Source organism: Dermacentor albipictus, chromosome 1 (assembly GCF_038994185.2).
Source record: "Dermacentor albipictus isolate Rhodes 1998 colony chromosome 1, USDA_Dalb.pri_finalv2, whole genome shotgun sequence".
Classification (NCBI taxonomy): domain Eukaryota; kingdom Metazoa; phylum Arthropoda; class Arachnida; order Ixodida; family Ixodidae; genus Dermacentor; species Dermacentor albipictus.
The window spans coordinates 327,465,616-327,753,973 of record NC_091821.1 but is presented as its reverse complement, the minus strand read 5'-3'; the positions used below and the strand labels follow the sequence as shown (position 1 = coordinate 327,753,973).

The 288,358-nt window shown below is 45.4% G+C and overlaps 2 protein-coding genes and 1 long non-coding RNA gene across 7 annotated transcripts; 1 reads left to right on the top strand and 2 right to left on the bottom strand.

Annotated features, from left to right (window-relative positions):
* Positions 1 to 40,336: 40,336 nt before the first annotated feature.
* On the bottom strand, positions 40,337 to 42,978 carry LOC135908944 (putative nuclease HARBI1). The gene is made up of 3 exons (XM_065440811.1): positions 42,482 to 42,978; positions 41,480 to 42,038; positions 40,337 to 41,121 (listed from the first exon to the last, which is right to left on the bottom strand). Exons 1-3 carry the CDS (start codon positions 42,807 to 42,809, stop codon positions 40,764 to 40,766), a joined length of 1,245 nt encoding a protein of 414 aa, XP_065296883.1. The 5' UTR covers positions 42,810 to 42,978; the 3' UTR covers positions 40,337 to 40,763.
* An 8,240-nt stretch (positions 42,979 to 51,218) lies between these two features.
* On the bottom strand, positions 51,219 to 101,534 carry LOC139054546 (uncharacterized). Its single transcript, XR_011511311.1, has 5 exons — positions 101,423 to 101,534; positions 64,378 to 64,528; positions 52,293 to 52,372; positions 51,544 to 51,631; positions 51,219 to 51,271 (listed from the first exon to the last, which is right to left on the bottom strand). It is a non-coding gene; the product is annotated as an uncharacterized lncRNA (long non-coding RNA).
* LOC135908928 (zwei Ig domain protein zig-8-like) lies at positions 65,031 to 280,509 on the top strand. 5 transcript variants are annotated; one of them, XR_010566496.1, is made up of 6 exons: positions 65,031 to 65,826; positions 219,870 to 220,150; positions 258,979 to 259,189; positions 270,648 to 270,944; positions 277,041 to 277,806; positions 279,592 to 280,509. XR_010566496.1 is itself a non-coding variant. In XM_065440801.1 (5 exons), the coding sequence occupies exons 1-5, from the start codon at positions 65,673 to 65,675 to the stop codon at positions 277,175 to 277,177; spliced, it is 1,080 nt and encodes a 359-aa protein (XP_065296873.1). In that variant the 5' UTR covers positions 65,031 to 65,672; the 3' UTR covers positions 277,178 to 277,946. The 5 variants fall into 5 exon arrangements, 1 of the variants encoding a protein (XP_065296873.1); XR_010566502.1 differs by lacking the exon at positions 65,031 to 65,826 and adding an exon at positions 182,304 to 182,406; XR_011511310.1 differs by lacking the exon at positions 65,031 to 65,826 and adding an exon at positions 207,939 to 208,311.
* Positions 280,510 to 288,358: the final 7,849 nt, after the last annotated feature.

Genomic DNA, 288,358 nt, shown 5'->3' with positions numbered 1-288,358 from the left:
AATCCTTACCAACTAGCTCAGCTTTCTGTCGTTCTAAACAATTTACTGTCTGCGTTGTCGTAGGCTTCCTTAATATAGAGAAATGCTAACCATAAAGGGTGTATTCTGATCTATTGAAATTTCTATAAACTGAGTTAGAACAAAAATATGTATTTTCTGAGCGTCTGCCTGGTCTGAACCCATTCTGTAGTTCCCCTAGTACATCGTTTGTTTCAGCCTGTATCGACAGTTCTAATTTTATGGCTTGCATTGTTATTCTTCATAGCACCGACTTTACTGTAACTGGCCTGTATACGAGCTCGTGCTATTCTTATCGTCTTTGCCTCTGTGGAGGAGTTTGAGCTTACTTTTAAGCCATTCAAGTGGAGTTTTCTTCGTTTTAATTACTAGTTCAATGACCTTGTTCATTAGTGCCTTGCTCTTTGAACTGATGTTTTTGATTAGCTTTGTTGGGATTTAATCGGGTCTTGCGGCGGTTTGTAGGGACGTTGTATTCTGCTTTTTTCTCAGCAAATGTTTTCTATGGTAACTTTCGATCTCTCAGGCTTCTCTGTTGATGCTGCACCTGTTTGGGTGTAAACTACGCTTTAATTTGTGCCGAAGTCAGCCCTAACGGTGTCTGTGACACACGGCAGCGCATCGTCTCCTTCGAAGATGTTACCGCCTTCCTCCCTTGTAGCCATCTGTAAATTTTTGGTCGGAGCTCCGAGTGCTCTTAAATGGCTCCAGAGTCTTTTTGGTGCGCCTTCGTATTTTTCGCAAATTTTATGCACCCAACGTTCACTTGTGTATTTAGTGCATGACGTGCATCCACTTGCGTTTATTCCGGAGGTGAGCGCCATCTGGTAATGCTTCAAGGTGGCGTTATCCTGCCTTCGCTATTGCCGCCTTTCCCCCGCTATCCCCAGCTTCGCTCCGTGTTCGCTCTTCCAATCTTCACTGTGCTCGTTCGCTCGGTTACGACGAGGTAGCCCGAGGGACGCCGATGCGCGCCGACGCTAAATGCAGGAAAGGGTGCCTAAAGGCTGCGCTTTAAAAACTCGTATTGCTGCTGTGCGATTCCGAAAAAGCGGTTGCGTTATGTAAGCCCTTATTAATTGCCTGTTGTATTTGTCATGCGAAGGAGCAGCAAATAAAGGAGCTCGCCTGCATTTATTTTCTTCAATATCAACACATGAGAAGTACGTAACCTCAAAGAATATTTGGCACAGTCTTATGATAACATTTCCTTTCCTTGTGTATTGGATAACTTGATATAGTGAAATGTATAGCTTTGTAAATTGTCATTCACTGAAATATTATAAAGCTTATAAGCTTTTCCTTTCAATTTGTAAGTGTGCTGCATCTTGAAAAAAGAAGAGAAGTATTCTAATTGACCAAATGATATAGCACAAGGTGCCGGAAACATTTTGCAATGACATTATTTTTAAGTTCTTTAACGTAAGTAACCCCTTCGATTCATTAATGTGACCCTTAATAAATACCTCTTAAATAAAGCACTGGTTTAGCGTTACGACCATATTAGAGCGAAGCTCTTAAGCAGGAGACACAGGGTACGATTCGGCGTTCCTCCCACGTGCGGTGCTGCATGCTCTGGCGTGCGGCACACGACGGTTCGGGGCACATGGCGCGTGCATCCGGATGAGCGAGTGACGCGTAGTTCCGCCCAGATCCAGCGCACCGGCTTGTACGCTCGGAAGACTTCATATCTACGATGAAAAACGCAATATAAAGAACTCTGCACAACACTCCTTCGCTTTGCGCAAACAATGTCAATAAAGTTATGCTCCTGCGAGTGACAGAACACTTCACGTCGCCGCGTTGTCCACTGACGGCTCCGCTGACAGCCAGCGATAGGTCCGGTAGGCCTAGCTAGGCGGACGCCGCGGCCGACGGCGCATAACATCCCTTGATATACCATGCCACTGCCTTCCAGTTGCCCCTTGCATTCGCCCCAGACTCCTTGTCACCATCTTAACTACTTCAAAATTACTCGACGCATTGCCGCTATGCTACTTAAGTCACTCTTTCAACTCATGTTTTTTTTTTTTTGGGGGGGGGGGGTCGTTTTTGTTACTCGCGCACTGAAGGCCTGACCCGCTCTTGTAAAGCCACAAAAGCATGCCACCAACGACACCCCGGAATGTTCCCCAACCTCTCGCTTCCCCAACGCCCTCCCGTGCCCCCCTTCCTTTTCTTCTTCTTCTTTCGCTGCTTTTTTCCTTCTTGGTGTCCCCCCCCCCCCCAGTTTCTTTTTCTCCTTTTCTTTCTTTTCTTTTCTTTGCGCCTTCCCACCACTCTCCCGCTCTTGTCGCTTCGTCTTGGGAACCACGCTCACAGACGACAGGCGACCGCGCTCATTATCTCTGAAGTCTCTCCCTTTATAGCCAACCGCCACCGACAACAGCCGCACGTGACGTTACTGCCCTAACCCTTTAAAACTAACATGCCGAGGATAACGAGGCCGCCTTTGACGAAGATAGGCCCTCCTATCGAAACGTTGGTCAGCCCTTATCAGGCAGGCACCTTATCTCTGTTTATAAACTTTATACCACGTTGTTCATTAGTTATTCACAAGCAGCAGCCATGCATTTGAATGCGTGCGGCTCCACTATATGCCCTTCCTACATTATTCTCTCTTTCCGTTTTCTTATGCTTTTTTCTGTCTTTAATTTACTATATATTATTATTTTGTTTCGTTATCAGAAGTAGATTCAACGATCTCTCGTACATAAGTTGTAACTTCGTACGTAAAACTCAGCCAGTTCATTTATTTATTTATTTATTTATTTATTTATTTATTTATTTATTTATTTATTTAGGTAGTGCTGCAAGCCCACCATAGGCAGCAAGCAGGAGCTTGTCGAAGACTGCAAACGCCTAAAGATAATGTAAGCTTCTACCAGATGAAAAATATATATCATGAAGATGCATATCTAATATTAGACGGGCACCTTAACGAGAGGTGTTGTTCACCTGTTAGGCTGCCTCTCACATGGGACTCTTGCTAGTAGTGTGCCAGTCAGGTGCCATACTTGCTTCTAATAACCAAGTGGTAGCATTTGTTTCTTAAATAGTGCGTGAATTGTTCCCAGTATAAAGGGTGACGAAAAAAAAAACGAAAGTAAGAAATAGAAAACGTAAAGCTCAAGCATACGCCACAACTATACAGCTTGTCTTCCCCTGCAGGAGCTACCGACAGCTTCAGTACGTGCAACAATTCGCGAGAGAAAGCAAAAGAAAAAAAAAGAGCATTGAAGAGATAAGAAAAAGCTTGCGTGTTATGGAACAGAACACAGCGCATAGACGCATACGAAGTTGAGAGATTCAAGAATATTCTCACACATGTAAGACGGGCAGAAGCGTGTAGTTGCCGCAAGAACAAAAGACTGGGATGAATTTATCGCTAGCACTTTCAACCGCCCGCCGGAGAAACGCGGTGAAATATGCAGAAATAAAAAGAAGAAAAAAGTTACGTAGGCAAGTGAGGCGCGGGTTCGGAAAAAGGATGTTGTACTCTCCCGAGACCAACTGGAGAGCCTGCCCGGTTCGTGACGGGCGCTCGTCTGTTATTACGCATCACATATTCCTCATCGTTTGTGTACCTGCAAGTCGAGCAACGAGTACGTTGTTTTACTTCGAGCACTGCGTTTCTTGTCGACCTTTTCCTTTTTTGTTTCCAACTTTCAATAATTTTACGGTTTTCTTTCTTGTTTAGTGTTTGACAAATTCCCAGCCTTGGTGGATATTTTGTACGACCGATCTGTTAAAGCAACAGGCACCCTCCTGTGCTTTCGCGGCCTCTTGTTCTTACCGTTTACTCTAGAACCGCTGTTATAAACAGATTTAAAATGTGTTTTTGTAGGCGAGTCGGGGTCAGGCAATGAACAACTTTATTGCAAGAATGAACGGGATATATATACAAAGTAGTGCCGCAGTGGGTCATGCGCAGTGCATACATATAAGCGTGACGTAGCACCTATTCAGCCTTGCTACATCTTCCCTTTTACAGGGGAACTTAAGACGTGGTTACCGTGTGTCTTGTTGAGGGTACCGACAGGGCTCGCGTCGAAGTCTTGTGCTTCGACGTAGTTCTTGCGGGGGCTCTGTGGAAGATACGTCTTCGGGCAGGAGGCTCGCTTCCGGCTGTGGGTCTACCAGGCGGAGGTGCTCTCGTGTGCGCCGAAGTTCCCGGCCGTCTTCAGTCTTGACTATCGTTGAGCGGTGTTCATCGGCTAGTCGGAGAAAGACGGCGGGAGACCAGGTCCGCTGGTTGGTATCGTACACTGTGACCTGCTGACCTGGCATCACAGGCGGCAAGTTCCTGCTGCCACGGTTGTAGTAGGTCCTCTGTCGTTGGCGTATTTCTTGAAGGCGGCCCTGGACCACGTCCGGGGGAATTGTCCGTGGTTCCAAGTGGCTGGTAGGGACTGGTAGAAGCGTCCTAGTCTGGCGTCCCATCAGCCTCTGCACGGGGGACTGGAGCACATCATCCCGTGGGGTATTGCGCCATTCAAGCAATGCCATTTGAAAGACAGGCATTTTAAAGGCACACTTTTTTAACAGCTTTTTTGCTTCCTGTACCGCTCTCTCAGTCATGCCATTGGAACGCGGATGATAGGGGCTTGAGGTGATGTGATCAATAGCCAAGGTGTTGAGAAAGTCCTTAAACTCACTGCTGTTAAAAGGTGGACCATTGTCAGTGCACAACTTCCTGGGCAAGCCATGGACTGAGAAAATTTGAGAACACCACGTGTTAAGAGAGCTTGCCGTTGTTGTACGAAACTCTCGAATTTCAAAGAAGAAGGAGTAGAAGTCGACAATAAGGGCGAACTCGTGGCCTTCAAAGAAGAACAAGTCCATGCCGACAACTTGCCATGGTAGTGAGGGCACATCATGACTCAGGAGTGGCATTTTAGGCTGTCGAGGCTGATGCTTTTGGCACACTTTACAGGCTTTACAGAACTGCTCAATGTTGCTGGAAATATTGGGCCAGAACATCACGTTCCTTGCTCTCGCCTTCATCTTATCCACTCCCACGTGTGCCGCGTGAAGAAGACTCATCATTTCCCATCTCTTTGATTGTGGTACAATTACCTTGTTGCTTCGAAACACGAGGCCGTCCTGTGCATGTATCTCATCCCGGTACGCCCAATACGACCTAAGTGGCTCCGGGACTTCTTGCTTGTGAAGAGGCCACGTTGTATTCGCGTACTCCCGTAGCTTTACGAGGGTGTCGTCATCATTGGTTGCTGCTAGTAAATCTTGCAGGGAGCGTTGAGAGGCTGAAACACATTCAAGAACATTTACTTGAAACTGCTCGTTTTCGTCCATGAATCTTTTACTGGGAAACCTTGATAAGGCGCCAGCGAGGAACAGCTCTTTGCCAGGCTTGTACGTCACAATGATAGGATAACGCTGAAGAGTTAGGCGCATGCGTTGCAGACGTAGCGGGCACTGGTATAGCGGCTTACTGAATATCGCCACTAAGGGGCGGTGGTCAGTTTCAACTGTTACAGCATGCTGTCCAAATATGTAGTCATGAAATTTGGTGCATCCATGAACAATAGCTAACGTTTCTTTTTCGATTTGAGCGTATCTCGTCTGTGCGTCTGTGAGTGTCCGTGAGGAAAAAGCAACAGGCTGCGCATCCTGTATCAGCACAGCGCCTACCCCCAGCTGGCTTGCATCAACTGATAGTGTCACGGGTTTGCTTGGATCAAAATAGCTGAGCACAGGTGCTTGAATAAGAGCCTCACGCAGTCTCAGAAAGCTTTCTTGCTGTTTTTCCGTCCAAACCCATGCAGTGTCTTTTCGCAACAAAGTTCGCAGTGGTGCTGTTACTACAGACATGTTTGGGACAAAGCGCTGTACAAAATTCATAGTGCCCAAAAACACTTGAAGTTCCTTACAGTTTCTTGGTGTCGGCATTTCTAGAATGTCTTGAACACGTTGGGCGTCCACACGCAGGCCTTCGGCGCTGAGCACGTGTCCCAAGTAGCACACCTCTCGCTGCAAAAAGAAGCATTTCTTCAAGTTTAGTCGAAGATTCTGTTCTCGGCAGCGCGTTAGAAGAAGCTGTAGATTGTGGTCGTGCTCTTGCTTAGTCTTGCCCCAGAGAAGAATGTCATCCATTACTACTGCGACATTTGGCAGACCTTCTAGGACGCGGTGCATCGCTGCCTGAAATATATCCGGAGCAGAGGCAATGCCAAAAGGCATGCGCAAGAACCTGTAGCGTCCGTACGGTGTACTCATTGTACAAAGTTTTGAACTTGCATCGTCTAGCTTTATCTGCCAATACCCCGATGCTGCGTCTAAGGTTGAAAAAAACGTTGGCGCCCGCAAGCTTTGGCACAACGTCTTCGAGAGTAGGCATAGGATAGTTTTCCCGCAACAACGCCTTGTTCAGCGCTATGGGGTCTAGGCAGATCCGCACTTTATCTTTCTTAACGACTGTGACCATGTAACTCGACCATTCTGTCGGGCCCTTTACCTTTGCTATCACGCCTTGTTCTTCCATGCGCAGAAGCTCTTCCTTGACTTTGTCTTGAAGGGCCACTGGAACTCTCCTGGCTGGCACGACGACTCCTACGGCTCCTGGCTTTAGCTGCATTGTGTACTCCTCGCCTTTCAGCTGTCCCAGTCCACTGAAAACGTCTGCGAAAGGTTGTGCTGCCGGGTATAACTCTTCGACGTGAACGTTTTGCACGCGACGAAGAAACCCGAGGCGTTCCGCCACTGATCCACTCAGCGTCACGGGCACATTTTGTTCGACCACGAAAAACGACTCTTCGTGCACTCTGCTGTTAGCTGACAGTCGCAGTCGAATTTTTCCTCTCGCTGTAGTCTTATGACCGAAAAAAGCGGTCAATGTGGCGTGGCAGGTTTGCTGTGGCTTGCTCGGCAGCAGTTTGGCATCCTTGTTTGAAATGACGCAGCAGTTAGCACCTGTGTCTAGCTTGCACGTAAACTTACGGCCTTCAATGTCAACTGCTGCACTCCAATGATGTGCCGCTTCGACTGCACCGACAGTCAGGGCTTGCAAAAAGAAATCGTCGTCTTCCGCTTGTACCTCGCGCAGCACGTTTTTAGCGCCTCTGGTTTGTCGTCGCACCGAGGATCTACATGCTTGGGCGAAGTGATTACGCCCACCACACTTCTTGCATGTTTTCCCTTCAGCCGGGCATATTTCGCCACGGTGAGCGGTATAGCCACAATGACCACACGGTTTCCTTTCTTTGGTGACTGCTTGAATTACTGTGGCACGTGCTGCTTCTGCGCCTTCACTGATTTCTTTAAATTGCTCTTTTCCCAGTTCCTGGGCCCGGCAAATTTCAATGGTCTTACTGTATGACGGGTTCTCGGAAATAAGCCTTTCCTGCAAGCTTTTGTTTCGCAGTCCCAGAATGATTCGGCTGCGGAGCAAACGGTCTTCTAGGTCCCCGAACTCGCAGTTTTTTGCTAAAAGCCTGAGGTCGGTTAGCCAATCATTGAAACACTCCCCTTGCTTTTGGTCTCTTGATCCGAAACGAAATTCATTAAACGTCAAATTCGTCACTGGTTTGTAGAATTCTTCAAATTTCTGAAGCAAAATGTCGACGTTGTTCCTATCCGCTTCATTTTCGAATTTGAAGGCGTTGTAAGCTTTTCTGCCCTCCTCTCCAACTGTTACAAGTAACGTTGCTGCTTGGACTTCTTTGGGCTGCTTACTTAACTGGGTAGCCGTGGAGAACAATGTGAACTCACATTTCCAAGTTTTCCATCCAAGCCATGCGTCTGCTGACGGGTCCAGTGGTTTCGGCGGGGGAAGCAGCGTTGACGGGGCCGACATAGCGATAGTGAACCGCTGCCACCATGTAGGCGAGTCGGGGTTAGGCAATGAACAACTTTATTGCAAGAATGAACGGGATATATATACAAAGTAGTGCCGCAGTGGGTCATGCGCAGTGCATACATATAAGCGTGACGTAGCACCTATTCAGCCTTGCTACATTTTGAGAGTCTTAGGGTATCAGAAAAATATGATATATCCATGGCCTTCGACTACAAAAGTTATTCAAGAAATAGCCGGTATCTTGAGAAGCAGGCATTGTAGGTTTCTGAAAATCTCTAGTGACTTAGATTTACAAGAACTGAAGATCAAAGATTTAAAAATGTCATTTTCAAAAGAGTGCATAATATATAATATAGCTTTTAAATATATGTGTATTAGGAAGTCAGAATTTCAAGAACCATAGGTGAGACTTCTTGTCTTAGTAAGAAAAGAAATCAAAAATAGCACTTTAGTTATAAAAGGTTTAAAAATGTGTTATTGTAAAGTATAATAGCAGAAACATATCACAAAAAAAAACGGTGCGATCGCACATAAAGAAAATGAAAGAAGTGGTGATAAATAAAATATTCGTTTCTTTAACGGAGCAATAGATATAGCATGTTTAATATCAACCTGTAAGAAATGCAAAAATAAAATGGCGGAAAAAATTACACGTTGTTTACCATAGCTAGTATTTATCTTTGCGAAAGAAGGCTGTTTCTCGCGGAAAACCTAGTCCCTTTAGTATTACAATGTCCGCTGGAAGATTACCTAAGTACGTGTGTATCAGTGATCAAAAGCTTTAAAGGAGTACTAACACAATACTTTTCGATCTTGTTTTTTCTGCTGCAATAAGTAGCTAATGACGCAGTAATCACGGCATGAAACATCATTTGCTTCAGAGCACGACAGGTAATTATTTGGAGCCTTGCTTGTAGCGACCAGTCCAAGTTTAGGTTCCAGAGACCACCGAGATGGGCCAAAGAAGGAATGTAGACACAGCCGGGTACGTGATCACACAAAACTGTGACGTACAGTACGCACGCCAGCGCGCTCGCCTGCGCGCGAGCTTCGTGTTACTAATATGTCTGCTACTACTGCGCGTACTTTGCGATGTCCTCGCCATCATCGTCGTCCCCGTTTTCGTCCTCCAGTGGCGACTATTTCCTGCAGGCGGGTGTCGCCGCCGTACTAGACGTTGCCAACCACTTTTGATTGGATCCACTATACAAGGCAGCCACTCGGAAAGTACGGCCAGCGGCAACTACCAATATGCGTACGCACTGCTACAAGTAGTACGAACCATTCGTCGAGGGCGCTTTGGGATTGAAGCATATTCCGGAGCGGGACACAAGCCGAGATAAAAGTCGACACAGCATCAGGCTTGGGGGTACGTAGTCTTGGTGGAAGATCATCGGACTGCTCTAAGCTCGGCGGGTTTTGTTTACGCTAGGTACGCTCGAAATGAAGCGGAACAAATCAGACTGCTCTTCAATGGGGTCCATTCTGAGCGTCCAGCGCGGCGGGCGAACTCGGACCACTTCTGCCGCTCATCGACGCCGGCGGTAGCGAACGAGCAAGCCAGGCGAGCTGGCGATCGCTCGGAAACGGTATAGGCCTATAGCTCGCTGGCCGTCGGATCCGAGGCCGACGGCCCTTGCGATCCGTCCGCAGCTCGTAATAAAGCACCTATATTCGTCAACGCAATCAACGTCTGCACATTTATGTCGCTTATAAGTGAGAGTACAATTAGTTTTCCCGACGCCGTTGGTAGCGATGAGAAAACACGCTAGCCAGGCGGGCCGCTTCGCAGAGACGATTGCAGCGGCGGCTGCGCTGACCGCTTGCGAGTCAAAATCACGCCAATGATTTACTATTTCAAGCAACGTTTTATGACAAGCACACTTTTGAGGTCGCCTTACTCTGAGTTCTTTTCTGTCAGAAACAAATTTTAGCTTATTTTTTGTGCTGCCATCAGCGGCAAAAAAAAAATAATAACAGCACCGCGCCTATCGGAGCGGCGAGAAACTTGCTCGCAGGGCTCGTCCGGATGGCAGCGCAAACTCGTGACGTAACGTTTTCTCGGTTGTTTGCATTCCTTTCTTGGTGTCAATGTTGAGAGCTGCTACGTTTTGCGGTTGGCCTCGCGTACGCGTACATTAAAATTGATCTTAAATAAGTTCTAAGTTATATTCGCTGTTTATGTTTTGCAGACGATGTGTGTGTGCCCACATAAATCGATCTCACAAGTTAACACGACTTCGAATTTCTGTGTCAGTACTCATTTAAAAATAAAGTACCAATGCCCTCCGAATATAAATTGAAAAGCGGCAAAACGCGAAAAGCTGTATTGAGAAACCTATCTAACTATTACAGCCGACAGTAATGCTATTAGCAATAAATTAATCTAGTGGCACACTGCATTGCTGAAGTCACGTTTATTTAAAATTTGCAGAGGTCGTTATGGGACATCCGTTGCTTCGGCTATTTGCGACATACACCGTCTCTGGTATTGTACTCACTTGCCAAGGTCGCCCATGAGCATCACGGCACGACGACGACTGTATGACGACGATGTAATGATGATGATAGAATGACGAAGAAATAATGACGTCACTGAAACGACCAAAAATTGTATGACGGCAATTATTGAAGATTCAGAAATGAGGACGATGGTATAACGAATGCAGCATGAAGACAATGGCTTAAGGACAATTCGATTACGGCAAATGGATGACGACGATGGTGCGATTACAACCGGATGACGAACCTAGAATGAAGTTAATGGCACGACCACGCCAGCATGACAATGAGGGTATGACATTGGTTGCATGACAACGGCTATCTGATGGCGGCACAATCACACCTGTGGCAGTGGATGACGATAGCGTGAGTACAACAAAATGACAAAGAAAGAAATCATATAAATAGAATGAGAAAAGTTATTTGATGACGGAGGGCAGACGAATATGTTATCATGTTTATGAAGTGTTGACGATGTTAATTAACAGCTCGACGGTAACGGCATGACGACGATGGGGTGGCCACTACGGGATCACGACGATGGGACGACAACGAATGCATAACGACAGCTGTATGACGACGACGCAACGACAACCATGGCATGACAGCGGTATGATGACAATATGATGACGATGATGTGATGATGACTGTGTCGAGAAGTCTGTAAGGTGAAGATGGGGTCACAATAGCATTGAGGACAACGGCAAAGCGAGAGTCGGATGACGAAGCTAGAGAGCCACCGATGGAATGACCACGAAGTCCTCACGGCGACGTTATAACAATGAATGCATGACGACTGCATCACGACGATGGCATGACGACGACGAAATGACGAGAGTCGGCTGGTAAAGCTAGAGTGATCACAGTGCAATGATTACGACCACGAAAACATGCGAACGACCACGACCACGGGAACATACATAGTGGTCGAAGCTATCAAACAAATTGGGCCACTGAGTCGGCGCAGAAGGCGTTGCGATGACCGCCTGACGAGAGTGAGATGGCGAAGGTGGAATGACGGCGATGGAGCGACGCCGATGGCGTCATGATCGTGAACACATACATAATGAAACGAGCTGCTAGAAAAGTTGGGCCCCTCGGTCATAGATAGATAGATAGATAGATAGATAGATAGATAGATAGATAGATAGATAGATAGATAGATAGATAGATAGATAGATAGATAGATAGATAGATAGATAGATAGATAGATAGATAGATAGATAGATAGATAGATAGATAGATAGATAGATAGATAGATAGATAGATAGATAGATACGCTCAAAATGTCTGAAGTAGGCAAATAATGCTTATCGCAATAAAATTAACTGATACGAATATAGCTTCGACGAAGAAGGGAGGATTCATACTGCTCATTCTAGTAACTTATACAGGCGCCAAGTGCGAATAGTGTATGGATTTCCCGAGGATGTAATACAATGACCGCAGTCATAAAAAGCTTCAAATTCAACATACTTTGCTACAGAGGAAAGTAATAATATGACCCTCTTAAGCATTGTTCAGAAAAATCAAGAGTTTCTCATGCATAACAGGAGCCTAACGAACTCTCACGACTGCCCTCCCCCCTCCCAACTCTTAAAGAACTTGTCCTGCCACTCAAGGAACATAAGTCCTCTGTACGCCTATTTACCGACCTGCTTACTATGTGGTGCCAGAGAATAAACAATGTATTTAGTAAAAAGAAGCGCAAAAGCTCCAGTAATATAACTGCAATAAATCCGTATTGCACACTGCGTTATGAACAATTTCATGTTGACAACACATGCTGGTACACATCGCAACATAATACTGCACCGGATGACTGGGCAAAAAACTACAGTGACGCAATGAGCGCCAACATAGCGGCATGAATTTTATACTTACAGCGTCTAAATGCCAACTGGGAAAGCTTTTCGCAAATTAACGAAAAGTAAGAGCTATGTCGACCTTCTCTGCTTTGTTACTAGTAGATATAAAACTATACAACAAAGCTGAAGTGCTTTCACAACATTGTGCCACTTCAACTATTGTGTTCAGAAAACATGAACGTGCTTGAATGACGCGTGCTTAATAATAGCACGCCATGGCATGATCCCGCGGGCTTAGCCCTTTATAGACGAGTGTTGTCTACATGCAACACACCAGAAAAAAATTATTGCCGAGTTTCAGCATTGAGTACGAAGTTTCTGGCTAAATGATTTCGGCCAACACTGAATGACAGGCAGCAAGCGTCATTTGTCGGTTCAGAGCAGGAACACTGGATGAGGAAGAATGAGTTTGGCACGCGACTCGCTGTCTTTTGAAAGCAAGTTCAGAGGAGACAGGCCGATGCAAGATATGCAGCTGCAGTGATGTCACACATGTGACGTAAAGCAAATTAAATGTAAACCTATGGTTCGCATGTGAAAGGACCTGTCTATACAAATTGAAAACGAAGCCCTAAATGACTTGAGGTGAAGCCCACTTCCAGTTTTGTGCCTGGGATTTCCCCCTATTGCTGGAAAATTTTCCGCAAAATATATTTTTTCTTTTTGTTGATAATGCTTATTCTTGACGTGTTTTACACATTTAGGTAGGAAATAAACTATATTTCTGGGTATTTATATGTCTCGTCTTTAAAGGTTAAGGGTGCATGGTTGGAATGGTCAATATTGGTCGATCACTTTACTGGTTGTCCGCTTCGTCGCTATAAGATGTCGCTGCTGCATTTTGTGACAGCACCGTCTCTCCAGTTGTGTGGTCATTCTGACTAATGTTTATGTACATTATATTGCGTAACTGTACAAAGGCGGTTTATGACTGTGGATGATTCGATCTGCGCAATAACAAAAATCAATGCTGCCGTTTCACTGATGTGGGAGCACCATAGCCACATATAAAGCCAGAATATTGTAACAGAGCAAAAACAAACGAACCATATAGAAATATCAAACGTCAAGGGCATATTATCTGCATTGCTTAGATCGTGCAAGAAACTAATCGCACTGCATGGGAAATCTTCGTGATACCTTCGCGTGGCATCAGACTGTTTATAGGTACCAAACACGCTGCTCTTGTGCTATATCATAGCTGAAACCCAATCTCTCCCCCTGAAATCCTCAGTTAAATCTATCTTCATAAGTGAAGCAACGCGTTTCTTTGCGATAGCAATGTTGTTTATAGCCTATACTCCCACTATTTATTCGCTTTATGCACATAACATGTGTGAAGTTCAAATGTTCCTCACGCACAAAAAATGTGAAAGGCATTCAGGATGCTTATTAAAAAGCTTCTGACGGTTATAAGTACAGCTCCGTTTAAAAAAAGACATGCGCAGTCTCATTTGCTGGAAGATGGTGCGCGCGCCCTGCAGTTGAAGGTTACTTGCATGGCCCGTATTATTCAAATTAGCAGAAGGGTAACGCCCAAAGTATAAAACACTGTCTTGTATTGTGCTTTACCTCCACACGTTCTAGCAACACACAATGTAGCGAGTAAAAACGCTTCTACAAAAGTGCCCTTAAGGCGTTACGGTTTAGAACCACCTACTGAAGAAGGCAATAAGAATACTGCAATAAAGCTACTGTCAGGCCGCCGTACGTTTCGAAACAGTAAACTATGAAACGTTTTGCCGTATTGAAGACTAACAAGCTTTCATTATCTGACGACATATTTTGCGAAAGAAATACTTCCCTGATGTCTTCATAACTACATGGGCCAGTCAAAAGGGCAACGTCAACCGATAATATAATTTTATTGGTTTAAAGATATTGTCCCGAAGTGAGGTGTAATATGCTAACACCGGCAGCTGGTGATTTCAGAACTTATGGGCCTGGTCTCTGGCAATATCAGTTTAAATCTTCCAGACCCTTCCCCATGCCTCATAACGGCAGAACCGAGGGGCTACATACGTAGACATTGTTTGCTCTGTGAGTACTCACTTAATCCCCTCCAATGGAGCAAGACGGCCGCGGTTTGACGATATTGCATTAAAAAATACAATAATCGACAAAAGTTTAGAACATCTGCGACACGGTGGGGATACGTGAGATTATCTTAAAAGCAATTTGGCTGGCAGCTCCGAATGGTGGCAGAAGGAAAGCCTCACTGCGTGTCAAAGTTTAGTTCGCTGACGCCGCTTTTCTACGTGAAAACAGAAATAAATAAGAAGAATAAAAACGACTGCACTGAACGTAGGCTACAACAAGCAATACATCGCCGTTCTTCCGCAATCTGTTACGCCTGCAATCTATCATCACAGGTCTTACTTATTAAAACGCCTACTGCACCAGGCCAGGCTTTAAGTAAAACATACTCCAACGTTCTTGCTTTGTTGCAAACAATGAGTCAAGTCCCACGTGTTTATATTTTCTACTGAAGCAATGGTGAAGCGGCTGTTCATTTGACGTACGTCATTTTTCATCAAGATACGCGTCCCAAAGCCTCTTTGTTTGCTTGTCATTTCTTTAACCCCCGCCTCGCGAAACTTTTTTTCTCTCTAACAGCTACAATGTCGGAAAATTCGTTGCGCGCACATCGCCGACATATTGCGTTATGTTAAGAAAGTGCTGTGAAAAATAAGAGTTCGAGCTTTCTCAATAGGCATTCCTTTCTTTCCGTCTGCCTTCCTTTTTTTTTGCAGGAAGAATATCACTTTAAATGAGTACCTCTACTTCGGCATCGAGTTACGTGTCGCAAAAAAAAGAAAGGTAAGCTTATAGTGTACTAGTTCCATCTAGTTCATTAAAGTGTCACTTCCACTCTGAGTAATACCCTAAAGAGGCGAAATAAAAGGTGACATCACGCTTCTTTACCGCTTAAATTAAAGAGAGGTTCTGTGGTTTTAACAATATTGCTTGTTCAGAGAGTTCGCGCGGGCCGTGAAGACAGACTTTATTTGTGCTTATACTGAAGCAAAAATAAAATTTCACAACGGAGATGACAGTACATAGAGATAGCTTACAACGCGATTGCCTGGTAAAATAAAATAGAAAGAAAATGTGGGCTTTCATGCTTTACCTGTGCGAGAGATAAGCGAAAAGTATACATGATGCCTCTCACGGTAGCTCCATACGTGAGTTGTTTGTGTTTCACTCTGTTAATTGCCCTTCTAACGACATTAGAAGGAGACACAATCCATCGCCGCACATCATCTTAAAGATCAGGATAGTCTCCGAGCAGAGTGTATGGTCCTAACTTGCTTCTCGAGCAGCTTCACTTGTCGTCTCATCGTGGAGAACACAATCAGCCGCATAGCGAACTAGCCATGGACGTGGTTGATAATTTGTGGAGACTGTTCGACGCGGCGTTACTTTAATTCCGGCTGCAGAGTTCTACTTTAGTCTTTAGATTTGTCCTGTTGCAGTGTTCTACTTTGGTCTTTAGATTTGTCCTGTTGCTCTCCTTTCCTTTTTCCTTTTTCCTCCCCTCCTTCCTATCTTCCATTTCTGTGTTGCTGTCGCCTCCCTTCAGAAGAGTAGGCAGGCGTTGTGCCCCTTCCGGTGGCAGTTGCCAGCCTGCTCCTCGCTTTCCCTTTCCTGTTACCTGTGTATATGTGTATATGTGTGCTCCTACATCATGGAGGCTTACCGAAGTTCTATGTTGTAGGAGATAGGGTCAATAGCAGGCCCTCAGGCCACTCTTTATTTTTTTTTAGTAAGTACCTTTATACTACCACCACCACCCGGTTATGCCAAGGGACTATGGTACATTCCTAAGCCCCATATCGAACGACCACCGACTGTAGCGCATGTCACCCACACAAGGAGTACATTAGGGATGTCCCCGTGCACACAGAGACATCTTGTGTAGTATATAGAATGTCTCATTTACTGTGCTAACAGGCTCCTTCGATACTTTCTTCTGGTTAGGAAACTCCCGCGTAACACTATGGGAGCATTTTATATGGCGCCCCTAGTGGACGAACCGTGGCGATGGCGCATATACACAGGCATCAGAACGGGTGTCCTACGGACGCCACAGGCGTTCTGTGGCCACGCACACTACTGTGCAAGGGTCGACGGCACGTGTGCAATTCCAGCATGTGGGCGCTGCGGTAGTCAGCACTTGTGCGCGCGTGTTACCGAGTGGGTGTACTTTGCGTATACAACAGTCGACGGGCTAAATCTGACAGTGCGAGCGCTGGACCACGCATAGACGCTGCGCCCTATCTTGTTGTACCGAGAATTTTTCACGTAATAGCGGGATTAAGGTGACAGACGTTCAATCCACGTGTCTGAATAACTTGCCCTAGTATGTTTTGAAGTGTGAGATATGCCGCAGATAAACAGGGGGTCAGAATAGCGCGTTTCATCCCTTCTCGACCGTGTACGTTTGCACGATTTTATAGGATTACGTCCATACGCTTGTGCATGTGCAAACATCAGGGCTCAATAATAGAAGGCCAACTGTACACGATGTGTCTCTGGCACACAGCCAAGTGCACAGTAAATATAATCCCTGCGCATCACGGGTCGATGGATGTGCGCTTTGAAACGGGTTAGTTGCAAGCGTTACCGCACAGGAACAGTGAAAGAAAGCGCGTGTGTAAGTGAAAGCTGTGAATGCGACAATGTCTGTGCCGGTGCGAGCGGCAACTTGCGATGTGAACAGCGTGGCATTGCCCACCACGGAAACATCGCCAGCTTACAGTTTGCCACGTGTGATGCCTTTGAGGTAATGGTAGGACGTCCTGTGCAACAGTGGAACGCCACGATCACTCGGAGAACATGCAACAGTTCACGTAAATGCAGAAGTTTGTCGTGGCGTTATGAAATCATCGAACGCGTACTAAACATAGCACTTCCTAACCTATTTTACTACTGCGAGCAAGCTTTTCAGGCCAACACGAAGTTAGTTTCTTTGTTCAGTTCCAGTTTTTCTGTCGAGGAAGATGGAGGAAAGGGAGGGAGGTCAAGCAAGTAGCCGGTTTGCTACAGTACACGTAGGTTCAAGAAATAGCGGCTGGAAAGAAGAGAGAGTCAGGAGAGAGAAAGAGAGAGAGCAAAAAAAAATACAAGTACTACACTAAGTTTGTTCACTGACCCCGGTAGATCACAATGAGCACAACTACGCTGTAACAGTCTTATAATAGGATATAGAGTAGGGTCTACGTTTGAGGGTTGCCTCTTCCGACTGAAGTCCGTCATCGAGCTTCTTAGCACAGCAGTAAGTGAGCCGTGCACAATACTTCGGACACGGGCAGATAATGTGACTGATGGTTTTCTCTTCGCTGCAGGGGTCACTGGCTGAGGAGTCGGCCATTTCTATGCGGCAGAAGTATAGGCATTGGCCACGCACAACGCCGTATATAGTATAGCCATGGTGTATCTACCGGGAGGGACAGTGGGAGGGGGGGGCACTTGATTCCCCCACTCAAAGTAGGGTATTTGCCCATCCACTTTTGAAAGCCGGGAATACGGCGCGTGGAGTCCCGACCAAGATCACTCGAGTCTACAGAAAGCCGCTCGAAGCTCTGATAATGCGGGTCTGTCCTCTCCACCAGCTGTACACGTAGTCTCGGTCACACTGGTTCTTCAGGGCACTCATCTCCGATATGTATATAGCACACACGGTCTATTCGGTTCCAGCTGGCAAATTTTCCCACATCTACACGTCTGCAGTGGTCTTTCAAGGCTTGATCTATATACACTAATTCGGGCTAGTTGGTCTGTCATACTAAGGGCCTCAATAATGAAATTCAGGTTTCCAGCATTTCAAGACTGCTTTTATTTATTTGGCCGGGAAAGGTGTTCTCGTGGTGAAGCCAGAGGCAGCACCAAGCGTTCACTTCGCTCTGCCAGCACTTTTCATCACGCTAGGGTTGTGACAGCGAGTGCTCGTGGTGATTGAGTGAGATGTGTTTATCTTTGCCTGCTTGTGTAACCCATGCATGTCGTAGCCGTATCTACCTGTGTGTGTTTGTACGCGGGGTGGGGAGGGGTGTGGGCGTGCCCCTCCCCTTACACACACACCCTTGTAAAAGCTGGCACTGTTCTTGGTTCTTGCGGTCTACGGGGCTTCACGACCGACTCTACGAATGCGCCCCATACCGCTCTGTAGTGTACGCGCATTGTTCGTGCTTGCCTCTCTTTCTTTCAATCTCCCCTTTCTACTCTGTTTCTCTTTTTATCCCTCTTAACCCTTCCCCCTGCGCAGGGTAGCCAACCGGAACTACCTCTGGTTAACCTCCTTGCCTTTCTCTGCATTATTTTCTCTCTCTCTCTCTGGCACTGTCGGTCGTAGGCAGACAAATGCAACAAAACAACAGCTGATGCCAAGTTTTCTCTCAGAGTTGCGCCTATAGGTACGATTTCATTGTAACGTATCCCCTGCTTTGTCTTTAGGGCGTCACCGCCAGGCGCTGTAGTAGATGACGCTGGGCTGGCCGCACCAAGCAGTTACGTAGTTTGCAGTGCTAGACGCCTGCGGGACGTGCCTTGCAAGCGTGCATTGCTGAGAAATCTGTCACTGGGCAGTCAAAAACAACTTTAATGTGCCATCCCGTGTTTGTTGGGGCCATCTATCCTAACAAAAAATCGTTTGGAAGCAAAAAATCGGCTTTGCTTCTTATAATTTACCGGTTTTTATTAAGTGTTGCCATTTTAGCATGTTTTTCACGATTTAGTGACTTTTTTGTCTGTTTATGGTACAGTTTTTTACTTGGCATGCCCGACTTTCTTTTAGTAATTTGATGGACAATTGGCCATATTTTAACGACTTGTAAGTTAGAAAGGTTGCTTGAAAAATAGCTTTTTAGAACGCAGTTTAATATTCAGAAGCTACATATCTAAATGGCCGGAACTCGCAGTACGAGTTTCTTCTTATAGAATTCTTGTTTCTACAAAAACAAGTTCTGTTTTCGCGAGAAAAAAAAAGTCATCGTAAAAACCACTTTTGATACGGCCTGACTGTTGCGGCTTTCGTGATTCCACATTTTTTATTACTCTGGGCGCGATCACATTATCACAATTACTTCATTTTAGTGTACTTATTTATTGTGCTACATTGACGATTGCGTTGTGGTCACTGCAGTATACAGAGATGGCTTTAACCTTAAGCGCGTTTGCAATGTTCTTCATTGACTTATATTTATACATGAAAAATGCTTCGTCTTGGACTTAGAAGGGTTGTTGTGGCGCGCATTTCTCTCCTTCACAACTCTCGTTTGAATTTTCAGCTGATTTTTGTACCTTACATGCCTTTAAGCTTTTTCTTGCTGCAATTTAGAAGAGCAGTTTTATTGCAAAAGCAATAAGGACACTAGTGGCACGTTGGCACTGCCGCCGTCGAGCTCTAATCGTATCGACGCGCATGCGCGGCCCATGCGTGTAGGGTTAGAAGGCACATATGGAGGCGAGGAGTGTGTTTCGCTGCTAAGGCGTCGAAGCCAAATCACGCCTATATTCACCCTCACGTAAGGACGAAGGTATGAGACCGGGCTAGCTTGGTGTCCTATCTTTTTCTATGCTGTGCAACAAGATTGATCATCCTGGCGCGCCGATATATCGGATCTACTGGAGCCGGGGTTGCGTGCTAGCCTCTTGTGCTCACGCGACAGTTGTGCGCACCAAACATTAGCCTTCATGCTTAGAGATGCTGTGTGCTCGCCACGGCGTGGTGCATACGCAGGTCTGAGCGGGAACGACAGTGAGCGTCACGCGCTACTTCCATAGCGATGACAAATGCCGACAGTTTTCCCAGTTTTTCGTCGGTCTCACCTCGTGCACCATTTTGGTGCGATGCGTGTGATGCCTTTGCAGACGTTCCTCATCGCACCAGCGTTGTGACAAGCCTCGTATCTGCTAGCACGCTCTTCCTGCTGCGCGGCAGGAGCTGTCTTGAGGTGTGCGTCGGGCCACGCTGAACTTTGCAACTCACCCGCGGCGGTGGCTTAGCGGCGGTAGTGTTGCTACGCTGCTAAGCACGAGCTCGCGGGATCGAACGCTGGTCTCCGCGGCCGCATTTACGTGTGGGTGACATGGGAAAAACGCCCGTGTCTCGTACATTGGGGACAACGTTAAATGTCCTCTCGTCGTCAAAATTATTGGGGAGTCCGCCATTACAGCGTGCCTCATAATCAAATTGTGGTTTTGACACGTAAAACACGAGAATTAATTCATAGAACTTTACAAGTGTTTGTACTCCTTGGTATTTGCTACATAAAGTATTACTTAGGGCTAACTTCACTTTGGACACACCACAAACAAACAACTAAACAAACATGCAAACGACAAAGTGCCTTGCCAGAAATTTGTAACTCGGGCTTTGCTTCCATCGGCCTTTTACTATTATCTATACAGGTGCTCTGCCGCAATATGTTTCTTTTTTTCGCCATGTTTGTCACTGCAGTTTTCTTGCAATGGCTTTAGACACATCACCTTAGGAATAGAATCTTTAAGGCATGTACGCTGGGCTGGGCCTGGGTTTAGAGTCACGAGCGTAGGCCGAGTCCAGTGTAGCCGGTGTTTCAGCCCATGCAGTGCTCTAATGCACACACCACCTATTGACACAGACTTGCTCAACAACAGCAGCAACAGCAAAAAACAAACAAACAAATAAACATAAATAAATCAATCAATAGGAGGAACCTTTGCTCCGGCAAATACTCGAAATAAGCCATGTTGAAGTTCAGCATTATTTGTGTTGTCAGTGGAGTAAAGGGACACACACACATTGTGTTAAGTAAAGGCTTGCCTCTTTCAGATAGACCGTTTTGTCAGTACTCGAATCAGCTAACTCGAGAATAAATGCATCACTTACCGCACTTGAAAGCGTTGTCGATAATCCAAAATAAGCTTCCCTTCACGAGCGCTACCGTACTTTTCTGCTTTTCTCCTAACAAAAGAACTTCTCTGCTTCCAATACCTTTTCAAGGTGTCCTACTGAGAATGTCGTAGAAAAAAAGGCTTATTGTATTGACTTGCACAAGCATTGTACAAGCATTGCCCAAAACGTTGGAAAAGCGTTGCACAAGCGTGTATAGCATTATGTGTTCGTGATCTTGATGTTGAGCGTGCTATGTGAAGTTCTCCGTAGCTGTGGCAACGAGTGCGACAACATGCAGCATGTATACAAAACCGAGAGAAAACACCTGACAATACTGCCATTAATTATTCCCAGCCTGTATCGTTTTCACTTATCTCACTTTCCACAGCGCGGCACTTGTCTCACGTGGAGCCTGCGCCGTGTATAATTGATGGGACGCTAGCAATTAATGGAGAATGGCGTCGATACTACGCCATCCCCTGCAGCAACTTCGCGGAGGTTTAATTTGTAAAGGTTCTCGCTAGTCCCGTGCCCTTTTTTTATGCTTCCCTTGAGCGCTGTTGCTATTGCTGCTCCCTTTACCATGCCTTCCCTTCCGACACAGAATGAAGCAGATGCGATGTCGAGATCGAAAGGTGAAAACAATGCCGCAAATGGGCCACAAGTTAACGTTCCTTGCTTTTGTTTGACAAGCTTAGTTTTTCAAACAAGCGGTAACGAATTTTTCATCGAAATTGCAATTGTGAAACTCGTAAATTATAACATTTCGAGTGGCGCCCTTCCCTATTTTCTGAAAGTTGAAAGTTTGCTTTCTTTATTGCTAAGAGCATGAATAACAGCCGTTTTCTTCCGGAAGGGCTACGAAAAACTTGAACACTGTTGAGATGTCATGCGTTACTTACCATTCTGCGGCAAACTTTATCTCCATTAACAAGAAAAAAAGCAGATTCTTTCGGGAGAAGTTATTCCGTCAGTTTTCCCCAAAGAAACTAAGCGAGATGATGATGATGATAATGGTGACAAGAAATTTATTTTAAAAATAGACCCATCCAATTTCTGCATTTCGCCCTCAGCTGGGTGGCTTCCTTAGTCCAGGATGCCATGGCCCTCGGTGGTCCGCCTTGCTCGGTCCAACAGTCATCTCTGGTCCTCCGGGTCGGCGCTGGTCAGCGGGTCCTCCCACCGCTCTTCAGATGGCGCTCTGTTTTCTGGAACTTCCGTGACACCATTGCACTCCCAAACCATATGATAGAGCGTATTCAGAGAGAAGGGAAGACGGAAAGGCAGGGAGGTTAACCAGACTGAGTCCAGTTTGCTACCCTACACGTCGGGAGGGGAATGGGGAGTGAAAGAGGAAGAGAGAGAACTTAAGTGTAGGATGTCTATAGTCGGGCACTCAAGTCTGTTGCCTCCAGGTTGCGAAAAAGCGCTCGAACTGCTTTCTGGGCCAATGAACTGTGAGGCCAGGCTCACAGTTTCCGCAGTTTTCCGCAGAACTGACAGTCGTATTCATACAGTGTGGAACGTACGAGTATCATGCGCAACAATGTGGCGTGTGGGAAGGAATTTGTTTGGAGCCTTTGTAGGTGCAAGGGCTTCCTCCCTACAAAGCATGGGATAAGGTGGTGGGTATTTTCTTCGGTGTAATCTGTAATGTTCTAAAATGTCTCTGTATCGTTTTGCGATAGGCATCGGAGTATGATCGCCTCTCAAGGATGCCCGGTTGGAGTGACCTCGCGCAGCAGCATCTGCCGCTACGTTCCCGGCAAAGGAGTTGTGTCCAGGTGTCCACACTATGTGAATGTCTGGTGGGTTGTGCAGCTTGAGTAATATGTTGGGTGTCACTGAGGAGATATGGCCTTACTGAACATTTCTGCATGCTGCTTGTCAGTCTGTAAATATTATAATTTGCAGGTGGTTGTGGCGAGCGTAATCGCTGCCTTCAAGTGAGAGGAAGTCAAAATAATTATTTCGGTTGAATTACATCAAGCAGTCCTTTTAGCACCTGTATTTAAAACAGGCTAGGGTGACTCGTTGGTGAACTTTCTGGTTTCTCTAACTACCGCGGTCTAACAACGCGTTTGGCGTTTCTGGCTCTTCAGCAAAACAACTGCCATTACAGAAGACTGTCCTTCTGTCTTTTCGTCCAACACCAATGCCTTTTGCAATCGTTTCATTGTCATTTTGCCTTTGACTTTATACCGAAGAGGCTACAGTTTCAGGCATGTCCTACGAGCTTAACGACATCAACTTGTTTTGGAAGGAAGGGGCAAGGTTCAATGGCTGAGAGAAAAGCTAGGAGAAAAAAAAAAAAGACGGCTTAAAATCAGGACCCGAATACCGACGCCGAACTTTAGCTCGAGATCATTCATTTGGCCGCGAGCCCATGAAAAGTTCCGCTTGTAAGGAGCCATCGCTGTCCAACGGGACATCTCACCCGCGACCCTCCCTGCGAGGCCGGAGGGGTTCACATCTTGTGCTCGAATGAGCAGCGAAGCCACGAAGCAGGACTCATTCATCAATTGCCGCCAGGGACGAGGGGGGAGAAGGGGTGGGCGTGTGCAGCGAGAGAAAAGGCGATGGAGAAAGGGGACGCACGGGCGGAGGGTTGAAGCGAACCGGCGCTGCCCCGGCCGCGGCCCCGGTCAGCGACAGACCGTTCGCTACTCTTGTCGAACTCGCAGCGGGCTTCTTTCTTTCTTTTTTGCGCGTCTCGCTTTGCTTCTCGCTTGTGGGCCATATGACCAACTTCTCCTCCCGCTTATCGCGGCCACTCTGCCGACGTTCTTTGTCACTCTGTCTTCGCACTCCTTGTTTTATCGCCACCATGTCTGCCGGAGACTCCTATATTCGCCCACACTTTGAGGAACGCCCTGGTGGGACGTGTGACGCCAGAGGCAGTTTGGCGGCAATCAAACTTGGATAGACTGAAAGAAAAGATGACTGCACTGCGGCAGGCACCATGCGGGCCTTCTATTGGCATCTAACAGCAACAGAAGAGAGCGGCTGCTACAATTGGGGTCACGAAATGTGGAAAGGCGCGAAGACGGCAGAATGATGTAAGAGCACGCCAAGCGGAGCCCCGAGGCTATACGTTGCTAGTTTTCAGCCTCATTCAAGTTCGGCTTTAATATGTCGCTTCGTGGGAAAGACCTCGCACGTTCTTGTGCAATTGTCAAATAAGGCAAGTTCCTCATGCTTAGTCGATAGTTCGATAGTAGCCCGAGGCCAAGGCAAGGTTGCTCTAGCGCATGCTCCCGCACGGAGTGTTCTCCGATGAAGTTTTCAGTGAACATGGCCAGGGTCTTTGTAAAACTTTCAAAATGAGGCAGCGTTCCATAACGTAAGTATAGTTGCCGCCCCAGAGCATACCGCTAGCAAGTTTCGTCAATGCCTAATACCACGGTCCTTCAATACTTTTCATCTGGTCATGAAACTTGCGCCTAACGCTATGCGAGTGTTTCATATAGCGCCCGCAGTGAACGCACCGGGGCGCTGGCGCAAGTAAAAGGCGGACTGGAGCAGGCGCCGAATGAGGGCTACAGGGGTTCTGTGCGTGCGCTCGCCATTGCGCAAGGGTCGACCGCATGTTTCTCAACACGACGTGCAAATCACCGCCCTATTTCTGTACAGTGCTCAGAAACTTAAGCGCGAACAATTTTGAAACTACTACAAAGCCTTATTTCATTTCCAGGCTCAACTGAGTTCTCAATAGATTTCATAATTCAAATTGTGCACTTGAACTACTCCATCGTTAGAAACCAACTACAGAGCAAATTCACGTCACACTTTTGCGTAACTACGCGCAAAAAATATCTGCGTTTCAAGTTAACAAAGCTAACCAATTGAATAACTAAACAAACAAATAAATAATCAATGAACTGATTATCAAACTGATAACTAACAAAGCTAAGTTACTAACTAATCTAACGACTACATTACCTAAACAATAAGTAACGTAACAAACTACAGTAACAAAACCTGCTCAACCAATAAACTATTCAAATAATAATAACATGTAATACAACTAAACTAACTAAACAACTAAGGTAACTACTAACAACACTAATTAACCAATGAAACTAACAAAGCTACCCAACTGATTAACTAAGTTATCTTACTGAAATAACAAAGCTATTCATTAATAGCCTGCGTAACTATAATAACTAAGTAATCTACCCGAAGTGGTTGCTTAGTGGCTATGGTGTTGGACTGCAGAGCACAAGGTCGGGGAATCGAATCCCAGCCACGGCGGCCGCATTTCGATGGAGGCGAAATGCGAAAACACCTGTGTACTTAGATTTACGTGCGCGTTAAAGAACCCAGGTGGCCAAAATTTCCGGAGTCCTCCAGTACGGCATGCCTCATACGGAGATTGTGGTTTTTGCACGTAAAACCCCGTAATTTTAAAACTAAATAAATACTAAATAAATATAATTACCTTCCTGACAAATCAACTAATAACTAACTAATAAACTGAACTATCTAACCAAATGTAACTGATTTATCCAACTAACAAGACAAAGTGCAAATAGAGAAAGCCGATTGAAGAAGCTTGTTGAAGGAAGGCTACTAGGGGGGAGGGGTGCGACTTCTATTATAAGACGGTGCCATGATTAACTTAAACACAAGCACATCGCTCGTTAAGTTAGTTTTGCCAAAAGTTCCGGTTGCCTGTTCACTCTAGGAGAATGCTGAAGTAAATGTGGGATAGGCTCCTTTCCACGTGAAAGATTTGCATTATGGTGCAGCCCGGCTATCTGGCCCTGCAGATTTTTCAATTTGTACTTACACCAGTGTGCAATTTTTTGTCCCGGTATGAAACTTTGTCGATAGGTTCATGACCATATGATTGATGGACCCTGCTAATACCTTTCTGCACTGACGCGCCTGACAGGCGCATTGATAAGGTGTGTTGCTAAGATGAAACCTTAGTGCGTCCGATCTGTAAGGGTCACCGCCTTTGCACGCACACAGATGAACTCAAGGCTGTTCTTGGCGAGTTTAGCGACCACCCGTCTTAACCTCCACTGTAGTTGCTGAGTGGCATTTTGATTAATTGGGTGTAGGTTCAAGGTTGTGACATTGATGGTTGTCAATGATGATGACATTGATGAGATTGATGTCATTGATGATGTCTGGCTGTCAAAGCTCTTCTCTGGTTTCTAAGGGCCACGACCTTGCCTGAAAGACAAACTGTTTTGTGCCCGTCTTGTCGCACAGGGTATTCATACGAAATTCCCTGCTGCTAACCTCCTTGCCTCTCCCTTCATCTCTTTCCCACTCCAATTTGCACATTCACATCTGCAGTGCGTCCAGTACGCTCCAAGTCTGCCATTCCCCCTTGGCTAACCGTTGCATCGTAACAATTGTTTGGGTTTTATGTGCCAATGCCACTTTCTGATTATGAGGCATGCCGTAGTAGGGGACTCCAAAAATTTGGACCACGTGGTAAGCACACGGGTGCTTTCGCATTTCTCACCCATCGAAATGCGGCCGCCGTGTCCGGAATTCGATCCCGCAACCTCGTGCTTAGCAGCACAACACCATAGCCCCTTGCATATTATTACGCTGCAATAGTTAAAAAGTTGAAACAAACGTTTATAGGTATTTTTTTATCTATAAGTATCTACAGTGTGTTCCATGTGACTTGAACCAAACCTGAAAAATATACAAACGCTGCGCAGCTGGACAGAACCAAGACAATGTTGTTTGCCGTCGCTTGGAGGTTATTTGCATTCCGTCTATAGTTACATAATTAGGCTTAATTAAATATTCAATATCTCAGTTATTATAATTAGATGACGAGTGTCAATAAGAAACTTGTAGAGCACTTGTAGAGCAAGGGCTTTTACGAGCGTGAAAGACGCCCGCGAATACACGCAATGTGCCTCGAGCGGCCAGTCGCAGCGCAGTTTTGCGTGTATTCGTGGGCGCCTTTCGCGCTCGGAAAAGGACTTTTATGTAGCACGTACTGAGCAACAGAAAGCCATATGGGGAGTTTTTCCTGTTGTTCTACACTTTTATCATTGGCACTTTTAAAATAACTATAATAATTGAGAAGTTCGTTGCTTAATTGAGACTGATGTGATTAAGCGGAATGCAAGAAATTATCTAAGTATCTCCAAGCGACATCAAACAACATTACCTTGGTTACGTTCAGCTACGTGGCAATTGCATATTTTTAACGTTTGGCTCAAGTTACGTGGAACACCCTGTATAAACGTTGGTTGAAACTGGGCTTCGTTCTATTGCGATAGCAATTATACAGGCCGCCCGAGGCGCGTTCCTCCGTCAGATCCGCCGTCGCCGCCACCGTGGTGTCCCGCTATTGACGGCGCATGCGCGACCGGCGCACAGAAGGTTAGAAGGTTTTGATTGAATTTTCCGATTGATTGAAGCGTAGTATCATAGCGATGTTGTGTGGATGGCCAGTGACATCGATGATAAAAAATAAATAAAATAAAATGGTAGCTGTGACAAGGAGTGCGTCTGGCTGCAAAAACGACAAACCGTAGTACATGGCCGCACCGTCACGCGCTGCCCAATCAGGGCTGTGTTGCGGTACATAGCGATGTGTTTTCCGGATGCTAATGCCGTTCAGTCCCTTTCGCCTTCGTGGGGTGTCATGCGACGCTCCACCCCGGCGTCGAACGTGACCAACCACGGACACAAAAAGCGCCGACAAACATTAGCAGCGAAAAAAAAAATTTGACAGTGTTACGGCTCCCACCAGTTGTTACGGGGAGGGGGTTTTGGTGACCTTCAACAGCGTCTGCTGAGAACTCAAACGAGGCTGACCATCTGAGAGGGTCCGGCAGGAAAGTTGAGATGATGTAAAACTGTTAACAGAAATTTAATACATCGTTACGGGTGAGCGAAGCGCTCTAAGAAAAAAAAGTGCACAAACGTTCAGCGTGCGTGCTCTTGCACGCAAGGACAGGGAAGATGTTTCTCCACGTGGCGTGTCCCTAGCCTTCTTATACCCTCCACCATCCGAGCAACGTCAGTCTGTCTTGCTACCTGGTAGCGGACACTGCAAGACACATGCTGTCAACCCACACAGAGGAATTCGAAGAGAAACCACTCCCTAGCGTAGAGGTGGTGATCGCATGGCAGAGGAGAGCAGGCTTTTCTCGCCATCTGATGTTAACGCCAGACGTTCGCCGGATTTTCCGCTCCGGAGCACATAAGGCTTTCGCCTTAAAACCATCGCGACAAAATAGCGCGCAAGCCAGGACAGCGTTCTGCCCTCCGATGCAAGCAAGCGTGTGGCACGCACGCGCACCCGCGTTCCTGCTGAGTTGCTGTGTGTTTGCATTGGTCCAAGCAGAAAGGAGAGTAGTCGTCACGCTAACGTTATGTGACGTTTCATTGAGCACTGGCTAAGGCCGATGGTTTCCTCTCGGTCTCATCTCGTGCACCATCGAGGCGCGACAGCAGCAATGCCATTGATGGCAATTCTCTTCCCGCCAGCGTTGTGAATCGCCTGGTAGCTGCAAGAGCGCTGTTTCTTCTGCCCAACAGCGGTTGCCTTGCGTCACGCCATGTCATCCCCGCGTGCACGTAGTTAGAACCCGTGTTTAGAACCAAGCAGGTTTAAAGAAGAACGCAAATTTCTTTTCAAACCTCTTGAGTTAGGACACCATGCGGAGTTGAATCGCAGCACTAAACATTGGTATCGACACCATGCCGTCATCGCATTGTCGCCATCACTTCCTGGTCCTCAGCTTCACCCTGGCTATATTGCGTAGGGAAATTAGACTTTGCTCACCAAGGCCACGGCAAATCGAAATCGTGTCCTTGCGGCAATATGTAGTTGGTAGCCGGGCGCTAACCACTGCGCAGCATTCACACTTCATAATTTGTGGGCTATTTTGGGCACTATATTGGCTCTGAGATAGGTTGCGTTCGTGCATGTATATTGAAGGCTGCAGCAAGCAGTACTGTAGTGGACGAAGATGGTGCTGTGTACATATAGCAACGAAGTTGCTCTTGAAAGAATGGTGGTGTGTGCTGTGAGAGCGGTGTGTGCTGTGTCAAATTAGATGAAGTCAGAGCTGGAAGAATCACCAAATTTTCGAGATTTCCTTTTAATTTCCTTTTTTTTGTTGGTATGGCTGCTTTCATGGTGCATGTCAAAAAAGCAGCATGTGAATGAGTAGCGCTTGCTACTTAGCGCTACCGAAGTAGCTTAGTCGTAGACCTTTGGCCGACCACAGGTCACGACGTTCGAGTTTTGGCCGAGTCTTGAATGTTTCTTGACAGCCAGCAGTTGTTAAATGCATGGGGTGTGTAGCCCACATAGTAGCGGGGAACACACAGAGCTAGCCGTTGGCAGCTATTCACAATAAAGAGAGAGAGAAGGGGAAAGGCCGGGAGGTTATTCACATTAAATTCTGTTTCGTGCTTACGAGGTATAGAATAAAGGCCCCTCACGCAGAGAGCTTTTTTGGCGCGGCTATTTTTGGCGGCATACAAAAGATCACCTTCCCCCCTCATTCACTCCCTCCCCTTCTTTTTTTGAAGACCTTATAACGTTCTAGCGTCTGACATTGCCTGTATCGCAGACCCTGCCCAGTGCTGAACCAGGCTGTTTCTTCTTAAAGATGTACTCAATTATACTTCACCTTCTTGTGGATGCGAATCGGGCTGAAAGTGCTTTTGTTTATTTGTACCCCTAACAAATATATTTCCAAAAATCAAACAATAACATCCGCTTTGCCAGTAGGAGCGAAATGAAAGGCGATCAAGACTCCCGGAGACAGATGGGTTAGCTTAGGGCACGGAGTTTACATGTATTAATCCACAGACGCATGTACGCATGGAAGCGTAAATAAATAAATATCATCATCACCATCATCATCAGCCTGGTGACGCCCACTGCAGGGCAAAGGCCTCTGCCATACTTCTCCAACAACCCCGGTAATGTGCTAATTGTGGCCATGTGGCCACAATTGTGGCCCAGCGTGTATGTTTAATAGACCTGAGCGATCATTTCCAATACTGACACATTGTTTTCGTTTGTTTAAGTAGGACTTAAGAAGCTCAAGAGGCAAACCGCGAGAGCCGTGATGCTCTAATTTCATGAACAACGTGATATGACTAATCTTATCGAATGCTTTGGAGGAATCCGCCAAAACACCGACTGTTACTTTCCTTGCCTCGAACTCTCTCAATATGAGATCTTTTTGCATTAGCAGGGCCATTTCTGTTGACATGCCTCGACGAAAGCCGAATTGGTGCTCAGTTACCAGAGAATTTTTCTCACAAAACGACACCACCCTCTTACAGATGATTTTCTAGAGACCTTTTGATATTATTGGAAGTACTGACACAGGCCGATAATTGGAAAGGCTGTTTGTGTTACATGATTTAAACAACACAGTAACGTTTTCACACTGCATGCCAAACAGAAATACTCCAGTAGACAGACAAACATTGTATATGTGGGTGAGCTGTGGGGGGATGGTGTCGATAACATATTTAATCGGCTTTATTTAAAGTCCATCAATATCGCGTGCTTGGGTGTTTTTTGTATAGCGATTTAGGAGCATAGCGATTTAGGAGCATATTTGCGGCTTGCCACGCAATGTCGATTCGTATATCTGCTTGATTAAATAGCTTTTCAAAATAATTGTTTTTTCCGTCCCGTAGCAATTTAGTTACAAAATTTCGGTACGTCCTAAAAGTGTAAAGATCATCATGGCTCCTTGCGCGCACAAAGAGATGCTACATTTAAAATTTTTTTTTGATCAACCTCAGACATTCATTTGTGAGCCATGGTTTGCGTAGGTTTTCGTACTTGCGTACATTTTTGCATTTAAAGGAATTGTTGTATGTTTCCTTTAGTACCGCATAAAAGCATCGTACGATTCATTGGCGTTTGTGCATTGAAGTACCTAGCTTCCAACTTGTTGGCTGCCACCTATTACGGAAATTTGCTGTCTTTCCATTTATTCCTTGAATAAAAAAACGTGTTTGAACGAGCCCTGGCACCAAATGCTTCATTTTGTTTTGAGAACATATAAACAGGTAAATGGTCCTCTACGTCTGCTACACCGACTCCGGCTTTTACATTGTTAATGAAATTAATTGTAATAAATACATAAATTAAACTTTCCGAGACGTCTGTGATGCGAGTGGGCGTGATTACTACGTTCGAACAAGAATAGAAATCGAGCAACAATAGGAGATCACGTGTAGCCGCATGAGACTGTAGCAGATTAATGTTGCAGTCACGGCCTAGGCTAAGGGCTAGTTTATTCTGACAAGCATATTCAAGTAGTTCTTCTAAGAAGGCAAGGAAGCTTTCATTATTGCCTTCGGGGGGCGGGGGGTATATAGATACGAAAATACTGGATGTATGTTTCAGTGTTACCACTTCATAATCTAGCGTAATCTTTGAGTAATCCTTGAGAAACCTGCACGAAAGCCGCTCTGATACAATCTGCAGTACGCCCCGCCATGACGATGTTATCGATTAAGGAAAAAGCTATGATACCTAGGTAAGTGCAAGACGTCATATTCAGACGTGTACCATGTCTCGCTTATCATGTTAACGTCAAAAGAAAAAGTAAATTCATTTAGGACAGTAATTATTTGGTCTTGCTTCTTTCTTGCCGATTGGGCATTAAAACGCAATAAAAGCAATGTGGACACTATCTCTAGGAATCGCAATGGTATGTGGTAGATACATATTCAAACGAAGTATAAGCTAAACGCGCGGGCCACGCATCCCTCCTATAGCAGATCTTCCCGAGGTTCTCCTCGCTCGATATATGGATAATGTTAGAGGCCTGCGTTTTCCTCGCGAACAGCTCTCCGTTCTTCACCCAAACAAAGCTCCACTTGATTGCTTTCCTCCTAGCAACAGTCATGCCAAGAAGTTTCTTTAGTTGGGGACACAAATGTTCGTTTACAAACACTGACTTAATATCGTTAAACTGATGTCTTGGGTTGTCAGCCTTGTCCTGCGTGCCTTTGCGATGACTTCATCGCGTTTTGTCCGACGGGCAAAAGCTACAACAATGTTTTTGGCCCTTTCCGTGTTCCGCAATGGAACACGGGGACAGGCTTCAATATCGTTCTCGGTTATCGTCACACCCAGCGCATTGCGAAGCTTTCCTAGTACATCCCCGAGATTTTCCTTTTCAATGCATGGAATTCCCTTCACTTCTATGTTTTTGTTGCGCGAGTATTGATCCTGCGCTGTTATCCTTGACTCCTTTTCACGCACTTGTTCTTTCAGTGCTTGAATTTCCTCGAGTAACGGGGCTTGCGCTGCTCAGAGTGCAGCATTTTCAGCTTTTACACTTTCGTATTCAGACTGCATGCCCTCATACTGTTTGCTTATCAACTTTACGCTTTGTCTGAGGTCAATAATTTCTTTGCGAAGGTCTCGCTTAACGTTACCTAGTTCACGTTCTAGTTCAGCAGCGTTGTCTCCCATGGCTAAAAAGCAGCATGGCCAAACAGAAATTGAAGCACAATACTGAAACAAGATTGCTCCCCCCAGAACAATGACATACTACAATTGGCAGTTGACAGTAGAGGCAGCAAAAAAAAATATGGAAAGGGGTATGTGTCAAACCTATGAAATAGGCAATATACGTCAGACGAGCAGGCCTCGTCGCTGCCTCCACTGCCAAAAGACGAGGGAAGGTTCCGCAGGTCCTTTTTATCAGCCCAGCGAAGAATTCACGGTGACGTAAGGGATCCACGTGATTCCAACTTGCAGCTGCTGACATCAGCGCTTGTACTCTTCGTCTCGCCCAACACAGTCACACGGTGAAGAGCGGGTTTTGACAAAGCTCCTTCCTTGCCTCAGCATATCACTTCGCACGGGCACCTGTGAAATAGGCAGTGCACGTCAGGCGAGCCGGCCTCGTTGCTGCCTTCACTGCCAAATAAGCCTGCAAGCGCGTAACATTCGCACACAGACACACAGACACACAGACGCATTCCCACAATTTCAACAGAGCGCGTAAAAACCACATTAGACTGTTTATTCACGCCACGCACGCTTTCTTTTTTTCAGCATGCGAAGAACTGAAGCCACGTGCGTTCATATGTAGGTCAAAACGCGTCTTTGTTTACGCCGAAACGATATTTTTCTTTGCATAAATAAAGAGCAACACGTGCTCATTGGTTCGGGTATCTCTTGCTTTAAGTGCATGACGACCATCAAGCAAAAGTAACTAAAGTAACCTAAAGACAAACTGTTGACTGCTGCTCTTGTGTCCTGTATTGTTTGAGAAATCGCGGAGCGCGGACAGTTAGACGCGTGCACGTTTTGACCATAGGAAGTTGAAACAGGTTTATTTACCTGCTACTTCCCCGTTCTTTCTGTTCTGAAAAGTTGTCGAAGTGTTCATTCTTCCTCTCTTCCGTTTCTTCCTCATTTCAAATAAGAAGTTCTAAGCTTTTCCTTTCCTTATTAGTGTAAAGATTACACGTAGCTGGTGAACGGTAGCGATAGAGCTTTCGCTGTGCAGCTTACCTGCCGCGCTTGCTTTTCCGCCACTGAATTCCTTCCTCTCGCGCGAACGCGCACGCACTCATACACGCAGGCACATGCATACACACGGAGCACGCACATGTACGCTTACACGGACGCACGCACACTCGCACAAACACAGGCGCACGCATACATACATGCGCACACGAGCACACGCACATACAAGAAGGCGCGCGAACGGCTCGTTGTTCCGCATAGTGCCAATGAACAAAGATGGACGTCCACTCTGAGTCTCCCCTTTCTGACGCCGCACGCACCCATACGCGCGCTCGAGCTTTTGCTTCGTGATATATATTTTCGGGGGGGGGGGGGGGGGAGGGGGGGCTCCCCACCGCCGTTCGCAGGGTCCGCTTTATGCCGCCTCGTTTCCGAACGACGCGTCCGACACCGGAGGAGGATGCTCGCTGAACACGCGGAACTGCCTCCGCGGGCGGCGCCTTCTGCGCACGCACGCGCGGCGCATGCAAAACAAGAGCGGTCGCAGTCAACAAAGTACGGGGAACAAAAAGGAACCACGAAATTGGAAAGAGGAGACGGCCGGAAAAGTACAAGACAAAAAAGGATGCGACGATTCTCCTTGTCAGACAGTGCCAGCCTCGCATACTTGCGCTGACGATCTCGACAAAGCTGGCTTCCCTTTCCCGCTATTGCGGCCTTGTGCTTTCTTTCCGTGTTCGTTTTCATGTTGGCACTGACTCTTTTCTCCTTCTCATTCGCTCTTTTGATCTGTTTCCCCACGCGCGCATAGAAAGCGTATGTGCCTGCTAAGCACTTACCCTGTTTTGCACGGGGGGTACACATATATACAGAGCAAACGCCCACAAAGAAAAGCTCAACTAGATATGGCACAGTGACAAGCTGAAATAAATGATCATTAAGATAATATGAGAACGATGACGACCTTAGCAAAAGCAATGATAAGCGGCTATTTTTGTATATTGCCTTGATTCTACAATATATGTGGGTGGGAGAGGAAAAGAAAATCAAGAAAAACGTTTTTTTTTTGCCACTGCAAGAAGTGATGCGCAATAAAAAATAATAATAAATGACACCAAAAATATTACCACCCCATAATGGGACAGGGAGATCGCGGTGGGCTGGATGGGGGGAGATGCCAAACGCAGATTTGTTCGTAATGGAAGATGCGGAGGACAGTTGGCCATCAAAGCAAGATAACAAAAACGCATCCTTCAGTTCGTAGAACCACGGCACCCCAAGCCCAGACGGGGGAGGCGAAAATACAAGACAGGAGGAAATCTCTCCCTTCCACAGGGGTGAGAAGCTCAAGAGGAATCGGCGTTACCGTGAGAGCAGTGGGATGCTTGGCTGGGATCATGAAGGCAAAGACGAGCGGTGAAAGCCAAGTGCCGGAGGCCGTTGACGCCAAAGAGGCTGGTGCCTCGCATCGGGATGTTACTGCTTTCTGTATACTATTTTATTCAGCTCTTTGCTTTTCTTTTTCTTTTCAGTTAAACTTGTTGTTTGTTACTGCATGCTCGTGAGTTTGCCTTGCTGAATATTCTTTGCGTTTCTCGCAATCATCGCTCGTGGTGAACTCGGGGCGGGAACGCGTGACGCCGCATGGTCCTCATTCATCAGGCCTGGTGCCATGATGGGCCGCGTGGCTCTTGCAGGTGACAGTCATTGACAAAGCGGTGTCTCACGCAGCCACACTGAGCCTTTATTTTTTGTTTTTTGTTTAAAGAGAAGTTCTCATTGGTGTTTGCATCTTGGCCCAAATTTGTGATGTGGGCCAAGTGTATACAGACATTGCGTGAGATGACGCGTTGCGTAGGATGAAAACAAATGTAATAAATAGCACGGATCGTATTTAGTTGCACAAGATCGGTTCACCGCTTCGCTAAAGCTTCGTTTCACATGAATTTCGAAATGCGCCACTGTATTTTGCTAGTGCACTTTTGTACGCGTGCACTAACCAAGAAACGTTGCAGTTTCGTCCAAAAGGCGGAACATTGATAGCGATAGCAAAAGGTTATGCAACTACACGAATTATGGTTCGTAATTTTATCGGCCGTATGAATTGCAGTAAACATTCGCCTACTAACTAAATTAACGAGCACGGTATCACGTGCGCACGGGAATATATGAACAGACCTCACTCGAAGACTACTAAGGTTCACCGACGCGACGCTGGCGTGATGGAGAGCGCCGGCATGCAGCGGTGAGCTAATTCTTCGGGCTGTCTCTCGCTTGACCAAGCCTGAAAAACTTGAGATTGCGCGACCTCTAGCACTAGGCGGATGGGAAGACAGCGCACATGCAACCACCTGCCAGTGGCTGCATATGTATTTAATCAATATAGCATTCAGTTACACAAAACATTGCAAGTGTTATCGGACTACATTTATTGTGTTGTTGAAGTTCGTGCTCAGTCTTGCCTGCGTATTCAATGACACATTCCCTTTTTATTCACTAGTAATGCAGTGGCACATGCTTTACTGGCAAAGCAGTAGTATATAAATTTCATTGATTTATTTGTTTTTACGAAACGGTCCCCACAAGGAGGCCAGAAAATTCAAGTGATTGGCTAGAGCTCATGAAGAAATGGGTTTTACTAAATAACCTGTCAGAAAATCAAATTCTAAGTTCACTGGTGAATTTTGATTCTGCTCACACAAGAAAATGCACTTACAAAACAAAACATTTATTATTTGTTTTACAAGCTTCTTCTACAGGCCTAGCGTAGATATCGACTTTCGTGCAGTGTCGCAGCAGCAGGCTTGACTGCACAACACTTGTGCTTCAGACATTCAGTACAGCGTCATCGGGAAGGGACTGCATAAATAGCGTAGCACATCGTTCTGTATTGTCCTGCGTTGCCATCTCAAGCCACAAATCCCAAATACTGCCCCACCTACTGGCAGCATGGATTCCCGCCGACGCGATGGTTGTGAACTGAAGTCCAGAGCGAAAAGCCTGCGTGGAACAATGAAAAAGTGCTTGATTCACAAACTCCCGATATACGAGACGCAGAAAAAGCTCCCTCGTCGATCAAACCGAGACGCAAACATCGAGAGAAAAAAACCAAAGAAAAATGACTACGAATCGGTCAACCCCGGACGATTCAACGACACGCGGCAGGGTCGGCGGTGGCAGTCAAGGGGGGTGGGTGGGGGAGGGAGGGGTGTGTGCAAAAAGCGGGGTTCGGCGCAATCTCATTGGCTGCGGGGGGAAGGCTAAAAGCCCCGCGCGATGAGCTTTGCGCCGGGATGGGATGCGCGTGCCTGCTTAACGCCCGAGGTTGCCTGTGTTTCCATTTAATTCTTTGTTATTGCACACTTTGTCATTGCAGCCTCTTCCCATCTACTTTTGGCTGCTGAGGCAAAGCTGGCAACGTTAGGTGACGGAGGTCCCCAAATGCAGTAAAATGACCGAGAAAAGAAAGAAAACGATGCCGCGATGAGATTTAGATGCGCCTTAACGTCCCCGCACTTGGGCCGACGCCGTAAGGTCGCTGCTCTAAGAACTTTGAATAAAAAAGCGCAAGGTAAACTTCAGTGAACTGCAAGGGAAGCGCCTGTCGGGGTTAAGGTACAAATGAGCCCTCGTCGCCCATAACCTTCGCCCGTGAAAAGCTTACACAACAACGTTGGCTGGCGTGTTCAGATTAGAGGAGCGTCGCGGGCCGCCAGGTTTCGACATGACTTCCACCAGATTTGGTTGCGAGGAAGCAAAATAGCTCAAAGCCACTTCGCATCATAATGGCTTGCCAGGAGCGAAAAAGCGTGTAGGGAATATTGCGGGAGGGAAGGTAAACGACGCCCACGTTATCCTTAGTATGTGAAATTGATTGTTATTTTTGCTGATTCGATAAAGGGTGAGGCTCAATAAAAAGGCGATATGCGGGAACTTGTGCGGCCGAACAAGGTGCGCGTCTGAAGCAGAAGATTTTTTTTTAACGTATACGCAACGCAGAAAAACAGCAAGCACGATCTTTTGTTTATAAGCAGCCGCTGAAAATTTCTTAACAAAAATAGAAAAAAAAAGCATTCAAGTTTTTTCAGACACTGTGCTCAAGTTTATACCAGCAGCGTTTTCATTAACGCGTTTTATAGTTATACGTTATTCTTTCGTAAAAAGATTGTGGTTCCGCTATTAAAGCATCTAGGGACCGCAAAATGAGATAATAAAGGCTTGAACAAACCACAAGTAATACTTTCAAAGCGATATTAAATATGTTTGCGTGAAAACTACGCTCTCGGCTACTGTGTGAAAGAAAATGAAGAAACGAACAGCGCTAGAACGTGACATAGGAAGAAACAACGGGCCCATACCAAATACGTCTCTTTTCATGTAATATTAGCTTTTTTTTCGTACAGTCATAGTCTACAAGCTATGTTTCTTTTTCTCTGTCCTTTACCCCTATATTCCCAGCGTCTTGTGCTAGCCGCTGTTCAGGTGTGAGCAGTTTAAGTTAGACAGTTATGATGTGGTTAGCAGAAATTTCCTTTGTTCTTCTTTCATTACGAAATGAAAATAAACAACCTGCTGCAACTTTCATTAGAAGCGAAGCTTTCCTTTGTGTGCCCCCAAGTTCCCAGTTATTGGCGTGGTGCCCAATTACTGATCTATAGTAACCAATTACTGGACTAGCTGCCAGCACAAAACCAATTTAGCGTCCTACAATTCTGCATGCATCAATAAATTTGCACGTGAACGTTAAGCTCGTTGGAGAATTTACGTCGAGAATCGAAACAACGTCCTCGTGTCATCGGTGCTGTATTTGTAAACATTTATACTGCAGCCAAACGTTTAGCATACCGTTAGGTATTCATACACTCTAAGAATAATTCCGGGGAAAACGGGAGTTACTGCGCAGTTAGTCCCAAAAAGGGCGCTTTCGTCCCTCAAGGGAGTAACTGCATGGATGTGCGTGCCGTGTGCAAATTTTGGAGAGTAAGTGTTTAGTCCCTGGTCGGAAAGAGAGCAACGGGAGGACGAACGGCAACAGTTACTCCCCATGTGCTCCGCTGTTTTCGTCCGCGTCGTGCAGTGATGCGGCAAAAACTGTATTGTCTATAAATCGTGAATAGTTCGAAGTTCGTGCGCTGTCTATTGAACTACATGCAAAGCAGCACTTAGCCTCTTCTTGAGAAAATTGCGTAAAATTTAAAGCTGGAATGTAAAGAGCCGTGCCCTTCGTGCGCACCCCATAAGTGAGCCATACACATTAAACGCGCAAGTCATTGATAGACTGCCAGATTTTGCTGGTCAATAGTACCTGAGTTCCTTCCGTTCCAAGGAGATTACGAACTTAACTGAAGCGATGTGTAGCTCAAACGGGCACGCTATTTATGGTGCATCCAGACGAAGGACCGAATCCGGATGTGCAGGGCCGGACGGCGCGTCACGTGACCTCACATCAGCGATGTGCTTCGTCCGCGCCTCTTCCGTGAGCCGCGCGGACGGATAACGCCAAACCGTTTTTCACATCCAGATTCTGGCGGGGTAAAGCTGCAGCTTTAACGGGCCAGGAGAAAAGTGTCTGGCAACCAGTACACTTCTCTCCTGCTCGAGGACAGCCGCATTGCAGTAAACAGTCCATTTGCTGGCGCCTGGTTTGAGTGGTTCGCAGCTCCTGGTGTCGTTGAACAATGAACTTGTGCGATGACGCCGCCTTTTATTTCATCCACATGGTGGAAGAGTTTCCCATTTTGTGGGACCTCAGTCGTGCAGACTATGCGGACACGGTAAAAAAACAATCAATCTGGGAGCATATCGTGGAACAGATGAAGGAGAATTGGCCAACCTACGGTCCGTACAGTGTCGGTAAGTGCTTTGACATATTCCAGCGCCTGAAAAAGCGATGCGATATTACATCAGACAGTAGGTTGCATCTTGCGTGACTGACATTGTAAACAATGCAGGTGCCTTATTTTGCAGCGGTGCTATTGGTCTATTATAGGCCGTTCTAAGGGAGAGGTACGTCGGACAGACGTTATCGCCTGTGGCGCTCGTATTTAGTCATGCCGGATTGTACCTTTCTCGGGCTTTTCGGCCCTCTACCTCTAATATAACATCATTGATTTTCCCAGGGGAGCAGTAGGGGTCGCGGTAGAGACCAGGTCTGCTCTCCTGGAACGGTATCTTCACTAGTGTCAGGCTTTTCGAATACTGCTCTCCGTGACTTATGCATGCTGCTACGTGAGTGTTACTGATTACCCGAATTTCTCGCAGAGGCGCTGAAGAGGTTCTTCGACAATAAGAGAAGAACATACCGGTTGGAGCGAAAAAAAATGGAGGACACTAAGAGCGGCCAACCCGCCAGCGACGTCTACGCAGGCCGATGGAAATTTTTCAAGGCATTGAAATTTCTCGATGCGGTGAAAGTTAAAGTACGCCGCTCAGTAATGGGCCAAGCTCTGCAAGAGGTGGCTGAGCCAGAAATGGTATGTTTGAAAAGGCAACCGGTTACTAATCTCTTGAAATATTAAATTTTATTTCAAGATGCATCTTGTACCCAGAAGGGACATTCAGTTGTGTTCAATAATGTTCTGCACGTTTTGTAGCCGTATTCGGATGCCTCCAATATAACGCGTTATCAGAGCGAATTTGGTCCTCCCAAGCGTTAATGTAATTGAAGTAAAACGTTGTTACTTTGTTTCTGCTGCAGGCAAGAAATTTCGTTCTTTTACGATTTATTTGATTCAGAACCCCTTTGTTGCAGCCTCCTGTGTCACAGGACGCTGATAAGACACCAGGCGCGGCCGCAGTGGACGAGGCTGCCTCGGTGGATGAGGCTGCCACAGCTGATGACGCTGTCCTCGGTGAAGGCTGCACCACGGAGAGAGAGATTGAACCGCACACCGACCTCTCCGCAGCACCAAGTACATCCTTAAGTGCAGCACCGACCAGAAAAAGACGGCGGAATTGTAATCCGCGCGAAGACATGTGGTCGCAGCGGCAAAAGGTCCTCGAAAAAATAGCCGTAAACATGCAGCCAACACAACCTGCGATCACTGACGATGCGTGTGAGCATTTCGGGAAGCTTGTCGCTGCGACTATGCGGGCGATACCGAAAACAAGGCAGCTGTCATGCCAAGTGGAAATGCTGCAGGTGATGCAAAGGCACATGGAAGCTTAATAACACGCAGAAAAAATAAAATGTTCATTCCATTTCAGTGTTGACATCTGTATTCAATTTCGAGGTTTTCTGTAGATGCTCACATCCAAGTGGGCAAACTGCCGCTGCCATGGCACGGCGCCCGTGTCATTGAAGAACGAACACAGCTTATCACGCACTGCAGCACCAACAGCACCAATTCTACCACGCGACGCTGCTTGGCCGGACAGGAGTGACCCAGCAGGGTTTGGTTCGACTTTTAAGTCTGGCACGCTGATGACATCGTTGCCTAAAAAATTGTGCAGCACACATGCCGCATTCACGATGGCAGTCACCCTCTCTGGAGATGCATTGATGACTGTGTGGAAACACCCGAAGCGGTTTGCCAGTATCCCAAAAGCGTTTTCGACGACACGGCGAGCCCTTGACAGCCTGAAAAGTAAAGGAGATGTTAATCCAGATCATGAATTGCATGGCAGAGGAATAGTAAATATGCTACACCACCTGCCTAACACAAAGCCCAACCAACGACTCCAGAAATTAAGCCTTCACTGATTATTAGTAGTCACTAATTTAGACAATAATAAGTTGCTTACATCGTAAGCGCTTGCATGTAATGAAATGAAACAGTGGAGTTGCTTTATGCCAACATTGGCACATCCCAATGCAGAATGTAGCATGCGCAGTATGAACTAATCAACTTTGGAGACTTTAGTAGATGCGAAAATGCATTGTTAAAGTTCAAGCTTTCATGTGATATCTGCTGCGTTATGTGCAATATGCATCTTACCTGTAATTAAAGATCTTCTTATCTTCTGTCAGATTTGTGCCCCCAAAAGGTTTCATTAAATTCCGTCCCATAGGAAATGCGTCGTCTGCAACGAACACAGGTGGAAAGAGCACATCAGGTGAGCTGGACACCTTCACAAGTTCTGGCAGGCCTGCACTTCTGTTTCCTACGTCTCTCTGTAGGGGTGTCGTTTGCCAGACCGCAGCGTCTCCTTCTGAGCCTGGTGCACCGACATCAGTGTACAAAAACCGGTAATTTGCGTCAACGACAGCGAAGAGAATTATACTGAAGCTTTTCTTGTAGTTCCTGTAAATAGTTCCCGAATTTGGTGGCTTCTTTATGAGTACGTGCTTGCCATCCATGGCCCCAATGCAGTTCGGGAAGTTCCACTTGTTATCAAAGCCTTCCATCACGTATTTCCATTCCTCCTCTGTGCGGGGTGTTCTTATAAAGTTGCTTCCCAGTTCCTCGTAAATGGCAGTACATGTTTCATGTATAATGTCATTCACACTTGAATGACCGAGCCTAAACTGTCGGCTCAGGGAATAGTGACTCTCTCCTGTAATTCAAAAAAAAAAAGAAATCTCAGTGAACTGCTCGCGAGCACACCACAAAAAAAGTAGGAAGTGTACAACAAATACATCTGATATCTGGCTGTTTCAGAGCAGTAAATGAATACAGTATCAGCGAAAAGCAATCGCGCTCGCTGGTGTAGTTGAGTGTAAACAGATCAATATTATCTCATGCATGTTTATGCAAAAAGTTGGTGCGGACAGCACGGCCGTACAAAACTTGTGTTTACTCGTGATACCCCTTCCACGCGAACCCTCTGGATCTGCATTGGATATTTCGGGTGCGATTGAGCTCGTACGCTACCACATGAGCGCGCTTGAACACACTTGTGTAGCGAAGCGGCCTTCGATCAGCACCAAGCTCACTTTTCAACCGGTATACATTTACCACGGCGCTCTCCGTAATAACTTGGAAATGTGTGACACTTACCTGAAGCAAGGTACCGCAGTGTCACCTGCAGCCGTGTTTCCGCCGATATAGAACGGCGCATAACGGTATCCTCCCTTCGTATGCGGGGCCCCACGCGTGACAGCAGTTGCAGAAACTGCTCTCTGCTAACACGAAGTAGCCTCCGGTATTCGTCGAGGTCAGTCTTCAGGAGCTCTTCGTAGAGCAGGTTCTGGATCCCCAATTCTTTCCTTCCTATCCAGTCTTTCCGCCAACAACGCCGTTTTCGTGGAAGCAAATCAAAGTCCTCGTCAATTTCTGACACAACAACAGCCATCGCGGCCAAACGTCGCTTTCTGCCGGCCTCCATTTTGTCGAATACTCTCACAATACGCGGAAGAAACTCTCAGACCAGACTGCTGCTAGCCAGCGCAGAGGCTGCGGTCGAGAGTAATCCGGCTCTGTGGCGCTGTCGTCTGAGAGGGCCTCGTCCGCCGTGTGGATGCGCTTGCATCCGGACGGTCCGTGGCATAGTCGTCCGCGTCCGCTTAAAATCCGGATTCGGTCCTTCGTCTGGATGCACCATAAGCGACAGAGCAATTGTCCGTCTCTCTCGTCTTAGGTGCCCCGTTTGAGCTGGCTACACGTTTACATCGTGTAGTGCCTCAGTTTAAAGCACCTTAAGAATACTCGGGCAGATTGCGCACTCGCTTAGGTTGCAAGTACACTCAACGTTACACTCTCGCCGCACAGCATACACAAAATACCTAGTCGCTTATACATTGCCGCACCTGCGTTGCGATGCTTAACCTTTCTCAATTTCCTGCCCCCTCAACCAATCTGCCGTGCAATAAAGAAAAAAAAATCTGCCGTGGTACAGTGGTTAGAGTAGCTAACATGGGAGCGCGAGGACGTGAGTTCAAATCCTACGTTCGGGCACCTTTTTTTTTTCAGCTCAGTAACCTTTTTTATTAGGGTATAAATGCCTAATTTCATTAATTCCACCTTTGCGGAGCATCGGAAATAATGACCGTTACTTCCTTGAGGAGCATTGGAAAAGAGCAACTGTTAGTCCTCGGAGGAGTAGCGGCATGGAGAGTAACAGTTCATCCCCTCGCACTTACCCCCTAAAGGGAGGAATGGTTGAGGCAGATCAGTTGCTCCCCTAAAGGAGTAACCTCAATACCCCATTTACTCCTTTTCTTCTTAGAGTGTAGAAAGGATTCACGAGGCTATTCGCATGTTCTTCACAATGACGTCTATAAGGGCATCTTTACTGCGAATATGGGTAGCCTTTACAGCGAATATGCGAGCGAGGCCTTCGCTGTAATTCTGTGAAGAACTTAATTTTTTTTTTTCAGGTTAACAGAGGCATATCAGTAGGGATAGACCATACTTCCTGCTGAATAGAAGACGCACACCTGTCACATCATTGCAACTCAAATATAATCACGAACACATCAGACGTGACTTACGGCACTGCAGTGCCGGCATTACTTTGCAAGCAACGAGATTTATTTTCAATGGTTACCCGGCCATAGCGGTATCACTGGAAATGATGACGCAGATAAGGCTGCTTAGAGGCCACGCTTCGCAGCGTCTGTCCCGATTCCACTCTTCGGGACAGACGCTACGAGGCAGCTTCGCTTTCATGCACGCACGTTTGTTAGTCAAATGTGATACCGCACGTATAAGGCGCACCATAATGAACAGGCCTCGCTGCAAATTGGACCACCGCCCAGGCAGCACCGCCCAGATAGTTGGGAGTTGCTTTCACGAGAGCTTATTCAGCACTAATTGGAATGACTGACAGCCCTACATGGGATGTACATGATGTCTGCAGGTGCGAGGAGCACGTGGACAAATTATTGTGCCACTGTTCTTATTCTGACGTACAAAGACAATCAATTTCCGATGCATTGAGGTGACTAGATGACTTTCCACTATATAGACACTACTGGAGCACCATTCTCAGCGATGATCGGTCCAGAAGGCGGTGAATAAAGGCACCTTTGTGTGCGTGCGTGCCTGTGTGTGTGTACGCGTGCGTGTGCGTGTGTGTGTGCGTGCGTGCATGTGTGTGTGTGTGCGTGTGTGTGCGTGTGTGCGTGTGCGTGTGTGTGTGCGTGTGTGTGTGTGTGTGTGTGTGTGTGTGTGTGTGTGTGTGTGTGTGTGTGTGTGTGTGTGTGTGTGTGTGTGTGTGTGTGTGTGCGTGTGTGTGTTTTGGCGGCAGCGCACTTCACTGGCGTGGTGGTGACCGCGCACGTGTAAACATTCACCGCCTTCCTCTCTCTCTATTCTTTCTATTCCTGTTTTCGCTTCCCATAGAGCACAACAGCCACCCATATATTATTCTGGTTAATACCCTTCCTTCTCTTCTTCTTTTTTGCTTTCTCTCTTTCTCGTTTCTTTTTCGAAAGCTGAGACGATCAGCGATCACACGTTTTACCACCGACTCCTATTGCTGAAATAATCGTGTCTTGAAAAACAAAAAGTGCGTGTGTATGTTGGGAGAGAGAGAGTGAAGTTGTGAAGTGAGTGAAGTGAAGCACTCAATGTTATTAGTTGATCTTGAGAGAGTACTCAGCGGCCAATTTGGTCGTCGAGTACCATTTTGTAAAGTAGATGGCCACCTATGCAATTTTCTGGTTAACATCCCTGCCTCTGTATTTATTTTTTTCTCTCTAACCCCTGACTAACCAACTCGCTCGCCCACTCGTTTTATGACCGACTCACTCACTCACTCACTCACTCACTCACTCACTCACTCACTCACTCACTCACTCACTCACTCACTCACTCACTCACTCACTCACTCACTCACTCACTCACTCACTCACTCACTCACTCACTCACTCACTCACTCACTCACTCACTCACTCACTCACTCACTCACTCACTCACTCAATCGCGTATCAATGATACTGGATCAGTCAGCACCCACTAAATGGTCAATTAGTGTAGCCATTGACAAGGCCGTCCAGCCATTAGCCAAACGCACGCCGTTATTATTTCCGAACAACTTGGTTCGTTTGACTTTTGAAAGCCTGGCGCCAGCTGTGGCTGTAACCTATGAAATTTTGCATTATTTGGTTATGGTGGAACGTAGGATTACGCTAGGTTCACTTTACGTTAAGGGTTCTCACGTGCCACTATGTGAGAACAATTTTACATGCTACTGCGGTGGTATTGTTTAGAATTTAAGAAAACTGCGAAGGCAGCATGCTACTAAGGCGCTTCTTAGGCTGGCGCGCCAAAAGTAACGTTAATTGTAAGTGACTGGCACACGCTGCCACTGCGTCGCAGCAGTTAATCTTCTTGCGTTGTCTCAGCCGAAGACAAAGTAAGTCTCGCGGCTCCGCAGAGAGTTTCTTGGGACCGCTCGGTTTACGTGAAGATTAAAGCTGCGCTTGCTTCCCATGGCTAGCTTAAGTACTTTCTCTGACACGTCGACAACTGCCTAACTCAATTCGTTACTGCATAAGGTAGAAGGTGTTAGTGAGCGCTCGATAACGAGTTTGCAGCATTTGTAACATGTAGTAACCCCGTCGGTGCCAACATTTCGTGCTGTTGTCATTTCCGTCGGTGAGCAGTTTATGCACTCGAGCGCTGTACCAATGGTGAAAGTAACTTAGCATTATAATGCCGAACACGAGAAAAGAAAATGTTTACTCAATACGGTGGAAGGGGTGAGGACAAACAGAGGTACTAGAAGAAATTATGCCTACATCAATGCTCTGGAGGTGAAATTATGCCGAAATAAGGAGCTGCTGCAGCGATACCAAACAGCACAAAGCGGCAACTGACCACATGTTGATAGAATCGGTGCCGTAATCTGCGCATAATATTTACGCTTTTTGCGAGTATACTCATATTATGTTGAGTAGCAGGCAACGCACATTCACTTAACTAAAGATGCCCACAAATATAGCTTCGTGTTAATAGTTTTACTGGTGCAACTTTTTCTTTTTTCTTTGCGTGCGGACATTCGGCAATGCATGATGAATAGGTTCGGCGAGCTTCTGGATCTTTATGCCTAAACAGACGGCATTGCAAGGTGACATTTCTAGCTTCATTCAGTATTTGAGCCTTGGTTGTTGCATTCAGGAAGGGTTAACCCTATTCATTGGTCACCGTAAAATGACTACGGTTGGCGTCAGAGTATTCTTAAGCGTATTCACCGTAACATAAACAATTCATAGTGTCAAGGAAAATGCCACACAAGTGGTCTTGTGCGCATTCTACAAGCGTTGCTTGATGTCAAGTGAGAACTGGACTTGTTGTTTAATAACAGTGGCGAAATGCAAAGAGCCGAATGAAGTTTTCTTTCTCTCTCTCCCTCTCTCTCTCTCTGCTATTACAAACTTAGAGATAAAAAAGAAAAAAAAAACTTTAAAGAGAGAAAAATACAGAAGCAAGGAAAGAAAAGGCCATCTTTCATATAGCATAAAATATCCTTCATAATGCGAAGCTGTGAGCTTGCCTATAAATATTTAAATTAGGCAGAAGCGTGGGAGACTAATTATGTTACGTTCACTGTCTCTTTATTGGGCGAGCAGTATTTCACTAGTGGTTGAGATAGAGAAGAACTACTTGCAAAAACCTAAAATTTGCGTTCGTTTCCTAATGTTCCTACTCTTTGCGTTTACGCTCCTAACCAGAAGGCCCGCGATAAAAAGAAAAAAGTGCATTGTCGTGCACAGTTGGTGCTATACAGCAACAGCCAGAAAGCTCCGGCTGAGAAGCCAATGTCAAATGTGACAACGAAGGGGATGTTCGTCCCATTCACGGCCGAAACGGCGCCGCCGTCGCAACTTTTTCACGCCAAATCATGCGGCGAGCGGGCAACAACAAAAGCCGTTGGAGCTTTCCGTCCCGTGATGGCCGTGACAGACGATGCACGGCACGCATCATCGGGATGCGTCGATGACAGCCAACTGACGTCCCCTATATCTGTGTAGGGGCGATGAAAACACAAAGAAAAAGAGAGAGAGATACCACGGGGGGGGGGGGGGGAGAAGAAAACGACATAACAGGTCACCATGCGCGCATCATTTCGCTGACCTGCGACCACCAAGTAGACAAGATAAAAGAAAGTAAGACGAAGAGAGCGGGCAGTAGAACAGGAGAGAAATCGCAGCCCCGTACGAGACAGAGAGACACAGAGCAAGCAATTAAAAACAAGAGCGACCAGAAAGCGCCGCCAATAAACCAATCTCGCGCCGCCCATCGCTGTCTCCTGCGCCGACTGCGGACGTAGCGCGGTGGTGAACGGCGTCGGCGGTGCAAACAAAGAAGCTGTTCCTTTTCGCGGCCCGCAGGATGTTACAAGATGCTCTTCGAAGCGAGCGGAATAAGGGGGAGGGGGTGGGGGGGGGGGGGGGCACCCGAACCAGCGCAGAGGGCGGAATCACGAGACAGGCGACATCGTTCGCTGTATTTATGGGCTCCTGTGGCAGATGGCGCCTTCACGCTTGGCCGTCGCCCCGTAATTACAGCCAGCCAGCAGCACCCACCGTCCCAGTGCCGCCGCAGCCGCCGCCGAAACAGCCCCGAATCCCCCAGGCTCGCGATTGTGCGCGCCCTTCCGTCCATTGTCCTCTTTTCCCGCATTCTGTCCTAGGTATTGCTTTCGCCGCTATTCGTTTCCACCCGTCCTTGATTTCTTTATATTTGTTTCTTTCTTTTTTTCTTTTCAGCGTTAGCGACTCTCATGCGGTGCCATTACATTCCTTCTTTTCCGCTCCGTGTCGAGAACGTCCGCAATGCTTCAATGAATGCGGTCGCATTTCTCCTTCTTCCCATCTTCAAGTATGCCTCCATATTCTCTAAGATTACCACGTTACGGTATTTGCATCAGCCTCAAATGGGACCATATGCCACTTTTGCAGCGTTACTCCATTGCACTTTTCCAACCTATCTTGATTGCATTTCAGATTCGTTATAAGCAAAAAGAAAAAAGAAAGTTGACGGTAGTATAATATAATTCATTTTGCCATTGTTTTGTTTCGTCCCTAAATAAAAAGTTCTCCGGAGCTCCACATTTTGCAAAGCCATCGCTGGAGCGCATATCTTATGACATCCTCAGCAAACACGAGCTCAAAGGCTCCGCCAGAATGGCACACGTGGAGTGAAGAATGCCCTCGGGGATTTCGAACTACATTTTTTGTTTTCTCCTGTCGAGGCGTTACATTAGTTCTAAAGTACGCCGGGTTCCCCGCCCGTTCTTCCTAGTTATTTTTTTTTCTGTCTTCTTTCACGGGTTACTCAGGCCGACAACCCCATGTCGCACTGCGCTGGGTCCGTGGACCGCGGGGCCCCATGTTTGCTCACTTAGCCCAGATCGAAGCTATCCAGTGTCGATTTCGGTCGCGAACCGCCCCATGCCGACGTGGCTGCTTTCCGCCTCCCGGGGCTGCGGAAAAAGCACGACGGGAAGGGGGCAATAATCTTATTATTAAAGCGCGAACTCGTGCCCGGACACAGAGCGATCGTCCCAGTCACGCATCGCTCAATCCGTGCTGTTCGTGTTCTTCTTTCATTACTCTGGCTCGGCTCACTTTTGCTTGCACAAGTGTGGTTCGGTGCACAAAGGGGTCGGGACCGTGGTTTTCTCACGCGGGGGTGACTCGGCACGTGTAGCTGTAATTCGCTGAATTTGACTAAATTCTGAGCTTGCTGCGATAGAGAGAGAAAAGGACGCTATGGGTAAGCGACTATGGGCAAGACTTTGGTTGCCGGATTTTCTTTGAGTTGTCCACGATAGCGCTTCCCGCGTTTTCAACAGCGGTCACCTCATTGTAGAGAGACAGAGAGGGAAAGTATTTATGTGTTGTGATGCTTTGTCCGCTTCACCCGTTCTGTATGCAAGAGAGGACCATGAAGGTGCCCACTGTAGTGATGTGCATGGCGGGGCCCCTTTAACACAGAGAATGCGGAAAACTAGGTGAAGCCAGAGCACTGGCTAAGTATCTCGTAGGGCTTTCGTCAAACACTGCGAGTCTGGTCTAAATGTTAGAGCATCGGGCTGTTGTTTTGTGGTGTTCAATAAAGGGCGACAGGTTTTACTGTGTGGAAGAGTGCGCTGCTATGGAGAATAAACTATTGCAACAATACTAGCGCAATTATACAAATTAGGTGCACTTACCATCGACAAGATAGTCGCACAAATTTCTCTTGTAGCGGAATATTCGTCTTTCATAGTGACGGCCGTTGTCTTTATGACGTGTGTTTGATGAAGATATTGGCGCCTTGATCGGTGTTGTCAGAAATTTGTTGTGTTTTGGTGTCAGTAAGAAACACAAAAATATTCACAACATAAATGACATGAGGCAGTCAAAAAGGAATTGTTTGTTAGTCATGCAAAGCTAAATTGAGCTCACTCCGGTAGTTTCCAGGCACAAGGATGCGTAGAAAATACAGTCTACCCACACGCACTACAGTATGCGAGTGGACACAGGAAATTAGTACATATAATTGTGCTGGTTACGATGTTCAGAAAATACATAAACGTGATTGTGCAACTGTGCTGCAACATTGTAAAATAAAATTAACTTTGCTAAATGCGCCCAAAATAAGTCTGACATGACTGAAATAAGCTAATCTCAACGAAAACTTTCCTCGACTCTATGTATAACACAGAGTTCCGGCTTAACGTTTTCTTTTTTTTAAGCAAGCGATAACATTCGCCTATAAAACAAAATAATCAAAATAAACGTCACGTTGGTAAAGACTAAAGCCCGCCGTTTTATCTATGCGTCTGCGTTCGACGTAATACCTTCAACTTTCCTTTGAACCTAGCGAATAGAAAAGAATGTTATTTAACAAGTGTTGGTGTCTGCGTACTCATTTTCGCTGAACGCTTTTCTGTTTATACAAGGCTCTTGAGCTTCAGATGCCCTCGTATGCAAGATCAGTGTCCCCATCACTTCGCTAAGCAGTGACGCTTAGTCGAATGCAACGAGATTCTTCAGACTGTTGAAATATTCCACTCAAATAGTCAAAATGAAATCGTGGGGTTTAACGTCGCAAATTTATGTGAGCTATGAGGGCTGCCTTAGATGGAGAGCTCAATATTAATTTTATCCGCATGAGTATTTTTGACGCTCACGGAGTGCATGGTACACAATATTTTTTTTTAATACTTCGCCTTCATCGGAACGTGGCTACCGCCACCAGGAATCGATCCCGCGTCCTCGTATTCAGCAGCGCAACACCATAGCCATGGAGCGAGCAAGGCGACTGCTCAAAAGTTTAAGCTGTCTGGCAAGGGAGGAGTGAAGGTAATGTAGCGTGAACTGATAGAGCGGCGCACCTTTGCAGCGTACACATTTCAGCAGAAATGTGCACGTTGGAAAGGAGACGCCGATAATGCGCTCACGAGAGAACACTACGAATCGCTTATAGCGATGGGGCTTTCTCGGTTTATCGTGCCTTACCCTTCTTGCCGCTATGGTTCCATTCTATGCAACGCACAAGCTATAGTTTCAACTAACAGATAGAGAAGACGATTATAGGATAAAAGCAGGGAGCTTGGCCTGACTATTAACGCTCATAACAAGAAGAAAATAAGAGAAAATTTTTTGTTACCACCAGGGTAAGGAAGTCAGTCAGTCAAGAACTTTATTGAGGTCCTGAGGGGGTTTAAGCCGTTGGAGATCGCACGCAGGGAGCTCCGTGGGCCGAAACTGTAGGCGACGCCCAAGTCGGGACGGGAACGTGGTGACGCTCCGCCAGTTCTTGGGCCCTCTGGACGGCCTTGAGTTGGAGTGTGAGGTGTGAGTGTGAGGTGCCTGTTGGGCCGAGGTTTTTCGACAGAGCGTGCTGCAGTTCCTTTAGAGAGAACAGAATATCCAACTGGGCATGAGGTGAATTGCAAGCATATTCAATCTGTTGCTCCATCGAAAAGCTAGATTGATCTTGAAATGATACAGGCTGTGCTAAATTTACTAGGGCTGCGCAGAACGTGTTTGCAATTTCGCGTTCAGATAAACCAAGAGCTGTAGCAAGGCTTTTGAAGGGATGACATTGTGATACCAGTTAGGCAAGGGCGCTTATTAACCTCCAGATTATTAGAAAGAGAGTGAAGGGGGTAAGTGACGTACAGAACTCACGCTACCGTTGCTGTCCCAGTTGTTGCATGCCCCCGTTAGATTTTCGGTGTCCAGCTTGACTTTCTTGCTAATCTTCAAGCTGTACAGAGTGATTAAACCGACAATGTGTCCTCCGTCCAAATGCTCGGAGTCGTTCATAATCTGCGTCGACACTGCATTGCCCTTCCGGAAGAGTTGCGTATCGCGTAGCCCTGTAGTAATTACTAAGTACCTACAACATGAACATGTCCAGGTCATCTACTTGGTTCAATGCCGCAGAAATATATTTTTGAAATAGTAATCAGTAAGTATAGTGACTGTAGGAGATCTTGCTCGATGCGTAACGGGATGCGCTATGAGAATTGGGTAGTGGTCGCTACCCCGTGTCTCATGAGCTGTGTACCATCTAACATCGTGTGTTAGATCAGGTGAAGCTGTAGTAATATTGATTGATTGATTGATTGATTGATTGATTGATTGAATCTTTATTGGTTTATCACATATACATGTGATGGGAGGCGAAGGGAAAAGCCATTCAAGGATGGCTTGAGGGAGTCCTTCGCCCCCACGCTGGAAAGACAACAGCAGAGGCACACACGTCTTGTTCACATGGTCGTACACTTTTACAAAACATATTAAGCACAACATTGCCATTGCCATATCAAGACAACCACCGTAATTGTAGCCTCTTAAAAATGTAATTGATCCATCATCAAGCACAACAAGGTCGCATGCGTCTATAGCCGTTTCTAAACACTTGCCTCTAGAATCACTGTGGCTACTTGCCCAGGTAGAGTTCTGAGCGTTGAAGTCACCTCAGAATAGGAGTAGTCCTTGAATCCTTTGAAAGAAATGCATGAAAGTTGACTCAGTAATTCGCGATGCTGGTTGCATATAAACGGAAACAATGGTCAATAGCAGCTTTCTGAACTGTAAAACTTTACAGGTAATGAACTCAGGCACATCAGAGTCCGTGGAGAAGACAAGACAGGAAGGTAGATCGCGTCCACATTCGGCTATAGGGTTCGGAGTTCGTGAATATTAGTATATTACATAGTTCGAGAGAAGAAAATCACGGTCTGCACCGGCTTAGTTAAGGCACGCAACGGGGAACCTGTATCGCGAAACAAGCTTCCCGAAGTCTGCGCTCCTAGACAGAATGCCATTTGCATTCCATTGATATACGGTTGAGTTTCGAAAACAGTTAGCCATTCAGCGAGCCATTATGCTATGTTGTAAGCTACTTCTGTAGTACCAGCGGTTCTAATGAAAGAACAGCGCTCACCTCTGGAAGGTTGTTCGTCATAGAAAGCGCCCGCCCAATTGTTTGTAACGCAACAAAGAGCATAGACATCCCCATATGCTGTTGAGATGATTCCGGTTCACGTGAGACATGAGCAGGTGCTTGTGTTCTCAAAGGGATGAATGTTGGCAGTCAACAACACTTGGCGACCGTCTTTCCTTGGCTGTCTTTCCTCGTTGGTTTGCCTTCTATCTCCTGTAAATCATTAGCCATCATCGCATACGTTTTCTTGCGCTCTGTTGATTGTAACGAAGCAGCTGCTTTCACTGGGTAGACGGCGCCTAAGTTCGCAGGAGGTGAGCCTTGCTTCAGGGTTTGACCATGTAATATTTCTTGTCGCCTGAGTAATGAAGCCACTTGATGCTTGGGACATCCAGCGTATGAAGCCAAATGGTCTCCGTTGCAGTTGGTGCACTTGGGTTGATTTCTAGAGCTACAGGCTTTTTAGTCATGCGCTCCAGCGCAGATCTTGCATCGCAATTGACCAATGAAGGATTTAGACGCGTGGCTAAATTTTTGGAAATTGTAGCACCGAGTTGCAAGTTCTAAATATTTTTCTACTGGATTACTCGTGAATCCAAGTAGCGCGTACGCATGTTGGCAGTGGTTCGTCGGGCAAGAATTGTAGGGTGACGCTCCCAAGTACATATGGTTCCACTGCTCCATCTTCTCGCCGGAGCCATCTGATTTGCCTCTTGACGGAAATGACGCCGCTATCTTGTGAGTACTCAAGTAGTTGGTCTTCAGCGTATTGGTCTGGGACATGTCTTATTTTTATTAGATTTTTCGTGTACGATGGTGGTACGTATTTTCATAGTCGCAGCTTGCTTGCAAAACAACATACAACTATATAATTTTAACGCTTAAACATTGCTCCAGTATAATTACGGTCGTATATCAGTTGCCAAATGGAATTATTTTTGACTTTCTGAATTTCTTTGATAATTTTCTGGAATATGTTGCTGCTAACGAATTTCGGGTTGTCTGCGGGGAGACACTAAGATAAATTTTCTTGAAGATACGGCTGCCACACTCGATCTTACTAATAGACTTAGGTGTGCGGGATTTGCCAACTCATTCAGTACACCAACTCGTGTTACGTTGTCTTCGTTTACATGCCTTGACATTCTTATCACGAATATTGAATCTCTCGTAGTGCATGCTGGAGCAGTGACGTCGACGTCATTGATGATTGTGCTGTGTTTATGACATATCGTATCAATGTGAAACAAAGTCGTTCTCAGTCAAATGTTTTCGCTATACAAGATATAACTGATAGAAATATGGATCTTTTTAAACACAGCGTTAAAATTGTGAGTGGTCTTTCCTATACGAAATAAGTTATGTAAATGTCGCGTCCTGCAAGTTAGCTTATTTCTGCGTTTCTACCAATCTACAGTACACATTTCACTTTGAAAAAGATTAAGCAAACCAAAAAAGATAAGAAAACTTTGGATTGATCAGGAACTTTTTAAAATGATAAAATGCAAAGATAAAGCATACCATGAATGTCTTACTACACGCTCGCTCGAAACGCTGACACTGTTTAAAAAGCACAGAAATGAACTAAATAGGGAACTTAAATGCGCTAAGAATATTGTCGTGAATGTCTGTTTGCAGACGCCACTAGTACACATCCTAATACCTTATGGACAATTATCAATAAGGTTCTTGACCGCGAAAAGCATTCTACCTCATCAGAAAAAATAATCTAGAATAAAAATAAAATATCACGTTTAGCGCTTGCAAACCATTTCAATAAGCACTTTGCAAGTATAACCGTGCCACACTAAGCTCAGTCTGATACGTCGTCGTTTCTTTCCGTTTCGAACAGTTTATTTTCAAAATCCCACCAGTGAATCTGAGGTATTTAGCATTTTTATGAACCTTAAATATAGTAAAGCTCTCGACATTGGTGATATCCAAATAAAACCTATAAAGCATGTTTTAGAATACATGACTTCAGCTTTAACGCATATCTTTAATCTAGCTTTACAATCTGGGGTGTTTCCAGAAAAAATGAAAATGGGCAAGCTAACTGTACTTCTTAAAGGAGGCAACATAAACGACGTGTCTAATTGCTGACCCATCTCAATCATTTCAGTATTTTCCAAAGGATTATAAAATATTATTTTTTTCGCATGTCAATTTTTTCGACAGAAAAAACATTCCCTCTAGTGCTCAGTTCGCTTTTCGTAAAGGCAGGTCAACAGAAACGTCTTCGCTCACACTCAAGGAAGATGCACTAAAATATAGAAAGAAAGCTCTTCACATTGGCACTATTTATTGATTTAGGCAAGGCGTGCATTGTATAAGTCATAAAATTTTACTATGGAAATTATCACAGACTAGCGTTCGAGGTACTCTATTAACGCTATTGGAATCTTACTTTACTGAACGAAAACAATCACTATGAATAAAGCACGAGAAGTCAAGTTTTCTTCCTTTACTAGAGGGCGTGCCGCAAGGGAGTCTAATAGGTCCTATGCTTTTTAACCTCTACATTAACAACATTCATAATACTGATAAAACTGTACTATGTATCGTGTATGCCGATGACACTACTCTTCTTATTTCTGGTGCAAATTCACAAAAATTAATGGAAAATGCAATTATCTACTCATTAACCTATCGGAATGGTCAATCGCTAATTGCCTAGAAATAAACCCTACGAAAATTAAAGCAATGTTATTTCGCGCAAAAAATAAAGTTCTTACTAGCAATAAACTTTAGCGTGCGCTGGTAAATAAATACAAATTGTTGATGAACATCAAATATAAGGCGTAACTTTTTCTTCGCACCTTACTTGGGATAAACATATTGAAAATGCCTGCCAAAAACTGGCTGCTCTGACTGGTGTTTTGTTTCGATGTCGGTGCCTTCTTCCACCCAAAGAAAAATTTAACATTTATTATGCCTTATTTTCTTCCCATTTAAATTACTGGAGCTTAGGGTGGGCGACCACGGGAAAGACGAATACTATGAAAATACTGTTTGTTTTGCGAAAGAAGATTATTCGGCACATTGACAACGTGGATTTTCTGGAAAGAACGCGGCCAATTTTCTTAAGTATAAAATTATCAAAATATAATATTTCCACACTTCTCGCCTTCTAAATTCACTTTATTTTTCAAGTACTGCCTTCAAAAATTTCCTAATGTGTACTGCGTTTTTGACGCCGAAATTCATTCCTGCTAATACAACAAATAATGATACGCAGTATGTTCCGTGGTTTCGTAATAAATATAGCCTACAGTCACTACAACATAATCTATCATACATTTTAAATAAATATCAAGGTACGTATACTTCTTCATCCACGGAACTTTGAATGAATTTGTAAACATGTGATCACTGATTGTTTATTGTTTTTCAGAGCCAATTGTGTTACCGTTTTTGTAACCCTCACACATACATTTCTACCTTCTGGTGCATCGAATATGTTTTCTTTTAGTCTATATTACCTAGTGTCTATATCGGAGTGAATTGTGTTATCCTTTTAGTAACCCTTACACGAATACATTTTTTTCTGATGATTCAAATATGTTTTTTCTCTTAGTCTCTATATTATTTTCGGTCTTGTTATCGTGAATTTATGTAACTAATTAATGCATTCTGAGCATCTAACATTGTTACGATTTTTGACGCAACCACAATGTATGCCTTGTAACGGACCATCGGCCCAGTCAAGCTCTTCTTCCAACAGCTTTTAGCCTTTGGTCTCCCCAAGAACTCTTGTATTTCTGGAAATAAATCTGCATTGTATTGTAATGTATGGTTCCACTGCAAGGCCTGCAACATGAGTCAACTCATTTTTATTTTCTCACGCCACAAACACTCGTACACACTAACAGAGTATTCGTTCCATAATGACACACTTCAATACTCGCTTTCTCCCCTTGCAGTGAAAGCATGGAATAAACTGGACCCAACTATAACTAACACAGTTTGTTTTATAACTTTCTGAAAACTACTAGATAATGCGTAAACCGATCATGTAGGTGCACCTTAACTATGTTTACTGCTATCATTTCTGCAATCAACACAATAAACTGATTACGCTGTTTTCTGTACGGGGAATTTATTGAAACTGCATGGGAGCTGCAAATGTATGGCACCTGTCTGTTGTACAGCTTGCTTTTGCTTGGTTTTCTTGGCCAGTGTTAGGCTGTTCATTGGTGTTCTTCGGCTGAAATTGTATGACTGCCCACCTGCTATGGTCTCGTTTGAGATTGGTAGTATTGAAAATAAATAAAAAAATAAATAAAAGTGGTCTCGTAGAGGTAGCGAGAGAAGACACATTCACGGAAAGGTTACCTTCCCTCGTTACACAAAATGATTGTGTTTCTCTCTTGCCGTGGTAAAAATCTAGCTTAACAACTTGTTTGGATTCACTTTCGAGAACGCCGCTTCCAAGTCAGTGAGCTTGAAAATCACTGGTATTCCCACTTGGCATGATTTCTTCTACGTCACCGTGGTGAACAATCTGCCTTCCACTTCTATGTCGATGGTTTCAACTATCGTGGCATTGTTGTACGGCTCGTGATCGTCACTATATACGTGCCCTCTTGGGGCAGTTCATCTCGAGTGCATCATCCGTTGTCGCACTTGCGTTGAAGTGGTCACTGTTAGCCGGATGCCCAGAGGGCGCTTGTTCTTCTGCAGTAGCATTCATCTTCCCACTTGCATCAGGCAAGTGCTCTGAGGAACGGGGTCCGCTCTTTGCCAACTCCTTCGGTTGCCGTGGGAGCCGCTGGCACGGCTTGGAGGCCTGGTGAGGTAGAAACCGTTGACCGAATTTCAGCAACTGAGTGCTGAGGTCAAGCGAAGAAACTTACAAATTAAGACGAAAAAGCGGGTCGCTGAGGAACTCACATCTGGTGGCGGCACACTTCGTCGGTGATGTGATGCGAGCAATAAGGAATTCAATTTCTGAAGAGTCCCCTACTGTGCAGCAAGAACTAGATCGTGCTTCTTGGCGGCTAACGGGGCTTTCAGTGAGGCTGCAAGTACCTAGAATAGAAACCTGCAGCTCATCCGTTGGAGACAAAGTTTTGGACTCCTGCGTAGAGCCGGCTACAATTTGACAATGCGTCTTTCTTTGGAGATGCATTAACGACGGATCTCTCTTCCACGAGCATTCTTTGCATCCCGACATATGAAGTAAAGAAAACTTACAAGCTGTCTCACAAACCATTTACAAGAGCAGAACTATTTGGAATTATACAAGCTGCGGCATTTATGGCCGAAAGTGCATGCATTCAAAACTAGATAATCTACGAGTAAAGGCAAGGCGCAAAATACCAGGACTGAAGAAGGACACAAACGACAGGACCGGCGCCGGTCCTGTCGTTTATGTCCTTCTTCAGTCCTGGTCATTTGCGCCTTGCCTTTACTCATTCAAGCATGAACCAACTAGCCCACACAAGAGTTTTACTTGAGTAGATAATCTACTCAGACTTCAAAGCAGCTCTGAACACAATACCTCAATGCTATTTTCACTGTCACAGCTTCTCGATTTTCTATGAAATTAAGAAAATATTGACACTCGAATCTTATGCCACTCATTGGATGCATTTGTAGCGGATCCCACACGACTTTGGGATAACGAATTCTGAAATAGTGGACAGAACTACTGCTGTGGTGCATAGGCTGACTTAACCGACACCCCTATCGTTTTGCGTATGGGGCCTCAAAGCAGTGATTCGGGAAGTCAGGTGTAAATTATAAAGGACCATTTGGTTGAATAGGCCGACGAAATTGTCTTCCTCCTTCAACATAGAACGAGAAACACTTTGCTACGTTTTTGGCACGTATAGTCCTCGCTTTCTCTATTGCATACAGAAAGAGGTCCTCTTGCGACTGCATACTCCGTGACACACCAGACACTTCTGCAGAACACTTGCTCATTAAATTCACATATTATTATCCCCATTGGGAGACACTTTGTGGTCGTCTTGACCTCCTAGATAGGTGTCCTTTACCTGCTTCGGTCTTTTCTTGGCATTTCTCGGAGTATGAACATAATAGGAATAGACCACTTTTAAAAGCATCCCGTTGGCACTATTAAATCGTAAATGGCGCTTAAAAAGGCACATTCGCCTTCAAAAACTGTAGCTGAAACGGATTTTGAAGCATTTACATTCACCAGCATGACAAAAGAAATGGCACAAATCGGATTTCTGTAGTTATTTCAAGCAACAGAACTATATTTAAATACCAAGAAAAAATCATAAGAGGTCGTGATGAACGGTTTGTCAAAGGGGATTGTGTTGGTACATATTGCGCACAAAACAAGATGCATAAATAGACTGCAAATAAAAGTCCAACAGGTACTATCGTGGCTATACAAAAAACATTCAGAAGTATTTCACTCTGTGAAGGTGGATGACCAACGGAGCAGAATAAAACTATAACCAAAACAACACAAACGTGACCTTGTTTTGTTTATTTGTAATTACGCTTATTTCGTGACTGCAGTAATTGTGGCTTTATGGTCACTACGATAGACGGCCATGCACTCTCTGACTACACTGGGGATATTCTTAGCGAACGTTAGGTCTATGCAGGACCGATGGCGTGTCGTGGAGGCATTGGTCTTGGTATAACAATGAATGCAAAGCCTTTGCAAGAGAAATTACAAGAACTACTTTCCGTCGGGACGAGGCACACCGACGTTAAAATCACCCACAATGATCATAATGATCATGGAAGTGGGGGTCTGCCGGGAGAATCCATCCAGATGTGTCGATCATACAGGCTTCATGGTCCCTCTTTAACGTTCCGGAATAAACGCATCGCCGGCAAGGACTTACGGAATTGCCATCTGTCGGAAGCGCCTCGCTTGCGTAGCATGAAGGATAACGCGGCGTTATCATATGTTTGGCTGTCGGCGCCCAATAAGAACACCACGCTGGAGCCCCCCTGTGCATTTTCTGTAAGTATTCTGGAAACAAAGGACGTCCTTACTGCCAAAATAATAACCTTGGGCAAACAGAAAGCCCATAATGGTCTACAGACACTATCTGTTTACCGGATTCGTACAGTAAATGCCCACTGCGCGTGGTCGCCGTGATGGAATCACCCGAATCGCTTTCTTGCGCGAAAGGTAGGCATTCGCTGAAAGCGAACTATGTGAAATACGCTTTCTTTTTTTTTTGTGAGGTGCCTGCATAACCAAATGGAGTAGAACAGCATGAAGCCTCGACACAGCAACCGCATGGGTTCGCGGTGACCGACTGCTCGTCCGCATGCATGTCCGCGCACAATGTTTCGCTTACGTAGCGAGCGCGTTTTCGCACTGTACCGGAAGTTGTAGGCCGCAGCATATGGCCATTGACAACACACAAGCAAACACTGTTGCGTGAACTTTATCAGAGGTGTTTAAAAATAATATTGTTATAGCTAAGGATTTCGACGCCTACGGCAACTTTTGATATACCATCGGGACGACTCATTTTTTCCCCCTAAATTTATGAACGTTTCGATAACATTATTTTTCAAGTTGCATCGCACTCCATGTTTATCGGTCTTCTCAGCAAGCAATTTCCCGCTGCTCTGTTTTTCTCTTAAATCAGGTACATTCATTGTTTGGTACTAACACAAACATGAATGTACACCATGCCTTTTTTTAATGTGCTTCTTACCTTTCCATTTTCATTCTAGTTAACTTGCGAGGATCTAGAATTAGCATGTTCGTATACCAGAGCTTAATGACATGAGCCGGGCAGCTCTAGTGGGCGCGCGTCTCGGTGCCCGTTTTCTGCTACTTCTAGAACATCGCAACCCCGGCGCAGAAATCTTCCTAGCGGAAGTGCTTGCTGCCCACCCGAGTTGTAGCTGATGGTTGCCTGCCGTGGAAGCTGCGTGAAACTTGGATAGTTTCACTATCCAAGTTTCACGCAGCTTCTTGTCCTGTGGTTGCGTGTGAAGGCTAACACCGGGCTCCGTTGCGTAGGTCCGGCATTGCAGAACCAAGCAGTAGCGTACCATCTTGGACGCCTTAAAAGGCAGCCGCTACCTGTTACAGTAACTTCAAGTGTTGTCAACGTGAGACTCTCCAGTGTGCCTTAAATAGAGTGCATGACAGGCCATTTACGGAAGCGAAGATCTTGGGAGCCTGGCCTCACAGTTCATTGGCGCAGAAAGCAGTTCGAGCGCTTTTTCGCTACCTGAGGGCAACAGACTTGAGTGCCCGACTATAGACATCCTGCACCTAAGTTCTCTCTCTTCCTCTTTCACTCCCCATTCCCCTCCCCACGTGTAGGGTAGCAAACAGGACTCAGTCTGGTTAACCTCCCTGCCTTTCCGTCTTCCCTTCTCTCTCTCTCTCTCTCAAGTGTTGTCAAGCAGAGACCTGAAGCGGTAGAACCTCCCCACTAAATCAGAACCGAAGCGCATGTGGGACTTCAAACTTTCGTTTTGAGCTTGCTTTGGCGCTTCCGAAGCAGCCGACGTGTCCGCTGTGTATACGTGATCCCTCGTACCACGTCGCGCCGACGGCAGCGCCAGCTTTTCCAGTGGTGGGGCTCACCCCCAATTCGGTGGCGACAGCGATTCGGTCCCCATTCTGTTCAGCGCATGCGTCGGCACATTCCACGGCAAGGCTCTCGCCCGTCGTCGGTAAGGCACACGGGGCAACGGCCGCGCTGTCGTTGTTTGCGTAGATCGTAGCGCAACAAACCATCATCCATCATCCATTACAGGTTTTGACACGTCTGACCTCAAACGAAGCTCCGACACACACTCTGATATGATTTTTCCGTATGCGTAATTAAGCAATTTGTCGTTAGGACGCCGCCATGGTTTTCGCCTACGCACATCACAAAACGCTGGAAACTGTCCGAAGACAGCTCCGCTTTAAAATAAAAAGGAGAATAACAGCAATCATTAAAAGAACCACACAAACAAAGAAAAAAGAAAACGAAAAGTAAGCTTGATTTCACGGTTAGTGTCGGTACACAGAAAGAAAAGTAACCTCTTTCACCTTTTAGTTTATGCCAGGATGGAGAGCGTTGAACTTATTAATTAGAAAAGATTCACCAACTTCTCTGTGAAGATGAGTTTTAAAGCCAGATTGCAGTATCTTGGTTTTGATTTTTTCAGAACAGTTACCTGAAATTTAGACATATTTTGACAGTGGAAGCTGAGGAAGGTTATAAGCATGGGCCCTGTGGTTGTTGAAACGGCACCCAAATGACGCTTCAGCTTGGCCAACATTCGCTTACGACAAGTTGAGCATTGAAGCATGCAGACAAAATTGCTGCTGTCGCAAGTGAAGTCTCCGTTTATCCTTAGAGAGAAGTTCGAGTCGGCACTGACGGCGGTCTGTGAGCTGCTCTTTACGTGCGCTAACCTTGCAACGGAGTTCACTGCAGGAGCGACAGTCGGAGTAATAGAAGGCTTGGTTGTTTTTGGAGATGTTAAAACGTTGTGCAGGCTGCTTGAGCTGCAATAAACAACCCTTGGCGGTTCCCTGCACGTTAAGGCGGTCGCTTTGAGTCAAGATGTTGGTGTCTTTTTTTAGGACGTCGGTCACATTAGTAACCGATAGTGAGTGAGAAAAGGTAACAATGATATTACTGTATGAAGAGCTCGCCGATCCCTTGTCACTTCTAAGCGCCCCTGCAGTTGAAGCTGTCCGCGTTCTTGAGAACGTCGTCAATGATTTGCGCGAGGTATCTCTGTCAGGTTAGTGCTCATCGCATATAGTCGCAGTTACGAATAAATCCACTGTTTCCTGAGCAGATCCGTTTACATCAAATGACATGATATCTTGGAAGGGTGGTTTTGCACTGTTTTGTATGAGTGCTGTCAAAATGAAGGGATTGATGTCTATCGGTTTGTTTCCGGTAGCGCTTCCCCGTCAGCTTTTCGTTCAACAGGGTTACTGCTACGTAAAGAATTTATGTTGGTTGCCGAGTACGAGTGAAAGAAAAATATGGTTTGACGGGTAACACTAAAACCCTCGTTAAAGTAATGAAGATTTAATCCGCCGTGATGTTATATAAGCGAAATGTCGTCTGCGAAATGTTTCTATTGAAGGGCTTCATATCACGGCTGCCAAGAAACTCGTTTTTTAATAGTGCCATAAAGTTATTTGGGTAGTTAGGACCGATATCGGTGCCCATAGAAGTGCCACTAGCATGGCGCTCTTTGGCCATACCTGGCCCTTGCGCCATTAAACCTCAAACATCATCATAGAAGTGCCGCTAAGTTAACGTAGTATTCGCCATTGAACTTAAAAATGTTTGAGTCCAGTACTTAATCTATCCCAAAGACCTTACACAAAGTGGAAGAATGAAACGTTTTATTGAACTCTGACTGATATAGGTGAGCAGGGCAGCCCAGATATGTCATCAGAGTGAGAAATAATCATGTACAGTGAGGTTACATCAAGAGTCACCAGAAGTGACCTTTGAGAAACGTCCAGATCTTTGAAATTACCTAAAATTTGGTTCCCCTCGTTAATGTACGATGGAGACGCAGGAGAAATGGTACATATGCGGCAATCAACGTAATTTGAACGGATCTCGGTCAGTGTACCTATTCCTGAAACGATTGGTCTACGTGGTTTGTTGCGTTCATGAAGCTTTGAAAAAATGTAGATCCTACCAACTGCCGGGGTAAGTGATATTACCATACACAACACAATAATCGATTTTGTTTCCTTCTATGAGATCTGCAACAGTATATTTAACACTTTCTTTGAGCTCTCCATTGGGGTCTTAGTTCAGGTCCCTATAGAATGTTGTGTCATTAAGTTGCCTCTGCCCCTGAGAACTGTAGCTGCTTGTATTCATCACGAGCACTGCGCCCTCTTTGTCTACTTGGTTAAGTAATATGGGCTCGCGTTTTGCCAGCATTTACAAATGTTTTTAAATGTTGCTGTTTATATATATATATATATATATATATATATATATATATATATATATATATATATATATATATATATATATATATATATATATATATATATGTGTGTGTGTGTGTATATAAACTAGTATTAGTATTTTCTTGTTCAATGTAACAGTAAGTAACTTTCGGGTAACAAAACTTGCCTTAATGTCGCATAATGTACAGTAACTCTGACGAACTGCACATATTTACGGTAAGGACATGAACAGCAATGTCTAACCTCCGGCATATTTTTTTTTAGACATACACTCATACTATCGGAAGCTAACCGAAAAAGCAGCCATCGGAATGTTTTTCTGTGCCTCGCCTCATCAATTGGGCAAATGTATTTCGGGAAAGGGCCACTACGGGAAATTATAATTATTTCGTGAAAGGAAGTATAACAAGTAGTAAGTGCAGACGATTTCTCTTCTGAAAAATTACCTCTGGCCACTACTTTAAAGAAACAATGACAGTGGTAAAACGTTTGAATGAACTGACATGAGCTGCCTGCCTAGGTCTTTATCGCTTACAATGCGACAGGCGCATCAAGGACACACAACCTGTTTTGTTCGGATACAAGTCGTCAGAGCGAAGCGCGGACAAGCACATCTTTCCTTCTTCTTTTTTTTTTCAATACGTACCGGAAGCATCGTAGAACCCATGACGAGGCCATGAGGAAACATGTTGGAAGACGGATTCGCGCCACTGCATTCGCTCCGCGTTTTTGCAGTGGCCACAAATACGCGGCAGCAGCGGTCGAGAGAAAAGAAAGAGCCCGGCGCAGCATGAACGCTGGAAAAGTACAAACATGAACACAGAAATAAAAATGGGGCATCCGTGCAATGGAAAAGAGCGAACATTATTTTATTACATCGACAGTCCCGCAGCAGCCCGTTTCTCGACAAAAGTCTCCTACACTTGGATGCGGGCCAAGAGGGTGCCTCCGCAGAAAAAGGGAAGGCCGAAGCGACCAAGAAGGAGAGAAAGGGCACGGTAGGAAAAGCGTGGCGGAGCCGCGCGCGTTTCTTGGCGATGCGGATTAAACGCGCCAACGCTGCCATCCCCATCCGCGCGCTCTCGCTCTTCCCCAAATTCGGGGCGCGACGGGACGACGCCGCCGGTCCGGGACGTCGGCGGGAAGACGGTGGCGAGGGGGGGAAAGGGAGGGGTGGGGGGGGGGCGAACAAGCGGACGTGACGTCAGGGCTTTCCTCTTCCGCGCAGGCGCGTTTTGGGAAGCGGGAATAACCACGTGACTAAGGCCGCAGACACCCCCTCTCCCACCTCGAGGCGCCACAAGCATCGGACGCGTCCTGCGGTGAAGCGAGCGCTCGCTGCTTCCTCGTGGCTGCTGCCGCCGCTGCTGCACTCCCGGCTCCCGCCGCAGCCGCCTCCTCACGACGCTGTCCCACTTTCTCAGTAGTGCGCGCCAGTGAAGACGAAAAAGGAAGGGGAGAAGACGGGGGCGACGGAAACTTTGCCTCCCGGGCTCGCGCCTGCAGATAGGACAACGAGGACGCCGGTTAAAGGAGTCAAACGCCGATATCCCAGAAGAAGCAAGGCACTACAAACTCGACCTTCCTGCGTGGTTTCTGCAGGGACTGTATTTATGTGCCAAAAGGATTGAGTCAACTGTGCATCGCTTTCAGGTTTACTGCGCGAGTGGGTGTGAGCGAAAGTGACAAAAGGAGACGCAAGTCGCGTCTACACGACCATGCCCGTTCATTCCGTGCGATATCGCGTCGCGACGCGTTCTCTCTGACGCACGTGTGAACAGCGTTTGAACGCTTACACGACCGTGCTGGACACGGGCTTGCACGTCGAGCCTGTCCGCTCACTCGTTCCTCCGAAACTGCGAGTTCTCAGTGTATTGCGCCGTTGTGACTTATCGGACCAGGCACATTCGAGTTCCCGATGAACTTACCCGCTGGCCCGGCATGAGCCCTCCGAGGAAAAGCTGTGCCAGAGCCGGCCTGCACCGCAGCCCGTTCGGGATGCGTGGTTGCTGGTACTCCCTCTGCCTCACCATGTCGTTCGCTTTCTCAGAGATCACGGCGGAGTTTCTCCTTTCCTCGGAATACACCACCTCAGGTATAATATATACCTCCATCGCACGCAATTTGAGCTCGCACACCCAATTCTACCTCCCTGCTAAGAATCTACTCTTACAGAAAAGATCGCCAATCATTTCCTAAATAACTCTCGTTTGTAATTTTTTTTGTTTGGCATTCATTCGTTACGGACCGAAGATCATATTCAGCTACCCGCCGTGGTTGCTCAGTGGCTATGGTGTTGGGCTACTGAGCACGAGGTCCCGGGATCGAATCCCGGCCACGGCGGCCGCATTTCGATGGGGGCGAAATGCGAAAACACCTGTGTGCTTAGATTTAGGTGCACGTTAAAAAACCCCAGGTGGCCGAAATTTCCGGAATCCTCCTCTACGGCGTGCCTCATAATCAGGAAGTGGTTTTGGCATGTAAAACCCATAATCTTTAATTATTTTCAGCTGGATGACAACTGCAAACTCTTCTGTCGATTTATGAACGCCCCAACGACAAATGAAGTTTTCTGGGACATTGCCGCAGCGGTTTACATTTGTCATGTAATAGCCGCAACTATGGCTTTTCTTCAATTATGCAAAATCCACTTTGACATATTCGAACATTGTTTGAAGCAGTCTCAGGATTTGGAAAATCTTATGGTTCATTTAAATTTGTCTTTGTGCCCACTGCGCTTCTTTGCCGATTCCATTGGTAGCGTCGATAAGGCGCTGGTGGAGTAAGGACAGAAAGAACATAATCAATTTCGCCTTGAAGCTGAGTTGAACCATCACATGAACTCTACCCGCAAGCGGCCATGTTGGATATATTCATTTCTTATTCTTGCTTTGTTATGATGCTAAGGTACCGAATTATAGGGTTTTAATTTGTATTCGACTTAGCTGAGCCTCGAGCCAAAGGGTTGAGCATTCTGCCCATTTCTCAGGAGTGAGGGCATTAAGTCCGATCGATGGTGTGTTAGTCATCGATGCGAATTTGGTTATTACCAAATTTGGTTATGTACCACAGTTTTAATTTATTACCAGGTGTTTGTTTTTGCTTTTGAGAAGCTTAACATGGCTTCGGAATTGAATATCATGGTAAAGCAGGCTTCTCTGTAAAATGATTACACATACTTTTATTGAATAAGTATAGTACATAAGCTAGCGTGGCATACTACAGACTCATATACCAATATATTATAAGCGAAAATTAGAAGACTAAAATTGCCTATAGAATCTTTGGCATGCGTATTTATGCATGCTTATCCAGCAATAAATCCTTTAGTTGCAGTACACTACTCGTGTTTGTTCACTCTGTGTTACGTCGTTGTTTTGAAGTGTGCTGCCATATTCCATCATGATAAAACAATTAGCCCATTCGTACGTCTTAAGAATAATTGAAGTTTTTTTAACGAGTATTTTGCATTCGAAATGTTTTACAACTTGAATATATTGAAACTATTAGCTCTGGTTGTGTTCTTTGTAAACGTCAAGGCACACTGCAGAGGGAAAGACATTTGAATTCTTCGTGCCGCCCGCCTGAAGAGATGTTGAAGACTAGCTTCTTACGCAATTTGTGTTACACAACCTAAAGCATAACTCTGCTGCGTGAAAGACGCTGACGAAGCCTTTTGCGTGAGTGGTATAAATCAGTGGGCTTAAGTACGACATTAATGATAACCTGGGCTTCGAGTGGACACCGGCCTCTGACACATTGTTACTAAGCTGCCTCTTACTTCCAACTGATTTATAGGGCGTGACAGCGTCAGACCAGGTGTTTTACAAATTTCATCTATTTTGTTTGCATTGCCGGCAACCTTATTATATGTGGTAGGCCGTGGACGGTGTTTTCTGAAATTTCTAGCGCTACTCGGAGTTGCAAGAATTCCAGCTGACGTTCTGTAACTGCAACAGCCTGTCGGCTTGTTCCTGTACGAATTGACCGAAGTTCTGGCTCAAATTTCATGCCACTTATTGTGTTGCAATTATTATATATTTTGAGCTGGAGGCTGTCAGCACATAGGCAACTTACACTACATAAATTAACTAGTATATAATTCGGAACATCAACTTTATATGACGCGTATTGTATCAAGCGCTTCCATGGAAGGCGTTTAACTAACACTGGGGTTAACTTACAGAGCTTCACATGACCACGACTAAAAAAGAGTATCACCAACAAAGCTATAATTTATATACGCCCCGTGGAAGGCATAGGATTGTATTAAATTTTACATTTGCGGTGTTTTGTAGCGAAGCAGGAAGGGGGTCAAAATGAAGAGTTAAGAAAGAACTTCTCTGACATATTTTGAGTTATGAAACTAGCATTTTTGACTGAGCATGTGTTGGTGGGCTAGTTGGTTAGGCATGATTACAAAAACGGCGCCGAATAAAACAACACACGAAGAAGGGAAACACGAGACAGCACGTAGGCGCATTTTTGGTTGTGCTTTCAACGTATAGATAACATGTGCGCATTCATCTTTTCGAATTAGGAAAAATATTCAAAACAGCTCTGCCACTGTGAAAAAGAAACTTGCCTATTCCGGCTAAAACATAAACGCTCGTTCTAGGGTGCTGCCGCCATAAATATGTTTCCTTCCAACACTACGAAAACAGTGTAGACTATTTGGGGCGCATCTTTTGTCGCACAACAATAACAGTCATCTGTATTGCTTGCGTTTTCTTTCTTAGCAGCTATGCAGTCTCCCCTTTCCTGTCAGGAATGCTATGCCATACTGATAACGCGCGTGCCTTTCGTGGCCCAGAATTACCGGGTGTGCAGTGTTAAAGAAAGGAAATGCACGCAAGATAGATGATGGTTATAGTTGGTGCCCAAAAACCCAACTTCTATGATGTGTTTCCGGCTCCCACAATTGCTTCCTCAGCATGCAACAAGCAAGAGCATAGCTTTTAACATCAGCATTTCTAATGCAGAGGGTGCCGCCACTGGAGCGTGAATTTGGATGCCACCCACATATTATTATGGAGCAAAGATACGCGACAAAGGCTGTAAACTGTCTTTAGTGGGAGCTAATGTGACTGAAACTATCCTTTGCTGCCACCTTGCTTTTCATCGCTGCAAATAAACACACGGTTCTCGCCAGTTTTATGCTGATGACCAGAATGGTGAAGTGCCTAAATTTGTGATGGTTAGGAAACGTGTAGGATTTGCATGGGCCTGTCCTGGACGCCGCAGCCTCCATGCTTTTTGTGCTCACTAAGTAGCAATTCGAGCAGACACCAACAACATACAAAAGCTTAGCCGCTATTGGTACATTACAGTTTTAAAGCAGATTTATGGCGCCGTAGGCTTTCAGAGCGCGCTTAACAGAAGAGCTGTAGTAATCTCTGCATTCCAGTGCTTAACTGGTCAGAATCTGGGCTTGTTGGTTGAACATCTTAAATTAGAAATGGCGTAACAAGGAAGAAGGACAGAAGAGAAAACAGCAGCGGTATGTGCGTACTCTTTGTCCTTCCCCTCTTGCGCTGTTGTAAATTGAAGATGCTTAGAAAAATTATAGCTCCGTTCCGCCCTATATGCTTGGCAGGATAAGTCAGTAATGCAATCCTCGGCATTTCGACCGAAATTCTTTCGCAGTTACCGGTCTCTTACATATATAGCACAATTTCCTTTTTTTCCATTACTGCAACGTGAATTCTGTTTCGTATTGTAATGTGCAGTATTGATCGAATGCTGTCTCCATCGTAAAATAGGATGTCCGCTGGCCAACTTACGATCGCCTTCGCGGTACGCTGAATAGCGAGCTTTCCAGTACGCAGCTGCTATTACCAGCACGGACGTCGCCTGCGCTAGCGCCAATCTTTAGTCAAACCATAATTGCCACTGTCCCAGCACGGCACCCTCGTGCCATTCAGTGTCCTCCCGAATTTTCCTTCTCTGTTCCCATGAGACTTCTTGGCTTTCTACTTGAAATCTGGCAGCGATTTTTCCTTCCTCGCCTGGCGGGTGGGCGTGTGCGCACCCTGCCTGTCCAGACATTGGACGTTTACATTCTCCAAATTACCGGTTATTGAGGCAGCCGTAGCAATAGACGCGCTCCTACGTTTTTATTTCGTTTTGCTCAGCGTGGCCGAAGTTTCTTTCCTTTCTTAGATGGACTAACTTTTAGAACTTGTACTCTCCCTTTCAGTTTTTTTTCTCTCTCCCCGTTTCGTTCTTCCTCCTTTCGTGCGCATAAAAATGTGCTCAGTAAGGGAATTCACTGCGCCCATTTCCATATCCCATAATCCCGGCCCCGCCAATTCTGTTCTTTTTCGTTCCTTTCTCTCATCGCGTTTCTCCTTTCCGCGCGGTCCGCGATCTCGTGCCATTCGTTGTTTTTGCTCTGTTCGCTGCCGTTTTCCTTTGGATAATTCTTTCCCAAAGTTCACTGCTCAGCGTGGGTAAATCGCGATTCTTTTTCGACTGGGTCACTTTATCACGTCCAGTCCCCTCCCACGCGGCTTGCCTCGCTCGCAGCAGACGAGGGCGCGGGCACCGTATATTGGCAGGCTTAAATTTTTGATGCGCACCGCCGAAGCGTTCGCGCATTGACGAGATTTATAAAGCGCTGATAACGGCTCTCACCTCTCACCCTCTCTGTCGACCATTCCCCCTACTCCTCCTTTCAGTCCAGCCTTTCGCGCTAAGTGACCTCTCCCTCTTCATACAGAATTCCTCAAAATCATAAAACTGGCAGAAGAAAGAGAGAGAGAGAGATAATAAAGACGTGCGGATCTACATTCGTATTCTTCGTCTGGTGTCGCTTGGCGCGAAGCGATATTGAGTCGCCATGCATGTTTCTTCAGGTGCCTGCGTTACAGGGAAGCATTGCGACACACTCAGATCTACACAAGTGAGTGCGCACGAGAAGGGATGGAGGAAAATACTTTCGTCATTGCGCATGCATGCCTATGCTTCGTTCTCGCCCAGAGAGAGAGAAAAAAAGAAAAGACGGCACTTTGCAAGAACCCGTATTGCTTAACGCGAAGGACTTGGCATGGGGTGTGTACGAATAATGGTTGCAAGACGATGAGCGTGTTGGGATAAATGCAGGGAGCTCCTTCATTTCTCTCTGTGGCAGGTGGCCTGAATTGACGGAGCTAAAGTTTTCTTAAGCCATCGTAACAAACAGCCATCGTAGTAAAGAGTATAGGCGTTGCGCGATAGTGCGTATTTTGCTGAATCGAAGCTTTAGGATTTATGCTTAAGCTTGCTGAAATAGATCTTATTGCTGCCAATGTCAGTGTTTGGCCGTTATATTAACCTCAAATTCACTTTATAATTGTGACATCTGAGTGGATATTCTACAATAGTCACTGATCTAATGAGTATGCGGCGTATGCAATACATTTTTAGTCAATCTTCGAGAAATTTCAACAATGTGGAACGCTACCATGCTAGGTAAATTCGGTATTAATGGTGACCGTTGCATGGTGCAAGCAAGGAACAGATTAGCGAAAATAATTTATCTTGACCCATTGGCATAACATTAATTTCTACAAAACGAAAAATTGGCACTGATAAGGTTCTTTTTGTTTCTTTTCTTATTCTTTTTTTTGTTAAAATGATTTTATTCCTACAAATTGCGCAAGCATTCCACGTCCACCGATATGGAAAGAACGGTGCATTTTGTAAGCGGAAGGAATGAAAACAAGGAATGAAAACAAAAAGTCGCCATCTTGTTTCCAGTATTCCAACATTCCATCCAATGCATGAGCAGTATTCACAAAACTTTTTCATGTTTGTGCATTTCTTTTTTCAGTGGGAGACGTTCGGACACCCGTCCCTCCTTATAGCACTCGGCGTGTTGATAAGACAGTTGCGTACAGCATTTATATAAAGACAATTCACAAAAAAGGGCCCAGGGCACGAATTCACGAACCTTTCTGCGCCTAAGTGCTTTTTGTCACTAGCTGATCTTAAATACTTACTTGATACGCAGTTTTGGTTGAAAGATGCCCCTTCTTACGAACAGTCCGAGTGTAGTATGGCTTGAGTAAACTAGACGATAGGCCTCTCACCGAAGCAAATATCCTGGGAGCTTGGCATCCACAGCACATCAATCCTGAAAGCCACACGAGCTCCTCTACGGTATGTGAAGGCACGTAACTGATATAAACTCCTGTCTGCTCTTTCTCTCTCTCTCTCTCTCTCTCTCTCTCTCTCTTTCACTTCGCCATCATTTGTCTATGTTACCAAGGTCTACAGCGTGTAGCTAACCTCATTTCCTTTCGCGTCTCTCGCCCGGCGTACTTTGTGAATACAGGCCCGGGTAACTAAACTTATCGTCAGTAAAAACTACTTCCTATAGGCGATCGGCCTTTGTTAATAATGTAATCAATTTTTACGATTTGTCGATGCTCTTTTTGCAAACTTTGATTTGAGAAATATGTCTACGACATTTTTTTTTTGTTTTTGCTGCAGCGCAGTATTGCGCCCACAGTGAGGACGGAAGCGCTATAGCAAAGCGGCCACAGGTATGGCGTGACCACGTCCACAAAATGTGAATGTGCACATCACCAAGAGGCATTTCTGCTTACTTTAGATGCGGCTCGTAAAAATAGCTACTGAAGAGATCTTATAAGCGCAGCTATCTTTTGCTTGTAACCCACTATTTTCTTCCAAAAGGGTGACGATTTCGGCTATATGGTTTTCCATAAGGCTGCGTGGTGTAGCGCTATAAGCGTGACAAGAGACAAAGAAGCGTTTGTTCTCGTTTTTCTGTGTTCCTTGCGCCGCTTAAAGGGAAGCTGAAGAGTCTGTCGAATTCAATAAGACGCTCATATACGGATGCGGGAACCTTATAAAGCATGTAGGTCAAATTTGGGTTTTTTATTTCAAATAGGAGCGACGTAATCGTCGGTTGAAATTGCGCTGTAGCTCCGCCCCCCGTCGAATGCCGCGCGCTGCTGCAGACGCTGACGATGCGAGCGGAGACCGGAAACCGCGGTGTTGTGATGTCAACTTTAGTGTTTTGCTCCTTCGCAGCCTGCGCGACCGTGCCTGACCGTGCTTGTTTCTGCGTGCGTGCCGTCGTAATCTGCTTCGATCGACCCTGCATTTCTTTGTTGGTGCGTCTGTGTGTATGTAGAGTGGTGGTCAACGTGCGCAGCATCAACTGATGTGGTGGGCCGATCATGCCGTCTTTCTGTGCAGCCTACGGTTGCACGAACACCAGCGGCCGCGACGATGTTGTCTTCCATTGCTTCCCACAAGACAAGAAGCTTTTAAGGAAGCGGGAGGCTGCTGTAAAGCGAAAGAATTTCAAGCCCTCAAGAACAACACTGCTGTGCTCCAACCACTTCCGTGACGACGATTATCACCAGAATTTCCACTAGCAGGCTTTCTAAACGCAGCGCGAAAAGATCGCAGCAACGAAAACAAAGACGGCACGAGTGCGGACTGACTGGTGATAACTGGTGTTGGAAGGCCTTATGAATACACGAACTCGCCCAAACCTGGATTTTGATTTACTGCGAGCTCCTTCATGTTAGCACGCTGAACGGAAGGTGCATGTTTATTTCCCGCCCTCGACGCAGGTTTCGTCGCAAAGCGCCGCGAATTTTCTATTTGCACGTGTGTTGTAAAACAGACTGCACGCAGCTACCATAACGCAGTGCAAATGTAGAGTTTGCATGTGCTGGAAAGCCGGCGCACGCCAGGACGCTACGCTCCCCCCGTCGCTCGCGCACAGCGAGAAACCGACCGTCTCACGTAGCCGACGGAATTCGCCGCCTTTACGACTTCGGTTACGAGTAGTGTGCGGATGGCGCACAGATGAAGGTCACTACACGTACTGCATGAACCGGGAAGCTTTTCACGCGTTTGAACCGTCTTTGTAGGTTGCCGACAGCTTTGGACAGCGCACAAATGCCAACGATCGCATCCCCGCTTACGTTCCACGAGGCGGCATGCAGGAACACAACACTGCAGTTGTTTGACCGGAAACGAGCTCACTAGATCGGCGAAAGATCGGCGAAATCACTAGATCGCTTTGCAAAAAACATACTCGCCAAAGAGCATTTCCAACACGAGGAGATCCCAAGACTTCGCTTTCGTTCTCGTCGAAAGCACTGCTCGCACCAGCATCGTTTGCTTCTTCGAGAGGCCGGCTCTTTGCAATCGGCTCGTACATGTAGGGAGCAACGCCGAACTCTTCAGAAAAACGCAGTCTCTCTAAATTTTCTATTACCTGTTAATTTTCCATTACGGCACCAAACTACCTGGCACCGCGCTTCATGTGGAGCGGCAGCGGTCGGTCGCTAAAGTTGACGTCACGGGTCGCCCGACCAATCACAGGCGGAAACGAGACGCGCGAGCTGGGTGTGTCCGCTGCTGCACTTTTCGTCGAAATAAAATATATTTGCGCTTTCTTTCGCTCAATTTCGATACGATATTCGAATTCGGAGGGTTGAAAACCATTATGTACACATGTTCACTCATTTTTTTTTGGAAAACCTTTCAGCTTCCCTTTAACGCTGAGCCGCACTGCTTTGCTTACATGCCAGATACGGTCTTATCAACAGCCCACTGTGAAAACACAACCTGTTTATTGCTTTAAAAAAAAGAACGTGTCTTGGGCTCTGCTAGCCAGGACCACTAGACCTAGGTTAGAAAACATACCAGGTTCTTTGCCTTCTCATTCAAAGAAGCGTCAAGCTTTAGGTTTTTCTTTGTCATTCCTTCAACACATTGGCTGACAGGCGCTATCCTCTAAACACCAAAAGCATGACCTTAGTCCTATACATACTATGGTCATACATTTTCTTTTTTTTTCCATCCCTCCACCTCCTATAGGCCTTTCAGTCCCCGTTCCCTATGCGGAGCAGCTTCTAGGCGCCTACGTATAGACCGCCATAATTATCTACGTTTTCTTAAGACGACGCTTTAGCTAGGGAGCTCCTATCTAAATACAAGGGAAAGGAGAAATCGTCTTTATCGCACCTACTGCACCGAATTTATTAAGGTTCATTTATATTTAAAAGAAAAATCTAAATTTAGTGATTCCTGGCAGCAAATGTTTGATTTAGACCATCTCTGTATTAATAAAAATTGTTGAAAATCACAAATTTCAGAAAACAAGACCATTAAATTTACATCTTCAGAGCTCAGCAAAAAAGAAAACGAAAACGATGCCACAATTCCGTAAATTGCATCCAATAGTACATCTAAAGCGGACAGCATTGGTGTATTATACATGGCTCTGAAGTAAACCACTAATATGTGAGTATAACTTTTGCAATACCCTTGCAGGCAATATAAAGAATTCATCTAACATTTATATTCACACATGAAATTTGTCTGCTTTGGAAGCTCTAAGCGATGCAGCTGACAGAATTGCGACATCTGTTCTTCCTGCAGAGCTACGCATTAGTAAACTTCTTGCTTCTGTTTATTGCATACCTGTCAATTTATTAAAATTTATATTAAAATACTCAAGTCCTAGATCAAAATTTCGCTTCCAACAGTCACCAGAAATGAAATTTCTCTCGGAAATGCAACATATTTCATTAAAATCAGCTTAGCGGTTATCTCAGAAAAGCGTTTCTGCGTTTTTTATGTACTTGAATAGGTGGCCTCGGAGTTGGCACCGAGCTTAGGCTACTTCTCTCATTCTTTCTCCTTCTATATTATTATTAAAGTACAGTTCAACTACTGAACTACTAAAGCCAATAACACACTGTTAAAGACGTCGCACTGTGGCATTGACTGCAGCTATGAAGCTAGCTGTATTCAGTCAGTTAAATTATTGTTCAGGTAGCTTTATAGGTGAACTGCAATCAGCATACGCGGAACAAAGGAGCGAGAAAAGTAATGTGATAATTTCAGGCGCATTCAGCGAGATTCAAGAAAGTATGGAAGCTCTAGCTTTCAAATCAGGAAGCCTTCCGAATAGGAATAAAGCCAAATGGTCTGGAAAAAGAAAGTATGTTTAACATTTAACCCGTAGGCTTCTGAGAAATCTCCGATATTGAAGAGAAGTGGCCAACCTAAAAAGAAAAAGAAAAGAACAGCGGAGAGCGACAACTGAAGCACCACGTATCGGCAATAAGAAACACATGCAGAAAGGAAGTTAATTTCGTTCTTAATGTGTTCCGATAGTGCGGCCGTCTATAATTAATAGCATCTTCGTCAGGGCAGAAAAATAAGCGGAGGTAATTGGACTTACATTGGTCTTGCGCGTCATTCTCTTTTCTATTTTTCTTCTTCTCTTGGTTCATTTCCGAAGAAGTCTTTGCTCAGGGACCTTCTTTGCCAGGCAGAAAACAAATAGAATCCGTGGAATGGCCCCAATTGGCGCGTAGGAGGAAGAATTGGAACCTGTCGAGTTGGAGCCTATCGATATATGGACTTCTCGTCGAAGCACTAAGAAGAAGCAATTTCTCTGGGCCATACACCTTAGTGATAGCCTTTATCTACCCATGGAGCCTGGCTGAGAAAGAATACCCTTGAGCTTTTAATTCTCGACAACTCTGGCTAGGCCTCCACAACTGCGGGAAAGTATGGTGTTAACGACATTAACAAAAGTGAAGAACGCTGAGAAAAAAAATATTTTTCGTTCGTGAATACTTCACTGGTCGCTCTGAAATTCGCTAACTTTCCGAACATGTCTTCAACCAAACTTGTGGTTAGCATCCCCTAGAGATGCTGATAGGGTGTTTGAAAGTGAAATCGAAAGCTTGGGTGGCTTTCAGCCGAAACTTTCATTATTAGTTTTAGATGTCGATGGTAATGCTTGCAACTACTGTGAATTATCAGTTGGAATTCTCAAGCATTTTTCTTCTACATTTTTCACTTTTTATCTTTTCTTGCATTTGTGAATCCGGGTCAATCTAACCAACCTTTTACAGCAAAATTGGTTAAAGTTTTGTTACATCTCCAAGCGAGACGCGGCACGTCGTCTGCCATACGTAAGTCAATAAAACAGACACCGTCAGCTTTTGTTGCGCAAGCTCCCTTGATCAGCTGCTTTACGGATTTGTTTTAGGCAACTTCATTCTTCTATGAACTTATCTAAATTCTAAGTGAGCCACTGCACTTCGTGGTTTGATCACCTGCTCTTTTTTCGCGTGTAAAAAAAATGTTCGAATTTGAATATTTTCCTGCACGTCGACATAATTAGAATACAATTGCCATTTGATGCAGGTTTGATTTCTTTTTTGTCGGTACACGTTCTTGCGTCTGCCGTGACTCGGATGTTGTGAAATCACGAGAATTGCTGCAGCTCGCATAATTAAACCTATTTTCTTTTCTTTCAACTGGTTTGGTTGACAGAAATGACGCTAAAGGATGTCCTAACAACAATGCATCCGAAGCAATGAATTCCGCTACAGTAAATGAAACTGTCGGTTCTGATATAGGTAAAAAGTTTAACTGGCCATGCCTGGCCTCAATCCAAATTTCAATGCTATGTTTTCTAAAGCAAAACAGAACCAATGCTGAAAAGCCAGCGTAAGGGAATATACACAGTCTCAGTAATCGCATTATAGTCTACAGCGAATATTCCCTAAGCACTTCGTTAGAATTCAAATCCGGACTAGTTGGTTTTTCAGAATCGGCAAATACCAACGCATAAAAAACAAGGGACGCTGTGTATGTTTCTCCTACGTTCACCCTTTATTTTTTACGCGCTGATATTTGACGAGCATTTCATACTCTACAAAGCTTTACACGAGCAGGTAATGATCTATAGTGAGAGTTAAGATAACATTAACATATGCAGCAAGCAGACAACGCTTATTACAATCAACAAGCTGTGTGGATTCCACAAAAATTCATGGCCTCTTACTAGTCGCTAGGCTGAAACCCGGGTTTTATCCATTCGATATAGGTGAATGTAAAAGCTTATCATGGAGTTCTTAAAAAAAAAATCTAGGTAAAATTCAACAACGCTAACTGTTTAGGTAAGAAACAGCATACTGCGTCACCGGCGATTACGCAAGCTCTCATTCATCAAACCGGCGTTGATGTACCTCGTATCTCTTACAAACTTATGATTTCATGCACGCTGTGACGCGCTCGACTGCGCTATACACACGTCGAGTTCTCTCAAGGGCGGGTGAAATGCGCCTATAATGTTTGAAGAGATACGTGACCGTTGGTGGGATCGAACCTCAGTCTTCTAGCGCAGCAGCTCGAACCATTAGGCACTGATCGCACTCGCGCTTCTCGCGAGCCAATGGTGCTCTTTGATATGTGTGGCGCGTGCGTCACGTGCCAGTTGCTCGCATCTTTCCCTCCTGACATCTAGCGCTTTTACACGCTGTGTTAGACCGCACTGTCTTCGGAATTTGTCCATATATCCTGTTATATATCTACAAAGTTGGCAAAGTCCACCAATAAAGCTAATGATAAAGGAAAAACGAGACATCCACCAAATCGTAGCAATTGCCACAAAGGAAACCCATACGGTCTCCTCGAAAGAAAAAAACCCGCAGTTTAAGAAAAACAATTATGAGTTATTCCACTCTGTTATGGTGGATGACAAGCATCGGAAGATGTGTCGGCACATGCGGTCAGACGTAACCGTTCGTCGTCGAAAAACGTGGAACTGCACCCTTTATCAGAGCCTTTGCACACGTGCTGCGGACTCGAAACTCCCCAACGTTGTCGCTCGGAAAGCGCCGCGTCAGCACATCCACCGCCTTCTGCCACCGCTCTTCCGACCGTATATATGCTGTTGATTCCCGAGTCGTCGTTGTGGAACCATAGGCGATCGCATACTCGGCAACTTTACCCGAAGTTGCGATCGAGAAAGCCTCTTTGGAACCTTGCATATAGGCGCCCTCGAATCCCGGCACCGTTCCCTCGTGGCGTCGACGTCTCTTTGCGGCATTCTCGGCTTCGCGATATACGTCGTCGGCTCTTGCTCGTCGTTTACGTACCACATCGCGGGCCCGCTGTTCTTCTCGGGCCGCCGGGTTGGCACGACGTCGACACTCTCTCTCCCGCCACTGCTCTCGCTGTCACTCCTCGTAAAGACGCTGCTCCTCCGGCGTACGGATCGCGCGTGAACCTCCCATGGCAACGGTGGAGAGAAATGGTACCAAAAATTGCCCTTGGTCGCCTTATCAGGCGCACACTACGTCACGCACTGCGTCATACATTCACAGAGACGCAGCTGCCACGGAGCGCTGTTTTAGACACAAGTTAGCGTTAACCCGAGCTCGGACACGAGCGGCGAAATTCGTTTGCTTTTTGCTGTTGCCTCTTCCACTCTCATTTCTAGGGGAGAGTTTTGAGGAAGAGTTTAGCCGCGCGGACGCCACAAAATCGCGGATCCTAGCCATAGACAGCTTCACTGTAAAATTTTGTTTTATTATGTTTTTCTTTACAAGGTAGCACGGAAATCATACAAATTCTGCATCTATTTCACGCCTTCTCTGGGCGCATATTACAGAACGCATACGAGTTAACGAAAATGCATGCGGGTTCTACTCCTCTAGAAAACTTTTTCTTATTTTCTTAACTTGACAGAAATAGAATTCGTAAGGCACTACATTTTCGAGACGTTTTACTACTTTCCATAGGAAATCGGACATGCTTTCTCAATCACTGACGTCTTCACAAAGACAATACATTAGGTTAGAGAACATAAAGAAATAACTCTTTTTCATGAAGTAAGAATGATAACTGATGTCCCCCTGTTGTTCAGCAGACTTCTTCGAAACGACTAAGCCTAGTGAAATCATCAAGAACGTTCGTCAATACTTCATGTTTAACGTGGTTGCACTAGCTATCGGGTGGATAACAGATTATTTTATTTTAATGTTTCTTTAACCTTGAGCTTCTAGATTTGTTCAACGCCTAAAGCGGTGATGGTTTCCACGTACTTAGTGACAAGCCAGAAATGCCTCTGTCGATGCATTACGTACCCCATATTCCTGCTATAGTTCCCAACGGTTGGTATAGTTCCCAACGGTTGGGATTCCCCCGCCAGGGATGTCTTGGTTCAGCTCAGATGCGGGTCAATATATCGAGCTCTTCCCTCAAAGGCGTTCCTCACAAAGAAGGTCAAACGGTTGGGAGCAGAATAAAACACAAGCGTGTCCCTCTCAAGTAAAAGGCTGCTGGACGCGTCTGCTGTTTACATTCCTTAGGGAAAATAAAGCCGACAAAGCATAGCCCAATCCTTCACTCGGTATAAAGCAAATGTTTGCTCAATCGATCCTGACTGACCACAGTGGCTTGGGAAACTCTCCCTCCGCCTTGAAGAGTTTTCGATGCGTGCAGGCTTGTTTAGGCGAAGAAAGAATAAAACTCCACCCCTTGCCCCTTCCCCCCTCTGTTTCTTTTAAAAGTAAGCGGCCGGAGTGATCGCGTGTAGAAGCAGACCGTTTGATGCACCAATCAAGATCGCTGCAACTATTTACGCATGAAGACAATAGGAGACGAATTCACTAGGTTGTTGCTCGTAACAACTGTTTGCTGTTGACCGGTGGCCTACACTTATGTTATGCGCGGCGTGTTATTTATATCGTCTGCCACCTGCTATTACATGCCACTGAGGCATACAAAACTCTTTGTGAATTCGACTTCGACTGTTCAAACAGTATACAATGTTTCAATGCATAAGTTCGGATCAGACACTCAAGATATAAACTAACTGGCAAGTTGTGCATCTTCATGAGCTCCGCCGAAAATTAGGGCTATCGATGTAATTATATTTATTGAACATAAGCATAACAAAATTGCAGCAAATGAACATAATGAACATGCGCTGAGTGTGCTTCAAAGTTATGTATTGCCAGAATTCCTATACCATCATTTTCCAATATTTCTGTACAATCAATGTGATCATCTACAAGGTTTGATAAGAAAGTTAAGCCAGATTTCATGCGTCTGCGATCCAGGTCTTTTACACTGAGCGATGACAGAGAGGGAGGCTGTTCACGGCCGAGCTGCCTGGAGATCCGATACTGATGCACAGTGATAAATTTTCTTTGAACTTTGTCCGCTCGATCTTTCTTGGACCGGAAAGTACTGTTGGAAAATACAGCGGTATATTCTTGCAGAGTTCGGCAGAGGGATGTGCACAGCCTAAGAAATTCACCTGCATCTCTGAGCTCTCTCGAGACTCGACTTGTTGCGTCTTAGGTGCGCAAGCCGCGTTTAGTGATAGATCCTGTGTTGGGCAAAAAGGTGAGCCGTGAATCAGAGATAATTTCGACGTCAATAATTTCGCACTCCCGAGAGAGAGAGAGAGAGAGAGAGAGAGAGAGAGAGAGATGAAGAGAGGAAAGGCAGGGAGGTTAACCAAACGCACGTCCGGTCTGCTACCCTGAACTGAGTGAAGGGGGTATAGCGATAAAAGAAAGAGAGCACAGTTTCGAGCACATTTGAAGGCTCCCACCTAGTGCACAAACGGTCGCCCAGTCCTGTCGACTTGAGATACTGCAATAAAGCTTCCTTGGCTGTCTGATCGATCGTTGCTTTCGGCGTTGGTCCAAGGATCTTCATTTCCCAAAATGGTCTAGAGTCTAGCCGTTTCAAACTTGTCCAGAGAGACTCACGCTCAGCGTTGCTTTGTCGAGGTGGTAAGAGAAATGGAACTCATCTGTCTTGCGTGTATGATATTACTTTTGTCTTTCTGCCGTTTAGCATTAGTTTACTTTGCACGCACCAATCCGCTAGGGTGCGTATACCCCTTGTTTCTATACCTTTATCGCGTACTGACGCAGCCCAACACTTAGGCAAGCTAGAGCACCGTATGACATTGGAGAAGTAGCACACACCTGATTTCACTCAACATCGATTGCATTCCCTCGATCCATCTATGCAACTGCGGCTGTTACCAGGGCTTCCGCGTAATGAGGAAACAATGCTGTGCCGCTTACGCTTGGGCGTCGCATTCACGAATGCATATACGTTTTTGATTGGAATGGCTGATAGCGCCGAGTGCAATGCCTGCGGTGTCGAAGAAACTACAGACCATCTACTGTGCTACTGCCCATCATTTGAAAATGAAAGACAAGATCTCTGCACAGCTCTCAACCAGTTAGATAGAAGACCGTTCACCTTGAACAAGATCTTGGGACCATGGCCTCGCATATCGCAGCTACAAAAGGCCACAAAAGCGCTGCTGCGATATTTGAAAGATACAGGATTGAGTCAGCGTCTGTAATCCGGACTGAGTGACTGAACGATAACCCCAGTGGACTTTCTCTTCTTTCTCTAATCTTTCCGTCCCCGTTTCCCTTTCGCCAGTGTAGGGTAGCCAACCGGGCTCAGTCCTGGTTAACATCCCTACCTTTCATTTATCATTTCCTCTCTCTCTCTCTCTATCTCTCTTGTTGAAAAGAATGCTGTCATGAAGGCTGCGAATTACTTTGAATATCTTTATGTCATCTGCATAAAGTGTCAAGAGGCGTTATAGTTCAGGTTGGAAGCCTTGTGCCTGTGTTGCCGAAGCTCTGTGTCCTCTCGCTGCGGTGCTCTGCTATCTGAGCGTTTTACCCATTGAACTAATAAAGTCGAGTTATTTATGACTTTGGGTGCATCATGTATAGAAGGGCAGAAGAGAAGTGGTCCAAGGGTGGTGCCCCGTAGCACACCACTGGTAATTATGTAGATGCTTGAGGACGGTCCGTTGGAGGTGACGTTGTCAGGATTTGGGGCTCAATCCCATCGCTCGTGATCCGTTGTCAAGATTGGAGTCCGGCATGAATTCGAAGGCCCATGCCGTCGTCCAACTTAACCATATTGAGGACGTTGATGAAGGGAAGAACTGCTTCTCATCGAGAACGAGGAATATGGGTTTATTTACAATATTTAAATCAGTCTAACATGACTGCATGAGAAAAGTGTGTCAGTCCAACATGACTGCTCAAAAGAAGTGTATCGAGCACCCGCACAACAGCAGTTTTTAAACACTCGGTCCGCCGGCTATACAAGGCGGCGAACGTTCGTGTTTCATCGCAAAACTAGCCGCCTCCCGCAGGACGGCCTACGCACACAAAGGCACACACATTCCCATGTCCGGAGCCGACGTCCGAGGGGAGCCGTTCCGGGTCGCTCGGAGCCATTCTGGGTAGCTCGTTGTCCTGCGTCCCGGACGGCGCGTGGGAAGCAACAAAAAACGGCTTTCCCGTGGCAGCTCACGCACGCGTAGCAGATCAGGTCCGCGCTGGGGAGCTCGGGCACAATAGTTCAACCGCCGAACTCGTTCCGTCACAACGGCGATTAGGCTAGAGGATGGCGGCGGTGTCAGCACAAAGCCCGCTTCATCGAACGCATCCTAGCTGAAGCGACGGAGAGTGGGGTATGCGCGTCTTGTTCCCCGGTCCTAACTGGGTGGCAATCTTGCATTGCAGCTCGCCATTCTTAACAACGTATAGCACTGTCGTTCTGACAGGCAGACCTCCGGCAAAGACACTAAATGTGCAGGAATACCAGTTTCGTAGAATGTTGGGAACAACAGGGCATGATTGTCAACATCAAACGCCTTGCTTAGTTCCCAGTCAGCAGTGTCAATTGACTCCTGTTTCTTACCGCTTCTGATCCTTGGGCCATAAAGCTGACAAGGTTTATTGTCGTTGAGCGACCCGGCATACCCCATGTTGATTGGGTATTAGACGACTCCGTACTCTTGCATGCGACTAATGCGTGTGGCACACGCTTAAAATATTTCAACACAGTGCACGGAGGCAATATTGGCCGATTTGTGGATGGGAGTAACAAGAGTGGTTTTCCATGGCATAGGAAATCTTCACGCTTTTGTTGTATACGCAAGTTAGGATTGCACTAAACACATTAGTGAATGATTTAGTTAAAACCGTAGTAGTTTCATGAAGGCCAAGACGCCGCAACGGTCTTGCGCGACGAATGTTTTCGGCAATAAAGTTTTCAACAATAGACGTTTAGCGCATTACAACAATACATCGGAAGGTCGGAGCCAAGTGGTGCCACCACGCCTGCTGAAAACTGATTCAAAGTTTTGTGCAAACGCATATGACAGGTCCTCGATAGTTTTATTATTGCTTGTTCACACAGAAATAGTATACCTTCTACTTCCGTGTCGAACTCAGTTGCACATATTTCCAGAAAAACTGTTTGTGACCACGGTCGTACAGTGATATATGGGTATTCGTTGAATTCAGCTTTCCTTTTTTCAGACTGCTCTTTGTTCTTTTGTGGGCCTGCTCTTTGCATTTGAATGATTTGCTAAGCTCAGTCAAAAACCAAAATGGGTAGTGTGAAGGGCGACTTCGTTTTAGGGGAACGTACATGCTCATTCCACCCTGTAGAATGCCAGTTAAATGTAGAACTTGATAATTTGCGTTATCTGACTTTAATACACGGGACCAATCTACTTAAAAAAAGATAACAATAAAAATGACGTAATCATCAGCGGCCAAATTATGGTGCTGAGAGTCCGGCGCTTTTGATGCATTTTCTATGTCTGTGTCTTTTTTCTACCTCTGAGTGCTGTCACCCTTGTCTTCGAATTGTGACGTTTGTCTGCTCGAACTATAGTTTTCTGTCATTATGGAAGAAACGCATGCTTCCCATGTTCGACAAACATAAGTCCCATACGTTGCCATGCAAATTCGGCACGTGGCTCAACTGTAAGATGTTAATGGAAGAAATAAAATCAAGAAGAGCGGATCTATCATGTGCAACATAGTTGTTAATGGGGGAAAAAATTTCAGGCTGCGCCATTGTATTCCAGGTGCATTAAAATCTCCAAGTACTATAAAGTTATGCTTCGGGTGGGGAGTGATGATATTCTCGACTGATTGGAGACGCTCATGGAATAAAGATGGATTCGTCGAGGGTGATATGTAAAATGCTTCTAATAGTATGAACTCTGCCTCGCTGTAGGACACATACATATTCGGGCACTGATTCCATGTCCACGCGCCGTATGCACGCAAGGGTACTACGAACAGCGGCCAGGACTCCTCCTCCTCCTCGTCCGATGCACTACACTGCCACTGCTGTGGCGGTCGATACGCAGTGGCAGCTACGTGGCATTTGCATATTAAAATCTGGCTAAAGTTTGCTGGGACACCCTGTATGGAGTCGAGGGTTGGCGCTGATGATGGTGTAATGTGAAGCCAACACCTTTCTGCGCAGGTGTCAAAACGCTCATTCTCCTGTGACAGAATATTTCAGAGCTTATATAAGAGCTTATTATAAATGCTGCGCTGCTACCGTTCATGAAAATGCAGAATGTAGCATGAATAGAATATTTTAAGAGCAAAACTCATCTTCGGCTCAACACAGAGTTCCAAAATCAAATACGCAGTTACCATATTGGCAGTTTTCTTATGCAAAACCACAACATGACGGCAATTTTCTTAATATATATGATATTCGTAAGTTGATTTCTAGTAGGTCATAGGAAATGTGCCCCTTGAAGGGCGTTGCAAAGTAGAATGAAAGCCACAAGGTTTCAAAATGTAGTAAGCCGCAAGTCACAAGCCTGCAACCACGCAACAAAAACCGACGCAAAAGCTGTTCTACACCGTTTGCTAGAAGGTAATAATGAGGATATTCATGCTTGACTTGCCAGAACACGCATTATGAGAGATTATCTGCTGACGCAGGAAAAAAATATAGCCCGCACACCTGTCACCACGTACTGCCGCTACCAAAAAGTTTTTTTTTTGCCCATTCTTAATGCAGCCTTTCAACAACATTCCTCGTGGGATGTACTCGAATGACAGTGTCTTGCACTCCAAGATTCAACCAGAGAAGACGCATCTACGTGCATCTAATATTTGCTATCTCGCGCATGAAGTCCATTCCTCTCAAAATTTGTTTACACATTGCTGCATTCGCAAGTTTCTCCAAAGTGCATACAAGCTTTCCTTTTTATGATGTTGTGAGCCTGTCTTGGAAATGTCTTTCGCAGTATTTTGAGATTAGTCCAGCTACTCACGAAAGGTTACCTTGAAAGCTTCTGCTGGTAGTGAAGCTGTCAGCTCCAAATCTTTGGTGTCTCGCAGACACAAGCTTCAAATCATCCCCACGTAACTAAAAAACGCTAGCCGTGGAATTCCGCACTGCAGTTCACTCTTAAGTTGCGTCGGCTTTACAATCGAGAAAAAACTGCGCTGATATTTTCCCTTTCGGGCATTCATGGTACGGTGAAAGAAGTATCTGCCTTTGGTTCCTCGCTTCGACTTGCGTTTACGTCCACAGGAACAGGAATCATAAAGCGTTAGAAAAAAAAAAAACAGAAATCGACACACACACGCATACTACAAAAGAACCCAGAAGCGTGGTTGCTTCACTGCAGCGCTTCAATGGTAGGTGGCGAGGCATCTTGCAAGCGCGAACGGAATACGATGAGACCAGGCGACAAGCGCGAGAAGTCTAGGCGGCAGCGCCGGCGGCGAGCGAGAAAACGCGCCCGCGGCCGCAAGCACGCGACGCGCGCTCCTAATAGTGCTCGTTTTTTGAAGGGGTTGAGTAGGATGCGGCTAGATGGCTGGGGTGAGGGGGAGCGGCGAGCTTCTGTCATTAGGCCCGGCGACACGGGAACAGGGAAACGCACTTCCTCTGGCAGGAAGACGCTCGTTCATCTCAGGAAATAACTGGCGCGAGCTCAGATATGACAGTCATTAGAAAGAGAGGACGAAGCGGAACCAAGAGAACGGGAACCGAGGACACAATGATAAAGTACAAGCACATGTTTAGGGATGCATATGCATAAACCAAAGACAAAGATTCGTACAAAACAAAGTACATAAAGGTAACAGGTGTGTGCAGTAAAGATGGGAGAACGACACAAGCATGTGTTTTTCTTTAATTCAGAGGGGATAGACCTTTAAACACACAAGTTCGTCAACGAGAGGCTGTGGCGAAAAGCGGTTGTAATTTCCCACTCACTAAGCAGCGAAGTATGTGCGAACGTCTGACGATGTTTCGGCAAAAACATCTGTTCAAGGCTGCAGTGGCGGAACATGCTCGGAATATCCAAAATACTTCATTTCTAAAGTACGCGCTGATAACGGTGGGTCCGCGTTTTTTTTATAACTTGTCTGTTTACGGCACTTTGTCATGTCGCATATATATTTGTAGACAAAGAGCCATGATAGACAAATTGCAATGTACTGCGTCGTCAGATTATCCTCGCCTTTCTTCGTGTCTTAGAATGGGAAGCACACCTACGTCAACTGGTTAATTTCATCGTGGGTACCAAAGTGGCCACATACTGAAGGACTAACGACAGCAAAAAAGTGTGATTGAGCAGTTTTGGGTGAATTAGAACGTGCTGCTGAAGCCTCCGGTAATGTTTCGAGAAGGAACTGTAGAAACTGATGAGATATATTTATCCGAAATGACAACATTTCACTACGTTCCTAAGAATCGGCAGCGTGCTGATGACGTAACAACGTTAAGAAAATCATGTACTACTAGTAGCGACTGTGTATTACTTCAGCACGATGTATCTGGCTTTGCTTGACGCCGCTCTGTGAACAAGGTAGTAGCGTACAGTCAGAAGACAAAGCGGATATGACAAACATGCCTCACAGATATGCCTTCTGTCTGCCCTAACATTGGATATTGTCAGGTAGGTGATGGTGAGCTACCTGGCACGCAGGCAGACAGAAAGCGATACTGCGTCGGCAGTAGACTTAAAGAGAGTTTATTGGACGAACTTGTGCCCTAAATCAAGTGAACAACGCGGTGACGGCGAAAGCAGCTAGCGCGTCTGCGGCGTTCGGCCAGCGCATGTGGTGGTCCCGTATTTATACGTTTCGCGTCCATGATCGAAACGCGTCAAGCGACGCCGGTCGCGTCGCTACAAGCCGAAATAAATGCACGTGCCAATATGGAACATTGTAGAACCAATGCGCACTTGGACCGTGCAGGCAAAAACATCGTTTAATAGGACTCAGCGAATCTGCTGGTTTCTACCATTTTTTAAAGCGAAAAGCTACCACTGTTTATTGTGACATGTGGCAACAGTGGGCAAAGGACGTGTTCAACAGTCATTTTGCTCCTGCAAGAGTCGTTCATTAAGTGAGAATGCGGGAATGTTCTGGGAACACAATAAGGCTGCGTTGATTTAGTAATAAAAACGGCGGTAGACGAACAACGTTCAGCCTCATTAGTTACAACTAGTACTACTGCCAGGTATAATCAGGTACTATTAGGTATCACTCCATTACACAAATCGTAATGAATGGTGGCATAGCAGAACTACCGAACGTAGTGTTGCAATTATAGTAGCATGATTTGAAATGATTGTTTCACGAGTGGTAAACGCGGTATATGCGCATCTTGATATCCCTTAAAATGTATGCTATCAAGTTCCTATTATTGATCACATGGGAGAGTACGCCATGCCAACAAAGACGAAACAGCAGATCTTGTTTCAGACAGTAGCTTTTAGAAAATATATGAATATCATTTCTTCTTTTTTTTTGGACGCCGAAATAATGTATGTGATCTGCTTAGCAATGGTAAGAGGTGCGTGGTCTTCTTCCTGGCACCAATGGCTGTAGCAGAGTAAATTTGTGCGGATATTTCAAAATACCCGTGTACTATGCATTGGGTGCAAATTAGCGAACCCCAGGTGGTCAACATTAACCCGGAGTGTCGCACTACGGCGTGACTCACAATCATATCTTGGTTTCGGCACATGAAACCCCTTAATTTAGTTTTTAAGGCATGTTCTCTATTTCCTGTATCGAAGTAAATGCAACGACCTCGACAGAAAATACCTGCAGGAAAACTCAACAAAAGCTATACACTTGCCTTGACAATTTGCCTCCACTGAGAGTGTGCAAATGACATAAACCGGCCACCATAAATGCAACGGTGAATGCTGTAATACAGCATTGCAAGCATTAGTGTGTTGGTGGTGGTAGCGTCATATCACTGATTTAAGCTAGAATGAAGTGATTGAATGAACAATCGTTGAGTCGTACTCATGTAGAAAGCTAAGAAATCTAAGCAAAATTTCTGATTCTCGCTCGTTATATATTAGGGGCAACACTGTAATGTTTTCTCAAGAAAAACAGATCTCCCTAGTCATCGAATTGGCTAAAGTCGATGGATAAGTTCCCGGATAATGTACACAATTTTATCGGTTCTCGTAGGAACTATGACAATTTCTGTAGAAATACATTTTAGAAGGCACAGCCGTCCTCTTTGTGCTAAAAAAACGAAATCACACCAAGCAGAACAAAGCATTAAATGCCGGAAGAGCGCGTTCATTGATGAGCTACACAGGTTTGGGTTCAACCTTTTGCTGAGCCATCGAACACGGGTTCTTGCTATACGGTAGCATCCCTAGGGATCAAAATCATTCCCCGACAAGAAAGTATGTCAGGCAGTGGATGAACTTAGGCTCGACGTATTTGCAAGCGCAATAAGTAAGATGATGCTTCTCCAATCTCAGTATGAGTGTCATGTTTGTCGTTGGTTCGCAACGTTGCCCCCACATCTATTGCCGTTACTGGCATTGCCCGAAGCACTGTGCTCCCTTTGGGCAAGAGGCAACCAGACACGAAAGCGCATCCGAAGTGTGCAAAGGGAAAGAACCACCGGCGTTGCTCGCCCAAAGGAAAGCCATTAGACCTGGTCGATTTCGGACGCATTATTGGAGGACAAGTGCAACCGAAACGACAACACCGAGTAGAAGCGGCCGGAGGGGTACGCGCATTTCAGCACAATGCTCCCGCGGGCGGCGTATTGCGCGCACACCACGATAGGCCTGGATGGCAAGTTTCGGAAATTGGTGCTCACTATAGACAGCTCTTCCAACATCTCCTCTCCCACTCTGTCCTGGCAGCACACTCGCTTTACGAGTCTGTGTGCCCCCACACGCTCTCGGCTACACCGACGACGGCAGCCCATCCGTCGCGCCCTCCTCTTCCCGGCGAGTCCTGCGACAAAGACTGCCTGGTCGGCCGAGCCCGTCTGGGCAACGCACTCTTTCAAACGGCCGGAAGTCTTCGAAGTACAACGCCTGGCGCCGTCTGGAAATGAAGCGGTTCGATTGTTTTGCGCTCTTCTTTCTCGCCTCCCCCCCCCCCCCCCCTCTTCGCTGTCATTTCGCCGTCCACTTTCGGCTGTCCCGTAGATGAAGATGGAACGAGCTCTGCGCCCGAGGCTATGACTCGAGAAAATATATTTGCCTTATATGGGGTTAGAGCTTTATTCGTCATTTTCTTTTCTCTCATTGAGATGGGGTTATAGGACAGTGATGTTTCGGCTGTGGAAGCTGTAGGCCTTGAAGAAATTGCCACAAGTTGTTTTCCTGTTTGCTACGAGAAAAATTCCACACAGGACATTAGTAATTTTCCGGAGGCTCGTCTCAGGGTACCAGCCTCATGTTCTCTACGGACGAGGGAGGCCTGAACCCTTGCAATTCTTTCTTTGTCAACGGACTACGTTCAGTGGATTAAAGTGTTGCACTCCGTCGCCATAGAAGTTTGTATTAGAAGCAGATATCGATGACTGTAATTTGTCTCCATAGACAAAGGGTTCCCACATATCCGGCTGCGTCTGCTGCAGGATCTTGTGTGCACTGAACGCTTCCTCTAAATTTTAAACGCCCACTGCGGTAAGAAAGTTGCGCCCCTCGATCACATCTTCTTACGCCCAAGCATTTCGTGCCTGAACGTTGTGTCAAATATCAGTCGAACCGCCAATGGCAACGTTCCCAAAAATTTGGGCCGAGATTCACGAAAGAAGTTCTTACTCTAAAGAATGTTCGAAGAGCAAATGTATGACAATCACAATGGTGGACTTATTATTAGCGAAGGCAGCCGGCCAATGGCAAACAGCGCTTACGAGCAAAATATTTCTTAATTCGACCCCTGAATCGTCTGACTACAGCTTCGAATTACATCAGTGCTTTCCTAGGAAGATAGCCATCGCTTCTATGCTCTCAGAATAAGAATAAGCGGCATTTGCACTGAGGTTTAAGAGTCTCGCCGCTCTGATTGTGAAGTGCAGCTAAAACAGAAATAAAACAAAATTTAATTTGGAGGTTTTACGTAATAAAGACCACGATATCATTATGAGGCATGTCGTAGTGGGGCACTCCGAGTAAATTTTAAGCGCCTGAATTTCTTTAAAGGGGTCCTGAACCACCCCTCGGGCTTGGTGAAAATGCACAGTCCGCAGATAGCATGCGCGGCTATTTCGAACACTCAACTAGCCTCGAACGACGTGAAACTTAAGGTCCAACCAAACGCACGCTTGTCAGCGCGCGCTCACTCCTGGCCGCTCCTGGTTCGACGCCATGGAATAGTTTGCTTCGCATTGAGCTATTGATAGCGCTTCAAAATGCCCAAGTTGGATGTGGCTACTATATACCCGTCGGTCAAGAAGGTGCAGGACGAAGCCGGTCCGCACCACGTAGCATGATCAGCGTGGTCCACAAGACCGCGAGCGGGAACTCAAGCCCTGTTGTGCACAAAGCAAACACTCCGCGTACACACTACAGTTGCATGTAGCTGCGGTCTGCTACGTAGCGTAGATACCGCGGCCACCGCGGGGTGCTGCGACGAGTCCGCTAGCAGCGCGAAGTAGGCGCCAAAATCTGGAGTATAGCGGTGTCTACGTGAACATCCAAAATCAAGTTTGAACTACCCACCACGGTGACGTTCAGTAGGCGGATCTTTGTGTGCACGCGCCGCTCTGCCGTAGCCTTCACAGTGCAAGGCATTGAAGAAAGAGCGGACGCACCGCGAAGGGGTTCTTTGATTGTCAATAACTCCGCTTCTTAACGCATTGAAGTACTTTTAGCGGCAAAGTATTTCTGAAATAATCGGTTTTAACTTCATATGCATTTCTGCACTTCAATAAAGAGTGGTTTAGAGCCCCTTTACCGTGCTAATCCACGGTACACGGGCATTTTTGCATATCGCTTTATCGAAATGCAGGCGATGCCGCCGGGATTAGATACCATGTCCTCGGGCTTACCAGCTAGCGCGAAAGTCAGTACGCCACCACGGTTCGTAAATGGAGAACGCGTGGCGTAGGGCGCAACTTCACGGCGTACAGTTAGTCTATGGGCTCAGACGGCACTGAAGGACGAAGTGGTGAAGAAGCTTAGTGAGCTTGTGCTGTCAGAGCGCCCTTACTCCGGATTTCACGGTTCACAAACAAGACGCGATAACTCGTGCAGTCATGAGAGAGGGTTGATGTGGGCACATGCTGAGATTTTGGCCGTATACAAGCGAGACTTGGTATCCAGCCGCCGCCACGGAGTTGATCTCGCCCCGATGGGGAACAGCAATCAAACGAAGCAGTATAGCAAGGCTCACGGGGCGATACAGCAACGCCCTGTTCGCGGCGCCATTTCGGTGACAGCGACGACCAGTGCGGAAGGATAGAGAGACCCAGACAATTTTCTGGTGCGCGAAGGCGATAACAGGAGAGCACGCCACCCTTACTTCGACCCCCCCCCCCTCGCCTTTCCCGGCCAACCAAGCGGTGCGCGTGCAATCCCTGCTTCCTTTTTGCCTCGTCGCGTCGCTCTCCCTTCTCTGCATTGTTGCTTCGGCCTCGTTCGTCGCTGCCGGCCACCATGCTTTCCGGCTTATCTCAGCTTGCGCCCCGCTTGTCGCGGTTCGCCTTTCCCGACCCTCTCCCTATCGTTCCCTTTTCTCTCTCTCCCCCATCTCCGCCTCGTACTTTCGCTATTTGCCCCACGGAACTATCCTCTCTCTCCCCTTTCACCCACCTTATTTTCCGGGGTCCCGGACGCCACCCTTTCAGAGAAGGCTTCTTCCCCCGTTATACATCGTCTTTCCCTGTTTCCCTCGAGGAATCCTCGCGATGCGCTGCATTCCCTTTTCTTTACGCCATTGCTTCTTCGTCTCTTACCCACGTTATTTGTTTATTTAGTTATCTACACTTCCAATTTTTCGCATAGTCGTCCTTTGCGTGGCGCTTACGACCAGCGCGTGGTGTCATCTCCGCGAAGCTCCCATTCACCGCGAAGAGAATAACAATAAAAAAGAACACGTACAGTGCATAAAAGGAGCCATCGAGCGCTGAAAAATTGCTATTTCTATAGCGCGGTGCTCTTCGAAAAACTGGCCGAGCCTCCTACCATAAAGTATGAAATCGCTAATGTATACACTGGGAAGTTCGCATACCTAAGGGCGGGAAGATAATTTTCCCATGAAAGTAATTTTCAACTCGAGCGGAGCCCGTGTTCTCACCCCAAGCAAACGCAAGGAAAATGAATAGACGCGTAGGAACTCTCGCTTCCAAGGTTCCCATCGCAGGCAAAAATAATACAGGCGACAGTTGGAAACCGCGTGGGATTCCTTTTTCTGTGAACTGCGTGCACATCATTCGCGCATGCGCAATCTTGAATTACTTAGCATGTCCATTAAAATGCGTTCGCAGGCACACTTTGTTATTGCTTCTTTTTGGTTTTTGAAGCAGCCATGCAAATGCATTGAAATTAATACTTTGAGAAAATGGTAATCGCACACGTGCTGGGCGCAGGAGCCAACAGGACAAGCGACTGCATTCACAAAACATTTAAGTACGTTAGTACGATTCGTAGGAACAGACACCTGCCAACATTCACAACGACCATATTATGAGCGCAGGAAATCAGATAATAGTAAATGATTCCCATGAAAGAAAATGCATTGTTAATTTAACCAAAGGTTCGCAAAAGTAGGTGGTTTTACTGCTATTTTTATAATGCTCGCAGCAGAACATGCCGTATTTATTCTTATCTGTCATTGCTAAACTTAGATGCTTTCGCATGCCAAACACGGATACGCATGGGCAGTAATCCTTTCATTTCTCACGAAGACAACATTTCATGAAATAGCGCACCTCACACGAGGCCCGACTTGACTTTTACCTACGAGAAAGAGCTCTAAAAAATGGGAATTTCTGACCTATAAGACGGCGCTTGTAGCAGACAACCCTTAGAAGATTGATTCACGTGCTTGATTCACGTGCTTGAGTCGATAATCATGTTGCGTTTGACCATACCGCGTTTTCGCGAAGCCCGCTAATGAAGATACACGAAGTTTTCACAGCGGCGGGCTTACTAAAGTCACTAATTAAGGGATATATCAGGTCGAACTGTGAGCCTAACACTCACTTTGGCAACTATGCCTTCTGACCGGCAGACATTTATCCCTCAAATGGTGCTTGGAAACTACGAACATAAGTCGATTTTCTCAAATCATTTTGCGAAAAGTGTTCCTCTTTAGTCCGTGCAAGCTCAGTCAATGGTAAGATTACCATAAAATGCAGATCTGGTTGAGTAGTGGTGGACGTTCGAAAGGAGCACATCTGCCTGCTCATCACAAAAAAAGTCTTAAAAACAGAAAAAAAATGTGCGTTATGGTTGCGCATTTGTGAGCGTGTATTTCACGAATTTGCCGTTCTGCACTATGTCTCTTCGAGGCTTCTTTATTGACGTAAAAAGAGAGAGAGAACGAGGGGAGAGAACACAATGTTATATCGTCTAGATGTGTTGTAGTGCTCCTGAAAGTAGTGAAAACAATGCAGTAATTTTTATATCTCGCCTTAGCGGAGTCATTTGAAAGCTATAAGACATTGCCGGCCCTGAAGATTACGGCCTTCATTATTTGCGCATCTTCAAGGGAAAAGGACTAGCAGGCACTAATTAAAGGTGACAACATCTCCTAAGCACCATATTATTAATAAACGAGCATTGCCTCACTTTTGAATTTGATGACGCCAGAACCAAATGCCAAGGGCTCGAGAGGTCAGAACCGAGGCTTACGTCGCATTCACGGCAGTGCTACCTATCTCTTGGATATTTAACGAGCCTTTCCTATTCGCACAATTTTGAGATCATTACGCTAAGTGCCCAGTTTCTGGCCATCTTTCGCAAGAGTTTAAGTTTGGCTTTGAATGACGACGTAATGCAGCTTATAGCCAAGGATGGCAATTACTGTGTACGTAGAAAAAGAAAACACAGTCTTTGTTAGGGTCGGATAAGGGTTACGGTGCATATATAGCTGGGTTGCGCCAACCTCGCTGACAGCATGAGAGGATTAAAGCGAGAGCCGGCCACTCCGTTATTTTGTTTAACGTCAGTATCCCTATGTCGCAACCTTCTACCTGCACTGACGTTATTCTTACAAAAGAGTTTTGAAGGTCGAGAAAAGCTTCTACTGCATCCCTGTTAACAAAATGTCAACTTATGTATAGAAGGCATCGCGGTTATGCACTGCAAAATATGGATGCGGGGTTATTTTATTTGATAGTAAACGTGATGCTGACATGGGTTGAAGGAACGAGAATGAGGGAACACCCTCTATGGAGCACTTCAGTGTTTCAAGAACTCACGCAGACCTTGGAAACAAAAGGCAACATACTCTGCTCAAAGGCGCACCTATGCAAGGCTAAAGGCAGAGACAGCTGGTGGCTGGTGAAGTTTGCAGTAGTGTCCAGGCTCGTTTGATTCAATATAGCGCATCAAAAAAAGGGGGTGGGAAATGCTTGTTTCTCAAGGCCCAGTATCCTCCTTTTCTAAAATATAATGGTTTTCCCTCGCTTTATTAACGTTATAAAAAGGAGTTACCTAAGAACAACGGATACACGGTAACGTGAGAGGAATACGGCGTGCCAGCTTCTGTCTTCCTTTCACCCATCGATTAAGTCACAAGAATTATAGGACATGGGCTCAGTGTCACGTCAAAAAAAATGCGCAGAAACCATCTGCGACTGCCAACGTGAGCAAATAGCCGAACACTTCTAGAGAGCTACTCTCTTTATTTAAAAGAATGATGCACTTAATGGCGTTTGTTTAATACAGTGAGGATATTTAGGTAGCGTTACCCGCCGTGGTTGCTTCGTGGCTATGGTGTTGGGCTGCTGAGCACGAGGTCGCGGCATCGAATCCCGGCCACGGCGGCCGCATTTCGATGGGGGCGAAATGCGAAAACACCCGTGTACTTAGATTTAGGTGCACGTTAAAGAACCCCAGGTGGTCAAAATTTCCGGAGTGCTCCACTACGGCGTGCCTCATAATCAGAAAGTGGTTTCGGCACGTAAAACCCCATAATTTTTTTAGGTAGCGTTTGTTGTTTAATGGCTCGATTTCACAGAGAACCGGGCCATTGACCAGAACATCTTTAACCGTAGTATAGGCGGTTATTGTCACGAGGTAGTGACGGTGAAAAAAGCAGTAAAACTGTGAATGGCGAAACCAGCGTTTTAGTGGGTGAACCTATGCTCTCAAAAACAGGCTGCACTCAAAGCACAATGATAGCGGAGAACACAGTCGGTGATCGTCGAAAACCTGATCTGCCGGTCAAGCGCGTCGGCTTCCATGCATGGGTCATCGAAGGTTCCAGATTATAATCGCTGGTGTCCGCGTGTCTCTCAGAAAGTTCCACACAATTCGCGCCACACTTGCAGTCAGATTACGCAAGCTTCGGTGACAACAGACAGCAGAAAGAAGCATCGATAACATTCCAGAAACTTCTGATACGTGCAGACGCGGCCCGCACTGAGCGATACCATTTGTTAGACTGTGAAAAGCGGTCACCCGAAATAGATAAACAAGTACACGTGTCAATACATATACATGTATATATGCCATGACACGGTGCAAGAAAATAAAAAAGTGAGATAGCTTCAAATGTAGTCTGCTGGCAGCACGGAAAAACACCTGCTCCTCGTAACATATGAAACCGTAGAACTAATTGCTGGGGCAGTGTCTAGTTTTTCTCTAACGGCTTTTCGAATACATAGGGTGAGAGAACTTTCTGTCCTGGTGTTTAGTTCCGTGCTATCCGCCATGCTGGCTCTCAGTGCATGATTATGGCATTGCACTACTAAACACGAGATCACGGGCTTGATTGCCGGCGATAGCGGCAGACATTCCGATTCGCTGGAGTGAAAAAAAAAAAAAAGAACGCACGTGTACTGCATTTTGAACGCCCATTAAAGAACCCCGCAACTGGTTGCACCAAACATGCACACTTCCACAGCGGCCTCTCTGATGACCAACCGTGCAATTTAGGGCCGTCGAACTCCAATATTTAATTAATTAGGCTTACCGAAACAAGAAGTTGGTCCAGCCGCTATTTGACTGAGCATGATGCATACTGAAGCGTGAAAGGCGATTTTCAAGAATAAGACAAGGCAAAGACGAATCACTACATTCCAGAATAAAGTTCATTAAAAGAAACGAACACTTCTGTGTGCATGCACAAAAAAGAGAAAGAAAGGAAAGAGTCCAGTGAGTATATTCAAGACAATCAACAGTAACACTACCCAGCGGTGTCTTGGAAAACGATTCCATCTTTATACAATGACAGCAGACCCGGACTCACACACGCATCCCGTCTAGAATGAATGGGATACGCTTCCATGATTTCCCATGGGGTCTTGACACGATGTCGGTAAAGTGACACAAGTTTTCGAATATTGGCTAACATCCACATGCTTCACTCTATGTGAGGTTAATTAAATAGCGTAGTTTCATGCTATGTATAGTTCGACATGAGCAGTCACTAACAGCAGCACTCCTTTACCTAGGACCCGTTTCAACGCACTTTCTCTCTTGTACCAAAATGTCACAGAAATGAGCTAATATTCTCATAGTTTTATCCTTTCGGACTACATTATTTCACAAAAAACCATGCAAATATAGCAAGGAGGTACGCGCTAATACAAACTCATTCGTTTCATCTCTCGTTCATAATATCGCGAGAAGTGGCTTACATACAGTGAGTTGTACGTTGACACTCTCAGAAAGATGTGCATGCTACTTTTCTACACGAGAGCAAGAGTGAAACTGATTCGTACCCTCTCATATAATCGTTCCCGCAAGGTCGAATCTTTCCTACTGCAGGAATTGAAGCGTGCCGCAAATTAAACTCAGTTTAGAGGCAAGCTCCCGCTTTGCCCTTTTAGCTCTTCTTCTTTTGCGCCTAATGCTCGCGAGCGGCTTCATCGCGAAATCCGCCAGCGAATGAGCAGCGTCCCACTTCCTCGCGGGCCGTTAATAACCGTCCCCAGCGGCTGTCATCCGCGGCTCCCTTTTGGATCCAGGGTCCTCGGAGCCGGGACCCACAGATACACGCACATACATAAAGCGAAAAATGGCACATGCATGCTAACATGAACGGAAGAACGCAGACAGAGAAAACACAATACTTAAAGGTAATATAACTATGGACAGACAGCGTTTCGTTTCTTGTTTATCGCAGGAGCACTGCCAGACCAAACTACTGGACGAATGCGGAAAAAATGTGAAAATAAGAAATAGGAGCATCGAAAAGCAATAGAAGAAAAGAAAAAGGAACGCATAGAAGAAGCGAAAAAGTAGAGCAGCGAGACTCAGTGGAGACGGACATTACCGTTGAAAGAGGCAGGTCTTAGGTGCGGGCCTAGTGATATGGAAGGCCTGGCCGCTGGCTCTTCTCCCTTTCAACCGTAGTGACAAATGCCTGAGGCACGAGATAGATGAAAGAAGAAAGACCTCTGGCGTGCGGGAAGACGCTATAGTTCAGATCTGTCCTTACATCGCATACTATCGTTAGCCGGGCTTCACCCTTTCATTGCCAGAGGCCTTTCTTCGCTGCACGTTTTAGCAGACGCCTGTCACCGGGAACCGTGTCACCCAGTCGCGCTGCTCACAGCTCACAAAGGGTGCAAAGAATATGTCAATAATATAGATATTGAACAATAAAGGGCCTAAAATACTACCCTGTGGGACTTCAGACAAAATACGTTGTAAGCTGGATGACCTGTGAATAATGACTACCATTTACATACGGTGTTTCAGATAGGATTCTATTACCGACATACAATTTCCTCTAATCCCATAATGGTTCAGTTTATGTAGTAACACGCTTGGTTGATTACATCAAACACTTTCGAGAATTGATATAAATTCGAAGCACAATTTGTCTTTCTTCAAAAGCACTTATCATATTTAGGTGCCGTTTCACTGCTACAGACGCCGGACGCTGGCTTTTTCGCGCAATGAGCCATTTGATGCTTTCGCATCAATAATATCTGCATAACTACTATATCAAGCGAAGTACACGTCGCTGCAACGTCTAAAAACCGAAAACAGATGATGAACTCTTGTGCCACTGCAATCAAGCGTGGAACATCTACGAAGAAAAAGCAAAGCCCCACCCTTCTTTTACGCCACGCCACATGCCATAACAGTCAACGATATTTCACGTTATAGCTCGATAACAAACACAATCTTTTTTAATCAGCCGTGTCGTGTCGTGAAAGTGCTTCATTATTAGCACGGAGCTTTACAGCACACCTGACGACCACAATCTGCAAGTACCAGCGTTATACCGCTTTTTACTTTGGCAGCTGTGCGCGCAGTGCAGGCTGCGGTTGCAAGTGATTAGAGAGAAGCTAGTGCGCCCGTTGCTCGTGGCATCACAGCGCCGTTTTCGCAACAGAGAAGCTGCATTCGGGAACGACGCGGAGAACGAGAAATTGGATCTCTCTTTCCGTTCGCCGCCACGGGCAACACAGTTGCAGAGCTGAATGCCAGCCAGCCGCCGCTGCTGCGGCCGGACGCCTGCCTCCCTCGCAACCCTCCCACCCCCCTCTCTTCTTCCCCTTACCTCCTTGTCCACCGGTTTTATCTTATTCCTTTATTTTCCCTTCTTTGCGCCCTGTCTCACAGGCTTCGCGCTTGGCCCGGCTAATACTGTGCAGCATTGTCGATTTTATGTATCGCTTTGGTTGTATCCCGCCTTGTCGCAATCGCAGCAAGACCACTGTCAGTATTCACGAAAAACCACTTACGCTAAAATTGTTCGCAAGAGCAGATGCCACTCTACCATGATGCTGGCCATATTATTAGAGCAGGCGGCCTGCCAATGCCAAGAAACACTTACGAACGAAAAGTTCTCTGAATTCGGCCCCAGTTCCTGCAAAGGACCCTTGCATCTCGGATAACATGTCATTGTGGTTAGCCAGCGGACGAGCAGCAGCCACGTGGCAATCTTCCAGGGCCGTATTTTGTATCGACCCATTTCATTTTGGATTTTTTCGTTCTTTGTCATGGTCTCTGAAGTCGCTTTGCGGTTATTGGCGCCATCAGACGTTCGGTGCCAAAGACGATAAGGAAATCGCAAGTTAGAATCAATGGGTCCTTAATATGGCCCTTGGTTGCTTGAATACAAGATGAGTGGAAAATGTATCGCCTTGGGTTGCTTGTGGAAAGTGCTTTAGCACAGAGTAAAACGGCACAGATAGGAGCCTATAAGCGTAGACGTGCTTTCTGTTATTTACTGCTTCTGGGCACGTACTGACAAGTTCTCCGTTCGTAAGGAAAAATTCCAGTCAACCTCCATGCGGGATATCTGAACAAGAGCGGCAGAGAAATGGCAGGCACACTTAGAAAAAGAAAGATTGTGGATTCGGTGTCAGGTTATTTTTAATTTTACCCTTTGCACACTAAAAGCTACAACTGGAATGGTCTACACACAAACTAACAAAATGTGAATGGCAGTAAACATGGTTACACAAGATTATAGTGAAAAATGAAAGCAATATAATTTAAAGTTTGCATGTGTTCGCGTCGTCTCTTTTTTTTTTCCTTCTTTTGCGTATCGTCCTTGTAATGTTAGGCATTTCCCCATAGGCATCATGCACCGACAAGTTTATTTAGACGTCTTTTTAAGCTGCTAATCATTGCACCTGATCGGTTGAGTCTATCCCCAGCCCCGTCAACGCTGCACAATTCTAGGGATACGATGTGCAGGCTTTGCGGTTTCGTAGTCGCGCGCTTCTGTTGCACTCGGACTGGCTAACAAGGGCGCAGCTGCGTCTGGCCGGATGCCTAAAGATTGGCTCACCGAACTCTGCCCCATAAAAATAAAAAAAAACGAAAAAAAAGGGAGACTCGAAGCGAGCCAACATAGCCAACGTTGGCCCTTTGGGTGAAGAAAAAGAGGGAAACAAAAAGCCTGGTGCGGCTTTGCGAATGTTGGGTCAACCAAAAAAGTCGACAGGGTTCGTGAATAATACCTTTGTCTTGCGAGCAAGCGAAAGCCCTAGAGCAAAAGCGTGGTTTCTGTGCTTGAAAGCATGTTTGTACTCTATGTAGTATTATTTGCTAGGCAGAATCTTAATGCCAAAGGAATGAATAATTCAGTCACAAGTGAGTCTACGGAAGGTTTAAAGCAGAAGAATAAACTAAGCTGAAAGACACTCGCCTCTCCGATGCAACGGAAACATTTTTCTAGCTCAAAAAAAGCGGGGACGTGCATGTCTTAAGGTCAAAGAAAGGTTAAGTTTGGGTTTTAAAGTAAACTCAGTTTTTGAAGTAAACCTCGAGCAGTGCACTGGTGAGAAAACATAAATAAGAAAACCACCTCAAATGTAAAATATGATATTGTTTGCACTTCATCTCTCAGCCTTAACATTTTAAGCTATTAAATAACGTTAAAGTCAGTCTTTATACGCGCAGGCTTATGGCTCACGGAAGCCTTCACTGGTTATCTGGAAAGAAACGATGAGAAAAAGGGACAAAGCAAATATATAATGTCTTTGCCATGGGCGAGATACTTTCGATGCAAACACAACGCAGAAACAACGTCCTGCGGTCTCCGAAGTCCCTAAGTGGCGCTGAGGCCCGTTCTAAATTTTTAATGAGTCTCGGGGTTCGACCGACCAAACGCGATTCGATGGGAAACAAGGCCGGATAGAGAGCACGAACAACGTACCTTCCTTGTCTTCGTGCTAGCAAAACAGCACGGAGCATCGTGTCTTGTGCAAAATCAACCGTATGTTCACCGCCACGCGCGTAGTCTAGACCAAGGTACGGTTGCGAAGCTCACGCAGAAGGCCATACGTCCTGCAATGGCGGTTTGTGGAGGCATGGCAGCGCCATCTATATTTCGCGGCGCTAACTTCTCGGTGGGAAAAAGTGAACGTTTGCCGTTCAGGGCTTGTTGCGCCAAGTTGTCTACTGCGCCTGCTCACATCAAATCGCACACGAAGAGCGAAAAAAAAAAAGAGAACTGTACAAATGAAGCGTAAGTGAAGACATTCGCCACAACATCGCGTCCCAATAGATTACATGGGCCCCAAACTGTATTTATAGACCTCGCTCTATAACGGAAGGCATTACACAGGGGAGCCTTGCAAGTTTTGCATGAAATAAGAGCAACTGTTTCATGCAGATATTGAAGTACTACATGCATGTGCTCTTAGTACCAATGCACATCTGTTGTTTCGTTGTCAAGATAAAAACTACGCTATATATGTATACACTGAAATAATTCACAAAAAGCAGACTTTAACCTTCACTAACACAGCACGCGTGCCACCTGTAGCTTTTATCTGGTATTGAAGACATGACTAAAACATATTCTTTAGTGAAACGGAGAGAGGGAGAGATAAATAGAACACAGGAAAGGCAGGGTGGTTAACCAGACGCGCGTTTGATTTGCTACCTTACACTGGGGGAAAGGGTATGGGGACGAAGAGAGACAGAGAGGAGGTAGAGTTTCATGCACATTTGAGCGTTCGCACCGAGTCTACACGTGGTTACCGAGACCTGTCGACTTGATGTACTTCAATGACACTTTCGTGGCTTTCTGTACCATGGACAAGTACGGAAATGGTCCAAGGATCTTCATTCCAAAAATGGTCGAGAGTCCAGCTTGTTCAATTCTGTCCGGAGAACTTCGCGCTCGACGTCGCATTGGGGACAGACGCATAGGATGTGATGTGTTCAATCGTTTCTGTGGTTCCACAAGAGTAGCACATGGGCGCATCCACCATTCCAACGCGGAATGAGTAGGCCTTCGTAAATTGCACCTCGAGCCACAGGTGGCACAATACTGTCACCTCAGAGCCGGAAACGGCGGTGAAAAATAAATATACAAATCCAGTATTTTAAGGTCAGTAGTATATATATTACCATTCTTTTTTATGGCTGCGCATAAGAGAGCTTTGACGACGTTACAGTCTTAAATACGTTAAAGCAATCTCTGCACATCTCAGTATGCATGGCGACGAGCAAACTTTAGAACGCCTGCACAATTTCGTACTCATAATTATTTGTGGCTGCAAGCAAAGAGCCTGTGGTTCACATTTTCTTATTGTAATGACATTGTTTGTACTTTTCCAATGTTTACATTGGTCACATATTTGATGCATAATTTTCATCAACTAGTGTTTTGACCGCCGAGGTGTAGTCGTGCTTCAGTCGCACGGAACGGCGTTTCAGTCTCGCATTCGCGACCATGGGAATTGACCTTGGTCTAAAGACAGCCATCGTGCGCCTACACTCTCTATCTCCCTCCCCTCTCTGTCACACCGCACTTGCATTTCTACAACCCTTTCCCGGCATGCAAGGAGCAAGCCGCTCTTCACGCATGCGCAGTGACTGAGATGAGGACGTGATATGGGCACGTGCACCTACACTGCCCTTTGTGAGATGAATAGCAGCTACTAGGTTGCACTCTGTCGGTGACGACTCCCCCTTTTATAACCATCTACTTGGTCTTGTCTGCTTGCTTTCTTGGCTGTTCTCTCGCTCACCTATGCCCACGCGTCGTATCAGCGCGAGGGAAAATTCCTTTTGTTTAGCGCCGTTCTCGTCCCATTCCTCGTGCACCGCCTTTGTTTTTTTTTCTACGCCGCCATGTTCCAAACCCGAGCTTTCAAGCTGGCCGCAGCCTCCTGAATCGGCGACGACTCATTCGCATTCTTTTGTCTGTGATTCAAAAGGGTGCCGCGGCAGCGAGCGAGGAGCCCCTTTCTCATCTTCGCATCCCAGACGAGCGGTGCGCTGGGTTGGCGGCAAGCATCGCATCGGCTGCTGCACAATGGTCCCGCTAGAACCAGCTCGCGTCGTAGCGTGGCGCCTGCGTTCGCGGCACCGTCGATTTAATAAATGCCGACCGGAGCCAGCCAACAGGCCGCACTCTTTCCGGCAAGAGAGGCACTGCAGTGCAGTGGTGCATTGCGTGCCTTTATTTGCTAATTGCATTTTTTTTTATTTTCGTGCGCCAGCTTTGTTTCGTGCACCTACGGTGAATAGTCCATTAAAGTTGGAGAACCTTGCAGGTAGAACGTACGGTGCCGACGCTTGGTTTCTAACAACTACTGCTGAATCTTTTGGTGCTCACAGAGGAGGAACTGCGCACATAGTTTTCGCCGCGCTGCCCGGGCCGAAATGTCTGATGCGATACACACCGGAAGAAGCCAGCACTATGCAGCGTGCCTGCGATCACGGCTAGTTTTCATTCTACGTTGTGTGAACGGCTGAATATCACTGTTTGAGAAACGCGGGAAGCGAAGTTCTCGTTTCAAGCGAGCATTTACATCTTTCGTTCGGGGATGTGCTGAACGCTTCCCGTGGTTTTTAATGTGGCGTGCTCTGAAGTATGCACGCTTTGCAGGAACCGCAATGGTACGCTCTCGACGTCTGCGTACTCCATCGTATTGAATTTGTATACTGCGGACGGCAGATTCCCAGCCGTGACACTCTGCCTGCGGACAAGAGAGAATTATACATAAGAAATTACGGTAATAAAACGCATCCGCCGCGAAACAGTGTGAAAATGATTCATTTGTCAGCACACAAGGACGACTACGCAAACGTGTTCGATGTCGGCAAAAAATTCTACATTTCCGTTTCTATTTCACGTCATTTTATGGTGTGGTTGTGCGTCCATGTGATATTCAACATGAGCACATCAGCCGCTGTTGGTTGGAGAAGTGCCAGTAAAAACCCTCATGAAGAAACCACATCCCATTTAATTTATTTCACTAGGGCTGTTCATATATTTCCTATAACTTAAATGAAACATCCCGAAGCATATTTGATTTACAGTTTCTCCAGTTGCAGTCCGTTTAACACCACATACCTAAACTGCACAAAAAACCATTTCCATGTTATGTTCGCATCGCACGCCACGTCTATTGCAATTATCATGCTGAAATCACAGCTTAAATGTGTTCCAAGTGCATGCCGTTTTAAGCAAAGCAATTTGCAAATGACGTCACTCCAGAATTTCTGGCCCCGTAGTAGAAGAACATTACCTCGAAAATGCGCAAGAAATGCACTCGATGTGCACTTACTACCAATGCTCTAAATTACACACACACTCACAGTCCTCATCAACATGAAAGGGAACAGCGGATTCCTTTATTTTTTTGAAACGACGATAACTCGTGGTCCATTGATTCAGATCTAGCAACTTGAAACATAACAATAAGTTTTGCTGTTGAACTTTCTTTATCATTCAGCACTTTTATGGAGTACGTGTGCGTTTGACGCTAAGGACGTTTGAAAAAAAAAAGAAAGGTGTTCCCTTTGATATTGATGACAACTGTGCAACATGGGATGAACGTAGAGGAAACATCTAAATCGCAATATAGTTCCCTTTGCAAGATGAATTGGAGAAGAGTTAAGTATACAAATTCTTCAAAAATGAAGATGTGAGCTGATGCATGTTGCTAGTCACGTTAGGCAAACAAAGTGGAGGAAATGTGTGAGTTCGCTTAAATGTGAATTAGGATTACCTTCTCTGTGCTTACGCTGGGCAACAGCTGCTGGCAGATATTGAAACGGGAATACGGCTATACATTCAACAACCTGGGTGTTTTGGATGCCTTTCATTTTCCGCTCGTGCTCCTACATTCAGCCACGACATCGTCAGTGTACAACGGTTTATTTTCGCATTATAATACAATAATATATGAGAATCCTAATAGCGAGGGATGACATCCCATTACGTAAACAGCCAGCTCCTCAAGTGGAAGCCGGCCAGAAGCAGCCATGCTCCCTACCACATATTATTATTCATGATTACGCAAGAAGACAGGAGACGAAGCGAGATTTATCCTACAAAGCAAAGTACCTTATCTATGTTACGAGAAATACAACGCGTGCAGTGGCAGCTTGTTTTCTTTCGCTGCAATCACAGTTAAATAAAGGGTAATTCTTGCGAACAAAAGCGCACTTTTAGCCAGAGTAACTTGTTTTAGTGGAGCTTCCCGGTGGCGGGTATATAATCGTGGAATTAGGTTTTCAGTTCATTCATACATCGCGTCGCCAATTCGCGTAAAGATGTTGGGAAAATTGCAGCATGCAGTGCTGCAAACAGTTACAGACTGCAGATCATAAATACAGAATGAATCGTTTTTTTCTGCAAAAAACCACTAATATTAGATTGATCGAGCACTTCCACGAACTCTGGTGAAACCATGCGATAAGGTTGTTTCTACATGAAACGGTGAGCTTCGGCGTTCGTTCTAGGCAAAGATGTATCATATTTTCACTCCATCGCTGCATATTATAGCAGAGTGATCCCATGCATGATTAGAGGCAGCGAGAACTTGACATGGACGTAGGAGCGACGAAGGACGAGCGCCCGTGTTTCATAGTTTATGTGTCGCTGTAACTATCGTTCTGCCGGTAACTATGGAATCGTGTCAACACACCCTATCACATTGCCTGAGATTCAGTGTATGCAGTGATATTGCGGTGTCCGCATGTGCCATTTTTATGCATGGCTCTATGCCACGTCTTGTCAAAACGCGATGTGAAATGTTGTCAGGCGATATCGATGTGCCTGGTGTAATAACTGGTAGAACGTGCACGAACGCTGGTGTCTGTTCACAGTGCAGTAGCTGCATATGATAGAATGAGATTGCGAAGGTCGAGAACAAATTCAGGAGCATAGAAATAAAAAGAAAAAAGCAGGGGGAAATGAACGCCCGTAAAGAGGAAGACACTTTATCCCGTAAAAATTGCCGCTACTTGGTCGTGTGGGATCAAGAAGCGAGCGAATAAAACAAATGAACCTAAATTAGAAAAGAAAAGCCGATGTCATGCACATAGCGAAGGAAATTGTCAAGCAAGAAGAATCTCGGCACAAACACCACACGTCCTAGAATCAATAACAAGGAATGAAAAAAGAAGGCGCTCACGGTTCTCATGTTTGATTGTAATGTAGCCGTGCTTGCGATGCTCACGAAAATAAAACGGACCGTGGAATTATATTTATAGCGGGGCCGTTTCTGGTGGCGGCGCACTTTCGAGGCGTCCTCGAGGGGCACTGAATTTGAGAGACGCGCCTATTGCTACTTGTTTCTACGTAGCGTTGCCACCAGGCCTCGTTGCCTGGGAGGAGTCGTTCACCGTCTGTGTGCCGTTTCCACATAGTAGTGCCTCCGCTTCCGCTGTTGCGCCGCTTTCCTACTCTCCCTCTTCCCTCCCCTTTGTCTTTCTTCTTTTTTTTTTTTGCTTCTCAGTCGTCTTAGCTTTGTCGTCCACCTTCTTTGGTGCCTTTTGCCCAGCAGCGAAACGCATTTGCTTAACAATGACAAGAATAACGCAAGAAGAGAAGAAAAGGCTACGCGAAGAAGCAGAATAGAAACAACGGCGCAGACATGAATATGGCCGAAAAGAAATGGCGCTCTGTAGCGCACAGAAGTGGCTGTGGTGGTTCGCCGACAAGCGAAATAGCAATGATGGCTGCGATCAAAGCAGTACGCGAGAAAGGACAAGAATATGAAGAAAAGAAAAATGGTGCGCGCCGAACAAAGCGAATATACCCATGGTACGTATGCGGAGAGACAGAGAGAGACAAAGAAGAGAAAACGTGCGTGCAGACTAAACGAGCAGAAAAGATAGCGTTCGTTGTCGTTTCATTAAATCTACTTAATGTCCGCAGAATATGTTCCGGCTGGCCCTGTATTGTTTCTACAGCGGGAATGGTGAAACAACATAGACTGGTCGACTCCTTTGGCGCTGCTGCTTCTTGTTCTGGCTCTCATTTTCCTTCTCTTTTACGCCTCGCTACGCTTCCGCAATGTGGCTGCGTTATGTCTTCTACTTCCCTCTGCACACCCTTCCCGTTGTCTCTCCCTCCTTCTTAACGCTACCATTGTTGATGACTCGTTATTCTCTTCCGCGCACCGCTATGTCGTCCCTGTGCCGTTCCAGCGTGCCATTTGACGCGATCTTTCCGCTCACTTTATGCACTCCTCGTTATGCGTCGTCTTCTACTTGCAACAATGACGTCATTACAAGCTCGTGGACAAATAACTGTACGCTTCTGGCTCGTTTGCCTCTTTTGCTTGAACCGATTTTCGAGTATTTTTCTGGGAGGCTAAAAATTCACACCTGCTTAGCTTCGCCGTTGAGCAGCAAATTATAAAGCTACGTCTTTATAGGTTACTTTAAACAAGTTGACTTCTTCAGACGTGAGCTTCCTTTCCTTTATAGTTTATGGGAGGCAAACTTTGTTTGTCGATGCAACGATTGTGACGCTCCCCGAAGAGACACCCGATAGTTCACTGTTCTTAAAGTGATGCAGGAAGAAGCTCGAGCCTGATTAAGTGAGGTAATTTGGCGTTGCCGCGAAACCCGACGCCTCTCTTACAACATTAGTGGCGCACTTTTTAAATTCTCTCTTCGTACAGCGCACGCGCTACCTAGTGACACCGAGAAGAGGGGCACGCATTGCGAGAGTACCCTTCGTGTCTCATTAACTCGAGCAGACTGCGGAAGGACGGCGCGCACAGATTTCACGTGGGTTATTATCTGTCAGCTATTTTTTTTTTCAGCTTGTTTCTCGTGGAACTGAAAGCGTTAAGCGTTCCACTCGAAGGGGAGTAGCTATCGATACCCGAGTATAAGATGCGCACAAACACACAGAAAAGGAATAAAATACGCGCACGAAGCAAACAGAGGCGCACGCTGCTTCTTTCAACGCGCTGCCAAGCCCGCGCTACGCGCCTCCCCGTTTTCTGGAAATAAAGCTAATGTCCCATGCAAACGCTTCTCCTCACTGCGTTGCGCCTAGCGATCGAGATAATGAGTGAGAGATAGAAGAAGTGAAGGTAGGAGAAAAGCTGGCGATGGAATTATTCGCGCAAGAGAGAGGGAGTTGGGGGAGGGGGGGCGGTGAGGTGGTTTGTTATATCCGCTGTCCCGACGTCATAAGCGTCGAAACATCTGGCTCGCGGGTGACGACGAGTGCGACGATCAGCGCTTCGCGCCGACTAGAGCTTCACACGACCAATATATGGTCGCTCATCACTCGGTACCAAGGAGGACGCAGTAGGCAGTATACGCGCCTGGCGGGCTCGTGAGCTTTCTGCGCACTTCCCTCGAGAGAATGCGCTGATCGGCTCCGCCACATTACGCAATTACGGCGTCGTCGTATAGCGTCGCAGCCCAGGCGGCGGAGAAAGCGGATGAGCGCTGAGCACGACCGTTTACGCTTGGTGGTTGCTTGGATAGGTGACGTCGCGAGATGGGCGAAGCGTGCGATCGGCAGTATGCTTGTGCAACACGCCGAGCTGATACATGCCGCATATTGCGCAATCCTATACGCGCTCTGACGCGTCACTCGTGGCCGGTCGTTGTTGCAACAGCTGCGTATGCGCTCGTAAACGCATACCAGCCGTAAACGTTCGTGCGCTTACGGCTAGGAGTGTGACAATTAGCCCTGTCTCAATGCGCGGACGCCTGACTTGTCGTAATGCCTTAGGCTTAGCACAAGGCTTCTTTCTGAAAATGATCTAGATTAATATTATGCTGCCTGCCTACGCAGCAAAACAGCACACGAGCAAAACCTGTAAGCATTGGTAAGGATTATTCTTCGGGCGCGATAAACATATGGTTTCCTATAAAACGCAATGTTAATTTTATTCCGATTAGCATTCTTTGTGGAACAGCACGCGCTTTTCGCTACAGCACGGATTTGCATCTCGCCTTTTTCAGACCATCTGCGGGAGTGCAACACTTACTACTAAAGAACAATTGTCCACTGTCAAGTGGAATTGAACCCGCGACACACGGGTTTCTAAAGTCCCACAGCCCATCGCATTAGCGCTGCGGTACCTCACCCCCCTCCCCCCCCATATGCCCACAGACATCGCTGTAATAATTGTTGGCGCTACCTTCATGCTACCTTCAGGTAGCATATGCGGGTTTATTGACCAGTTGCCTTCACCCTAATAAAAGATCACGTTCTCGTGACGCCGGCGGCAAAAAAGACGTTCCACGTCTGCCGCCAGGTTTTGTGAGTGGTGGCACTGGCTAACACTCCCAGGGTTCTACTAGGACACATAAATACCCAAGGAACTGGATGGGAAAACGGCGCCGTGGTAGCTCAATTGGTAGAGCATCGCACGCGAAATGCGAAGGTTGTGGGTTCGGTTCCCACCTGCGGCAAGTTGTTTTTTTCAGCCACTTTAATTTCCATTAACTTATCGTTTCTTTATTTCATTTACTAAGCACATGTAATTTCCCCTATGTTGTCCTTGGTGTCAGTGTTTGTTGGCTTCTTATAAATATATATATATATATATATATATATATAGATAGATAGATTAAGCATGCCGAACCTAATAGAACCATACAATATCTTATTCCTTCGACATTATTTTAGTTTCGTTTCGCATGACTTCCACAAAGACGTAATCAAAGCCACGAGAGTTCCCATTTTTGCGTGATTTACTAGCTGTAGCACCTGCGTACGCACACTGAACACACGAATAGACTTGTGCTCCATGAGAGCGAAATATTTTTGTGTCACTGAAACGTGCCTTATCCTGAGTGGAAAACTCCAACAGAAAAAGAAACAGAAACAACGTGGCTTTCTGCTCTAAGCAGATAGCCATAGAAAGTAGCCAAGTTCTCGTCAACTAATGTTCTCGTTCTTTTTTTAACTGTATCAATCCAATAGCGGAAAAATAAATGACGTTGAGAAGGAATAACTCGAAGATGGTTGTGCAAGCTAAAAAACTTATTATAGAAAAGACGCAAAGCAGAGCGCAAGACCAAAGCATTACGTTAGAGGGAATCCGTAGGAAGAACTCCGCTAGAGTTGTACGGATTCGGATGCTCAAAGACGGCCGCAGTATCACTAGATATCGCGTTGTAAGGCTTGGTATGATCGCTATTGAGAAAGCCACGTACGGAGGTATTTTTGATGTCACTGAAGAACTATTTGACAGACTAAGCTTAGACTTTTCCTCAACTCAACCAGTTCATGAACCTACGTGTGGTTATAACATATGAGATGTTGTTCTCACATCAGTTCCCGACAAAGTAAGCCCAATTACCTCCACAGACGGTTTCAGTGATCACAGACTACTTCAGTTTGCCATAACAATGCCCTAGTGTCAGCGCAGTGTAATGTCGAAACACGTCTTCGATTATAACAGGGAAAACTACGGTGCAATCAACCTTGGGTTGCAGGACTTATCCGACTCTTTTCTGTATTCCTTTTCCCAGCGATCTGTTAATGAAAGCTAGCCTCAATTTAGAGAGGAATTAACTCGGTTGATGAACACTTAAATACTTCGCATGTGTTTTCGTGCTTGCTCATCTAAACCTTGGCATCACAATAAGCTTCGAACTTTAATGAACAAAAAAAGCGACTAATCAAAACAGCTGGACGGCTCGGGACACCAGCATCATGTAAAAACACAAAAACGCTCACAAAGAATATTGTGCGGCCCTCCGCAAATGAAGGTACAAGTTCACGTCACAAAATCTTCAGTCCCTGCTTAAATACAATCCCCCAAAATTTTCGAAAACAATTTCACCTGCACAAATGTCTGCATATTTTTCGCTGGATGATGATGAACATCCTCCATCTATTAATAACTTTTTCACCAATATGTTCATGAAGGAACACTATTCCAGTATTCCATCGGCACCTGATTATGACTTTGCCTACATGAGCCCCATAGAGTTTACTGTTACAGGCATTCTATCATTGATTAATAATTAAAAAATAGCTACTTCATGTGGTGTCAATGGTAATAATTCAAAATTCTCAAACATACCGTGGTTCATTCTAGCGTCACACTCTGTCACATTTTTCGACAATCTCTTTCTACAAGTGAGATACCATAAGAGTGAAAAATTGGAAATGTTATTCCAATTTTCAAATATAACGTTGCTAACTATCGGCCCGTATCACCGACATTCATATCTTGCAAACTTCTCGAACATATTATTGTATCTAACATGGCGCTACATTTGGAAAGCAACGGTTTATTTTTCTCAAAACAGCTTGGGTTTAGGAAGGGGCTATCATGTAAGGCACAACTACTTCAGTTTACTAGCGAACTACTTCTGGGAATGGACGATAGTTTTCAAATGGACTGTTTATTCCTCGACTTTGCTAAAGCCTTCGTTCGCGTTCCACATTGTCGTCTAATAGCAAGACTATCTTCCTTGCGCCTTGATTACCTAACAATTTTCTTGGGTAAGAAACTTCTTATTATTCCATCAGCAGTTCACTTGAGTTGATAATTATTCAACTTCCCTGGTGTATCATCTGGCGTACCCCAAGGCAGCGTAATCGGCCCATTATTATTTATCATCTTTATTAATGACTTACCATTAAACATAGCCTCGATAATCAGATTGTTCGCCGACGACTGCAATATGTATCGCAATATCTACTCTGTTAACGACCATAATGATCTCCAGGAAGGTCTAGACCGCATTGCTACCTGGTGCTCATCATGGCGAACGTCCCTTAACACTCATAAATGGTCATTAATGACATTTAGCCGCAAACGATCCAATTCTCTATATACTTATTCACGTCAGTCCAGTGACCCTCGCGTCATCATATAAGTACCTCGGCGTTCTTTTTTTACCTAATCTCAAATCTCTATATACTTATTCACGTCAGTCCAGTGACCCTCGCGTCATCATATAAGTACCTCGGCGTTCTTTTTTTACCTAATCTCAAATGAGCCACCAATAAAGAAAAAAAAAAGCTAACCCCGCATTAGATTATTTAAAGCCAGCCTCAGAGGCGTGGCCAGTTCGACTCGGCAACTCGCCTATCAAACATTTGTTGACCATCAACTTGAATACGCATTTTCCATTTGGTCACCTCATTAAGAATAATCATCATGATAATCATCAATAAGAAAATAATCTCATAACAAAATCAAGATCTTCAGGCCCTCACACAAAATCATGCCGCTCGTTTTATTGCACGACACTACAGCCGGAATTCCAGCATAACTAATATTAAGGCATCTTTGGCCCTTCCGTACTTAGAATCTCGAAGAACAATCGCACTTATCTGCATCTTCCATGGACTTGTTTAGAGCCATCATCCATTTACCCTGCCTCTTACACAGCCGAATCGCACATCGAACCGAGTGCATAATCACCTCAGTTTCAAACGGCTTTCGGGAAAAACCACCGCATTCAACTCATCAGCCTTGCCGCGTGCTGTCATCTATTGGAATGATCCTCCGGACAGCATCGTTCACATGTTCAAAGTGCTTCTGTGCGACCCAAATTTGTAACTCCGCTCATATAGCACTCCAGTTGGAGCCCATAAGTTACATGAATGAATGAATAAACGCTGACAAAGACGAATGAGGTGGTTATGCAGGGAAGCACTTGGCGCTTTATTTCTTGGTTGACGACGCAACTTTCCAGAGCGAAATACCTTTTTTTGGGAATATATACAAATGGCTTAGTGCAAGGTTTTAGGAAAAGACCATTAATCAAAACGTCCCCCCCCCCCCCCCCCGAGACGTATCGGCAGCGCTCTTCTTTTACCGCATTCTTGGCTACCGGGATAGTTAATTCCTTGATGTTCGTACGTTGCCCGTTACAATCCGATTAAAAATTGAATAAATTCTTATGTGCGACATCATTGTGAGGCATGCGGTAGTTGGCGACACCGCATAATTTTCAGCATTTAGGGTTCTTTGACGTGCACCTAAACTAAAGTATCACTAGCGTTTTCGCATTTCACCCCCAACGAAATGCAGTCACCACGGCCAGGATTGAACTCACGCCATCGAGCTTGGCAGTGCAACGCTATCACCACTAAGCAACCGCGGTGGGCTTAAAGATGATTACGCAACAGCTTCATATAATCAGGAATACAGTGTTATGTTTTCTATTCGCCGCACATGTTACCAGTGCCAAGATATTTATCGATAGTCATGAATCTGTTTACCTGCGTTTCAATCCTCTAGCCATCTACTTGCAACCTAATCGTTCTACTTATTGGATCTACATGCAGTATTTGTGCGTATGAATTCAAAGCTTGTCACACGCAATTACTCTCAGAATAGCAGTTGTTAGGTCCTATTGCTGCAGTTAACTGCAGGGATACTGCCATTTGTGTAGCTTAAGTATATTTAGTATTTGCTAGAAATTGAGCGATCGGTTTGATAAAGCTAAGCGTATACCTTACTCGTATATAACACACCAAATCAGCGACTTTTCACGTAGTCTAAAAAGCCTCGTAAGCTGGAGCTGCTTTTGTCACTGCTCCTTATTCATAAAGCTACTTTGAGAACGCACGCTGTAATTGTACCTTTAGAATTAGCACAACCGAAACGCATACCTCAAGCATGCATTTCTTTTTTCTATTGCGCGTGGGCCACTGCTGTCCCTCAAAGCTTCGAAATCTGCCTAGCACTATACTGAGATTCGTTAGAGACATGCTCACCTTAAGAAAAAGCTGGTGATATCTTCCTGACTGACGGCCTCCATGGCATACTGCTTTAGGAGTTGGGTGACACATAAGGTTTACACAGCGATAAACAAGAGAGAGAGAGAGAGAGAGAGAAACGCGCTATCATCACTTAACACCCACACACATACTTAGACACACTAAAGCTATTCACAAAATGTCAATAAGCACTGCAGTTTTCCAGAATCTTAGTAGCGCTTTCTTTATACGCAAAATGCAGGCGGTGTTTGGCCCGTCGCAAATGCAGACGGGCCAAGAACGCCTAGAATTTTGAAGCGCGAGTCGCAGAGCAAGGGAAGCGCAGCAGTTAGAGATTGTCTGCATGCTACGAGGAACGACTGCATTGCCGTAAAACATGCGGCTTGTCCTCAGCAATATTGCACACTGAATACATCGGCAAATGGGACAACTGGTTTCTTAGGTTGGTAAGGCACTGAACGCAAACAACCGATTAACCTGCGCTAAGGTTACGTACACGACACAAATCTGCATTGCGTTTACTTTGTTAGTATGGTCTAAGCATGCCGAAATTCCGCCATTACATGTAAATTAACTTGTTTCTAATTAGGTGCGTATGCTCGAAGCCAAAACAGCACTTCATCAGCTTCGAGAAACAAAGTAATGAATAAAGAAAGAAGCAATTGTAGCTGCGATCGCTGCATATGAGACACTGCCATGTTCAACTTTATTCACCTGTTATTTTTAAGTGAAGCGCCCATTTTCTATCCGTCACTTCCTGAGCTAATAGAAGGTACGTAAAGAGCAATACAAATTATAAGACAGGAAGGAAGAAAAAATACAAAGAAAAGAAGAGTTCGTAAGAATCGCTGAAAGCTTCTTGCAGGAAGTCTTAATTAGTTTTCCCTCCCTCTTTGCTTCCCGCATCTCATTCAAGAATGAAAAGGAAACAAAGAAGAAAGAAAGAAAGGGGGCAAGAGATAAAAGAGCTCGCCGCTCGCAAATCCTTACAAGAAACGAGCGTAATTGCCACGCGAGCCCGGCACGCCTGAGCCTCATTTCGCCGGGGCTTCAATGATCGGCGAAAGCGGCAAGGCCAGCAGGAGCGTCCGAAGCCGTTTGAGCGTCTATCAACGTCCCTGCCCAGGAATTCATCGCCTCCATGCGTTGTGCATTCGCAGTAATAATTTTGTGCGTTTGTCCGAGAACCCATTCTGCGGCGAACTACCGAAAGACAGCTCGCCCTCCGCATATCGCTTGTCGCGCCCCGCTAAAAGGCCCTTTCTTACCAACAGAACCGTATCCTCGTACCACAAAGCACTCCCCTCCCCCGCTTCCTACCCCACCCCCTTTGCATGATCCCGCACCATTCCTGTATTCCCTGTGTCATCTTTGAGCCCGTGCCTTAGTGCTGATGCACATCGTCGCCTTATGAAGGTAAGTACGGCCGCCGTGAAAGATCCTTTCCTAGCGGTATAGGTGATGATATATATATATATATATATATATATATATATATATATATATATATATATATATATATATATATATATATATATATATATATACATATATATATATATATATATTATATACTCCCAAATCCAAATCACCCCCCTCTCACAAATATCCTTTTCCTATGCTATATATATGTGTTTTTTTTTTACTGTGTACAAGTTTCTTTTTTCTTTTCTCCTCCTATTAATTTCTGTATGCTGGCCGAGTTAAATGTATTTTTTCCGTCCTCTTAGCTTGTATGGCCATTTCACTGTAGGCGCTGTCATTGCAACCCATGGTGAATGTTCTAATACAAGCATTTCTCGTAGCCTTTGCTGCTGCTTTCTCTCTTTCCAAGATTCCAAGAAAAGGGAAGGTCAAAGTTCAATTCTGCTAAACTTCCTGGGCAAACCCCACTCCCGCTATGTCAGTGTAACGTCACGAATTTCAAACCATCTTCTCGTACTGAAATGTTGTTGCTCGGTAAAAAAGAAAAAGAAAAGCTTGCTATAGGCTCCGCGTTTTGTACTTTTAGAATGGAGCATAGTCCATATTTGCCGATAAAAATAACAAGGCTCGACTTGACGCCGTCAAAATCCATGTCGTCATGATATGCTCAAGGCGGTGTCGGCACAGGTTTTGGCTTGCGAAGCCTTTTCTCACGGTAAAGTTTGCTTTGTAGAAGGGCAATTTACTAGAACAACTCAACAACAAGTTTTTTCCCTTTTTATTGAACTTTTAGGAGAAGTAAAGTGTCCTGCATACTTCTCGCTTCACCTGTATTTCTTGCTATTGAACTCGCTCTAAGGAGCCGATTCCGTCGCTGGCGAGTTTTACGAAAGGTAGACACACGAGACACTGCTACCAATATTTTGGCAGATTGGCAGCATTCTAGTGCAGGTTATTTTGACTTTATAAGCATATTAAATTTAAGTATTTTAGGCTTCTGTTCTTTTTTTTTAATTTCATTAGCATTGCGCTTATAGGCTGCCACGCCTCTTTCTTATAAAATTTTTGTCGGATCTGCAGTTTAAGTGGAAGGATAATATTATAATTCATCATGAAACCTGTAAGTGGCATTCATTACCATCGGCAGCCTATTTGTGTGCTTTTAAGGTCCATAGCCACTCCCAGTATTTTCTAGTTTCTTATGTAAAAATATTTGCTAGGGACAATGTCTTGCGTTTCAAAGCGTACAGGTACTTTGCCCTTTTATTTCGCAAGGAACAATTTTCGGCTGGCTGTTCATTTTTTATATGTGAGCAGCATTATAAACCTTGTCTTCTGCGTTAGTTTCAATAAATTTATCCAGTTTTATGATATGCTTTCTGGATCTCCTAAATAAACCTTTGGAAACGCGCATGTAAAGAACATGTTCCTGCAGCCACTTGCAGGTCTTATTCACTGCATAATTTTCAATTTAATTATTCTGCGACAAAATAAATCTACAGAAGTACTTGAGTTCAGAATCAAATCTAGAACACGCGGAAGCTACATGGGTGATGATTTGGGACACTATCTGGTGTGGCCAGCGCGCGTGTCTGAAAACGCTTAATCTAAGCTCAGAGGAAGCTTGCCAAGCACGCGGACAAAAGCACTGCTTTGTCAAAAGGAGAGGGAGAGATAGAGAAAGACAGAGGAAAGGCAGGGAGGTTAACCAGATGCGAGTTTCCTGTTTGCTACCCTGCGCTGGGCTAGGAAAAATAAACGTTTCGCAATAAAGTTAGGTTCACCGCGTAGCGGCCATTACGTGGTGGTGGTGGTGGTGAATTTTAGCAACAGGCGGGTTTAGCCTGGCGAACAAGGCCAGCAATTGCTCCGCCCGAGCGTCTCGCACAATACCGCTGATGGGTTTCACCATATGTCCATCAAACCAGTCTGTCTTAAGAATTCGATGAGGAGACGTGAAGTTTCTTTGCGGGCCATCACTGATCCCTCGGGAAATATAAGGTGTTGCAGGCGCGCATGCGGAAAGCCCTTGTTTTGCAAATTCTTCAGGAGAGTGTCCCTTTCATCTTGGAATTGCTGGCAGGACCACAAAAAGTGCTCAATGTCTCCTGTCTCGTTGCATGCCGTACAGTTCGGAGAATTGATTCGCCCCGTTTTAAATAACCAGGCCGGTGCATTAGCAGATCCTGTCCTTATTCGATATAGAAGTGAGGCTTCCTCTCGGTGCAATCTGTTGGTTACGGAGGGCATATGCGGTGGAACCCAAAGTGACGCAAAGTGATTTCGAATGTCAGATTTTTGCACTTGATTACTCTTTGGAGCCTTGATTTTGGGAGGATGATAGAGCGCTGCGTATGCAAGCGCATCAGCTTTTTCGTTTCCTGAGATACCAATGTGGGATACCAATGTGAGATACCAATGCAGCTGCATACTATATTCCCTCTCTAAGATATACATGGTCTGGGCGTCTGGATTCTATAGCTTCGTCGACAGTTGTGGAAGGCGTAGCAATAGCTTCTGCTCTGCGCAAATTAAAGACTTTGCCTCCGCAGAATGTGGTTGTCCTTACGGACTCAAAGGCCGCATTACAACAAGTATACCGTGGTTTGCCATCCCTCAAGTTCGCACGCAAATCACTAGCCATCGTGAAAGAACTCAACAACAAAGGCTTCACAGTAAAGCGGCCATTACGTCATCTGTAGCTCATCATACAAATTTTCATATACTCCTGGAAATATACGGGAACGAACATAGCGGAGCGAACTCTGTTTCTTTCTATACTATATCTTTCTCCCTTTCTCGTTGCCCCCATGTTGGCTAGTCGACCAGGCGCTCGCCATAATTAACCTCTCCGCCTTTTCGTTCTCTGCCTTCTTCTGATCGTCATATTAATAAATCGAGCGAGGTTATTTTTCAACAAACCTATTCCCGCGCCTAAAGCGCTTTACATTGAACAAACACCAACTCGCCGCGTCCAGACCTTCGTGGAGCTGAAGTAAGCTTTCATTCAGAACGTTGAAGACAGAAAAAATATAGGAACGGCCAGAAGACAGAAAGAATCGGTTTCTCAGAAAGGTTAAACGACTCGCCTCAGTTTGAGTTAAGGCTACCAAAGCACGCGCATGACATACAAAAATGTGCCTGCCTCCTAATTAAACACCAGAAAAAAATATTTATTTTTGCGACGCTAATGCGCTTCAAAATTGATGCATGCGGGTTGTCGTACAGCCCTCGCTCTAATCTGCCTGGCTATTCGTAGCTTTGAACGTCCTTTCTTTTTGTCTGTCTGTGTATAAAAGGAAAAAAGGTTCGAGGGGATGGGGGGTACGGGAGTAATGGCCAGTAAGCTAATCCATATACAGAAGAAAAAATAAGGCACAGCTGCGGGCACATGCGATGTGCCTGCAGTCAGGCTTGGCATGAGCAAAGAGAAGGCCTGTTTGTCTGCAATATGATTGAAATTTTGTTCGAAAGCAAGAAAATTCTTCCACTTCATTAGTACTCCGCAAGAATAAAAAAGAAACTAAAAGAAAGGACTGGATAACGAGAGGATAATTTTTCTTTGGATAGTGACACTCGGTGCCTAAAGAGATAAGATGATGTGGATTTGACGAATTTTAGGAGTCATTTTATTATTGTTTCCTTCATGCTGTGGGCCTAATCTCGAGCATTTATAACACATGTAAAAATGTTCTCAGAACTTCTGAAAAAAAATAACTGTGAACTTCCTAACCACTTCGCATGTTTCTTTGAACTTCCAAGCAGTCGTGTTTCACTCTTCCAGTGATAGGCGTTGCCACAATCCTTTACCATAGAATAGTTTTATCTCTTTCCCTGGAAATATATTTTCGCACTACAAAACGACCCATCCTTCGAGACAATTATTGATAAGCAAAACATACTGAAGACGTGGACAGGGAAAATTTAATGAAAGAAGAGAACAGAGGGCAGTCCCGTGCATCCTTGTAGATACTTAACACGAACATATCTCCAGGTTTTTATTATTGTTGTTTGTTGGTTTTGTTGTTGTTGTTTACCTGCGTACAAAGATTGGGATGCGTTGTTTGTGCATTACAAGTACGCGACCCCCCCCCCCCCCCCCTCAAAAAAGAAAGTAACGCGATTTGCTGTAAGGTTGACCTGCTTCGGTGGACCACTGGCTATACGAAGCTGCGCTGGTTAGCTCCAGGTCGCGGCTGTGATACCTGCTGAGAAGGACGCATTTCGATAGGGGCAAAATACAGAAACGTTCGCGTTCTTACACTTAGCTGGACGTTAAATCTCAGGACATCCAAATTATTCGGGTTGTCCCCGCCCCCCCCCCGTCCCTACAGCGTGCATCACAATAAGATAGTCATCCTGGCGCGCAAACCCCCAGAATTTAACTTTAATTTAGCTTTAAGGTCGTGACCGGAAGTAGGAAGATTTTAAGTTGCCTCACGTAGGCTCTAGTGAATCTTTACATAAAGATAAAGAAAAAGAGGTTGTGCGTGCGTGCATGCAGGAAGCCTGAATGCAGAAGGAACCGAAAAGCTTGCGGGAGAACATGAGTGCATTACAAGCAGATTTTGTTTCAACAAATGTGAGAAAAATGTTTCTCTGTGACTGGATACGACAAATATAGGTTACGTAACCGACAACTCTGTGGAAAATATGAATTACTGCTCTATGCCGTATTTTTGTTTTTCTTCATGGCAGGCTAATCCTCCGCGCCGCATCTTCTCAACATTTCGGTGTCTTTTCCCACCTTGACTGACAAGTCAGTGCTTCAAATTAAGGTTCATTCATTCATCCATTTTCCGCGCTGACAGAGAACTTCGTAGAAGCATACTATTCCGTCTTAATACATTTTAGTTTAGCAGGCAACCTCTAATTTTCCGTTATAATTTCTCCTCTACCGGGGTCAGCTCATCCGGAACCCATCAATAATTCCTCCAAAGCTCCATCTTCATTTGCCGATCCCGTCGTCTAAAGTATCTGTGACCTGCTTTGCAGTTCTTTTTTCGCGTGCGCATTAAATCTCTTCAACACCTCTCTTCCCTGCTTCACACTCTCTACGTTATAGCGGCTCGCATAACAACGACCACATTAAAATGCTGCTCACTGTGCTCGACTTTTCAAGGGTCTTGTTTTATTATTATTTTTGTCGTCACGCCATATAGCTGGCCGCGCCGCTCGGTTATCAAGATATATCGAAGGTGTCCCCCAAGGCGTCGTTACTCTCAGCTTATCGCTCGGTAATAACCTCCCCATCGGTAGTGGATGTGTCCGTGTTCTTTCTTCCCTTAAAAGCCCATTTATCATCATATTTATGCAATGCGGGCTGCTTTAATTTGTACTACAACATAAATCTCTTGACGCCTCATTGATATCTGGCAAAGCAAAAGGTCGAATAACCGAGAACACTGGCAATGAATGGCCAAAGGTTCGAACTCTCTTGCTTGCGTTTGTCAATCTGCAGCAGCTGCACTTCGTGTCAGTTCACAGCACGCGTGGTTCAATGTGGCTTGGGAATTTGCATGTTTGCATCTTTTTAAGAAGCATTTAGATTCCGTTAGGTTCAAATATCTCACCAATTAGGTAGTAATCACTTCATTCATGTAGCTAAATATAAGTTTTTCACCAACACACCTGTGTTCTAGGTGCGTGTGCGTGTGCGTGCGTGGGTGGCTAAATGCACATAGCATCGATTGTGCTTTGTAATAGCGAGCATCACAACAACCCAGTAAATGCCTACGTCGCACGCCATTTCCCTGTGTTCAAGTTTTCGTCTGTGTTTACACAGAGGAGCAAGATAGTGTGCGCGCTGAACAATGGAAAAGTGACAAACGCCAAATCGCAAGGCGAAGTTGGCGAGCGAGCAAGCACTAATATAAGAGGAAAATTGAAACAGGTCACAGAGCGCGTAACTTCTGCGTCCTTCGTTTTCCCTAGTGAGTACAAAAAAACTTAGTTTTAAGGTAGGTCACTGTATCATTTAAGAGCAATTCCTGAGGATCTAATTGGCGCATACCTGACAATTAATGAGTTCGAGAAACAAACCGCACAAAAGAATAGGGGTGGAGGCTGCTTTTTTGAGGCGCCTTTTTGTTTTTTGCGCTCAATAATTCTGTCGCTATCTCACATTGATTCGAGCACTTGAGGAGTAGAGATTTTTGGGCGAGTAGGTTCATTGCAGTAAGTCAGGCCATGGCGATGTTGTCCTGCCGCATGTTTCTTTTGCGTGTCGCTTCAGGGCGACGACCTTAATTACTGCACTGAGCACTTTAGTTATTGTGCAAAATTAATACGTACATTCGTATGAAGGCTGATATTTAATAGAATATGACTTGAATTGTTTATGCTTATAACAACCTAGAGTATGGAAAACCTTGGAAGCTGTAGGGTGTCCCAGCTAACCTTAGCAAACTGATAAAAGAGAAAAAAAATTAGAACTAAGAAAAATGCAATGGAAGATATCCTTTGAGGCCTACGATGTTCGGTCAACAGACTTGTTGTCGACCAAACACCGTAGGTGTTAGTTATAATTGTATTTCGCAGCATGTTTATTAATTAATTTTTTTATTGAACAGCTTCGCTAATGTTAGCTGGGACACACGGTATATGCTGACGACAGATTTGTGAAGGCTGGCGTCCCTGACAAAGATAATTTTCTATGACTAAACGCTCCTAGCTTGCTCCTCGTCTGTAGCTCTCCCTACAATTAAATGCGAGGTATTAAATGTTACGATATTGAAAAAAAATTGTATGTTCCATATGGTCCACATATAATACTGTATGATTATAATAAGATTATGCATAAATACTCGCGTGTTTCCATCTAAACGCATATAATGTTATGGGTTATGGTACGTAGCACATTAATCTTTTTTTAGTAGGGTGCTCACATGTATGACGTTTACCTGCGGCTGACCACCTTAAAAGAATGATCACAGCGACTATCAGCTTTATGACGTGACCATCATTTGAACACACCTAAGTGTGTGTGAGAGAGAGAGGCATAACTGGCATTGGAAAAGCTCTAAATATCGTCTGATTTACTACCCTAACCTCGGGAGGAGAAATAACAGAAGTGGATAAAGGCTGCACGCCTACAGCAAAATACACCAGATCGTTAGGAATCGGTAAAAAGTTCACTTGCCATACCAAGCCGAGTAACCTGTTCATCAACTTCTGGTGCGATTACCGTATAAATCTGCATTCTATAGGGTCGGCTGCTCCTACAGAGGATGGTCGTTGAGAAGAACTAGCATTGTAGCGAGTAACCGCTTCTTCTCGCTACTGGGAGCAAAACGCCAAAAAAGGTGTTCATATTTTTCCCTCGCTACCGCAATTATGACATTTAGTACTGTATGTCATTCTAATGAAGAAGCAATAAATAGAAAAATTAAATTCACTAGTAAGCAACGAATAGTTGTCGAGGATAATTCGGAGGATATAGATAGGGAAAAAATGGCTTACTGGGAGTAAAGAGTCCATGCGATGCAGACGCTTGTGATCGACATTTCTTGATGCTGGAGACTTGCGATGTTTAATACAGACCATGTGGCATCACAATCGAGCATGCGAACTATTGTTGCTGCCTTTGTTCTTGGCACTGAATGGGTTTCTGCATGCCATCTTCATGACCAGACCGAGCAGTTCCATCTGCATTATCATTGGCTGGTTTGCTGGCTTCATCAGCTTGGAATCCACTGAAGCAAGACGTCGCGTCGTTGTTTGGCGAGTTGATAAAGCATGGTAGAGTGACAAGCAATAGTTAGTCGTACGGTCCGGCACCATAGAAAGGACAGGGGAGGATAGCAAACACTAAATAACTGCCTTTTAAGCACTGAAGACGCATCATTTTAGGGTTGGTTCCTGGCGATTCACACGAAGTGCTTGACGAGGAACAGAAGTGGGTAGGATTGGGCTTGTTGGTAAAACATGCTTTAAAGTTTGAATAACCGCGCTCGGACAGCCGAGGGAACAGAAGAGAGAACAGAGCGCTATTAGCAATCTGTTCTCTCTTCTGTCCCCTCTGCTGTCCGAGCGTGGTTATTCAAACTTTAAAGAAGAGAAGAAGTTCCGAAGCTGTCGACGTTGTCCGGTGACAGGTCTTGCGTTTTCCGGTAACGATTCTTGCATAAAAAATCGCAGTTATTGTACTTGAAGCAGGTCGAAAAAAATGAACTAGGATGACACTTTGATTATTCATACCATTATTTTTCCCCTCGTTGTGCCCCTTGATGTAAGAGCAGGAATTAGGCCTTAGTAAGTATTCAATCAATGTTCTGGCAGTAGTAATACCTAGCAGTTTGGAACGGTATATATGTAGCACGCAAGACTGCCGCTATATACCATATACGTGCTGAAGTGCTATATTTAATTCATTTGCCTATTTATTTTATGTCTTTTACGTTTTCCTAAATGACCATTTATTGCTGGTATACACTGCAGAATCACGTTCATCTCGACTCTTCTCTAGCATTCCTCTTAACAACATGCTCGTGCAATCCACGCGGTTCTTTTTTCGCTCCGAAAGCGCAGTTCTGGCGTGAAGCTGCACGATTCGCGCGTTCCACGTCTGGGCGCTGCACGCGTTGCGTTCTCCATTCCTGTTGCTCAAGGAGCGTCTTAAAGAATACCCACGTAAAAGTAAAGCGAACCACAGAAACAAAAAAGAGGAGTAGGACCAATCTAGAGCCGCTTGCCGAGTCTCGTTTCCGTGCGCCCGCTGTCGACGAAGGCGCACCGTTCCGCCATACAGACCGGTGCGAAGAGCGAGGCACGGGAGGCCGCTTCTATGTACCAGCCTTGTCTACAAGCACAAGTTCCGCAGCCCACATACCCCAATAACGAGCTTTGCCTGCCTGCCTGTTCCCCTGTTTCAAGCCTTTTCTTTCGCCCGCGCTCTCCCTGGGCGTCTGGTGGAGCATCTGCGTAGCGGCAGCGTTTTCCACCGAGTCCTAAATAACGATTCCCGAAAGACTAATACCGGCCGTCCGCGGCATAGCTCCCCGCGCAAGGGGCAAGCCGGGTCGGGGCTTTCAGGGGCCGTAACGTTCGGAGTCTATTCAGCTTCCGCTACCACGCCACGGCTCTAACAACCGTGGTTGGTCGCCGGGCTGCAGGCAAGAGCTGCTCCATCGTCGGGCGTTTCGGAGTGTGTTTGCTTTCCTCTCCCATCGTCCTTTATCCTCGTGTTCTGGCGCGAGCTCTCGCTCGCACGCCTTGTTAGCCTAACCGCTAGAAGTCAGTATGCATGCAGGCGAAGAGAATTTCCGTGGCCCCGATCTTTGCGTGGGCGTGCGGTTGTTTCTTAGCTGCAGCGAGATGAGAAGTTCGGTTGCTAAAGAGCCGGCTCTGCGGAAGAGTCCTAGCGTAAAAAAATAAAGAAAAGCGAGATCTCAGGAGCTGTAACGGTTATAATGCGTGCTCGCATAGCTTCATTTTCTTCACTCCCATCCGCCTCCTCATTTCGTACCCTGGCTCCACAACTTCGCTTCTATATTGCCCCTCCGTGTTTCTCTGTGTTACTTTCTCACTCTCTCCAGCCGCGTTTGACTCGAGCCAATTAAACTTCTTTCTGCCACTCCTGCCGCCGCCGTTTCGCGCTCTCATCTCGCTGTCGCGCTGCCGTTCGCAGCGGAGAGTGCCGGCCGTCACTGCGGCCTCATTTTGCCGCATGTTTGCTCAGAGGCATCGCGGCACGCAATCTTGGAGCGGTCGTCGTCGGTGGTCATACGAGGACGACATTAACCGCCACAGTGCGCGGCTGCTGCCGGTGCTGGGCTGTGGCCTCGCGCGCATTCTTTCTTCCCCCAAGCCTCCTTTCCGTGGCTTTTTTTTCCCAGCTGTCGGGCGCCGAAAGTGAACGACAGCAATTAAAACTTCTAATTGAGTGCGGTTTCGGTTTTCCAGCGACGTGGCGGCCTTGCCGCCTCGGTGACCGTTGTCGCAAGCGCTGGCTTGATGGACATGCGCGTGGCAACACCGCCCCGAAGTTAATCTCGCGTTTTCCGCGTAATTGTAAGGAGCATTTTTCTCCTCGCCAAATATCGCGGCCGAACAGAGCGGCTAAAACGCGGCCGCGCTCGAATTCTGGCGGCTGCAAACAATGGGGCTTTAGTCAAACGAGCCGGGAAAATTGTTTTTTTTTTATTATTCGCTGATGTTTGTTTTCATTTACAAAATCCATCTGCTCGCCCGCACTGCTAGAAATTGACGTTGCACGCGCACCCCATCTGCTTGAACGAGTGATTGCGGCAAGTTGTGAGCTATACTAAACTGTAACGCATTTTTTTTATAATCACAATTTATGAACTTCCATTTAGGAAGACGCGATATGAACTAACCGCGACACATTGTGTCACGGCAACTCTGATACGTGGGCGGAAACTACGATGGTCGCCGGAAAAAGTAGAAGTAGCTGCCAGCTTGTGTGGATCTAGACGCAGTCACCCTGAAACATAGTGTCAAAATGAAGCGGGTTTCAATTTCAGCTTTGAGCAGCTGCTGACTGGTGAAAAAGTATCACAATGAAGCGTACGTGCAGGACTTGACGTGGCGCTTTATAGCAGATTGACGAGCTCTGCAGTTGGTGATTCCTTGAAGCTGCCACTAAGCATTAACGAATGCTGTCTCGATGACAGTGCCCAACTTTATCTGCGTGTGATGGTCAGTCTCTAACTGGTGCCGCCATTTTCTCTGCAGGTGACAAAGAAATTATTTTTGCCGAGATTTTCGCCATCCATCTATACACTCGCGCCAAAGGCGCGCTTGAGGGTGTGTGTTTTGGCTTCCAATAACAGTGGGTCTGATTACGAATTAAAATTAAATAAATTCTTTATCAATTCATTACCGGGGGCTTGTGGCGTTGGATAATGCTAAAAGAATAGAATCGGCGGAAAGAATCATTACATATAAGACCCAGGCGCGAGCATTTTCACCTTCTGCACACATCGCAATGTACAGACGACAGTTGCCTGCGACCAACCACGTGACTGCTTACTCAGAGCTGAATGTTCTATTCACTGAACCACCTGGGCTCATGACATCTCGCTCACACAACAGTGTCCGACAAGCCTGCCTTGTATTTTTCAGACAACTGCTCGCTTTTGTACTAAGGAGACCTTCCTTTCTCTTGGCTGCATATGCAAAAGTACGATACAATATACACATAGGCATTTGGAGAGCAAGTTGTTTGCATTTTGAAGAACGTTTAAAATGGCTATCAGTGACACATATCATAAAAAGCCAACAAACATAGCGCTCGTACTGTTCGTCTGTGTCGGAATTTTACTGTCCCGTCCTCTGCGCGCTATTCATTGCTATTCAAATCATGCACCAACAAGTCCAAAAAGCTGCACTGCTGAAAGACACCAAGGACAGCATACGGGGAATTACTTGTGCTTACTAATTGAGCTAAAGAAATTGTAAATTAAGGAAAATGAAGGTGGATGAAAAAAGAACTGGCCGCAGGTGAGATACCAACCCCCATCTTTGCATTACGCGTGCGATGCATGCTTTTCATTATGCCCTGCCTGCAGGATCTAAGAACCATTTCGCTCACATCTTGCATCGGTAAACTGATGGAACGAGTGACAGACGCATCTCGAAGAACGTTAACTGATGCCGAGCATAATGTTTGGTTTTCGGCCCACCCTGTTAGCGCAAGACGTGCTTCTGCGGTTCAAATAGGAAGTACTAAATGCAGCAATGCCGTGAGCTGCCGGAAAGCAATTCTTGCACTACACCTAAAGGGGGCCTTTGACAACGTGGGGCATGAAGCCATTCTAGCCTCTCTCGGTGACACGAATTGCGGCCGACGAATTTATAACTACGTGAAGGCTTTCCTCACCGGTCGTACAGCCACAATAGGGCTGGGAAATGTGAGGTCGCAGTGAGTAGTCACACCGAATAGAGGAGGGCTCCAAGGAGCAGTATTGTTGCCGATGCATTTCAACGTGACCATGACGAAACTCCCAGCCCTGTTTTGAAAGGCAGACGTCAAGAACTGTGCAATGCTCTATACAAGTTGGAAATGTAAGATTATTTATTTATATATTTATTTATTTCACGTACTTTCAAGGCCCGAAGGCGTTACAGAAAGGAGCGGAGTCAAAAGAAGAAGTAATGCAGTAAAAATACAAACAAAAGGTATTAACAAGAATGGTGGCTGTCATGGTATACGTGGCTGAGAAAAGATAGTTTGCTAGCTTTGCTTATATATACTACTTCATGTGCGCAGCAACATTCTTAATTATTTGATTTTTCGTTTCATCGATAAATATTTGGCGGGAACAAGGCACATAAAGAAAATGCCATGTTTCCGAAGTTCGGTACAAGCTTCGCTTTCTGGAGTTTCAAACAGTGCTAGGGCCTGTAGTCTCTGTCGAGAGACATCTACGTTTTGTATTCCTTAAAAACAGTTAGCTTGAATAAGGTCTAAACAACACATCCGCTACGCGCGTTCGCCTAACAATTCGCATAACTACTAGCGCATTTGTAACTGTCCCCGTTACAATGTGCCAAGAAAATTCCTCGTGACCGCGCTCGAAAAACTGGACAATCGCCCCTTTACAGAGGAAAAAGCCCTAGGACATTGGTCCATACGTGCTTCGGCACTCAAGGCCTTAAGGGCTTTGCTGAAGTTTTTGAGGACATGTGAATTGTGCGACCGCCTTTGAATGTTGTAGCGCGTAGTATCGTGTTACTGCGTGAATTTTCTGGTCTCTATTTTTTTCCTCCTCTTCTTCTTTCTCCTTTTCTTCCCTCTATCCCTTTCCCCAGCACAGGGTAGCCAGCCGGTACTTACAATATCTAACCTCCCTGTCTTTCCTCCGCTTTGTCTCCTCTCCTCTCCTCTACTAGCGCATTATCATGCTTCAAATCGCGTTACTACGTAACAGCTGAAAAGACATGAAAAAAAAAGAACGATAAATACCATGCATATGTGGCAATAAGGGATAGGAAAAACTTTCCATGATATTTGCTAAAAATCCTTCGTTTCGATTCTATGTAGAACAACGCTCCTCGCTCAGTGTCCGCCTCCACATTTGGCTGTATGTGTTACCGGCTTTTTCAAAGTCTTGTTTTTTTTTTGCTTATTTCCTTACGTTCTTCTTTCTCAAAGCTCCTCGCTGAATACATGATCCGTTCGCTTTTTCACCCTACACTTCGTTATTCGCAGTCGGTTGCTTTTATTGCCAACATATTCAAGTAGTGCCCCTCGTTCTGCTTGTCTATTCGGGCACCCACACAGGGTCACATACCGACTCTGGAGGAATGGACCTGGTGCCCATGTCTGGTGCCCCTGATACCTGGTGCCCCACGCCCAGTTACACACACCTAGTGGCACAAGAAAAAGAGACATATAGGAAAAACAGGCAGGTTAACCAGACGCAAGTCACCGGTCCGCTACCATATACGTGGGTTAGGGAAAGGGGGGTTAGAAAGAAGAAAAGAGTGAGAAAAATTTTGGAACGACTACTATAGACGTTCATCGAGTCCGGTGGACCGCAAAAAGGTGACGATGTTTTAATCATCATCAGATAGGATATCGAGTCGCGCCTACGCTGTAGGATTATCTCTTCCGACAGAGCTCAGCCTTGAAAGTTCCAGTTGTCTACTCGTGTACATACCGAGTGGCACATACACAGTGGTTCATGTTGTTGTATATTCGGCAAGACAGCAGCCAGCACCCGCAAAGTGGCTGGAAGAAACAAAGAAAACTTCGTTTAAAAAGAAAGAAAGAAAGAAAGCCAGCAGATGTCAGCGTATTTTCGGGCCCTCAACCCGTTTTCTGGAAAGGCAGTTGTGCCCTCCGACTACCACAAACGCTTCCAACTTGGTGCGAAACTCCTGCTATCATGCGAAAAGTGCCCTTAGTGTATGCGATTACCACTGAAAACGACACGATGACCAGGACGACGGCGGCATCACGACTGAAACCATGCACTAGACAGCGGCGGTATTACAACACTTTGTTGGCTCACTTCGATGACAGTGAAGAGCCGTATTTGCTAGAACGACGAGAATGATCCGTTGCAATGATCCTGAATGGCACTGGCTAACACTCCCAGGAATACACTCCCATACGCACTATAATGTGGACGGGATGACCGCTGTCGGCCATCGGCAGAAGCTAAATTGGCCAAGATCGATGCGGCTTCGGCTGGCACCAGCGGCGAGTTGTCTTCTTGTCCACTTTTTCTCCTTTTAGTTATTGTTTCTACTTGTCCATAAAACTACAGTTAATTTCGCGTACGCTTTCCTGGGTTTCATTGCCTCTTCTCGTGATGTGGCTGCTGCACCGAATGCCTGTCTGCGAACGTCGGTCTCATCGCGCACTAGCTTAGCTGCGTCAGCTTACCAAGCCATCGGGCGAGGTTCAGGCATGGGTACGGCAGGAGGCTCGGGCGCGACCGACAAATTTTTAACCGCGCTCTCGACAGGCTTGGACTTACAGGCAAACTTCATTGGGCGGGCCGGGCCAGTACTGATACCCGACTTAGACCCTAGATCCTTGCTAGCTCTCCGTTTTCACAAGAAAGTCATGCACAATAGATTGCCCACGGGCACACGCGCCTGTCTTGCGCCAGCACACAGCTGAAGACATGGCTCACAGCGGTAGTGAACGTGTAAGTGCCAGCAAACATGTGCGCGCTAAATGTGTGCGTGGTGGCTAACTTTGAGAAATTGAAGCGACGTGGTAGTAAAACGGTCACTAAGATTTATAGTGAATAGAGAGAGGGATACAAGTTTTAATGATTTCTAGGCTTTAGTGCGGAGACATTTTACAGCGAACACCGCCATATTTTCAGGAGAGAGAGAGAGAGAGAATAAACATTTAATAGTCTCAGTCAGGGAGAGAGCGTGCTTCTTTCTCCACCAAAGGCGGGTGACCTCCTTAGACCAGATAGCCATTGGCCCTTCCTGCTTCCCTGGCCTAGTCCAGCAGCTTGTGCTATTCTTCCGAGTGCGGTATTTTCTATCGGAAAAAAAATATTTTCCTTGATGCCTTCGCGACTGTATTGCGTGCTGCGACCTTCAAAATACATACGCCAACGCCACAATTTTCTTAGTCTGGTCATGCGCTAAACATTGCATGCGAAACACAATATGCGGTCTGTCCCAGAATATTGTGTAGTGAGTCATCAAAAAAGTGGGAGAGTATGCAGCATCGCTCTCTCTCGCTCTCTCGACTTGAAAGGACCTGGTTGACTGTTAGTGATAGCAAGTCTCCTGTACGTATGGCAAGGTAGACTTTCATGCGTGCCCTTTTTTGTGCAGCCCACTTTTGTTCTTTGCAGAAATGGAGAGAGACAGATGCAACAAATTATCAATATAATATTTCTTGTGAAATCAGGCTATATGGTGCAGAAATTCATCAAATATTGCAAAAGGCCAATGGAAAAGACGCCCTAAAGGAAAGAACTACGTTCTTGTGGGTACAGTGTCTTCGGGAAGGCCATGAAGGCCCCAAGGATGATGCAAGATCAGGACAACCTTCCACCTCCTGCGAAGATGAAAACATCACTCGTGTGCGTTTTCCTCTGATTAGTGGCAGTCGAGTAGCTGTTAGAATGATGTCAGAAGCACTTGAATTGGAAAACTCGCCCGTCCACCGAATTTTGACTGACAATGTGGAAATGAAAAGGGTTTACACCATGTAGATGTCGAATTTGTAATGTTGAGCAATAGTTGCGACGAGAAGAATGTTGCTTTGATCGGAAAAGCTTCACACGACAACGATGAATTTTCGCAAAAGATCATCACCAGCGACGACACCTAAATTTACTAATACGACCTCGAGATAAGTTGTATTGAAAAAAGAAAGTGAGCCATGGCCGAAAAGAAAAAAAGAAAAACTCTGGAAAACGAATCAGGAACTTGGAGGACGCTTAAGCTTCGCCTGTAAGAGTGCAACGCGTGGGCTATCATTCTGAGAATTCCGGAGAATAACTTTGTCAAGAATGTAAGGTAAAGTATGAGCAACTTTAGGGATAGAAATGTGTGGTAATATAACCCGCATATACTGCATGTCATACAACAAGGCGTGGCATATACATCAACCTATATATAGAGGGAAATTTTCACTCACGGACAACTCCACCAACCCTGACGCCGACACAAAAATTTGTGCGACATGCGGCGCGTTAAAAATCAAAGGGCAGTTGATCGTGTTTCTGCCTTGAAATTCTGCACCGCGAATCTGTACTTGAAAGCCAAATTGTCAATGCAGCCTTCTACGTGGAGATCCTGAGTCGTCTGACTGATAGTGTGCGCCGAGTGGGACCAAAGTTTTCGAAAGAGGGGTGCCGATTCTACACCACAATAGTGCATGCTTCTGCGCACTCTCCATTGATAGTGCGTGAGTGTTCGTGGCACACTTCCCTATCACTGTGCTAGCAAATACTCCAAAGTAACCGCATTGAGTCCCTTAACACTTTTGTTAGCTCTCCAAATGCATACTAATGCGCCAGGTGTTGCATTTCGGAGATGTGAAAACCTGAAAAACAATATTAGGATTTACATACTGAAAGTCGTGGTTTCACTGACGCCACTCTTTATGGGCAGCGCATTGGCGTCAGTTCGATGACAATACGGGTCCTACACAGCGCGTTAATACTTTCAGGGTGCCAAAACTTTTGATCCACTCACATATGTCGCACGCACGTATATTTAGGCAACCGTCCAAGAAGTTCAAGCGCAATACTAGACCTTGTTACTGTACTGTCAGCGTATTCAACTTTCGAGTGAAACTGCAATTTCTTTTAATGCTGCCTCTAATTCCGGGACTGGAGGTGGTAGGCCTGCGGACAGTGTGCCTCCAGTGTTTTTCCGAAATCTGAAGCTATTCGGTGAGCCGAAGTCGCTACGTCTCTGCGACTATGTTGGAATGAAAACTTTTCGACTTTTCTGCACGCCGCTGACACTGTCCCGGAACCTGGGCACCGTATTCGCAAATCATTGCTACGACAGAACTGCCTGTCAAAACAAATGCTGGCCAACCCCAACGCTGGAAAGACGACTAGCAAAAGCGGCCGGTCAATGGCAAAAAAAAAAAACAAAAAAAAACACTTACGTACATAGGAAAATATTTCTGAATTTGGCCCTTGATTCTCCGTTCGAGTGCCACTGCTGTTGCTCATGAAGCAGTGACTTCTAAAGCGCGCCCTGTTTGAATTTATAAATTTATATATGTATAATTAAAACTCCGAGCTCCTAAATAAACATTTATTACTGGCTTAAATCGCATAAGAAAAATAGGGGGGAAAGGGGGGGGGGGGCGAGGGTGGTATACTAGCTATTCTTGAGCATAGTTTCATCACGAAATATCAGCATACTCCTTTGCAACAATTATTTTATTATCTGCGCAATTTAATCAAATGTTTTCGCAAATTCCTCAGCATATTCTAGATTTATTCCTACTCTGTTAATGGCACAATGACTTTAATATCTTGACAGCATGTTTGCTTGTTGATCCACTCTATCTATACGAATTGTCAACGAGATATATAGACAGTTTTTGATCATCGAGCATTTGAGTCTTCCAGAAAGCCCCCATCCACACTGCAGTTAGTCCATTTGTGACGTTATATTGTGCCCCTCATCTGTCTTACAGCTTTCAAATTTCGCCAGCACGTTCTCGAAGGTGTACTCTTTATTCGTACAAGGTTTCTACCTGGCGGACCATGCAGTAATGCACGGTGTGCCAGAATGCTTCTGTGACGCTTTTCTACAATTTCAAAATGGGACCACGCAAGCATTTCCGAAATATCTTCACCATCATGTTAGTATCACTGTCACATCACCCCACACTTCCCCTAATTTAAAGAACACATCAACATTTGGTTCTTGAGATATTATGTGTGCGTTTGGGATTACGTTTCTGCATTTGCGTTTACGCTTTCGAGCACATGCACTCGGTTTCGCAGCATACTTTCAATGGGGACTCGGAAGGGATAGTTATAAGACGCAGTATTTCGAGAAGAGCTGCAGTTTACGTGATGCGAAGGACGGAAGTTATGAAGGCGCATATGACAATAAAATTACCTGCAGACAGATAAGCGGAGGTTAGAGTAAATTATTTGTCTAGTTAGTGGCACATAAAGTTCGTTTAGTTTGCGCAACGCGTTATCAAAAACGAGAGTGGGTCAAAGGAGTGAGAAAGTGGAAACAATAACAACAAGAAAGCTGTTGCGGAGAGCCATCTGGACAGCGACAAAGCGTTCACTACGCAGTGGGTTCAAAGTGCACGAAATAATACACACATACAAAGACACGCGTGCGCGCACGCCCCCACAGACACGCGCGCGCTAAACACACACACACACACACGAACACAGAAGGAAAATAAAAATAGCTATAAAGGGTGCAAAAGCGGACCTGAGAGAAAAACAGTCGAGCGAGGTAGAATAAAGAAAATTACGAAAGACCAAAGTGCTCGGCAAGGGTACAGCTTCACAAAGGTAAAGGAGCTGAATATAAAACACATGCAACGAGGCAGCCCCGGGTACCGCAGCACTTGTGCCCGAAATGAATGGAAACGGAGGCGGCAAATAAACATACGATACCACGAAAGGCTCGGAGCATCGAGAGTGCAGAAGCAGGCTGGGATCCGGCGGGCTCCGCTGCTTCCGGGAGAAAACAGGGCGCATAGCGGCGCGGCTACATAGCTGGGGCGCAATTTATTTCACCGCCCAGAATTACACTTTCCCATTTATCCGTCTCGCGTGCACGGAAACGCGCACAGACGAGCCGACTGCGTACATGCCTGCGCGTGTACCCATCGCAGGCAGGCGAACACTCGCTCGCGCTCGTGGAAAAAGCATATCGCGGCTCACCGAATGTGATAGCGACGCAAGGAATCCGGGCTCCGTTTTTCTTTGCGGGTCACCTCCGTCTTCATAAGAGCAGCCGTACGATTAATGTTATGCGCTTTTCTTGTGCGTTATGCTGGCTTCTCACCTGCTCGCTTTTACGTATCGAGCCTGACCTAACGTATTCTGACTCCGATTTGTTTTATTGATGCCTGCGCAAAATAGTAAGACTAATGTTATTATTAATAATAATAATGCCTATTGAAGAGGCATTGGGAATTCTTTCGCTGGAGAACACAGAGGGCGCCGCGCTTTATAACCGCGATATGTCTTATTTTGACGTGTTGTGTTCGTCGACTACAGAATCTAAAACATTAAACAAATTATTTTCGCTTCACTTGGCGTGGTATTGCATGATAGTCTGCGAGACTTTAATCGATAATGAGTGCCTAATTCTTAACAATATGCATTGTTGAGAGAGTTGGTACATACACCATCTGGACGGTTGGAACAAGTACAAGAAGTAACAGGAACGCGTAAGTACCTGCCCGGTGTGCTTCTTCGTCGCTGTTTTTTTTCGGGTCTTGTTTTACCTTCCTATGTAATGCACTATCTATCTATCTATCTATCTATTGGAAGAAACTTTATTATTAATAATAATAATATTTGGGGTTTTACGTGCCAAAACCACTTTCTGATTATGAGGCACGCCGTAGTGGAGGACTCCGGAAATTTTGACCACCTGGGGTTCTTCAACGTGCGCCTAAATCTAAGCACACGAGTGTCTTCGCATTTCGCCCCCATCGAAATGCGGCCGCCGTGGCCGGGATTCGATCCCGCGACCTCGTGCTCAGCAGCCCAACACCATAGCCACTGAGCAACCACGGCGGGTAAGAAACATTATTATATGATGAAGAAAAGCTCATGCAGGTATATTTGGACCGATAGCCTCAGACGTCTAAATTTCTGGCCCGAATAAGTAATTCTTCGACGTTGGTTAGGCTAGGGCCACGCTGGTGGCGTTCATTGCGATGAAAATACGTTTCTTTAGGTATTCTTCTTCTGCCTTCGACTTATATTTCACTCTCAAATTTATTTGTATACGTTTGCTGAAGTTGCAATAAATCTTTAAAGCTCACTGAACAACTTATAAAAGAACACAACCAAACGCCACACACCGAATTCATTCGACAAAACCTAGCAACGAGCGGGCCAAATTTACTAAGCTTTTCGTTTGTCAGTGCCCCTTGTCACTGGCTGATCACCTTCGCTAATCGCATGTCTGAAATCAAGACTGGCTGAATTTTTTTTAACCGACAGTTATTGCGTAAGAGCTTTTTCTGAATCTGGGCCCTGATTCATAAGGAATCCGTAGTTAAGCGCGTACGCTTCATCCTTGTAACAGGAGACACGGAATGTATAACTGAAACGCCGATGCATTTCGTCGGACACTATGGAAATACACATCTCGAAAATGCTGCAGTCCTGAAATTTCATGGATAGTGGATACGCCTTGCGAACTCACCGGCTATAATTTGTAGTTGAAATATGTGCCTAACGTAACTAATTAAAAAGCAATAGTGTGATTATGTTAATTATTCACTTAATCATGTTGATTTCTCATAGATGTAATGACCGTCTCATTGAGTGATTTGGATGAAGGGTTGGAATTGTGCGATCAGCCTCAGGAATTTTTTTTCTCGTTTGGTGATCTCAAATGAAAGACAGTACCCTATAGATGAATTGTTCAGTCCAATGCAGTCCGCTTCGCCAAGTTTAACTAAAACATTTTTATTAATGTCAGATCATACACAGCCCACCCAAAAATGCGATCGTTTTGTTTTTCAACAAGGCCACACAAACAGATGACGTAATCCGTAGAATGCTTTTGTTCGGGAAATGTCTGAATACTCTAGAGCAAGAGCCGAGACTCATCGACGGAATTCTGCTCACTAAGTGCCGCGTCATGTGATTTCGTCGGCAACCAAATTAGCTATTTCACGGGTATTAGAACAAGAAAAACAAATACGAAAGGTAAACAAAGGGAGAAACACATCCGCGCTGATTTCGCGCACCGTTTCCAAGAGTTCGGTCCGCGCCTTCTATCGCGAACGGCTTCGCCATAGTGAGCCCAACTCACTCGTTCCGAAATCAGCTCGGCGCGTTCACCCTGCACTTGCGCCGACGGTCGTCGCGCTAGCCCCGCACGCGGACATCATGACTGCCGCGAACGATAGCAGCGCAGCACTCGAAGAGTAACATATTGTCCGCATCGAATGAGCGAGTTCCAAGGCTCGAGCGTGAATCAGAGCGAAAACGACGTTTCCTTTCCGTCGATTCGAAAGAAAACGAAAATTTAAAAAAAAAAGCATACACGACGGGAAGAGTAAATAAAAATGTGGCGACACCCGTTGCACCGCATGAGGTTGCCGAGAGCGCTCCGCGAATGCCAGTCGCGTCACAACGCGGCGCGCAGAATGTGCGAGAGAAAGGAGTCGGCTCGGGCGCTTAAAAAGGCAATATGTATGCAAACGCTGGGGACGAAAACGACGTTGTGGGGACTCGGTTGGCGACGCACCAGAAGAAGGAGGCGTAAATGCCACTTTCTCCTTGGGGCATAAATGTGCCGGCTATGGGATGCGCTCGGGAGAAGGATAAGGAGAAAAAGATTGCCTCGCTGTGTCGTTGCGTCTGGCCTCACCCTCTCCGCTGCGGTCGCAATCTTCACGTCAAGGCGCGATACCCCACCCCAAGACTGGCGAAGAAACAAAACTTATAGCCCGAATTGTGCTCTTCCTTGCAACAACGGGCAACACACTTCCAAAATATCATGAGGCGTTGCAGATTTGCGTTTCTTTTCTTCACATTCAACTTCCAGAGCTCCAGGATAAACCTGTTTTTATTATTCGTGTTTCGTTTGCATTCTTTGCTGAAGGTTAGGTGCTTGAGGAGCCATTGCCTGAATTTTAGGAGCAGATCTAATGGTTGCTTCTCCTCCGAATAAGAAGAAGAGCAAAAAACATAAAAAAATCAGCTCGACAATGAGAGCTGTAGCGATTATGTTCATGAACGTCCATCGGTAACAAACTCGTTTTCTTCCAACGGGACAATTGTAAACATTGCTGTGTTTTTTTAACTCGATGCAAAAAGTAGAATTTCATACTATTAAGTGCATATATTAAAGCGCGCAGCTTTACCTAACAAATTAGACAACGTCTTTGTGTTCAACAGTTTTTGCAGAAGCCTACTAACAAGAAGACGCCTTGAAAACACGATTCGAATTCTCATTCCTCTTGTACCACCGCAGTGCCTATAAAGCGTAACAGCCGATACCGTAGGAATACGTGTTTAAAACGTGGTAAATTGGCGGGCCATGTACTGCAGTGCAAAAAAATAATGATAATAATAAAGAAAACATTTCGTCCTAAAACAGCAACTGACAACGAATGAGTCTTACGAGAGAGCGAGGGAGAAATGGGGCGGAAAAAGTGAGGAGCTTGCCGGCAGAACTTATGGTTTACTACACCGCAATGGGGAACGGATAAAGGGAGAGAAAGACGGAATGAACAGCAGAGCAATCAAGCACGGACGCGAACGAAAAAATATAGAGGATGTAGTCTCTCTAATAGACCACTGGAACGTAAACTCTTCAAGACTGTCTTGACCGACGTGGGGTGCGACGACTGTATAGCCTGATGTTCTAGAACAATCTGCTCCGAAAGCGACGGGTCATCAAGATGGGCGAGTGCAGTCGCGTGTGACTGCCTGTGTGCGCTGTATCAAGGACAACGGCAAAGAGCGTGTTCAATCATTTCCTCGCTGCTTCAGTGGTCACACGCAACACGATCTTTCCTTTTGAGGCGGAAAGCAAAGGTTTCTGTAAAAGTGACGCCAAGCCACATTGGGATTTAACGAATGATCCTCGCCAGGCTTGAATGAGTCTTAAGGGTTCGGGGTTCGTGATATGCTGTTACGGATACATTACTTGGAGGTTCTTGCAAGTATAAGGATTCTTTTCGCTCGATTATATTCCTTTCTTATCACCACCTTTGATGGACGACTGGTGTCTTTGATAACGCGGGTGGAGCGTCACTCGCACCTTTGACGAAAAGTGGAAAAGGAATAGCATTAAACTGGATTAGCTAACCCATCCGAGGAAATTCAATAAAGGCCTGTCAGACTATAACGGTTTCGAATACCTATTTCTTAGCAAACTACATGCAATAATAACCCGCGACATTGCAGCGTCACAGAGCGATGCCGCAGGCTATAGTTGGTTGACTGACTGATTGATCTAAACGCCACAAATGCCTTGCTATTCTTTTTACTTTTACAGCCAAGCTTTTAGCCTCTAGCTGGTCCGGATATTTCGTGGCATCGTCCTCACGGCAAATATTTAAAAATTCAGCTATTAAAGTGAAGAGTGCTACAATCTTTGGTATGACGCATACAACATACAGCACAGCCTTCATTTTAATTAAGAACAAGCACGAAACAAGCATACAAAGGACATAATTGATGATAACACACTCCTGCTGACAATGCGAAGCACGTAGCACTCCCTGCGTACGTTTTCCGGCAAACATAACTGTTGCACAAGCTGACGCAGCGACGGCAGCTTGCGACGTGGGGAGTGGCTTCACAAGCCTTTCATATATAGAGAACAAGCCCAGCATATTATTTCATTTTTGTTGTGGCAACGCTATGGGTAGGCAATGCACAGTTGTAGTGGTGGTTTTCAACAGCTTCGCGGGACATTCACTTTCGCAAAGGCCGGGACGGCGAGGGTATCGTCCTTTTTCTCTTCTTTACAGGCGGGTGTGCGTGGTTTCCCCTTCAAAAAATTATTGCTAGCCTGTTTCTATTTGTGTATGTGTGGTGTTTATGAATAGTTAGAAGAAAAGTAGCAATGGTTATGAAAGCTTTATTAAAGCCAGAGTATGGGGCTCTGGAATACTTTCAAACACATTGGGTTAGTTAAGCTGCACTTAAGTCAGCACCCTCACTGAACAACTACTGAAGGTCAAACGGATAACCCTAGGCACATCTCAAGGTTTTATTGGCGAAAATTGTAACAACCGTTGACTGTTGGTTTGGCTATAGAAAGAAAGAAAGAAAGAAAGAAAGAAAGAAAGAAAGAAAGAAAGAAAGAAAGAAAGAAAGAAAGAAAGAAAGAAAGAAAGAAAGAAAGAAAGAAAGAAAGAAAGAAAGAAAGAAAGAAAGAAATGCAGACAGAAAGAAAGAAAGTACTAGTACAGAGGCCGCATTTGTCAGCTTTTCTCCCCTCCCCCAGTAGAGTAGCATGTAGGCAAATACTTCTACGCAGGAAAATCTCTGCTTTCTTTTTTTATAAGCTCTCCCTTTCAAAAACTCTCTCTAGCTCTGTCTCAATAAGGAAATGGGTATGACGACGAAAGGGTGGTGTAAATAGCCAAATTACTTATCGCCACTATCTTCATTTCTGTCATTCGCGAAAAGTGTTGCCATGACGCGCCGAAAAAGAACGATAAAAAAAGCGAATATCCGTCGGGACAGTTACGTTCTTGCGTGTATACTGCGACTGCAAGTGAGTCAGTTGAGAACGCATCAGCAGGCTTCGGCACTCTTTCCAGACTTCGAGTACATGCACGTGTGACTGAATATTCTCGGAAGCCCAGAATAAACATTCCCGCGTGAAAATATCTGCTGAAAGCCACAGCCTTCTGGTTTTGGACGAGTGAGAACTTAAGGCGAAATCGAGAAACGAGGGCTTTGAAAAATATAAAAGAAAAAAAAAACATTCGTTTTCCGCTGAACTCTATGACGCGCTGCGCACAAAAAGGAATCTGCATTATTGCACCATAAGTCCGGGCCATTATTTATTGAATGGGGCTGAGCATAGACGCTAACGTGACAGCACGCAAGCACAGCTTCTGAGTGAACACTGATATTTGTATCAAACCAATCTCTCATTTTTGTTTCTCTGCAATATACTATATCACAAAATACAAGACATCGAGGTGTCCATATCGCCATCTACAATAACATTTTCTGCTTCTGACAAAACGGAGGACAACTGATGTAGGTTGGTCGTGACGAGAAAGTTCATGGCTAACACATTTTGGCATCATACAGGGAGATAGCACTCCTAAAGCAATCATGCGGAACACTGTTGTCAATTGTAAAAAAAAAGAATAGGAAGTCATTTGTGCTTTAAGGCACATTTAAATCGACAAGCAAGTGAGGAGGGCATAACACTCAAAAATTCACATATTTGTGCGAAATTCTGCGTTAAAAATAATGGATACAGTCATATTATAGGTTATTGAGGTATTAAAACAACGAGACGGTCAAATTTATTTCAAGTACATGAAATTTCTAATATCTGAAATCGTCTACGCACTTGCATTCAATAAAACTAACTTTTACCGTCTGTAAGCATTGCACGTTTTTCGGGGTTGTCAGTTCAGCCCTTCATGTGTTATGAACATTATAACGTTCTTTAAAGGTTAGTTACATTAGCAGAAAAAAAGTCTCACTTAAGTTCAATACCTTGTGGCACTACGTGCCAGTCAGTATATGTTTAAGAACGAGAAGAAAAAGAACCAAGGGAGCCGATTTTTATTAATCATATAAGAAGCCAACAAACGACACCAAGGACAAGATGGTGGAAAGTACTTGTACTTACAGATTAAATGAAGGAAACGATAATTAAATGAAATGAAGTCGGATGAATAAAACAATTGGTCGCTGGTGGGAAACAATCCCAGTCTTCGCAAAGCGTGCGTGTTGCTCTTAGCAATTGCGGCGCCGTGGTAGCTCAATTGGTAGGACCATTGCAAGCGTAATGCGAAGACGTGGGATCATTCTTCACCAGCGACCAGTTGTTTTTTTTTTCATGCATTTTCAGTTCTAATAATTTATATATTCTTTAATTCAATCAATAAGTACAAGTAATTTCCCCCCATTTTTTCCTTGGTGTCTTTGCTGGCTTCTTATGATATATATTTATGAGGCATACAAGTTCAACCAGCGAAAGATATGCTTGTTTAACCAAAAGTTATATTTAAGGTAATTTATTGAGGGAGGGTTTAGATTCTTTGCTGCAGCGGATTTTCTGCTTTTATCGCACAAAAGTGTGCAAAATAAAATTTCTCTCAAACACAGATTCCGACGAAAGAAGGACGCTAATTTAGCAGAGAAACAATAAAGGAATTTCGTAGGAGCCGCATTAATCTCTCGATTTTTCTTACAGTATTGTAATTTATTGGTGCATTAAATGTTTGATACGTCCGTCTTCCATCGTCTCTCCGCCGTTAAGCCTTGGATGTCTGCAAGGACGATAGTAAAGCAATCAATGCAGGCAGGCTAATAAAGCTAGCAAGTAGAGTTTTTTAAGAGCGTCACCAAAGCATATGTACGTACCGGCGAGTTAGTTAATTCACATTCCTTAAATTAACAAGGTGTAATTAACAAACATGCAAGAAACCCTGAAAGTGTGGGCAGCGTATTCGGATAAACATGACGTTTAACCACTTACTGTGCCACTGTCCTCAATTTAGAGCACAAAGACAATCTTTGTCAAGAAATTGAGGAAACTAGATGATCGTCCTCTGAGTGAACAGACAGTACTAGAGCACCATCCCCAGCGATCATCGGTTCAGAAGGCAGTGAAGGTACTTTCGTGCTTTCGGAGAACGTCTAGTTTGCACGAGCGGCTTTGACCCAAGTACTGTCCATGCACGTCTCCATATCCTCTCTCTCTCCCTTCTCTCCCTTATCTCTCTTCCCCTTCTCCCTTCCCCCAGCGTAGGGTAGCCAACCAGACTCTTGTCTGGTTAACATCCCTACCTTCCTTATATCCCTCTTTTTCTCTCTCTTGGTGGTCTTTGGTGACCTTTCTTTTTGTTTTGGGTGCCACTTGAGGCTATGTTTGAATATATATTCAGAAAAATGTATAAGAGTCGACTGAACAAGACCATCTAAGTAGAATTTGGTGATTAAAATATCAACAAAGTTCTAATAAGCTGTTCATGACCCGACAGCGATATATTTCGCTATGTTTGTAACAACATTTACGCAAATATACGGCAACTTCTGCAGCCTTGAATTTCTTGGTGAAGTTACCAGCACAAGCTAAGGATCGCAGCCGGAGATATTGAAGGATTGGATGGTTTAGCTCTTGGCTAACGCTTCTCGTGGCGTACACATACTAAACAATTAGACGTGGACGCTTCGTGCTTTCTCCACATTTCAATATAAGAATGAATATGCAGAATTAAGACTCCGATAGCTGACCCCCAATTTTTTTTTCGTGGGCGATTCACGTGGTTATTATACGTGCGAAAATTGATAGCGACAAACAAGTAATACGTTGCCCTGCAGTTCTGCAAGACATTTGTTCGCGGAATATAAAAAGTCAGGAAGAACCCTGAAACTTGAACGTAAGAAATAAAACTGGGCATGACATATTGAGACAACGTTTGCTACGGAGCAATAAAAAAACGAAATGACATAACCCATAAGGATTCTCAATAACCTGTAATCCATAGCTTCAAGAACGTTTACGGATGATGTGTACACTTCCCTGGTAAACGTTAGACTTATTTTTAATGTCAGCTATGATTTTGATCCATATACTCTAACGTACGCATGTCATGTCACAGCTGCTTTAATATAATGACCCGCAATGATCCGACTTTGAACGCAAAAAACGGAATAGAGTGACCTTCCGCTCGGAGTGACGCGAGAAAGAAATGAATATGCGAGATTGTTCAGAGAAAATTGATGTAGCTAGGGCAAAGGACATTGTGCTGCGGCAATAATGATCACCGGCACTGCGAACTAAACTGATATCGTCTGACGTCTACGTGAGCTCACTCGACTATTATTTTTGTTTTAATCTCTCGCTTCGTCTCTACTCGTTGCCCCAATTTCAACGTTATGAGAAAAAAGCAATATGCTGTCTAAGGAACCACCGACATAACTATGATGGAAGAGCTCATCATAGGCATGCCGAAGTTTCGACGAAGACTGCTTAGGCACCAGCTTCCTTTTTTTTTTCTTCGCCTTTCTTGTGCGACTGCTATAACATGCCCTTAACTTAGCAGTACGCTCTTCAGTGCTAGCAAGCCCACAACTTTTTATCCCACTCCTTCACTCACGCCAATTCCAAACAATAATAGGCTCATTTGGCGAGAAAGTCCGAGGCAAATTTAAGCAGTTCTTTTAGCTTTCTGCTGCACAGCATCGTTGGCCTAGGCACTTCTGAGCCCACGCTTCACTGGGCAGGACAAAACAAAGAGAGAGAAAGAGAGAGAAAGAGAGAAAGAGAGAGAGAGAGAGAGAGAGAGAGAGAAAGTAGCGCCTCATCGAGTTGTTCGTTTTTAACTTTTCGGCGAACGAGAACTTCGAAATACGGGACCGGACGTTCTTCTGGCATCTCGATTCAAGCGAACCTTTTGTTTCTCGCTGCCGACCATCTCTCTCCAGATCGGCCTCCCGACGTGTCTTAGTGAACACGTATTTCGACACAAGATAAATTTATCTTGAGACTGTGCGAGACGTGTCCGCGTGAGCTGAGAACAAAATGGGAAGAAAAATAGGTTGCCAGTACGCAGTTCACGCGAACGTGGGCGCTTTCATCATCGTGGTTCAGAAAAAGTATGTATAACAGTTCGCTTGCCGCATCAAAAGGCCATCTGTTTGAGCATTACTGAGTTCAAAGAGCCACTCGGGCACAGAACAAATGCGAGGCATTGATCTTGCAACGGAATGGAGAAAAGAAGGCGCTCAAGAAAAAGATAACTTTTCCTTTTTCGCATCTCTTTAACTTCGTCTCCGTGCTTTAAAAAGATGAAACTATCCTTTGGAGTAAGTACAGTTGAAAAGGAAGGATGACCGCCAGTCTCGTAGTCGAGGCCCAATGTTGTTCCACTACGAGATAGTGAATCTACGCAGCTTTGCGCTTACACTGTGGCACTGTAGCACGAGCACTATGTCTCCGACTCACTATCGCCGCGTGAATTAAAAAAACGAAAAAAAACAGGTATTTTGATGTACATAATCCCAATCGTAAACGAAAGATGGATGCGTCTCAGTGACTATAAATTAACGTATGCAAGCAGATTTTCACTGAAGCACCACTGGGAAATGCAAAAATAAGCAAAGGCATTCCATTTTAGATACCAGAGGTGCTAAAACGCCCGAATTTGGCAAAGTTCGGTATCTCCGAGGGCTCTGGCGACGCCTTCAGGTGAATGAGCTAATGGCATCAAAGCAAAATATTCAACCTTCGTCCCCCCTCGAGTTTCGTCGACTTATCTAGACTCGCTCTTGGGTTATCATCACTTCAGCATTTTACCTCCTGTGTGGCCGAAAAGGGAGGAGTCACATGGCCAAACTGTGGGTCCCTTCTTTCATTTGTCTATCGTTCCACCCAGTGCATTACGTGTGAAATTAGGTTATAGAAAAAAAAAATGTTATTTTTTAACGTATTCGAAAGAAAGCAATCGGTTGGCGGGAGAATTCACCACGTCTGCACTGTTCGCACTCGACGGTGGATAGGCTATAAGCCCTCGGATGAGCTCTCGGATGAGTGCAGCGCACAATACTGCAACGATAAGCTAATGGACTCATTAGGAAGAATAGCACTCAGCTTAGGTATAATCCCAGTAACACGAAGAATTATTTTTCTAGGGCAACGAAAACCAAGCAGTCATTTAGATAAGTCAGTGTAGTTGGAGGAATCTCTTACATGCATGTTAATGCGGAATTTATCATGAATATCGATACAGGTTTGATGATGAGATATAGGGCGAGCTTGCAGTTTGCTAAATATCGAGCAAGCTTGTTTGTAATCCCTGTGCTCAATCAAAATGGCGCAGTGCACAGTATTACGCTATCGCTTTAAGCTACACATGACGTTTCTTTATTATTTATTTATTTCCGTTAGCAGTGCTATTGGAATATAACATCCCTCAAGGGGTAGTTGAGCTTAGATGCGAATATATTCACCAGTTCATGAGGTCCCTGATATTTTATTACTTTCTTAAAGGCTGAAGATAGCATCATTAGAATAAAATCTCTTGCTACGAGTTTTAAAGATTGTTGGTAATTTTATATGAGGAGCCTTTACTGTCTCAGTAACCTGCGTTTTTATTAAGCCACATGTTGGGTAGGAAAATACCGGCCTCTAAGCTTACTAAAATACGTGACTTCTTCTAATGCATAAGGTTATCCTTACGAGATTTATCCCTTCGATTTCCATGATCAAAAGAAACGAAGACGCGTCACCTGAGACTTGGAGCTCTATTTGTTTGATAATCCGTAGGAACTTTACTACACGTTGAAAATTTTCGTTATAGGCTTTGCTTCTGTCCAGTAAATAAGGTGGTTACCTAATGCCTCCCAGAATCTGAAATCAGCAGCGTGGGCTCATAACAGTGCAACCGACTGGACTCATCGTAAGCCCTAAAACATCGGCGTGGTACAGCGAATTACAGAGGAATGTTTAGGACAAAACATTAAATCATATGACACTGCCACAGTATTCTTTCCTAACGTCGTATGCATTTTCTTACGAAAAGAAGTAGTGACTAACCGATAACAAATAATGCAATCTGCTAATCTAGGTTGGCTTTGCATTCTATTATAATGCACTCACGAATGACAAATGCGTGTAAGTCTGATTTTCAACTAACCAACTCAGTCGTAATGCTATGAAGTCTGTTGCGCGCTTCTTTTAATGAAAGAAACCCGTCACTCTTCTTCCCTGGGCTCGCTCTTCCGGTTACGTTCGAGAAAACGCGCTATATTTCTGGAGCGTCTGCCTATCTGATCGCGATAGCAAACGTTGTCATTGCGTTTCCTCCATAATAATAATAATCACACGGGGGCAACGCTCAGCCCTTCGGAGTCTGAAAGCTGGCAGGCAGGCCGGCGCCATAACTCAGAGTTCTCCCGAGTATCGTTTCGCAAACGGCCCGCTACGTCTGCCACCGTCGGCGCGTCTGTTATTTATAAACATTTATTGGCCGCATTGTTTCTGTGTCTCTGGCGAGCGTCGGGGGCCGGAGCGCTCGGCGGGCGGGCGCCCGTCCCGCGAACGGCGTTCCCTCCGCTCTCGTTTCGTGCAGCGCTCAGCCGCGTCTTTCCTTTCGCTGCGCCACTGACGCCGTGGGGCGGGCGAACAAACAAAACGCCCACTGTGGGGCGCGCAGAGGCAAAAAGAAGGATGCAGCGGGAAATAAGGGGGCTGAAGGCGAGCACGGGTTGAGCAGGGGCCCCGTAAAGCCGCTTTCATTTATCACCTGCTTTCCCGCCCTTTCTGCTCGAGTTTCAGTTGAGCTTTGCCGCCGCCGCCGCCGCCGCACTATTTCGCCGCCGTTTCCATTTGTGCCTATGATGAAACACGACGTACTGGCCATATTTCACTCGCTCGGAGATCACAACTGCTCGAGCGTCTCGTGCGCACCGCCTCCCGACTCGCTTCCCTGCAATGTCTCGCGCATTCCAGTCTGTCCAGCGAGGGCCCACGAACTGGGGTCGCATTCGCTGCGCTTTCCAGCGCAGCTGGCCCCGAATGTTCGAATGGCTGCACCGACACTGCACTGGCGAATAAGTGGATTCTTACGGTCTAAAGAAGCAAGGTGTGAGAGAAAAAAAATCAGAGCGAGACCTCTCCCGCATCGGCAATGCGCGATAAGAAAAGAGTGGGTTATTAAATTGAGCAGCGAATTTGCCGTCGCCAATGAGTTCCATATAACACGTAGCTGCTTCCGACCGACTTTCCGTAGCGCTACCGGGAGAATAACTGAATCTTTACTAAGCTCTGGATTTACGTAAGAGAAAAGGCGAATAAGAAAGTAGATACGGCACTACGTGCTAATGTTGAACTGCTGACGCTGATTGAGTCGATGGTAACTTCTCTGCGATGACTGTGCCATTTTTTTTCGGTGATGTTGTGCTGCTATATTCGATCTCCCAAATGCAAATTCAAGTTCATCTATTTCTGCCTTGCCAAAAGAAGGTAGACACAGGAGCCACTGAAAACTCCGTAGCACATGGCTTTACAATGTCGCAGCCCCTTTTAGCTTGGCAGCAGGTAAGCGACACAGGTTTACATAACGCAGGTACATAACAAACATTATACAAGTAAATATAACACGTGTACATAGCAGTCAAATAATGTACAAGTTATGTAACAATTTTAAACAAGTTTAGCAAAACAATGAAACGTTATACAAGCTCTGTAGGCACAATAAAAGGGTGTTCGCAGTCAGTAACATAAAATGCACTCAGATGACTGTTTGATGAACTAAACGGATCAAACTTATTACGCTCGTATCTGTTTAATGGATCAGGAAGATTATATTCAAACGTTCCCAACATAAATTCAAACGAGGTGTATACGTACAGTCCAGACTTCCGCATTTCTTGTTGGGTGAACTTATTCCCGAGGATGTAACTGTCCAAGGTTACGGAGGTAGTTTTTATTTCTACGATTTTCAAGTTTCGACTTTACACTCATACGGTATCTCCACAAGTTATGTATTTTATTACAGGGCTCCTAAGAAAGAGATTAGCGATTGGTGCCCACCAGGGTTCATTAATTATATGGCGCAGGACATTTTTCTGTAACATGTATACACGCTGAAGGCAAGTAAGTGTTGCTGTGCCCCGAACTAAGTGACAATAATTTAGGTGGGAGTAGGAGAGAGAATTGTATAGCAGTAGTTTTATAGGCTTTGGAAGGATACATGTTAGAAGACCGACAGCTCCAGTAATCTGTGCGAATTTTGTTATAATATGACATACATGGGGCTCCCTTGACATATTGGCGGATAAAACTATGCCCAGACACTTAAACTGGTCGACAATATCAATGTGTCTATGAGTTTAATACAATATCCAAGCTGTAAGCTTCATCAGCTTTGTAAGTTGCACACTAATAAATTATGAATGCATTCGCCGTAAGCTTTAAACTTAAGGATAAGGTAAGAAGCTGGCAACTTCCTAATAGAAAGCAAAGAAACACAGGCGAACCATTCCTAAATTTCATGCACATGTGGCCGGAAAGAGGGATCAGAAAGAGGGATGTTTAAGTTCAAGAAATTATTAGCAGCTGCCGTAGCGTGAGAAAACACGAAAATGCAGAATTGAACGGCAGAGCAGCAGAGGCGGCCACGCAGCCCGGACGCTCGCATGTCCCCGATATAGTGTGCTCGACATTGTGCAGCAGGCTACGCCGCACTTAAGTGATACTCTATTCCTCTGCTACTTTTTCCTTACATTCCCCCCTTCCCCCGCCTTTTTTGTTATCACTGATTGTTCTCTTCATTTTATATATTCCTTAGTCACGGGAGTTTATTTCTGGTGATTGGAAGCGCCGGTTCTCCGGTTGCATATTTGCACACATGCTTATTATTCTATACACAAAAACTACAAGATAGCCGCGGTACACAATTCAAATTATAGTGCGAAGAAGCAGTTCCTCTGCACTGCGATAGTGGTAGAAACACTGGATTGCTGGCCACTGCAAGGAGTAAACGATAATATTAGGACACTTATCACAAAGATCGTATGTGTTAAACGAAGACCCAACGTTAATTTGCTAACGACGGTCTACGGTTCTGCGACACAAACTGTGACAGTGTAGTGTGCTGCCTCAATATTTTGTTCACCGATGTGCGTTTCCCTACTCATATTTCTCCCTTCCTATCTTATTAAATTATTTTTCCCGTACCCACATGCTGGGTAGCAGACCGGCATGTTTTTTCTGGTGAACCTCCCTGCGTTAGTTAAACCTCTGTTTCTCTTTGTCTCTCTCGTGGCTCACCGTTTTCGTCGTTTCTGTAACACCTATTAGCGTTACTCAGACTTTGTATCTTTTGATCAATTAACAGTGAAATGGAACTCACGGGGGATGCTTCAGGCCACGAAAAAAGATCAAGTTGACGCCGGCGACCCCCTCAATGAAATACCCCTTGCCAGCATTGAAAAGAGCCGCCGTCACAGGCATCGCAGGTGCTAACTGGAGTTCGTCCAATTTGTTCCCGTTATGACCTTCTTGGCATCTGAAACATTGGCCATTGCCAAACTTATGAACGCTGCGCCCCAATGCACCTAATCACTGAGATCGGCAGCTGATCTGCGGAGTATCGACTCGCAAATGTCAGCTTAAGCCGCGTTTGACTCTATACGTACTCTGTAGAGATTAGGGCAGAATGTGTGCAAGAACGTGCATATCGAAGTGCAAACGAAGATTTGACGGAGTACGTAAATAACAGAGCATTGATGAAGAATGAGTCTGCACCGCCTGAGTGTAAAACTGCTTAATACAATAATACTTGAGGCAATGACGAAAAATTTTACTTTTAAGAATGTTACATGCACCAGAGATTTCGCGTGTCGCTGCCCACAGTCCCATGAAACTAAGCAAAACAAAAGAAGAGTAAAGAATTATTAATTACTAAGAATAATAACAGAAAGAGAATCTTAAAAAAGAAAGAGAGAAATGGAAGAATATACAGAACGGATGCAAGATAAAAATGAAAAACTGCTCATATTATAAGTAGAATAGCATTCGATACTCCTAGAATGCTCTTTATTTCGCCCCTTCGATGTATGTACCATGCATGCAGCTTACTTGCCGAGTAAGTATGCTGTATGAATACTCCTGTAAGAAGGAAAAAGCTGTATCAGTATTAAGAGTGAATAGCCGTGGGCACGTCTTGCCCGCAGCAGTTCGGCCTGTTTTGTACGTCTCGTCAAGCTTCGTTCAGCTGCGTCTGAATGTTAAGGGAAAAAGAACGTATCAAGCAGCAGTAAAAAAATATGAATACCATCCACATATAAACCGAATGCCCAGAGAGGTGTACATATCCGAAGTAATTGGTTCATAACTTCCAAGTTGATTTTCCTTTGTCCCAGTATGTCTTCCGGTTGAGCAACTTCAGGCGGAGAAATGTCAGATAGATGAAAAGAAAGAAAAAGAAAACGTTGGCTGTGACCACAATCTAACCTTCCACCGTTCAGAAGTTAGGTCGTCCATTGTTTTCGCCTGTAAGGGGCCAACGGTCAAGCATAAGTAAAAAAAAAAAGATGATGCCACAAAAGTCAAGTAGAACTACTCACAAAAAGAACAACAAGGAGACAGGCGGAAACTTCGAAGGCTACGCGTACAGTTTCGAACAACTGCCAGCTGCCAAGAGAACCCACCTTTCCGGAGGCGATGGCTCACTGGGCACGAACCGCAAGCCACGAAGTTCTTTGGAGAAATGAAAGAAGCGAAGGACTAAAAGTGATCGAGAGTATGAGAAATACTCACATCAGGATCAACAGACGTCGCTTGTAGCAAAGATACATCTCGCAAAGCGAAATTCGACACAAAATGAAGCCTTTCTCCGCCGCGGTCTATGGTGAACGGGAAGCGATATAAGAAGGAAACACAGCTTTAAGGAAAGAACTTCAGTTGGGAAAAGGAGGTCGAGCTGATGAAAAACACCTGGCTCTAGGCCACAGGAACAAAATAAGAATGCTCAAAACACAAGCGATCGAAACACGAGGGAAAGGTAAAGTAGGCGAATAATAAAATATTTGGGGGAAGTGCAGCGTATATGGAGTGCTGGCAGTTTTCAGCGTCGTTCTCCTAGTACGAAGAGAACGGCGATTCACACGCTTATCTTCGCCAACCCCCGTGGCTCCTTTATTTATTATTTTACCTTCCGCGAAAGAAGCGTGCAAACTACTAGCATGCAGTACCAGAGCCTGTGCGTATTTGGAGGCGCCGAGGAAGAAGCACGCTTACAAAAACACAACAAAAAAAGCGGGAGAAGGGGGGGGGGGGGGGCGGATTCCATGCGCTATGTAGGCGAGACGTTGCGGTTGAAACACTATGCCAATGTTTGGTCTGCGCGGTTGACGCTGAAGACACGCCGTAAGTTACCTCACGCCCATGCACGCCCTCCCCTAACTGCCCCCTCTACCTCCCCATTCCTTCACATACCAGGAAGTGTCCTATTTCCAAGGATAAGGAGAGGAAAAGTACATGGTACTCCGACAAGGGAGGCCCGGGCTCTGCGGCGCGGGTTCCTCATGCAATGGACGGACACTTCCGGTCGCAGTCTCTGCCTCGCTTCGCCATCCGTCGCTGTCCTCTCGGAGCCGAGGGTTTCGAAACAGCCCCCGATAAGGAGCGCAATCCGTTTTTCACGAGTGCCGGGTGTGGAGGCGGTCTTATTTTTCTCCTAGCACTTTCCAAGAAGACAAATCCCTCGTTCTTTTTTTCTGTTCGCTATTTTCACCTTTAGAACGGAGGCTCCTCTGAAGGAAAGATCGAGCTCTGAAGGAAAGATTCGGGAATCTTTGCTGACTTGCACTTCCACTGGACGATTTGTAATCGAACTCCGTTACATATGTGTGTTTTTTTTTACTCTTTCGAATTGTGAGTCAACTATTTTGGATGGAGGGACTTAGCTCTCGTCGATTCGTTTTTCCCGAATTCACCGTTGCACGTGTGTGCCATAATGTGTTCAATGACTGTTGGGATTAGTCACGCGGCCCTAACGTCAGTCATATGATTTAACCAGAATATTGATGCAACGTACTACGAACATGCAGAGAAGGATGAATGCCCACTAATAAACAGACCTCAAAACACTCGCAATCTAAATGTTCCCTGACGAGACCAATCGTTGCAAATACGCCATTTGTCATATAATAGGTAAGTTTACAGTATACCCTCAGCAATCCTTGCGCCTCTGTCATGTTGCTAATGTCTTTGTTTGTGAGGTCTTCACCGAACGCAGTGACTTGCTCTGGAAGGTGATGACTTGTCGACCACGGCATAGTTGTTGCAATTCAGGTTTCGGGTCCATAAGGAGTACATCATCTTCAGTGGGCAAAACGTTCACGTTGCGTACAGCAGCAACTGCTACTGCGTACTCGAGAACCATAGACGAGACTTGCAGGTAATGATGGCCAGAACAAGTGCCTCCAACACAGGTTATACAAAACGCAGCTGCGGAGTGGTTTCCATCCGTTTTCACAGACTCCATCTGTGTATACTTGGAGGTGACTCGAGTAAGCTTTATTTATTTTTTTCAAATGCTTCAGAACATGCTATTGCGCTTTTTGCGATCTACCGGCCTTCGCGAACGCTTTTAACTGGAAGGCCTTTTGTGTGTCTCCATGCCCACATGTTTCTTTTTTTCTCTTTTTGCGTTTTCCTCTCTTGTCATCATTCTAACCCCTATCCCTCATCCCCATTGTATGGTAGCAAACCGGAGACTCATATCTGGTTAACCTCCCTGCCTTTCCTTTTCATTCTCTCTATCTCTCTCGCTCTCTTGTACCTACCGTCCTACTCTCCCATGTGCCTTCCTTGACTCGTGGATGGACATTTGCATGTGTTCGTGCACTTCGAGTGTGTTAAGCATTTCAGTGCATTTCGTGCTTAAGCTATTTTTGGTTTGCTTCTTTCTTTGCTGGCCTGTGACTAAGAATTGCCGGTACCAACTTCATCTTCATATTGAGATCAGTAAAGACATGTAAATACAACATACATTATTTGTTGCTAAACATTAGTCTACTGCTGCATATGAGCAAGCTCATTATTGAGCACCTTAAAAATATGAGTCAGCCAAAAACAATCATTTACATATTACAGCATGTCGAACGTTAAATCGTGTGGGGAAGAGACATGTCAATAAAAGTTTAGATATACTGCCGAAAGAACCTAGAAATTAGATCTCAATTACGGTTCAACGTTAGGGACATTAGTAAGGCTTCTGTCCCATATCCTTTCTTTTTTATTTCTCGTGTGCGCATGCCATGAAAAGCGTAGACTAACCACAGCTTATGCAACTTTTTTACTCCATTTTGCTCCATCTTCCCTTTAAAATTGCAAATTGTCTTTTGCGCTGTGTTTTCATTTGAGCACTCATCAGATTCGCAGGCACTGTTTTATTTGTTTACTGTGATTTAGCACAATATGTGTCCTTGGCAGAGGAGGGAGACACTCTTTCTTTCTTTCTTGTGTCCCTAAGCTCAAACTGCGAAGAATCAAGGAGTAATCAAAAATACGCAGTAGACGTTTAAGAACCAGTGATCTGACGAACGCATCAATGAAATGACGCCCGTGTTGTCTGCCATCAGACCACGGCAGACAACACAGCGTTCTCTAAAACTGCCCACTGAATTTTGTGATGTCTCCACTTACAAGGCATGGGCGATTCAGAAAACACAGAGAAAAGAGGATCTGATGCGGAGAAGAGAATCCACTCACTGCGATTTCAACTCATCTGCCCTAATCACTTGCTCTGCAGTAATCGTTGCTACTCGATCGCACGATTTAGGCGCAAATCACCCTTACCTACTTTAGTGCCGTTCCTGTCTTAATTTATCGCTGCACATGCACAGTGTGCACGTCGCCTAATGCGCAATTCCATGGAATCCCGCACTTGCATTCGCACGGAGAGCATCCTTTCAAATGTGCGAATTAATGTAGCGTTTTAACGCGAAAGCATTATATGACCCCATAAGCGAAAATCCGGCCTTTTCGCCATTGGCGTGACCGAAAGACGGTACCAACAATGGCCGATGTTGTGAAGTGTAAAAACACACAAAACTTGCTCGGATTGACGTCAAATTTGTCAGGCAGGTTTCCGTAAACAAAGTTAATTAGTGCGATTGACAAGAAAATGTGGTACATTTCGGTCTGGGTGGGAATCGAGCCCGGGCCTCCAGGGTGCGAGACACCTCGGAGGCTCCATGGTTGTGGTTGACTAAAGTTGTGCCTAGTGCGTGCGTCATTACACACGTCACGTCACTGCCTCCGTCAATGCACCCCACGTGTTACTTGCTCTTCGAATTTCATCGGTGCTGTGTATACTGTGATGTACTCGTGACGTCAGATCAGGAGTATAAAATGAGGTGCACCAGCGCATAAGTCAGTGCGTAGGCTACGTCACTGCCTCTCGCGCGTCACTTGCTCTTGAGATTTTATCGATGCTGTGTCCAGTGGGATGCACTCCGAAGCGTCTATCTCAGCGGCATCTGTGAAAAGTGGTCGCCCACGGAAGCACGCCGCAGAAGACGAAGCAAGGAAACACAAAAAGGAATGTTGCGCAAGTTTACAAAGTTCACGATGTAAACGCCAGAGCGACTAAAATGCTTTCGCATTCCCAGACGTAAGCAGTCTTAAGTGTCTATGCCGAACTCTTTCTCTCAAAAATTAAGTAATCCCAGTCTTTGGTTCTGTGTCTCATTTATTAAATTTTTATACCAGTGAAAACTCAGCAAAACACAGCTAACACTGCCACGGTATGTACATTAGAAGCCGCACTCGAGCCATTAAAAGCACATCCTTTTCACATTTGTGCGAGAGGCCGGATTGGTCAAATCAAGTTTATGCATTGGACGGAGTACGAGACGTTCAGGCAGAGGATTTGCCGGCCAAGACTGCTGGCTAAACCTGGCTGCAGCAACATCATCACCACCACTATATATTTTTTGAAGTTTTTTCGTTTCATCTTGCATGTAACTGCTACTTCACTCATAATTTTCATTCAATCAAATAAAAAAAAAGAACGCATTACAACTCAAAGCTTGTTTCCGCTATGGTAGTGACCTGAAGACTGCAACACAACGGTTCGGAAATACAGCAATGCAGTTAATGTGTTCTGTATAGAAAGTGATGGAGTGCGCAGCATAATATTCCAGGCGCCCTGCCTGAGGATAAGTCTGCAGCTATATGCGACACCACCAAGAGTAATGAAGAGGTTATTCTATACCCTTACGAGGCTTCGAAAGTTTATTACCGAAGCTAGTAGACTGGAAGAAACTGCGAGGACTGCGCGTACCTTTAAGCGTTGTAAGGGCCAATAATTGCCCCCATGTCAGGAGATGGTTCGGAGCACTGAAACCGAAGAACTGGTAATATAGTGGCGCATTCAGAAATAAATGGCTTCCTGAAATAAGCCAATCAGGCAGCTGCTGCAGTGGCTGCTTCACCAATCAGACAGTAGTACCCCCCTTCTTTTCCTGGCCGCCGGAGGCTCTGACTTTCCAGTGCTGGCACCGGTGCACACATCGGCGACACAATCAGTGGCCTCATCGACGGTGCTTTAATTTAGAAGTTTCAATCAACGGGTTAATTGCTTCTTTGGATCTCCAGGGCAGCAGAATGCGCGTCGTTTCATTAAGGCTGCCAATTAACGTTTACTCCGATGGGTAACACCGTCCCACCTCATGCAGTCGACTTTGCTTTGTCGGCCAGCTAGGGGTCAAACGTGCACCTCGTCGGGCGCTGTGGGATCGGCAGACGGCCGGGGATAGCACCATCGCGATCGGGCTTCTTTCGAGAACGCCGTGTTTACGGTGACTCCGCAATCAAGAGGAGCTCGGTGAAGTAAGTGCCTCTGCTCCCCATTTGTTGTTAGGTTGAGCAGCGACAAAGGTCACAAATTTCCGCGTCCCAGAGTATTTGGTGCTGCGTCGGGCGACGTACTTTCGAATAGCACATGGCGAACGGAGTGATTCAGTGGGCCAAAAACATCGTTCATTTCTTTAAAGAAGTATTTCGAATACCTAACGGTATTGTGGCACACGAGAGTACTGCAGTTTGTACCAATAGGGTAATATAGCAAAAGCGCAGCGTTGCTTACGTGGAACATCATAAAGTATTCATGTCATCATTGATGAAGCTGAGACATTTTTTCTGAACGATATGATTTGACAAACTACGCTGCATGACTATAATATTGCCTTTCGTTCCATTGCGTGAATTCTTCGCCCCCAACAGTACAATTTTCTTCAGCTAGTATAACGTCATCTGTCTTTTTGAACTAGACATCTGCACTATTCTTCGGGTAAGATGCATGTGTAGATGGTGAGCTCATTGAGTTATAACTCAACAGCACTAAATTTCATATAAGATATTATTAGCTAAGGCAGCCAGCGAATTGCTAGCACGACTTACGGACAAAATCTTTGTGACTTAAGCCACTGGCGTACCAGCAATACTAACTCAACTATTGGGCTCCGCAATACCCCTGCCAGTATAAGATGTGTCACAGGAGATCATGTTGGTTTCTTGTAGCGCTGTATTTCAAAACCCATATTATCTTAAATGATGGAGTTGGCCCTTACTTGAGGAAGTTTCGAACATATGCTTGTCTAATGAAATGGAAATAAACAATGGCCCGTATACACAATACTAATGTGTCACTGTGCTTGCGTTAGACTACACATGTCTTCGTGTAGATCATCCATTAGCGGCACGTATATCTTCAATCGTGTGATGTGAAAACGCGAAACTATTAAATACTTCTCATATCTGAACAACTAAGTCATACGAGGCTATTTCTCTACTTCTCCATCGGCCTTTGTTAGTTGTTTACCACACAAGTGGTTTTTGTCGCGATTTCCCGCAGACTTCCATTCCACGGAAACTACGCCTTCGCCCAACATGGCGGCGCCAAGCCTACCCGCTTCAGGCGAGACAGGCAGCCATTTCTGAACATTTTGCTCATTTCATGCGAAGCGAATGGCGTTGTAAGCTTTCCCTAGTCTTCACGTCACTTGGACAACAAAGTTCGGGCGTTATCTCGCCGGACTTTGTTATCTCGCCGGATTTGTTTTCTCTCTCAGACAGATAACTAATAAAGCACTGATGGACTTTCGAAACTTCTCCTTTGGACACTGTCATAAAGACAATGCTACTCTAAAAAACTGACGATCTGTAGCACCTGCTTTCTTGCTGACGCACGGCTGGCTATGGCTTGGAGTGGCTTTCACGAAGGCGTACACTACTTTGATTGGAATGACCGACAGTGCTGCGTGTGACGTCTGTGATGGCGAAGAGAACGTCCAACATTTGTCGTGCCACTGTCATTGATTTCACTCGGATACACAAACATTATCTATCGTATTGCGACGACTGGACGATCGACAGTTGTACTTGCAGGTGCTGCATGACGGCCATCCCCATCGCTCTTCGACCAACAAAGCTGTAAAGGCACTTTTGTCTTTCGTGAGGGTGATTGACCTATGTGAACGCCTTTGACTTGCTCAGGCACTCCGCGCGCGTGCGCGAGCTCATCGCGGCTTTCCTCCTCCTCCCCCATCTCTCTCTATCTCATCTTTCTATTCCCTCTTTCTCGTCCCCCAGAGTATGGCAGCCAACCAGACGCATTTCTGGTCAACACCCTTGCCTCGTCTCTTTATTTCTTCCTCCTCCTCTTCCATGGCAGCGGCGCGAACTACTTCGCAAATAATGCACGCCGCGCACACTTTCCTGACTATGTTCCAGCGATGCCGGCCACTGTTTCACCGCCGTAGATACACCATGGCTCGTGCGAGAACAGCTTCTGCTGCACAGCAGAGCGCCCAGCTGCCTCGACATTATATTCACCGGGCAGCCTTCTTTCAATTTCCTACGTACTGTACGTGATTTCACCAAAACAGTTTTCTAAGTGTAGGCTAGCAGTATGTTACACAGGCCGGCGCCTCCATTTTTATAATTGCACCTTTATTATATATTTTAGACTTCGTTTTCTATGGTGCTTTTTGTAAGTTGTAGTTTAAGGAAAAAAGGAAAACGTGATCCAATCAGGCAGTACATGTGCCTGCTTGCTTGTTCGTAACTGCCGTGTTGTATGGGGCCATGGCCACAGTAAACTCCGTTTGAAGCTTTTTGTCAACATAATCATCAATTGCATTTATGTTTAAACAAACAAACAAACAAACAAACAAACAAACAAACAAACAAACAAAAAAGACCTAATTGAATCGATGTTCACCTCCACTAACAGCGTCACACCATTTTACCATAGGCCTTTATTTATCGTTTGAAACATTTGTAGGATATCAGGTTTAGTATTTCAGACAGTGCGAATTTGTGCGAGTTCTAAGTTGTCTGAACAAACAACGTGCTTAGACTTCAAAGTTAAGACAAAAAGACCAAAAAAAGTTCACAGCAAAAAAAGTGCACGCCAGAAAAACTGCTACAAAAAGGAAAGTGTACTTGCATATCAGCATCAACCGTCTTTCACTCCGATAAATAATGGAGTTACTGTACTTGCAGTAACACTTACTTGTACACGGCATGCGAACATTCCGTCGCAAACAAGATTACTGTTAGAAAGTAAAAGCCCACTCTCATTACCAAGAAAGCACACTGTAATCTTTATAATCTTTTTTCGTGCAATTTGCTGCTCTAAAGGATGCAAATAACCAGACTTGCAGTATCACTCATATGAGAATAGAGAATGTATGCATAAACAAAAAAAAGAAACAAATTCTAAGCAAGGCTAATGCAATACAAGTGCCTTTTTTCCTGTTCATAAACTTGCCCATTTGAAAGAAGTATCTTACCTCTGCGCGTATGGCATAATTAACTCTCGTAAGAATGAATGCAACATACTTTCAAATTTATGTTTAAGTCATTGCTGAACATTACCGTTCTATGCTAAAGTTCTAAGAAGTTTATCAAAACATATATAGTAACTGGGCTAATCTCAACTGCTTGCCATAGGATTAGGAGGCCTCGTTGCAAACATGGCCTTAACATGAAGATTTGCCTTCATGCGAACTCGAAATGCGTGCACAAAAGTATTAATAAAACAAAACGTGCGTTCAGGCTTATAGGCTCGCGCGTAGCGCATGGAACATAACTCGTTTGTTCAGTAAATACACGTCGTTACCTATGACATTTTTTTTCTTACCGCGCAGGCAAACAGAAATGAAACTGAAAAGTGTAGTAAGCGGAACTCAGAAGGGAGTGCTGTGTACTTTTAATATATAGCGACGCACGTTCTATTTATTTAGAAGATGTCTGCAACTCTAGAGAAAATACTTTTTTTTTCTGCAAGCATGTCGACACGGCAGTGCCTAGGTCACTGCCTAATTCGCATAAATCTCAATATAGAATACGGAGTGTGAATGTGTAGTACCATGTTGCAGATTAGCTTAGCGTGTTTCATTTGACAAACGGCTCATAACGAGAGAGCACAACAAATCGAGGTACGTGTCGTCAGCGGAGAACTTGCCCAGTTGCGGTGCAGTTTGCCGTAGCGAAGTGGGCGCACATTGCTGGCAATGAAAGATTGCGATGAGCACCGTGTATGCTATTTTCTGAGGAGTGCAGTAATAAGATATTGCACACTACTTCTCTAAGCATGCAATTGAAGTGCATGACTGTGCGACACTAAGCTCCGCCACTCGTGCGCTTCTACAGTTCACCGAGAAGGCGCCTATTTGCCATTAAAATTTTTAAATAGTAGAGGAACGGGCAGAGGAGGGAGTACGATACAGTCAATGAATTCTTGCTTCTGTTATAAATTATTACGTTGTGAAAGAAAAGCGTTGTTTGTCGCTTAACCGTGTGCCGGTAATGGTGAGGGTTAATGAATGCCACTAGCATCGCTGTAATGAGCGTGCTTTGTCGGCATTGTTTATTCACTCTAAAAGAAGAGCGAATAAACAATAAACAAGACAGTATTTATTTTTAAAGATTACTCAAATTTTTTATGCTGGTATGGCGATGCTTGTGGGTTAATACTTTCAAGAGAAAGATACAAGAAGTGTGAATGCGCGTATCTGCAATGTGCCAACCTATTAACTATCGCGAATTGCGCTACAAAGTAAATACGAAGTGAAAGAAAGCTCACACTGCATTTTTTTTTCTTTTGGTAGCTGCAACTCCAGATTCGCAGATATACGACAAGTGAGTAAGTAATTTATTAGAAGAGTGACACTTCGATTTAACTGCATAATGAGGAAGAGCAGAAAGAGCCGTTAAATGCGGTGAATCAACCCTGCTTCACTGGCGAAGGTCACCAGCTGTTGAAGCACAGCATCGTGGAGGGCCCACTTACCAGCTTGGCAATGCCAGTCGTAACTGGCGACGATGAAGGTGTGGAATCCATGTGAAACACGTCTGTGGCGTTTTTTAGCTTGTACGCGAGCATGACGGTCAAATACTGTGGTGGGATGTCGGTCTGATGGTTTCACGGCAAACAATCGGAGCAGCGGGCAGCAGGGGTATTATCGAACGTCGTTGCTGTGCTCTTGTTTTAATGACGAGGTACATAGGTGCGCCACATAGGGGGTAATGCCAAGGCTAGCTTGCAGGAAATGGACAATAATCGCTGAAGTATAGCGGATCGATGTTAGGGCAACAAGTTTGTTGGTCTCGCGACTAAAGAAGGATAACTACTCGTACGTCCCGTATGTTACGCTCAGTTTCTGGCATCTGAAAATTAGCTAGATCTCCGAAGCGTTTAGAAGAATCACGCTTTGGAATCGATCAGATAAATGATATAACAGGAGTTTTCGCTTTGCTGCAACGCTATTCAACCTCGCAAAACTAAGCCGTCGTTGTGTGAAACAGTGAAGGCGCTGCGACACAATCAGCAGTAAAAACAGCCATCTTATGTGAATGGTGCCCGAAGAAGTGAGATAAACATACGTGGCTTTGCACTTTACGAATAGGCCATTAGCAAAGGTGCCAAGTCGTTCCTATCCTTCACCTAGGTGCGGCTCAGTTGACAATTGTAGCAATAAGCACCACATGCGACATACACAAATAGGCGACTTGTTTAAGCAAAATTGCTCCTATGCCATAAATGCTCACCGCATCATTGTAAACACTGAGTAGTCAGAATGTCTGGTATTCTAACTACTAGCGCCTTTGTTACCTCAGTGGCACATATTACGACGCCACCATTTCTGGCCTCTATTGTAAGATATTCGTTTTTTTATTGTGATCATTGTGTATGCTCATAGTAACCACACTCATATCTTCGTTTAGTGAGCAACTAAGGAGTTGTAAAAGTCAAGGGAGACACATAAAACTGTGAACTGGTGGAACTTACATTTACACATTGCATTGTACGCCCACGAACACAACTACACCTTTGCAATGCTTTAATAATATCGCGCAACCCTTCAAGCGTACGACGTGTCAGTGACCTTGTAGGAGCGAGGGAGACTCCTGAAGCGAACAGCTTAGCAGACAACATTCGAACTGGAAATCTCCTCGCACGCCTACGCGTATACAGTCGCCTATCCTGCCACCGCTTGCAGCTACAAGGCCGCTAACACACCGTGCGTTCGACACTCGCGTGATATTATTAAAAGAACTGCAGCGGTGTACATGGACACGCAAAGACGCACACTCCCACAGCCGTCAGTGCACATACACACCGACATGCGCACTCTTACGCGCAAATGTGCGCACACGTCCTTACGCAGACGGGCAAACGCTCGTATGCATTCGAGCACGCACCCGCATACGGATACCTACAGACAATACTACACCCCACTTTCACTCCTGCTAATTATAAGTAGCGGCACTACGCCAAATGTTTGTGTCCCCACTTTACCAGTCAGCTACTATTAGGCTTGTCAGACTAGACTGATTGATCTCTTCATTCCAGCCCCCCACTCACCAGCTCTGCCGTGTGCAAAGCCGTGCCTCTGACTTAGGGTTTGAGGCGCAGTGACTTAGCAGGCTGAAGAGCTGCCTTCGTCAGCAGCCCGGGGCTCTCGCTCGGATGCGCAAATGCGCGTTATCCCGAGTGCCGTACACGAACGCTCTTGTCCTATTCAACGTCGCAGCCGCGCGGAATCGGCTTGGCGAGAAGGTGGCGGGGCGGCGGCGGCAGCTGCGGCGGTGGCCTCGATCGCGACCCGCGCGAAATTATTCTCGGAGCCTCGGGGTTTGGGCGTCGGAATCCTCACTCAGCGACGAGACATTCCCCGCGAGGCTCGTTCGAGAGCCTCCCCGGCTCCCGAGGCGCCATTAAAGCGGCTCCGCCGTGCTGCCACGCAGCTCCTTCTTCGCAGCCGCTCGAGGGGGGCTGCGAGATTGGGATGCTTTAACGCGGCGAAACAATGTTCCTTCGCTCTCCGAGTCGCAGTTTTTTTAGCGAGAAGTAAACAGAGAAACGGAGAACGGCTGGTGAGAGAAGGAGGGCGAGCCTGTGCCTCGAGCGCGAGGGGAAAGGCACAATGTGCGTTCCTCCGAGTGTTCTGGCTGCTCGAGTCGACGTTTCCAATGGGGCGGCTATTAATTTCAGGAGTCTCGACCCTCGAATGGTTGAAGAGAGGCCTACATTGGTACAGCCTCTCTTAAGATGGCACGAACGAGGAGAACGCTCCTCTGTGCTTACATCTTTTTTTCTAGTAAGTGCTGCGGGCTAGCCCGATGGTGGCCGAAGTGAAAATGCTAACAAATGAACATGTGTCTGACTTGATGGCGTAGACGCGTGGCTCATTATACTGCGATCCCGCCTGCCATGTGTTCGCCTTGCTTGAAATTATGCTCGTCAATCATAGCTGCCCTCTCATGGCATGCCACGCTTCGAAATTAAAGAGCGATGAGGGAAAGAAACGTTTCATTCCGAACAGCCCATGGACGTTCGTCCGGCAGCATGCGCACACTTTCAGCACGTGCGCTTGACTTCAAATGATGTTTCGTAAAGACAGTTTGCCTGCGACGAGTTGTGTCGGAAGAACAGAATTTGTTGCGTTATGTTAGCGCCACTCACGTGAATCAAGCTTTTGGACACTCACGTGCTTGGTCTGGGGAGGCAGATTTTAAGAAAGCATGTATAGGCTGTCAAGTCATTCAAATGATAGAAAACTTGTGCGACAAGTAGCGTTGTTTTATTCTCAGTTATTATACGAATGAACCTTTACTGATAAAAAACTGTCTAGATACAACGCACATCCTGGAGTATATGTGCAACGAACGTAGTTTCCAGGAATCATATTCTATAAATTTGTCCATTTCATTCCTGCATCTTTGGCGTAAAGGAAGGCAGCACGTGTGCATGTGCTTTGCGCAACCGTGCTGCGCATGTCACACGCGCAGTGTGACAAAGAGGTGTGACAAAGGTGTCTCAAAGAGGTAGTTCGCGTTGGCATGGTAAATGTATGCGTGCGGTAGCTGCCTAAAATGGAGAAAACAAACGCAAGCGTCCAGATGCGAAAGCTACTCAGGACTTTCATTGGCCTGTGTAGCATGTGTGCGATGGTTATTCGTGTATGTGTCTAAACGCTATATAAGTAATGTTCGCTCGACATAACTGCCATTCATTGCCATAAAGAAGAACACAGAGAGTGCGACTGTGGCCTAATGCTTAGAGTACCGGGCTGCTGTGCTGTCTAGACCGAGGTTCGTTCGCACAGTCGACCACGTGATTCTTTTCCCTAACCGCCAGTGTAGGGTAGCAAACTGGCCGCTCGTCTGAACTCTCTATATAATTTTCCTCTGTTTGCTCTCTATCTCTTTCTCCTTTCTTTTCTTTTTAGACTATGAACTATTCGGCAAGACATCAGCAGCATCCAGAAGCCGCGGTCGCGAATGTCCGGGAGGATTCGCAATAAAGAAAAAAAAAGCTTCGCTTTAAAATATAGGCGCATTTAGGGATTGAGCCATAGAACTGGACTGGACCTCGTTCGAAGCTGTCTAGTCAGCGCGGCCTTAGGTACGATGAGATTTAATTCAAAAGAAGAGGGTGGTCTGTGGGCAAGGAAAAGTGGTATACACACACGAATCAACCAGAAAAACAATTTACAAGGGCTACTTCATCTTATTTACGCCTGGACGGTCACGGGAAACATTGCATCACTTCAAAAGTCGTGCCTTCATTGAGAAGAAGTGGTCGAGATGTTGAGTCGGTGGGCCGTTATTAATTGAGGCAGCCTTTTCAGAAGGTGCTGTTCACAGTTTATTATCGTTAGCACGCAAGTGCGCGAGGTACAGCAAGCTGGCAGTAGCGTGACACCATTTTTTTTAATTCCTGCTTATCTTTTTGTCACTAACATAATGCGGCAAAAGCAGCCTCGGACAAGAAAAACAGCCAAAGAGAGAGAGAGAGAAAAAAGTAGATGAAGTAGAATGACATCGCTGGCTTGCGATCGGGGCGCACGCGGGCGGGGGCTCATTTTTCTTTGCGGAGTAAAACATTCAACCAGCTTGCAGTCATCCTTCTTTCTTGTTATATCTCTTTCCGTCTGTTGTCGTTCCTCTGTTCTTGCTTGCGTACGCAGTTTCCACGTTCTCTTGCGCTCTCCGTCGTCTCGCTGGTCTTACGTGCGCCTGCATTGCTCGCATGGGTATTTTTTAAAGGCAAAAAGAAAAACCGTGAGAGGGGATAGGAACACGAAGGGGGATCCTCCCTCGTATATCGCGGGAAGACGAGCTCGGGATCATTTGTAATCGGGCGTCCTTCGGGAAGGAAACCCGATGCATGCCGGCGTTTCCTACGACTCTTCCCGATCTCTCTTTTTGTGCTGCGTGGAAGCTCGATCTCAGAAATCTATGCCGAATCCATGGGCGACGTCGAAGGAGGCCTTTACTCGTTGGGTCATCGTCTGTGTAACAACTTTGCTGACGAAAACACGGGCGAAAAGGGCGCGGGAGAGACCGCGGCGACGGAACCGACATCGCGTCCACAGAACGGGACATTCATTGAACAAAGCCCGGCTATTACGCTAACAAACCTAACATTTTAACGCATGCAGTTAAACAGAAATCCCGTTGGCAGCCCTATGCGATCAGCCGGGAAACAAAAATATTGGATAAAAAGGAACGCCTGGTGAACATATTCTCATGCAGATAAACGAGAGAAGTCATAAAAAGAAAAGCGAGAAGGTTAACCAGACTGAGTATGGTCATCCGAACTGTAGCAATGCAAGTTTGGGATTGTTGGTATTTCATTTTAGAGAATTCGCAACCCAAAAAACACTAGGAGAGCACAAAAGACGCAGACAAAGTGCTCTTTGTTCTTTGTCTGCGTCTTCTGTGCTCTGCTTGTGTTATTTTGTGAGCTGCTATAGCTAAAATAGCTATCTCGCATTCAGTAAGAGAGGAATGGGGATTAAAGTATCAGCAGCAAAGAAAAAAAAATACCATCCGTGTGTCCACCGCGGCACGGACAGTGACGGCCCAACACCCCGCAACCCCCGGGGAAGGGGGAAGGACTGCGGCGGAGGCGATGGAGAAGACGGAGGAGGCGACGACGACGAAGAGGCGATAAAAGACGACAGTGACAGACTGGTCACCTACCACGACATACTGACACACTACACGAAACAAAGAGAAGCATACCCACAACCCCACAAACAACTCAACAGGTCTCAAGAAACAGATTGGAGAAGATTGCAAACCAGAACGTTCCGAAACCCAGTACACTTAAACAGAATAAATTCAACACAATATCCAGACGCAAGCTGCAAGCTCTGCAAACACGAACATGCAGACATGGCACACATCTTGCGGAAGTGCGCACAGATCGGTTCAGTATACGTAGAGGACAAGATAGAACCGGACCTTCTCGAGGAGCGATGGCTAAGCGCTCTGACTAGCTCAGAACTACACGACCAATTATGGGCTATCCAGCGGGCCCGGGCAGCGGTGGAAAGGCTATGCCTCACCGCACACAATGCCCGGGGGGCCTGAGCCCGGGCTGGCAACCTCGCAGGTCCTTTTTCCATTAAAGTTTTTTCCGTCCGTCCATCCGTGTGTATGTGCGCACTCGCTTAAGCGTTCATTGTTGAGTTCGTCACAAGTTGTCGTATGGGCTGGTGCACCTCATGAACATGCACACACACACGCGTGCCCGCGTGCGCGCATGCTCGCACAATAATTACGCGCATTCATAACGAAGCTTCCTCATTTACAATCATATTGGGCAAGTTATGGCATCTTTGTATCATGTCTAATAAATTATTTAGCGAAGCCAATTATTGCTCTCGAAATTTCACGACAGTTTCTCCTATATTCAAATAATAGCTTTCTTTTCTTCGTTGTTTTGGTCACTGTTCTAGTCTCTAAGAGGCGGCCATTACTTGCACGAGAAATTTAAACACATGGTAAGGTAATTACAAAGGTTAACTAATTACCTTCTTAGTAATTACTTTACGGTACAATGTGCAATTTCCAAATTGTAGCCTGTAAGTTTACGAGGTGTATCTAATGAATTTCCAGAATAACGCCAGTTTGAAGATATGAGGCATCGAAGTCAGAGTAAACATGCGCTGTTGTTCCATTTAATTTTTTAACAACAAGCTCTTTTATTCATTAAAGCACTAAAGCGCCCATGTATTTCGGGCCACCACCTTGGGTAATAATATCTCGAAACTGGTGTCATCCATGAAATTCCTATGAAATGGATACGTCTTGCAAGCTCATTGGCTACAATTCGTAAAGTGCAATACGAGTCGCAAAGTAATTAATGAGTTAATAAGTCAGTTATCCTTATTAGTTGACTATGCGTTTCGATTTATTGTGGTAATAAAGTCCGCATCTTGGAATAATTCAACTCAGGAAGAAGAATTGTGCTATTGCCACAGGCGATATTTAGATATTCCATGAAATTTTCAAATGATTACTCCTTTTTTTCAAAATCACAAATGGCTAAAAATCACTCCCATTGTTAATTTTTGCGCAAGCACATTGTGTGGAGTCTGTCCCAGGAGCCGAATTCACAGAAAATTCCTACGCTAGAACCGTTCGTGAGAGAACATTCTGGTCAATTTTAATGCTGGACACATAATTAGCCAAGGCAGCCAGTCAGTGGCGGAGATCATTTACGAACGAAAGGTTTTGTAAATTCGGCATCTGGATATATTTCACCCGGTGGTACGTTCATTGCGTCAGGACATCGATCATGGTGGTATTCGAGACGCCCTCTTCACTCAGTCTTCAGGCGGGTAGCTGCAAGTCGAAACACTGCGAGTTATTTGGCGACAGCGATAAACGACACTCGAGAGCGCGGCTACCAACAATTCTCTTCCAAAGTGAACAATGGGCGAGTTGGTATGGAAGCATGACTATATATTCGGAGCGCGAACTACTGGGCGCAAGCTAAGGCACAAGAAAGGACAGGACATGGGGCCGTGTCCTGTCTTTTCTTGTTCCTTAGCTTGTGTCCCAGTAATTCGCGCTCTGAATTTAGCCAAACAATTCTCTATATGCGCTTGCTTCGAAGGAGATGCCGGAAAAGGACGAAAGCCGAGTTTGTTCATTCCAGGGCGTTTGAGTGCGCGGTTGGCGCGGCAAACAGAGAACAGTGCTGGAATTTCTTGCTTTCCCGTGCTTTCTATTAAATCAAGATGAAAAGACCACTTAAGGTAACGCTGTTTCAACACATTGATTTGATGTTTTCGATGACGGCACCAATGGCTCCTGTTTAAAGAGTACCAAGGAAGCCTCAATTGTCACGCGGCCAATCAGTTGAAGCAACACCACATCAGTCTTCACGTATGTTTCAATGGTATACCTTAGGAGCTTGGTTAAGGCTTGTTGGTACCGACTGTATATGCTATAACTAATTTAAAGTGTTTTACAGTGTAGCATAGGATACGCATCCTATAGCATAGCATTGCGGAGCGTAAGCGTTGAGCAGTGGAGTATATTGATTTATTTAGACAATACTGCAGACCTTGGTTTGGGCCCGGGCAGGATATAGTATGGTATAGTATAGTATAGCATAGTATAATATGGCATAACATGGTATAGTATGATATATATTCTGGTACAGTATGCATAACGTTAAGTTCCGATACCCCATGCAATATCACGCTCTGCACTGATCAAGACCTTCACTGTCTTGTTTGCGGCGCAGCTCTACAGACTCACGCTCGTCTACAGAGTCACTCTCGTCGAACACCTTGATTTATTAGCCTACGCAGAGGGCCTAAAAACAGAAAGAAAAGAAAAGAAAAACAAAACAGAAAAGAAACACCATGTTCTTTCAATACACGCGCTCACGCATGCGCTCATGAGAAAACAAGACATTTCCAGGCATTAATGAGCCTGTATTCTGCTGGCTGCCAGAAGTATTACCGTGGAGAACAGCACTTGCAAAAATTGCTTTTGGTGAATGCTAGGGTTTCTCAATTTTAAATTTTCTTTGTGTTGCCCCTCTGTTTTTTGAATAAACCACTCAGCGACGAGACTGGTACTTTGCTTTTTCCATGGATATGTTTTCCCGCATGAAATTAATTGATTTTCCTTCAACAAGTGCTGCGCACATGCGGACCAATTAATTTATATTGCATTTCGTTGATTAAAGTTCTTTCGCATGTGTAGCTAACTAACCTATTAGCTGCGCGAATCTTTCTGTCTTCTTCGCTGCACGTCTTCCTTGCTACGCCTATACACTTAAATATACCTGCATTGTCACTAATCCCTGTGCTATAATAAACGCTTGATGTTTCGGAAGACTACACAAGAAACTCGTTAAGTTGGCTTATTCCAAAATTTCAGTATTTTGTGTACGTCCAAACTTGTAATAATTAATGGCATATACGCATTGACACACCTTATACACATACACAGCATGGAAAAAAATACTTGCACGTGGGCTTCCTTTCTTCAGTCATTAGCGATGAATTAATTAAAATTCCTTTATTAGACATCATGATTTATGCCTTTCACAGGTGCCCACATCCGAGAACAATGGTCCCACTCACTGTTACCATATTTTCGTATGTTCAATGTTACAGAACCATTAATAAGTGGAATTATTTGCCACGTTTGTTTCTATCTGATTGCCTTTGCTGGTTTTATTTTCATTTGTGCTTGCATTCTCATTGTATGCACAGTTGGCTTGAATGTAAACCAAGTCAGAACGGCTTTCCAAATAAAAAGTCTTGAAACACAAAATTTTATATAAGTCCCCTACAGTCTTTGTGATAACGCTTAATTCTTCATATGGCAAAACGATTACCGCGAAAGGAAAGCAGCAGACCAACACCATGAAATTTGCGAGAAAACTTAAGAAACAACTTTTTTTTTGCTGGAAGAAGAAAATATTCTGTTAATAAAGGTACTTCGCCAAGATTATGTGAATGAAGAAATTGCATTCATAATAGAGATTTCATTTCCATTCCGTGACCACTTTTTTCTTTATTTTATCATTTGTTCTTCAGTGCAGTACGAAGAGCGTGTTGTGTACTCAAATCAGTAACTTCCTGGGCCGAAGTCACTGTTTCTCTACCCGCGCGGGAATGCATTCCAGCCTACTCTTTCAACACCATAGAAAGGCAAAATATATGTATAGTAAACAGTCGGAAATAATATGTTTTGGCACACATGTCCTAAAATACTGACGTCTATGACCCTTATATATATATATATATATATATATATATATATATATATATATATATATATATATATATATACTGCGTTGCACCTCGGCATAGCGTTTAGGCCAAGTATTCTATATGCACAGTCTATTATAAAATATAAAGACGCCAAATAAACGGAACAGCTATATACCAACTAGCCTAACAAGAAGTTATTTTAAGCTATGTGCACAGGGAGGAGTACGTACGGGAGTAGCAGCGAAAGAAAAAAAGTGTATTAGCATAATGAAACAAGTGGAGTCTGGTTAGAGCTGTCTCAGTGACACTCGAGAGGTCCTTCTTAAGCAGTTATTTTTCCCTAGTTCTCTACACAAGGGAATTCTGTGACCGCGATGTGGCCAGTCCGGCCATACTATTTACAGAACTCAGCCTTTAATGCCCAACCTTCGAAGGAAGGACGAGGCAACCTGGAAACATGGGTTCACGCTCCTTCCAAGAAAGTCGTCGGCACTGGTTCTTTGCTCTCCGTGATGGTCAGCTCCTCGTGGTCGGGAGACTGGCCTTCGCAGTTGTTACTGCTTCTACAGAGGGCGGAGGTTGCTGTCGCCCCGAAGTGAGCTTCTTTGTTTGAGTGTCACAGTCGGTGTTGGGCCCCGTCTCCGTCTAGGTAGGCGATGATGAAGGGGCTGCCTCGGGGAAGCACCGAAAGAAGGTGGCCTGCCGATTTCGGGCGCAACAATTGGCAATGTCTCTTATTTCATTGCATTCTATGTCTGCTATGTAAAGAGGGCGTCTTATCACCCATAGTCACTATACATGCCGCTAACCGCAGACAAAAAAGAAATGCATTGCTCTAACACTTAAGTGGGGAGCAACGAAGTGCCCTTCGATTGTAAGTTCAAGGCAAGTTTCTCAGCAAGAAAGCGCGAAAAGCCCATTCCAGCGGGGCGTCCCGTCGAGAACGAAGGCGGCGAGAATGACGAGAAGAAAAGATAACTAGCGTGCAGAGGACGACGAGAACGAGAACAATTGGACAGAATATCGCGAGATGAAGACGTTCAAAGGAATGAGGGGACGAAGCCCGCCGGCAGACAATGAATGCGCAGAGAAAAACGAAAGGAGAAAGCCTGAAACAGAGAGAGGGTGGGAGGGAAAAGATCCCGCTCGTCGTCGTGCAACAAACCATGAATTGTGAATGGACACGAAACCAAAAGTAAACGTCCTGGCACAAAGTACGCGGTGCAGCCAATGGCACAAAAATATGCAGCGCCATGTCCTCCAACGCCGAAACGGAGCGTACACTCAAAAGGGAAGTGGTGGCGCGGGCCTGGAGCGAACCATCTATGGCGAACGAGCAGAGGGAGATAGTTCTAACAATGTTCCCGATCATCCTTTCCACATTATTTCTTTATTTTCCATGCGCGGGAGGGCGGCCTTGTGCACAATTAATGCGTTCTTAATGGCACCGACCGCTCCTAAGAAGCAGCCTTCGTCGTCCACGGGTGCCTTGCCGGCGTGCCCGCCCCATTCGCGAGGATTTTTTGCGAAAGCGACGACGGCGCCGACGTTCGCGACGCTGGAGGGTGCCCGCAAGAAGGGCCGCGCTGGCTTCCACGCGGCCACCCCTCCCTTTCGTCTCTGGTGTCCGCCCACGCCCGCTCCCCATTTCCCTCGCCTCTCGTTTGCCTCTCGTTACATTTGCCGCTTCGTTTTGTAATTCTCTTCCGCGCTTCGTGCATTCGGAAGCGCACAGAGCAAGAAGTCTGCGCGCTCTGTCTCTTGGCGCTGTCTCCGCAGAATAAGCGGCTTACTCAAGCCGCGCAGAGGACTCGAGGGCCCAGAAGAGGCGTCAACGAGGCATCGATAAGCTTCTCCGCATCGGCCGGTCGCGAGGGCAGCAGATTAGGGCTCGAAGGAGCACTGCTGTTACTGCCGCCGTTTTCTCCCGCTCCTTGGTCTCCAGGTCACCGATAAGCCGTTATCTTTTCCTCTTCTTGTACTCAGCTCGTGCTGCTTTCCTGAAAACCCTAGCTGTGCTTCTTTCTAGTTCGGTGCACTTACCACCGTAAAGTTCCACCAGCACTCGCCTCCCTAAATCTAACATTCGGAATCCTGGACAGTGGCCGTAAAAAATGCATTTTAGTTTCTAAAAGAAGGACACGAGTGCTGTCTCTGCTGGAATCATCAGCAGTTGAACAGTAAAAGAGCTAGAATTGAGAAGAACATATATCGGGAGATTTATGAGTGTTATAACTGCCACAACAATAGAGTTTCTAACTTCAGAAGTAAGTGAAGCTCGAATTTGCTGTGTTCTTTCACCGTTCAGACTTCCTCATTCGTTAAATGTTTTTGCAAGAATAGTGTTGCAAACGGTAACTCTGTTCGCAAGGCTAACTCCATCTTTACCCTAGCTTCCTGTCATAGGAGCAGTTCCATGCATCCTCCTCGTTTCTTTCTTTTTTTTAAGAGAAGGAAGCGAGTCTTGATGTGGTCAGTATAGTTATCAGCTTTCAGAAGCACAGAAATACTTCCCGGCGAAGCCAGCAAGGATAGGGTCCGGCTCAATTACGCTACGCCAAGCCTGCTACTCAATGTGCAGTCTGAAGGCCTTGCACCAAATCTAAGGACAGTAGTGGTTTGTGTTGGTCTCTCCAGATTTATGCGGTGACGAAGCTGAATAGCTCCCAATGGCAGTGTGAAGTCGCTCACTGACCGGAATCTTTGCATGGACTGCTACTCATGTAAATTAACCTTGGCTGCAGTTCGTGACTCTGTGCGCAATCTGTTCAACTGCGTGGCTTTGTACTGCGTCAGAACAGGACGCTTTGACTGCGTCTTACGACTGCGCGTAGTTTGACGATTGGATCGCGGTATATGTCGTACTTCCGCTTTTACTATGCTAAGCTGTTATGAATTAAGGATCCTGCATGTTCTGTAATGTTAGGCTCGAGCGCCTCGGCAACGTAAATTAGGAAGAAAATTCCATTCCTTAGTCGAGCGTGAACCCAGAAACGAATGCCTGTGATACGGGCACGCTGCCGTTCAAATGGAAGTGAACAAATACATCGAGATTTGATGGATTCAATGCACGTTCTTAAAGCGATTAACATTCTTTGATAACTTTACCCACTTTGCGGTATATTTGTTTGCACCAAACCTCTTGCACGCCGCAGCCTGGGCCCGAATGAAGAACAACTTAGAAAGCGCCTGCGGTGCGCGACTAATACATGAGGCCGCTCCACGTGCCTCATTTGGCGAGCCCTCTTGCCGTCTCCATGCCTCACCCTAAGAAGCTGCTTACCGCTCAGGATATTGAAGAACGCAAGCGGCGCTGCGCCGAACACACTCGCCGCCGCTAACCGCCGACGGAGCAGGTAGAGGCTGGCGTCGCTCGCTTGAAGCAAAGGCGGCCGACCAAACGACAACACGTCGCCGCCGAAAGAGTCGAAGGAAAGGCTGCCCGGTTGGAACAAGAGCGGGACGCTTTGCGTCGTCGCAATATTCACAATATGAGTCACCATAGCATATAAAACGTATTCCATCACCAACCCTAGCATAGGAAATAAGGCTAATCGCACTGACGTCGTCATTTGTCTCCAAAGGATGGATGCACCGCCACCTTTTATCAGCGCAAGTGTATACTTCTACGCTACAATGAACTTGTCGTGTCCGTGGGCAAAAATATCGGCCCATCCCGGAGCTAATGCAATACCGGGCCGACATGCGCTTAAGGTGAAGCAGGCTTCAAGTACTCCGCCCCTAATAAAATAAACGTAAATAATAATAAATGAAAGAAATAAACCAGGACGAATCGTTGCAAGTCGATGGCTATAGTGGAATTGTTTATGAACAGCACATGCACTCACGAGCAGCAGGGATTTCCATATATGCAAATGACAGAATGTGTGTACAGCCATACACCCTTGACCCGCAAGAGGACAATGCCACTGAGTGTAAACATGTTTGTACCATACACACGAAAGATGGAATTGTGATATTCACTGTGGATATACCTCCAGGCATACCCAATTGTGATATCGAGAAGTTCATGACCACGCACGTTGCATGGGTTAGCTGTGTTGACAATACCCCTGTGATCATCGTTGGAGACTTGGGGACATATAAAAATCAGACAACACATCATTCATTCAGTTTGGGCTAGAACAGTTTGAATTGCCACACCAATCCAAGCCACTCAAATACTCAAGAATGGTCGTGCGTAGATTAAACTTTGGCCAAGATTCTGTCTGAAGTTGTAACCGAACTAATCAATGTATATCACAGTAGTCACATAGTTATCGGCACTACAATTACCAAATGACGAAAATAAATACATGTACCCTCATCTAACCCTGCATGATGTGCCACAGCTTCGTTGTTCACACACCTTCACAGAATGGAATAGCTCGTCAGTTATGTTTTTTGATTTAATAAAACTGAGAGCTGGTTTATTCTCACTTTGATATCATTTGCAACCCTAACTTTTTAAAAGATGACGGTGGCCTAATGATAACGATGGCGTGACGAGGGAAACAATGGCATGGCGACGATGGTGGCAGGATGAACACGGCGGTACGACTTCGAAGTAAAGCTAACCAGCTGGACTGTTCGATTCTAGAAACAGACGACTGCATGATAGTCTGGTGGCTGTCCTGTCCTTTCTGTCCCCCTCTGCGTTTCCCTATTCTTTCGTCACGGCTAGAAGACAACGCCGAGACGGCGGCACTACCACGATAACAATGACGAAGGCGATGACGACGAAGGCGACAACGACGACGGTTTGACGACCTCATTTCGTTGATTAACAACCAGGACAACCAAGAACTGTGTTTCTGAGGCAAACTCTGACTTCGTCCACAATAAACCGGCTTATCGAATTATATTTACTATGGAATCACGGTGGTACGTTATACTTTTTCAGTTTTATTTGCAGTTCTTGAACTGTCGCTTTATGCAAAAATTTATTTTCGCAACTCTTATTTTTTTTTGCTTCCCAATTTGAACGATTTAAACTGTGCATTGTGGGCGTTTCAACACAATTTGACATCACGGATGCATGAATTCGTTTTAGCAGTTATTATTATGCTATATATACCACATCCTAAATATTGTGTCATCTCAGCCATATAATCTTATTTGCTTTATATCTTAATGCTAAATCTTATTTCAGTATGTTCTCTTGCATATCTATGCGAAGAAATAACGTGTGCATTTAAACGTTATACTGCAGCGGTATATTACGGACGCTCAGGTTAGGCTTTCAGTGGCTTCCTCGCGCAGTAGAATTTCACTTATTTGAAATATTGTCCTTTTTAAGAAGAGTCTACATCAAAATGCCACGGTGATCAATGCAGCTCTTTGTATGCGTACTCTCCCCCTCCCTTAATATTGATAAAACTGTGGAAACTAGTGCAACTATATCATATCACGGTAAGGCGGGCATGCACTAACCGTAAATGGAGTTCCATGCTGAAAAGGTAGTTTAACATCTGTTATTTCGAACCACATATTCTTGACTACTTATCCTAATAGCGATATATAGCGGGAACACTTCGTAAACCTGTAGATGTTGTGCAAGTGTAGCTTCGAGCAGAAAATATTCTGCAGTGCAGTTATTTTTTATCTATGTATTTGCTGACATTTTCTTTACTGAACAAGATAAAGACATATAAAAGCACCCAAGTTGCAAAAAAGTACCTAGGAAACAAAGTCTGCACGTTAGGAATGACTATATCGTCCAACGTTTAAGCTTCCATAAAGAACGTGACGAATCTGTGGATACAATCATAATAAGTGCATTAATAGCAATCAAAGTCGTGCGCCCTAATACAAGTTGCTCCATACAGTAGCGCTAGTTCGAGATTGTTAGGTTTCTCCTGCCTCACTGCTTCGGCCTCCGAGCAGAGAGAGTGAGTCCATATTTTTCGTTGTTTCTTTCTTGTTTCTTTAAATGGGGAGTTGCTCTCAACTGAGTGTCATCGTCTTTTTTCCCGATCTTTTTATTTCCGGTTCCTTGCAAAAATAGCAGTTATTTCGAAACATCAGAAATTCATTATGAGCTTTGCATATCCATATCGTAAGGCAGGATGGCTGGGATGTGCCATGAAAAACCACTAGTTGTCTCTTGCGTGTCGCGTCTTGTCGCATGAATTGTGCATCGCTTGCCCTCTGGAAAACAAGAGCTCTATATTCACAAAACAACGAACTCCTCAACTGGATCGGAGAAACTTTATTAAAGGCCATGCAGGAAGTCCTCGATGTCACGAGAGAAAATAAAGCTGTTGCTTTGGGGTGCATTACTGGAATGTAAGCCCGACTCCAATGTGCTTCTTCTATAAAGCTGGACAAATGGCCCGGCGTTGCGCAGTTGGCATTGAATAAAGAAAGAATTCTGACGGAATGATTTTGGATTGCTTGCTTACCGAGCGCATTTTTCACTTGGTGCCTTCCGATATAGTTTTCTCTCAAGTAGTTCACAATATAGCATCTAGTTGATGACAAAACTGAATGTTTTTTTTCTCGTTTGCACGTTCATTTCTTGGTTGTTTGCTCGAAGGGGAAACAAGCTTTCGAATTATATACACGTACTGTGCAAGAGGTTACGCCGTGGTGCATAAAGACTCACATGCTGTTTTCCCACGTGAGTGACTAAAGGAAAAGAACGCTACAACCCAGAGCTGCCTTGCTACCATCCTTGACAAATAACCAAAAACAATACGAATCTCTTACACCTCGTGAGAATTGCGCAGCTGTTGGTTTGTTGTTGCGCAGCTGTGGTTTGAGAAAGCTAGCCTTTTTGTTCACTTTAACAAGTTGTACATGATCGTCCAATATTTGTCCTTGGCCTCAAAACACCATACTGCTAACTGCTACCAAAGTACAATCACAAGTATTTCTTGCTGCTTTCTTTCAAATGTACGTTCAAATAAACCCTACATTGCGCCTGCAGCTACAAGGTTAAGTTTAAATTTAAAAAGAAGACTGAATTGATCTAAAGGTAATACCAGTGACGTTTATATGTCAACAAATATTAATTGACTCGATTTCGCAGATAACCATGCATATTTGAAAATGGTATATACCACCCAAACGCGAAAACAAATCATGTTGTTCTCTATTTTTGTTTGTTTGTTTGCCTGTCTGTCTGGCAGGTGGTTCTTCTTTCCTTGTTTGTTTTTTTCTTCGTGTCCTTTACTAGCTTTACTCAGTGTTTTCTTCGACACCACGTAACGCCCTAGTTGATGCAAGGCGCAGTTTACACATCGCATATAAAAGAAAACGCAGTGCAACAGCGTTCACGACTTGTTTCTACAGTGAAAGCAAGCTCGACGTTGCTCGGGGAAAGCAAACTTCGCTAAGCAAACTTGCAACGTGTACGAAGACACATTCTCATTTTCAAAAGCATCTGTATTTCTTTCCTTGCTACTAGCAACCTATTGTATCAAGTATTCAAGTATTTTTCGTGTAAACGAACATTCGCTCTAAATTTTGTATTCAGTATGCAAGTATTATCATAAGAACACCTGTCGAATCAACAGAGTGATACTACAGAGCCAGCTGCGCTAGAGCCTTGTGCTCACATGGTCCAAAAATTATAGAATACAGATTGATTTATGCGTGAAAAGTATGAAGGAGCAGGCGGGGGGGGGGGGGGGGGGTAAGTTTGACGGGGTGCCTGACAGCTGTATCGCGTTTGCGCCTTTGCTTCGATGAATACCAGAATGGAGCTCCTTTCTTTCTGATTCTTTTTTTGTTTTGGTGACATTGCTCAGAGTCCTCTTTGTTGTTGATATTTAATAACTGCGATGCTGTAGGAATTCTGGCTACTGCAGAACCCGGTATCAAAATTGTTGGTAAACAGGAACCTTCCGCCTTCTATAAGCTTGTAAAGCTCCATCATCATCATCATCAGCCTGGTTACGCCCACTGCAGGGCAAAGGCCTCTCCCATACTTCTCCAACTACCACGGTCATGTACTAATTGTACTAAAGTTCCTTACTATCGGCTAAATAAAAAAATTAAACATTCTTTCACCATTGTTCTCTCTGCATGGTCTTCTTCAAAGAGCTGGCTCACAGAACCAAAGCAGACTTCAGTGGTTCCTTGGGCGCTGAATTCTATCACTGCGAAAGCAGCATTCTCCAACAATGAAGACGCAGACGTAGATATGGAGCCTAGATGTTAGTGGCACAAAGTGAAGACCACCCACTATCTTATTTTCGCCTGCCTTTTTCTCCACACATACATTAATTGCGTTCAACCACTGCGGTGAACTGGCCAGAAACTTAGTGCTTATAGGATAATTGGATAGGGGGGAGGGTGTGGTCACATAAGAATTAATCAAGGTAATGGTTTCAGTATATATATATATATATATATATATATATATATAAGGCTCCTATATATATATATATATATATATATATATATATATATATATATATATATATATATATATATATATATATATATATGTATAGGAGCCTTATATATATATATATATATATATATATATATATATATATATATATATATATATATATATATATATATAAGGCTCCTCTTAGTAACTCAGATTCCTAAATTTGTTCACATTTAGTTAAAGTGTACAGTTTTATGGCGCCTTTTATTCGCAGCTGTTCGGCCAAAGTCTTATGCTCAATCCTTCTTTTTGTTTCTTGTTCGAGGTGGTTCAACATTTGACTACCTTAACACCTTTGATTCACATAATTTCGGCGAATATGGCTTATTTTTATTTTTTGTGTGTGTTATCAAGGTCATGTGGCCTTGTGGTCACTTTTGAGAATGTGTGCAAAACAGTCCAATATTCTTTGTTTCCTTCACTCAGTCAGGAAGCGTCTAAACATCTACCTACCTGACATGACTACAGCTTAGCATGTGAGATTACCTCCAAAGTTGAAGCCTCCTAGCACCATGTTTAAAAATTAGTTTTTGTGTAAATCAATATCTAGGCCACAGGTGAGGAGGCAGTTGCTGCTTTAAAAGCTTCTTGCTTTTCAGCCACGATGATTCGTTTTGAATGTCGCGCCAGGGGATTAAGCAACTATGAGACCTACTAAAACTGATGTAACGAGGGAAATGATACAGTGCTACTCACGAGATTTGAGCAGTTTGATTTTCCCTGTACATTTGCTAAGGCGCTATTAGAGTACTTGCCGGTTGGGAATCCTGTGAGCTACTGCGCAAACTGCATGGCGTTGTCGCTGTAACGCCACTGTTGGCATTGATGTTGTCGATGCTTTCGACTTTGTTTTCTGTCAAGAACCTTATTCTAGGCGCATTGTGATGTGGGTATGGGCCATGTTCGAGGCTCCTCATGATCATTGTCATGTAGGCCTCTTTTGTGCCGCCAACGCTGTTTTCACGAGTATGACTAGGAAGAATTGCGCGCATTCACACCGCCATCTTGTCAAGAACAATTTCTATGAGATCCACATAATGTGACCCTCGTTCCTTGCAGTATTGCTCGTCCTGGCCTGCGAAATACATGCACAAACGCCACTGTTCTCAGGGTCTGTGTGGGGCGCAAATCCTTCGTCTAAATGCTGCTGTTGCGCGATAGATCAGTTCTTAGCGCGCTCAACTTCCAAATCCGCGTTGCTTCACTGCCGTGGGTGCAAATCGCGGTGGTTGGCGTCAAGCCGTTTTTTTTTCTTCTTTACGCTGTGGCATCGGCGAAGCTGGGGATGATGAGGCGGCCTAAAACGACAAAAAATTTATTGTGTGTCATCGATGAACACGGCAGTCGTCGTCAACGTAATGGAATTGACGGACGGACGAAGCAGGCAAACTCAATTTCGAGTACTTAACTGCTGTCGCAGTAACAGAAGCATCAGGTAAGCATCGGCAACCAGTGGAGAAAAAGTGGGATTCTGTGAAATATGACAAGTTTGGCCACAGAAAGTACCGGAGATGACAAGTTTTGGCTAACAAAAACACAAAAAGGTATGAAATTACAAAACTCACTCAGGTGTATATAAGAAAGTAAAAAAAACGCTAACAAAGCAAGCATGTTTATGAGGGAAAAGTTAGAAAGAAGAAAAGCAAACAGTCATGAGAGTACAAGAACAACAAAAGCATAGACAGGTTGTGGGAAACTTAAGGAAATTAAAAGGGCGTATAAGGTTAACAAAGAACTTAAAACTAATAATAATCTCTGACAAGTAATGTGGGTTTCTTGTAAACGGTCTCTATTATTTTTGCGCGAATCCCTTCCATGCTACTTTTTTAAAATTGGTTCGGTAAGGCAGCTTTCAGAATATCTCCATACAGCGTAAAAAAAATAATAATAAAGCTGTATTTTGGTCTCTGACGTTTTCTGCAGTCAAAAGACTACGGTCAAGGGACTACAAGTAACAAAAAAAAAATTGAAAGCAAGCCCAAATGCTAAAGCGAGGGAGGGCATCAACACACTGTTTTTAATATATCTGCAATTTTTATACAAACAAAAGAAGATATGAACGTTACCAAGGCCTCAATCGCTTGTTACTGCAAGGAAGGCGAACATATATTGAATCAAACTTTTTTAATACCATAAGTAAACACTGGAAAATCGAGATACGTGCGAGTGTCGTGATTCCGAAACTACAAATGCCAAACCCTGCAAGGAGTTACGCTATGAGCCTGGTAATAGCATCATGACGCGGATATATTGAGTGGCTAAAAATTTCAGCCGTTCCCATTAATCTCCCAATAAAACAATGCATGATGGTAACGATCTTCTTCCAGAAATATTAACAAAATTATAGGTATTTGTACTTGTAATGCAGCTCCTCACATTTTACCTTGTATTGGCTATAATGATGCAAGGTGTTGGCGGGAAATTGAATAGGCATAGCCTGAATAACATGAGTACCAGCGTACGAACTCAGGCGTCCGTCCACCCGATTGTGAATGAGAACAACGATGTGTGCTAGTGCTTGAGGTTTAGCTGTGAATATCTTAATTCAAGCTGCTCAGTAGTTAAGTATTATAGCAAAAAAAAAATGCACGCAAGGTTCTCTACTAAGTAGTGTCATGAGGCTTTTGAGGTATATATCTACTATGACTGTTTTGAACGCTGAATGACGAAGACTTGACCAACTTTTTCTGAAACTCTTTGCTTCATTGCCGTGGCGTCTCTTGCCCTCTACCTGTGGTAAGCTCGTGCACAGTTCTAGAACAGCACTTTCGTAGCTAATGCATCAGAATTATCGGGGACACACACACACACACACACACACACACACACACACACACACACACACACACACACACACACACACACACGTATATATATATATATATATATATATATATATACACGCTGGAAACATGCAAGCACGCTTCGGAGAAAATGGTACGTAGACGGTACAACAAGATTCAAATACGATGTTCGAACGCACATAAGCAAGTATTTATGGAACCTTTAGCAGAGCCAGTGTCGACACAGTCCGAGTCAGAGCGATTGAATCCAGCACGAATGGCCTTGCTGCTTTCTAGCCATAAACATATCTTTTGTATTTTCCTTTCCCAAGACTTTCTTCCTTCTTTCTTCTATGCGGTTGTCACTTTTATCACTCCCGCTCCGCTCCATTTGCGCCCGTCATTATATTGAAGGATGACGCATTTATCTCGATTCAGGAATTGGTACTTTACTCATGTTCTTCACTTTTAATCAATTAGCGGAGGAACGCTAGCGCCAGTAGTTCACAAATGCGCCATCGAGTAAGCGTTATGCCATCAGCCGAAGTTACTTAGCCAACATTCAGAAATTTCATTGTTACTTTTTTTTTCTTTTGGCTTTTTGCTACATCGCGCGAGCTAACCTGGTGCACGCATCGTGCGGAAGCGAACAAACTCGGTGCAGCGCGGGCGAACAGAAAAAAGGGCGATCGAAGCGGTGCACGCGTCCGCCCTTCCGGGCCAATTACAGGAGGCAGGGACTTCGCAGGGCTTAATCACAGAATCCTATCGCGCTCTATGATTAAGTCCTCACGCTTTCCGAAGTACGCAGAACAGGTTTAACTTGATCAGCGCGGCGCGCTACCCGCAGAAGCGCACAACCGCCTCTCTGCATCATCTGCCTTTGCAGCGCGTTAACAGATTACTTCATTACGCGCGTCCAATGAACATGAACAGAACACGCGCATTGCGTCGTGTGCGAGAGGATTTAAGTTGCACACTTGCAGTGGTGAGACGAAAAAAAAAGAAAGAAAGAAATAAAACCCACAAGACAAAGCACAGGGCCCCAAAACTGCTCACGCCTCACACGCTGGCTGCAGCGCCAGGGCTACCGGCACCGCCACAGCCGCCAGCGCTGAGCTCATCAGAATTCTGCGGACTCGCCTCACTCTCCGAAGGCGAATGGCTCGGGGGAAAGAAAAGGACGCTTCTTGGAAGCAGGAGGACGAGGAGCGGCGGCTGCCCTTCAGCCTGCACGCGGTACCGTGACGAACTACCACCCACAGCGGTGTTGGAGGCGTGAAAACGCGCCGAGTACGTGCTGGGCATCATTGCGGTGAGCAGCGACACTGCGTATAGCCGTTAGGTAAATGTTCATTACGCAAAGTAAGCTGCTTGCCACGCCGGCCTCGCCGCAGAGGCGTTTCCTGCCGCTCTTCGTCTCTCTCTCTCTCTTTCTCTCTCTCCTACTAGTCGCGCACGACAAACATGGCCTCTTCCTCGAGTGGTTTCCCCTGAGGTGCTCTGAAAGGGACAGTGTCCAGAACCACTAGGCTGCAGTGGTTCTCCTACTTTGCTTGTATGGTTAAAGGTGGTTGCGCATTGCACAAGGAGACGGAAGATTACGCCTTCGTGTTTAGGCGAGGGGATTTAGCACTCGGCGTCCGCTGTTTGAGCCCAGCTGAGCCAAACTCCTTTGGTTGGATGGTAAAATGGCGGGTAAGTTTGAGGAAAATTCTTCAGACCTTAGCAGCGTACTCAAGGGCGGGTAATCAGCAAAATTAACTTTTTGTTTTGCTTTATGTTCGTTTTTCCTCAGTATTAGTATCCCGCTGGTTCACAAGTGAACATAGGTGCAGGCGCTGTGAAAAAACTCGTTCGTGCTTTATTACGTTTCTTCAACCCTTAGCAGAGTGAAGCAGGAATTCTCCCGCGCTTTACTTATGCATTATTTTATTGCTCCTCGTACTTTTTGTTTTCTAGCAATGCTTTTTTTTTCGAACATGAGACTCACGCTCGCACGTACCGCAATAAAGCGTGAACGCGAGTACGTCGTATCCTTCTTCCTCGTTGATGCGTCAATGGCTAAAAGTTCACGCAATAAACAACCGGCGGGAGCTCCGTCGGGTGCACTGTGGAACAAAGAAAGATGGGAGTCGACGGGTGCATTGTGCGCGTGCCTTCTTCTCCAAGTGCTCTCATATTAAACCTGCTTAAGTTGAAAAACTTTGCCACGTAGCACAAGTGAAAGTCCCGGACGAGAATTCTTTTTTTATTTTTATTTTTTGAGCGTGCCTGAACGTGTGTCTTTTGTGCAAGTCATGTTCTCTCTTTCTTAGAAGTCACCATACGCTCAGGACACTCGTTATCTTCGCTCGCATAACAAGCTGCATGGCAAGCACCCATCGAACGTCTTTTTTATATTGTTCCGTTGTTATGATTTCTATTTATTCTTTCTTCTACCGGTCTTTCCAGCGCTTTCTCAGAAAGCCTACAAGAAACCTCCTTTTCTTACCATGTGTCACGACACAGAGGAAAAGAAATATTGCAGGTTCCTGGACTAAGAGAGATAGAGAGACATACAAAACAATGTTGACTAGAAACTTCGACAATAATTTATATTTCACGATAGAGCATGACATGTCACTGCACTTCGTGAGTTACTTGCGTATTATACTACTTTACAGTTTCTTCAGGTATATAAGTCAAGCCCCTAAATGAAAAACCAAATCCGTCGTTCATGGCATACCACTGGCCCTCATTGCGGAAATTAGAGCTGCCCTTCCCACTTCGATGTTTCCATGCTTATGATTTCTGTATTACTTGTAATATCTTAAAATGATTGTCCAATAAAATTACTTCCTTTACACGTCAGAGAAGAACCAAGTTCATTTTTCCTTTCGTGTATCGGCTAACAAACGTTCATGAGTTTCATCAGTCTTTATTTATAGCTCAAATAAAATCCCGTTCTATACATCCTGCAATAATGGCATTTAAATCAAGTGGCATCAGTTTTCAGCCGCCAAGCAGGCTTATACATGTTGTCTTTGGCCCTCATTTGCATTGGTGCGTGCTCCTAACGAGTCTTTGCGCAGAGATCTATTACTTTCATCCATGAATGAGCAGGCGTGTTCCTGGTTTGTAACGGGAACTGCCAATGTTTACCTCGATGCGCTATCAGTACGCGTATACGCCTTTGGCCATAGTGCACCGCGGCGACAGTGGCCACACTTTCCTCCGCTTCCGCTCTTCAAACAATACCCCCGCCCAGCCATACTATGTACAGGAAAAGGGCTGGGCTGGGTCACTTACACAAAGCGCTCACTGTGATCGGCATGCACATAAAAGTTGACACAACGAACCTTCGCCTCCAGAGTCAACAACGGCATGGCACTACAGAGCTATTGTTGCCGAAGAACACGTATCATGAAAGAAAAGCCGAGTCCCACGTGCACGTGCAGTGCACAGCGGCGGCACCGACGAGTCACTGCAAACGCGCACGCGCTCAAGGGATACGCACAGACTCGAGGCACGCACCCACGAACACTGTGCAGCCGGGTGCGCAGGCTCCGTCGAACCTAGCGCTCAGAGCCGCCAACCACGCGTCGTAGGACAGGCCCAGGAAAACCCCGAACTCGGCCCTCACTTCTCTGAATATTTGATGCCGCAGCCCCGGCGGCCTCACTTACGCACGGCCTTCACAGTCCTCGCCGTGGGGACGCTGAGCAGCAGGGCTTCGGGAACCGGCTGCTTATGGATTCTATTGTTACCCAACGCGCTGGGGTTCCGGCCTACCTCCTCTGCCCACTTTTCTTCCGCTCTCCGTGCAGACCAGAGGTATAGACGCCGGCTGTCGCCCCTGTTCCGGACCGCGGTTCGGTCTCGTGGGACGGAGTGGGTCGCGGAGCCTCCTAACCGCGCCACAACGCGTGCGTCCTCTTGGCCAGGCCGGCAGCCGAGTTCAAGGCAGGCTGCAAAGGGGGGAAGCCGCGGTTCTTTGGCATCAACCATGGTTTCTATGGTAACGTCAGATCAGACTCTCAGTGTTCGCCACCAAAAAGGGGAGGAGTATAGAAACGCGGCTGTAAGCGGGGAAGGGGGGGTTGAGTAGGAGAGGGGACTCAAAGCCTTCAGCATACGAGTCTGCCCAGTGGGGACGACAGCAAGGGAGGTTCAATGCCGTAGCAATCTCGTTCGCATGTTGACTAAGCTCTTCTTGAAATATGCATGCCACTCAGTGTATGTGCGCCACCGACCGCGCCCAGAGGAGACAGCAGAGCTGATGTGCGTTCGGAGTTGGAGCCACGCTTGTGCTTGGATAAATGCGTGTGTACCGAAACAAGCGCTCCCGCTCGCGTTCGTGCTATATCTCTCTCCCGTAGTGACGCTCTCCCCCATTCGTTCCCCGGGTCCTCGTTATGCCTACACGGCGTAGCGCCCCCCCCCCCCCCTCCCAACCCTCCTTTCCCGGTCATCGCTCGATCAGCGGCGCACTGGCCATAATGTATTTGGACAACTCTGTCGCTCCGATCGAGTGCCACCGGCCCCCTGTGATGAGTGCCACCACAATCGCTGAGAATGCGTGGCGCGTTACACGTAACTCGTTATCTGTTCTTTCTACGCTGCGGACTTGCTGCAACGCCGAATACGAGAGCATTCGCCTGTGCCTGCGGTGCGGTCCACTCTCGGTCGTTGGGATAAGCTCCATGGAACCTATATTAAATGCTTCTTTGCGGCAGTGACGCCCTATCGATAAGGTGGAGGTTGTGATGACCAACACTTCGTTAAGGCGTTGATTCCAATAAGAGAAGGGTTTATGCTTCGTGGTAGCGTGTCATCTTTGGCGGCTTACCTATACTATCTTTTTGCGCGTGACGTAAGAGAAAAAAAGGCTGTAGATTTGTCGGCATATCCGGATGCCCGCACTCAACAAATGTGTCACATTATGTGCCGGCTTGGAAAAAAAAATGCACGTATTCATAATGACGAGTTTGCATTTCTGTCTTTTACGCGTATCCTTCGTGATTTTTGGCAAACCCCTAAGTTCTTCAGTAAAGCGAAGTCTTCTAGTAATGTTGTGTGAGGTGCTCATTCTCTGCAACACTTCGAAAAGATACCGTCTCACTGTGGGATTACAATTAGTTTGTGTTGCTAAATCATTCAGTATTACTTACTACGTCAAAAAGGCTTGGTGAGTCTGTGTTTATTTTTTTTTCTTCCTAAGTAAGTGGGAGTGAGAGATGTGGACTCCATCACTTCAGCTGGTGTCGCATTTTTGCTTGAACGAGAGGTCCATTAGAAAAAGAATAATGCATTGGACAAGTTAATTGAATGCTGCATAAAAACTAAAATAACAAATAAATATACTAAAGGACAAATTCTTCTCTAGGGAAGAAAAATGAGTTTCGCTTTAATGTTATGGGAGAGCCCTGGATGCAAGACTACACACAGTACAAGGCTACGTAATGATCTTGACATGGTCCCCCTCTTTCTTTTTCCTATCGGTCAATATATAGAACCAACATACAGAGAGAATTTGTGAGAATGGATAAATGAAACAAAAGGTTCAAAGGAAGGAAGTAAAGCCGTTATCAACCCCATTCTTGTGAAATTATAAAAAAAATTATTTTTGAAGTGAAGGAGAAATCTTGGTATGAAGCAATCTTAAATAAAGAAAGGAACCTAAGAACGAGAAGGTTTGAAATGAAGTAAAGATTCGAATAGGCATTTTTTTTTAGTGAGCAAATGAGCGGTTTTTTAACTTCATGCCATTTCGAGCGCCAGCTGCGCTTGTGGTTTGGGCAGAAGCAGCGCGGCTTTCGAGGCTCCGGCAGGAGCCTTGGAAATGCGGAAGTTAATCTGAGGACTAGGAAAAGCGCAGGAAAAATGGCCGGCTCATTTCACAAGTACCCTTCCACTACAGCGAAGCTTTTTGGCAACGGGAAAGCGCTGGATGAGATTGACTATAGCTCCTTTTGCCTTGCAAATCGACTGATGTGTGTGTTATTTTTCGGCAATGTAGACCAAACGAGATTAAAAATAAGTTTAAGAAAATGCCTGTTACGATAGCAGTCCGAATGGCTCACTCTAGAGCGCAATTTGCAGGCTAGCACGGGCGCTCCGCTGGACCAATTACAGTCTTCCAAAATAGGTGTTTTCGGCATATCTAAATTTTGTAATGTGTAGTATACGTTGATATAAATTTTCTCAATGAACGGATTAAAAGCTTGAAGAAGAAAGGAAATTTGAGCTTCGCCAGCTTTGTATACACATATAAGAGAGGAATAACGTTATGCGTCCCACATAGGCTTCTATAACGTTCGCTAAACTAAGAACCACAAAAAACTGGGCAGAAGGTGAACCACTGTTGTTGAAAGTTATGCCTTTCCTATAGGCAACGCTCTGAATCGTTGTAGGTGATTAACAGCAATGCCTGGCCGAGAGAAAAAAGAAATCGAGAAGAAAGGACGCCTTAAAAGCAAACAAAACCGTGTAGTGGTCATGATCACGTAACGTACTTAACGATCGGCTGCAGCAATAGATTTGTTCCATGCTCAAGAAATGGAAGCTTGGAGTGGGAAAACGAAAAGAACCAGTAAAAAGGAAACCAACGCAAGTTGGATAATAAAGAAAAGAGCATGATGGCCAAGCAAGGCGTAATGAGGACGCGATTATTTGGACATGCCACCAGGCGTATCGCTAATGGTACGTGGACCGGCAGAACGCCCTGCTTAACTGCGTCATTTAACCTCCTGTGGTCGTTCGCCCACAAGTACTGAAGATGGTTCGGCCCGGCGAGCAATCCGCCTGCAGCGTCCTGGTGGCGCAAGGTGTTCGGTGGCAGACGGATGAAGACGACCAGCAGGACGAGACGGCAAGAGACGATGAAGCTTGAGGCGCCCTCTTTGGCCACTCTTGGCAACGAATGAGCAACTAGGCTGCTGATAAGGCGCCCATGGCAACCAACATTTCGTCACCTGGGCATAGAGTGACACAGGTTCTAAATTGCAGTTGCGTGAGTGCAAGGTACCCCGGAGTAAGTTTACAGGCATCAGAAACAAACTCCCCGTGTCAAACATGACGACAAATGTGCATGCACATCTGGCATGTGAGGTGCTGGTCAGTACATTGTAATGTGCTCATCGGTATTGTTGTGCACTTTCTGCCTTTTTTTTCCTCCCTCGCTTTCGCAGTGCAGTGTAAGCGATGCAGCCAAGGAGCAAGTAATAACAGTAGCAAGCACGCCGAGTGATCTGCCTTGGCTCTGTAAGCGTTTAATTTTTGTTTTGTAGATTCACACTAATTGCCCGAAGGGCGTATTCTTATTGTTTTGTTTAGTTTTTTTATAAACAGTTGATCTGGAGATTGAGGTAGAAACTACATAGTGAACTCCATTTCTTGCTGTTTACAACCAGGAAATAATAGAAGAAGCTACTAATATATATATTTTTTAAATCACGCAGGAACTCCTCTGGGAGTTGTCCAAGTATGCGTGAGCATTGTGCCACTTGCTCATCTGCGTGCAACCCGATTTCATTATCTATGTTACGAAACTTGATCGGACCGATATCATCGATAGCGCTGCGGTGGCACGAACTGCTGCGGATGGCGGTGCAAGGTGAATTGATGAAGCAAGCAAACTACTGCAGGTGGTAGCCCCAGGTACGCTGATGACATTCCGTTCATTATGAGCCGTCATCGCCCTTTACCGCGTTACTCATTCACGTCGAACCATTACCAACCGTACTCCTGTGGCGGCTGCATATCGCACGGACGCGCGGGCCTGTATCTCGAAAGCGATCTGCGACGCGGACAGGGAGTGCCGAGTACTGATAGCTTCGAGCGCTGTGTTCACGCCGCTTACTTCGCGTTGAAGAGAGACGCGCGGACGCCCATCTTGAAAGCGATCTGCGAATACGGCAGAGTGCGGCGTGTGCTGAGAGCTCCGTGAGCGCTGTGGTCTTGACGCTTCGTTTGCGTTGAAACGAGATGAAGCACGAAGGCGAATTCGCTTGCTGCTGCGGGCTCTATCTTGAAAGCGATTGCCTTGCATGACGGACGGACGGCTTTTCTCGTTGGGTAAGCAGAAATGCTTACACATTAAAAGAACAAACTATAAGTTATTAGGGAAATGTAGCAACAAGTCTAATTAGGATTGAAATAAGGATGCCACAACCGAGAGTTCAGTCGATATCTAACATTTGTTACACTACAGCCTAGAGGCCGTATGCATTTTCAACCGTTAATCATAGTTCTACGAGCGCTCAACGCACTGCATGGATGGCCCGTCCAAACCCACATCGCAGTTCCAGAAGCGGGAGTGCTTGCGTGCGTGCGTGCCTGCGTGCGTGCTACAGCCAGTCAGGTATTCCTTTCTTGCCTTTAAAGCGCGCTTTTTTGCATTAAAGAGATGATAGAGTGAAAGCATTTTTTGTGTCGACAGTATTGAGCTTTACTTTGGATGTTGATGACACTGTCCGTCCGTCCGTCTGTCTGTCTGCAGGCGCGTGTATTTCTCCGTGTGGGCGTGTGCATCGGTGGAAATGATGATTTACCAAATCATATATCTAGAATCAGTGAAAAATAGTTGAAAACAATGGTGTGAAAATGTTTTTTTATCACTTTGCTGTAGGGCAGCGGAATTTCAAGTGTGAATTAACCACTGGTAATCCTGGGAGAAAGGAGTCATCAGGACTTTGTTGCGCCAAGAAAAAATAAAGTGGCTCATGTGGTTGCCTTCGACGGCAAGTGTTTAGGAATTACGCCATGAAAACAAAAAATTAAGTATCACAAGATGCAACCATGAAACGTGGAGTTCTGTCAGCGTACTACAGTGGCCGAACGCCGCAGATCGAGGTTGTATCAGTTCAATAGCAACTCAAGGTCTAGTCAGAAAGAAGTAGAAGGAGAAGATGATGAATGAGAAGAAGAAATTAGGTGGTCTTCGAACTTTTGCGTGTCACAGTACAAGTGTTTTTTTGTGATTGCCATCAAATTATTAAAAAGAATGCCACCGGGCGTAGTTGCCGAGGAGACGTGCAAAAATGGAAGCTTTTTTCTTCTTTCGCCCAACATCGAGTGTTTGCTGACAAATACACAATACTGAACCAGATAAACGGCCGACTCAAAGCACGCTGAAGGGAAAATACACTTTTTTTTCTTTTTCCTTTGTTATATGAGAGCAAAGTAGGTTAATGTAGTCGCAGAGTGCCAGCCACTATTCGTTGTTGTTTTTTTTTCTTCTTTTTTTCTTTATTACCACATTATTCATTCGCATAGTAGTATTTACTGCAGGATCAATTGGAGACAGTGAGGATTTGTGAGCTTCGGCGAACGTAATTTATGACGCCCTCAACGGAGAATCAATTTATCATTTCCTAAAATGCGTGACAGAAATATAAAAATAAGTTTATTCCGCCGCCAAGCACCGTTGTTTATTGACGGATACTTTTATTTGAGCGAACGACAACCGTAACCTGGCGACAAAAAATAATGTAATGATGCAGAGTCTCTGTCAAAGGCGACTTTTTCCGTTGGCGCAGAGATACCCACAAATCAAACGCCTCAAATGTGCTGCTCTAATTAACTCTTATACGCTTTCTTGCTTGGTCAATATAACAAGGCACTGCGCAGCAACACCGTATCCCTTTTAGGAGCCAAATGTTCCTTTGTGCAGAAAATTTGATGTGAAGCAATTTTATGGATTCGCGCATTTTCAACAGGTCCGCTATCGCTATTGCGAGTTTCATGCACCAGCTTCGTAAAATGTTTGAGGCGCGGTTGCAAAACTGGCTAATTCACGTGCAGCGTAGTTGAGAAGCTTAAACCATGGGTTCTAAATATCACTGATGTGAATCATTACTGCGTAAAACAATGAAATAAGCCGCCAGCAAATGGCGCGACAACAACTCCTCTGTTCAAGGCGAAAACCTTAGATGACTCATGGGACGAAAAATGCGACAACCGTCCGGCGTTATGGCACTAAAATTCAAACGAATGCGCTAGTAAGCCATCACTTTCTTTATCAATAAAAGAGCTCCAATATCTCGGGTCAGGTTAAACGGACACTCTTCTAAATAACCAGTATGGCCACAAGATTTCCTTGACAGTAGACCATTGTCCCTCGACACGATTTTCACATGCCGCCGACAGAAGGCATCGCAGGTGAAGGCGACAAAGGGAATACTTCGGTTTTTGAAAGAGACGGGATTGGACAAGCGGCTGTGAGAGTGATGTCACGTACCATGCCAGATTGATGGACTCCAACGGACGATGTGTGTTTGCTGTGCTATGTGCTCTCTCTCCCTCTCCCCCTTCCCCATCTTTGTACTCCCCCATCCCTCTCCCATGTGTAGGGTAGCAAACCGGTTAAGCTAAACTGGTTAACCTCCCTACCTTTCCTTCTCCACTTTTTCCTTCCTTCCTTCCTTTCCTGGGTATGGTTTTCCCGGTTTTGTGCATATTTTCTGAGCAATGTACACGTGTCTTATGACGTTTTGAGGACTATACGTACGCCTGCGATAACTGGAAATGAATCTGTTGTTGAAAGTTGGCGCTGTTCGTTTGTCTAACTTGCCTTTCCGTGTCCCTCTTGTTCTGCCTGCGCTGTCTCATAACCAAATTGTGGTTTTGGCGCGTAAAACCTCATAATTTAATTTTATTCTTCATTATCTCCATATAATTCCCAGAAACGTTCTAACGCACTATTAATCACGCAGAACCAGTGGCGATGTATAGGTGACCAAAAAAGAAAACCAGTAAAGACGAAGCAAGTAATAGGAAGTATACGATGCATTCGAATGAGAATGTCAAAGTAATTTATTGAATGCCTCGTAAGCGCGCATGATTTTGCCTTGATCCTCTTTAGCCTATGCTCAACTCACTAAAAAACAAAACAAAGGGAAAAAAAACGTGGTTTACTATTCAAACGCAGAGTGGCGATGCCCACGACGGCCCACGCACCCGGATTTTCATGCTTTCTTCTTACATTTGTGATCCTGAAGCTTTATCTTTGAATGTGAAGTCGTACACGCTGCGTATTTACTTATTTATTTATTTACTATCAACAGGATACCTAGATCAAGATGCCGTTTTTAAACTTATTAGTTGCAAATTCAAATAAAGCGTTCGTGTGGTTAAAATCTTAATATAGTTATTCACAAGCCTATGGTCGAGTCTTACCTGAAGATAGAACATTTGGATCGTTCTGAATAAGACACTAGCATCAGGGTCAATTGCATTACGTTGGATATATATATATATATATATATATATATATATATATATATATATATATAAGTAATATAAGTATATATAAGTAAGGAAACTTTTTATTTGTCTAGCAGCGCTTAACCAACACTTTATGTTCGCGCTGCAGACTTAGGTAATGCAACTTGGGATGAGCAATCAGGGCGCGCTTAGACCAAAGCAGTAAGACACCTTAGCTCTTTGCATGCAAGAGCGCGTGCTTGAGTTGACAAAATATTCTCTTCGTCAGTCCATATCTTGATTTCACACCTATAGAAACGCCGGCAAAGAAGGTAACAAAAAAATTCAAACAAACGGATTAGACAGCGATGCGCTTACGGTCAAACGGGCGCAAATATCGAACTGTACACTTCACAAATTCAAGAGCGCAAATGCTAGATTCGCCTCTGCAGAGGAGGTGCTCCAAGTGGCTATCTTAAATCGGCTTCGACCGACGCGCGTTGATAGAAGTGCATACAGATAAACTCATTTCTTGATCCCTTTACTTTCACTTTCTTCCGTTCCAAACTCACGTCTCTTGAAGTACAGGGGGAAGTAGAGTGAGGGGAGGGAGCGGGAGCTTTCTTTTCTTCGTCACCTTTGTGATCTCTACTTCAAGTCGGTGGCAACGCGGCGCTCAAAATTCGAGCCCGAAGGAGCAAATTTCTGGCCCCGAAGGCGCCTGCGGGTGCTCTCACAGCGTGTCCGCCCGCTCTCGCTCACGCCGAAGCGCCCGGCCTCCAACTTACAGCGAGGCGGCGCCCAGCGCAGCTTGGCGTACCCGCGACAGAACAGAGCGACTGGCGCAGCGTTTCGATTTTCCGGAATTCGATTTCACCTTCTCCGCATCGACCCAACTGACGCGCTCTCTGGCCGTGCTTAGTGACCGCTCCGCCAGTATTTTACTCCTTCCCTTTTTTATTGTCCTTAGTCCACCCCCCACCTTCCCTACTCCCGTTTTATTTCTTTGTATTTCATTGCACCTGCCTCTTTCTCGTTTGGCGACGCGGGCTAGACAGTGAAACAAGTTGCATCCAGGACAATGCGCTTCTGAAGAAGCCGACGAAGATAACTTTAGACGGACGAAAGTGAACAAACGAGTGAAAAACAAAACCAGCACGGCGACAACGCAAGGCAGCGAGCGTTCGCGAGGACAGATGGACCGTTAGTCCACGCTGGTTGGCTGGCCAGCCAGCCTGTTGTGCAATGTTTATTGCAGAAGTGAAACACGAGCACGGTTCGGAATATATTTGGACCGAACACTTGTTCGGCCACCCGGGGCGGACCGTTGTTGCTTTCAAACTGCCATTCCAACGCGTTTGGCTTCTTGTTTTCCGCTGTTCTGCGGTGCTCTCTGCATTTTCTTCTTCGTTTTCTTAACGCCAGTTCGTCTTCTGGCTTAAGTGCCATTCGTGACCAGCGCATATGGTGAAGTGCATAAGACATACAAGTTGGAGGATGAAAAGCAATAGGGCTTCACTCGTATCGCGTCGTCTTCACGCATCGCCCAGGCTAGGTCGACCTCTCAAGGACGGTTGTTATTGAAAAAATTCCGTTCGCGTTTCCTTCCTCTGCGGCAGCCTTTTCCTTCTCACCGACGAGGACGGCTACAGAGCCATTGTTTCACGATCCCAGGAATGCAGCGTGGCCGCGCTGCCGTCTCAGTTTAAACCAGACACAAAGCTGCGAACCGACAACCCAATGGGTCGCACTGTCGAACGCTTCGGAGTTGAAGGCACAAGGCGCGCATTTATCCTGGAGCGAGCTCGTTACAGGGTGAAAAACAGGGACAAGTTTCGCAACAAACGGTGTTTTCGTGCGCTCGGAATGGTGTAGAGCTCGAGGGTGCGACCTCGTTCGTCGTTTAACACAAGCGGAACAACCAGTAAGCGGAGCTGCAGCGGCGTGCGAGCGCCGTCTTGTATTGCTGCGTTCGGAGGAAACACAATGTATTGAGCAGCGCATCGGAACCGATGAGCTAAGAATTGTGTGCTAGAGAGGAAAATGAGAGGGCAGCTTCTAAAAAGCAGTCATGTAGCTACTTGATCGAAACGACGCATCCTCTTTTATGGGTCGATCATCATTGGCCAAGGAATGCCGGGGTGTCGCACAGGAATGGTGGCATCGTCATTCTTATCGAGCATTGAAGACTGGGCTACCAAAGGACGTCCAGATTTTTCCCTTTGGGGTGTTGCCTTGTTTCTTTTTTTCGGGGCACCTATATTACTTTCGAATGTTTTCTTTCCTTTCTACCTTGTAGATTCACATTGCAACCTTCAGAAGATTTGACAATCGCATATGTCGTCATAGCCAGCGCCATTCGACGTAAAGAAGATGCTGGGCGGAAGATTTAGAGAAGCTGTCTATAGCTATGACATATGCTGTACTGGCGGGCCATGAAATAAATTCGGACTATGTTCCTTTACTATGCAACTAAAGATCGATAAAATACTTCTGCTAGTACTACTACTACTACTACTACTACTACTACTACTACTACTACTACTACTACTACTACTACTACTAATAATAATAATAATAATAATAATAATAATAATAATGAAGAGAAAGAAAAGAAAACTTCGGTTTGCATTCAGCCCCATCAGAAGGCGACCGCCGTGGTGGTAAATCCTTGCCAAAGTTGGATGATATCGCGAGTTTTTTTGTATCAAAGTCTCCAAAACAAATTTGCTGCAACTGTGCTGAGACTTTCTTGTGTCCAAGTGCCTCAAACAGTGCTATTTCAAAAGGACAATGTCGCGTGTAAATATTACACAACTATAAATTTGTATCGAAATGCTTTACGATTCTAATTAGCTTGTTTTTGTCCTACGAAAAGAAAAAAATGCAGCATGGGGAGATATAACAGGAAAAGCAATAAATTTTATGGCGCATTTTGAGTCCACACGCTTTGAAAGCGGTGTAAGGCATACAGTTCAAGTAAATGGCGTATGCTTTGAATACTGACTGACTTCTGCATTCACAGCATGGCCCCTAAATTAATTTATTAAATAGGTAAAGAAAGTGTATGAATTTCTTCTTAGGTTTTACGTTCCAAGCACACGATGTGATTATGATGCACGCCGTAGACGCACGCCGTATACTAATTTTGACCACCTACGTTTCTGTAACATGTAGCCAATGTACGGTATACGGGAGTTTTTGGACTTCGTCTCCATCGAAATGTAGCCGCCGTGGCCGGGATTGGAAGCTGCGACCACGTGCTTAGCAGGATAACACCGTGGTCACGTATTCGCGGACGTCAATTCTGACGTCCGCGAATATTAGGATGCTTAGTTTGCGGAACTGAGAATTTCTTTTGAAATAACCAATTTTTAATTATACAAACCATTCATAAATGATATACATGGAATGTTGGAAAACGTGATATTCGAAATGACAACTGGGAGAAAGATAAACCATATGTGCCCCCCCCCTCCCTCCCCCCCGTGAAGATATTAAAAACAATTCTTCAAGTTACAAACATAAGGAAAGAAAAAGAACACGAAGCTGAACGAGTATGGCATTTGCAAGAACGCATTAAGTAATGCATCCGCTATTATCGGTATGTCTGGTCACCTCTTTTATACTTATTGAACATTCTTTTTTTATTTTCGGTAGAAGAAAAGTGATGGCCGGAAGTAGAGGGAGGAATTCTCAGTTAGGTTATATTCGTTTAGACAGCACGTAAGTTACCTCTTTGCCTTCTCTGACGCAGAAGCATCAGCAAATTTTTTTAGCAAGAGGAATTGTTTTTTTTTTTTAGTTTTCGAAATGAAAGAGCTTCATCTTCTCGCTCGCCCTTAAGCGTCATTTGTTCGCGCAACCGGTCTGTGCTTTCTTCCTTCTTCCAATACGAACAAACGACATTTCTCTAACCGCACAGTTAAACAATTACGGGGGTTTCCTTTTTGTTCCAAAGGCTGTCAAGGCGAATGCACCGTTACCGGCAGCTGAATCGGGCTTCGAGCTATCGAAGAAACATAAAGACCCAATGCAAACTTCGGGGCAGAGAGAGAGAGAGAGAGAGAGAGAGAGAGAGAGTGGGAAAGATGGAAACGCTTGGTGCCGTCTTCTGTCGCCAGAACAAACGGCGGGGCAACGCTTTGGAAACCCCCGAGATCCTTCAAGAAATCGAAGCGAGAACAGACGCCAAAAAAGAAAGCAACGGAATCAAGGCGTACATAACGCAGAGAAATTCGCGAGGGAAGAAAGTAAATATATACAGAAAGCAAAAAAAGTTGAAAGGGATGCTCACGCAGGCGCAAACTAGCAGTCTCTGTCACCCGTAACCTGATTAAGGAACCACCTAGGCCTAGTCGGCGGCCACTTTAAGGAGGAAATTTGATTACGTCACGCCTTACCGTGCTTATTGACGCGCAGCCACTCTGGGGCGAGCCGAGCCATAAGGAAAGAGCACGAAACTACTCTTAGCGGAGGTGAACAGAAAAAAAAATAAAATAAAAAATAAATGAAGGCAAGCGTATGTGAGAGGCGTGCGATACCAGTATTAACCAAAAACTATATATGCATGCAAAACAAGAAGGCCCAGAATTTTTGTTTATGGACCGCACGCATGGTTAGCAGTTTCATACAATTTGTACAATGTTGCATTCTGAATATGTTGCATTTTGCGTGTCCCTCGGGTGCTGGCTCTGATATTGAGCATTTTTTACAAGGTTTCCTGTTCTGGTCGCTGGCGCAGAGTAAGCAAGATAAGCTGGAAGTAAGACTGTTTCTCCCTTGTTAGTATGAACCAGAGAAATACACAAGGCTATGCATTGGTAAGTACTGAAACACGCGTAGGCTTTTCACCATTCGAACGTGCTGCTGAACCACCAGCCAATGTGTTCCCCAGTAGTTGGTCAAGATGTTGGTCAGCATCTTCTTCGCCACACATCCTGTCCCACTGCACAACAGCTACGCCAGCCACAACACTCTTGCCTAGTAGGACATCATTTGCAACGATAACGCGCGATGGCGATGGTGAAAACGAGCGCCCATGTTTTCTTTTGCTTAGCATTTATTTGGCATCACACACCTTAAAGCGAGGGCTATAAGGCGTCAGCATTAATTCCTGTGCTTTGTTTTGCAAATAAACTTCGTCGCAGAGCCAAAAAGACGCGATTTTTGTTATGGGTGCCCGCTGTGAGTTTCGTGGCACTGATGCGAACTATCATATGTTGGATAAGATCATCATTGACATCTCTAAATATGTTATCAGAGTGGCTGAAGTTGTAGGCGGCGACCTGTGCTAATGCTTCTTTTATGATTGTGTATGTGTTCACCTGCAAAACAAGAGCAGAGGCAAACGCCGAAAGAACCCACAAGCATATTGTTCTTGGGGTGACAGGATGTTTCCCTACAGTTGGCAAATGTTTCATCGAGTATCATATAGAACAGGTTCTCTGACACTTCTCAGGCGTACTGTGCCAAAACTTGAAACATAACTTCTCTGTTCGTGCGCTGGTGGGCACCATTGGCGCCAACGTAAGTTGTTGCTCAGTGTGAATATGCCGTAAGGTATGCATAAACAAGGAATTCACAGTCTATATCTCTCTCTCTGCTGACTAGGATCGCTGGCCGCTTTTCTCACTTGTGACTTCTCCTAACAACGCTGACCATACTTAACTGTCAGTGATCCGAAATGAGTGGCTGAGAGAGAGAGAGACAGAGAGAGATAAGTTTCATAATACGAAATGCAGAGAGGTCTGCTTGAGGCACATTTTCCTAGCCAGTTACTCTACGCTAGAACAAGGGCGAGAGTGTAAGAAAGAAGAGTATAATGGTTGTCGATGACGACCGATGGAAGACGCAAAACACATAACGGGCAAGTCTATTCAAAGCTTGCAAAGTCCAGACCCGTAGTTTCTTAAATGTCTAGTATAGCCTAGATCACCTGAAAATGAGATTTACCAGTCATGTCAAAACCTACTGTAACGTCATCTGGCAACGATTCACTAGATGTACGCATACAGCTGTGACTTCTCTTTTTATCTTTTTTTTTTAACCACAAAGCCTGCAGATATAGCGATGCAAAGGCTTTAGTTAGGAGGATTACGCCTCCTTTTGCCTTGCCTCGAGGGTAGACGTTGCATTTTTTGCCCAAATAAAAGGAAATTAAATAACTCTGTATTGCCCTTATATGACTGTGCCACGTCATCTTATCGCTATGGCCCCACTAAAGAGCTGGAAACAAGGTTCACTGCTGCACGTCTTTTCTTTCCATTAGGCTGCCGCCGTCAAGTTTCCTCTTCATCGCCAGCTTCCGCTTAACCATATGAAAAGAAATTCACGAAATATTGCCCAACACCTAGGATGAAGCTAATGCTCCTCAGAAAATGTGCGTTTTGGTGCCGCACGTCTCAACCACTGAGCAGTCGTGCAAGTTTATCTTCAACGTATGTTAACTAGGTGCACAAACAAGGAAAGTGCTACACCGGCAGGCAACAGTCAGCCAGACAAACACATATAACGAATAAAACTATGTTCTTTCGCGGCCACTCTTGCGCCACTCACATATACAAACACAATACGTACACACGATATAGCTTCACGGAAAAATTAACTAGTAGACCTAGGACAGTCTGCTAGTCGGTCACAGATATGACTTTGGCAAAGGTTATGTAGACCTAAGAAGATCAACAAATCATATGAATGGTAACCAGGGTTGGTAAAAGGTAAAAAGCACGTCGAGTATAATGTGATAGTTACGTATTTTCTAACTGCCCTTTGCAGGATGTCCCAAAATAAAACAATAGCTCCTGCAAAATACAAAGCAACGATTTATGGTATCTGCTGGTACACAGGAGAGGTGGTTGACCATGGCACAAACAAACCTCTTCTTTCCGTCGAATTTTCATTAAGAGGAGTTCAATTAATGTATTTAAAGAGAAACGCTTTTGCTGCACTACTCCTGGAGGAACACACTATTCCACGGGCATATCTCAGCACATTTCAACTGCTGTGTTATAAGTATGGAGCACGGTTGAAGGGCACTTGGAACAGGCAGGTCTACAAAAGCAATGTACAGTGGCTACAACAGGGCTCTCATGCTGGAGATGTGTACGGACCCAGAATGGCAGGCTAAAATGGCATCGCATGCACCAGGCATCCTCAGATTGCTTTGGAGCTTCTACGTGGGAAATCAAAGAATGTACCTACCCTTTAAGCCCCAGCCTCCAATGAGAGGCCGAAAATTGCAGAAAATTCCACCTCAAGAACGCGAAGTATCTTAAAAGGAAAATTATCGGGAAATTTTTGTTCTATTCTAATCGAATGTCGTCTCGCATGCGATTGCTGCATTGCAAGTAAGACCCACCTAGCCGAGCAACACATAGTGAGAGCTTATTAGTGAGGATATATCGTTTACTATCTGAAGCTTTTTATCAACTTTGAGTCGCTGCAGACAAGCTTTCATCGGTGCCCGCACAGTCAAAATAAGAAAATATTTTGATGATGCACGAAACGATGACACGTACAGCTTGTACGACGAATCCACAATTTATTTCTGTTTCCTTCCTCTGCCAACTAAGATCCCAAATTCCCGGGAAGCTCATCCAACGTCCTCTAAGCTGAATGCGGTTATGCTTGAGCAATGTACCATTCTACGGCTTTATAGACAACACTGCCGGGCACGGATGCCTGTGAAATTCCCTTAGGGAAAGCAATTCACCGTAAGGTTTCCTAACACCAACACGCGTTAAGTATACTAGAGTTTTTCTTTTTTCCCTCGGAGGACGTTGCGCTATTCAAGAACGAAAATTGTTCGGAGAACTATCGAGAAAGCGAGCAAAAACTAGACAACCCGTCTGCGAAATCTAGAACGTTTGATGACCTCCCGTACGTCTGACGCTCGAAGAGTTTGTCTGCATACTTGTGTTGAAGTACTTCAGTGAGGCTTACTGACAAAGAGGGCATTTGCGAAATTCTTTTCGCTCTCAGCTGCACCTCGGGAATTAGAACCTTTATCCTATCTCAGCTACTTTGCCATCTAAGACACCGGAATAGTGGCTTCTCGGCTTGATTGAACGATGTGGCAACGTTTTGAAAGTTTGATCAGGAAAGAGCAATTCACCACCTGAATGTGAAATGTCACGCAATGATACAAACAGAAGGCTTTCCTACATCTCCAGTTTGATCTGTTATTACGTGCTTTTACTTCGCTTTATTCTGTTTCAACAAAGGAGCTCTAATGGCGAAAGACGTTCTGAATATTGGAACGCGTGTGTGAACAGACACTAACTTTTTCCTTTTATTTTGCGGCAAGTCGCACACCGGCAAGATGTACTTAAGGAATCTTGCTCTAGACTTCTCAGAGAAATAAAGGAAAACTCGCAACTTCCAGAATGAAAACATGCGCTTTCGTAATATGCCTTAACTATAACCTTAGGGAAATGTTCGATTGATATCTCTCTGGGCAAACATATACTAAATAGTCTGAAGGCAGTCGTCTATATTACTAAAGTGGGTTCCCAGCTCGAGGGCGAAAGCCATCAACTGGCACTGTAGAAGTTCATCGCTAAAGTATAACTACTTCATCAATATGCAGTGGTTGACAGCTTTCTATCTGCAACCACCGTATTCCATGGCGTGTAGCATTTCGCGGCAATTCATATAGTATTTAAATAAAAACAAGTGCTTATATTCAAAGCAAGGCAATGTACTCCCCCCCCCCTTTCTTTTTCTTCTTTCGTGAGGCTCGATATATGTCTTCCACGTATTATTACATGTTTTCACCTGCAGTATTACACTCCAAGAGCTTCAAAGGTGTGCGTCCAATTAAACAGAACACAACGTTCCGCGGTCCCCTTTCTACACCTCGGGTCATTCTGTCCACTAGTCCAGCTAGTCGCAAAATATTGAATAATTCTTGAAGGCAGGTGGCGTTAATGCACTCAGCGCCACTGTCAGGAAGAGTCAGTGACGTTGATGCTGGAAGAAGTGTACAACCTATCAGAGGCTGCCAGGGTGAGTTAGCTTGAACACACAAAATAGAACGGTAGCTATTTAAAAATTAGATTATGCGGTTTCGCGTGCCAAAACCACGATGTCATTATGAGGCAGGCCGTATAGTAGGGGACTCCGGAAAATTGGACCCCGTGGGGCTCTTTAAGGTACACCTAAATCTAAGTACACGGGTATTTTCGCACTTCGCCCCCGTGGAAATGCGGCCGCTGTGGCTGGGATTCGATCCCGGGACCTCCGTGCTCAGCAGCCCAACACCATAGTCACAAAACAGCCATGGCTTGTAGTAGTGGAAGGACTTTCTACCAATTTGTCTTGCCTTTGTTTTTCTCCAGTACCGCTAACTTGAGGCTCATAGCGTCAAAAAAATAACGCTACAAAGTGGTCCAAATTTTTCTCTGAAGAGCTGGCATTAAGGACTCGTTGTTATGTTATTGTAGATATCTCAATTCATCGTGCCCTTTAGCAACCCACTGTTTAATCTTCCAGTGTGTCCGTCAAAACATACTGTCCCAACAGGACTCTGCATAACTGTGGGATACGTTTCTACCGCAATCGTTTTATTCATATACTTAATGTAAAAGAGGTCCGCTAGATTGTTGCGCTTTTTCTTTTATTTGCTAGCAGTCTTGCAATCGCATGTGCATCAATTATTATCTTGAGTTACCATGTTCGAAGTTGAACGGTAATTGTTTTATTCCGTAATTTACGTAGTCATTGTCATTATGATTTATTTAGGATCAGTTAATAGGGTTGGTCTTTGTTAGCAATGCACAGGCTTAAGTAATGTACGCTCTTCAGCTTCCAAATATGTCATAGCCACCAAAACTAACGACTGGCTATCGCGAATAATTGTGCGTATTTATTTAGTCGTTAAGAGGTTTGGCTCGGCTTTAGCTAATTCTAGCTGGTAATAATTGGTATCGTTGAGTAATCACATAGAAATACAAGTCCTTCCTGTCATATAAAGTTTGTGAACAGGGATGAAGTGCCTCAGACAGGCTGGCCAACGTTTCGATAGGAGGACCTATCTTCGTCAAAGGAAGATAGGTCCTCCTATCGAAACGTTGGCCAGCCTGTCTGAGGCACTTCATCCCTGTTCACAAACTTTATATCACAGTGTGCCATTCCATCTGTCAGCCCCTTTCTTGTTTTTGGAAGTCCTTCCTGTCGTGATAAAACCCTATTCAAAGGTGACAGCAACTAAAAGATTTAATTAGCCTTCTGTTAGGAATATATTATGCTGCTGTTGCAGTTCTGTGAGCGAAGGCAATTTCTGGTTGCATGACACAGTCACATAAGCAAATGCACAACACAGTCACACCCACACCTGCAAGCGACGATGTGCGTATCGTCACGTTTTAAAACATTTTTTTTTTGCGACTTGCACAGGCTGACAAACAGCGTCGCAACGCGAGCTGTAGAATGCTGACCACTGGCACCGACAACGAGAAAAGCGACGCTGCGACTGCAAATTAGTGCGCCAGCCGCGTACATAATCACGGCAGAGCCCGCCCGCGAATCTACTCTTTAATCGCGCCGCCACCTCCTCAGCAGTACAATGCAGCACTGCGCCCTCGGGCGCCCCACAATAATGCATGCACTCACGCACACCAGCACGCGCTCCCACTGTAGCGTGCCGAGACCCACCACCGCCATCGGCGCCAGCGTGCCAGAAAGCGATTCACTGATTCCTCCTTTCACGTCAGCCTACAAATACACAAGCTGCATCTGAATGTAAGAGGCGACCGTTCGCGAAACAAAAGGTATGCGGCTCGAGCCCAGTGGTAGGGAACCGCGAGGCGGCAGCGTCTCTGACGAACGTGACTCGAATTCTCGGGACGGATGTACATGAAGATGTGTGCGGTGGCGACACGGCCGAGGCTGGCTGGCTGATGCTTGGCGCACAGGCGGTTCTCTTACGAGCCCAGAAATACACGAAAGCTGGAGACCTGAATGCGAGCGTGCGCGCGGCCGGAGGAGGACCCCGACGGAGGCATAAGACACGGTGCGTCGGAACTCCTCGCGCGTATATGTATATGCTGCCTGATCCCTGCCGGTAGCGAGCGCGTATAAACCACGGAGTAATATAGCGACGCGTCGTCGGCGCCGGCAGGCGCAGCCTGGCCGGATTATTGTTCCCCTCCATCTTATTCACCGTGACAGTGCAGGCGCTCCCCAAATTAGGCGACGGTGCTGCTTTGCGCTTTGCCTCACTGGGGCCAGGGAAACTTCTCGTTTCCGAATCGCAAGTGCGAAGCTGCTTGCCATGCAGCTTCAAGTAGGAGAATAAGAGTTCCACTCTGCCGCATTAAATAATGGCAAGTATGAAATGTCAGCGATCACACACGCACACACACACACGCACACCGACACACACACGCATACACACACGCACACGCACACGCACACACACACACACAAACACACACACACACACACACACACACACACACACATGCACAAAAACACACACATATGCATGCGCACACGCCCACACAGACACGCGAGCGCTCACACAGACACCCGCGCACAAACACACACGCATATACACGCACACACAACACACATATGCGCTTAGCAGCTGCGGTGTTGCGCTGCTAAGCACGAGGTCGTGGGATAAAAATTCAGCCGCGGCGGCTGCCTTTAGGTGGGGGCCAAATGCAATAACACCCGTGTACCGTGCATTGGGGGCGCGTCAAAGATTGCCTGATGGTGAAAATTAATCCAGAGCCCCCCATGGCGTGCCTCATAATCAAATCGTGGTTTCACTACGTAAAACCCCAGAATTGAATTCAATTCAACACATATGCACACGAACACATATCAGTCGACTGCAACGATGTAATACCTGTTAAAGAACGCGCGTCATTTAACACGAGTTTTCCTCAAGTCATCATGCTTAGATTTTGGTTCACTGTTTCATTGCCTATAGGCGACATATAAGGTATATTTTACTGCGCAACGAAAGTACTTGATTGTCGGTTTTAGCACAGTTATCTATTCCTGCCAGTAGTATCATAATCTTTTGGCTTTAAAAAAAGAAGAAACAAAAGAAAGAAACTTTGTTGTGTAAATGTCTGCGAAGGCTGATCGAAAAGAAGACATGTGGAGAATGAAGCTCATAAAAAATTCAGGCGTCTGCTGTTGAAAGCGGCCCGCAGACACAGATACATAAAGAAAAGAACACGAGAAAGGCGAGCATAAGAGAGCTCTGGGTTTTCTTTTATTACTTGAGGGGACAAAGTTTCAAACCCCATAGCGCAAGGAAAAGCAAAATTGCGGCATCCCACACCAATCCTCTCTGTCGCAACGACCGCATGGTCGCGCGCCCGCTAAAGATTGATGAGCTACTGGAAAACACACAACGCTTCCCCCCGTGTCGTGTCTCAAGAAACCGAAAAAAAATGCTCACCACAAGCGAAAGAAACGACAGTGATCTTTTAAAATTCTGGGCGGCTCCTCAATATTATGGCTGATTTTTTTTCTTTTCATCTCCAACGGAAGCTCGGATGCAAAAATAAAAAAAATGAGATCTACCGAACGAAGGAAATCTACTGTCGCGCATAACGTGTGGTGACTACGTAGCAGGCCGTAGCAGGTAGGTCTTTTTGTTTCGGGATACCTTTGCACTCCGCGAATCGGTTTCGCCATAATGAACACAGACATGCAGCACGAAACCTGCGTGTGTCAGCAGCCACGAGTATAACGCGAGAACTGGAATCGACAAGATTCCTCGGTGGCTCGCAATGGCACTCCGCTGCTTGTGCAAGAACATTAGAATACAGTCCATTTAAAGCCGTTCTTGTTAAGCTCAGACCTATAGATTTATGAACAACCAACGAAGATTGCTTTCCAAGAATACGTTTAGCATGCTTTGGAAGGTGGTTATTTCTGGCAACATGGTTGCACGGCTTTACCCGTGCGCATCCGCTTAGACGCTCACTAGCGCCAACCAGTATTTCGAGCGCTGCTTTCTCAAGGGCCATTTCAGGACCCCATGTAGTGGCTGCAACCGTCTCTAGTCGCAAAGACACAGCGCCTGCATCCAGAGCCGCAGCGTCTAATGGACAACCGCTCAAAACGCTAGCTGTGACGAGAGAAGAATGCGGGAACGCTGCCCTTACCACCGGTAGCACCGCGCGGTTTTTACCGCTGCGTAAAACTGCACTTTCTCCTGGATCCGCCAACGAAAAAGGTTAAACAGCCTAAAAAAAAATCGTGGTTAGTTCCCACAGAAATATAAACGCATTAAAATGTTGGTAGGAAATTCCATTCCTAGTAGAGGTTTATATGAAATACAGTCTTACTGGGCGAATTGTGGATGAGAATGAGGCGTATGAACCATCAAATCTATTCTGAGAGGCCCGCAGGGCCTAAAATGACAGCGTCTGGGTCTTAGATCAGAGGCGCAGCATATCCAAGACAGCGGCTCAAAATGCTAGCTGACACGAGGTACCGCTACAGGTACCACGCCATGGTGGTAGTGCTACCGGACGGTGGAACTGCACTGCACTCCCACCCGTACCAGTGGGTGTATTATAAACAGCGCGACCACAGTCTATCCCTCACATTTCGTGGATGGTGGTCCAGCCGAGCAATCGCAGGGCACATACTAAATACGAGGTGGATGTGTGCCTGTCTTCTCCTTAAAACCGTGGGGGCTGAGGATACAGTGCTCATAAGTAAATTGTAATTTTACTATAACTGCAACGAGAGTGCTCAGGAATTGCAGTTTATTCCGCTGGTGCGCGTGTCTTTCTCAGCAGCATGTGTGCCTGTATTACAATCATGGTGGGCCTCATGATTGCAAGAACCTACTAACGTTAGATTTGATCACTGTCGATATCTATGGAGCGAACCTCGAAATCTGGTGTTTGAGGTTGCACTTTTGGGAGTGATCAGCTGTGGTACATGGCTCACATCTTAAATCGTCTAACGGAGTGGGGAGACCACAATATCATATGGTCCTTTAAACTTGGTGGCCATCGATCATTGCAGGTTCCAAACCATTAAATGAAAAGGCGGCCAGGTGGCTCACACAGTAGCTTTCTTTTTCCCCTGGACACCGGTAACGGCGGAAGTGACGCCGCTGCACTTGGGCCATGGTACGTTTGTGCGCTGTAGGGCTCACAATTACTTGAAAACCACCAGCTTATTTATGGCCACGTATCTACCGTTCTAAAATTTTGAACAGTACTAAAGTGACGCGCTGGGAAAACGAGGAGAAATCGAATAACGTGGGAGAGGGGGTCGAGGCTGCAGTTGGTGCCCTTAAGTGTGCTGGACGGCATGCGTCAGAAGTGTGCTACCGCGAGCTCTTTGTGCACACGGTCAAATCACTACAAATTTCACTCACGATTTTGAGCTTCGAGCACCTCCAGCTCTGCAGCGCCTTCGGGAAGAAACATCGAACGTGAGCTTATACGTGAGCTTCACATGCTAAGTAAGTGACCTTCCTAACGCATGATTTTCAGAGCGACTAACTTCTAGTATCACATAACCCTTTGTCGATGGTTTGACGAAAGGTCTCACTCGCATATGAACTCATCGTGGTTAACAAAACTTGTTACAGGGTCGCTATCCGGTAACTTGTGACAGCGGACATTGATATCACCCAGCACCTTGATTTTTTTTTTTTGCGAAACACCCAATGCGCTTCCGTTTTCGACGTCAGCTGTGTGTATGCTCTTTTTTCTTTTCTTCCGTTCTTTTCTATGACTCTGATCACATTTGAAACCATGACATCAGGAAACACGCATATGCCCTGCCTATTTATTCCACTCAGGTTGTAAGTGGGTGTTCCGGGCTCAAAGGAAGGTACGAACTAGGCAACATCTTTTTTTGCTAAACGTCGAGCTACCCGAAAAGGAAAAACTAATCAGTTTTCTTTACAGATTTCATGTAATGACGGTCACATCATCAACGTCACAGGACAAATCCTCCTGGAATGCAAAATACAGCGAGGCGTGCTGACTGTTTTCGTCTTTCGGATATTCGTTACGTTTCCTTGCCGTCATTATTGCACACTTACCCATCAAATTAGGACGTCTAAAGGCCTCTGCTTCCCTTGCGAGGGCAGAAAACGGAGGTGCCTCCCCAAAACATGCGCAAACGCAGTAGAAAAATCCAGCACAGTCATAAACAATGTAATATGTAGACACATGCAGCGGGGTATCCATAACGTATGTAACTTAACTAAAGTGCATTCAAGCGAACGTACATAACAGAAAGCAGCAAGACAAATGTGAAAGGTTATAACCATAAGTATACCGCAATTATTAAAAAAAACAGAGGGTCCACAGGTGAACATGGCTCTTTTAACAATCCAGCGTGATACAAAATGACCGTTCCTGCGGACCCTGCGGTGGGATTTGGACACTCCTGTTTGCAATGTCAGCACGAATGCCATCCGGACTTGAGGCCGTTCATGGAGCAGGCATGAATCAATATTTGCCCACGTGCGTCCGCGTGACTAGCCAGAAGCCTTTCGAGCATTCTTCAGTCATGCACAAAAGTAAAGAAACGCCGTTCAAAGCATTAACTGTATAGTAAACAGAGAAAAAAAACGCGTTTGTGTCGCTACCGCAGCGCTAATCATCGGTCTTGTTCCACATCAATCAGCGCACCAATCAGACGCGGAAGTGGAGCCGCCGAGCCGGCGCCTATATGCGCACTGCGCAACTCGCTCGTCAGCATGGCGCCAGGCGCGCGCTTGAAGAGCGGCCCCTTTTGTGAGCCTCATCAAAGGGTTCGCATTCACCCGCAAAGTGTGCGCGCGATTCACTGCGCGATGTGAATGTTCGCGCAGGCATCGCCTCATCTGGATCTCAATTGCGGCTCGAAATAGCTTCCCATTATATTACGAGCAGTGCTTTATTATCAGGCAGTAATTTCACGCGGCGCTTTTCTGAACCAATTCTAGCTGTCGAATTGTTTACGCGAGTGGGAATATAAAATGAAATTTTGTTTTTATTGAAAAGTTTGCCTTGCGGCATAAAACGCTTCGCACGTGCAAGTTATATATGCCTGTATGTTTGGTTATGTCCGATAAAATCTCATTAGTATGTATGGTGCAGGCCATAAATCCACAGGTGGTATAGTCAGGTGGGCGGCTTTTCAGGTGATAGGTATGGACGCTTGCTTAGCGCAGTCCGGTACAATTTTGCAAGAGGTGCGGCAGATCTGTGAGGGCGTCGAGGACAAAAGCGGCAGGTTGCGCCGAAGCCTGGCTTACAATCCGGAGCCTACAGACACGCTGCAGTTGACGTCAATGGAGCACCCGCATGTATCCTTCTTAACGCAACCTCCTCGGGGCGAGAAAGACCGGGCAGGAGGTGGATTTCCTTGTTTGATAGTCACATGATCGAGGGTGTTGCGTGAAGAGTGGCAGTGGATATATAACTGGAGGTTGGTAACTGGCTGTGTCTGCCGGCATGTGTCCTGGTGAAGATGAACGCTGCATCCGAACAGTTTGCACTGTGCACGGGAACATCGACACTTCGCGATGCCCTTTGTCGGCGAAAGGCTGTCTGTTCAGTACCTTGCGAAGGCGTTTCACGGCTCAGACCCGATCTGTGTGTATAACTAGTTTTGATGTGTCTTGTAGTGGTATTGATCACAAGGGGGTCAATGGCTCATAGATGGCCTGCAGCTCGGCGAATATAAGCGGTGGTGCCCGCGGGACGAGATAGTAGCATACTTAAAGAAGGGAATTGCGCTAAAAAACTCGTCCGTGTCTTTTTTAGCGCAATTGCCTTCTTTAAGTATGTACGACCAACTCGCCCAACAACGTGCTCTCCTGAGATAGTAGCATGTTTGAGACGAGACTATGATGGGATAATTAGTGCAGTAGAAATTGCCTGACCGATGTGACAGGGGCATCGACAAAATCATACACATTACCAATGCCTAAAATGAAATCACTGCAATTTTTGCTCTTCTCTGATTCGTGTTCTGATAGCCTTTACCTGTTGCGAGTCGGTAAGGCCGGGCAATCCAGCGTGTAAAGTTCTATATTTGCCAGAAATATTCAAGAAAATGAATATATAATGCCACCGGCCAATTACTGCGTGCATGGGCGTCCCGTATCTATGCCCGAAATTTTATCCACGTAGGATGTGGAGACATAAATCACGACAGCGTGTGTTCCATCTCGCCTCATGCGATGTCTTCTCACGCGGTCTAATCTATTTTTCGTTCAACGTGCACAAAAATCGGTTGAGTAGGACATTCCGCCTATCTGACTGGCTGCCTAAATGTTAACCTTTGCTAGCTCACTGTTGAATCTGAAAGCGAGTTTGTAGAACATAGCACCACTGGCGTCATACGAAAGCAAGAAAAACAAAAGAGCCTTTGGTAGAGACGTAAAACTGTGAAGCGTGGAAGCGCAAAAAAAAAAAGACCTCTTTTCCGTCTCGTGTCCCCCGGCTTTGTCAGACATGACAGAAGCACGCCGGAGCATACAACCGCGCACAGAAAGACAATCGACCAACGATGCCCACACGCTATATATTCAATACACAAAACCCCGAAATAGTAAAATAAAACAAACAAACAGACAAACAAACAAATGAGCAAACAGACAAGCAAGCAAGGACGGCGCGCACGCGAGTGAGCGCGAGACATCGACTCGTGATCGATGCATAGCGCTGAACAAAGCGGTCCGATGCAGACGACACTGGCTGTCTAGAGGCGCCTCGATATCCCGAATCCGACCGAGGCGTATCAATGATCCGAAGGGCTTTGCCTAACTCGCTTCTTTTTCCGCATCTATTTCTCCACCATTTTACTTCTGACTCAGTTTTGGGCTCCATCCTTTTCTTCTATTGTTCGACGACGCACGTACCACGCTGCGGCAGCCGTGTCTCGGGGGGGGGGGGGGGAGCCAAATAACCTCTGTAAGGACTCACCCTAACCCTAGGCCGTTCTCTTCCTTCTCTTTCGCCCGCTACCGGGGACAGCTTCGGGCCTCGGTGTATTCACTCCTGACTCGGTCGAGCCTTCACCGTGTTCCCCGGCACGGTTGTGTGCTTCTTCTACACTGCATCGACATTACTTCCTTTCTTCCTAACGTTGTTGCTGTCGCCGGTACCTAGCTCAGACGATTTCTTCCTGCATTCTCTCAGCAGCAAAGCACTGCGGGCCATGGGCATGACAATGACGATGACAATGGCGATGCCGACGCTACCCGGCGTGCCTGCGGAGCTGCATTCCCACACTGGGTGCCGGAGAGAGCTAGCTTGGCGGTATTGATTGAGCAATGCGACCGCCTGAGACACCAATCTTGCATCTTTTGTTAGGTAAAAATCATCAGATTCGCTCAGCTCGGACAGCGGTACCTTGGTGTTCTGATTTGTTTTTTCAATACTTCTTATTTGCTCCCAAAGCTCGGAGCAAAACCGGGGTACATGGCATGACAAAAAAAAGGACGACTTTGATCACAAAGCTCTGATCACAAGATCAAAATTATTGTTTAGATCCAGAACCATTGCGACTGAACTCTAAGTTATGAAATGATTGCCTGCTTCGCGATATACGCAAAGCAATTGGCGCAACACCAACCTGTAGGATTAGTGCCTACTTTTATAGACGTATTTCTATTCCTAGAGTTTTCTTTTCCGGGCTCTAGAACAAGCCGATGGAAAATACAGGTAGCTGTCCAGCAATTTCAACTTAAAAAAATATATATAATGGGGTTTCACGTGCCAAAAGCACCTTCTGATTATGAGGCACGCCTTAGTGGAAGCCTCCGGAAATTTCGACCACCTGGGGCTCTTTAACGTGCACCTAAATCTATGTACACGGGTGTTTCCGCATTTCGCCCCATCGAAATGGGGCCGCCGTGGCCGGGCAATTTCAACTTTAGTATCGAAGGTTGAAATCCAAATATATAATTGCCCAATCTCTGCGTTTTCTAGACTATCGACTACCTTGTCATATGGTTTAGGTAATTCCACATTTTTCCCAGGTTCTCACTACCACTGAGCAAAATCAAATCAAATCAAATATACTGGGTGAGTCAGTCAATAAGTCAACCAGTCACAGTCGGTCAGTCGGCCGGTCGGTCGGTCGTGTGGTCCGCCCGTCCATCCGAGCAAGAATCCTCACGAAAATTTCATTTAAAATCTTGTATACTTGCATCTTCGATTCATAGCGCTGAATAAAGGTGCGCAAACATTGATAATCAGACTTAATGACGAAGTACTGATGAGAGACAGAGCTATCCTGTGTTCATCCTGTCCTGCTAGGCCACGGCCCTGCGTTCCTGACGACCCAGTTCATACGAGGTCCATCTTCCCAGTCTCGCCAACTGTCGGGGGAAATTCGCTTCGCGCGTGTCGGCGCTTTCGTTGCCCGGCTTTTCTGGTGCGTTATGGCTTCAATAAATAGGATTTCGCGAAAGATCATCCCCAGATTTACTGCGACCTCGCGAACCTCATTTCCAGCGTGCTTAGCGTTGGACTTAGGCGAGGAATGGGATATCCGCTAGAGCGTGCTTGTGAAACCGCCCTTCTTTTGTTTTCGTTCCTTTCCGCAGACTCAGTTCTCCGTAACTGTTCGGTGAAATGGAATAGTTGCGAAACAGCAGAAAAGGCTCTTAGTAGACGGCGAAGAAAAGCTGTTTTCTGAGCGTGGGCGAGTCACTAGCTACTGATTATTTTACGTGTTATCAATGATAGGAAATGAAATGAGATTATATAAACGCCGCTATTCAGGTCGCTGTTTAGGTTTTTTTAAATTGCATAAGAGCGTATAAACAATATTGATTACGTAACCAAATGGACACAGCATCTATACTTTTGTTTATAAACTAGTCGTCAAAGATAAGACAATTACGATGCAGTACGCAAAGGAACGTGCTTCTAGTTTCGCAGTCGAAACAGTTATTTGAAAGTGCGCTGGCTAGACGATAATGATGCGGACATGAAAAGAAAAAAACTGGAAGCGTACGGTATTTCGCTCTGAAGCCCTGAAGACTCATACGGCTAAAATAGCGCCTGTCTCAACATGAAAGTACGCTCAACAAGTCCCAAGATTACCCTATTACTTTTTTTTATTCTGCTCCCACTCCACTTGGCGTTTTCTCTTCTCTTCCTAATTTACTACTATTTCTTACCGAAGGAGGCCAAAATTAAGAATGTGCGTCCCATACCGCGTTTTAAAGGAATCAGCTGCGATAATAATGCACAAGACACCAGAAATACAATATACTGCGCTCACAAACACAACGCAGAGTAAATCAAACAACGCATAAGATTTGTGAAAGGTGATATGCACAATGTGCATGAATGCTCAATGTGAATTTCCATGAATTCCAATTTTCCATGAACTCGCTCTTTCGATATTTAATTCTGCTTTAAATTCTCGCAGATATTGAATTCTTCATGCTTATAATGACTCGCCATTGAAAGTGCTGGCACACGATTGTTCGTGGGATATATTAACGTCAGTTGTAGACCATTTCTGGACAAAAAAAATAATATGTCACTGTGACGCGAATGATGTCATTCGTAATAATATTCCTTTCTGATATCATCAAAACGTCCTTCCATAAAAAAGGAAGCTCTAAATATTCTTATAGAAAGGACACTAGTGCATGGAATGTTGAGGCATCTTTCCTCCCCACATTGACAAGTACAATACCACAGCTCAATTAAGACCTGTACTAAATACCTATCAAACGACGACGAAGTACTCAATCCAAATCAGCAGGATTTTCCCGTCTGCATATACGAGGGGTAACCTTTAGGCGGCTGCCCGCATCCACATCTGGCAAGGCCCTTGTATAAGGATCAATCAATCAATCAATCAATCAATCAATCAATCAATCAATCAATCAATCAATCAATCAATCAATCAATTATTCAATCAATCAATCAGCGTTTGCAAATCGTTCTTTTATATGCTCTCCTCGCCGCCTGCAAGCACAAAAAGTAGAAGGTGAACCTAATACAGACGCCGCTCTGCTCTCGCAAAAAGGCAACTATACGGTATGTTATTCGGGCGTATCTCGGTCTCTTTCGGTTACCCTGGGTTCAAACAAGTTCGTCTTACGTATCGTTGTAACCATAATGGTATTATGGCGCAAGCGCGTTCCGTGAGACGTCCACTTTGATTAGTAGTAACCCGGGAAGGAATTTCGGACAGTCAGCGCAACTTTCAGACGGTGCGGCATGAACACTGCGGTAACTTGCACGCCACGCTGAAAATATGCAAAGAATGTCTTCCATGCGGTCTTTCATCTGTATATATCAAGGAAGAACAGTTCACCTCAACATTAGTGTCCGTTCCGTTCAACCAGTTTAGGTGTTTTGGTAACATTACTTATTTTGCTTGAACATTACATCCTTATTCGCAGCTATCTGCAGAAGTCATCGGAAAAGCATTGCATTAGAACAAGTTAACACCGCAATAACTGTTGACAACAAGGACTGCGCAGAAAACTGGACAGAAAACACTGAGAATAAAACATCCCTAGGCAGAAATTTAATTTCATGGCGCTTAATGCTACATGTTGCTGTCAGACGCTGGAGTAGTCTCAAGAAATCCGTCCCTCGAGGATTTATGTACATCAGAGTATTCAAACAGCAATAGATTCCGGTGAACATTACAAGATATTAGGATAACACTCGACAGTGTGCGAGAAAAAAAAATGCTAGGTTTGAAACCTCGGCACCATGCGATACTAAGTGTGCCGTTAAATACGCAGTATGTTTTAGTAGAAGATGCCTTGGCGAAGTTAAGCAAGGTATGAGCAAAAGCGCGAAAAGAAAGTATAAATTCGGATATTTTAGACTAATTTTCAGACTGGCGCGCTGCTTGCTGTTTCGCGTTTATTGATATACTTATCCTCCTCCGCGCTTAATTTCTGGGCTAGCTTTGGTGAAAACAACCACGACCACCGTAATGTCACTGCCAAGTCAAGCACACATGGTACTCGGGTCTTCTTTGGAAACGAATCGTATCGGAGGAGTGTACCTTCGCCGTTCGTATTGAACGTTATTTTAGGTTACGAGTCACCTCCGTCGCGAGCACACCTCGTACAAAGACGCGGACGCAACCGTTAGCATAGAAACGAGCGCATCCGCATGGTTAGTCTTTCTTGCAACTAGAGCACGCTTTCCCGCCCCCTGTGCCCGGACGTGACTGCTGCCGAAGGCATGACGTTCAATAACCGCAAGTATGGAGGCGCAAAAAGTGTTAAGAGGCTTGCAACACGCGGCCTACCAAGCTTGCCCGCTGCCGAGCAGTTTCAATATGTAGAAAACCCGAGAGACCAAGAAAGAAAGTTCATCAATACTAAAACAAAAGTTACAAACGTTCATTTCGGTCAGGTAAATTAAGACATCTTGATCAGGCGTTTCGCTAGCAGCCGTTCTCGTCAGCAAAGTGAACTGGTTTACTATTTTGAGGCTATAGGTTATGTGCGTCAGAAGGAAAAATGGAGGGAGAAGTTTGAAAGGTTGGCGCCATGTGCAGATGTCCAATGTTGAAGGTTCAATGCTCACAACAGAATGTAACGGCATTAACCCGGAAACAGACCTGGAAGGCACAAATATCAGGGAAGCATTAAAATTGAACACCACCAAAGGAAATGTAAGCATCATCATCATCATCATAATCATCATCATCAGCCTAGTTACGCCCACTGCAGGGCATAGGCCTCTCCCATACTTCTCCAACTACCCCGGTCATGTACTAATTGTGGCCACATTGTCCCTCCAAACTTCTTAATCTCATCCGCCCACCTAACTTCCTGCCTCTCCCTGCTACGCTTTCCTTCCCTTGGAATCCAGTCCGTAACCCTTAATGACAATCGGTTTTCACCCATTTATTTTTTTGAAAATTTCAACTAAGATGTCATCCCTCCTTCCTATCTTCCATTTCTGTGCTGCTGTCACCTCTCTTCAGAAGACTGGGCAGGCGTTGTGCCCCTTCCGGTGGCAGTTGCCAGCCTGCTCGTCACCTTCTCTTTCCTGTAAACTGTGTATATGTGTTCAAAACAAATAATAATAATAATAATAATAATAATAATAATAATAATAATAATAATAATAATAATAATAATAATAATAATAATAATAATAATAATAATAATAACAAGATGTCATTTACTCGCATTTGTTCCCTCACCCAATCTGCTCTTTTCTTATCCCTTAACGTTACACCCGTCATTCTTCTTTCCATAGCTCGTTGCGTCATCCTCAATTAAAACAGAACCTTTTTCGTAAGCCACCATGCTTCTGCCCCGTACGTGAGTACTGGTAAGACACAGCTGTCACACACTTTTCTCTTGAGGGATAATGGCAACCTGCAGTTCATGATCTGAGAATTCCTGCCAAACGCACCCCAGCCCATTCTTATTCTTCTGATTAATTCCGTCTCATGATCCGGATCCATGGTCACTACCTGTCCTAAGCAGATGTATTCCCTTACCACTTCCAGTGCCTCGCTACTTATCGTAAACTGCTGTTCTCTTCCCGAGACTGTTAAACATTACTTTAGTTTTCTGCAGATTAATTTTTAGACCCGCCCTTCTGATTTGCCTATCCAGGTCAGTGAGCATGCATTGCAATTGGTCCCCTGAGTTACTAAGCAAGTCAATATGATCAGCGAATCGCGAGTAAGGTATTCTCCACTAACTCTTATCCCCAATTCTTCCCAATTCTGGTGTCTGAATACCTCTTGTAAACACGCTGTGAATAGCATTGGAGAGATCGTATCTCCCTGCCTGACGCCTTTCTTTATTGGGATTTTGTTGCTTTCTTTATGGAGGACAACAGTGGCTGTGGAGCCGCTATAGATATCTTTGAGTATTTTTGCATACGGCTCGTCTACACCCTGGTTCCGTAATGCCTCCATGACTGCTGAGTTATCAACTGAATCAAACGATTTCTCGTAATCAATGAAAGCTATATATAAGGGTTGGTTATATTTCGCACATTTCTTTATCACCTGACTGATAGTGTGAATATGCTGTATCGTTGAGTAGCCTTTACGGAATCCTGCCTGGTCCTTTGCTTGACAGAAGTCTAAGGTGTTCCTGATTCTATTTGCGATTACCTTAGTAAATACTTTGTAGGCAACGGACAGTAAGCTGATCGGTCTATAATTTTTCAAGTCTTTGGCGTCCCCTTTCTTATGGATTAGGATTATGTTAGCGTTTTTCCAAGATTCCGGTACGCTCGACGTTATGAGGCATTGCGTATACAGGGTGGCCAGTTTCTCTAGAACAATCTGCCCACCATCCTTCAATAAATCTGCTGTTACCTGATCCTCTCCAGCTGCCTTCCCCCTTTGCATATCTCCCAAGGCTTTCTTTACTTCTTCCAGCGTTACCTGTGGGATTTCGAATTCCTCTAGACTATTTTCCATTATCGTCGTGGGTGCCACTGGTACTGTATAAATCTCTATAGAACTCCTCAGCCACTTGTACTATCTCATCCATATTAGTAATGATATTGCCGGCTTTGTCTCTTAACGCATACAACTGACTCTTGCCTATTCCTAGTTTCTTCTTCACGGCTTTTAGGCTTCCTTCGTTCCTGAAAGCATGTTCCGTTCTATCCATATTATACTTCCTTATGACAGCTGCCTTACGCTTGTTGATTAACTTGGAAAGTTCTGCCAGTTCTATTCTAGCTGTAGGGTTCAACGCTTTCATACATTGGCATTTCTTGATCAGATCTTCCGTCTCCTGCGCTAGCTTACTGGCACCCTGTCTGATGGAGTTACCCCCAACTTCTACTGAGAAAAGACTGGACGATATGCCAAGACCGACAGACTAAATCCCTTAAGGCGAAAAAGAAGTACACGGCATACGTTTTTCCTTATATGGCATGGTGACCCCCGCCAACACACCGATGGAATGAGAAAGCGAGCGTGTGTGTGCATATATATATATATATATATATATATATATATATATATATATATATATATATATATATATATATATATATATATATATTAACATTAATTAAGTTAATATTAATATTAAGTTACAATATTAAGTTAATATATATATATTAACATTAACAAACATTAATTTGACGCCACTTCAGTAGGTCAATTCTCGTTTGATCTTACTCAGCATGACATGAATGCTGTGGTCATAGGAAGGACACAAAAACCATTGTGCATGAACGGAAGCCCCTTAACTACTCTAAAAACGGGTGTGTAGCGTTGCGTATAGTGATGTTAAGTGAATAGTCCTCTCTATCCGTCCAACTGTGGAAACGCAGCAAGGGACGCATTTCAAATCGCGATTTCTTAGTTACAGCGCATATTTAGTTTCCTTCCCTCTCGTTTACTTATCTTTCTGACGTCACATTAATTTATTGACACTCGTGTTACATTAGGTCAATACGAGAAGTATGATTTGGAGTTAACATTGTTTTAGTGTGTAATTAGTGTACTTCTGTGAGTGGACTTTGTGTTATGATTTGCGTTTATTTTGAGTTTAATGTGTTTAAGTTAATTATTTATTTATCCTCTATGTAAAAAGAAGTAGCCGGCGCCAACTAAAAGCTACATCTCCTAAGTACCATATAAAAAAGAAGAAGCAAGAAGTAGGTAAATTTTTCATGTCACAGCAGCGATACGTTTAAAATTTGTTTTTCTTTATTAACCAGATTTCGTTCTTTGCCCATAGACTCTAGGCTTTACATGCCATTATTGTTAATACTATATTGTCCACCAATTGTCTGAAGCTGAATAAAAATTGCTGGTTGCATTTCCGTTTATCCCTTTTTGTGTGTGTTAGATGAGATGAGTGTTAGATTGAAGAGCGTTTGGCTCAATCGCCACCAGTGTTTGTGAGTGGTGGCACTGGCTAAGATTCCCAGGGTTATTTCTATTAGTAAGACATAAATACTCCAGAAAGTGGATGGGAAAGCAGTGCCGTGGTAGCTGAATTGGTAATAGCATTGAACGCGTAATGCCAAGGCGTGGATTTGTATTCCACTTGCGGCCAGCTGCTTTTTCATCCACTGTCATTTCTATTAATTTACCATTTCTTTACTTCAATTAGTAAGTACAAGTAATTTCCCCTATGTTTTCCTTGGTGTCTTTGTTTGTTGGCTTCTTAAGCTATCTATATATCGAGACCTTCATCGCTGCCATTCATGAACGCCTGAAAATAGAAGAGAGAGAGAGAGAGGTGAAGAGAAAAGTCGGGGAGGTTAACCAGATATTAGTCTCAGGTTTGCTAATGAAATTAGAAAATTGCGGAAGTACTTATACAAGTGTACGATTACCGTTTTCTATCAAGCATTTTTTATGTTCTCCTACTAGTTCATCGTCTAATCCGACCCACGTTATGGAGCTTTTAAAGTTTATGTCGCTGACATAAATTTCAATCGTATGGAGACACAGGACGCAGAAAAGTAAATAAAACCAGAAAGCGAGAAAGAAAAAAACGATGGACCTATCCATGGATAGTAAATACAATACGAACGCTTTATTTTGCGTAATAATAAATTGCACTTGCACCAAATCTTCCAACATAAACGAGGCCCGTGACGAATTCATAATATCGTAGGCTTGCTGTTCACCAGTCTGCCAAACCGGTCTTTCGATGTTAAAATTAGCAACAAATGAGCAGCGTAAGCACGCCACAACCAAGGCTCTGCGAGCCAATTTCTCGCATGGCTTTCCCATACCTTTTTTAGGTGCGAGTTTCTTTTCTTTTATTCTTTAATCTATAACGTCACCTAGGACAGAAAGCGTTTGCGATTAGGTTAGGCCAGCGATCATCACAGGATGCAAGGGCACGCCATTCCGCTTGATTGCTATGCTAATCGTCGTCTCGTAATCAACGCTGTTCTGGCATTTGCGCTTCGATTTTTTTTGTCTCCTCTTGTCCACCCATCGCCTACATCGCATCTTACGACGGAAACGCAATCGAAAGTACGAGCTCCTCGTAGAGTAAAATATTAAGGCTCCGCTTGTTTGACGACAATTTTGTGTTGTTGTGCATCGAAGTGAGAAACGATTATTGGAAGACGATGTGTGTGAGGCAGGGGACAAAGCGGGGCTAGTAGCTGTGCACATGGCGTAGAGCTGAAGGCGCAGTGGGGTATATAGCGCTTCTAAGCCTCGTGGGTAATGTTCTCGTTAAAGTATCGTTTCTGTCTTAGGGTAATTTACCTAGTACTTCGATTATTTTCGTTTTTTATTTTGCCTATTTTGTTATATGCTATTTTTGGGTCTGCTTGTGTGTGTAGAGAACATCGTGCGCATGTTTGGCTGTGCTTTTCTTGCGCCTAATGTAACTTGACCGCTGTGTTTTGAGTGGTCAAAAAGTAAAAGAGAAACCGGGAGTTTGGGTCTGGAAAATCAGAGGTCTGGCTCTTATCGGGCGCTTTCTAGCGTACTGCTATACATCACAGCAAGAAAAAGAAATGTTCCGTGGAACAAACGTTGTCATGTTGTTAAAAAACAAAAGGCTCGAACGCTGACTGTAAAAGGGGAACGAAAAGTGCACTTACAGCATAAGAGCCCATAACTTCCACTCCGTGTAGTTCCTCCGGTGTATTACACGGAGACTGATTCTTCTCCATTTTTTATTCCTGAATGTTATGTTATCAAAAAAGAGAGAAATAAAGGAATAAAAAGAAACAACGACAGCAAAAAAAAAAAGCCCTTAGTAACCGGGTGTCGATGCACATTGTAAAGAAGGCCATTCCAAACTCACAAATAAACTCACACTCAAATAACCTCACAGAAATAGTAGCCGGCAACATTTTTTTTTGTTCGTTACGTTGCCTACATATCGCCCGAAGGCTACAGTGGGATGGTTAAAACAGCTCTTGTTTTCTGAATGTTTGGTGCACATTTCATTATGGCGTAATTCTAAATGAATGCGTGTAAAAAAAAAAGAAAGAAAGAAAGACAGAGAGAAAAATAGGTGACCACGACTTCGACATCTCAGTCAGCTTTCATTATTTCTTTCTGTCTCGCAGATTCATCGCGGCATCTCTCGTCTTCGGCCATGCTGACGCCGGCTGTCCGGCTGACGACACTGACCGCCACCGAAGACGGAGGCGGCGACGCAACCTCCGAGAGCCTCCGACAACGCAAGGCTGTGGCGGACGAGAGCGAGGCTCGACTTGGCGACGACATGTGGCCTCCCACGAGTCGCCTGTTCCCATCCTTTGACAACAGCACGGAGCGCAATGTCACGTCGCAGCTGGGACAGACCGCCTACCTCCACTGCATCGTCAACAACCTCGGCGATAAGACGGTGCGTGCTCACTCCAGTTCTCTTTGTGCGTCTTAATTCGAGCTCCTCTCTGCGTCATGAAGTTCTCGTCTTGTTCAGTTCGAATATTGCTCAATTGGAATGACAGGGTGTTGTTTACTCAAGCAGGGTGTGAGACCGGGCCAGTTGGCATTCCATGCTGAAGTGACTAGCGCAAGAGTGGACACGGGACGCAAAAAGGCGACAAGGACAAGCGCAAACTTCCAACTGGTGTTTATTACAAAAAGGTACGTATATATACTTCCGCGCACTGGATCATAATCAGTTGCAATCGTGCAATACAACATGGTCATCACAAATAAACAAAAGCCCACTATGGCCGGGCCAAGGCTTAAGGCGGCCTCCCACATACAGACCACAGGAATGCAAATTCTTTAGCAGTCAATGCTAGGGATGGTTTCCTAACGCAGTTTCCTTCTGCGATAGCCGCTACCTCAATAACGATGAGTCTAGTGTTTTCCAGCCCGTCGCTTGCTATTATTTCTGTTTCTTCAAAGAGTGGGTGATATTTGCATTGGGAGCAATTGATCGCAAGGAAACCCTCTCTCCCTTACTGAACTTTCTCATTATGTTCCTGTAGTCTCACGTTTAGGCACCTTCCCGTTTGTCCTACGTAACGCTGCCCGCAGGAAAGATATATGTCATATACGACTCCTCTTGAGCATTCGACCTCAGGCAATCAAAATCATGCAACATTGCGCAGAGAAAGGGTTTCGTCGAATGCTCAAGAATGCTTCGCCATGACCATGTTGTCTGGCATGATTGCAACTGATTAGGATGCAGTTCGCGAAGGTATATATACATACATTTTTGTACTATGCGCTTGTCCTTGTCGGCTTTTTGTGTCCCGTGTCCACTCTTGCGCTAGGCACTTCAGCGTGTTATTTACTTGCCTCTAAACCAGCTTTCTCTGAAGGTGGTTCACAAAAGTAATTGAGGCAAAGTCAGCCTGTATATTCCGAGACGCACGTGCAATTATATGCAAATTATATGTAAAAGATGTCAATATGGTTGCGGCCACAGCCCTGTGTCGAAATTTGATGGTTAGCATGCACTCTCGGCACTTTTATTTAGTTTGCGTGATAATTGATGACGTGATTTCAGGACACACACACACACAAAAAAATGGATACGCATCCGACTAAGGCCTACGAAAATTGCTTATTGCATAGGAAAACAACGAGTAGCACGGCACAAAGAGAACATTCAGTAAGTCCATTTAGTTAGGTTACTTCAGTTTACTAGAATCATGAATTGTGTTCTCTTCAACAAATGCTTACGCAGATTTTGAAAGTCTAGGTAATTGAACTTCTGGCGTAGCACTGAGATGTATAATCAAAATGTTCATGCAAGCATGGGGACACATCAGAGTGTCACATGCAAATGTGGTGTATAACGCAATTCATGAATAAATAAAGTAGGGTGGGTCTGCAAAGGCAGAGCTTTAGAATGAAGCGTGAGCGCAAACTGCATCAAATATGTGAAGATGGAGCGATAAACGCTGCAATGTAGAAATCGTTCAAAACTGCCGTTGTTAAGTTACTATTATATGAAAAATAATGTCAATAAAAGCACCCAACAATAACGACTATTATAAATTATGGCATTCAATTCACCTATGCAAATTTGCACAAGTAATTCCAATGCCATTATTTATAATTGTCATCATAAATCACTTCAATGCTATTATTTGTTCCCTCTTCATTGCTCTGAAATATATTTTTATGACTGATTGGTTGTATGGGAACTATTATCGTCAAAGCCAGGGGCACTAGATGTTTAACACCAGTAATTGCAGAAGACAGGCCGCCATTGGAATCTGAACCTGGCAACGTTTAACGTTAGAACGTTATCTAGTGAGGCGAGTCTAGCAGTGTTATTGGAGGAATTAGAGGGTAGTAAATGGGATATAATAGGGCTCAGTGAGGTTAGGAGGACAAAAGAAGCATATACAGTGCAAAAAACGGGCACGTACTGTGCTACCGGGGCTTAGCTGAGAGACGAGAACTAGGAGTCGGATTCCTGATTAATAAGGAAATAGCTGGTAACATACAGGAATTCTATAGCATTAACGAGAGGGTAGCAGGTCTTGTTGTGAAACTTAATAAGAGGTACAAATTGAAGGTGGTACAAGTCTATGCCCCTACATGCAGTCATGATGACCAGGAAGTCGAAAGCTTTTATGAAGACGTGAAATTGGCGATGGGTAAAGTCAAAACAAAATACACTATACTGATGGGCGACTTCAATGCCAGGGTAGGCAAGAAGCAGGCTGGAGACAAGTCAGTGGGGGAATATGACATAGGCTCTAGGAATAGCAGAGGAGAGTTATTAGTAGAGTTTGCAGAACAGAATAATATGCGGATAATGAATACCTTTTTCCGCAAGCGGGTTAGTCGAAAGTGGACGTGGAGGAGCCCGAATGGTGAGACTAGAAATGAAATCGACTTCATACTCTGCGCGAACCCTGGCATCATACAAGATGTAGACGTGCTCGGCAAGGTACGCTGCAGTGACCATAGGACGGTAAGAACTCGAATTAGCCTAGACTTGAGGAGGCAACGGAAGAAACTGGTACACAAGAAGCCAATCAATGAGTTAGCGGTAAGAGGAAAACTAGAGGAATTCCGCATCAAGCTACAGAACAGGTATTCGGCTTTAACTCAGGAAGAGGACCTTAGTGTTGAAGCAATGAACGACAATCTCATGGGCATCATTAAGGAGTGCGCAATAGAAGTCGGTGGTAACGCCGTTAGACAGGAAACCAGTAAGCTATCGCAGGAGACGAAAAGATCTGATCAAGAAACGCCAATGTATGAAAGCCTTTAACCCTACAGCTAGAATAGAACTGGCAGAACTTTCTAAGTTAATCAACAAGCGTAAGACATCGGACATCAGGAACTATAATATGGATAGAATTGAACAGGCTCTCAGAAACGGAGGAAGCCTAAAAACAGTGAAGAAGAAACTAGGAGTAGGCAAGAATCAGATGTGTGCGTTGAGAGATAAAGCCGGCAATATCGTTACTAATATGGATGAGATAGTTCAAGTGGCTGAGAAGTTCTACAGAGATTTATATAGTACCAGTGGCACCCACGACGATCGTGGAAGCGAAAATAGCCTAGAGGAATTCGAAATCCCGCAGGTAACGCCAGAACAAGTAAAGAAAGCCTTAGGAGCTTTGCAAAGGGGGGAGGCAGCTGGGGAGGATCAGGTAACAGCAGATTTGTTGAATGATGGTGGTCAGATTGTTCTAGAGAAACTGGCCACCCTGTATACGCAACGCCTCATAACCTCGAGCGTACCGGAATCTTGGAAGCACGCTAACATAATCCTAATCCATAAGAAAGGGGACGCCAAAGACTTGAAAAATTATAGACCGATCAGCTTACTGTCCGTCGCCTACAAAGTATTTACTAAGGTAATCGCAAATAGAATCAGGAACACCTTAGACTTCTGTCAACCAAAGGACCAGGCAGGATTCCGTAAAGGCTACTCAACAATAGACCATATTCACACTATCAATCAGGTGATAGAAAAATGTACAGAATATAACCAACCCTTATATATAGCTTTCATTGATTACGAGAAAGCGTTTGATTCAGTCGAAACCTCAGCAGTCATGGAGGCATTACGGAATCAGGGTGTAGATGAGCCATATGTAAAAATACTGGAAGATATCTATAGCGGCTCGACAGCCACCGTAGTCCTCCACAAAGAAAGCAACAAAATCCCAATAAAGAAAGGCGTCAGACAGGGAGATACGATCTCTCCAATGCTATTCACCGCATGTTTACAGGAGGTATTCAGAGACCTGGAGTGGGAAGAATGGGGGATAAAAGTTGATGGAGAATACCTTAGCAACTTGCGATTCGCTGATGATATTGCCTTGCTTAGTAACTCAGGAGACGAATTGCAATGCATGCTCACTGACCTGGAGAGGCAAAGCAGAAGGGTGGGTCTGAAAATTAATCTGCAGAAAACTAAAGTAATGTTTAACAGTCTCGGAAGAGAACAGCAGTTTACGATAGGTAGCGAGGCACTGGAAGTGGTAAGGGAATACATCTACTTAGGGCAGGTAGTGACCACGGATCCGGATCATGAGACTGAAATAACCAGAAGAATAAGAATGGGCTGGGGTGCATTTGGCAGGCATTCTCAAATCATGAACAGCAGCTTGCCACTATCCCTCAAAAGGAAAGTATATAACAGCTGTGTGTTACCAGTACTCACATATGGGGCAGAAACCTGAAGGCTTATGAAAAGGGTTCTGCTGAAATTGAGGACGCCGCAACGAGCTATGGAAAGAAGAATGATCGGTGTAACGTTAAGGGATAAGAAAAGAGCAGATTGGGTGTAGGCAACAAACGCGGGTAAATGACATCTTAGTTGAAATAAAGAAAAAGAAATGGACATGGGCCAGACATGTAATGAGGAGGGGAGATAACCGATGGTCATTAAGGGTTACGGACTGGATTCCAAGGGAAGGGAAGCATTGCAGGGGGCGGCAGAAAGTTAGGTGGGCGGATGACATTAAGACGTTTGCAGGGACAACATGGCCACAATTAGTACATGACCGGGGTAGTTGGAGAAGTATGGGAGAGGCCTTTGCCCTGCAGTGGGCGTAACTAGGCTGATGATGATGATGATGATAACATATCATCATTCTAAATTCGTGGATATAATTAACACCAGTACCACTGTGATACCGGTAAGAGTCGTTCGTTATGTTCATCATAGGTACACCCCTGAAAAAGATATACGGACCACGAAGGTGGGGGTGTAAGTTATAAGAGCCTTCATGCTCTGAAGCTACAAACGGGCCTTGCAGCTGAAAAGAACATAGAACAAAAAAAGTCTGAGGACACCTAAACACTTCTTATGAGTTGAGAATGAGAAACCATTAATGTCTAATTGAACCGCGCTGAGCCGTCCTTCGAGTTTTCGCTGCGAGTAATGTATTATAAGGGTACGTGATGTCCGACTCAGCGAGCAGTAGCAACCTGCGGCGCCAACGCCGCAAGCCATCGATGCGGCAATACCCGTCGGGCGACGCGTCGTGACGATGCCCTTTAACCTCACGCAGCACCTGGCACGCAGCAACTCAGCAGCAGGCGTTCCTTTTCGCCCGCTCTGCCAACGTCTCCTACATAACGCAAGGCCTGTGCATTTCGATACATGACGTCATGCGTCCTATGGGTTCGCTAGCACGAACGCCATAGAATCTAATAGGGATGCTCCCAACAAAGCCGCACGTGATTTTGAAACCTTCCTGCAAACGGAGAGAAATTAATTTTGATGCCCTAAAGACGCTTAAAGTACTTAAAAACGTGGACCCGTTTGCGAACCACTGAGGACGACAAATGGGTTCCACGTGCATCGAACGATCGATCGTGTATACAGCCACTTCGAAAGGACCCAACCGTGTTACTCGCAAATTGAAGGATAGAAAGACTAATGCTCGCTCAGCGTGACAGCGCTTATATTAGGTGCTTCCCGATACTTCTGAACTTAGGGAGTGATCTCATTACGCATGCATACAAAAGTGACCTGATATGCGTCGCCCTCGCTCGTCATATCCTCTCGGAGCGCAGCTACGTAAAAGTCCATAAAGAACATACTATTCAGTAAGAAACAACAAAAAAGCTACCATTGTCGAGGCTGTCTCTCATCTTTGCTCTTCTGTTTTGCCTCCCTCGTCTCGTATACTTTTGTGCGTTTTTGATAGCTCCGCGTATGGAATGCATCGACCTGCTGCAAAGGGCGACGTCCCCATCGATCACGGCCGCATTCGAAGCACGTACGCTCCACAACAAGAGAGGGTAGAGAGAAAGGAGGAGAGGGTTTGCGAGTCACTTACAAGCTCGTTTAATCTGGAAATTTCCCCTTTTTACAAAGAGATAAAACGGACAAGGGAGAATACGGGTTTCAGAGTACTGAATTAAAGGGTGTCTCCACTCTCACATTTCTTGCGTCCGCCCTATAGGGAAATTTAAGAACAACGTGATCTCGACGGAACAATAAAGGCGAGAATGGATTGATTTCTACGGCCTCGGCAACCACGCTGCAGAAGAAGTCGGATTGATTTATCTGCGCGAGTGTGAATGCAATTTCCCAGTAAGAGGATCTGTGCTACATATGTTCGTGCGGGTACATGTAATAAGGGAGGAATTGAAAGAAGTCGAGACATCGGGAAATAAATGTGCTTCCTGTTTTGAGGTGCAGTCGAACACTTGCTATTGACGACTTGCCGAACTGTAAAGTGTCCGCTAGAAGCCATACATGCTTAAGAATCATGTCACAATGCAAAGAAAGATTTCTTAATTCCAGTTTTTAAGCCTTCCGCCTTCTTACTGTAATCGCTTTCTGTCTATTTGTTCTAGATGCCGGGGCCTTGCGCAATAGCCTCTTACACGCCGCGTTTCTTGGCAACCATTGTTAGAGCTCGTACTTCTGCTAACATGGTTTCTATTTTTTCCGCTTACCAACATATCTGTCTAAGCCTTTAAAACTGTTGTGAATTCTGCTATATCAAGGAATAACATAGCAGCTCCTTAGTTTCACTTACCTGTGTTCCTTATCAGAAGAAGACGTCACCAATTTGAAGAAGCGTGTACTTATTTACCAAGAACGATCAGGAAAATTTCTGACATTACAAGGTGTCGGTAGCCTGCCTTAATTCATTAAATATAATCAATATGTTCGTGAGGTGCATCTGCCGAATACTTTCCATTCATATGGTGCAATCCTTGCCATCCGCCATTTAACGAAACTAAAGCGTAGACTTACCAAACAGGAAACACATTTATTTCTCTTTCTTTCTTGCTTTTTTTGCATAGAAGTGAAAGGATGTAGGCGGAGGCGTATTGTGTCCAACCTCTCCTGTTAGACCCCATTTAACCATCCCTACGGAACGCTTTTAACCCTCCTACGGAGGTAGTGTGCATATTTGCGCTTCTCGTTAGGAAGGAATCGAAGCACACTGCCAGGAGAGATAGCTATACACGTACATATCCATTGACTGGCTTTGCGCAATCCAAAGGACGCCTCCTACAACTCTGTCATCAAGTTACAAACACAGGCGTATTAAACCTCCGCGCAGAAGACTCACTACAACTCCAAGCGCCAAGGCGCTACACACGGTACAAAAACGCACATCCACTTCCAGAGGAGAAAGCGTAGAGGAGAGGTTTGCTCGTCAATTTGTTGCTATTGGCGCCAAGAGGAGGATCGGTGCTTGCCGAAGGCCCGTTGGCGCGGAGCGATATTAAGACCGCGGGGGAATAGTGGACAGGACGCGCGCGGATCGGGCGGTCGCTACGGCCGAGGAGTGGCGCGGGGTGCGGGGGCGTCGAGCGTCAGCGAGCGGCGACGACAGATCGAGGGGAGAGGCAACAACTGCGTCTCGCGCAAACGTTGCGGTCAGCTCCGGGGAGGAATTACTGGCGTTCCCACAGCGTCGTCGTCGGCAGTGGCGGCGGCGGCTTACGCAAACAAAGTTACGTGTCCCCGAGAGTCGCTTTCGGGATTAGGTGTGGCGGCGGGCTTGCGGGAAGCGCCTGCGCGGCCGAGATTGGCGCGCGGCGCCTGCTGCTGAGTGTGATCTGCGGTGCGCTGGGATTAGCCGCAAATTGGATCCGAGCCGCTGTCGTCGAGCGCCTCGGCGCACACGCTGCCGACCTGCAGGGGCGAGCGCGCGAACGCGCGCGCTTGGCGGTGCGCCGACCCTGAGACGCCACTCTTCGAGCGCAGGCGGGCGGCCCGGGGATCGAATGAGTCCGGGGTCGCGGTCGCCACTGAGAGGCGCCAGCGCGGAACGCTCGGCGAGCTCGGTAACAGCCAGTGCGTGGGACGGATGAGTTGCGGCTGATCGGAAAATAAGGCCCGCGGCGCAGCCGGAAACTTTTCATTGTGTTGCTGTTTCGTGCCTGTTTCTATTTCTCGGGCTGCCGCAAGCAATTAACCGGCGACGAACTCGTCTGACTGCTCTGAGTGAAGCTGAGTGCGTGGCACGCAGTACGCTGCGTATTAGCGCGGACAAGGCCGCAGATTAGTGCGCAGCTGAAACGACGAAGCCAGCAGTGAATGGAACGACGGGCAGCAGGCGAGCTCGCTGCTTCCGGTAACACTACCCTCGAGTCTCGAAAACAAAAATAAGTAAAAGGTGTTTACCAATTTACGTTAGTTAGAAGATAACGACGACTCTGAAGTGGGCGTTCTACCACAACTCCTAACAGCCTTCCGTTAGCGGTGAAAAAGCAGTTGAGTTATAAGCTAACTCTCAGAAGTTCACAGATTGGTTATAATGAGTTGCATAATTATAACATCTGAAAGTAAGCTTTATAACCTAACGCGATGTACAATATCATTTAAAGGTTCCCATAAGTATGCGCACCACCAAAACTGCAAACTCCTTCATTACTTATTTACATTATACCTTAAAAGTGCACAAGGACAGATTAAACAATAAACAGCGTGCCTAGTCGTCCCCTCCCGTCCAGGCATCTCTGGCCCAATATCGCTTAACTGCCAGGTCAGCGAAGCAGATTAAAACTTTATTGACAAGTGTTGCCCACAGGCACCATACCCCAAAACCGTTTTTTTTTAATTTCTTGTGGCATGTCGGTATCGAGTACGAAGTTGCTGTCTTTGGCCAACATTGAATGACAGGAAGCAAGTGTCATTTGCTGGTTTAGAGCAGGAACGCAGGACAAGGAAGAAGTTTGGCACGCGAGTCTTTCTTTTCAAAGCCCGGTGAGAGGATGCAGACCGATGTACAGTCTCTGGCTGCAGCGGCGTCACACACGTGATTTAAAGCAATGTACACCAATAGGGTTCACACTTGCCGAGAGCTATTTGAAACCATTCCAAACGAAGCCATAGGCAGCTTAGGGTGAAGCCCACTTTCAGTTTTCTGCCTTGTGATTTCCTTCTACTGCTGAAAAAGCTTTCACAACTTATTATTTTTCTTTTTTTTTCGCCGTTTGGTTGATTACGCCCATCGAGAACATTCCTCACTTATTTCGAGAGAACATAAAGATGTTTTTCCGGGTAGCTATATGAATGTAAAAAATGGTAATAAAGGTGTGCTAAACATTAAATTGGATTCGTCTCAAATTTTGTCATGCTACTCAAAATTATTTTATTCCTCCGAATTTATTTTTCGTTTTTGAAACCATACGTTCTTCTCACGAGTATTTGTCTCTTATGATTAACCTTTTGTAATATTACTTTATAAATGCCATATTTTTGTGTGGCTTCTCTCTTATTCTGTCACTTAACCCAGCCGTCTTTAACCGCCGGCTTCCTGGCCAATGCCCTGCGAGAGTGTCAGTGACACAGACTCGGTAGCCTTAGGTCAATGACGGCGATACAGCACCAGCGCAATATGCCCTTTAACATAACCTAGCCATGCAACCTAACAAATATTTACCTAAGAATTTCCAAGATTGGTCTTCACTTCTTCATGTTGGGTAACCAAAAAATGCTTGGCCTGGTTACCACACTACCGCACTGCATTGCTCGCAAAGAAAAAAAATGAGAAAAGGGGAAATTTTATCCCTTTCGGATCACAAACCACCTCAATGAGTCGCATTTAAGAAAGGATGCACCGCGCGGCCCGCGCAGCCACGCGATCCCGCTCGGGCTGCTGTGTCTTGAAATCCATCTGCGACGAGGACGGAGTCCGCCGTGCGCTGTGTTTGCGCATCTTATTTTGCGTTGATGCGAGAGGCAGCGCAAAAGATAGCTCGCTCGCTACTGCTGCCGCGCTTCCTCACTCCAGCGTTTTGACAGCATGTTTCCTTGGTCATCGAGTCAGATGTGTTAGTGTTTGCCTATGCGCGCGTGACATCGTGCTTGTTAAATTAGTTAGTATGCCTATGTATACAGGTTTACATGGCCGGTAAAACTACTATCATTACTTCGTATAGCTGTCCTTCAATTTGCTATTTCGATCGTTGCTTCGACTTTTTGGTGAAACTTCGACTTTTTTAGATTCCTAGCTGCTTGTTGGCACGAATTGACCCGGTAAACTTCAGTGCTAGCCCATAAATCAAATATTCTGATAGCAACGTGGGCGTTATGCAGTTTTTGAACTCGACTGGTCTTAGTGACCGATGGTAGGGATCATGGGCGGACCCTTGTTTTCGGACTGCTAGTGACTTCGTTGCTCTTCTTTCTTTCTTTCTTTCTTTCTTTCTTTCTTTCTTTCTTTCTTTCTTTCTTTCTTTCTTTCTTTCTTTCTTTCTTTCTTTCTTTCTTTCTTTCTTTCTTTCTTTCTTTCTTTCTTTCTTTCTTTCATCCCTTAAGCCCGTTTCCTCCGCAAAGGGCAGCAAATAGGACGTGCGTCTAGTTGCCCTCCCTGCATTTGCTTTCTCTCCTCTTCCTTGTCCTGTTCCTTACGACTCAGTTAGCTGAGCGATACGCTTGGTTGCTAGGTGTGAAGGTTGAGAGCCTGAAAATACAGTTTAAACAAACAGTTTGTTTACCGACAACGTTGCCGAGGTTCCATGATGTTCGGAGACAGAAATGGCCCCAGATGACTGCTTTCTCGGTAATCAACTGAGCCCGTCCACCACAAGTTTTTCTAAACCACTTGAAAAAACAGTGAAGAGGTATATCTCACCAACTCCTCATCTCTTTCGCAATAAAGGGGCAACCAAAGGATCTTTTCAAGCTGTTCAAAATCCTCCCTTTCTTTTCAGTCATAACTGTCTAAGACGAAGAACCCAAAACAATGTACACACTATTGGAAAACTTTGCCACGCGCTACGCCTTTGAGAGCCTAAGACGACAATCGCTGAGGACGTTGCCGTTCCCCGAGGACACCCCGCAATGCACGTGAATGGCGCTTAAGAAAGTTTGAATTCGATGCCGGCAAAGCCACGATCGGAGTTTCGCAATGACAAATGAAGGGTTATTTGCCTCGCCGACGGCTGCGTCGACGCAGCACGATTAAGCCGGTCTGTCTCGTTTCGAGGGATTCCGCCTAGGCAATTTTGATAATGACTCGAGACACGCAGGCATCCACCGAGCACTTTCTTGAGCTTGATAGGAGCGTTTATTTTTCATGCGCCCTTTTCTGGATTGGAGTGGCCTTAAGATATGTATTACAACCATCCTTTATCTTGCATCACGGCTCCGTACTTAAGCCACAATGGTCCCCTTCCATTGTTTATAAATTCAGCAGTGTCAATTTTTCACAAGACCCTGAAAAAAACCCACCCTCTGCGTCCTCTGCGCAATTAGTATTAAGGAACATGCGAAGAAACATATTTAACGTTACAAGATGAAACAAAATAGTGGCATACATCGCGGCTTTGCGAGTATTTAAACCACAATAACTCTTTCGAGCGTAAGGGAATTTAGCACCAGGAAACTACAACTCGTTGGACAACGGAAAAGAAACGCGCAAACACATGCATTTATGCGCTACTTGTATTATGCAAAACTTCGGTGTGTGCTTTTGGTGTTTCTCTTTGTCCAGTTTATACAACATACGCCTACTGGCAAATCCCCTTAATAAAAAACAAGAGATGCTGATTGTTCACAACATGTTGCTACGCCATCTCAATGTTCTCGTCCGCCACAACGTCGTATGGACGAACGTTCTCTGTCCACAAAAACGTTAGGCTACGCAAGCTCGACTGTAGAACAGCGTCACAACGTGAACGCTGGGTAATCAATTCGTTTTTATTAAGAAACCTGTAGAAACACAGCCAGCGTAGCAATGACACAGAAACAAAATATAATTGACTACTGTACCGAACAAAGCAAAATCAGCGTGTTGTTCTATTTTTGTGAACGCCTTGGTGTTGAGTCATCATTTGTGGTTATGGACTTATCGCGGTTTGGTCCAGTAGCTGGTTTCAATCTCAGAATATGCGGCACTCAGGTTCTTTAGTGCTACGAGGAATAGCGCGAGTTTACTAAGGCACGTTCAAAGAGAGAAAGGTGTGCACCCCTTACTTACATCGTACGCACCATTTGCCAATATTGTCTGCACTGTCCGATTGACTTCCGTGGTAACGTTCTTAATAACCATCGTTGTGCCACAGGGAGAAATAAACAGGGAGGGGGCAGTGTCGTAAGGTTGTTTCGAAACGAGCGTGCTCCAAATCTTAAAATGTCGACAGCGTATACTCACCCAGCAGGTTATCAAAGACTTGCGCAACGCTTCTTACGTTTTAGAGAGCCCCGTATTTCCTGAGCTCGTTGTAACTTTCTTACGCTCTTGACTAGCACCTGCTTGATGAAATCAGAATTAGGACATTCATCTTAAACTAGCCCCAGTAATGACATCTTATAAGGCGCGAAGTCGCTATAGTCAGTTTACTGTTTCGTCACATCCACAAGCCTCTACGTAAATGGTTATCGCTGTTCTACCCTGATGAAAAGGAAAGGTCATCAAATATTGAACGCAGCAATTGAGCGCGCCATAAAGCGTACACATTTTTCCGTATTAGCTGCAAAGCGACCTGCGCCTTCATAACAGCGACGCTAATGGGTTCTGTTTTTCTTAAACCGCCGATTTTATTGAACCATATCATCAGCTTCTGATTTTTTTTAGGTTTAAATCAGGAATGAAAAAGAAACTTCTCGCAACAAACACAGAAGCGAGCCATAATGGTGCGCGTAATTTTACCCTCCGTTAAAAGCACGCTGCGCCGATTATTTATTCCGAGAAGGGGTGCACTTTAAGCAGCAGCATCCTCGACTGGGGTAAACGATTTTTTTTTTCGTCAACCAGAGAGAGAAGGGACCATTAAACATCCTAAATTGCCGTTCGAATAACGCTTTTTGTTTTGTTAGCGGGCACGTTCTTTCGTAATTGTTGCTAGGCACTAAAGTATTATCTGCGTTTCCCTCATGCTGGGAATATATGATAAGAATTTTTTTTAATAAAATGCGAACCAGCAAAAACCATGACTGTGACTTGTGAAAGAATTCTTCGCTGAGAAGCACACATGATGCATGCAGCTTCTGCGAGTGCTCGTGCACGTAGCTGGCTGACTTTTAGTTGAACCATGAGGCTTAATTTATGAAGCTATTCGGTAATTTCATTTACTACCTCTAGTTGTATCTCGGACATCATTCATGAGGACCGCTGGTTTAGGTTTTATGTGGCGTGCTTTTAGTGCATCGATAGCAATGGCTATTACACAACTTTCCTAAAGATTTAAAGGCCGGGGAAAGAAGGGAGATTGGGAAAAAACATTTCTTTTTTTTTCATTTTGCAGCAAGAAGAAAGAAAGTACATTAATTTTTTCAAGAGAATTTTCAAGTGATGTAAGTGAGGAGTGCCCAAATTTCACCCTGAGGGCATCGGTTCCCTCATCATAATAGAGGTCATCGGCAGATATTGTCGAAATGTGAAAAAACATTGAAAAGGGGGCATATACTTAGGCTGATTCGTTGAACAGTACACATTTTGAAAAAACGGTGGCTACAGAACCAAAGAAAGACCTACTTGTGTTTGAACTTTCGTTTAGATATCCCAGACTCCAACAAATTCAACAGTGATTGGTTCAAGGTGACTGCGATATGGGACTCGGGTAAAGCGGGTGAATCTATCCAACTAAGGAAAAGGCTTTTACACCAGTCAACCGATCGCATCTCTACATCTGCCCATACGAATATGTATACAATTATCATTTCGAAGTTGCGAACGGAGCTGGGATAACTATCGAAATGCGCATACAAAACTTTACAGAATCTTCGGCGGGCTAGTTAGAAAACTTGTTTATGTGCAGCATATCCTGGATATCAACACAGCTTCGAATATTCTACCTGCACATACTGCCATGCGTCAAGCAAGAGTGAATCTGTCATGGGGTGAATTTCGCGAATGTCCCCATATTTATTTTGTTTGGCGTATTTAGCGAAAACAGCTCGTTCGACGATTCGGCATCTTTCTCTGATGCTCAGAAGGGAATTATTCTTTATTGTTTTTGCAAGTGATCAAATAAGCATACAGATATGCAAGAATTAAAAAAAAAGTTCATCGTGTTTATAATACTCCCAACATCTCCTGTATTTTTTATTATACACAAGACAAGTGGCATCCCTTCAAGCCAATCAAATTTCCCTAAAAATATGCATATCGAAGCCTCACTACGTTGGGAATGCTGCGCCTAACGCTAAGAATACAACTTTTGGCTTCGTATCTGGTAAATGTTGATCCTACTGTCAAACCTTCCGTTTCTCTCTCTAAAGAAGCATAGGATCCTTTTTTTTTTGTGCTCTTCGCTCCGTATAAAACCACACAGAAGATGACATTTCCGATACTGTGCGCATCACCGTGTGCGCCTCATGTCAAATATGAAAATCGAGAAAAACAATCTATCTCTGCACGTCCCTGGCTGTCAAGATACTGCACTCTCACAATGCATCTCGACCAGCGAAGCTAAAAAGGAAGCAAAAAAGGGCACATATCCCAAGTAGTGGTTCTTCGAGTTGTTCTCTTCATTGCTTTCTCAGCATCGCATTTAGACATGATTGATTCTTTTTTCATTTCTTTTTTTCCAACATGTACAATCTTTTGTAGCCCAGACGAAAACAATAGTCAATTTTTCGTAAAATGTAGCTGAAATCTCACAGCTTCCTTCCTCATAGAACCAGGGGAAAAAAACCTGTTCATTTTGATTTTTCGCCTAATGAGTTCACAAGAAGGCATTGCGTACGGTGGGTTCAACCAAGAGTCTAAAGTGCTGCCACTCGATACCCAAAGTGATGCTCTACGAATCTGGTCTTTGAGTGTTTACATTTCTCTGTCGCTTATTTTCTCTCCCGTGTTCCTTCCGGCTGCGACCAATGTGAAAGTACGCGTCTGTCAGTATTATGCCTTGAATATAGCGGAGTAGCCACCAGTGTCAGGTCACACGAAGGACGGGAGGAATGCTGTAACTTTGTCAGCTCTGCGCACAACCAATCAAGGACGCTAGTATCACATCGGTTTGTGCCGGAAACATACGGGCTCGATGAGCCGGATAATAAAAAACAGGCTGTCAAAACCAACAAGCTGCAGTTAAAGATGCAGTCGAAGTAAAAGAAATTAAGCAAGTGGCCAAGTAGACAACTCTTATCTAGGCAGACAGCTACGACCTAGGGATGACGCCTGCACTGGTGTGATCACTGCCCTATACGAGAAAAGTGTGCGCCTTCAACCAAACCACACTGCACAAAGCGCACATTACTTGTACACAACATGCTATGTGTGTGATCGGTGCATTAACTTTATCTGTACTTTTGTCTGATTTACTCCATTTTTTTTCTTTACCATATCTCAACATTGGGTATGATTTGTAAACACTTCCATGCACAACTTATAAAAAATGGTAGGTGTCAATTTTTGAACACATATTTCTCTGTGTGCCTCTCGCTAACACCTCGAAATACTATGATAGCGACAATAGTCAGAATTAAAGCTCATGAACAACCGAGAAGTGAACTCGTCAAGAAGAAACGAAGCAATAGAGCGCAATTGAAGCCATTGGATTAACGGATTTAGATTGCAAAATGGTCGTCGTCACAGTACGGCAGCCTATGCAGTTTTCAAATGTCGTCATATAAGGCACGACATTTCGTTCTGACTTGTGTCCTCGACGACACGACAAGTCATTATATTTTTATCCGCTAACGAAACGTCTAAAAATTGTGAAAGCACCTTACCTGAGAGCCGACTTTTGCTTTTGTGTACAGGCGGATAGCTGTCAACGGCAGTCCCACAGGTCCCGTCAATGCTGCTCGGGACCACATTTTCTCCCTCCATCCGTAATTTGTTCGAAGCCTCCGGCTGTTTGCATTTGAGCTCTGCGTAAGCTCCGAACAGCAGCTTGCGATATGAAGGATTATGTTTGCTAAAGTAACTTCGCGTGCTTTCTGAGCCTGTGCACTCTGAATTCTGAAGACTTCCGAACTTATGCGTAAACAGACGCACTGCACATTGCAGGTTGGTCTTTATTGCCTAGCACAAACGGCTGAAGTTTATAAATGTGCATGACGTAAACAAGACAGAGAAGCAAGGTAAGGCAGGGATGTTAGCCAGGTGCACATCCAGTTTTCTACCCTGCACTGGGGGAGAAAAAAAATAAAAACTGTGTAGTAACCATCGACGACGATTGAAAATTTAAGCGAGTAGAGCGAACAAACGAACGAGGGTGAAAGAGGCAAAGAAAGCTATTCGCTTTTAAAAGACAAAAATAAGGAAAGAGATAGAGCGCACTGGCGGAGTGCACAGTTGAAGGTGCACGCGAAGTCTATAAATGGTCACAGACACATTGTTTAGGCTTAAGTGCACCTTATAAAGACATCTTACCTTTGCCGAGGAAAGTCACAGTATGAAGTTGATAGATAATGCATTTCTGCACTAACCTATGAAACAAGTCGGCCGCAGCACCTTACACCCAACTGCCAGGGGCTCATGGAACATTTTTTTGCATGACGAGTACTTCAACATATTTAAAGGCCCCCTCACCAAACCCATGTGAAGTTTTGGTTGTAGAATATAAAGTTTAACACGCCGTCAAGGGAGCGTCCTACCGCATGAATTCTTAAGAAGGGTTTCGCAGAGGCCCAAATAATTCTGTGATTAGGAAAACGCGTAGGAAAAGTCAAGAGTTCGCGAAGGCAGCGCTGACTACCGAAAGGTAGTGGTTGCGTGGATGGCCCGGTCTACTGCTGTTGAGACAATTGACAAACATCTTGTTAAACAGGTTGTCGCGCAAGCTTTGTATTGGAAGGAGGTACTGAAACGTGTCGAGGCTGTTATAATGCTGGCTGAGCGAGGTTTGGCATTTAAAGGCAGAAAGGAGACATTCGACTCCCCAAGAAATATAAATTACTGGGCATTCTAGAGGTTCTGGCTGAGGTGAACCCGTTCCTAACTAACCACATTGTTGGCCACTGCAACAAGGGCAAAGGTTACAGGTCTCGTTTTACAATTTGACTTGCGACGAGTTTCTAGCCATGATAGCAGATACTGTTAGGAGGCAGATCGTTTAGATTGTGCAAGAAGCCAAACATCACTCCCTTGTTGTCAATTTCTTGCCAGACTTCTACCATGTGAACTAGCTTTACACTGTACTCCGGTAGTGGCTACGCGGTGACGTACACGAAATATTCATTGGGTTTGTAGCACAAATTGAATCACAGGCTGGCGAACATTCCGCAACAATCGTGTGTTCTCTTCTTTAAGAGAACGGCATTTCAGTCGAAAACATGCCGAGGCTAGCCCTGTTATAATGCGAGCAATATCACAGGAAAATACTCCTACAAGGGTTTGCAGGCGCACACAAAGGAGAGAAACCCATTGGTTATTCGTTTGTCATGCTGCGTCTCCTCTTTAAACTTTGTTAGCGCTTGGAGTGAGTGAGTGAAAACTTTATTCAAAATGTCCGGCGAACGGGGCGGGGTGGTGCCATAAGCACCCAGCCTAGGTGACGGCCTCGAGTCCTTGGACAGGGGCGGCTTTTTCGGCACGCCGGAAGGCCCACAATTGATCGGCGAGTTCGTGGCTGAGCAGGGCCGCCTCCCAACGCGCCCCTCAGTTGGAGACTGCCATGTCTAACCTGTTCGTCGGGGATTTGTGCTGCTCGCTACCGGTGCATACCCACAGCATGTGCTGCAGCGTCGCTCTGGCTCTGCACACTTTACAGTCGTCGGATGAATAAATGTCGGGGTAGCAGAGGCGAAGGATCGCCTGGTTCAGATACCTACGAATGTGTCTGCAAGTGTAAAAAAATTAATTCTGTGCATTTTTATGTGCAAAATTTGATTATGAGACACGCCGTAGTATATAGGGGACTTCGGACTTTATGGACCACCTCGGTGTTTTTAAGGTGTGCTAGATCGAAGTGGATTAGTGTTTATGCATTTGGCTCTCATCGAATACTTGAGGCTTAGATGACTGGGCGCAGAGGCAGTCAAAATGTTTAGTTTATATCTAAGAGTAAACAAAAATTTTAAGTATTTTCCCTAAGGTGTATATTGTCCTTAGGATTTATTTGAGTAATTCAGTTACACATTTTCAGACTGAACGGTCATTTTTAAAGCTTTCCTTTTATCAAGAATTGACTTTGCTACATCATCGGCAAGAGAAGACTGAACTTTCTAGCCGTTATGACCATCGAACGGGACCTTCTAAGACGTACTTATTTTGATAAGGCAATATCAGGGTTCGCTAGCCGCAGAAATCACAAGGCACACTTTTAAATGTGAACTTCATTTGCGCTTTCTCATATTAACTTAACTTCATTTTCTGTATGTAAGTATCATCAAGTGTCCCGAATCTATGCTTTATTGCGAGCTTCTTTGATTGGTGGCTTATGTGAAATTTCGAGCGCTGGCGTTGTCCCCTGTATTGCGTGTAAGTTTTGGTCGAACGCCACACGCTATAAACCTTCAACCTCGTTTTAAGGTTAGAAGTCGAGTCATTCATGCACTTTCAGGTATTCGCGTGGATTGTATGGCACCTATGCAGAACAATTTAAGGGTTCATGTATACCTAACATATTTGTGTGGCTTTACAACGCGTAGTTCCCGTTTTTATGAGCGATGGCGATACAGTAGTTCGTGCATGGTGGACTAACTTCACGTACAAATATAGCGGTGAATCTTTTAGACATTAATCATTGGGAAACAACTTATCAGATGTAAATAAACAGATTTTCTCAAAGCAGAAATGTTGTAAATGTTATATCAAAATGAAAGATGTCCTCGCATGTATCTTCATAGGCATGTAAATATAAATATGAAAACAAACTTGAAAACAGCAAGCGAAACCCGTAACAGCCCTAATACTTGGCATCGCAATCAATCATTGTGATCATTGTTACCACCATAGTGATCAGCATTGTCGTCACTGGGCAATTAATTATATAAGCATCACAGAAGCCCATTATCAGATTTACCCCCGTGCCCCCAATTTTCTTTATTATTGAAATGTAAATAAAAAAAGATGTGGTCACCCTATAAATGGTGAGGCCTACCCTTTTATTCATATCAGAAATAACAATATATAAAATATATGTAGTAGGAAAATGAAAAGAAATGACGTCACAGGGTCAGACATCCACAGCACATACACCTATACGTCCACGAACATGTAGATTTGGGATCTGGCACTGCAGTTCGAGTGCACAATTGCTGCTAACACTACGACGCTCGAAATTGCCATACCACATTATTTCTGTTAGTCATGCTTTCTGGAGATTGTTGTATTTTTACCACTCCTTTCTGTAATGCTCTCAGGGTCCTGAAAGTATTTGTCCAGAATAAATGAATGAATAAAAAAGTAAAGCATAATTAATTAATTGATTAGACTTCTCTGCACTCTGTTTGTTCTACCAAAGCCGCATAAACTATCGGGATACGAGCTGTGGGATAAAATAAATGAATTCGAAGCTGAGATGCATAAGTATGTACGCGAAGAGAGAGAGAGAGAGAAAAGAGTCTAAGTTTCGCTGAGATGGTGTTTCACCGGGAAGGTGTTTCGCCGGGACGAAGGCAACAAAAGCGAGAACGACTCATGTTCTTCAGGTATAACGTTAGCTTCAAAATTGTTTTCATTGCCCAGATATTTTCTTTTGAGCACGTTAAGCCCATGCCAAGTCATCCTGACCAATGTGATGAGTGTTCTTTCTCGGATGTGGGCCGGCGAAAGAGACGTTATACCTGCTCGCTAGAGTGGAAAGCAACCACGTATCATTTCATCATCCAGTAGCGCTTATGACAGCATCGTCAATGAAAAACATCACCTGCAATTTCTCTTCATTGATGAGCACTTTGTTTGGACAGCCAGGTCACCTTCTTTAATGTAATTAGAGATGTTCTGCGCGTTCGATTCGCATGGACATAAAATGAAAGGTCGGCACCAGAAAATGGCAACAATTACCCCTTGTGACGAATGTGGTCACAAAAACTGTCTAGCTAAAGTTCGAAAGTATAGGACAAAAGAAAAACGCGAGAAATATTGGTAGCCAAGACACAACAGCAATGAACAGCAAACAGTGTCGGATGCTTTAAAAAGTAAATGTGTTCTCGTGTGTATGTGTGATGGGCAGCTTTTCGTAAGACAGCACTGAAGTAGAGAGTGCTTCACGCGATACACCGCTAGGCATGGTGTGACGGGTTTATACTCGACCCTAACTGCGATGGTAGTTGAGCCCTTGAAAGTGAAGGATGAGGAGAACGTTGTTGGCCACATACGGGTCTGTCCTCGTGATAATTGCCGGCGATTGCTCCGCCAGCATAGTTAAGAAGCCTAAAATTTTTATCTATGTCGTTCACTGTGCCATTATTCAAAGCGAAGCGCAAGGTGGGAGAACAACAAAATCACAGTGGTGTGGAGTGGAACTCAAGCCCGGAGTATACAAGCCATCCATCGCACGATGTCGCGCTGGTGCACCCACCTCCCTGACACAACGCCGAGAAATGAGTCCGCTACTGATGTCACAAGTAATTATCAAAGTCTACATCCTTTAAGTGCTTCGGGAGCAGCCGGGAGTCCTCCCTCCTGAATGCCTAGTGTCCTCGAGCAAAGAACATGCCTACAATAGTGTTCGGGGGAACTTCGACGCTGGAGTACTCCGAGCAAATACTAATTGCACTTTGCAGCGAGTCAAAGACAGCGCAGCAAATACTCTTCAATATCCTCTTGAGTTTTACAGCTTACACACAACGGCGACGCGGCGAGAGTGGTCTTGCTTCGCCACGCTGGAGTACGCGCTGATCCCATGTGGACGCAGTACAGCATGGCGGCGTCTGGCTTGCTGGGCCTCTTTGTCAAATAGGACTGATGACGTGGGAATAGTAAAGAATAAAGCCGTGCGTGGTTGCACTAGCGTGCTGAAATTTATACTCTTTTTAGAACACTAATGTAGTCTAAATTATGGCTTAAGCCCTGCACATCAATGGAACCTTCAGGCAAAGTAAAAAAAGAAGCAAAGAAAAATTAACAAAGAAACAACAAAGATGAAACACCTGCGCCTTTTGCAGTTTATCTAGTGACCGCACTTATTCGTTCCATTGAATGGCCACGACCTCTCACGTTACAAGTATAACCCACCATCGCCCCTATGTTGTGCCTTTTGAAAGTAACTTTCTGGAGTAGCGTCCGATCAACCCGCCGTGGCTGCTCAGTGGCTATGGTGTTGGGCTACTGAGCACGAGGTCGCGGGATCGAATCCCTCCCACGGCGGCCACAGTTAGATGGGGGCGCAAGGCGAAAACACCCGTGTACTTTGATTTAGGTGCACGTTAAAGAACCCCAGGTGGTCAAAATTTCCGGAGTCCTCCACTACGGCGTACTTCATAATCAGAAAGTGGTTTTGGCACGTAAAACCCCATAGTTTTTAGCGTCCGATTATCTGGCAAACTCAGGAGACGTGAACAGAGGCGTACTTGTCAATCGTAAGTATGGAAAGAGATTGGTAAAGCAGTGAACGGGCTAGTTGGTGGACATTGATGATTGTATTGCGCTTAGTACTGTGTTGACGGAAATACTTGAAGAATGAACACAAAAGAACAAGGAATGGACGTAGGTAGCACAAGTACCCGTCCAGTTCTTGTGAGCTCTTCAAGTTCTTCCGTCAATATAGCATACTAGGCGCAATACAATCATGAAGGAACCAGAGGCTGCTTTAGGAGAAAGCGAAATAATGCTGCAAGTTAGGTGATCTCTGGGTTTCTGAGGGTCAAATGGTGGATGCGGTTGACGTGTCGAATGCAGCATGCTCCTTGGCATTTAACGCCTGAAAGCTCGGCGCCCTGTTGGTGCCGTTGGAGCCTTTCACGACCCTTGTCGATATCTAACGATAAGAAGAGGCTGTCTAGCTGTTTTTGCAATCGCTTGGATTCACTTGCGTTCCCGCAACACGCCTGAGATATTCGCGTAGGCTGCTGAAAGGGCAGTACCCTTGCACTTGGGCCGCCAGAAATAGAGCAGCTGTGGAGAAGCATGCGCGACTCAACTGAAAGAAGTATGGTGAATAGTGGCGGCATTCCTTACACGTACTCTACAAAAATTGAATGAGCAATGTGAAACTATAAGACCGGTCTTGAAACACACACACACACACACACACACACACACACACACACACACACACACACACACACACACACACATATATATATATATATATACATATATATATATATATATATATATATATATATATATATATATATATATATATATATATATATATATATATATATATTAGTGCGGTAGGTGATATTTTGGGGGTGTTATAATGAAGCGAAAAGTTCGAGGAAGGCACTAAAACGTTCCCGGAATCTGCGAATGACATGCATTTCATGTTTCGACGTTTACCATTGGTTTAGGAATTTCGCAAGAACGCAAACCCCGACCTATGGCGTCAGGCTGACTATTCTTTTTTTGAGAACCGGAACTGTCGCGAACACGACCATTCCAAGATACCAGTTCCTTCTACTTCTTAGTTATTTTTGCTGTCTGAGGATATCGTATTGGACAGCTGTCTGCGCCAAGCGCCTCAAATTTTACGTGCGCGACGTTGTGCGGCCGTTCGTCGTGCGCCCAACGTTTCCACTGCACCCGGGTCAAATAAAACAATCGCGGTAACAGGAGACACCACTGGTAATACTATAAAAAAGAAGCAGGCGCCAATTCCCCAGTGCCAATAAAATATTCAACAGCTAAAGCCTCGCCCCAGATTTTTGATAACGTTCCGCATAGCCGCAGGCGTCAACGACATCAGACGTGCACCAGGTGCTTCAAAGGAGACGGGATGAGACGGGAGGGAAGGCGACCGCCATACACCAATAGTCGCTGCGGCGGCTCTCCTGTGGTTTTATATCGGCGCGCTTGATCGCAAGGAAACTTGGAAGGCTTCCGATATCTTCGCACGGGGAACAAGAACCACAAGCAAAATATGGTTATAGGGCTGAACGTATGAATGCGAAACACAAAGAATGCAGTACAGAGGTGTACGAGAGAACCGCTTGGGAGAATGAAGATAACTGCTAGTAAAAGAATGCTCGCATAAGCATAAAAAGGTGGTGAGGCCAACGAAACACAGGGAAAGCGAAACGCGGCCCGCCTCAGAGGTGGGTGAAGCTCTTTGGTGGAAAAGGCCTCCTATATCCCAGACCCCGCCACACCCCTCACAGAAGGAGAGGCAGCCCATCGCGGCTCCAAACCATGGCGCACGCGACAGCTCTGACAGATGCCGCAACGATGCCCCGAGGCTGTCGGTCGCAGTGGAACAGACGCTTGTCAGGCGGAACGAAGGGCAATCCGCATGCAGGAAATGGGCCAGCACTGGGAAGCCATCGGTGGTGGGCCCGACGCGTCGTCGCGCGCGAGAGGTTTGAGCGAAACAAAGTTTGCGGGTGCAGCTAGGCGGCCGCGCGGGAGTAGCGACTTCCAATCATGCGAAGAAAAAAGAAAGAAAAAGGAAGACGCAGTTCACAGTTCTTTTCTCGATGCTGTCAAGAAATGAGCGACACGATTGGCAACTGAGGTATTGCTGTAGCACAGCATTTCGTTTCATCCCTGCACTCAAAATGGAGCGCGCGCAAGGAGCTGAACACGTTAAGTCGAACCTTTCCCTTTGACAAAAGGTCCATCTTTTCCTTGTTCGCATAGTTTGGGGCATCCTGAACATGTATACTGTCATCAAGAACACTTGAAGCGACGCGCAGATCACTTAGGAGCCCTCTCGGTGCTCGAACTAAAGAAAGAAACCACCGAGGTATTGGTGCTATGAAGACCTGTATAAGACGGCTTTGGTTGCTGTTCATTAGCACAAACGTAAAGCGTGGTACTCGCTTCTCATCTTGGTGTCTTTGTGAGGTGTGGCAAAACATTTATAAGCGGTTGATTCCAAGGGAAGCAATGCACAAACTTTTTATACCTAGTCTTAAATGCAAAACATTCGAATGTGGCAAAGTTTTATTATTTTCATCAAAAGTGTGACGACCCCACTTCTATAGATGCCTTCACCTAAAGCTGATGTGCTGCATTACAGACCAATCTTATTTTCTTCGACGTTCACTATTTAGTTCATTTCTTATTGAGTTTGCAATCTTGCTCTGTTCCTGCCGGTGAAGAGTGCTCACCTTCTTGACGCCGCTTTGCTTCAAACGTTCCATACAAATATGACAGAAAGTGAAACTCATTTCTCCTGAATTGTCATTGCAATTCTCGGTCATCTGTAACACAATTACTCGTTGTCTGCGATAACTGCTTGCCCCGTAGCATCGCGAAGAAAACAGCTTTCTCGAGAAATGTACCGCGGCGCTGTGAAGAACGAGCGGTAAAACTATTACTTTTCGCGCCCTTTCCGCTGTTTCGTTGTCGGCAATAGAGGTTTCTTGCTAGGTGCGATAGATAGTTGCCCACTTCACTTCGAACTCTCCGTTTCGTTTCTTTCTTACAGGTCGCCCACAGTTCTTCATGCTGACTTATCGTCTTTCGTCAGTTGCTGTGATAAACTGTCGCTTCTCCTTTACAGCTGTAAGAAGAGCGTCACGATGTCAAAAACGAGCTTTTATGGGGCTTTCATTTTCTTCTCTCTCGTACGTTTGTTCATACCAGAGGTCTTGAAGCAGACAGAAGAAAGAAAGGGGGTGGGGCGGCGCTGCAAACCAGCTGGTTTCCAATATCAAGGTTGTAACCTAAAGCTTGAGGAGAGCGCCAGGGTGGAAAAGGTCGGGGGAGCTAGGGGAGGGGGGGGGGAGGGGGAGGGTTGATGCGCTGTGCAAGAAGCAATAAATTGCGTAGCCGAAGCAATCCAGCAAACGAGAAAACGCCTGCGGGGCGACGATAAGAGACTTTCGCTGTCGTCACACACGATTGAATTTTTCGTCGACGAGACGGACGAACTGTGTCTAACATCCCGAGCGCATCGCAAACGCGCCGAGGTGGCGGCGGCAATCCGCGGACGGATGCGAATCGTGTTCCGCGGGTTGTTGACACTTTCTCCGCTATAGACGGCGCTGTCGTTGTTTGATGCCACACTCACTTGGTTAGCACCCGGCTGGATGTGTCGCCGCAGATTACGTGTCGTTTGAGACCCGAGCAGAAAGCCTGCGAGCGACTAAACTAAAGACAGGGGACGAACAAGTACTTAGGGAGCCAATATTTGGTCATTTCTTTATTTTCTTGTTTCGTGAGGCAATTTATGTTTCTTTTATTTCCGTTTATTCTTTCGGGAAAAGTGTCAAGAATCATCCTGCTTAAACCACCTCTGCGGGGCTCCATTTGTAGAACGCTCAAGTTCTGATTTCCCTGTTTCGCATATCTTATGCAGAAAACACACCGAGCTTACCAGTTTGACGGAACAGTGCTTCGACGGGAGAATGTCGAACGTAATTTACACAGTAGTAAAACATTGCCAAATGAATGTAATTTTTTCTGAAGAATGATTCATTTATTTATTTTTTCATTGTTTTTCTTACACTATATGCGCGCTGTGCCAAACTTATGCGGCAAGCACCGAGAAGCATCAATAAACATCGCTCTAAACAAAGCGTTGAAACATTTTTGTTAACTGCAGTGCCTCGACTAAAGGGCTGTAGCTTTCATGTTTCAATCCCTGGTTTCCTTTCATACAAGTCCACTAAAGCTCCACTGAAGGAACGTGGGCTAACTAACAAACAAACAAACAAACAAACAAACAAACAAACAAACAAACAAACAAACAAACAAACAAACAAACAAACAAACAAACAAACAAACAAACAAACTAACTAACTAACTAACTAACCAACTAACTAACTAACTAACTAACTAACTGACTAACTAACTAACTAACTAACTAACCAACTAACTAACTAAATAAATAAATAAATAAATACTTCTGCTGACTTGTCAGTTATCAACCCCCATACGTTTACGATGCAAGTAGGGGTTTGTTGAACGTTTAATTTTGATGTTCCATGAAAAATCGTAACAAAGTGTGATTTATCGTACAAGGGAGATTGTTTCGTCTGTTCAACGACTTATATGCCCCATGTTATTTTTGTGCGTTCAATGAAGTGCTGATGATGGAGGAAACGCAATGGGCGTCACTACATTTAACTCGAGCACTGAAACTGCCCCTCGGTTGGCGGCTAACTGGCCGTTATTAAACTGTGGCTTGGAGTCCAGCTAAAACTGATCTAAAGGCTACAGCATATGATGAGAGTAAATTTTTAATTCGACATTTCGCAACGAAGAGAAGAATCATCACTGTGAAGAATGACGAAAATCTTCCATTAGTGTCTCCAAACCCGCGTACGACTCCAAGTAAGTCCCTCAGTTGGGACTTCATGTGCGTTCCGCCCTCAAATGCCACAACTCGCTGACTGCAAAGTGACTCTGCAGCCGCAGGTGTGCTAGATTTTGGCATTTCATACACAGGAGTTTACAAAGTCACCGTCGATATTGCATATCGAGTTGATTAATTGTTGAGCACTAACGTTTAGCACGGACGCATGCATAATTTGGTGATTTACGCAGTGTGAGTAAGTGAATTGTTCCAATGAAAGTCGAAACGCTCGCAACTATTGTGCCATCAGCTTCTCCGCAAACTAGGGCTTACACAGTCAATACAGTGGAAAAAGCAACAAACAGCACATTACGCGTTTCCTGCAATCAAACACAACTCAATCTATCAAGTAAATCGAATATTACAAAATAAACGAATAAACGGATAAACAAACAAAATAAACACACAAGAAAATACTAAGTGGTAACACAGCGACACATCCCATGGCACAAGCAAGTTTTCTATACTGAAAGGACGATCATCAAGGATTATTATTGTTGTCTTCAAAGCACATCTTTGGTGTTCCGCTCCTACGTAGAGAACGAGTTCGAAATCAATGAATGACATCCGCGATTCCTGGAAGTCGTAGTAAGGTGTCGCGCAAAATGAAGCGCAAAAGATTACTTCGTTCTGCGCCAACCGCAAGTTGGAATCGGTTGGCGCTGGGCAGGGGTAATTGGAGACCGCAAGGAGAGGCTTTCGTCCTGCAGTGGATATAAAGATAGGCTGATGATGACGTCGTGCATCATACGGTGTATGTGCATTGCAGCAAACCACCGTTTTAATTTTGTTTTTAAACGGGGCGCAATACGGCAACTTGTAAACGACATGGTAAGTCAGTTTCTCTTTCTACAAAAGATATGGCCGATCCGCTCTGGTAGCTATGGCGTCTCGCTACTGTGCTCGAGGTGATACGTTCGAACTGAGTCGCAGTGGCCGGTTTTTCATGAAGGCGGTTTGCGAAAGCCATAGTGTACCACGCATAGCGTGCAATTAATCCGGAGTCCCTCATTAAGACGTGCCTCTTAATGAGATGGTGCTTTTGAAACTTAAAACCCCAGAATCAATATTTTAAAAAAATCATGACGCGTTAAGCACGCCGCGATTGCGAAAAATAAAGAGCGCACGCCGTATTATAAAGAAGAACGATTGCCACGAGAACTAGGCTAGCGCCGTGCGGCGCGGGGTTCCGTTTGTGTTCTGAGGCATTGAAATCTTTATAGCTTCTGGGTGACCTTCTTTTCCAGTTCTCGCGTTGGTTGCTAAGACGAACCGCTTTCCTCGCTGGGCAGGCTATAATGAGTAATATTTGATACACAAGCAAGCACTTGGAACCTCTTGATATATGTATATATAGCTTCACCGGGAACGTCGCCGCAGGCAATATCGCTATCAATTCAGAGAAAGAAGCGTCATAGTTTCTGGCGACATTTGTGGTATCACCAAAACAACGAAGGGAGCTCTGGCGCTGCTGGTGATGGTGCAATCATTACCACCACTGGCTGCCCTATACGGTAGTTCACTTTTATCGGGACACCGCCGAGGGACGAAGTACACGGACGGCAGCGGCCAAGAGGCGGGCTGTCTACGGTGGAGCCGCTATTTCCGGCAGGCATTCCTCGCGGGAGATTGGGAACTCGCAGTGCGTGCAGTATAGCAGACATCGGCGTTACGCGTGCAGCGCAAGTTGGCGCGCGAGGATCGCATCAATAACATATGAACGGCCAGCTACAGCTCGAAAGTGCCATCCATTATTCACGCAAGCCGAGAGTCTCGGGAGTTAAATCATTCAGGGATATTATTAGAAGCAAGATGTCTGAGCCCCGTACTAATGGAAATTTTGATGAGGGGCCGCCTGCAACGCCGGTTTCTTTGCCCACTTCGCGGCAGTGTGCGTCTGCGCGCACCCCGGTGCAGGCGTGTTGATTGGCCCGGTGTTGATTAAACTGCGCATCCGCCACACCGTGGTGTCAACGGTGCTTGATAGGCCATCCGGACGATGGAAGGAAATTCGTCTTGCTGCTCGGCCCGTGTACGTGAGGCCTTTTTGCGCTCCGCTTCCTTCTGTCATCGGTTTGTTTTAGCGTCGTTCCTTCGGAAAATCTGAACAAAGAAGCCAGAGGATCAAAGAAGGGGAGATAAAAGAAATAATACAAAGTAATGTGGTGTTGTAACCCGCAAGAGGGCTTCACTGTTCGATAGCCACTGGCGTGTTTTAGCACCCACGGGGCCACGTGTTGTGCAACAAATTTGGGATTAAGCAATAACTGAACTGAGTGCGCTGTGCGAGAGTCGTTTGGAGAAGGTTGGAACGGGGTGAGACGTTAGGCGGGAGAGTTGTGGAGCCATCGACCTCTCTTGCAGCGGTCGTTCATCAACAGCCGCAAGGTTGTCATTTCTCCTAGGGGAGAACGACGCAACTATGCGGGTAGTTTTTTTTTCCCGCAATGTTTTGTTCGTGTCTTTTTTTTTCTTGTGCTGCCACAAAACGTGACCTCGCATCTGAAATCAATGGCCCACTCACTGGACATAAATGCTCATCCTTGCCAAACCCGACAATATAATATACTGACACGTGCGTACAAAGCGGGCTCTGGGGTGAAATCAATAAACATCGTCATATCATTCATTCTATGTACTATAGTTGCCGACTTCTGGTGATAAGGGGGTCCAAGAACATAAATGTCTAAAGAGGCTCTGAGTTTGTTCTTTAGGCATTATGTATGATGCAAGACTGCCGAGTAGTTGCTATCTACACGAAAAACGTGCGCTCATTACGTTGATCGAAAGTTAGATGGCCACCAACGAGAACCGAAGCTTAGGCTAAAAATGCCACTGGAAATTGCAGTTGTTTGTAATACCCTCATAAAATGAAGGTTTAAGTGTGCCTGCAAAAAGAAAAACCGTTTCGTGCTCTGGTTTACCTATGCGTACAGGTCGGTGATCTATAAAGCATAAACCTGGTTGAATGAACATTTTCTGCGCCAATATTCCTGCCAAATTACGCTTTTGCAGCATAGCGTAACTTCAAGATTCCTTGCATTCATTCCCCCCATATGAGGTTCTTATTTGTACACTTATAAGCTGAGATTAATTTCAAACACTAAGCAGCCACCACTTCATTTTCATCAGTAAACCTAACCGTGAGGATTATTAGTTGAATATAAACAGGTCACCCACCAGGCTTTCAATGAGATGAAGAAAGAGAAATAAACTTTGTCAACCTGCGAAGGCGACAAAAAGTTCGTAGCTGCTTGAGCATATACAAAAAAGTTTAAATACCTCTTTTTCTTTGGCAGTAATGATGATGGCGGAGAAGCTTCTGATTGTGTTTTGTTCTACTTATTTTACAGTTACTGTTACTACCTTAGAAGCTATAAGACTAACTTTAACAATCGCTAAAGAAGAAAAAGAACGAACAACACGCAAGGTGAGCTCCTGTACGCTTTTTCATTGTAATTATTTATAAACTTGTCATATTTTCCTGGAGAATGCAGTTCATAATTGCTTGTCCGCGTTACTCTTCGGCGTACCTAATGCAAATTACTTCAGGAACCAAACCTCTTTAGTGCCGTGAAGGATTAGTCAACTCACTGGTTAGTGGCGGTGCCGCTAGAGGCTGCTCACGAAGCTTGCATAGTCCGCAATGGAAGTCGTCGATCGGCTAGATGCGAGCTACAGGAGGGTGCTCCAGGAATTAGCCGACTAGAAAACGACATGTTTCTCCATGGGCCAGCCGCCATAAGACATCGCCATTGCTTACAATGAAAGGTAGACGGCTTGCGACTACCGGCTACTTACAGGTATAAATGCACGCGTTAACCACGTGTGGCGAAGGTGGCTCGGCACCTTTTCGTATAATAACCTCATACACTTCACCGCAGCCCATTTCAAACGAGGTCTATTTGAACTGATTGACAAACCCGTCACCATACGTATTCAGTTCTCGTGGTGTGCCTTGTGTCCACTTTCTCGGCACAAAAGGTCGTTTGCGCCACCTTATATATATATAGGGTGTCCCAGCTAACTTTAGCCACGCGTCTGAATAAAAAAAATATACAAAGAACACTGTGCAAGATATGATTTCAAGACTTACCATGTTGTCACCAGTCCTCTGACGATTGAATACAATCAATCTTATAATTCTATATTGACGGTGGTCTCCAATATTTTTATTCGTTAAACAGCTTGGCTACCGTTAGCTGGGACACACGGTACACAGTGGGATGCTCGGAAAGCGGACTTGCAGTTGTAATTTTTTGCAGCAGCTTCGGGCGACAGTTACTTGCTTTTTGCGTCGTAAGCAGGAGAGGTTCTGACAGTATTGCTATGAAGCTTAGAATGACAGAAAGCTGAGCTAGTTGGTAAGGGTTCATTAGCAAAAAAGAAGTGAGGCGTGCAGACAGGACACAAGAGTAGAGAAGTGGACACACGAACGCCGACTATCAACTGAAGGGAGCACTAGCTGAGGTGTACCCGACTGAGACGTGGTGTTACCATCCCTGAGTTTGCGCAGGTGAGGTTTGTGTCTTCTTTCTTTTTTCGCCTCAGTGCTCCCTTCAGTTGATAGTCGGCCTTTGTGTTGTGCACTTCTCTACTCTTTTGTCCTGTCTGCACGCCTAGCTTCTTTTTTTCATAATGAATTGCTATGAAGAAATACCATAGTTTAACTAGAGCTATTACTTTGCCAGGTCGTTTTCAGCAGCATAACTAATTTCTTCCAAAAAATAAGGTTTTTTGTTGCTTTGTTGCGGTTAAAAAATAAGACCTAAATCATGGTGACAAGCTAAAGAAAAAAATTGAAATTCTCTTTCCTCCTGTCGCACTACTTTAATCTGGACGTGTCACTTTTTTCTACTTTGTGAATTTCTGTAGTGATATTACCTGCACATGATACTTCTTGGCGTTTCCATACCATCACACTGTCTCTTTCTCGCTCTTCGAGATCATTCTATTTCTTCCTCTTTCTTCGTATAGGGTAGCCGAACAGAAACGTTTTTCGTTACCTCAATATATTCCTCGTTTCACATTCTCTCCCTCTACCACTAAATGAACTGTTCTTTCTGTTTGCTTCTTTATATTTTCACGCGTGTAGTATAACAGTAACCGTTTTTGTACAAAGCTTTAGTTATCGCTTAAAGGAACATTTCTGCAAACATCGTTTCATGTATCCTCTGCAGTCAGGACACGAGATACTCAACATGGCTGACACGGGTAAAGGCAGAACTGGAACGGCTTTTGCACATCATTACTGAACGCTTTTAAGCGGCCAAACATTACAGCAACGCGCATGTATAGGCATAACTTCGGCTGATAGTTTGGCGCATCTTATTGTCTTGCCCGCGCGCCATACGTCGGTCCCACAAACAGCGATGCTAATGGCTCTCGAAGCACTCGCCGAGCAACAAAGAAAGCAGTAATAAATACTTTCGCGGTGCTAGCTGCCTCCCTGCTTTATAGGGGGCCTTTGTTTCGGGAGTTAGGAAGGTTCGTTGCTATGGCAACGTGCTCGCACGCACCTTATTATGCAGTCTCTTGGATACTCAGGGAGGCGTTGGCTGACGTGAAGAGCCGGTCTAGGTGCCGACTTTTCACTTGCTCGGAGTTTTCCAAGAGATGCGCGGAAAGTCTTTTCTCCGCTGATCGGACCCAGGAAAGTTCGGCGTCGAGAGCAACTATTTTTGCGTCTTGTTGAAAAGCGGACTTCTTGTGGCCTCTTTTTGTTAGTGGCAGCTATTGGCACAAGCTTAAGAGTGAGATGTAGCTGGTTTTTTATTGCGATTGATCAGAAATGCGCTAGCGTGCAACAAAAAAGGCGCTTGTAGTACTGTGTATTATTCAAGCATAAGCTCTTCCTTGGCGAGCTCGCCAGCCCTGTCACGCGAAGTGTAATGCCTTGTATCTACAGAATGAATGAATGAATAAAGCCTTTATTTTCAGGAAAGGGACGGCTCTAGGCCGCTGATGGGGATTAGGAGGGAAGGGAATGTGGGTACCCAGACTGGTGGCTGAAACACTTCATCTCAGTCTGGGATCTTTCGCTTTATGCAGGCTCAGGTGCATGTTTAGTTGCGCCGCTCTCACGTGGGCTGATCGACCCCTTCTACACTACTCGAAACAGGCCACTTTGTCTGCCATATGTCGCAATGGCTTTCTGTGTTTCAGGGTTAGTTTGTATTGCGATGCCTAATGTTCTAATGTCTCCGTGTAGTAGATGCTGAATGTTGGATCTCCCTTGTGAAAAAGCTGCACAGCTCCAAATGAGGTGTTGCAAGTCTGCTCTGCATGACTCCTGGCAATGTGTACATCGGGTGTAAGTATTCGCAATCGTAGCTTGTTTGGGTTTGTGCCATTTCTCAAGTATGTGTGGTGTGTACGCAGCGTTTGCCATAACCTTATTCAAGAAAACCTCTTCCGTGCGGGTAAGCCCGCCCTTGTCGTCAAACACATGTACTGGTGTAGCTTCTAATAATCTCCGTTTACTGTCTGCTTTTATTTTGGTACGAATGTACTGCATCAGTGCTCTGCTAGGAGAGCCTGCCGCCAATATGTTCAGGTATGGGTTTTGGTCCGCGGGGTGTGGCGAGGAAATGGAGTGTGGGGAGCTGTACGTGTAATCAAGCCCACCCGCTTGCGCGGCAGCAGCGTGAGCGGCTGCGTTTCCCCCATCCGTGCCGGTGTGCCCCGGTGTCCATAGGATTTCAACATTTGTCCCATTGTCCTGTATTCTCTTTAGCTTTTTTCTGGTGTCGTTGGCCACCGCATCATCTGTCGTAGGCCCCGTTAATTCGGCCACAGCTTCGTACGAATCAGTAAGGATCCGATAATTATTCCGCACACTCTGCTCTACAATGTCTCCCATGTCAATGGGAATGGTGTTGACCGCTCCCCATATAGCTAAGAGCTCAGCGTGCAAGGTTGCACCCCCAGGAAGCTGACATGTGTGATAGCCATTGTGTTGGGGTGCAGATGTGCTAACCCAGGCCATGCTTGCTATGTCGTTTGTGATTCTACAGAAAAATGTAATTTACAAAGACATCTAATCGTTATGATAGAGTAAATTTAGATGATTGGTAGCTTTTAAGCGATAAGAAACAATTTAAAGCAGAAAAAAATACCTATAGAGGTATATAGGGCTCTTTAGAAAATGCATGGAGAAGCTCACAGTAGAGATGGGCCAGCTGAAATTTGGGGGTGGGTCAACTTAAAATTTGGTGTTTGGTGAACTTTACATTTGGAGTTGGGTCAACTTGAAATTTGTGGGTGGGCCAACTTGAAATTTCTGGTTGGGTCAACCTGAAATGGGGGGTGGGCATACTTAGGCGGTGGGAAACTTAAAATTTGGGGGTGAGACAACTTGAAATTTGGGGGTGAGACAACTTGAAATCTGGGGTTGGGATAAGGGAAATTTGAATGTGGGCCAACTGAAATTTGGGGGTGGGCCAACTTCAAATTTTATGGGGCCGGGAGGTCAAATAAATTTGGAGGTGGGGTGACCTTAAAGTTGGGGGTGGACCAGCTTGAAATCTAGGGGTCAAATTAAGCTTCTGGGTGGGCCAACTTAAGTTTGGCTGTTGGCCAAACCAAATTTATGGGGTAGGCAACTTGAAATTTAGGTGTGGGCTTTGTTACGATCAGCCTGCAGGACTACCGACCTGCATAATTTTCCCAGCCCACTGCTGCTGCGGGGGTGGCAATCTTCGGAGAAGCGACCTTGGAATCCCTTCCCGGCCCGCTGCGACGAGTCCCTCTGTAAAGGCAACAATGCGGCTCCTCGTAAAGCCCAGCGGCACCGGCAAGGCTAGCCGTTCGGTGGACCAAGTATTGTTAGTGATTCACTGTCACGTTCACGGTCTACTTGGAGCAAGAGAACTCCTGGAAAAGCGTGTTTTGCGATGCTTTTACGCGGGCCCCAGAAATCGTCACAGTCAATGGACAGACGCGGTGGCTAGCTGCGGGATCAGCTCTGAAATCAAGAGGCGCCTGCTTGGGTCAAGCGTATCGACCTCTGTCTACGACGACCCACTGCCCTCGGTGTGTTCCGTGAAACCAAAGTGCGGAAGTGAATGTGTGAACCCTCCCCTTCTATGGCGGGTCGACTACGATGGCTTTGGGGCGGTCCCATTGGACGAAGGTTGAACGGTGGTTTTCCCTCAACTAGGGATCTAGGGAGGACAGAGGGTTTTTAAGCAGCCGTTTCCGGCTCTTCGGTGTGCTTCTTTTTCAGTCATGCTAGACTGATGAAATGTAACTTTCTCCACCCTTCATGTAGATATTGTAAATAACTCTCATATTCCTAGTTCTCGATAAGAACACGTCCCTCCCTTCAACAACGTCCTTAGCGTGGATGAGTCGGACGACGGCATGGGACAGCTACCACGTAATTCATGCCTGACATCAACACTTACAGCCTACTTGATATTTTGGGATGGGATGACGCGACGTCACAAAAACCGCGATAGTTCCCCATCTGATATGAGGCGTACACACTCATTATGCGTCATTGGACCAAAGAAAAAAATAGTCACTATTCTTTCGATGCCTTTTTCGCTATTAGCCCTCGGCTATTGGTCAAAAGTTTTCCGGCTGCACCCACTTCACGTGCCTGTCACGCGACATCATAAAACCGCGAAAACTCGCTGCATCAAAGTGACGTGTACGCGTTAAAGATGCATTAATATGCCGAACAAAACTGATCTTTTAATAGCCACAGGCTGTCCCGTTCCGAAAGGAATAAAAGATGGCTGGCGCCGACCGCTCAGGCACTCGCTACTCACACCTGCCGCAGAGCATGGGTTTCTTTGCGCATAATAAAACTTTCTGCGTGGCGATGTAACGTTTGCGAGCACTTTCGGCGCGTTTACGACCTCGCTCTGGCAACTCTTCCTTGATGAGAATCTGTCTTAGCGGCGTTCTTAACCTTCCGTTGCACGCCGCCGCTATTTTCGACCACCCACCGCAAGCTAAGTAAGCGAAAGCGGACCAATCACATGCGCCGGCACCACCGCCTTCATCCGTTTATCTACTTTCAGTGCGCTGGCTCGGCCCCATCGAAACTCTCTCCACTCGAGCGTGCTCCTCGCTTCCTGGCTCCCAATTACATACGAAAAACCGCTCAATCTAGGCAATGTTAGTGGTTTAGAAAGCGAAGGAAAGTGACCTCCTATAAACTAATGAAGCGTTTCATTGGCTGTTGAGGCAACGCTGCGGGTCACCGCCCGATGCTTGCGTCGGCGGTTAGGCAAATTTGACATCAAGAGATTGGAAAGAAAACATATTGGAATAGTTTTACGTTATAGGGCCCAAGTGTGGACAAGTGGGACCAGAAACGCGCGAATAACACAGGCTTGCGAGAATGCGTGCCTGTGATTGTGATGATGGTAGGGATCTAAAGAAAGGAAAGAGAGGAGCGAGAATGACATGGCAGCGCGGCGATGCACTCTCCCCTCACGCGACGCCTCACGCGCTACTGCGGCAGCTGGTGTTCCCTTTCGACTGCTCTGTTCCGCCAAGGCGCTCTCGTACCCGGCGTTTAGGTTCAATTGGTTCAATTGCATTGAAGGGGTCGTATGCGCGACGAGAAAAATCTGACAATAGTTTACTAAATCCTAAGCATAATTTGCCACCGGAAAGGTCATGGATAGACGTGCATAAGCTATAGGAAAGGCAAGTAAGCAAAACTAAGCAAAAATGAAGTCGCAGTCGAGTCTAAGAATGCTGACGCTTTAGTAGACAATCATCAGAATGTATGTAGCTTCTTGTTCCAGTTTGGCATATCCGATTCCCGCAGTGGTCGTTTTTGATGAAGAGATACTACGTAACACGTCTAGGAAACGGTTATGTTGGTTTAGCTCACCGCCCATTTCAAGCAGAAATACTTGCCGCTGTTACTCAGTGGCTACGGCGTGCCCCTACTAAGCACGAGGTAGCAGTTATGATATACAGTCTCAAGCGTTTGTACTCCGGCAGCGATGCAATGCACAAACACAGTTGCAGAAAGAGAAAAGAGATGAAAGGCAGAGATAAATGAGATGCGAACAGCGGGTATAAACATTTTATACCCTCCACAGGGGAAGGAGAGACAGCGAAGAAGGTAAATGGGCTTACAAATTCTAGGGACAGTAAGATGCGCCGAGTAAGTAGGAAGAAATTGGATTAAGCTGATGACTAAGGGCGTTCATTTCTGGTCGAATATACGGCGATATGTGATATGCTAATCTCCTCGGTTGTATACCTTCGGGTGAGAACAGGTGCTGGGGCCCACCGTATTTAATGGTTTGGGCCCCGTCTAATACTGACAATCCCGCGAGCAAATGCCACACTTTCCGACACGGCTGCTGGCGTTGTAAAGCATTGAAAAACCAGCTGCCTTTTTGAGAGTACTCGTGTTTCCGTAGACGTTCCACCGTAGTGTCTTCCTCGAATTTTAGTGCATGTTGACATCACCCTCCTTGAGCGTCACTATTTTCTGTTTACTATTCTGACCACAATGAACGATATCAAGACCACGAATGAAATGCCCGTCTGTACGCATAAGCAGTGTGTTCAGTCCGGAAAACTAGAAAGGCGGGCTTCATACTTTCGAAATTTTGAAACGTCGACACCTGAATCCGACAGCACATATCCTCCAGTTTAACTTTTTGCTCAACAGTGCTCAGCAAGTCAGGTCGCTTTCACGAAGACATTATCTGCCCAGTGAACAAGCAAAGACGGAATCCGATACCAGCCCCGACATCTGACGATAAAACAAAAATGATCACTCTTCGTGTACTGTGGAACCATAATATGCAGGAGACGCTTCAGTCCACGTCTGCAACGCCTGTAACACCTTTGGCATTTTCCAAGTAGGTATGATTGCTGCTTTTTTTTATTGATGAAGCCCACTTCTGGCCCATTTTCTGCTCGCGCTTTGTTAGCAGACGCGTGCCACTGTATACCATGTCGCGCTTTCGTTGCTGGTTCTCACGAGCGCGACTTGCGATGGAAAAGAAAAAGGTATTCTCAAATATTTTTACGTATTTTATTGAGTTGTATATCAGTATGGTCAACCTGATCGGGTACTCACGATCCTGGCGCCACAATTCAAGCATATGCCGCTGTACATAAATTTGGGAGAGGAATTAAAGGCATCGAAAGGGTGGTTTGAAAGCCAGCCTTACTCAAACATCGGACGAGGCACAGTGCTTCGTGAATTCTTTTGTGACGTGCTTTTGTGTGCTGAATTACCCGGAACTTCTAGGGTTCTCTGTGAAGTCTACAAATAAAAAATATGATGTGGTTACTTCGCCATCCTGATTAGTCTTCTCTGCATCTGTGCATGTTAAAAGGGATGAGCATCGTGGGCCAACCCTAATTACCGGCCTGTAGTTTACGGACATGCTTAGATCATCTGCGCTTTTACACAAGGCGCAACTTGTATGGGTGCGGCGGCCTTAAGATGCAATGGTATCCAGGATCGAGAATTGTCAAAAAGAAAAGAATAAATGTAAGTAATAAATGTAACCAACCTCAACGAGATCGCCCATGACGCAGCGTGCGCGCTTACGGACCGCGCCGTCCTCGGACAACCCCATCTCGTCGAGCTAAACCGTTACGTGCTTATTACGTACCGCGAAATCACAAAACACTTCTGCCTGGGGCGCCGCATCTTTTGGCCACCACACCCCAAACTTAACAGGCCGCAGGCGTTAACGCTACGCCTACTACAGACGCACATGTACCCATACCCCGCCGAATTACCCGTTTTCTATCGCGACGCGCGTAGCCCAGCGACACGTGCCCCTCGTACGGCGACACTGCAACACTCGCATACATGATCTGGCAGTGTAGAAACGCTATTCCCGACTCTACCTCGGACAAGTGAGAGAAGTCCCTCAGAAGTTCGCTACTCGCCGACCAGCAATGGGCCGTCCAGTAGGCCTGCGAAGCGGCCGTCAGGTACCCCCTGTCGATCCCTACGTGGGAGACGTCCGCTACGCGCTAAGCGCGTACTGCAGGACAATAATAAAGTTTTATAGTCCAGTACCCTGGCATTGGTATATTGACAGTTACCTTTTTTTTTACTTTTGGTCTCACTCGGCCTATGAATTTTATTGAATTTGATGTTCTTAAGCCTTTCTTCAACTATAGCTAAATTTAATCGCTTTTAGTTATATTTTCATGTATTCGTATTAGCATGTACATTAAGTACCAAAGTTTGTGATCGATCGATTGATTGATTGATACATTGATTGATTGATTGATTGATTGATTGATTGATTGATTGATTGATTGGTAGATAGATAGATTGATTGATTGATTGATTGATTGATTGATTGATTGATTGATTGATTGATTGATTGATTGATTGATTGATTGATTGATTGATTGATTGATTGATCACTGTACAACCTCAGTATAACGTATGACACCTTGCATGCGCAGCTCAGCTGATATCTTCAACTTTCGTTAAACTCACTTCACCTGTGCGTCTACCGGCTGACACTGTGCCCCCACAATTCTGATGCTGCGCAGGTGCTGTGGATACGCAGACGGGACTACAACGTGCTTACCGTAGGCCTAGACACATACACGGCTGACGACCGCTTTCAGGCGGTTCACCTGGAGCGTTCTTCCGACTGGGCGCTGCAAGTTCGCTACGTGCAGCTTTCGGACCAGGGTCTTTACGAATGCCAAGTCTCCTCAGATCCAAAGATCAGCTATTTCGTCAACCTCACTGTCCTGGGTAAGTACTCGGGAACGCTCGTGTAACATTCATTAGGAGGTACATCATAGTGACAGCAAAGTCACTTTGATATGCCGGAAAGAGACCAAATTATTATCTGAAGTTTCATGTCCACGATGACTGACTTTGTCACGAGCATGGTGTTCGAATACCATGGTCACGACGCAGTTAGCCTTTTGTTTCGGGTTCGAACTGTCTCTGCACGCACACAAGCTTGGCTATTTAAGACGGGATGCTTTAATTTATCCGTGAGTTAATGGTAAGTTGAGAGGGTCGAAGAGCCCTTCCTCTGGATATGTCTGCCTTTCGAGGAGAAAATAGGCTGCTTTAGAGCCTGTAAGGAGAGATCCTCCCCGTTTTGGCTTAGAAGACGTAGTATTCCCTAAATAGCCCAGAATTATCAGGAAAGTAATCGTACGCCTTCTGATTCTTCTTCTCCAAAGGAGTTATTTGGTTAATATTTGGTTAATATTTGGTTAATATCGGCGTTACGTCAGAGCTGCTGAGGTGGAACAGCAGCGGGCAAAAGAAGCCATGTTATCCCTGCCTGTCTCAACCACTATCACCTTTTACCACGATCACCAGCAGACGATGCAGCAAACTAGGACTCTACGGTATACTGACAGACGCCTACCTCACGCATCAATTGATTAGTTTATTACTCTAGTGAGGTTCACATTCTACAACAGCCAGCATCTACATCTCTCTCTAAAAATCACTTTAAGGTATACTGGTAGCTGAGCAAATTTACAAGGAAGACACCTTATTGATTAGACGCGCTAGTCACAGGCGTGTAAAAGAATTTGAGTATTACTGCAGTTCTTTCATTCGACTGGTCACAGTGGAGAATTGCGGTCGTACACTGCCTTTCCGAATTTTCCTTTTTTAATGCTAATCAAGAAGTGCGTTAGCATGTGCGTCATGCGCAGTTATTTGTGAGCATGGCGTCCACTGAAATAATGATTTTCGTAACCATTCATCACTTACTACTAACTCGAATACATACCTCGTTTCTTTTTTCTCATTCCCCTTCGCAGCGGATCTATCCGGAAAAGTGTCGGTTAACTTCCCTGCCTCTCATTTATGCTTTTCTTTCTCACGCTCGCTAGTTCCTCCATTTATTTCCGATCTCTAATCTTCACAAACCTATCTATTTATACGCTTATGAGGGTAATTCATACCAGCAGCCATATATGTTTGGGCTTTGGACAGTGTCTGGTATTCTCGTTATCTTTGTTGTTGTTTTTGTTATGTTCCCTACGTATTAAATCCAGATATCCGGTTTTACCTACGGCGCAATTTCTCCCTTTTCACATTTACTAAAGGAAGAGATGAAGAAGCACAAACAAAAAAAGCTTTTATCTTGTCAACACATTTCTTGTAGTAAACTGAAGACACTTCATTCGGTCGCCTAAGAATAAAAAGAAAGAAGTAAAAAACAAAGGTGACCTCATTTTCTCTCGTCTCTTCTGTGTTGCCTCGCCTAATCTTCCAAGGCCTAACGACTGCCTTGACCTCTTCTGGCGCTCTTGTTATATCTTTTAAGGCTATTTCGTAATAGCGACACATGCGGGTTCTCGGCCTGCTAGGCTCCGCCAGGGAGCAGCCGGGCGCTAGTCACAGCCCAATTGACGCTGCCTCTATTAAACGGGATCCCTATCCCGCCAGCAGCCCGGGGCTCCTCCTCGGGCCTTGCGCGACGAACTGGAGATACGGGTAAGCACGGAACACGGGTGAAGAGAAAACAAGAAAAAGAAGAACGCAGGGGCACCGAGGGCCGAGACACGAGGAAAACGCAGCTGGCGAGTGGTTCTCGGGGCAACACACGGAACCTGCACGCTATCGAGACCCAATGAAAACAAAGGCCCCAGCCCGGTTCATTAGCAATATTGCTCCCCACCCCCCCTTTTTTCTCTCTAGCACCCGGATAACCCGTTCCTTTTGTCCCGCGGCAATGCCTGCTTGTCGACGGACTTAGTTGGTGGCCGGAGGCCCGTGCCCAATGCCCTGTCGCTTGCTTTCTTTATTAGTTTTTTGTACCCTGGCCCTTGATAGTTTGACCCAACCTTTGTCATTTCTCTAGTCTTCGGGAGCCCCTCGATGACCGCTGACATTACCGGAATCATAAGAACACCCACAGTCCCCCCCGCCCACCCCTCGCTCGGCAATCGGGAGACCCATGCATCTGTTAATAGGCTTCCGACCTTCGATTCGCTCGAATGGACGTCGTTCCTTCACCCGGAAGCCAGCCTCGAGAGCGCATGCCGCAGTCATTAGGATGCATCGGAACGTTGTCACCGAAACGATAGCTGCACGCATGTACCTTTAAAGAAATGCTGCGAGGCAAGCTTGCCAGTTGCACAGCAGGAGGAGGACGAAGGGGACTTATTCTCGTTGTGTAGGTTGTTGGGTTGTTTCCAGGGATGAAGCTCGTAGCGTAATAAATTATATGCCAGGCACGTTCGCACCGTGTTACGGCCGTGTTAAGCTTCGATCGCAACGTGTATTACGGGAGACCGGTCTCTATTGCGGGAGATAATGCACTTGGCTAGGAAGTCGTCAAGCTCTGCGGGAGTAATTTTTCACTTCTATTGTGCAAAGAAGAGAGTTGTTTAGCCCTGGGTGTTGTTGCGGCAGCATGTTCTTACCTGCTTCCGGTCCTATATTGGCACAGGCTAATCAGCTTATTGAGAAAATCGAAACAAGTGCTTATTTTGCAGGTCCGCCCTCTCCTCTGGTACAAATATAGCCCGCATGTCAAATGAGCAGGCAATAGAGGGCTGAAAGAGTTGGATCTGCAGTCAAAAGACAACAATTCCTGATAAAGACAGGGCTGACGCTGTTTTAAAGGCCTCTGTGTCAGGCAATATTCCGAATTATTGCAATGGGCTTGTAACGTAGATAGGGACGAGGCAGAGACGAGCCGTACGGACATTCGCTGGAAAACTTTTTATCCTCACACTCTTCCCTTGCATGCTTATATATCGTCTTTTTCATGCGCTCTCTCTTATCGCAGGTCACCGCCTAGCGGTGGCCACGACATAGTGCCTACCCCCTCTGCCTCCATAATGGGAAACGTCATTTGGTGGTTCAAACCAAGGTCAATTCATATGGTTGCGAAGGCGAGGCTCAGGTGCGGTTTCAAACCAATGAGCAGCGACATCAATTACGGTCAAGCGATTGAAGCGTGACTACGTCTCGTGGACAAAACACTAGTTGATGAAAAATATGTATCCAATCGTCACCAATAGGACTGTTTGAAAAAGCACACAGAATGTCATTAGAATAGAAAGATGGGAAGTTACAGACTGTTTATTTCCATCCACGAATAATTATGAATACGAAATAGTGCAGCCTTTCTGAAGTTTGCTTGCGGTGGTTCGTGCTGTGATATGCAGAGATTGTATTACCGTATTTAACACTCCGATGTCGTCAAAATTGTCTCATGCGTAGCCATAAAAGATAATGGGCATATATATAGTATTAGCTATATGAGATTTGGTTAACAACTTTATGTTCTAACTGCCTTTTCTCTAGATATTATGTTTTAGCTTGTCCTGAGTGCCACAGAAGAACTACAGCTGTCACGCGTGCTGTGTCAGGGAGGATAAAGTCTAGTTTTTGTGAATTATTTCAATCTAATGTTGATTTTATCTTTATACCGAAATAATTAACAGATGTGTGCTGGTACTACAGACAAGTGCATATGGTACTAAGTTCAAAATCTGGGTGAGCTTATTGCTCCGAATTTATGCAAAATTCTCAAGGCTCACCAGTACAATACGTGCGGTTACAGAACGAGGCTCACAAATACAGCAAGGTACATTGCGATTAGGTACAGAGATATACAATCAACAAAAGCGGACACTCCCACTCAAGCCAGCGGCCGGATTGGGTGTAGCGGATGGCATTGACACCTTTCGGTTTTGGCGCACGCGTTTAAAACGCTAGCTAGCACGCGTTACGCCTGCTGCGCTAATCGGCTTTTTTTTTCTGCTACTTGACCGCGCGCTGTCGTAGTGCGGAATCATTAATTTAATTGAAATGATTGCGCACGAGCTTTACCAGCCTGCATCGAATCTGTGCCATGTGCAACTTCACAAGGTAGACGTGAAACGCCTCTAAATAAGGGAATGTTTATTTCGCTCTATATAAATGCTCGTTCTGGGCTTTTTGTGCGTTCATCCAGCGTTGTGACCGCCACGCAAGCAGCAGTAGTTCCCGTACGAAACTCCACCGGACGGCATCAGTTTAAAAATTACCAGCATGTGTCATTTCGATCTTTAAATGTTACAGGAATGCTGTGTCTAGAGGCAAAGCGTGTGGAAGTGGTGAATGCGCGGCATTGCAAACCAAAGCAATTTGCTTCTACATACACATGGTGTAGAAAATAACCAACTCCTCCCAAGCAATAGCATAAAATATGACATCTGTTTTCCAAGCATTTCTCATTGCCGGGCATTATTTCCTGCACTTTAAGAGCACAAATACACGGGCGACTGCGCGTTTCCAAAACAACTTGGCCTCAGCCACACGATGGCGTGCTAAATAAAATGAGGTAGCCACGACATAGGCTCTCAGCCAGACCACGCTAGACGCTCGCAGAATGCCTTTTACTCGCACTAAAGACCAAATTCATGGGCGCAAAGATTGTTCTCAGTCGTTCAGAAGACAGAATTTCCGAGTTCTTGGTTTTTGAGCTTCCCGGCGTTATATTTTGCGCGTTCTGCCTGCGCAAACATCACATTCCCTTGTTATCACTTTAGGTAATCGCTCGTCGTGTTTTCGACAAGCGTAAGTACCGAAAGAAGGTATATGTTGCCGGGCCATAGCGAGCGTTACAAACTTGTCGCACTAAGATTTGGTACATGCCAGACTAAGTGTCACCACGGCCGAGCTGGTTTTTGCTAACTCGTCACAACGCCGGGCGCGGCGAGCGTGCCGCAAGAGCATCCCACAAAATAACGAAATTACAATAATGTTGGGGGTCAGAGAATGCGTCACGAACTTGTCCCAGTAAGATTCACTACACGCGAAACTAAGTGCGTCACACGGCCGAGCTGCTTTTCGCTAACTGCGTCACAAAGCCGGATGCGGCGAGCGTGTCCAAAAACAACCGAAATTAGTTAAAGTAATGTTGGGGCCCATAGAAAGCATCGCAAACATCTCCCAGTACGAGTCATTACCTCAAATTAATTGCGCCAGGACGGCTGAGCTGTTTTTCGCTACTGCGTCACAAGTCTATGTTCCGGGCCGTAAAAGCCTAAATTGCTTGAAATGCGTTGTAGTCTCTGAAAACATTTCTCACCTTGCCGTAGTCCAATAGTGCAGTGGCGCCTGGTCGAAGTGCAGAGAGACAGAGAGAGAGAGACAGAGAACGGCAAAGGAAAGACAGGGAGCTTAACCAGAGATTATCTGCGGTTGGCTACCCTGTACTGGGGGAGCGGCAAGGGTATGCGACAGGTGAGAGAGAGAAGGATTAATAAGAAGAAAAAAGAAGAAAAAAACTACACACACATGCACGTACACACAAACTGTTTCTGTGGGCACTGTCACGCAGCTAGCAAAGGCGTTCCTGGTGTTATGCAGTGTCACCGTACAATTCTGCGTCACATAGTGCAGTCATAATCTGTCTGAAAGTCCAGTGTCTTTTAAATACCGCAGCAGCGCCTTCATAGCCAATTGCGCTGATGTTCGCGTAGGCCAGTTTCCAAAGATCTTGTTTTCTGTCATTGGGCGCTTGTCCAGTTTGTCTAAGGTGGCAGAGAGGACTGCTCTTAGCAGGTTGAAACGAGAGCACTGACAAAGAAGGCGCACGATTGTTTGATTGCACCCGCAGAAGTCACACAGTGGGCTGTTGGACATTCCGATAAGAAAGGAGTACGCATTTTAAAATGCTACTCCAAGCCATAGACGAACTAGAAGCGCACAGCCGCGTCGTGGAAGCTCGGGCTGAATACGGAGTTTTAAATTAGGGTCCAGGGTATGAAGGCGTGCACTTGTGAAAGCGGATGAATTCCATTGAGCTAATGTCAGGTCATGTGCCAGTACGGCAAGTTCTTTGGCTGCGTCGGCTCTCGAAAGAGGAATGGCAACGCAGTTGACGCCGTCATGGGCAGCTCGGGCAGCTGCGTATGCTCGATCACCATGACCACCATGACCATGCTCGATCGCCATGACTACCATGTATGCCACAGTGACTAGGCAACCGCTGATATATGATATCGTGTCCTTCGTCAACTATGCCATGGTGTACTTCTCTGATATCTGCGACGAGCTGTTCATGTGATCCATGGTGCAGTGCTGAGAGTGCACTCTGTAGAGCTGCCTTGGAATCACAGAAGACTGACCATGCATGGGGTGGTTCCTCCTGAATGAAATGAAGAGCCGCACGCAAGGCCTGCAGTTCAGCAGCTGTCGTTGATGATACATGTGACGTTTTTAGCTGTATTTTGACGGACCTTGTTGGTGTCACCACAGCAGCAGCTGAACTTGCAGATGTGACTGAGCCATCGATGTAAACATGTACGCGGCCACTGTGCACCTCATGTGCAGAAGTGCAGAAGGAATGCAAGAATACGCCGGGAGCTCAAGAAAACAGGTTACATCCAAAAAAGAGAAACGGGTTGCCGAACAGGTGAATGCTCACATGCGCAACCGGCCTCGCTTGCTTCAGTGGCGTGTGTGGCGCTTGACGCATGCATATGGCGCGTCTGGTGGGCCGCTAGCTTATTGCTAGGTTCATTTATATAAGTTAATTTATACGCAATACTCTTTAGTTTTAGCAATACAGAACAAAAAAAAATGTTGTCTCAGTTCATTTCACATTCTTTTTTTTTCAGTGCTCGCGTCAGCTAACGCATGGGATTAACACAAGGCGTGACATGTTTCCTGTTGACAGTTTTGTCGCGAAGTCGTAGCGAATATTTTCAATTACATACACTTCATTTGTTCTGTTGTGTGCTTTGCATATCCAATGTGATGTGAGCTGGCGCAGTAGACGACTTGGCGCAACAAGCCTCGAACGTTAAACGGTTAAACGTTGATTTTTTTCCTCCGAGAAGTTGATCGCACGAAATGTAGATGGCGCTACCGTGTCACCACTAGCCGCCATTGCAGGACGTATGGGCTTCTATGGCAGCTTCACTAACGTGCGTACATATACTTTGATTCAAATGATGGGTTAAGGCGGGCACCCAAAGCACAAGCTGAGGTGGGTTTTCGATTGCACATTCAGAACTTTAGCAGTGGTGAAGGTCCACGAAGGTGACGTAATTGATTGCGGGAGATGCACGACAGCAAAGTAGGCCGGTTTGACACGGTCTAAGGCGATCACTTCTGCCTGGCCATTCACGTCAACTGTGACGTGCTGTGGGCTGCGCCAGAGTACTTTCTAGGGGCCTGCGTAGGGCTGTTGGAGTGGCTTGCGGATGCCACCACATCGGACGAAAATGTGCAGGAGCCGCAGATGCGGCGGATATCAGTAGTACATTGTGATATCTACGTCCTTCGGCGCTGTTCTCCGGCTGTGTGCGTGCTTCTGTCCGACTTCAGTGATGGAAGACCAAGCGTGAAAAGCTTGGGATCAGTGGCGATGTAAAAGTTAGACCCTTCGGCCAAACGTGCGATAGTGTTGTTCTGTAGGCGTTAGCTTGCGAGAATAAAACCAAATGGGTTGCAAACCTTGCTCACTGCACTGATGTAACTCGGCGCCCACAGCGGAGTTGGACACGTCCATTGCAAGGCAAAGGCACGAGTTCGTTTTCGGGTAGACAAAGAGGTTAGCTCGACTGAGCGCATCCTTGATCTTCAGGAAGGCACACAGTGATTCATCTGTCCACATCTCCTCCGCTGGCTTTAAAGATGGGGCCAGTAGGCCGTACAAAGGCTGAAAGATGTGTGCACAGTGCATTATGAAACGTCGGTTTCAAGATGCCTGAAGCGTCGGCTGTACGCCCCGGGAAAGGCATTACCGCCACACCAAATTTGCACTGCGCAGCATTGATGATGGGCCTTGAACACTCGAAACGCTAAAATCTAAACGCTCGAAGAGAAGCAAGAGGTGATCGCGATGTTGCTGTGGCGTGCTGCTCGCCATGAGAAGGTCGTCGAGGTACGCATGGCAGAAGCCCAGGCCACGCAGAATTTCGTTTATGAAGCGTTGAAACGTTTGCGCGGCGCCGAACGGCATCCGTAGAAACTTGCACAACTCTAAAGTTCTCACAGTTGCGCTCTTTCGAATATATTTTGGTGCCACAACAATCTGATGGTCCGTGTGTACGGTCTCCAATCACCAGGCGTAGATTTTGGCATCAGGTGAAGTACCGTGAACCGAGAACTGCTCGAAAGTCGAATGATGCAAGCTAGTTAAGTGATGCCAAGCATAAGTTGAAACTCGTTCTGTGCTTTGCAATGTTCTTCAAAATTCAGGTGACGCGGATGGGTGGGCGTGCATCGGTGGGCCTTTGGCTTAAATGTAATGCAGAACTTGGTGCTTGACTGCTTTCTTGTCGTACGGTGGCCGAGTGAAACTGAGAAGTTCGCGTAGCATGTCCGCTATAGGAACCTGGCTTGGGGAAAGCAAAAGTGTCAGGTTTATGTAAGACACCACGGAATGCTCGCCTTTTGTGCTGAGGTGGGTGGTGGCGTCCTGAAGGCATTGTTGGAAAAGACTTTAATTGCTGGCGGACGACGTCCTCCAGCATGCAATGACTTCAATGCTTGAAGTGGCAGAAGAAATCTGCTCGAATGATGACATGCTTGATATCGATGCCAGTGAAAAGCCACTGGAATGCACAGCGAAGGTCCAAGACTAGAGTCAATGACTACTCGCTGTATGGCGCTATGCGGCAATTGTTGATAGCCTGTAGTGGTGAAGTCGGCGGCCTGTGCAGTAGGCTGGTGTGGTCGGTATGACGCTAACCTCGGCACTTGCATCCATCAGGAAACGAGCACCATTGTCGCGGTCGGAAACAAAGAAAAATGGGCGGCTCGCAGAAGAGGCTGAGGCACTTGCTGCCGTCAGTGCCAGGCCCTGTCGTTTCCCGCCCAAAAGCAAGGGGGAATGCTGTTGTGGACATCTTCAAAGAACGTGTTTGCAGGCATCAGTAAGGTGGGACAGTTCAGCGTGAAGCTCGGCTACAGGATCACTAGCTTCTGCGTAGATGGCTGACAAGAAAAATGTTGGAACTTCCATGATTTGAGCCACTAAGTCTGCCATCTTCCTGATGTCAAGATCTTCTGAGGTAACGAGCATCAGGCGAACGTTGACGGGCAAGTGGTTGGGAAAAAAATTCGGCAGAGACACTTAAGACTGGTTACGTGTAGGAATGCGAAAGGATTGCAGTGCCTTTGGTCAAATGTCTTTTCCCGCTCGTTCCTTGTCCGCGCAAGCTCTCGCCTCAGTTCTAACTGTGCCTTGGTAAGGCCAAATCAAAACGCACCAATCAAAACGCATCTCAAGGCGCACGCCTGCCCACGAGGAGCTCACAACTGAAAGAACCACTCAGCAGCGTTCGATTGGACATTAACGCTTTTTATTTTATGCGCTCATTTTATGTACTCATGACGGAGCGCCACCTCCTCTCCATTGCCTGCGCCATCACGTGCCCAATGAAGCGCGCGCTAGGCCACGTCTTTAGTCAGCCATAACCGTGGAGTCGCTGTGCTGTATTGGGATGTCCTTCAAAGGAAATTGCACGAGGACCTTTAAATAGAAGCACACGGCATAAAATTTCTCCCTGTTCCAGGAAATAGCGTCCTGTGTTATGTACTTATGAATTTCACTCTTTATAGCATATGGAGGTCACGCATGGATATCCAAAACGCTGATCCCCAAGCACGATCGGTTAACCCTCATTTTGTTGAGAATGTCACGAAGCTCAGAGATGGGCTGAAACACCAAGGCGCTGAAGAGGAAGTGATACAAATATTGGATGCCCTTACACAGTTGAAAGTTCATAAGTAAACGCAATTAGGCCTATACAGGCTGGCGGATGTTTTCTTAAATATGGCAACTAAAAAAATAATAAAAGAGAAAAAGCCGCCATTGGGTTGCGAGGCCTGCTTGTCTCGCACTCCGGAGGCCCGGGCTCGACTTCCTCCCAGACCGAAATTTACGAAATTTTCTCTTCAAAGCCATCGATTTACTTTGCCTACGGGAACCTCCATGAGAAATTTGACGTCAATCTGAGCATTCTTGAGCATTCTCTTTGCAACATCGGCAACTGTTGGCACCATCGCACGATAGCAACGCCAACGACGCCAGATTTTCTCTTAATGGGGCAGCACGTAATGGTTTCGCATTAAAAACTGACGAAGAATAGAGGCGTTGGTGGTGCTTACCTTTTCACATAGCCGGCGCTGCATGGGCCGCAGGAGTTGCGTGGGCGTGTGGCTGCTGAGCTATTCAGCCGCGAGAAGTTGTCGCAGGTGCTTGTGCCCTGAAAGTGATATCGGCCGCATCAATGCATCCTTCAGCGTTGTGTAAGGAGGCTCGAACGGTGGTGTGGCGTGAGGTCACGAATTTCGGTGGTGACGTCTGCAGGCAAGTTGGAGACGATATGAAAGTAATGCGTCTGTTGAGAAGTACTTGGCTGTGCTCGACTGGACCAGAAGTACAGCTCAACCCGAAATGGGTAGCTGTGAAAGGCGCGTTACCGGCAGGTTGTATATCATCGTTCCTTGCCCCAGGTTAATGTAGGTGTGTTCGGCCGAGTCACCACTGTAGCGTAGACAGGGACGATCGGCATAACCGAGTAATACCGTCGTTTGTTTGAAACACTTCTTTATCCTCACACTCTTCACTCGCACTTTTATAGATCGTCTTAATCATGTGCGCTTGCTTATCGTAGACCGCCGCCGAGCGGTGGCCACTACAGGCTGCACTGAGTTTTTATAGCTAAGCTTTGTTTGCCATACACCTTTCATCGACATCCTTTCCTCACGAAGCCTCACACATCGCCTTAGCCATCACGACATTGCTGCGTCGACTTCTCAGAGTGCTCATCCACCCGATTTAGTGTTTACACTCTGGCATAGCTTGTGAACACTGTAGTGAACAAACATAAACATTGCATGCGATTAAACTCATGTCATGTGTGATGCATACAGAATCACGGCATGAGGTAACATTTCGTATGGAATTAAAATAAACACACTTGTACACACCATGTTTGGTTGTCTAGCATTTCCTTTAACCACTTCAATAAAGCATCATTTCACATACATTCCCACACGTGCGTTAGATCTGCAGACATATGTTTTTAATGCTCTTTTGCGGCAAATCTGTCTAATATTGTATCTCGAAGCCAAACAATTTTTTTCGCGGATTCGATTTTTTTAATGGTTCTGAAGTGTCATGGGTCATGTTTCAGAATTATTTGTGTTTCCATGTGTTCACAACGAAGATACCTGTAACTGCTCCAACCATTCATCTTGACTCCCGGCCTTCCCGCAGTGGCAAAAGCCGTCATCGAAGGTGGTCCAGACCTCTTCATCCGCACGGGCAGCTCCATCAACCTGACCTGCGAGATAAGCCGGAGCCCTGAGCCACCGCATTTTGTGTTCTGGTACCACAATGACCGCATGATCAACTACGTGTCAGCCAAAGGAGAGATCACTCTGCACAAAGGTGGCCCCGACAGGACCATCAGCCGACTGTACATCCGCAAGGCTGTCTCACTCGACTCGGGAAACTATACCTGCGACCCGGCCAACGCCGAGCCCGTATCCATCAGCGTCCACGTCGTGAACGGTGAGGGAATGGCTTGATGTTGTTCGTAAGCTCTCCTGTAGGGTGACAGCGAGAATCATTAATTTGCGTGCCTATTTATTGCTATAAGACGGTTAAAATACATTTTCGACTAAGCATCTGTGAAGCCCTAATTTCTATAATAAAACGATTAACTACCTTGAAACTGGATCTAGGTATCACCTATGTATCGATGAAATTCAATTCACAGTGTTCCAAAAGGTCGTCTGTATTGTAAACGAAAGTACGCGCAGGAATCAGATGTTTCTTTATTCGAATGTCACACGTGTCAACAAATTATGCCCTCCTTCAAAGCAATGGAGGCGTACTGCCAACAAGGGAGTTATGCCAGTGAACAGATGAACAAGCCAACAAAAATTATTCGCTGACACATAAAAGAAAGTTCACCGAAGGCTCGGTAGATTATTAGTCTTAGCCGAGTATTAGACGAGTATTAGACGAGTAGACGAGTATTAGCCTTTCCTTGCTAAGTACTCGCCCGGGTCGGAGGTTTCTCTTTTTTTCTGCTTGCTAATCTATTCGTCTTAGCTCTGCAAGCTAAGTACCAAATGGTCCATTCTGCGACGTTTCGTGAGATCTCAGAGCGATGTAATGTCTACGAAGTGAGTAGCGGATTCTGCACACTGTACACTCCGAAAAATATGCGTTCTTAGCAGCCTATGCAACCACATAGCGCAATCTGTGCAGCAATCATCATCACCTCGCCAAGAAGTCGAAAATAATGTAGGCGAGATTCTGAACCCAGTGATAGTTGTTGTGGTCACACAAGCCAGGTCCTTATTTTCGTTAAGACGAGAATGGCTACAATTTACAAATTTTATTAAATTATTTAAGCGTGGAATACCTTTTCGCCGATACGTGCACGCGTTGGAGCAATGAGATTTCAGCTCGAGTCGTTGTGAAACTAAAATAAAAAAGAAATAACACACGCTTCTTACTTAATAATTCACGATTCATTTTCTTAATGTGGCTTTTCTCTTCACTTTAGAATGTAATTTCGCTTTACTACATTTTCCTTTATAAGTCCTAGAAGTTGGCTTGCTGGTTGTCATTTAAGATAATCCATCAGATTACATTCAGTATGAAGCTGGCCTGTAGGTTTGTTGGATAACAACAACGGGAAGGGATGGGGGGGCAGGGACAGTTGCCTCGTTGATCATGGCACAAACGAATGTTGAACATTCCACGAACAGAGGACCAGGCAACAACCACTGGAATACGAGTCTCGCTAGCACGTCGTCGTACCTTTGAGCAACGTAGTGTCATTAGTTTCGAGACAGCGTCCTTCTTTCGCCTAATTGGTCTCCGATGCCGTGTGTCATGACTTGCAGGATGCTAGTGGTTGCAGTCATATCAGATACCTCTGTTCAGTAGTCAGTGATGTATGTATCGGGGCTTACCCCCCTCCATATTCAGTTTTCAGTAAACTTCCCTTCCTCTCTCGGTCTCTCTTTGCTGCGTAACCACACACTTGACGGATGCGTCAAGGTGCATAGGTATACGAGCGATGATACAAGACGAGTTGACGAGTAGAGCATCTACGGTGGGTCCAAATAAAGGAGTATATATTGCGTACACTACAATACCTCCGTGTATAGGTTAAGCACGTGTAACGGGTCACTGTTATTTGAATTGGCAAAGTTCCTGCTACGTGCGCATTGCATATGGTACACGTGTCATCGTGCGCATGTAATGCATGCCAGTAGTCGTACCGACCACTGGCATGCATTCACAATGGCGTTAAAAAGTGTATTGTGCCTACCAGTTTGGAGGCCACTGGTACTTCTGCTCTGGTTATTTTTCTATTCAATTCCACAGCCTCACATTTCGACTTGTACTCTACACTGCTGCAGCAAAATGAACTAAAGATAGCCAACTTTGTAAGAGGTGACAAAAGGCCATGCGTCTTCTCAGCTCATGGCAATCGGTTCCCGCTTATGTGTACGCTATGTGAATACGACATTTAGCGATGACTCAAGCATCCATTTGATGTTTTCTTTAAAAATATCTCCGGAGCATAAAAATAACGGAAGTTATCAGCATGAAAAACATTAAAGGATGGGGTGAAACAAAACCGACGACGCGGCAAAAGTCCAAATTGAACGGGATAATACTGAAGTTTAGAGTAGTCTAAATTTTATAATTGGGCTGTTTCTTTAACGGTAGAAAAATGATCCCACGAATATATCTAATAAAAGGAAGGAAGAACTATCACGCAGCCACATTCGAAACAAAAAGGTATTTATACGACTCGGAAATGCGAAGTCCCGCAGGCTCTGGAATGGTCTTAGCTTCTATACTTTATTTTCTAGAAGGGCCTGTGTTTCTTCCACAGCCTGCTTCCTGCCGTCATCAATATGCTATTAGGTACACCTCATTGTTATAGTGCGGCCATTAAACAAATAGGGAGATAACGGTTTTACCACGGCCACCTCCGTTTTTGTTTTTCTGGTCTCCGGCAAGAGCCGAAAACGATTCATGACGGTACAGCGAACAGTAGAGATAACGAAACGAAATTAACCGAATTTATGGCGAGATGAGAACCTAACCAGTTCCTTGGGCCCACACACACAAGAAATTCTCAACACAGCTTCTCTTCTGATGTTCCTTCTCGGAGACACAGATATGCGTCTTGGAGTTCTTAATGAGGCTTCGGAAAGGAAGCACCTTTTATACGTAAAAGAGCTCTCCCTCCTCCTGTGGAGGACTTTCTCGTCTTGCTAAGGTAAAAAGGGAAAACTGTCTGATTGGCTCTGGTATTCATAGTTATTGAATCCGAAAGCATTCTGAAGGTTAGCATTGCCGACTATGGTGTCGGGTTCCGCCGAGCGATAAGGAGAGAACCGTACTATGAGTAGGCGCTTTTGCCATATTGCTGTTTCGTCTCTTCGCTTCTTCCCGCTTCTCTGGACATGACTGTTCTCACGTTTACGAATGCTGGGCCGTCACCTGTTACACTGTACAGCATTTGCTGCAGCCGGCGGACTCCAGTCTACCGCAACCTCGTTCCGGCCGCCGGCATCGGGAGCGAGAACTTGTCACTCGTAAAACGCTTCCAAGGCTCTTTCTCGTGCGCGTTGTGGCTCGGAGGGACAGAGTCACATAAGGGTGCGCGTTATTGCTTTCCCTCATCGCTGCATTTCCACAGTGCTCGACGGCTTGGTTGCGCGCCTACTCACGCGTCTATTCGCACAACCCTCCACTACTCTCCGAGCGTCGGCATTGAATTGCTGATATTTCGCGAATCTAAATGGCTCTTACGGAGGGCGAGGGGAAAAGACACAGGGGCGCGAGGAAATAAAACGGAGCGATGCCCCGCGTGTAGTGGCGCTTTGCGCAGGCGTCAGTGGCGATATGCTGTCCCACGCCCTCTCCCTCCCCCCCTTCCAGCGCTCAGCCCACCCCCGCTCACTTCCTTCTTTTCTCGTCAGTCTCACGCGCTGTGAGGCGTTATGGAACGTGCTGCCTCTCGTTCCACTGCATGGACCCGAATATCGACCGCCTTGGGCTCACTTTATTTTTTGTTTTTTCGCCGTCGTGGAAAGCCGCTTTCCCGACAGCATCGCTTTTTATTAAATTTTACTCGGACTCATTCTGTACCTTTTCTATTGTTCCTCTTATTTATTTATTTTGCGTGTTATGCACGATATCCTGTGAATTGCGGCCCAGCTTTTTCATTTTCTGATTACTTCTTTTTCCCGCCGTAAGTGAAAACAGAATGCCGGAGAAGGGCACGCGAGAGCGATGGCGGGGCCACGTGCAGCGCCGAACGGGAGGGAAGACAGGGTACTGATGCAAATCCAATCGCCTGCAGGATTTATTCCTTTATTATACTCGTTGTATTGAAGTGCAAGTTCATCTCCTGCAGCCTGAGTACGCTCGCGCGAAAGAGTATACAGGGAAAGACGATGGCTGGGCAACACTGGAGGGGAGTACATTTAACCGTGCTTCCGAAAACGATTCCAGCGAATTTTTTCTCTTCCCGATTCCCATAACGCAGTTTATTAGCACTTAGTATCGGAAGGCGCTTTTCTTGCGCAGAAGTATTGTCTGTTCACGCGACAAAGTGGCAAAACTTTCTTATTGCCGACGACAGCTTCAACAACACCGAACAAGCACGTGGTGTATTATAACCAGGTATACACTTTCGACGCCAGTGATATCATATGCAAATACACGGCCCTCTTTATTTCTAGGTATTTAGTCTGTAAAGTTTCTCACATGCCTTGCATAAAATTGAGGCTAATTGAATCTGTCATTCTTGCGCATAAACTAATCATACAGGGGCCCTTTTTGAAAGCGCTTGAGATGTAAACAAGTATGGAAAGCCTAAGTTGCTCAGTATACCCTCAATTGCCACACTGTAAATAATCTTGTCGTCGGTTCATTGCGCGCGTATTCCTAATTAGGCTTCGCGAAGGTTGTATACATAGCTGTAGTCGGGTTAGGTATATATTTAGTAGCATAATACCTAATGAAATTTTGTTGCGAGCAAATGGTTGGGGACGCTTCTGAGCTGCTGCCCAGTGATTAACTAATTTATTTATTTATTTATTTATTTATTTATTTATTTATTTATTTATTTATTTATTTATTTATTTATTTATTTATTTATTCATTTATTTATTTATTTATTAGCACTTTCAAGGTCCGAATACAATTAAGAGGGTAGCGGCACAGCACAATAACGAGAGAAAATTTCTTATTATAGAATATTGCGCGAAAACTGCGCGCATCTAATGCGTGAGAAGAGATGGTGTCGTGCATGAACGTGATTCATCGCAAAAGCGATTTCAGTCCTCCGGACTCTGTGGGATAAGTGAGTGCCGCAAGCCTTTGTGCGACATATGTCAATCCCGATCCCATAATGTGGTATATGCGTAAAGAAATGTAAGAGGTTGTAAAAGTACATTAAAATGGCGCGATGGTATATGATAACATATATTGTAAAATAGAGAAAGCCTGCACTGTTTACGGTGGGATACATCAAAGGGCAATTCAAGAGCGCTTTCCGTGAGCGCGACACTTGCTGAGTTATTGATTGTAATGAATCTGGCGAGCATTATCGTGAACAAGCTCGAATGTAGTGACAAGTGCATTATAAGATAGATTGCATATAGAGGCTGCGTATTTCAGTTTAGTTCTGACAACAGTGATTTCAAGTGAAACTTAGACTGTCAATTGGATATGGCGAGTTATAAATGTGCCTTCAGGCATGTCGTTCACTCCGCAGCCATCTGTTCAAACGTGTCATTAAATACCCTGGCTCCCCTGTAGGGACAGACTCTCCGAGCGTCGTGAACAATATGACGCGGTGTTTAACGTTCACAGGGGTGTTGTATGGAGAAACGTGACCACAGTTTCTTCACAGCAAACTCAAGCACGTAGTGTATGTAACTTTTAAAGCGAAGATTTTTTAGCGAAGTCCCCTAGACTTATCTGCCCATGGCTGCTGGGTGCTGCTGCTCTTGTCATGCCAAATAGCTCTCGCGGAGTACAACACTAATATAAGCAACCAGCCTATAAACAGTCATTCGAAATATTCAATCTTTTGGAAGCAGAAGCTAGCCAATAAACCTTCGTATGCTACCAGAAGGCATCAAACCTGCCGGTTGGTTTCTACTTTTCGTACAGGTGCGCCAGTTACCACTTCCCTTATGTACGTAATTACACAATAAAACGACAAACGGTACCTATACATCCTCAATGCAGCATGTGAATGCCTTCAAGCGTGTTATTTTATTATTAAAGCAAAGCTTTCTACGTCTTCTTTCTGTTAGTTTAGTGCCGGTTTCTCAGCGAGTAGCGTGTTCCGATTCTAGAGTCGGTGCAACAATAAAGCTGCTCCGATCCTGGAGATAGAGTAATCTGCGGTGGCGTTGGTCACGGGGGTAGCGTGCGAGTTGTCTTTACGTCTTGCCGGTCAGGCAATACTGTGAAACGCGTTGGCAGAAGATTACCTGTTTTAGAACATTTAATTAACCACTTCACGAAAGCTTCACTCTACGTAGATTCCAACCTGAGCGTTGGATCTGCAACATTTTTAAAGGTGTCTTTTCCTTGTTTTTTTTTTTGCAGGCGAGAAGCCAGCGGCAATGCAGCATGACGGGAAGCCTCTCTCGTCGTCGAGCCCTCCGGAAGTAGCAACGGTGCTCACTGAGTTCGGTGTCCTCCTTGCCCTCTGCCTCGCCGCTGCGTGTGCCAGGCTGAGGTAACAGAGTTCGGCCTTCTTTGCCCACCGAGCGTCGGAGCCACAGCGTCGACAGCGCGCGAAACAATCGTCCACAAAAGCTTGTTCTTGTGAAGCGAACACTGCGATCCTCTGAATCGAAAGTGACATCCACGGAGAATACACGGATGATTACACACTAAGGACTGCCTGTCAGGGGACATTGTCAACAAGGCGACAGAGACTCGTGAGAAACACTCGTGCACATCACTCATCGCTGATGTTTTTTTCTTCGCAGTTGCTATCTCGTTTGTTTTTTCTTTATTTTTTTTTCCTTGTCACTTGATGGCTTGTTTTCTTTGAACTTTGCCGCGACGGTGCAAGTGACTCAAATGACTGTTCGTGATACTCGATGTATGTTACACAGAAGTTAAGCTTGAGAACTATAATAGTGTATAATAGAAAAAAATCAACAACGTAGAAGAGGCCAACTAGCGCATACAACATGCTAAAACGGACGACGTGCAGTGACAGTTCAGCAAAATCGACACAGGAAAGATCTGCAGTCGAGGAACTCCAAACTTGAAGCCCGCGGCAACTTGTGGACCTGAACAAAACACAGCATTCCAATATTCCTTGAGACCTACATTCAGCCACTACTTCAATGGTGCATTGGTGAGTATGCTAGAAGAAGGTTCACCTAGCCGTGTTAAAGGTAAAAACATAAAATAAGACGGCGAATAAGTTTCTATGTCATCTCCGGACGGAGAGCCCGAGCAAATAGGTTTTTCGAAGCAGACGTGCTTCGCATCGCCTTTTTTGGATTCATTGATTGTGATTTTGGGGCTCTATAACGTAGAACTAATTCAATATGTTTTTATTACAATCTCCTGACGTCAAATTTGCGTAACCGCTGACGCAATCATCGGGCAGTGACCCGCAGGGTTGTGTGAACAGACCAATCAAACGCTCTCCTCGTTTATAGGACGTCACTTTTGTTTCCTTTAACGACGAATAACATTGCCTACAGGGAGTGGCTTGTCTTATCTAATTGGCTGACAAGAGGAGAGGAGAACGCTCAAGTGGAGAGGGATTCGATGGGGCCGAGCCAGTGCACTGAAAATCGATAACCGGATAAAGAGGGTGGTGCCGGCGTCTGCGATTGGTCCGCTTTCTCTTACTTGACTTGAGATGGCTGGTCGAAAATCGCGGTGGCATGCAACAAAAGATTAAGAATGCGCTAAAACGGATCCTCAGCAAAGAAGAGTTCGCAGAGCGAGGTCGCAAACGTGCCCAAGGTGCTTGAAAACGTTAGGCGGCCACGCAAAAAAAGGTTTATTGTACCCATGCCATGCTGTCCGGTACCCATGCTGTCCGGTACCCATGCTGTTTGGTAAGTGCGAGTAGCCAGTATATATACCTGGGCGATTGGCGGCAGACATCTTTTAATCCTTGCGCAGCGGGTCAGCCGGCAGCTTTAAGAAAAAAATTCAGTTTTGTTCAGCCTATTAATAGGACTTAAAGGGTACATGTCACTTTGACGCGGTGAGTCTTCACGGTTTCGTGACGTCGCCTGATAGCCAGGTGAAGTTGGCGCAGCCCGTAAACTTTTGACCAATAGCCGATCGTTAATGACTAAAAGGCGATAAATGAGAAATAAATATTTTTTTTGTTCGGCCGAATGATGCATAATCAGTGTGTTCGCGTCATATCCGATGGGGAGCTATCGCGGTTTTCGTGACGTCGCGTGATAGACAGGTGTAGTGGGGGTGGTTCAAAGAAGTTTTTGACCAGTTGCGGAGGGCTGCTTGAAGAATTGGAGTAGAAAAGTTTGGAATCTTTACGTTATAGCGCCCTTCGACAGCCTATGACAGACATACGATTACGTTACGGCACGAACACTGTACAGGTTTTGGCTAAGTGTGGAGACAGGCTTTCAGAGCGACGCATAAAAGGAGTCGTTGCTCTGTACTTTTGTAGCTAATTTAATCATCATAAATTAATAAGGCAAAATCCGCAATGCAATACAAAAGATGCAGTTCAAATTGAGCCTAAGTTTCATTCTGTCGTCTATCCTCCAACAGGTCTCACTATTCTCACATGTCCTAACGTACGCGTTTGTTCTCTTTGCAACTCTGACCGTGCGAAAGGATAATGTTTCTATTCAGGCAAGCTGGGTAGTATCAAACTACGTGTTGCTTTAACCAGCAGATAACTAGAAAAGGGCAAGCCCCCTGGTGGCATTGGTATTACATTAAAGAGCAAACACGTTCAGTCAACAATGGCGTTGCCTCAGCAAACAGCGCAAATTATTTAGGCATCCATTAGTTGCATGCATGTAGTATAATGGAACCCTGAGGTTTCCGCGGCACACAAAGTGAAAAAAAGAAATTGGTGCTGAATTAGTGGTGCAAGTGTTCCTAATTATTACATCTAGCTTTTTGTTTTCTCTTTTTGCAGGTCCTCTTTGTCACGCTCATCAGGAAACCATCTCAAATATCTGAGCCCCATTTACTCCAACGGGGCACGTGGTTCTTTGATTTTCGGTTTCTTGCGACACATGTGAGCATCGCAGCGTTGTAAATGTAGTTCAGATGCAGCTTTTGTATATGCTGTTTAAGTGGCCACTGATGTGCGCAGCAGCCAACAATAATAAGCGCACGAAAATAATAAATCTCGTGCACTTACATTGTCGGCGAAGGTCGCACGTGAAGCGGGCTAATGTGCCTGCCATGTTGTTACGGGTTGTAATGCTGTTTGAAAAGCACTCTATCGCTCTGCATGTATCGTTAACCTAGGTATATTTTACCGTGGTATGACATTTTTGTTAAAAATGTTTTTGCTCGCGAAAACTAAATGGCAGAAATTAATAGCAAACAATTAAAGTGTGTAACGTTGCTTGCGCTAGATGTTTGAAGCAACACAAATTGTACATATTAAACCGTATGCTTTTTGGGCACATTGACAGACTCATTCATGACGAGATAAAAGGGAATGCACTGTAATAAGCGTAACACGAAACTCCAGAGCTTTGTAAATATCAGCGGCAAGTCTTAGTTGCATCTTCAATGCAGCCAGCTTGCTAAACTTTCTTCGGGAAAAAATTCTAGTCGGTGTAAGAAAACTAACGCATGTAAAACGAAGTAAGTAATAAGTGCACGTGCTCAACAGTATTAAGTTATTTCAAGTGAATATAAATTTGTTTTAATCAAAAGCCTCCACGAAGAAATTTTAATGGGAGTTTTATACTTATAGTGTGAGAAAAAAATGACACATATATGCTCAACATTATTGGAATTTGTTCTGCTGTTTCGAATCGCCCGAGTACTCAATCATGTATGTGTGGCCACATTTCAACTTACAGAGTCAAGTTGGTTATGTAAATTTTGTAAATAAATATCAAGTTAAAATTGTGGAATTGTGTCACCAACTTCTTATGAGCAGTACAGTGTTCCCTTTCCGCAATTCGTCGACGCACATAAATGAGATATAAGCTAACGAAACATTTAATAAAACAAGATACTCGTTTAGTGCACACAGGTAGACAAGCTTCTCACATAACTACAAAGTATTCAGGCACTCAGTAGAATAGAACTCAGTGTAGCTCTTTCGCGCACATTGAAGTCGAAACTAAGATCTGCAGTAAATGTGCTTTTCGGGGTATCAGAACAGAAAGGCTTAGGTGTGATCGGACTCTCCCATATCAAACGCTATAGAATAACGGCGACTGTGATGAGAATGACGCCGTTTTTATTGCCTTAATGATGAGGCGACAGTGGTCTAGAGGTACCCAACAATATTTTTTTTACTTAATTGTCTGACATAGCTTGGTATTGGAGGACGTCCTATGATTGCGTAACGACCCTGCCAACCGCCAAAAAGTTAGGCATTCGTGTCAGTCACCCAAAGCAGGCTTTGTATGTGGAAATAATCTTGCCAAAACCACTGATATATTATTTCCGGTCGCGGGTGGCATACACTGCGCGAAAACTCGAGTTTGAAACGTTGTGAAATGTTTCATGCGCTGTGCAACTACCACTTGTATTTGAAATGCCATTCCTATAGGCAAATAGCTCAAAGTATGTACTGAACATTGGTCACTTTCTACGAACAGAGGTGGAAACCTACGGACTCCCTTTTACAGCTTGGTGATACTAGAGAGGCTCAGGCGGAGGATTCCTTAGCGAATTTCGGTTAAAGCAAACCCAGTTTAAAGCAGAGTTTGTCTGGTGAATTTACGACCACCAACATAGTAATCACCCTAACTGATTTAAATAATCAGTGGTAATTTGCAAAGCTTTCTTTTTTGTGAGTGCTCTAATAATATTTCCAGCATCACAAGTGGTTAACATCTGCTTTTACGAACAATAAAAACGTTTACGTGAATACAGGCCCAGCTGCGCTTCAGAAAATTGCTTAGTTGATGGAAAATGCAACAGTACGAGCAAATACAACCTCTGACTTTAGGTAGGTGAATTTTAAAGTGGTCTATAGCACCTGCGCATTCATAAAACATTGCTGGTGTGTCGCTTCGAGATATTTTCTTGAAAAGGTGTTCCACTTGACAGTGTGCAGTTTCCGACCCTGTTTTTAAACCTGAGTGACTAAACCTTTACGCATCATTTCACAAAAATAAAATGAATTCGCGCAACACCTCACGTCTTATTGTGCTCGAAGAAACCATGTTAACGTGTAGGTAGCGCACATGCCTATATAGCAGATATTTTACTACTCATCTATCACTCACCGTCGTATACGTCTTTGTGCGGCCCCTTCTAGACAAATAAAGTACAACTTGCATCGAAGACTCGTCTTGACAAGGCTCAGTAGCATCATGCATTTGCGCCGATGTACGGAAACAAGGGAACCAGGCTTCTCGAATTCCACTAAAGCGCACGACTTCTAGAAACGTTACGTTAACTGGTATTTGTATCCCCGAACTTCTACCTTTTGGCGGCCATAAACATGCGAAAGTGGTTTTGCATTTTCCACCGGACCAGGAAGCATTCTTGGCAACAAGCCGACGCTTTCTCAACAAGCGCGAAAAAGGAAAACCATGGTAAGCGAACCGACAAGAAAGGGTGGGTCCCCAGTAATCCAACTCAAGACAAAAGTTACGACCCCCCCACGCACGCTAGTCGCAAACAGCGCATTCAATTCAACGGTTGACTTTTTTTTCCCAGCCAAAGAAAAAACGAAGCAAACATTTGAACCAAATCGGATCACCGCCGTATATAACTCTAGGCTCCCCACGGGCCGGTTTTCTTCGGTCTTTCTTTCCTTCATTGAAACAGATCTCTGCGGCGCAATACCTCTAATGGAGCGTATCGATTGTACCAGCGAAAGCGGAACATACTTTAGGCACGCCAGCGGGAAGCTGAATCAAAGCTCTACGGCGCTGTTTCCGTCGGTGTTCATCGAGACGCGCTTTAAAGGCACTCCCCGCTTCAGGATTCTGGAGCACGCGCACGTGTTCGGCGTATCAGGCTACACCGAGCAACCCGAGCTTTCGGAAAATATAGAGGGGAAGCCGAAAGACAAAAAGTTGTTCGGCCCCGGGTGGGAAGGGGGAGAGGCCGCTGTCAGCCATGCCAGAGGGTCTTTGTGCCGCCCCGCTCAATGAGAATATGGAGATCACCTCACGGGATCGGTCTGTAACTTTCAATATTTCCGTCAGCCCGGAAAATTATTCGCAAGGCACTAGAGCCGCGAAAGCGAACAGCGGCATCGAGGCGAAACGTGCCATTCACTGGAGCGTTATCGCGGTGGGGGAGCGCGGCAAAGTAAGTAAAGGCGTAATATGCCGGTCTACGAAGGCATTTCATATTGTAGCGGGTAGTTGGCGCACCGAAATAGGTTAGTCTTGGAAGGAAACAACAACAACGCACCGGGTACGCAAAGCGTCACTCCCATCGACCCGTGCATCTTTTGCGTCTCAGAATTCCCGCTCGAGGCGTATACCGAATGAAGCAGAAAATCTGGCGCGAATCGTCCGGCAGCGACAAACCAGAAAAGCAAAATGAAAAGGTCAAGATCAACATGCTTTCCAGTCGGCAGTATGGACCGAGACCACTGCAAGTTGGCACGCTCTCTTCCAATATATGAGGGTTACACTGAAACTCGCATCAACGACCCAGTGTTCAAGAAAAGACTGGATTTTCTAAGGTTCACTGGATGATGACCAGCCGGACTGAACAGGTACCGACCTGAAAGGTTCTGTCCGGAGCGTTTCAAAAATACAATGCAAGGCAAAGAAAATGTATATTTTTGGGCTACTGCTTGGTTTGAGAAGCAATATTTGCCAACAGCCTCAGCCTCGTGCACAGAATGGGCGAAAGCGGGCTCAATCCTGTCTCTTGAACTTCGCAAAGGTAAAAGGTTTACTCTTTTCTGTCGAACGCACTATATAGAAGCGCACACACGCGTGCAACTGGCAAGCACGAACCGAGGATGCGTTTCACCAAGCGCATAAGATGGCCGAAAGGTGCGCAGACAACCACTGCTCTTGTGTGCCCTCTTCGGGAAAAGGTCCTGACGGCGCATTTTTGACAGCCTCGAGTTCAACGGCGACTTTGTGGGCCAAGGCGCTCTAGTTAGTTGCGCTGACATTTAAAACAGCGCGAAATGAAGGCCACTATGATGTCCGTACCAGAATTTAGTGTCCAATTTATACGGAACCATTCACTCAACCTACACACGCATCCATATGTTCCGCTGTGTCTCTGCTAACTTGTAAAGCCTATTCCTGTTCCACACTCTAGGACCTTGCCCGAAATTACTATGCCTAACACGAACACTGGATTGAGTAATTTAACTAATAGCAAACGATTGGCTGGATGTTTCAAATAGAGCAATGAGAAAAGTGAAAAAACAAAATGAATTACGCTTTGCGACCTTCTTGGGATTTGGAACGTGTCATTAGGCTTTGCAAGCAGGCTACGCGCAGTAATCACACATTTCGCTAAGGTTGCTTGGAAAAGGGAGCTCGTTGTCGATGGACCTTAGGCTTGACTATGAGACATACAACTTCATTTGCTCGGGTCTATAATGAGCATGTTTATAAACATACTGCTTAGTGGTTCGCTGGAGCCTTCCAAAAGCAAATGATATTGTGGTATCCTGATACGTCAATATCATTATTTATTTTTATTTTGAGGGTGCCCTGGCACGGAAGGCGTCTGTGCAATGTATAAAATAGTGGTCTACGGCTCCTGCTCGCAAACGTAAACGGAGGCCATTTGTTCGATATGCCACGTTCGTGGCTTGGCACTAATAGCTGCTGCATGCTATAAAAAGGCAAAGATAACCCTCATATGTTAACGAATACAGCAGATGGTGGTAATTGATTCGTTCCTTAGCAACGGAGAGAAGCATCTCTCATGCCTTCACACTAATAGCTGTCATTTACTTTGTTGTCATTTAACTATATTGTGTGACGTTTCCCACTCCTGCTATAGTCCTAAATTAGGGCTGCAGTACATGTACATAAATCTGTAATGTAAAGATCAATAAATTGAAACGTACTCACAGAACCAGTGGCAGTCACGCATATGTACGTGCATTTTGATGCCTGAACCTAAAGTAAGCCGATGTATAAGTAGGGCGCCTTACTTTGTGTATCCGCCAATGCAGCAGACTGCAAGATTAAAAATGTGAACTGCGATTCGAAGCCATCCAATACTAACCTAGCCCCACCAGCTAGAACTCGCTAATCAGGCTATACGATGTGTCAGTGCTATAGCATCATGACTTCTCGGCTTGGACAACCTACCCCGAACATGATGAAAAGGTGGTGCAGAAGACACGAGACAACGAAGGTGAAAACAAGTAAATGCGCTTCGTAGTCTTCGTTGGCTTCTGCGCCGTTACGCCCCGTTCCGTAGGAAGTTGCCCAACTGACAACTTGACCTTTCGGAAAATAAGGCCTTAAAAAATAAGTGACTGTAACTAATGCCGTGCGCCGTACAAACTCATAAAGCGATGTCCTTTCATCTCATGTTCCGCAAATAGGTTGCACTGATTCAACGGGCCCTATCAGTTCCTTCGTCGTAATGTGCTCTTTCAGAGAACAAGAATGGAGTGAACAAATGACTTGTATTAACTTTTTTTTCTTCCACGAACAGCGATTCTAGCAGCTATCAATTTCATATTTTTCTTCATCTCTTCCAATTGTTTTTAAATTTATTATAAAACCCCACAAATTACCTTTGTGCATACCACCCCGATTCTTGACCGGTCTGCCACCGTTGATATGTGCCCCAGTCACTGAGGTCGTTGTTGTCGTCATCATCATCATCAACAACAACAGCCACAACATCAACGACAACATGTCCTCCAATATCTGCAGTTGATACACCACTCCCTTATACAAAGAGAACGTGCAAGTAGCTTTTTTTTTTGTTATCTTACCCAAAGAATATCACTGTCGCAGTGCCTCGTCTTGCTGCGAAATGACAAACAGAAGCCGGTCGTATAGCCTTCCAGTGATCATCTCCGACAGGTGAGGAAGTGCTTCCTACAGCTGTGGCCTTCTTGACTCAGTATTCGTAGGGTTCGGGATTGCGTTTTAAAAAATTGCCCAAGGTTTATAGGTTTATAGTTTACGTTGTTTTAGGCTTAAACCCCCTATAGGTAACATGCATGGCCATTTATACCTATGACTTGAGACACTTAGGCGAAGAGTCCATTGAATACCATTATTGGGAAATAAGAGAACTACGCTTTAAGCATCTTCTACGTCTTTCATTAGCATGCATGTAGGTATTATTTGCTTTGTTGCCTGACGTGACGCCTCACAACCAACTGGCCTTCATGATTTATGCTTTGCGCCTGATTATGCATTTATGCACTGCGCCTCAAATGCAGAATCTTCGAGTAGGTCCCCATAACATTCGTGAAGTGCAACATTTGCATTCTAAACACTGATGCATAAGTAGAAGTCAGCCATGAATTATGGCCACCTTTCTTGTTGCACAAAGTGTCCAAGACACTCCTTGTGTTCATTTTTACCTGCGGTTTAATAGGTGTATTTTTCGGGAGCGGTAGGGTGGGGCCCCATTTTCATCTCCCCCTTCTCTTAAAAGCGAGTACAGTCGGCTTCACACTGGCAAACTCAACACAGCAACAACTGTGGCCAAGTTTTATTTGCAGTATCACGCATGCTTAAGTATGCTTTCTTTATTACGTATATCCTGCTTGGGCAGCAAGGATTGTCTTGGCATCCCCGGCACGCGCTGTAGCAGACCACGCTCGGCCGGCCGTACTTAGTAGTTAAGGGTGGCAGTTCTTCGCGATGTGAGCCGCATGTAGTACGCGCCTGTAGCACGCCTGCATGACAGAGGAAGCTGTCGCAGAGCTGTCTAAAACAAGGTTAACATTTCGCTGCTGGCATCATGCCGTGTTTGTTGGGACTATCTAACCTAACCATGCTTAGAAACACATAATCAACTTTACATATTGTAGTTTACCAATCTGTAATCAGTGTTGTCATATTAGCAATGTTACCGCTAAGTTTACACACTTTCATGTGTGTTTAGCGACAAAGCTTTCTGTTTATTGACCGGCGACATTTTTTATAAGCTTGAATGATCAGTTGGCGACATTTTGGAGACTTCAAAGTTAGAAAAGTAGCTTGAATAATGATCTTCTGGAATGCAGTTTTATTGCGATAGCAATTGTATGGACACTTCAAGTGCATTTCTGCGTAGGCGTCGCCGTTGCCGCGAGTTTCCATGTAAAGTACAAGGGCGATGCTGTATATGCGAGCGAAAGCGTGGGAAGGTGAGCCGGTGATCGAGACTCAATCTCGCGCACGACGAGGAGTAAAGCGGAGGGGAAGTGCGCCGTCGTCCGTGGTGCGCAAAGCTCCGTGAGGTGATAAGGGGGAGGGGGGGGGGGGGGGCGTTTTAACTACGGGCGGCCCAGGTGGCCACGCCCGCCCACCCGCCCGCCCGGGCCTTGCTATCCTGGAAGTCATGTGCGACAGGGACACAGTCCACCGCGCACTCTGCCTTCGCGGTTTAGTCCACGTTGATGCCGGATACAGCCCGAAGGTCAGTTCGTTCCCTGCTGCTGCCGCGCTTCCTCACTCGAGCGTTTTGACAGTCAGTTTCCGCGGTCGTCAAGTGAGACGTGTTTCATTTCCGGTTGCGGGCGCGTGACACCATGCTTGTTAATTAAGTTAGTACGCCTATGTTTATAAGTTTATATGGCCGACAAAACTACTATGAGTACTCCGTGTTGCTGTCCACTGACTTGCTGCCGAAATCGATACTTCACCCTTAGGCAAAACTGCTACTTTATTATTCGAAAGCTGCTTTTAAGGGGCTAAAATTTGCTTTACGACACGTAGGATCCGTGACCGTGATGCATAAATAGTTACTTTAAGAGTGGTAGTCTTCATACTGGTCATCACTGACTTCATATTCTGCTCGTAAAATTGATGTTTACTTTTCTTTACAGAACCGATTTGAATCCTGCAGTATAACTAAAGCAATTCGATTTGTGGACGTTCGCAAGCGTAGCGGTAAATTATTTTACCATCAGACGATGATGATTTGATGGCGTCCCCTTTGAAACAGGGTGGTGACAAAAATTCACACAGCCTGCTTGAGAAAGAAAAAGAGAAAGGCAAAAAGAAAGACTGGCAGGTTAACCAGAGATTATCTTCGGTTGGGCTACCCTTCACTGGAGGAGGGGTAAAGTAAAGCCATACGTGAGAGAGAAAATAGAGTAAGCAAAAAAACCACACACACATAAAAATACAGAAATGTTCCTGTAGGCACTGTCATTCAGCCTGCGAAAGCGTTCCCAGTGTTACACTATGTCAACGTCCCATCCTACGTCACAGTGTATAGCCACAGTTTGTCACAAAGTCGGGTGTAATTTAAATAACGTAGCAGTGCATTGATAGCGACTCGCGCTGACCTTCGCGTAGGCCAGTTTTGAAGGATGTATTCCGTTATTGGGTACTTGCCCAGTTGCTCTAGCGTGGCTAAGAGGGCTGCTGTTCGGTCGTTGAAACGAGGGCACTCGCAAGAAAGGTGCGCGATCATTTCGTTGCACCAGCAGAACTGACAAAGTGGGCTATTGGCTACTCCGAAAAGAAAGGAGTACGCATTTGAGTATGCTACTCCAATCCATAGACGGAACTGGAAGGGTGCAGACACGTAGTGGAAGGCCGGGTGAAATACGGAGCTGTAAATTAGGGTCAAGGATATGAAGGCCT

Excerpts from the sequence above, each read along its gene's own strand:
- LOC135908928 (XM_065440801.1), top strand. The coding sequence starts at position 65,673 with ATGAGCCCTCCGAGGAAAAGCTGTGCCAGAGCCGGCCTGCACCGCAGC. Across the intron at positions 259,190-270,647 it reads CGTCAACCTCACTGTCCTGG|TGGCAAAAGCCGTCATCGAA; the intron begins GTAAGTACTCGG and ends GCCTTCCCGCAG. Across the intron at positions 270,945-277,040 it reads CAGCGTCCACGTCGTGAACG|GCGAGAAGCCAGCGGCAATG; the intron begins GTGAGGGAATGG and ends TTTTTTTTGCAG.
- LOC135908944 (XM_065440811.1), bottom strand. The coding sequence starts at position 42,809 with ATGGAGGCCGGCAGAAAGCGACGTTTGGCCGCGATGGCTGTTGTTGTG. Across the intron at positions 42,039-42,481 it reads ACTGCGGTACCTTGCTTCAG|GAGAGAGTCACTATTCCCTG; the intron begins GTAAGTGTCACA and ends TTTGAATTACAG. Across the intron at positions 41,122-41,479 it reads AAGAAGATCTTTAATTACAG|GCTGTCAAGGGCTCGCCGTG; the intron begins GTAAGATGCATA and ends TTTACTTTTCAG.